This window comes from Tamandua tetradactyla, chromosome 2 (assembly GCF_023851605.1).
Source record: "Tamandua tetradactyla isolate mTamTet1 chromosome 2, mTamTet1.pri, whole genome shotgun sequence".
NCBI classification, from domain to species: Eukaryota; Metazoa; Chordata; class Mammalia; order Pilosa; family Myrmecophagidae; genus Tamandua; species Tamandua tetradactyla.
In genome coordinates, this window is record NC_135328.1 from 28,037,677 (window position 1) to 28,244,694 (window position 207,018).

At 42.9% G+C, this 207,018-nt stretch overlaps 2 protein-coding genes across 3 annotated transcripts; both read right to left on the minus strand.

Annotated features, from left to right (window-relative positions):
* Window positions 1-378: 378 nt before the first annotated feature.
* Window positions 379-40,230, minus strand: FRRS1L (ferric chelate reductase 1 like). Its single transcript, XM_077141433.1, has 5 exons — window positions 39,978-40,230; window positions 15,139-15,223; window positions 12,788-12,926; window positions 9,260-9,506; window positions 379-6,545 (listed from the first exon to the last, which is right to left on the minus strand). Exons 1-5 carry the CDS (start codon window positions 40,213-40,215, stop codon window positions 6,373-6,375), a joined length of 882 nt encoding a protein of 293 aa, XP_076997548.1. The 5' UTR covers window positions 40,216-40,230; the 3' UTR covers window positions 379-6,372.
* Window positions 40,231-44,570: 4,340 nt separating this feature from the next.
* EPB41L4B (erythrocyte membrane protein band 4.1 like 4B) lies at window positions 44,571-206,747 on the minus strand. 2 transcript variants are annotated; one of them, XM_077141445.1, is made up of 25 exons: window positions 206,442-206,747; window positions 157,226-157,330; window positions 145,105-145,147; window positions 144,170-144,248; window positions 141,960-142,004; window positions 140,069-140,121; window positions 137,174-137,294; window positions 136,026-136,113; window positions 135,801-135,889; window positions 135,432-135,501; window positions 135,181-135,350; window positions 131,681-131,790; window positions 129,548-129,578; window positions 126,212-126,245; window positions 122,298-122,362; window positions 94,576-94,808; window positions 92,336-92,454; window positions 87,404-87,529; window positions 84,235-84,302; window positions 80,564-80,662; window positions 71,806-71,995; window positions 69,965-70,042; window positions 60,723-60,791; window positions 52,265-52,407; window positions 44,571-47,254 (listed from the first exon to the last, which is right to left on the minus strand). In XM_077141445.1, exons 1-25 carry the CDS (start codon window positions 206,745-206,747, stop codon window positions 47,185-47,187), a joined length of 2,604 nt encoding a protein of 867 aa, XP_076997560.1. In that variant the 3' UTR covers window positions 44,571-47,184. The 2 variants fall into 2 exon arrangements, with proteins under 2 accessions (XP_076997560.1, XP_076997569.1); XM_077141454.1 differs by lacking the exons at window positions 44,571-47,254; window positions 52,265-52,407; window positions 60,723-60,791; ... (5 more) ...; window positions 92,336-92,454; window positions 94,576-94,808 and adding an exon at window positions 118,160-119,789.
* Window positions 206,748-207,018: the final 271 nt, after the last annotated feature.

Here is a 207,018-nt window from a genome sequence, read left to right on the forward strand (position 1 = left end):
ATTAAAATGCTCCATCTTACTACTTGATAATTTATAGAGTAAGTGTAATACCTTAATCTATAAATACAGATTTATTTTGCAAATTTCTCTACAAGGGTTTTTAACCTGACTACTGCAACATGAGACAGGATCTCATCTTCTCCAAGGTCTAGAAATTCAGAGAGAATTAAGGGAGACTTTGCTAATGAAAGGATTAATAACAAGGGTGCACAGGTTGTTCAGTGGTAGAATGCTCACCTGCTATGCAGAAGACCCAAGTTTGATTCCTGGACCATGTACCCCCATAAAACACACACACACACACACAGAAATCCAAAAATGCACCAGAGCAAAGCAATAAGGAATTATAAACTAACTTTAATTACATCAACAGGAAGAATTTCAAACCATGTTAAGAATTTATATATTAAAGTTTAAGTCCAGTTAATACATTCTGGCTAGAACCTTATCATCTAAACATAAAAGTATTTATGACGGCAAATAGAACAATCATTTAGGTACCATCTAGGAATATTGCTACAATTACTTTATGTAAATAAAATCTGTCTTTAATAGTAATTAATGTACCACGCATCATAGAGTAAAAATTCACATAGAACAGGCCTATAAATATACATAAATCTCAAAATCAATCACAATTGAACATTGGGTGCACAATTATTATAAAACAAATATAACCCATCAATGTCTATTTAAAGTCATAGTTTTTATAAAATAGTAGTTTTTAGACAGTCTCAAAAAAGTATATTAATATTCCCTGGAGCCAGATTATTCCAGCATATCAGCGCATCTGAGGGAATAAGGCATGTGGAGAGGCTGCATTTACTCTTCCAGGTGTCATCACATTTTATGTGATGAAATAACTGTTCTAGCAACCTGGGCAAATGCCACAACCACTGCAGCACCCAATAACCCTAGAGAATCACTTATTTTTGGGGAAAATCTGACTCAGCGGCTATCCACCTAATAGCAAATATCCAGGGGAGAAGCTCAAAACATCAATCAAGCATCAGTATATATTAAGCAAAAAATCCGAAATAGTTTGATGACTCACTTAATTTTCCAGTCTCCAGTCATGCTTAAAAATCACATAAGCACAGCCACTATTTTTCGAGAAGGAATTATACTCAAGTTATTTATTAAATATAAAAACAAAGAAGCCCAACTTGAAATTAAATAACAGACATGGGAATAAGGAACCTAATTAAAGATGAAATGTGTGTAGGGTGCATCAACATGCCAATTACTCAGCTAACACTAGACTTGGTTTCTTAACTAATAGTATGGAAAAGTCAAACTCAACAAAGATACTTTATACGTACTTAATTCATATACTGTGAAATGGAGGAGGCACGGATTAATTAATAAAGTATCCAGGAGTCCCTTCTACAAACTAAATTATTAAAGACTCGGGCAGTTTTGTCCATGTACACACTATGTGTTTTCTCTTGGGTTTTAAATTATTGGAGAGATCAGAAACAGAAACAACCCTGACAAAGACCTGCAAATGGTCATAGTATGTGCATATATAGGCATTTATGTGTAAATACACACCCTATCACGTATATACATATGATACATATATACACACACACACAGACAACAACCAGACTGTCCACCAAACATAACTAATACTTAGAGAACAAGACTATACAACACACGTATACACAACAAAGTATACACATCTCAGCATTTGTCCTAGCCCAGTGGTTCTCAAGCATTTCTTAACTATGATATATGGTAGATGCCATAGTCACATGCAAAAAACACTCCTATGGGTACAGGAGATCTCTATACAACTTAAAAAATAATAATTTCTACAGGGAAATAAATTACTCTGAAACACAGCAATCACCATGATGAACAGTTCAGCAGCAACAGTCGCTCACTATTGCCAAAGCCAACAGAAGATGGGACCGCTGCTTACCCAGCTCTGACTTCACTGGCCCCTTTCCTATCAGCTTCAAAAATTACATTAGAACAGTATATGGGAATGCCATTATCAAGCTATCAAGAAACCAACTATAACTTACTTTAAAAGCAAATTACTCACACTGTAAATACCACTGAATTATATATCTGAAAGAGGTTAAGATGGGAAAATTTATGTTGTAGATATGTCACCACAATAAAAATGTTTTTAAAAGGTTATTCACTAACTTTGACATTTGTACAATAAACCAGTAATAAATTATGACTATACATGTCACAAATAATCATGGCATACGGGTGTGCCGTATGGTCCGTGGGCTGAATTCAGCCCACTGTTTATTTCTGTATGGCCCAGAAGCTAAGAATGGTTTTTACATTTTTTAATAGTTAAAAGAAAAATCAAACTCTCGCCTGCCATGCCAGAAACCCAGGTTCAATTCCCAGAGGCTGCCCATGCCAAAAAGAAAACAAACAAAAAAAAACAATCTAAATAATAATATTTTGTGACATGTGAAAATTATATGAAATTCAAATATCAGAGCTGATAAAGTTTCATTGGAACACAGCCATGATCATTTGCTTATGTACTGTCTACAGCAGATCATTTGCTTATGTACTGTCTACAGCAGAGTTGAACAGATGAAATGGAGACTGCAAAGCTTAAAGTGTTTACTATCTGGCCCCTTTACGGAGAACATTTGCTAAACCCTAGTCTAGAGCTAAGAGTGACACACAGCCTCAGTGGTAATACCTCTTAAGCACAAAATCCTGAATACAGGTGGTAACTTTACTACAGAACAAGTAGTAAAAACCATCTGGGATGGGTATCGATCCCTAAATTCTCTAAACCATATGACTTTCTTACTGAAAGCCAACTTAATATAATTTAATACGGTTCCCACATTTTCTCTGAAATTATGTTTAAAAATTCACCTTAGAGTCTACAGTGGGGCAATGAAAGGGAAAATCTGACTCAATGGTTATCTACCTAATAGCAAATATTGAGAGGAAAAGCATCAATTAAGCGTCAGTATATATTAAGCAAAAAGTCCTGGCTTAATAACTGGCTCCAAGTTAGAAGACCTAGGTTACACAAATAACTTTTAAAAATTAACAAAGACAGTAACAACAACAATAAATTAAGACAAATATGTTCTTCCAGTCTTGTCCAATGTACATATTTAAAAAAAAAACTACTAAAAGCACTGAAATGATTGCTAAAATAAAGAATTGCAATGCTTTTAAGCAGAACAGAAAGGTGATGCAAAAATATACTACCTGCCCACTCAGCCCCCTGCAAATATAAAAAGTCCTCCTGTTCATGGAAAATTACTAAAGGGGGGTGAGGGGAAACACCTAGTTGTCTTGAGTGTGGCTAGCAGAGTTCCATTTAATAAGTTTTAATGAGTGTGTGGAGGGCATGTATATACAGGCAAATCAAATCACCTTTCTATACCTCACTTGCCCCTCTGTACGATAAATGCTTTGGATGCAATGATCTCTCAAGTCCCTGCTAGCACTGGTAATTTATGCCAAATGGATTAATCATAGATTCTACTTTCTACGGTAGTTGTGAAGATTAAATGAGTTAATCCATGTAATGTGCTTAAAAAGCACTAAATGCATTTTGGCTATCATTATTATTATTATCCTACTCAGGCATTTTTAAAAACCACCGCCACCGTTTGGGCATCTCTTCTATATGCCAGATGGGAATACAGAAATAAAATAGTTGATTCTCTTAATATTAGGAAAGAATGAATGAAACTGAAGTCTACAGAGTTTTAACTTCTATCCATTGATGGTGTTCTGAGACGATGGCCAAATACTGTTCAGCATCCCTGGCCTTCAAAGTCTTATATCTGAACCATGATTATCATTGAAAATGGCAGCTAATTAACTGCAGGACAAAACAAGATTGTTGCCAATGATTTTTCTATTTATGTTTCAAAAGGGAAATTCAGTATTTGCTAAAAGAATGGGTTAAGGTTTGATTGCAGGTGGAAAATACTAAAATATTGGTCAACCTGGCAATGCATATGAAATACTAGCCTTGTAAATCAAACTTGCCATAAAAATCAAGTTTCATTATGCATTCATGCATCAAATGCTTGCTGAGCCCCTACTATGTAGTAATGTCTGCTACAATGGTGAAAAAAGAAAAATCACTCCAGCATTCAGGAGTTAGCAGGGAAGACTAGTCAGTAATTACATTAAAGTCAGATGAATATGGTGATAAGGAGACCCACAATGCCATGTGAGCATTTGGCAAGAGTCTAAGCCTACCCTGGTTTAGAAGACTGGAGGAAGGAATGTTTAAGCTGTGATCTGGAAAATGAGTAGGAATTTGACAAGTACATTTGTCAAGTGGAGAATGTTTGGACAGAAGGAACTCTATGACAGGTGAGAAAGCAAGTCTTTAGAACTGAGAGCAGTTCATTCTTGCTAAGACAATGCAGGTGAAAAGGTGTGGCAAGAGAAGATATTAGAGGTAACCAAATTGGTTGGCACTTTACCCTCATGCAATGAGAAGTCATTGAAAGTTCCAAGCACAGGTATGCAAAAATGACTAGTAATCAAAGTTGAAATAAATTAGCTTGCTGATTTGAAATGTAAGCAGAAGGAAAATCTATTCTTTTATTCCTACCCCTGCCTGCCACAGAAACCAGCTAGAAGTCTCTCTCTCTAGGTTTAACCTACTTATAGCTGAAATATTATACACATTAGAGAATGAAGTATAAAAATACTTCCTTTCTTATTTACATAGTAGATTCCTGCAGACTCAATATCCCCACTACTAAACAACCCGTATAGCTGAGAAGGTGACACTCAACCCATCCTCAGCCATAACTGGACGGTTTAGTTAAGGGGTAGTCAGACGGAACCATGAATAAACTCAGAGGCTTGTTTGAATGTTACCCAGTTCCATCAATGCCATTTAATTTCTCCCCATCTGCAATGAGGCATCTTTCTCTTGCATCCCAGGAAAGTGCTTGGTAAACTGCAAAAGCACAGAACATCGATGTTTTTCTTATTTTTGATCATTTCCAGAAGAATGTGAAAGCTCTCTCCACAGGCAGACTCTAACCCCAGTCACAAATCCCGAGGACTGCATTATAAATCAGTCTCCAGTGTTGCTTAAGGATAAAAACCAAAAATCTGGAGCCAGCTTTAAATAACAAGGGCAAGCCAGAGGACACTAGGACTCTACATGGAAACACCAGCAGCATAACTACCACTCAGACTCCTTTCTTCTACACAGGCTGTTAGAAAAAAACATTTGGAACAGAGTTTGGTTTCCTTTTAAAGAAGGATCCACATTAAGAAAGTCAAAGTAGTCTCATAAATTATGCTGACTGCCAGTTCAATTCACAAGTCTGAACACTTGGAATAGAACTCTGGGTGAATTCCGTTTTCTGGCCACCTTCCCATGTTCTAGTTTTTTTTTTTTAAAAAAAAGCAACTCATTTTTAAAGTTTCTACCCCAAATCTCTAAGAATGCTGATTTATTATTACAATGCCTTAAATTTTTATGAAGGTGATTTGTCGGTCATAATGCATATTTAATAAAACAGTATATTATCACTCTGACAACAGAATTAGCTGTAACCACAGGTGAAACCTTAGTTACAAAATACAGTGGTTAAAAAAAGGACCAAATTCTAACTACTAAGAATTTCCATTTTCTTATCCTTAACATACTTTTACATCTTCAGGAATACTCATAGCTATGCTTCTAACCTTGCCAAACATCAATAAAAATGTTTTTTTTCCCAGGTACTTACTGAGAAGAAATCTCAAATAAACACGAACCATTTCCATATCACTGAAATCTCCCTCATTCTCCCCATAAGCTATATAAATATTCAAAAGCCCTATGCTTTATACAAATTTCAACTTCTCCCCCTTAAAAGACTGACTGTGAACCAGTGAAGTCCACTGACCTTCTCTCCAGAGATACACAAAGTAACTCTCATGTGCTTTAGGAGGAAAAGTAAACACTGTCTGGAGATATGATTTCTATACTTAGCTCTTTCTCTACCTTGTTATGGATTATTTGGCCAAGTGGCCCAGGCTTCCTAGTGTGTGTGGGTGATAAAAAGGCAGCCTTTCTGGGCCTCAAATCCCATTCAATAAAATGGCAGTAATAATCTTCATCAAGCCAACTCAGAAATGTGGTGAAGCTCCAATAAGAAAACACAACTGAAAGTGCTTTGAAAAGTTTCAAGTGCCTTCCGAAAGTAAGGGGGTCATTATTAAACAATCCTCTTCGACTAGAAAAGAAGCTTCCTCTTTCTTCCAAAAAGCTGAAATCATAAGAGTTGTTCTTTTTTAAAAAAAAAAAAATCAGAGATTAAAATTACACTGAATTTTCTTTAAAAATATTTTTTTTCCCAGAGACTTTCCAATCCATTTAATTGGTTAGCTTTGCAGCTGTGGTTACAGGGTTCCCATCAGTAAGTAGAAGGTCAGAGCGACAATGAGAAGCAGACAAAATGGAGAGGAGAAGGTCTGATAGGCAGCTGATGGCATAAAAATATCTTCATATTTGTAAATACTGACAACACGCTCTGATGTCGGTGGTGAGTCTATATCATGCCGGGTGATAGAGCCTTTAAGAAAGAAGAAGAGGGGATGGGGCGATCCATAAAAGTATAGACTTAAAATGATATTCACATACAACAAAAAAAACAAAATTCTTTAGTGTGGAGTACCTAAGCAGTGATTATAAATATCTGGAATCAGGTATTAGAGTTGTTATCAGAACTCTCTATAATTGTACATGAAATTCAGGTGAAGAAAAACACAGAAATTTATCCAAAAGACTGGTTTCTCATTAATCTGTGTTCCCATCAGAACAATGCTATTGGTTTCTGCATGGTATCCCCAATTCTCCGACTGCTACTTGGTCAGTATTGTATGAATGCCTACTCTAACATGTCTTATATCATTTTATCACCTTAGGACCAAATGGAGAAACTTGTATTTTGATTCCAAATAGCAAGAGTGACTATTTTTTCCCCTCCCATATATCTTTTATATATGACATCATAACCAACTCCTGACCACACTAAAACCTCCCTTACAGATGGAAGCCCTCTCTCACTGTCTATGGGACACACAGGTCTATGTCTAGGGTCCATGCTGGACCAGAGGGTATGGGCTGCGCTATGGGTATGTCATGTGGGGTGGGGATGGTACAGAAAGGAGGGGGATGAATACACCAAATAAATCTTTGGATGGAAAACTTTTTTTTTGGCCTGGTGAGAAGCAGAAAGAGCGAAAGGCTGTGCGTAAGGAATGCTTAATAAGCTGAAGCTGCTCAGCAGCACCCTCCCTCTCTAAATAATCCAAATGCAACTTGTGTGAGGGAAAAAGAAAGCCTATAAATTCAATGCAAAGATCTTGGGAATAAAGCTCAGAGTCAGGGTTTTTAAGGTACTATATTAAAAATTGTCAAACTTGATATGTCAAGTCCCTACTCCAATTTCCACGCTGACTCCTGTTAGCACAAATCAAACTCCTGGGGTTGGCCCAAAATTGTTCCTATCAACAGGTTCCTGCACAGCTCCCATCTAACCTCATGTCATTGTTCGTCTACATGGTGCCTCCTAAGTTTGCCCCTGCAAGCTCAGTATGTACCTTCCTCAAGAGAAATCTAATCTCATGTACTTCTCAAGTCTTCACTCAGAGGTTAGCCCCTGGAAGAAACTTTAAGAGAATGGGTAGGATTTAATCTTCAGAGATGTCTTAGAAGAGCATTCAAGAAACAGAAAAGCACAAGCTGATATATGGGGAAGGAATGCACCTGTTTCATTTGGAGACAGTGAGAAGAACAAGAGTCCTGAAGAAAACTTACCAGGTAAAGGGAGATCAGCTTTTGGAAGGGTTTCAAATGTTAGGCTGTGATGCCATATATGCAAGGAGATGATTTTCTGAAGGTAGAGCACTTTTCAATTGGTAAAACAATTTTGAATAATTGTTTTCATTTAATCCTTACAATAATCCTAGGAAGTAGGTATTATTATTATCCCCATTTTAAATATGAAGAAATTGAAGTTCAGAATTTAGATAGGCTAAATATCATACAGTTACCAGGAGGCAGAACCAAACTTTTAGACTCCAAATCCCATCATGTTAAATGAATTCATTTCTCCAAGTGAGATAAAATTTATTTCCCAGGGCACTGAAAGTACTTGAAGATATAATTACAGATCTACTGTTGGTAATCTGAGAAATCAGCAAATGGGAAAGGTTTCACAAATCTGGAGGCATCTAAATGTTTTCCCAATTGGCAAATAGCAAGGGGGGGGGGTACAGATTATAAAATCTCCCCAGACTGATAAATTGAAACAAAATGAAAAAAAAAAGCCAGATTGGATTAGGCAACGGATACTTCGTAAACACATGGTAAAGAAAGATTTGGTCACCAGGACCCAGAATGGGGACTGAGTTCGAGGACAGCAAAGTAAACTGACTTCTACTCCTGACAGAGTTATTAGGCTGATCCACCAGGAGGAATGCTGAGTTGAGTTGCCTCTGCAAGGTCTCATGATATCCTCGAGTCTCTGTTAATAAAACATTAAAGAGCCTTGCCACCCAAAGTGAGATTATCAATGGGCCAGCATCACCTAGGAGCTTGTTGGAAATGCAAAATCCCAGGCCTCCACCTTACACTCACGGAATTAGGATCTGTGTTTTTCTAAGATAGCCAGGCAATTTCTGTGCACATGAATATCTGAGGAGTAAAAATGGGCAAGATTCGAGGATAATTTGGTGGAATGAGGACCACCAGAATGGTCAAAAAGAGAACACAGTTGAAATTACTGCTCTCAGTCTCTAAAGAAGTCTCCAGAAGCCCTTTCCTGCTCAGTACTTTTATATTTAGAGGAAAGGTATTAGGCATACTCATGGGTTTTGGAGTCAGACAGACCTAGGGATTGAATCTTAGTTCTTCCACTAAGGTGTTGGAGCCTTTGGTAAATTTTTTAATCTTTCTAAAATGAGGACAATAATACTGAAACATCTCAAGGATGTGGTGAGGCATAAACAGAGTCCATATTCCACAAAGAGCAGACATAGGGACGGTTTCATTAAGCACATAATTCATCCTACACTATTTTGGGCTGGTCTGGTTTTATATATGTAAACTTGCCTCCATAAATCGAATGGAAACTTCTAAAGTCAGTGGTCGCACCTTCTGTTTCTTTCCCATCATCTGGACTGCTTATCACTCTCTTGCACACCCAGTGTGACTTGAGTAAATGATGAACCCAAGCCCCGGTGGTGTCTGGTGTTTAATCTGGATGCTAAAGCGTGAGCTCACCCTGAATGGCTGGACCCCAAGCAAACAGGTAATACCAGCTCAAATGCAGATCAACAATGGTCTCGTCTCTAGGAACATTCACAGGTCGTTTAAATCGGCAGGTGACGCGATTGTTCTCAAAGACGCCTTCTTCATCTCTGGCAGGGTTTCTCTGAATCTCCTTGGCCCACTGGCCTACATTATAGAAGTGCTGGATGCGGACCCGGCCGTTGTCATCGTGGACGCAGGCCATGACATCGTCACCTCCCTAAAATGAAAAATGAATTTAAAAAGGCAGATGTCTGTCTTTTGCAAATGTTTCTGCTAGAAAAAAAATTCACCCAGAAACATACACACTCTTACCCTCCATAACCTGAAATCCCACCAAAAAAAAAAAAAATCATTTTAAATGCCACTAGAAGGCTTAACAAGCAGTCAAAGCATCACAATAAAGGGACAAATGGACCTCAAGGGCCTTCAAAAGTGATGCTCTGAGAATATATCACCACCTATGCATCCCTGCTAAAAAAAAGCACATAAACAACGTAATTAGGGGAAGCAATGCGACAAGCCCAAATTGAAGGTCCTTCTACGAAAACTAGAAAAATTGACTCTTCAGGAGACTCAATGCCAAGAAAGATACACACACATGGAAGAGCTAAGAAACTATTTCACAATAGAGATATATAAGGACTAAATGCATTGGCATTCCTAGTCTGAATCCCAATTCATTAAATAATTATTGGGACAACTGGTGATACTTGAAAATGGAGAGCATATTTGCTAATATGATCATATCAATGTTAAACTTCCTGAATTTAATCAATAAACTGTGTAATGAAAGTAGGAGATACCCACTTAAGTATTTAGGGTTAATGGGTCATGATATTTGCTATTTAATCTCAAATAATTGTAGAATAATAAAAATGGTGGCGGCAGCAGTAGAAAGAAAGAAAGCAAAATGTGGGAAAATACTATGAATTTTGTGAAACTGGGTGAAGCATATATATGAAAACAGTCTAAAACTGTTTTCAAAAAAGCAAGTTAAAAAATGCAAGGCTAGTAAAAAGGGTTTCCATTTTGCTTTTTCTGTACATTGATTTAAAAAAAAAATTGCAACTCCATGGAGATAGAAAGTACATTAGAGGTAACAGGAGCTTCAAGAAGCCCCACCTGACACCAAGTGGATCAGAGACAAACTGTCCCTGCTGAGCCCTCCCCAAATTACAAATTCATGAGCAAAACCAATGTTGTCGTCACTGTTTTCAGCCCCTAAGCTCTGAAGTAGTTTGTTATTCAGTCAGAGAAAAGTAGTGTATGAATCAAACCATCCCGAGAAAAATTTTCAGGGCTTCAACCTTTGATGTCATCCAGTAAAGTAGCATTTCAGTTGCTCATTCTTCTTCATTCATTACTTTTCCAGCCTAGAACTCTCCCTTGAGCCCCTGCCTCATTTCATGGATATCTAAAGGCAACTCACACTTAACATGACCAAAGCGAAACCCTGAATCTTCTTCCCCTAACATTCCCTTCCCTCCTTGCCCAATCTCAGTTAATGGCATTTCCATCCTTTATGTGGCTGAGGTCAAAACACTCTGGAGACATTCTTGCTTCCTGTCCTTCTCTCACAACCCACAATGAATCTGCTAGCAAATCTGCTGTTCTAGTTTGCTAGCTGCCAGAATGCAATATACCAGAAATAGAATGGCTTTTTAAAAGGGGAATTTAATAAGTTGCTAGTTTACAGTTCTAAGGCTGAGAAAATGTCCCAATTAAAACAAGTCTATAGAAATGTCCAATCAAAGGCATCCTTGGTTCAAGAAGGCTGATGAAGTTCAGGGTTTCTCTCTCAAGTGAGAAGGCACATGGTGAACACGGTCAGAGTTTCTCTCTCATCGAGAAAGGCACATGGTGAACATGGTCAGGGTTTCTCTCTTAGCTGGAAGGGCACATGGCAAACACAGCGTCATCTGCTAGCTGCTTCTCCTGGTTTCCTGTTTCATGAAACTCCCCAGGAGGCATTTTCCTTCTTCATCTCCAAAGATCGCTGGCTGGTGGACTCTGCTTCTCGTGGCTATGTCGTTCTGCTCTGTTCTCTCTGAATCTCTTTCATTCTCCAAAATGTTTTCTCTTTTATAGGACTCCAGAAACTAATTAAGACCCACTCAAATGGGTGGAGACATGCCTCCACCTAATCCAGCTTAACAACCATGTTGATTAAATCACATCTCCGGGGAGATGATGTAATTACAGTTTCAAACATACAATGTTAAATAGGGATTAGAAGTGGCTGCCTTTACAAAATGGAATAGGATTAAAACATGGCTTTTCTAGGGTACGTACATCATTTCAAACCAGCACATCTGCTATCCAAAATCTGACCACTTCTCACCAATGCAACTGGGTAACCCTGGTCCAAGCCACCCCCCTCTCTCACCAGCACCACTGCCTGGGCCTCCTGTTACTGCCAGGTGAAGACAAGAGAAGTATGCTCCAGAAGAAGCAGAAGCATGTGCAAAAAAGGTACAGTGGCTAATGAAAGCCTGGCTGTTTGGGAAGAACCCTGGCACAGCGAAGTGGCAAATGACGGAGGCAAAAAGGGAAAGAGGAAAGAATGAAGCAGAGGCACAGAAAGAAGCAGAGGGAAATGATGAGCAGCTGCCGGTCACAGTCCTTCCTGACCTGAGGTCCAGATATCTTTCTTGTCCACGGGCAATGTGGAAAGGTGAATGGCTGGACCCAAGTCTTCACTCCCTGGAGAAGCATACATCCACACCTTCTCATGGAATCTCGGGACAGGGGAGCGCATTTACTGGCCCCTTGACTCTAGTTTTGGCTGTGTGATGCGAGCAAGATAGAAATATGCTCGTGTGGCTCTTGAACTTTTGCCTCTACCATGAAGAGAGCATGCCTTGGTAGCTGCCAGACCCAGAATGATGAGAGAATACAAGGAGAAAACCTGAATCCAAACCACACACTTGAGCCAAACCCAGCTGAGCTCCACCTAAAGTGAGCTGAACCCCAGGCAATCCACAGATGCATACACAAGAGATAAATGCTCACTGTTACTAGCCACATAGCTTTGGAGGCTTCTCTCGTAGCAATACTGTGGAAATGGCTGATGAATGCAGGTACCCCAGGATGCCATGCATTCTAATATTTATTATTTAATGTCTAATATTTTGGTTCACGCTAGCTTGAAATTGTTGTTGTTGTTGCTTTGTAATTTGCAGAGAGCCTTAACAAACATAATCATTATATACCTTTGATCAATTTATTTGCTTTGCTTTGCTAATGAAAATCAAATGCCAAGAGCCAGCTACTCACATTTAAAAGTGGCATGGTAGCTTAAGGAAACAAAACCATGCCTATTATCTAATATCTAAAGTTGCAAAGCAGGGTGGGCCGTGGTGGCTCAGCAGGCAGGAATGCTTGCCTGCAATGCCAGAGGACCCAGGTTCGATTCCTGATGCCTGCTCATGTAAAAAAAAATTAAAGTCACAAAGCAAACTAAAGAGAAAATGTGCTCTGTCGTTATTTGAATCTTACCATTTTCTTGTCTGAAGAGAATCCAACTGCTACCCAACCATCTGTATCTGCACTCAGCTCAAATTCCACATCAGCCCCAATCATCCGGTAGCTAAGGAAGTAGTCACAGGTCTCTGCATTACAGCCTGGCTTCCCATACCTATAGGATATATCAGAACAGACGTCACTGCTTCTTCATCTCCTCATTCATAATACATTTACACAGCATCTAAGACGTATCTGGGAGGGGTATAAGAAGCATTGTTAACTAAACTAGGTCTTTGCCACCTGGGATCTCAAAACCACAGTTGCACTGTGGGGAACTTTGGAGATGAGCTGCTCCCCTTCATCTACAAATAAACTGATGTCCAGAGACGGGAAGGAACTTGCCCACAATCCCAGAGTGAGGGAGTGGTCATGACAGGCCTTGAATCTGGGTTTTCCCAGCCCTTGTTTTCCGCATTACACCAGAGTTTCTCAAATGTTAGTCATTTCTGAAATATTTCTGAGTCCCTTTAGGAGGAAAAAAAATTTTCTGAGGGAATAACTTAAATTGTTTCGCCACTCAGATGTATACCAACTCTTTTTACTTCCAAATTTTCATACAACTATTAAACTAAAACAAATTTACAAATTATAATACAAACTACAGAAGCAGGAACATTTAAATCAGTGGCACACGTGTGATGGGTGATGTGGTTTCACTGAAAGTAAACTTCTGATCCCATGCACAGGGGGACCCCGTGTACAGTCTTGGGGCCTCTGTGTACTACTGAACTCAGTTTGACAGCTCAGCTCTCCATTTTCATCTGTTTCTGAGCGGCTGCGAAACTTTCAATTACACAAAGTACCCAAAAAAATACCTCAATTGGTATTTGCTAAGTGTGGATGCTTCATTTAATTATTAAATTTTCCTTTGGTCTTTTGGGCTACTTGGAGCTGATTCAATCATACATTCAGACACCAAAACACATACTGGTATAAGGAAGTTACCCAGACAATCAATCACATATTGCATACATTAACCTTTTAGAGGCACATCATTGAAATGAAAGCACGAATTTAAAATTTCCTAGAGAAGCCTTGTGGATCCTTTAAGAATCAGCAGGCCGTAGTTGGAGGGATGCTATATTACACCATTTTCAGAATGACAGAAAATTGTAGCAATGGTTGGGACAAGCTAAGCTCTACAAGCAGACAGAGGTAACTGCAGAAACAGGGCACAAAGCAGCTGAATTTTGATTGAGGAGGGAGACAAGGCACATGCTAGTAGCCTGGCAGATATCCTGAGCAGCTGGGAAGAGATGTAAGGTCAAGGCAACATGGGATTAACTGGGATAAAAGAGGAACCGTGAAAAGGGGTAAGGAACATAAAAGGAGGGGTGAATGGGCCAGAAAACAAGTCATCACAAAGCCCACAGGGAAGTGAAATTCCTTCCCTTCTCAAAAGCATTCCCCAAACATCCGAGTTACATGTAGCTGGCCATCTTCTTCAATAATGGTGTTCTTGGATATTTTTTCATTCCTTAGAAATGACTTTCTTATAATCCAAAAAAAAGCTCCAAATCCCCATATTAGATTTTCACCTCTTAGAACTGAACTCTATCACACCACCACCACCTCAAAAAGAAACTCAGTACTTTCAGTGAAAGGACCATCAAAATCTTTAGTCAAGGGTGAATTGTTTCAGGAAATAAAGAATTGAAAGAAAGGAGGCTTTTCCAACAAAGCAAAGACGGAAAGACGGCTAGGAAGGAAGACTTAGGGAGGAAGGTCCACTGTCTACACTATTGTTTCTAGCCGTAGGCCGTGAAGTTTTAATAGGAAACTAGCAAAAATCATGTAGGAATTCATTAAATTAAGAATCCAAGTAATCAATGCTAAATGGCTAGTTAGTGTCATGCAAATACACATAAGCCATGACTAACTATTTATTTGAAAAGGAACTGGGTATTACCCATGTCTGCCATTGGCACATCCTGCCCACAGTCTCTGCTGAAGGGGCACAGACAGGTTCTACATCACGTGATCCTTCACTGTGCGGCCAACTGGTGAAGACCAGAACCTGGGCCCATGGCCACGGAGCCATAAGCAGGCCCGCCAGCCACGAACTGCGACTTGGGGCCAGGAACTAATGGAGTCTCTCTTTCAGGAATTTAAATTAAGAACCAGAGAAGAATGTTCTAGAGCATTCTAGGGGAATTCTAGAACAAAAAGAAGCATGGGATGACCCTTTGAAATAGGCTACACACTTACTGAAGTTACAAAGAGGCACAGACCCTTGATTACAATGAACCTCATGCAAATTAAATACTACTTTGAAAAGTGAGCCCATTTCTTCGGCTTAAAGTCAACCAACTTGTCCTACCAACCTAAAGCAGCCCTTTGTCTTCCCACAGTCATCCACTTTGATTTTGGCAAATGGATCCACAGGAGGAGCAGTAGGGAAAGGGTAACCTGGGCAGGAAGAAAAAACAGTGGTAAGAAAATCCAGTTACAACTGTTCACTAAGAGATAACTTTTTTTATACGTTGATAATTCTCTATTGCACAGGTTTAGAAATGTTTGAGACATCAGAAAAAGGCTTTGACTAAGCCTAATCAGCCCCTTCACAGGGAAGAGAGTAAGGCACACATTTTTCTATTTTTTCTTTTGTTTTATTAGAGAAGTGGTCAGTTTACAGAAAAATCATGCATAAAATACCAACTTCCCATATACCACTCTATTATTAACACACTGCTTTAGCATGGTACATTTGTTCCAATTCATGAAAGACCATTTTATAATTGCCCTATTAACTATAATTCATGGTTTTTAATTTTTATTCTAGTAACATATATACAACCTAAAATTTCCCCTTTTCACCACATTCAAATACATAATTCAGTGCTACTAAATAGGTTCACAGTGTTGAGTGCTACTATCACCGCCATCTATTACCAAAATTTTCAATCAACCCAAATAGAAACTCTTCAATTTATCCCCATTCCCTACCCCCATACCAGCCCCTGGTAACCTGTTATAGATTCTGACTCTATGACTTATTCTAATATTATTATATTATTCTAATAATTCTAATTACTAATTATTATTAATAATAATTATTCTAATTGTTCTAATAATTCTTCTAGCTCATTACAGTGAGATCATATAATATTTGTCCTTTTGTGTTTGGCTTATTTCACCCAACAAAATATCTTCAAGGCTTATCCATGTGTCAGAACTTTATTCCTTTTTACTGCTGAATAATTTTTCATAATATGTATATACCAAATTTTATTTATCCATTCATCAGCTGATGGGCACTTGGGTTGCTTCCATCTTTTGGCAATCATGAATGATGCGGCTAAGGATACTGGTATGCAAATACCGGCTCAAGTCCCTGCTTTCAAATCTTTGCTGTATATACCTAGAAGTAGGACTGCTGGGTCACGTGGTTATTCTATCCTTAACTTTCTGAGGAATGACGGAACACATCTTTAGATCCAGCCTTGCACATGAACTGATGTGTGTTCTTTTTTCACTGTAGAGGCAAGGACCTGAATAACTGAAATGGTATTGTTACTGGTCAGAGGCTGTGGATTCTTTCGCCTGACACAGTCAATAACCAATTCCTGAGATACTGGGGTTCAGAGAAAGTTTATTACTAGGCACATAACTGGAGAACAGATGGCCTAATGGCCTAAACTCCATCTCCCTGAGTTTAGGGGGTTCAAGGTTTTTAAGGATTTTAGCCAGGGAAGATGAGGTCCTTTCAATTTCAAATGGCAAGTTCTCAGCAGAAAAGGAGACACTGATATCATTATCATTTCAATAGGAGAACTGAGTCTAAACAGAGGGGAGGTAGAGCTATCACTTCAATACTAAAGGTGTAAGTCCAAAGGAAGGAGACAATTTATCTTTTTTTTTTTAATTAATTAAAAAAATTAACTAACACAACATTTAGAAATCATTCCATTCTACATATGCAATCAGTAATTCTTAATATCATCACATAGATGCATATTCATCGTTTCTTAGTACATTTGCATCGATTTAGAAAAAGAAATAGAAAGACAACAGAAAAAGAAATAAAATGATAATAGAGAGAAAAAAATAAAAAAAAGAAAAAAAGAAGAAAAAAAAACTATACCTCAGATGCAGCTTCATTCAGTGTTTTAGCCTAATTACATTACAATTAGGTAGTATTGTGCTGTCCATTTCTGAGTTTGTATATCCAGTCTTGTTGCACAGTCTGTATCCCTTCAGCTCCAATTACCCATTATCTTACCCTATTTCTATCTCCTGATGGTCTCTGTTACCAATGACATATTCCAAGTTTATTCTCGAATGTCCGTTCACATCAGTGGGACCATACAGTATTTGTCCTTTAATTTTTGGCTACTCTCACTCAGCATAATGTTCTCTAGGTCCATCCATGTTATTACATGCTTCATAAGTTTATTCTGTCTTAAAGCTGCATAATATTCCATCGTATGTATATACCACAGTTTGTTTAGCCACTTGTCTGTTGATGGACATTTTGGCTGTTTCCATCTCTTTGCAATTGTAAATAATGCTGCTATAAACATTGGTGTGCAAATGTCCGTTAGTGTCTTTGCCCTTAAGTCCTCTGAGTAGATACCTAGTAATGGTATTGCTGGGTCGTATGGCAATTCTATATTCAGCTTTTTGAGGAACCGCCAAACTGCCTTCCACAGTGGTTGCACCATTTGACATTCCCACCAACAGTGGATAAATGTGCCTCTTTCTCCACATCCTCTCCAGCACTTGTCATTTTCTGTTTTGTTGATAATGGCCATTCTGGTGGGTATGAGATGATATCTCATTGTGGTTTTGATTTGCATTTCTCTAATGGCCAGGGACATTGAGCATCTCTTCATGTGCCTTTTGGCCATTTGTATTTCCTCTTCTGAGAGGTGTCTGTTCAAGTCTTTTTCCCATTTTGTAATTGGGTTGGCTGTCTTTTTGTTGTTGAGTTGAACAATCTCTTTATAAATTCTGGATACTAGACCTTTATCTGATATATCGTTTCTAAATATTGTCTCCCATTGTGTAGGCTGTCTTTCTACTTTCTTGATGAAGTTCTTTGATGCACAAAAGTGTTTAATTTTGGGGAGCTCCCATTTCTTTCTTTCTTCAGTGCTCTTGCTTTAGGTTTAAGGTCCATAAAACCGCCTCCAATTGTAAGTTTCATAAGATATCTCCCTACATTTTCCTCTAAATGTTTTATGGTCTTAGACCTAATGTTTAGATCTTTGATCCATTTTGAGTTAACTTTTGTATAGGGTGTGAGATACGGGTCCTCTTTCATTCTTTTGCATATGGATATCCAGTTCTCTAGGCACGATTTATTGAAGAGACTGTTCTGTCCCAGGTGAGTTGGCTTGACTGCCTTATCAAAGATCAAATGTCCATAGATGAGAGGGTCTATATCTGAGCACTCTATTCGATTCCATTGGTCAATATATCTATCTTTATGCCAGTACCATGCTGTTTTGACCACTGTGCCTTCATAATATGCCTTAAAGTCAGGCAGCGTGAGACCTCCAGCTTCGTTTTTTTTCCTCAAGATACTTTTAGTAATTCGGGGCACCCTGCCTTTCCAGATAAATTTGCTTATTGGTCTTTCTATTTCTAAAAAATAAGTCGTTGGGATTTTGATTGGTATTGCGTTGAATCTGTAAATCAATTTAGGTAGAATTGACATCTTAACTATATTTAGTCTTCCAATCCATGAACACGGTATGCCCTTCTATCTATTTAGGTCTTATGTGATTTCTTTTAACAGTTTTTTGTAGTTTTCTTTGTATAGGTCTTTTGTCTCTTTAGTTAAATTTATTCCTAAGTATTTTATTCTTTTAGCTGCAATTGTAAATGGAATTCATTTCTTGATTTCCCCCTCAGCTTGTTCATTGCTAGTGTATAGAAACACTACAGATTTTTGGATGTTGATCTTGTAACCTGCACTTTGTTGTACTCATTTATTAGCTCTAGTAGTTTTGCTGTGGATTTTTCAGGGTTTTCGACATATAGTATCATATCATCTGCAAACAGTGATAGTTTTACTTCTTCCTTTCCAATTTTGATGCCTTGTATTTCTTTTTATTGTCTAATTGCTCTGGCTAGAACATCCAACGCGACGTTGAATAACAGTGGTGATAATGGACATCCTTGTCTTGTTCCTGATCTTAGGGGGAAAGTTTTCAATTTTTCCCCATTGAGGATGATGTTAGCTGTGGGTTTTTCATATATTCCCTCTATCATTTTAAGGAGGTTCCCTTGTATTCCTATCCTTTGAAGTGTTTTCAACAGGAAAGGATGTTGGATCTTGTCAAATGCCTTCTCTGCATCAATTGAGATGATCATGTGATTTTTCTGCTTTGATTTGTTGATATGGTGTATTACATTAATTGATTTTCTTATGTTGAACCATCCTTGCATACCTGGGATGAATCCTACTTGGTCATGATGTATAATTCTTTTAATGTGTTGCTGGAATCAATTTGCTAGAATTTTGTGAGGATTTTTGCATCTATATTCATTAGAGAGATTGGTCTGTAGTTTTCTTTTTTTGTAATATCTTTGCCTGGTTTTGGTATGAGGGTGATGTTGGCTTCATAGAATGAATTCGGTAGCTTTCCCTCCACTTCAATTTTTTTGAAGAATTTGAGCAGGGTTGGTACTAATTCTTTCTGAAATGTTTGGTAGAATTCACATGTGAAGCCGTCTGGTCCTGGACTTTTCTTTTTGGGAAGCTTTTTAATGACTGATTCAATTTCTTTACTTGTGATTGGTTTGTTGAGGTCATCTATTTCTTCTTGAGTCAAAGTTGGTTGTTCATGCCTTTGTAGGAAGTTGTCCATTTCATCTACATTGTTGTATTTATTAGCATAAAGTTGTTCATAGTATCCTGTTATTACCTCCTTTATTTCTGTGAGGTCAGTGGTTATGTCTCCTCTTCCATTTCTGATCTTATTTATTTGCATCCTCTCTCTTCTTCTTTTTGTCAGTCTTGCTAAGGGCCCATCAATCTTGTTGATTTTCTCATAGAACCAACTTCTGGTCTTATTGATTTTCTCTATTGTTTTCATGTTCTCAATTTCATTTATTTCTGCTCTAATCTTTGTTATTTCTTTCCTTTTGCTTGCTTTGGGGTTAGTTTGCTGTTCTTTCTCCAGTTCTTCCAAGTGGACAGTTAATTCCTGAATTTTTGCCCTTTCTTCTTTTTTGATATAGGCATTTAGGGCAATAAATTTCCCTCTTAGCACTGCCTTTGCTGTGTCCCATAGGTTTTGATATGTTGTGTTTTCATTTTCATTCGCCTCGAGATATTTACTAATTTCTCTTGTAATTTCTTCCTTGACCCACTGGTTGTTTAAGAGTGTGTTGTTGAGCCTCCACGTATTTGTGAATTTTCTGGCACTCTGCCTATTATTGATTTCCAACTTCATTCCTTTATGATCTGAGAAAGTGTTGTGTATGATTTCAATCTTTTTAAATTTGTTGAGACTTGCTTTGTGACCCAGCATATGGTCTATCTTTGAGAATGATCCACGAGCACTTGAGGAAAAGGTGTATCCTGCTGTTGTGGGGTGTAATATTCTATAAATGTCTGTTAAGTCTAGCTCATTTATTGTAATATTCAAATTCTGTTTCTTTATTGATCCTCTGTCTAGATGTTCTGTTCATTGATGAGAGTGGGGAATTGAAGTCTCCAACTATTATGGTATATGTGTCTATTTCCCTTTTCAGTATTTGTAGTGTATTCCTCACGTATTTATGGCATTCTGATTTGGTGTGTAAATATTTATGATTGTTATGTTTTCTTGTTTAATTGTTCCTTTTATTAGTAGATAGTATCCTTCTTTGTCTCTTTTAACTGTTTTACATTTGAAGTCTAATTTGTTGGATATTAGTATAGCTACTCCTGCTCTTTTCTGGTTGTTATTTGCATGAAATATCTTTTCCCAACCTTTCACTTTCAACCTATGTTTATCTTTGGGTCTAAGATGTCTTTCCTGTAGACAGCATATAGAAGGATCCTGTTTTTTAATCCATTCTGCCAGTCTATGTCTTTTGATTGGGGAATTCAGTCCATTAACATTTAGTGTTATTACTGTTTGGGTAACACTTTCCTCTACCATTTTGCATTTTGTATTATATATATCATATCTAGTTTTCCTTCTTTCTACACTCTTCTCCACACCTCTCTCTTCTGTCTTTTCCTATCTGACTCTAGTGCTCCCTTTAGCATTTCTTGCAGAGCTGGTCTCTTGGTCACAAATTCTCTCACTGACATTTTGTCCGAAAATGTTTGAATTTCTCCCTCATTTTTGAATGACAGTATTGCTGGATATAGAATTCTTGGTTGGCAGTTTTTCTCTTTTAGTAATTTAAATATATCATCCCACTGTCTTCTTGCCTCCATGGTTTCTGCTGAGAAATCTACACATAGTCCTATTGGGTTTCCCTTGTATGTGATGGATTGTTTTTCTCTTGCTGCTTTCAAGATCCTCTCTTTCTCTTTGACCTCTGACATTCTAACTAGTAAGTGTCTTGGAGAACGCCTATTTGGATCTATTCTCTTTGGGGTGCGCTGCACTTCTTAGATCTGTAATTTTAGGTCTTTCATAAGAGTTGGGAAATTTTCAGTGATAATTTCTTCCATTAGTTTTTCTCCTTCTTTTCCCTTCTCTTCTCCTTCTGGGACACCAACACATATATTTGTGCGCCTCATATTATCATTCAATTCCCTGAGCCCCTGCTCAAAATTTTCCATTCTTTTCCTTATAGTTTCTGTTTCTTTTTGGATTTCAGATGTTCCATCCTCCAGTTCACTAATTCTAACCTCTGTCTCTTGAAATCTACCATTGTAGGTTTCCATTGTTTTTTTCATCTCTTCTACTGTATCTTTCATTCCCATAAGTTCTGTGATTTGTTTTTTCAGACTTTCCATTTCTTCTTTTTGTTCATTCCTTGCCTTCTTCATGTCCTCCCTCAATTTATTGATTTGGTTTTTGAAGAGGTTTTTCATTTCTGTTCGTATATTCAGAATTAGTTGTCTCAGCTCCTGTATCTCATTTGAACTATTGGTTTGTTCCTTTGACTGGGCCATATCTTCAATTTTCCTGGTGTGATTTGTTATTTTTTGCTGGCATCTGGACATTTAATCAGATTTCCCTGAGTGTGAGACCCAGCAGGTTGAAAAATTTTCCTGTGAAGTCTGTGGACTCTGTTTCTTTTATCCTGCCCAGTAGGTGGCACTTGTCTTTCTGCGAATCCCACCAGCAAAAGATGTTGTGGCTCCTTTATTAATGCCACTATTGGTATTTGGTTGGACCCAGTCCCTGCCACTGTCGGAAACTCCCTCCTCTCCCTCCGGGCAGCCGCCTGTGGGGGAGGGGCGCCGGTCGCCAGCCGCCACGGCCCGGGGAACTCGCCGATCCGAGACCCGCTGCCGGACCGGGAAGCTGCCCGTGGGGGATTGGCACCGGTCACCGGCTGCCGCGGCTTGGGAAGCCCGCTGATTCGAGACTCGTAGCCGGTCCAGAAGCCGCCTGCGAAAGAGGGGCCCTGGCCGCCGCGGCTTGGGAAACTTGCCTCTCCGAGACTCTCAGCTGGTCCGCTCCAATATTCCAGAAAGCAAAAAATATCTATATCTTGATTCAGTAATCAAAATCATCCTTAAATCCTAATTTCTCGGTTACAGTATGACATCAAATAACCATTGGCTCACTGCTGTTCACCGGGAGTTTGAAAAACACAATTTTAATTCAATACACATGCTTTAAGAGGGAAAAAAAGAACAATTAGACATTTGTATAATTAATATTAGGCCTTTTCAGGCATTAGAGTAACTTTCCAGAAGCCTATAGCCTACAGATGGGCCCCTGGTCCAGATAAGTCCTGAAACCTAGCCCACCCTCTCCAGAACATCAGATAGTTCCATCTCCCTACCCCGTATTAGTGACAGACCCTTCCAATATCAAAAATTTAGAACTGCCATAGCCCCAACAACCCTAAAGAGAGGTATGGAAAGATCAAAGGTGATGGTGGAATTATACATAGAAGATAGGATTTAACAAATGAATATGAATGCTGAATCATTAAACTGAAGTCTCTTTTATCCCCAATATTTTAGAGCAGCTAGAAGTAAAAATCTAAAATTGTGAAATTGTAGTCCACGTCAAACTCTGGAATATGTTCTACAACTAATTGTGATGCTATGCTTTGAAATTTATAGCTTTTTTGTATGTATGCTATTTTTCACAAAAAAAAAAGAAGGAAAAAAAGTCGATTGTGATGATAAAAAAATACTTAAGCCCTCTAGGCTCGTATATTCAGGAGCAGCTGGAAGGAAAAATCTGAGAGGATCATATGGTAGCCCATGACAAACTCTGGGATCCATCTTGTAACCACGTATTGAAGAGTACTTTGAAAACTATTGCTTTTTTATTTTTTATTTTTGCTTTGTATATATGTTATACTATGCAATAAAATAGTGTTGAAAAAAAAATCAAGGCATCAGCAAGACCACAGTTTCCCCCGAAGTCCCTAGTATTCTGATACTGGCTTGCTACCTCGGGGCTCCCTGGCTTGCATCTCTGCCTCGCATGGCACGGTGATCTCTCTCTCCTTGGGTCTGCTCTTCCCATTTCTGCAGACTTCTAGCTCCTCAGGCTACCTCTGATTTTCCTCTCTTAATAAGGCCTCCGCAGCATTCACCATTTGAAATGGATGGAGGTGGACTAAGGGTACATCGACTGATGAAAGGAAGGGGGAACTGTGGTGTATACAACAATGGACTACTGAGAGACTAGAAGAAGGAATGAAGTTGTGAGGCATGCAACTAGGTGAATGAACCTTAAAGACCATATGTTGAGTGAAATAAACCAGTAACAAAAAGACAAACACTATAATGCCTCACTCATATGGACTAACTACAATGTACAAACTCAGAGAATTGAAATCCAGAGCATAGCCTAGCAAGAGAGAAGGCCTATTATAAAGGTTCCTAGATTGTCAGCTTTCACAGCAGTCACACCTATTCTGGAGTTCTAACTGTTATTTCTAAATTCTGAGATGTTGAGCTCTTTGTGTATAACCTGGTCGTTTCCCGGAACTTTGGGTATCTGTGTGACACCTGAGACTCAGAGCTAGAATTCTGTAACTATGAAATTAATCATTATCCCATACCACAACTGTTAAAAAAAAAAGCTAAAAAGGAGAGCAACTTCAATTAGAGATAAGAATGAAGAAGATCTGGTTAGGACTAAGATAAATCAGACTAAAGGGTAAAGGATGATACTGACTGTGTTTAAAACTTCAACTTCTGTGTAAGAACAAAGGAAGAGATGTCTCCTTGGTGCAAAATTTATATTTTCTGTAGCACATTATCTAACTCAACTTGCATGGTCTGTTTACTCGAACACCATAACTACATGGAACCTTGAAGATGTTGCTGGATTATACAGGTTAGTGTGATGCCCTGATACACCCCAGAGTAATCTGGGCAGAAAATCAAAAAGTATTTGCAAAGCTCCCTTGAGGGACTAGGGAAAAATGTGGAAATATTAAACCTCCTCACCTAAGGAATTCCTGGTATTTTTGCAAGCATTGGGGACTACCAATTAAATAGGCTGAGCCCTCAATCTTGAGGCTTGCCCTTATGAAACATATTCCTGCAAAAGAGAAGCTAAGCCTACTTATGCCTAAGAGTCACGCCCAGAGAACCTCTTTTGTTGCTCAGATGTGGCCTCTTTCTCTAAGCCAACTCTGCAGGTAAACTCCCTGCTATCCCACTACGTGGGACATAACTCCCAGGGGTATAACTCTCCCTGGAGATTTATATAAGGCAATGTGGAACATGATTCCTAGGGATGAGCCTGGACCCAGCAGCATGGGACTGAGAAAGCCTTCTTGACCAAAGTGGGGAGAAAAATGAAACAAACTAGTTTCAGTGCTAAGAGATTTCAAATAGAGTTGAGAGGTCATTCTGGATATTATTCTTATGCCTTATATAGATATCCCTCTGTAGTTTTTAGTGTATTAGAATAGCTAGAAGGAAATACCTGAATTTGGTGAATTGTAGTCTAATAGCCTCAATTCTTTTTTTTTCTTGTTTTTTTTTAAAATTTTTTTATTATGATCATTCCGTTATACATATATAATCAGTAATTCATAATATCACATAGTTGCATATTCATCAACATGATCATTTCTTATAACATTTGCATCCATTCAGAAAAAGACAACAGAAAAAAATTCATACATACCATACTTTACCCCTCCCTTTCATTGATCACTAGCATTTCAATCTAAATTTATTTTAACATTTGTTACCCCTATTATTTATTTTTATTCCATATGTTCTACTCATCTGTCAATAAGGTAGATAAAAGGAGGATGAGACACAAGGTTTTCACAATCACACAGTCACATTGTGTCACAATCATCTTCAAGAAACATGGCTACTGAAACACAGCTCTACATTTTCAGGCAGTTTCCTCCAGCCTCTCCATTACATCTTGACTAACAAGGTGATATCTATTTAATGCATAAGAATAACCTCCAGGATACCTTTCGATCTGTTTGGAATCTCTCAGCCATTGACACTTTGTCTCATTTCACTCTTCCCCCTTTTTGTCGAGAAAGTTTTCTCAATCCCTTGATGCTAAGTCTCAGCTCATTCTAGGGTTTTTCTCAATCCCTTGATGCTGAGTCTCAGCTCATTCTAGGATTCTGCTCCACGTTGCCAGGAAGCTCTGCACCCCTGGGAGTCATGTCCCACGTAGACGGGGAGGGCAGTGAGTTTGCTTGTTGTGTTGGCTAGAGAGAGGCCACATCTGAGCAACAAAAGAGGTTCTCTTGGGAGTGACTCTTAGGTCTGATTTTAAGTAGGCTTGACCTATCCTTTGTGGGGTTAAGTTCCATATGAACAAACCCCAAGATTGGGGGCTCAGCTTATTGTTTTGGCTGTCCCCACTGCTTGTGAGAAAATCAAGAATTCAATTCGGGGAAGCTGAATTTTCCCCCTTTCTCACCATTCCCCCAAGGGGACTTGGCAAATACTTTTTTATTCACTGTTCAAATCACTCTGGGATTTATCGGGGCATCACTCTGGACAAACCAACAAAATCTCATGTCCTACTCAAGGTTCCATGTACTTATGGTGTTCAATTAAGCTGTCTACATAAGTTATATTAGGAAATGCACTAGTTAAAATATAAATTTTGTACCAAATAAACTTTTGCTTTAGTCTCACACATAAGTTAAAATTTTAAAATATTAATTACTATCTATTTTCAACACGCTGCAGTAATGACATTCCTATGTTCTTCCTCATGAAAAAACATTTTTAAAATTTGTACATTTAGTCACTATCATTATACATCTAGGCATTCCTAGATTATATATCTCAGTTTTTATTGCCTATCTTGCGTTCTGATTTCATTTGTGCCCCCAGCCCTCCTTCCTCTATCATTCTCACATTCAGCTTCATTCAGTGTTTTAACATAATTGTATTAGTTATAGTAGCCTTGATTCTTGAAGATGATTATATAACTATATAGCTTTTACAGTGTGACCATGTGATTGTGAAAACCTTATGGTTAGCACTTCCCTTATCCAGCATATGGCAGATGAGTAAAAAAATAAGGACAAAAAATAAATAAATAATAGGGGTGGTTAAAGAGCATGGGATGTTTTGGGTATTCATTTTTATTTGTATTTTTATTCTTTTTTGTTCCATGATGTGCATTATTACATTTTCTTAAACATCCTCCCAACTTGGGATGCCAAAACTACCTCCAGTGTTTGCTCTCTCAAATCATGCAGAAATGAACATCCTTATACATGCTTCTTACAGACACAAGTATATCAGCCATGGTGCTCCAGAGAAACAGAACCAAAAGGATATATATATATATATATATATATATATACACATACATATATATATGTATATATATATATATATGTATATATATATATACACATACATATATATATGTATATATATATAATAAAGAGAAGTGTTTTAAGAAGTTGACTCATGCAATTATGGGGGCTGGCAAGTCCAAAATCTGTAGGTCTAGAGGCTGGAAATTCAGGCAGGAGTATAATGTTGAAGTTTTGGGGCAGAACTTCTTCTCTGGGAACCCTCAGGTTTTTGACCTTCATCAAGTGATTGGCTGAAGCCCACCCACATTATAGAGAATCATCTCCTGTACTTACAGTCAACTGATGATAGATGCTAATCCTACCTACAAAATACTTTTTTTTACAACATCTGGGCCAGAGTTTGACCAAACAACTGCATACCATCACCTAGCCAAGATGACACATAATTAACCTTCATAGCATGCAAGAGGGGTTTGCCTTGCTTTGTTTTAAAAAAACTAAGTAAAGGATGGGTCACACCTTTAATTCCACAAAGCTCGATGAGGTTAGTATCAGAATGACCAGGACAGTCTATGACAGCAGTGCCTGGGGAGCCCAGGTTCTTGCCAGTACTCACATCATCTAACTTTCTCATTATTTTACTTCGTATTTCTCCAAGTACAAGTGGACCATCTCTTCATAGCCTTTTGGGTTTCTCCTTCTGCACAAGAATATCCACTTTTTTTTTTGCTATTTTTATTATTTGTTTCTCTTTCTTTTTCTTTCTGGTTTACTGACGGGTGTTCGTATGTTAACTAGGTATAAATCCACTGCTGGTTTCAGATGTTGCTTTCCTTTCTTTTTTTCCAAGGCTGTCACCAATCTGTTTTTTTTTTTCTATGATGTTCTTTCCTTGAACAAAATCTCATAATTTGATGAAGTCAGTGTTGTCAAGGTATTCATTTATCCCTCTTATGGTTTGTGCTTTTAAGGGTCTTGTCTAAGAAATACATCTCCACCCAAGGACACAGAGATATTTCTTTATATTTTTATTTATTAACTGTGTGGTACTACCTTTCACATTTAGATCTGTAATTCACTTGGAATTTATTTTTTATATGGTGAAAGGTAAGATTCTATCGTATTTTTCTCCCTCCTTTGCATCAGTTTTTCTCAACACAATTAACTAAATAATTCATCTTTTCCCTAGTGGTTTGTAATCACACCTCAATCTTTTACCAGTTCTCATATAAACATAGGTCTATTTCTGGATTTTTTGTCTTGTTCTTTTGATTTATTTGACTGTTCTTGAGTCAGGACCACAATGTTTTAATTACTAGGCTTTGTAATAGATAATAATATTTAAAGAGGGAAAATTATCTGAGTAATTTATGGAACTTGACTTTCCCATGTAAAGTACAGAAACTGACTTGCCTCTCCCCAAACTCTACTGGGCTTTTGTATAATAAATACACAGAAAAATGAAATCATACTAAGTTATTCCTTCCAAGATCATGGTATATTTCCCCAATCACTTACATCTTTTATATCCCTCAATGGTTTAAAATGTTTCTCCACACAGGACTTGTGCATCCTGTGTGAGGCAAAATCTGGAAACTGTAGAATTTCATTGCCTTTTTAAACAATGTCTTATTTTCTTTTACACTCTCTAGTTTATATTGCTAGTGAAGAAAGCTTTTTATTTGTGTATGCTGGTCTTGTGTACAGCAACCCTGAGGCATTCTCTGTTTATATCTACTTGTTGATTCTTTGGGATTTTCTATGTAAATGCTCACCTCATATCTTCCCTTCTAAATCTCCTATCTCTGACTTATTTTCTTGTCTATTTGTACTGGCCAGGAATTCCAGTACTGTCTTGAACAGCAGCGCTAATAACAGGTACCCCTGCCTTATTTTAATCTTAAAGAAAAGACATCTAATGATTTCCATCAAGCATAATGTTGGCTGTAGATATTCAAAAGACAGACTATAGCATATTAAGGATGTTCCTTTCTAGTTTTAATTTTCAAAGAGTTTTTCCAAAACTTACACTTAAATGTAGAACTTTTTTTTACATGTTTTTGATACATCTAATGATAGCATGGCAAATTAAATAGATTTTTCTGATGTCAAACTATCCTTTTATTCCTAGAATAAACTCTATTTGATCATAATGTATTTTTCTTGATAATTCCATTAACTAATATTTACATTATTTAATCATTTTGGCTTATTCAAGTTTCTCTTTTTTCTCACCTTGTAGTCATTATTATTATTATTATTATTATTATTATTATTATTATTATTAGAGAAGTTTCGGTTTACAGAAAAATCATTCATAAAATACAGATTTCCCACAAATCACTCCATTATTAGCTCCATGCATTAATGTGGCACATTTGTTACAATTCATGACAGAACATATTTAGAATTGTACTATTAATTATATGCCAAGGTTTTCAATAGGGCCCACTGTTAGATTCTTTTTAAAAATTTAACAGTTCTGTGATTTTTTTTAAATTGTATTCCAGTAACATATATAACCTAGAATTTCCCCTTTTAACCACGTCCAACCATATAATTCAGTGCTGTTAATTACATTCACAATGTTGTGCTAACAATGCACAACATTTAATACATTTCCAGTTTTTTTCCTAGCTGTCAAGTTTTTTGAGCGCTTTATACGTAATGTTTTATAATTTTCAAAAAACAGTTATAATTACAACTATTTCCTATCAGTTGAGGTCTTTTACAGAAAACAGGAACGACTTTAGCTATTTTAAGTAGAAGAGAGATTCTGTATAGGTAATTAGATATTTTTAAATCTTTGGAAGGGCTGGAGGAGCGAGTTCTAAGTGGAGTTTCCAGAAATGTCATCAGGGACACCAACACAGAACTGTCTGCCAAGGAAACTAGCATCCAGGTTGCAAGCAGGAAACCCCGGCCCTATAATTGGCTCCAGAACCCCATCACATTTGCAGGATCCACACAAACCAAAAAAAAAAAGGAAGTCATCACTGCTGTTGGGAACGTAAATGGAGGTAACTTTTTTGGAAGAGTTGGGCAGCTCCTCAAAAGGTTAAAAATAATTAAGATATGACCCAACAAGTCCATTCCTACGTATATACCCAAGAGAAATGAAAACATGTGTTCATACAATAACTATACACGGTAATGTCATGACATTATTCATAACTGCAATAAAGTGGGAATAAAACTAAATACTCATCAATTGATGCACTCATCAATTGAATGCATACCACATGCATAAGATGTGGTATATCCATATAGTGGAATACTATTCAGCCATAAAAAGAATGAAGTACTGACCCATGCTGCCATATGACTTTGCGAAGTGAAAGAAGTCACAGTGACCACATACTGTATGATTCCATCCACATGAAACATTCAGAATAGGTAACTCTAGGGAAGCAGTGGGATGGAAAGATTTGGGGGGTGATGGCTAAGTGATATGAAGTTTCTTTGGAGGTTATAAAATGTTTTAAAACTGATGATGGTGGTAGTTGCACACTCCTGTGAATACACTAAAAACCACTGAATTGTACACTTTACTGGGCAAACAGTATGGTTGGGAAGTATACCTCCATAAAGCTGTAATGAAAAAGAAAACACAAATGGATGCCTTGATACCACTCCCTCTCTCTCTGCCTGAGCTGAATTCAAGGGCCCTGAAGAGGCGTCTGACTGATGGGATCTAAGTCACGTCCAGAGCTCAAGATGCAGGGTAGTGTCCAACCCTCTGCAATACAGGAAGGAATACCAGAGAGGGGCTGGGACAGAGGCCAAGGAAGCCGATCCACTGAACCCATGAAATGTCCCTTTCTTTATTTCATATTTAGTTTATTTGTACCTTCATCCTTTCCCTTGATTAGTCTTGCCAGAAGATTGTAGGTAGCATGAAACTTTCAAAGAGTCAGCTTTGAGTTTGTGAAATAAGATGAACACAAAAGGACAGATAACATGTGATCTCACCTATTGGAAATAACTAGAACGTTCAAATTCATAGAGACAGAAAGTGGAATGCAAGTGAACAGGGAGGGGGCCAGGGAGTGTAGGATTTCTGTTTGGGGTGATGGAAAAGTCTTATGCTGGATGGTGGTGATGGTAGCACAACACTGTGACTGTGATTAAAGCTGCTGAATTGCATGCTTGGCAGTGGCTGAGAAGGGAAGTTTAGATTGTATGTATGTTGCCACAATTAAAAAAAAGAGACTAAAATGTCTATGGCAATTAGTTGTGTTACTTGATTCTGGACTGGATCTATTAATGGAGGAGAAAATACCCAATAAATTGTTTTTATTGGAACACCTAAAAAAAAGATAGGAATATAGATCACATACTTTCTATCAATGTTAAATTTCTTGAACTTGATAACTGTACTTAAGATGGTTACATAAATGAATATCCTTGTTATTAGGAAGTGTATATGGAAGTATTAAGTATTCAAGGAGTAGATGTATGTAACCTACTCTCAAATGTCTAGAAGATCAGATAGACAAATAGACACAGATAGATGATAGACAGAACAAATGTGGTAAAATGTTAAAAGCTGGTAAACTGGGTATCAGGATGCAGTGTATATCAGGGTTCTCTATACTGTTTTCACATTATTTTTGCAATAGCCCTGTAAGGTTGAAATTATTTCAAAATAAAAAGTTAAAAGAAGAATATGATTCTGTAGTTGTAGATTTTACATATCGGTTTGAGTGTATTACCTACATAATTCAAATCATCTATGCCTTTTCTTATTTTCAAAATTTGTTGGATTTTTCAATGCCAAGAATAGTGAATCCAATTGCAATTGAAAATTTCTCTACATATTTCCATCATTTACTGCTTTCTGTATTTGGAAGCTATATTGTTAGGTTCCCAACTTATGGTTTATCAGTATTAGCATTATTTGTCCCTTTTGTTTTGTCCTCAATTGTATTTACTGATGTTACTGTCATCTCAGCTTTCTTATGGTTCATCTTTGCCAAGAATATCATTATCCACCCCTTCAAAAATATTTTGTATAGTATTTATGAATTTATGCCCATGAGTAGAAAACGTTTGCAATTTCCTTCCTCATTCTATCTTTGTTAGGTTTTGCTAATGAGGTTATGTTACCTTCGTAAAATGAATTGGGAACTATTTAATCTTTCTCTATCCTTTGAAATAACACACTTAATGCTGGCATTAACTATCTCTTGAAGGCTCGGTAGAGCTGTCTGAGCTTTCTTGTTTCGAAGATTTTTTTAACTGACTCAATTCCTTTGATGAATACAAAATGATTCAGGTTTTCGAATTCTTCTTGAGTCTGTTTTTGCTAGGATATATATTTCTAGAAACTTGTCCATTTATGTTTTCAAGCTTATTGCCACAAAATTGTTCGTGGTATTCTCTTATTAGCTTTCTTTTTCTAAAATATGCTTCCATTTTTATTGAGATGCAACTGACACAAAATTCACCATTTGAAAGTGTATACCTTACTGGTTTTTAGTGTGTTTGCTGTACAACCATGATCACTATCTACTTCGAGAACATTTTCATAATCCGACCCCTCCCCCAAAAAGCTCATACCCTTTAGCCATTATTACCCTCAAATCTCCCATGTCTCCAGCCCCTAGGCAAATTCTAATCTACTTTCTGTCTTGATAGATTTAAATATTCTAAATACTTCATATAAATGGAATCACACAGCATAAGGTCTTTTTGTGTCTGGCTTCTTTCACTTACCATAATGATTTCAAGATACCTCATTCCTTTTTAAGGCCAAATAATATTCCATTGCCTGCACAGACCACATTTTATGTAGCCATTCATTAGCTGATAAACATTTAGGTTGTTTCCACTTTTTGGCTAGTACTACAAACATCTGAGGACAAGTTTTGGTGTGAATATATATTTTCAGCTCTCTTGGATATATATCTAGAAATAGATATATCCAGAACATCACATAGTAATTCTGTTCAACTTTTTTGAGGAACTGCTGAACTGTATTCCAAAGCAACTGCTTTCACATTCTCTCCAGCACTGTACAAGGGGTCCAATTTCTTCATATCCTCAACAACACTTTGTTTGCTTACAGTTGTCTCAGTGAGTGTGAAGTAGTATCTCACAGGGTTTGGATTTGCATTTCCCCAATGACAAACGATGTCGTCCATTTGTATATCTTCTTTGGAGAACTGCCCACTCAGATCCTTTCCTCATTAAAAAAAATGGGTTATTTGTCTTTTTAGTGTTAAGGTTGTAATTTATTAGCTTTTTAATCTCCACCACATCTAAGCTTATTTCCCCCTTTTTCATTCCTAATATTATTTGTGCTCTCTTTCTTCTTGACCAGTCTCGCCAGAAATGCATCCTTTTTAATTAATATTTTCAAAGAATCACTTTGGGCTTTGTTGATCCTCTTGATTGAATATTTGGTTTCTATTTCATTCATTCCTGCTATATCTTTAGATTTAGCCTCTTCTTTTCCAAATTTTCCAATTTTGGGAATGTCTTCTTTTCTAATAACAGCATTTAAGCCCAATAGACAATTGCTTCTAAGGGCTTCTCCCTGAATTTTCTACTAGGAGTGGATTCCATGTCTCCCCCACTGAGCTTCTCACTTTTCTCCTCCCAGGTTTTCTGTCTTAGTGACCCATCTCACTCCTCCCCCTCCCCCAATTCACAACCCTCAATCTTGGTTTGCTCCTTCCACCTCACTCGGTGCATTCAGTTATAATTTCCTGCCTTTTCACTAGTTATTCTAGTTTGCTAGCTGCTGGAATGCAATATACCAGAAACGGAATGGCTTGTAAAAAGGGAAATTTAATAAGTTGCTAGTTTACAGTTCTAAGGCCGAGAAAATGTCCCAATTAAAACAAGTCTATAGAAACATCCAATCGAAGGCGTCCAGGGAAAGATACCTCAGTTCAAGAAGGCTGATGAAGTTCAGGGTTTCTCTCTCAAGTGGAAGGGCACATGGTGAACACAGTCAGGGTTCCTCTCTCATCTGGAAGGGCACATGGCGAGCACGGTATCATCTGCTAGCTTTCTCTCCTGGCTTCCTGTTTCATGAAGCTCCCTGGGAGGCATTTTCCTTCTTCATCTCCAAAGGTTGCCGGCTGGTGGACTCTGCTTCTCGTGACTACGTCGTTCTGCTCTGCTCTCTCTGAATCTCTCATTCTCCAAAATGTTTCCTCTTTTGTAGGACTTCAGAAACTAATCAAAACCCACCCAAATGGATGGAGACATGTCGTCACCTAATCCAGTTTAACAACTACTCTCCATTACATCCAATCTCCAGGGAGATGATCTGATTACAGTTTCATACATACAATGCTGAATAGGGATTAGAAGAAGCGGTTCCCTTTACAAAATGGGATTAGGATTAAAACATGGCTTTTCTAGGGTCCATACATCCTTTCAAACCAGCACACTAGCGTAGAGACTCCACTGGTTTAAAACATTCACAGCCCCTCTACACCACTCTATCCCCTGTACTTGTCCTCTTAAGTCCTGAGATATATGAGGTGAACCACCCAGACACAACCAGCTTCTCCCGCTTTCTCTTTATTCATTCCCTTATTTCCATTACTTATTCTATTTTTGGCTTATCCCTTTCCCTCCACTTTCCATTTTGATGCTGCTTTTATTTTTCCTCTCTCAAATAAAAATCTGGATCAAGACTAGATAGATAATATTGGGTTGAGAGTAAATGATTTCTGTAGATCTTCCAACTGGAGAAGGTCTCCTCTTTCCTCTTATGTGTGCTCTGTAAATCCTTTCAATAACTGTTCTCTTTTTTTTTTTTAAACTTTTTATTGTATAGTATAACATATATACAAAGCAAAGAAATAAAAAAGCAATAGTTTTCAAAGCACTCTTCAACAAGTAGTTACAGGGCAGACCCCAGAGTTTGTCACGGGCTACCATATGATCCTCTCAGATTTTTCCTACTAGCTGTTCCAGAATAAAGGAGGCTAGAGGGCTTACATATTTTTTTTATCATCACAATCGACTTGTTTTCCTTCTTTTTTTGTGAAAAATAACATGTATACAAAAAAGTTATGAATTTCAAAGCGCAGCATCACAATTAGTTGTTGAACATATTTCAGAGTTTGGCATGGGTTACAATTCCACAATTTTAGGTTTTTACTTTTAGCTGTTCTAAAATACTGGAGACTAAAAGAGATATCAATTTAATGATTTCAGCATTGATATTCCTTTGCAATAACTGTTCTCTTTTGAAGAATAATTCAGAACCATTTTTTCTTCCCCTTATTTCTTTGCTACTACTTTATTCTTCCTTCCGGTATCCCCATAATGTGAGACGTACTTATATTCTTGGTAGGTTTGCTCAATTTCTCAAAATGGTTTTGGGGCTCCCTTATTTTGCTTCACTCATGGACACTCCCTGTTCCTTTTTTTGCAGTCCATTGAGCCTATACTCCGTACTCCATTAATACACACACTCCACTGTGCAGCTAAAGGCTTCTAATTAACTCCTTGGATCACAGTTTTTGGGTATTAATTTAGTATATGATTTCTTAGCATTTTAACCGGAAATAGTTTGGTCACCCATTCTGTTCAAATCTCTAAGAACCACTACATCAGTCCCTTCCTCTTTCTGCACTGCCTGAATCCTTGTTTCTACTTACCAGGGGGGTATAATGAAGTAAAAATGTCTAGGGACTACAAAGTGTAAAGCTCCACACCCATTTAAAGGCCTGTTGAGCTCAGCTTCCATCGCACACACTACTCTTAGGAAACTGCAATGGTCCTGGTGCCCTCCAACTCAATTCCAAATTTTCCTTCTCAAGCATGCGCATAAAGAAACCCATCTCTGCCTGTCCAGCTGCATTTCCTAATGCATGTCAGCAGGGCCTCTCTGTTCCGTGCAGGCTGGGCACCTGGTATAACCTTACCCATAAAGTCAATCAGCAAATCTAAGCTCTAGCTACATGACTTTAGCTAAGACATATAAACTTTCTGGGGGTTGATTTCCTTATCTCTAAAGAGGGGATAACAGTCTTAACTCACAAAGCTGTTACAAGGATTTAACAGTTAATTTGGGTTTAAGCTCTTAGAATATTGCCTTTCACATAGTAAGTGCTTATCAAAAGTTAGCTCCTGGTATGGTTATTTTTGGACTACATTCAGGAAAGGTAAAAAGATAAATTAGATGTAGATGATTACCTTTAAAGAACTTCCAGATTAGTAGGGTGATGAGTTCTGTACCCACAAAGCACATGCAGGAAGGCTGTGTGGGCAGATGAAGTAACTTCTGCCCTTCCCCCCAAGTTCCTGTCTTTCTCTCAACTCCCTTTTACTTCCTCCCCAAGACAGGGAGAACTGTGGGCAGAACTCCTGGTGGGCAGAAACTCATTCACTGGACCACATTTTACAAGCGGTCCGATCCCTCTGCTTTAAAGATAAACTTCTACAGAAGGTGCTCCTTTTTCCCCTTCCTGGGCACATGGCTCCAAAAGCAAACCAGTTCCAGTATCTATGTGGCTGGCTGGTTAAGACTCAGAGTCTGCTGCTCAGACCTGGCCATCATAGCAGCAGGGAGAAAGGAACAGGAAGGTTCACTTGGGACTTAACCCTAAGCCAATTTTCAACTTTTTTTCCCCAGAAAATGCTCAGAATAGGGTATTTGTCCATAATCGAGTAGTAATTTATCTCACTTACTACTACTGTTCTGTATATCTCGATATTGGATTGAGAACCTTAAGAGAAAGAGGCGTTAGTGGTAGGATTCAAGCACTAAAACCTTACCCAAACTCCTGACCACAGAGAGTCAAAGGGTCATGGCAGGGTTAGAGAGTGTGCTGTGGGAGAATACACTTGTCTAGTGGCAGGGGATGTGAGAAGGGAAAAATTAGGGAAGGCTTCCTGAAGGAGGTGGCATTTCAGCTAGATTGTAAGGATAAACAGTATAGACTGAGACAGTGTAAACCCCAAGAATTCTAAAGACTAGCTGAGTTATACCAATACATAATCCAAATAAAAAATGAATATGCAACCAGGTGGTCAGAGACACCAAATCAGCCTATACATTTGGGGGCCTTAAGCAGTCAGGACACTGGAGAAGCAGTGTATTAGACAGGGTATGTAATGGTCAGTGAAATCCACCTCCCATCCCACATTGTCCTAATTCCCTTTTTCTGATTTCATACTACTGAGCCACCTTCACATTAATAACTCAGTTTCTCAGCTACTATGACCTTGAAAAAGTATTCCCTGCATAGAGGAAACAAATAGCACAATTACCAGAAAAGGGCAACCTTTTCTGGAGAGAATGAACAGCTTAAAAGCAATCTTTCTTTCTCTTCACTTGCCACACCCTCCAAAACCAGGTTAGGCGTCCTCTTTCTTGCTTCCCTGAACTCATCCTGGGAAAGGTTCACCTCTCATTTCCCAAACCCATCAACTCCTTCGAGTTTTCTTGCTATTAGGCCTCACCATGATATGGTAAGCCGAGAGAAAGAGTCTAATTTTGGATCTAAAACTTGGTGGTCGATAATCCACAAAGCTTTCAATGTCTTTTATTGGTTCACCTTCTCTCAGCCTCCCCTCTTCCTTCTACCTGGGACATGACATTCTAGGAGAAAGTCAAGAAAGTAGTAATGCTGGCAACACTGGGTGTTCAAAGCTGCTTCCTGATACCCTCTCTTCCTTTGCCTCCTGGAAGACCCCATCTCCTGGTTTTGCTCCTCCCTCTCTGGCCATCCTTTTCCACTTACCTTTTAAGGCAACATCACTGATTATTTCTAAGAATCTTGGGAAAGTCTCTATTTGGGATGCACAGAGCTAAGGCCCAGGCGCAGGCTAATCTAGCACAGGTGCTGTCCTGAGAGGTCCATCCCACCAACATCCCCACCAGGACCCATCAGAAAGGGGGAGGATCTGCATCTGAAGAAGAGGTGAAACTGCTAGAGGGAAGAGCAGGAGAAGAGTGAGCAGTGAAAGCCCAGGCTTAGTGGAGGGAGGAGTTAGAGATGGGTGTAAAAGGAAGATGGAACCAGAGAGATAATTCCAGATAAAGGAGTTGAAGCTTCATCGAGGGGGCAGACTGGAACCATCTCATATTTTGGGGTGCAACAGCATCAGGGTTAGAGGCAGGCTTCAGGAAGGTTAAGCTGGTCATGTGTGTAGAATGGGTAGTAGGGGAAAGCAACAAATGAGGGATTTGTGGTGCAAACACTGCACACCCGGCAGCCCCTGTGCGGTCGTCTCAGGTGAAATACATCCACCTCTTCTGTCTCATCAAAGTCTCTCATACTTCCCAGATGGGTGATGAAAAGTTTTCCTCAATGGCTGCAGTCCACCCTGATATATAAGTTTATAAAACTATCTGGCCTATATAATTAGCTCCTCTTTCTCTGTGTACAGAGAAACTGATAAAGAGACTTTGACCTTCGTCTTCATCTCTTAAGGCTATGTACCCAATCAAAGTATAAGCTCTCACGTGCCATGCTTAAGTCACCTGGCAGCATACTATGCTGAAAGCACACAGAATAAACACACTTTCTGAAACAGATGGGCTTTGGCATATTTATTCTTTTCCAGAATGACAGATTTTGCTTCTGACTATGGACTCCTTCTTCCCCTCATCCCCCTAATACACCTTCATTCTCAACTTCTCCCAGGCCACATGGCAGCCCTGTGAGAAAACTACATTTCCAACCCTCTTGGCAGCTAAGTTATGAAATTATGTTCTTGACAATGGAATGGAAGCAGCAGCAATCTATGCAACTAGCCTAAAAGATCATTGCCTGCCCTGAATTTCATCTCTTTACCATTCTATCAGGCTTCAACAAGAGCATGCAAGCAACCCAGACTTACAGGATGGTGGAGAAGATGGAAAGAACCTGCGGCCCTGAATGACCTTGTGGAAGAGGGCTGACCTACCAGCTCAGACCAGCCAGACTTTAAGTGAAAGAAAAATTAAGTTTCTTATTCAAAGCACTACATGTTGTGGTCACACTTTCTGCAGTTATAAGCATCTACCAAACTAATAAATTTCCCAATATCTATCCTCTCCATCTTACTTTATACAATAATTCCAATTTTTAAACTGAGCCCATTTCCAGCCAAAAGGCTATATTCCACAGTCTCCTTTACTATTTGCAAGCATATGTCTTAAGTTTTGGCAAATGAAATGTAGCAGAATTGTTATATGGGACTTTTGAATAATTTCCTTATAAAGTAGTCAATGACCTTCTTTTTGCTTTCTTTTCCCCACTGTCTGGAATGTGGATGTAATGGCTAGAGCTTAAGCAGCCATCTTGGACTATGAAGGTACATGCTAACAACTGTGAAAAAGACCATGGAGCCTCCATATCAGTTTTACACTGCCTTCTAGATTTCTTTAAGAGAAAGAAATCTCTGTCTTATTCCATCTATTAATGTTTGTTGTATGTAGCTGAACCAAATCCTTACTGAAAAATACACCCAGGTCAGTGGGACATGCAACTTTTCAAATCTCAACTTAATTTCTGAATATTCTCCTTAGCAGAAGAAAAGGAAAAATGATTACTTTTCAAAGTTGCATAAACAAGAAGCCAGTTTCCATTTCTTTTCAAGAGAATCAGCTGGCTTTTGTGCTCAGCCCTGCAGGGTGGCCTGTGGCTGACAAAACCCCAGTCTCTGGTCCAGCAGGCCTTAACAATAGTGGCTCACACCAGGGCACCATAAAGTGCCTGGTAACAGAAAAGAGGTGCGATGGGAATGGGGAGGGAGATGTGACCCAGCTCCGATGCAGGGGCAATGCGCAGGCAGAGAACGACTGAGAGGTTAGGGAGTTCGTATGTAATTTAGGTCAGTACTGAACAGTAAGGAATCAAGGCAAAAATCTCTCTTTAAGTTGGGGGAAGGGTTTAGGGTTTCTGCTTCCCACCAGCTGGTCCCAAGAACATTCTGGCCTGCGTGAAATTGACCTGGTCATCAGCCAGACGCGAGGAACAAGTTCAGCATCATGTGAGGGCCCTGGTCTCCTACATCCCAGGGCAGACGGCGGCCTCCTGCCCTATTATCCACCCTCCCACTCCTCGGGCCAGGATGCTTGGGATCGGGGCAGCCCAGGCTCAGCACCACCTGCCCGAGCCCACACAGGACCTGGCGACACCTCCCTCTCCGGGCCTCAGTCTCCCCATCGTAAAGCGGAGGCGCCAGCGGGGGTCCTAACAGCGCGCTCCCCATCCCGGCCTAGGGGACGGCAGAGCGGCTTCCAGGCTCATCCTTCACCCTCCCACCCCCACCCCATCCCCTCGCCCCTGCCCGCGCTCACCCGATCCTCCCCTCCCGCAGCCCCTTGCCCTCCCCTCAACCTCACCCTCCTCGGACAGGTAGCGCAGGTCGTAAAACTCGCCGGCGAAGGTGCCGTAGGAGGAGTCGTGGCGCGGCGCCGCCTCGTCGGCCCCCGCGTCCCCCCGCGCGCGGCCCCGGGGTCCCCGGCCCCCCGGGCCCGCGCCGTCCTCGGCGGGGCTGGCGGCGCAGGCGGCGGGCCCCGCCAGCAGCAGCCACAGCAGCGACGCCCAGGTCCCCGGGTGCTGGCGGGGCGGCCGCGCCATCGCTGCGCACCTTTCCCGCAGCCGGGCCGCTCGGGCCGCAGCGGGGGCGCCGCGGGCGCGGGGCCGGGACTGCGCCGCCGCCGCCGCCGCCACCAGCACGCGCCCGCCCGGCCCGCAACCCGCGCAGGCGCCGAGCCGCAGACGCCCGCGCCCCTCTCCTCCCTCCTCCCTCCGCCTGCCCTCCTCCTCCTCCTCCATCCCCTCGGTCGCACCCGGCCCCTCCTTCCTACGCCCTCCCCACCCCCCCACCCCCATTCTCTCCATCGCCCCTGCCGCCCTTCCCCACGGCCTCCTCCACGGGTCCCCCTCAGGCGCACAGGCAACCCCAGATGTGGCCCGCGGACCCGCAGCATCAAGCATCACCCGGAATCTCAGCCCCCTCCAGGGCTCTGAATCCGGATCTGCATTTCAACTAGAGATCCGAATGCACACTCAGGTTTATCCTTGGCAAGTCATTAGAGCAGGCGTTGTCAGAAATTGCCTTGTTCCAATACCCTTTAGTTTATATAAAGCACTGACTGCAACCATTATTTACTTGGGATTATCTCAAAAAGAGGTGGAAATGGCATAATCGCCGTTATACAGAGAGGATAACTGAAAAGCTTTGAGCCAGAAGGACGGAGACCTGAGTTCCCTGGACCGGACTCACCTGTTTCCCCTCCAGGCTTGCACAGGTTACAGGGACCCATGCATAGCCTGTCCTAGGCCGCTGGTTTACTGTTTCCTGCAGCGAACACACCCAGACCTTGGTAAATCCATGCCGCTGTCTGATGGGCACACTGAATTCTCCACTTGCCCATGTCCATTCCTGCAGCGTGCAATTCATTTTCCGTGGTTCACCCAGCCACCCATTTATTCACACAGAGCACTTACCAGATGCCACATCCTGAGGTTCTCTGATGATGGTGGGTGGGGTGATGACATGTCCACCCTGTGTCCTTGGGGACATGGACACAATTCCTTTAGCACTGGCATTGCAGAGCTACCACTTCAACCTGCTTTTTTCTATTTATCTTATTATTTATCGTTTATTTCATTGCATAAACAAAGAGAATAATTATGGAGGCAGAAAAGTATGGAGGTTCCAAGTGAAGAGCGAAATCAGACTTCCTTGGGATGCATGAGTAGCCTGCTGTGACCAGTGACCTCCACCGTGGCAGTGAAAACTAGGTAAGAGTTAAGGAAGACTAGGGCTTGACGCAGTTAATGACATGAGTGAGTATGCATAAAACTATGAAACACTAGTATTCCAAAGGAAATAAGCAATCTCAACCTTTTTTGCCCCGGGGGGCTGGGCAACAGGAGTGCTGCTGTTGAAATAGGGAGAAGTGTGGGACGACCTGAGCTCAGGTGTTTGCTGTTGGGTGTCAGCTGGTGGATTGTCCAGTAGGAGTTTAAACAGGTTTATACTGATGAGGTGTAATTCATGTAAAACCTTGAGCTTCACTACATCCCACAACTGACCAGTTGTTACAAGAGATAAATCAGATTTATGACTTAAAAAGGGTAGTAAGATGGACTACAATTACTAAAAAATCAAAAGAGACTTCTTCCCCAAAAGCATAGCTTTGCATCCTTCTCTGAGGCATACAAAAACCAATCTATCTAAAATCTATTGAAGTGTAATCCTTGGGGCTGGGGAGGGGAGCCTTTCCTAAAAATTGAAATTCCTTTTCTTTTCCTCCTATTCACCAGGGATGGTGTGGTCCTTTTTAAATGTACCGATGTTTCGCCAGAAAAAGAAAGCACCAGACTTCTCATTTCAGTATTGAGTCTCTGGTTTGGGAATCTGAGCTCTCATTTCTTAACTTTTTTTTATTCCTTTCATTTTGATTACTACAATTAACGGTAATAGTGCCAGAGAGAAGGAAATGAAAACCAAGCCATTCTTCTTCCTACTAATTGGTCTGATAAAATAGTGTGAGCTTTTTTTCAGGGTGTGCAACAGTGTTAGGAGTGGTTTTGCAACCACAGCCTAAAATGAGGGTTGTAGGTAATGGGTCCAGGGGCTCCTAGGGGGCCACAGACGGCCTTCAGGGGTGAGGTGATGACCCTAAGAAAAAACTGGAATAATGCTGTGACACATGCATTTTTCTAGGGAGAAGACCCATAGCTTTCATGGGTCACCCAAAGACTGGATGCCTCCCCAGGGTGTCCTGCTGGGAACTCCTAACCCCCTAAGTACACATTAGAACCTACTCAGGCTCCCATCTCCTGCAGACTTTGCTTTTATTACATGAGGTTCTCTCCCATTCACTTATATTGCCTTTTGGAAGTTTCTATTTCTTCTTGTTTTCTTACAAGATTTAAGCCCTGGAAAACACTGAAGGGAGACGTGTTCCCACTTTCAGCATGTGTTCCTGTCAGTTACATACCCAGGTTTGTAGGGACTCTCTGCTGCCCACCAGTCTGAGTCCACTGAGTAGCCAGGAAATAGTGTGGTTTCCTCTTTTGTGCACATTTTCTGGGGAAATGCTTTCCTTGAACATTCTGAGATCACTGGCTGAACAAGTATCAGCTATTCAAACAAGTAACCTCGGAGACAAACCAAGTTTATTGTCACTTTCATTTTCAAAAGAAATATAGCACCTTTATTTTCTCTTCTCTTCAAAGTTAATTTCTCTAAAACATCTTCTTTCCATTTTAAAAAGTTCCCCAAATGATGGCGCATCTCAGTATCTTTAAGAGTGACAGATTTATCCCATGCTTATAACTGCTTAATATATGGAATTCTTCACTTCTGACTTCTTAAATAAAGGCCATGATCTTGGCAGTTCCTCAAAAAATTAAAGAGACTTGCCACTGACCTCCTACTTCCACTCCTAGGCATATACCCAAGAGAAATGGAAACATATGTTCACACAAACATTTGTACATGAATGTTCATAGCAGCATTATTTATAACAGCCCCAAAGTGGAAATAACCCAAATGTCTATCAACAGATAAGTGGATAAACAAAATGTGGTAAGTCCATACCATGGAATATTATTCAGCCATAAAAAGGGATGATGTGCAGATACATGCTACAACGTGGGCGAACCTTGGACGCACTATGGTAAGTGAAAGAAGCCAGACATAACGGGCCACATATTGTTTGATTCCATTTATATGAAATGTCCAAAATAGGTAAACCCACCTACAGAAAGTAGACGAGTGGTTTACATGAGATGGAGGGAAGGGAGAATTGGGAGTGACTGGTAACATGGATGGGTTTCCTTTTTTTTGGTGGGGGTGGAGCATGATGAAATGTCCTGGAATTAGATAGTGGTGATGGCTACACAACACTGTGATTACACTAAGAACCAGTGAATTGTACATTTTAATGTAGTTAAAATGTGAGTTTTCTCTCAGTTAAACACTTTTTAAAGCCATCATCCTTGCAATGGAGAGGCTGGAGGGAACTGCCTGAAAATGCAGAGCTGTGTTCCAGTAGCCATGTTTCTTGATGATGACTGTATAATGATATAGCTTTCACAATGTGACTGTGTGACTGTGAAAACCTTGTGTCTGATGCTTCTTTTATCTACCTTATCAACAGACGAGTAAAACATATGGAATAAAAATAAATAATAGGGGGAACAAATATTAAAATAAATTTAGTAGATTGAAATGCTAGTGATCAATGAAAGGGGGGGTAAGGGGTATGGTGTGTATGAATTTTTTTCTGTTGTCTTTTTATTTCTTTTTCTGAATTAAAATGTTCTAGGAAATGATCATGATGCTTAATATGCAACTATGTGATAATATTGTGAATTACTGATTATATGTGTAGAATGGAATGACCATACATTAAGAATATTTGTGTTTGTTGTTATATATTTTAAAAAATTAATAATAAAAAAAAGAGCCATCATCCTGGAGATGGTGAAGAAAGATAAAAGTGACACCAAAAAAATCCCTGTGCTATGTCTGGGATATAAAATCCTGACGCATTAAGGTGGTATCTTCTGAACGCTCTAGAATTTGGTTTACAAGTTTTTCAAACATAAAGACCTCATACAGACTACACTCCCTGAAACCCATGGATTACAGGATTTCCAGGCCTCTTGCAGTAACCCCTCAATCCCACTAGGAATCTGTAGCCCACAGTTTGGAATCTTGCTCTGGAATGATTACATCAGAGCGCTGAGGTTTCCCCCCCTGGATATAGGTCTGTGTTGCATGATCGCACGGTGCTATACTTGCAGTTTTAAGTATATAAAGAAAAAGTCGTGATGATTGTATCAATTCATTTTAGTTATCATCAAGTCACCCGACCCAATTTCATTTCCTTGGGTCACAATGTCAAGCACCCATCGTACAACAAAGTAGGCAAATAACCAGGACAACTGCTGAAACAATGGAATCCTCTCCATTTTACTGATTAGAGTTGAGCTGCCAATGGTTCCGGGTTTGCATTTACAGTAACAGCCAATTTGTTTGTGGTCAGTCTTCCAGTGACGCCAACCAACCTTCTGAAACATGTGTGAACCCAGGGGAAGTGGGGAATAAGCAAGAGGCTCCTGAAAAACAGCAGCCAAAAAGCCCATGCATCTCTCTCGGAAGCAAAGCAAACCAAACACGTATGTAAGGCCTGGTTTCCTGGCTTCCCCAAGGAACCTTCAGTGTTGCCCCAGAAGGTTCCATCAGAGAGCTGGAGGTGAGGAGCAGGAGCCTCAGGAAGCAGGCTAGCAGACAAGGAGGGTGCTGGATTGGCAAAAGGTGAGAACCCCAGACACAGATATCTCCCCATGTTGTACAGGAACACATTTTTTTTGCATTATGTGTACAAGATAAAGAACAGCTGAAGCTGTTTTAAAAGTACAGCTGGGGGAAAGGGGGATCTTACAGTGTGGGGGAAAGGCCCCAAACACTACAAATGCTCCGGTTGGCATCACCGATGGACCAGAACAGCAGTAAAAAAACCATCAATGAGAACGGCATAAGCATCTGAAAGGCAAAGCAAGCCTACACATTAAGATGCTCCAGATGACATCACTGCATCACACCAAGGTACAAGAGGGGCTGATGTTTATAATGATGACTCATCATGAAAAGATTATATACTCTCCAATATACTCTGTTTACTAAGGCAGGGAAGTGCATAATACATTTTAGAAAGTGTCCCTTCAAAAAATATTAAAATTTTAAAGATTCAGCACTTACAGGGTTAATCCTCAGTTTTCTGAATATTTGTGTACATGCCTCATTTCACAACAATGCTAGTAAATGAGGCATTACTTTTTTTATAGAATCATTAGTATCAAATTATTGGCACCATTCAGTTTTAAGGATAAGGACAGGAGAGCAAACTATACAATACAACATAAAAATACAGTTCTGATACAAATGTACAAGATCAGTTCCACTAAACAAGTGGTCAAAAAAATGGATGGACGTTTTACACACAAGGAAATACAGCCAGCAAATCATCACATGAAAAGTGCTCAGCCTTGCTAGCAATTAATGAGATAAAACAACCTTTCCAGAACAACTATACACACCTATTAAATTAACAAAAATAAATTAAAATGGCAAAAACCCAATGCTGGCAGAGCTGTTGGTAAATACAAATGCTTATCCATTGCTGGTGGCATCATAAATTGGAGCGGGGATTCAAGCATTCAGAGGGGTGAAGGGTTGAACCAGATGATCTTTAAGGTCCTTCCAACCCAGAAATTCAATATTTCTGGAAAGCAATCTGGCAATATGAAACAAGAGCTATAAAATGTTTCATGCTCTTTGACCTTATAATCCCTTTTTTGGAAATATTCCCAAGTGAATAGTCCAAAAGAAGGAGCTTTTTTTTTTTTTTTTACAAAGACATTCATAGCAGCAGCACTATTTATAAGAGTGAAAAATTGGATATAACTCAAATACCTAACGATGGGGAGGAGTGAGGTTAACCATGTTTTACATCGATATAAAGACATTTAAATTGGTGAGAGCAGGGTCTGTGTTGATAAAAGGAGAGAGATGTTAAGTGGGGAAGTACAACAAAAGAGCATGTACACATTGGTTGTTGCTGTGTAAAAACTTGTGCATATACATTGAGAAAGCTTGGGAACAATTTCGAAGGATCGTTTGTAGTTAGGGGGTTCCTTTTTTCCTGCAAAGTTGTTCAAGTGCATAATAAAAATGTAAAAACACATTTCTTGAAACTATATAAAAAAAGACAGCAAAGTTTCTTCTGTTCAAGGTTCTATCAACAGGACATAAATTGATCAACTTCAGAAATAATTTTCTTTTTTAAGGACCACCCAAACAAATCTTTCTGATATTGAATCATCTTAACCTTCTAAGGATTTTTAGATAATTGAAGCTATAATTTCCTACTTTAGGTTCAATGATAAATTCTACTTATTCCAAATAATGTCATGTCCTCCAAATGCACACGTTCAACTAGATTTCAGATTAAGCTGAAACACTTTCAGTCATGGTGATATGCACCTTTCTTTTAGTTCATCTACTCATGTCTGAATAAAAATGAATGTTCAGGACTTTATAAGATCCGTGTAGTTAGTGTAAATGAAAAACCAGCAGTAAAGAATTTGTTATTCCATCATTAAAAATGACTCTTTACCAAACAGTCAAAGCTTGGTGCAAGTTTCAATCATACAAAATCACATGATTGAGATTTGTTAGCAAAGGATTCTGTGTTACGCTAACCCCTGTGGTTATTAACATATATACACATGAAATATATGTTCTGAAAAAGAATCCCGTTTCCCATCTTTCTTCTCCTACACTTACCAGCTCCTGTCTCAATTACACTGAGTAGTAGCATTAGAAAAACCCTAATGCTCAGAAGAAACAAAGTAACTTTTCCAATAAAACCCACACCAGAAGTTGGCTTTGACCAACCCCGGAGACCTAGGAGAGCAGAGCGCACAACATCCATGTGTCGTGCCAGTGTCAGCACACAGAGCCCAAAGAACGACGACGGACAGAAGGCACCACGCCATCCTCCAGGCGACAAGGGGAGAAGTTCACAGTTCGGTCATCAGCAGTCTTTTCATCATTTTCTCTCTCTCCAGTTCTTGTCGGAGCGTCTCTGCACTGAAGAAGAGTAGGTAACAAAATAGTGAGATATACTGGTGAGAAATAAAAGGCAAACTTTCGTTGAAATCACGAAGCACATTACATAACAAAATAGGCTCCCTTCGAAACATTTAAGAGCTTAGTCTACTGAACCAAAGTTTTTATTTTTTTTAAACTTTTTTTATTGTAAAATATATATACAAAGCAAAGAAAGAAAAAACACAATCATTTTCAAAGTACACTTCAACAGTAGCGGCAGAACAGATCCCAGAGTTTGTCATGGGTTACCATTCCAACATCTCAGTTTTTTCCTTCTAGCTGCTCCAAAACACTGGAAGCTACAAGGAATATTAATATGGTGACTCAGCAGTCATAGTCATTTGCTAAATCCTGTTTTCTATGAAGTGACTTCATTTGAATGAATCATTCATTGTGTTAAGCCTGGCATATATCTGACAAGGGATCTGTACCCAGCCTATATAAAGAACTCTTACAACTCATTAACAAAAGAAGAGGAGAAATAACCAAATTTTTAAATGGCCAAAAGGATTTGAATTGATTTTTTTCTCCAAGGAATATACAGAATGGCCAAAGAGCGTTTATGAGAAGATCCGCAGTATCAATAGTCATTAGGGAAATGCAAATCAAAACCACAATGAGATACCACTTTGCACTCAGGAGGATGGCTAAAATTTTAAAAAGACGGACAATAACAACTGTTGGTGAGAAGGGGGAGAAATTGGAATGCTCATACATTGCTGAGAGTTTGTAAGATGGTACATCTGCTTTGGAAAACTGTTTGGCAGCTCCTCAAAAAGTTAAACATAGAGTTAAGATATGATCCATCAATTCCACTCCTGGGCATATACCCAAGAGAAATGAAAACATATGCTCACACAAACACTTGTACACGAATATTCATAGCAGAAGGATTCGTAATAACCAAAAAAATGGAAACTATCCAAATATCTACCAGTTGATGAATGGAAAATCAAAATATGGTATGTCCATATAATCGAATAGTATTCATCCATAAAGAAGAAGGAAGTATTAATATGTGCTACAGCATGGATGAACTTTGGAAACAGTATGGTAGGGGAAAGAAGCCAAACACGAAAGGCCACGTATTTTATGATTCCATTTATATGGAATGTCCAGAATAGGCAAATCTGCAAAGACAGAAAGTAGATCAGTGGTTGTCAGGGGCTGGGAGAAAAGGGGCATGGGGAGTGGGAGCTAATGAGTACAGGATTTCTTTTAGGAGGAATGAAAAGTTCTAAACTTAGATGTTGGTGATGATTGCACAACCCAGGAAATAGACTATAAATTGTATACCTTAAACAGGTGAATTTTACGGTGTATGAGTTATATCGCAATACAACTATTACAAAAAAAAAAAGCTTATCATTCTACAGCCTTTACATACAAGTACCATTGTGTCCCTCAAAGCAAAACTACTAGAATACAGCTAATATAGTAGAGCCCTCTGCAAAGACAGCTATATTTCATTTGCCTTGGCAGGCTCAGACAATCAGGAATGTGCTGTGATATTGGGCTTTCTCATCTGTTTCTGTAAAAGACTACAAATTCTTTATGAAAAAGGACTGGGACATATTATCCTTGTATTCCCAGAGCCTAGCACAGGTGGCATGTAGGTATGCAATGTATATTTATGGACTAAGCAAATAACTAAATGAAGACTATTTAACTAATAGGAAGGAGGTCACTAGCCTATTCCCTCGTTATCTGCTTCCCTCTCTTCCACTGTTTTTCATATGGGACATCTGAAGTTCAGAAAAGTTAGTGACTTGCCCAAAGTCATTCAACTAAATGGTTCTACTACCTCCTTGACAGTGTTCTTTCCAACATTAGAGAGTAAGAATGCACTGAACTGAAAACAGATTGTGGGACAGCACTGTGTGGTGTGTAAAAGCAGAGACTCTGGAGTTAAACTGGCTGGGTTTAAATCCTGGCTCCACGATTTACTAGCTGTGAATCCGTGAGCAAGTTAGTTTCCCTCTCTGTGGCTTGTTTCTTCATTTGAAGTTACAGATAATCATGTGCTGTCATGGGGATTAATCTCTCCTCATCAGAGGAGTTAATATCTGTACAATGCTTAGACTAGTGCTTAGCATGCAGTGTAGGCTATATTACTGTGGCTTTTTAAAAAACCCTCAAAAATTACAGGAGTGAACTCAGCATAATTGTAATCTCCCAGATCCTTTCTTGGTCAGTGATCTTGACCTTCTGTTCTAGGCTCCTTAAGGAAACACCTAAACTTGCTAATTGTCTGGTAACTTACTGTTCTCGCCACCAGACTGAGAGTTGCTCAAGAGACCCCTCCTCAGGGGACTGAGTATACATCACTTATCTCCAAAACCCCACAGCCTAGCACAGGATCTGGTGCCCAGGGTTAGATTTCTTTAAATCATGCTTTAAATTGACGTCATATGTACTATTTCCTAGAGTTCAATTGGATAACTATTTTAACAAAGAACTCATTATTTTTCACTGAAAGTAAAATTGGCTACGTTGAGTGGCTGCCTCTTCTTTTCTTAAAATTATTTTTGATTGTGATAAATAAATATATAACATAAAACTTGCCATTCAGTGGCATTAATTACATTTACAATGTTACGCTGCCATCACCACCATCCATTACCCAAACAGTTTCTATACCCATTAAGCAATAACTCCTCATGCCCCCAGCTTCCAGCCCCCAGTTAACTCTAATCTACCGTCTGCCTCTCTGAATTTGCCAATTCTAGATATTTCATATAAGTGGAATAATATGTTATTTATCTTTCTGTGTCTGGCTTCTTTAACTGAGGTTAATGTCTTCATGCTTCATTCATATTGCAGCATCAGGACTCAACTCCTTTTCATGGCTGAATAATACTCCATTGGTTGGATATACCAACATTTGTTTCTTGCCTCTGACTTGTTGACCCTCACTCCTAGTTGCCTAATTCTAGAACCTATCTCCACTATTTAAAAACATTACACATAGACTGTGTGATTGTGAAAACCTTGTGTCTGATGCTCCTCTTATCTACCTTATCAACAGACAAGTAAAACATATGGATTAAAAATAAATAAATAATAGGGGGAACAAATCTTAAAATAAATTTAGTAGATTGAAATGCTCGTGATCAATGAAAGGGAAGGGTAAAGGGTATGGTATGTATGAATTTTTTTCTGTTTTCTTTTCATTTCTTTTTCTGAATTGATAAATGTTCTAAGAAATGGTCATGATGATGAATATACAATTATATGATGATATTGTGAATTACTGATTATATATGTAGAATGGAATGATCATATGTAAAGAATGTTTGTGTTTGTATGTTGGTATGGTTAATAAATTTAAAAAATTACACATAAACACATAGAGTAAGTATGTATCTTTAAAGGCACAAACCAACATTAAAATCTCACTCAGGTACACACCATTAGAATGGGTGCTATTTTTTTTTCATGGAAAATAACAAGTGTTGGAGAAGATGCAGAGAAATAGGAGCACTCATTCATTGTTGGTGGCAACGTAAAATGGTGCAGCTGCTGTGGAAAACAGTTTGGCAATACCTCCAAAAGCTAAGTATAGAATTACCTTATGACCTGGCAATCCCACTACTAGGTATAGTCCCAAAATAACTGAGAGCAGGCACTTGAACAGATATTTTCACACCAATATTCGCAGAGGCATTATTCACAACTGCCAAAAGATGGAAGCAGTCTGAGTACCCATCAACCAATGAATAGATAAATAAAATGGGATATATACACACAATGGATTATTCAGCCATAAAAAGGAACGAAGTCTGGATACCTGTGACAACATGCATGAACCTTGAAGACAACAGGTTGAGTGAAAGAAGCCAGACACCAAAGGACAAATAGTGTATGATCTCACTTATTTGAAACAACTAGAATAAGTGAACTCACAGAGTTAGACACTAGAAGACAGATTATGAGAGGGGACGGGGTGGGGATAAGGGATGGGAAATTAAGGCTTAAAATGTCCAGGGGACCTATTTGGATTGAGGGAAATGTTTAGGTAACAGATAATGGTGACAGTATCCCAACATTGCGAATGCAATTAACAGCACAGAAATAGATAGCTGAAGATGATTAAAAGGGGGAAATGTTAGATCATATATGCAGTGGCAGAAATATTTTTTGAAATCTACGAAACTATAGTACACAAACAGTGAAGCCAAGGGAAACTATGGTCTCTAGTTAACAGTACAACTGTAAAAACGTGCTCTCAATTGTAACAGATGTTCCCCAGCAATGCAAGGTGTTGGGGGTGGGGGTGTGTCCTGTATATTATGAATGATCTTTCTGTAAAACCCACAACTTCTCTAATAAAAAAAAGAAGAAGAAAAAGGGGGACAAGATCTCACTCGGGTAGAAATCAGTCTCTACGATGCAAACAAGGCCCTATACTGTCCCCAGGCTGCGCGGTGTCAGGACCTCCTCTCAGGCGGCACTGGCCTCCTTACCCTTCCTGAACCATGCCAGGGAATATCCCACTTTAGGAGCCTTAGCACTGGCTGTCCCCAGCCTAGTACACCCCTTTCCAGATCTTGCCTTGCTCCCTCCACACCTTCTGCTTAAATGCCACCTCACTGAGGCCTTCCCTCGGCAGCTCCCTCACCCCGGAAGGTCTTACTGACCTTCACTGCCTGATCTGCCTCCAGAGCACTTGTCACTGTCACACACACACACACACACACACACACACACACACACACTCATTTAACATCTGTCTCCCTCCCACCCCTTCACCTACCCACCTATTAAAATGTAAACCCTGTAAGGGCAAGATTTTTATCTGTTTCGTTCACTCTACGTCCTTAGCACCTCGAACCGTACCTGGCCCGTATAGACATTTCAATAAATATCGACAGAATCAATAAATGGGAGAATGAACGTGAGAGCGGTAGAAGGCACCCGCCCACGGACCGGCCACCCGCACCTGTTTTACAGGGCACCCGCCTGCCGGCACCCACTCATGCCACTCACCTGGCGGCCAGAGAAACTGGCTTGCGGGTGTAGACGGTCTGCACCGTGGAGCCGGGCTCGGCCACAGGCCGCAGGGTCACTGCCGGGATCAGCGGGGAAGGCAGTCCTGGGCAGTACTGGAATTTACTCTCCCTGAAGTCTGCCTGGAGGAGAAACGGGAAAGCGGAAATTTATCTCAGCTTGGCTTCCATTTTCACACTGTCAGCTGTTCCCTACACACAGAAAAATCATGCAGAAAATCCAGAGGTCCCAATATATCCACCTCATACACCCATTTTCACTATTATTATCATTAAGTATTAGTGTGGTACATTTGTTACGATTGATGAAAGAACATTATTATAATTACACCATTAACTACAGTCTGCAGTTCACATCAGGATTCACTGTGTTGTGGTTTCTAAAAAACTGAATTCTAATAACACATATACAACCTAAAATCTCCCCTATAAACCACACTCAAATATATAATTCGGTGGTGGTAATTAAATTTACAATGTTGTGCTACCACCATCACCATCCATTACCAAAACTTTACCATCACCCCAGACAGATGACTGTACTAATCTAGCATTAATTCCCCATTCTCTACCCACACCCCCAGCCCTAGTAACCTGTTTTCTAGTTTCTGGCTCTCTGAATTTACTTATTCTAATTATCTCATCACTGAGATCATATAATATTTGTTCTTTTGTGTGTGGCTATTTCACTCAACATGATGTCTTCAAGATCCATCCATGTTCATACATATATCCATGCATGTATCAGAACATCATTCCTTTTTATGGAATGAATTGTATGCACATACCATAATTACTTTATCCATTCATATATTGATGGACACTTGGGTTACTTCCATATTTGGCAATTGTGAATAATGCCATTATGAATATGGGTGAACAAATATCTAGTCAAGTCCCTACTTTCAGTTCTTTGGATTATATACCTAACTTTCTGAGGAACCACCAAACTTTTCCCAGGGACTATACCATTTTACATTCCCACCCAATGAATGAGTCTTCCTATTTCTCCATGTCCTCTCCAACACTTGTTATTTTCTGTTCTTTTAATAGTAGTGGGTATGAAATTGTATCTCACAGTTTTGATTTGCATTTCCCTAATGGCTAATGATGTTGAGTATCTTTTCATGTACTTACTGGCCATTTGAATATCTTCTTTGGAGAAATGTCTATTTAAGTCTTTTGCCCATTTTTAAATTGGGTTGTCTTTTTGTTGTTGAGTTGTAGAATTTCTTTACTGTGGATATGAAACCCTTCTCAGACATATGATTTCCAAATACTTTCTACCATTCCATAGGTTGCCTTTTTTACTTTCATGATGAAGTCCTTTTATGTACAAAAGTTTTAAATTTTGATGAGGTCCCATTTATGTATTTTTTCTTTTGTTGCTCATGGTTTTCGGTGTAGTCTCAAAAACCACTGCCTAACACAAGTTCCTAAAGATACTGCCCCATATTTTCTTCTAGAAGTTTTAGATTTTTGGTTCTTATAGTTAAGTCTTTGGTCTATTTGAGTTAACTTTTGTATATGGTGTGAGGTAGAGTCCACTTTAATTGTTTTATATATGGGTATCCAGTTTTCACAGCCTCATCTGTTGAAGAGACTACTTCTTTCCCAATTGAGTGGATTTGGCATTCTTGTCAAAAATTAACTAGCCATACTAAAAAGCACATGAAAAGATGTTCATCTTCATTAGCTACTAGGGAAATGCAAATCAAAACCACAATGAGATATTATCTTACACCTACAAGAATGGCTGCAATCAAATAAATAGGAAATGACAAGTATTGGAGAGGATATGGAAAAATAGGAACACTTATTTACTGCTTGTGGGGATGGAAAATGGTTCAGCTATTGTGGAAGACAGTTTGGTGATTCCTCAGAAAACTAAATATTGAGTTGCCCTATGCCCCAGCAATTCCATCACTCGGTATATACCCCGAAGATCTGAAAGCAGGGACATGAACAGACATTTGTACACTGATATTTCATGGCTGCATTGTTCAAAGTTGCCAAAAGATGGAAAAAAATCCAAATGTCTATCAACCGATGAATAGATAAACAAAATGTGGTATATACATATACTGGAATATTACTCAGTAGTAATAAGAAATGAAGTCCTGAAGCACATGACAAGATGGATGAACCTTGAGGACATAATGCTGAGTGAAATAAGTCAGACACAAGAGGACAGATATCATTTCACTAATACAAACTAACTAGGATATGTAAACACATAGGCGTAAATATAGACTATACCTATACTAAACATAAAACAATCAATCTACCAAGAGACAGATTAAAGATAGAGAATGGGGAGGAGTTGCCTAATATGTACAGAATTTTTAATGAAATTGAACTTAAATGTTTGGAAATGGATAGAAGTGAGGGTAGCTCTTTATTGGTATTATAAGTAATAGTGCCAAATTGTAGGTGAATTTGGTTGAAAGAGGTTGTTCAGTGTCATGAAGAAAAGTGTAGGTAATATGTTGAGTGTAGGGAGTATATAAAACAGTAAACCTTGAGGTAGACATCGTTTAAGATTAACACTACAAATAAGTTATTGCATGAACTACTACAAATGAACAGTACTTGTACAAAGAGTTAAAAATAGAGTGGTATGTGGGAGAAGGACTGTGCCAGTTTGAAAGGATTCATGTACCCTAGAAAAGACAAGCTTTAATCCCAATCCAATCCTGTGGGAGCCACAGTTTCTTAAAACCCTATCCAGTACTGTACGTTGGGAACTTGATTAGACTATCTCCATGGAGATGTGACTCCACCCATTCCAGGAGGGTTTTGATTCCTTTACAGAATCCTTTAAAAGAGGAAGCATTTTGGAGAATGAGGAGAGAGCCGCAGAACCACGGCCGAGCCATGAGGCCGACAGTCCATGCAGCCAGAGACCTCTGGAGCTGTAGAAGAAAAACACTTCTGAGGGAGCTTCATGAAGCAAGAAGCCAGGACAGTAAGCTAGCAGATGTCGCCATATTCACCAACATGGCTCACCAACCTCTTGTTGGTGCCTTAATTTGGACATTTTTATAGACTTGCTTCAATTGGGACATTTTTGCAGTCTTAGAACTGTAAACTTGTAATTTATCAAATTCCCTTTTTCAAAAGCTGTTCCAGTTCTAGTATATTACATTCCAGCAGCTAGCAAACTAGAACAAGTACCTATGGCAATCAAGAGACAATACATAACAACAATATCTTAATACTCCTTCATCAACAGTAACTAGTGTGCCACACCAATTCTACGGGTCATAAAAGGGGTGATAAGGGTGTATGGCATTTTCTTTTTCTATGTCTATCTGTTATTTTTCTTTTTGGAGCAATGAAAATAATGCTATAATGAATTATGGAAAAGTTGGCTCCTCTAACCTTGTTCTTCTTTTACAAGAAGGTTTTGCCTATTTGGGTCCCTTAACCTTCCATATGAAGGCTTTTGATTGGCTTTTCAATTTCTACCAAAAAGGCTGCTGGCAATTTTTTTGGGTGATTACCTTGAATTTGTAGATCACTTTGGGTAGAACTGCCATCTTAATAATAGTCTTCCAATCCATGAACAAAGAATGTCCTTCTGTTTATTTAGGTCTTCTTTGATTCTTTTAGCAATATTTTATAGTTTCCTGTGTATAACTCCTTTACATCCATAGTTAAATTTATCCCTAGATATTTGATTCTTTTATTGTCCATTACTAGCATATAGAACCAATACTGATATTTGCATTTAGCTCTTACATCCCTCCACTTTACTGAATTTGTTTATTAGCTCTAGTAGTTTTGTTGTGGATATTTCAGGATTTCCTATATATATGATCATGTCATCTGCAAATAGGGTGAATTTTATTTCTTCCTTTCCAATCTGGATGCCTTTTATTTCTTTTTCTTGCCTAACTCCTCTGGAAAGAATTTCCAGTACAATGTTGGGTAACAGTGATGGTAGCAAGCATCCTTGTCTTCTTCCTGATCTTAGAAGGAAAGCTTTTAGTTTTTCACCACTGAGTATGTTAGTGGTGCTTTGCTGTTGTGGTTTAATATATGCCCTTTATCATATTGACGAAATTGCTTCCTATTCCTAGTTTTCTAAGTGTTTTTTTTTTTATCAAGAAGGGGGCCTGGATTTATCAAATGCCTTTTCTGCATCAATTGAGATGATGTGTTTTTTTTTCTTCATTCTATTAATGTGCATATTGTATTAATTGATTTTCTTATGTTGAACCACCCTTGCATACCAGGGATAAATCCCACTTGATTATAGTGTACAATTCTTTTATTTGCTGTTGGATTTGGTTTGCTAGTATTATGCTGAGGATTTTTGTATCTATATTCATAAAGGATATTGGTCTATAATTTTTTCCTTGTGATATATTTATTTGACTTTGGGATCACGGAGATGTTAGCCTCACAGAATGAGTTAGGTAGCATTCCCTCCTCTTCAGTTTTTTTGGAGGCATTTGAGCAGGATTTGTGTAAATTCTTGAAATGTTTGGCAAAATTCACCAATGAAGCCATCTGCTCTGGGCTTCTCTGTGTTAGAAGTTTTTCTATTACTGATTCAATCTCTTTACTTGTTATTGGTCTGTTGAGATCTTCCATTTCTTCTTGAGTCAGAAGAGGCTGTTTGGGTGTTTCTAGGAATTTGTCCATTTCATCTAGGTTATCTAATTTGTTGGCATGCAGTTGTTCGTAGTACTCTTTTATAATCCCTTTTATTTCTGTAAGATTGGTAGTATTGTCCCCCTTTCATTTCTAATTTTAGACATTTGCATTCTCTCTTTTTCTTTGTCAGTCTAGCTATAAGTTTGTTGACTGGTCTTTATGAAGAACCAACTTTTGGTTTCATTGATTCTCCCTATTGGAAAAAAATTCATACATACCATACCCCTTATCCCTCCCTTTCATTGATCACTAGCATTTCAATCTACTAAATTTAACATTTGCTCCCCCTATTATTTATTTTTAATCCATTACATACATTAACTCTTAACATCGGAAGGCAGAGACCATCTTTCATCCCATCTTAGATACCATCAGTTGCAAGATGCATGATTTTTATATCTAACTCAAGGAAAGAAAGATGTGGACACTCAGACTTTATCACATTCACTATTATAATAAACATTCTGATTCCAGAGATGTTAAAAAGGTGAAAAAATGTACAACTTAGAATTTATTTTATGGAAACAGTAGGTGAGGCTCAGAGAAGTTACACAATCTGCCTAAGGTCACACGATTGATAAGTGTTCTAGAACCAGCATTCAAGCCAGAATGACTGGCTGACTCCAAAATTGGTGCTTTTCACCACTATAGCAGTGGTGTTCAAAGAATGGCCCCTGGATTAGCAGTATCAGTGTTACCTTGAAACTTAATAAAAATTAAAATTCTCAGGTCCCACCCAAATCCTTTAGAACCAGAATCTCTGGACACGGTAACTAGCAATCTTTGTTTTAACCAGATTTCCAGATGATTTTGATTAGGGAGAAGTTTAAGAACACTAGTCTAGATAATATTGCCTCATTTGGGAAGGCTAATTTATTATTGTTGCTTTCATTATTTTATATAGAGCCTTTAGCCCACCAAGGCAGACATATGACATGAAGAGGAAATTCAACTGGTTGTTTTAAAGCATTTGAGATAGACCTAGTATTGGTCTATCCTGCCTGATACAGGAGCTGACGTAAGAAGTTCTCTTGATACTTCAGTGGAGTGGGTGGAGGTTGAGCTAATGATTCCTTCTGGAAAATGGGAGAAATTTGCACTAATGGTGCAAAGGCAATGGTGGGTAAAAGTGTTGGAGCTTTAGCACAAATCAAGGCAGTGGCACCAAACTGTACTCACCTGCATTGTATTCTACACTGTCACATGCTCAAAATGAAAAATAAAATGCTAGCTTCATATAAGAACTACCTTGAGGAAGCAATGAAAATTACTAATATTTTTAAATGTCAACCCGTGAGTACCCATCTTTTTAATATTTGTTGAGTGAGGAATGAATGAATGAATGAATGAACAAACTCTCACTGGAATACGAGAGAATCAGTTTAAGAAGAAGAATGTGGGACAGAAAGCTGACCAGAGGCTGGCAGGGGCCCTCATCCTCAACAGACCAGCCTCTAGGTGAGCAGGCCTGAATACAAGGTAGAAACTCTTCTCAGGATCAAGGAAAGATCCTGGTTGTTGCAACCAGGCGCCAAGGTCACTGCTGGGTCAATAGCCAGACCAATTCTGTATGGAGTTTCCTGGAGATACCCAAACACTCTGTGAGAGTGGCCAAGATAGGTCTGGAGGCCTCTGGAGAGGCCAAACCTGTAGCAGGTCAAGTGTGCTGACCTTGGCGGGCAGCAGAAAAGAATATGACATAAGGGGCATGAAAATTGGGAGGCATAAGCCCAGCATTTTGGCTTCAATTAGCATCTAGCTGCCAGTCATTCCCCAAGTTTTATCTTCAATCTGTTCGTCTTTCCTGAATTCTAGACTTGTATATCCAAGTGCCTATTCACTGCTTCCACCTGGATGTTTCAAAGGCATTTCTAACGCATTACAGCCAAGGGCAAACTCATTATCCCTCCCAGTCCAGTCTTCTTTCAGGTTTCCTTATCCTTGTGAATGGACCCACTCTCCATCCAAGTTCTTCAAGTCAGAAGTTAGAGCCATTTCTGATGCTCACTCTTCCTCATCCAATCCAATTCCTCACCAACCTCCTAAATATCTCCCCATCCGTGCACTTCTCTCCACCATCACCACCACTCTGGGAGCTCACTGCTCTCTCCTCTGAACTACTGCCCTACATTTCTAGCAGGTGTTCCTGAATCTACTCTGCCTGAACCCCATGTTCTTCCACTGTAATCACAGGAGCATTTCCAAATGCATCAGCCCTTCCCTGCCCTGCTTAAAGTGCCTTAAAGTCTTCCCGTTGTTCTTAGAACAGAGATCAGAAGGCCTAGCATGGCCTACAAAGCTAAGCATGGTTTTGCCCCTACAGTGTGTGTCCCCTGCCTCCCTCCCTTCCTCCCTTCCCACCCCACACCCATGACTTTCTGCAACCCAATTCCACTGGCCTTTTCAGACCTTTGAATGTTTAAGGACCCCTCCTGCCCCAGGACTCTGGTTCATGCTGCTCCCTCTGTCTGCTCCAGCCATTCTTCAAGCCCCAGGGCAATTTCCATCATTGGCTTCTGAATGCTCCATCTTAGGCCCCAGCTTTCAGGAAGGGCACCCAGGATGCCTTCCAGACTGCTAAGGCTGGGCAGGAGACCAGAGTGCCCTGATGTGGTCAATCAAGGGAAACGGAGCCGGAGCTTCCAGTTGGGGACTGTGTTCTGCAAAACTGCAAAGGACCAGGATGAATGTTGGGGTGACTGCGTTAGCTCAGTCCCTGCCTGTCTGCTTGCTGCTGGTCTTTAAAAGGCAGGTGCTGGAAGCTGCTCATGGATGGTTCTGGGAACCTGTTTTTGATTCTGCCTGGACTGCTAGACATCTTCCCACCTCTGTTCATCCTCTGAAATCAGAATCAGCCATTGTGCACACCCTCCCTTTCTACATGGTTGAAGCTCTTGACACTGCACTCTGGAGCTACCCCTAGCCCACCTCACAGGCCAGCTCACAGATCCCCCAGCTGGGCCACAGACCTGTTGAAAGAATGTGGTTTCTGCCCTGCATTCTTTTTCCTAACCTGGCTCTCTCTCTCTGTTATCTACTTGGTTTCAGAGAGAATTCATTCATTCTTCCACTCGTTACCTCACTCGGAAACCTTATAGTTTTAGGAATTAAAAAGTCTGATCCTCGGGAGGGGAGGGTGTAAGGAAAGAGGAGGTGACTCTGGGCTCTCCAGTTCTGCTCCACATAGCAGCTCATCATCCTCTTTTCATTTGCAGAAAAAAGTAGAAGCTGGGGGGGAAAAGCTTGAAAATCATCAAAATTCTTCATTTTGCAGATGAGGAAATTGCAATATTTAAGTGTTTAAAGACATTGAAACATTTTGCAGAGGGTTTAAACAAGCTTCTCAGAGACACACCAAAAGGATGTAACAAGCAGCTCCTGACCACCACTACCTGTTCTTGTTAATTACACCACCTGCCTCTCCAGCCTCCATAAACAACAACCATAACTGGCATTTGTAGGATGTTCTGTGGTTGTTTCTTGTACCCACCAGATGCAAGCATGATGTCCTTATTATTATTTCCACTTCACGTAAAAGGAGGCTGGCACTCACAGTGGTAGAGTAACTTGCCTAAGATCACACAACCAGCCAGAGGCAGCCCCAGAGCATCTGACTTAGGCTTCCAGACCCCAAATCCCTGCTCTTCCCCACCTCACAGAGCTCACCGCGATCAAAAGAAGCTGCTGGCACTGCTATCTGGCATTCCCCAAAAAAGCACACCACAGGGGAAGAGTGTTTTAAAACACACTTCCAGTTTTCTGGATCTACTTACGGTAAACGGTGGCCCTGGGGTGAAAGGGTCAAGAAATGGGTTCACTGGATCAGCTGGGAAGGTTTTTATCTTCAAAAGAGAGAGAGACAAGAGTGTTATTTTCGGATAGGAAAACACCACTTTGAAATCTTTGGCCGCATGTTTCAAAGCCAAACTGAAGGATGCAGGGAACTGTACAAACAGAGCCTTCGGGGCTTGTGTAAGGAAATACCCAAAAGGTCCCTCTGCAGTGTGGGCAAGAGGGTGACATCTGTGCTTGTAGCTGTACTATGAGGGGGGACTCGTCAAGGATGACAGGCTGAGGTCTTGGGTTTTTCGGGTCCCTGTGCTGACCTGGCCCTGCAGCTCCCTTCCCTGAGGTCTCTCGTCTCCCAGGCCTGCAGATTCTTACATGTGGCCTGGCCCACAAAAGGCCCCCATCAGTGGGTAATAAGGCAAGCCAGGCTGCTGGGGTGGCTTCTGGAGACTCCTCTGGAGCTGTGAGGGATGGTCTGGAGGCTGCTGAGCAGTCGTATCCTGGGACACAGTCTTACCACTATGTGTATGGGACATAGTGGGACTAACTGGGTCAGCATAGACTGCGTATCGAATCACTTTAGCTGCTGGAAAAAAATCCTACGTCCCCCATCCCCCATAAACTTGGGGCAATAGAGGGAAAGCTCAGAGGAACCTACATAAGCAAGTGAGGAGCCAAGAATCTTGGCCTTTGGGTAAAAAGACATGGTGTTCAGAAGACCACAGTGCTGAGAGCAGCTGCAACACTGGGCTGGGCTGAGCGAGGATGGACACCAGGTAATGGTGGCCAAAAGGATCCTTTGCTACCATTTCTTTTTCTTGGGTCATTTTGTCTTTGGCCTCCTGCAAGTCTTAGGAAATCTTTAAGGTGGTTCAGGGTGCTGCCAGCCACCCAAAGGCCTAGTGACTCTGGCACTAGCTTTGTCTGCAGCTGGGGGTATCAAAGCTTCCTGTACCCCTACAGGTGAATGCACACTGTACCACCCTGTGCTGGGGGGTTATGGCCAAGACACTGAGGCCACCCCTGCCCAATGGCAGCAGCAGCCCACGTATCTCTTGGGGACTTGGCTGTGAACTCTGGGATCGCAACTTGATGCTCTGAGCCCCTCTAAGGACGAAGGGGAATAGGGGCAGGGCAAGAGTACATGGACCCAGATATGCTGAGGTTTTGCAATGGCTGGAGTGGGTCTTGGCCAGTCTAGGGATGACGGGGACCTTGCAGGGTCCACTGAAATTTCCATCCCAAGCTTGCACCCTTCCCCAAGCTCTCTTTGGCCTCTTTAAACATCTCGAAATCCGCAGAATGGACCCCAGACCGCCTTTCGCCTCAATTCTGATCGCTGGTAATGGCTGCCTGCAGCACAGGGCAAGGAGGACTCTCAAGGTCACCCAAAGCGGTGTTCTGTGTGCTGAGACCAACGACACGGTGAAAAGTAACGTCAGACTCTCAGAAAAGCATGACGTACAATGGAGAAAGAGGTTTACCATTGCGATGAATCAACGAAATGTGCAAGTTAGCAAACTCAAAGTATTCAGTGATGCCTGCTCTAAAATAGAAAAACAGATTCCAACACTTCTACTCTGCGCTGCCTGGGCTGAGCAGAGCATCTCCGTTCTCTTCCAATGGCACTGCTGGGCGGTAGAACCCCTTTAGAACCGGAGCCAAAGCCAATGTCACGATATTTAACCCAGCGGGGTCTAGCCTAAGAAAATAAAACATCTGATGCAAAGAGCTCTGTGGGTGCCCCGGGAATAGTGGCAAACTGGAAACAGAACACACACCCCGCAGTCGAGGGCTGGCCAGGTGAAGGTCCATTCATCTGACGGAACAGTAAAGAGTCACACAGAATGTGGTAACGAGGACAAGAGAGAAACTCCAACAACACGACATTCAGCAAAAAGAGAAAAACAGGAGACGATGCGGATACTATGATTGCAACTGGGTAAAATTATGCACGAAAATGAATAAATATCAGAAGAGAACATGCAAAATTACAAAAAAGAAACTTGTGCTACGTGGAGAATACAGGTGTTTCCTTCCAATTGGTATGGATTAATGCTATTATAGTGTCTCCATAAACAGCAGGAGAAGAAAAGTTTTTAAAAATATTTTTTCAATATAAATAGAACTGAACACCCATCTGGTGAATACTAGAGAATCTTTTTCTCTCTGGGAAAAGCAAATATGCTCATCCAACTCGAGGAAAGCAAGTTCTTCCTGGTTCCTGAGACCTAGAGTCGAAGGGGTGAGACCGCAGGGCAGATTCCCAACTTGCCCAGGGCTGGCTGAGCTCAGACCCTCTACCTGTCCGAGAGCAGGAGCTTCCCGGGGTTGCCGCCTGGGGCTCTGCCCCCCTTGCGTCTCCTGGCCGGGCCCTCTCCCTGCCAGGGTACCTACCAGCCTCGTTTTGATTGGAGGGTGCATGCAAACTCCAGTGGTCTCTTCCTTCATGGGGAGAGAGAGTGGAGGACAGCGAGAGTGGGCACAGTGGGGGGCGCTGGCGGGCTCTGCCTGCTCGCAAGGAGAGGAGAGAAGGGCAGGGGGAGGAGGCGGTGAGAGGGGGAGGAGGAGGAGGAGGAGATAAGGGAGGGGGAAGGAGAGAAAGCACAGTGCAAGATGGATCTGTCAACTCCAGACTCCTCTCAAGCCAGCCTCTGGCCACACTGGCTTCTAGCCCCTCCCGCCTCCCGCCTCTCTCAGCCTCCTCGCCTCCTCTCTGACTCTTGTCTGTCTTCTCCAGGATGACATATCCGAGCCCATTCCCAGGGCTGGCAGGGAGAAGCCAGGTCGTGTGCCAATGCCACAAGACCATATGGTTTCCTGGCATGCTGGTGAGGACGCCAAGCCAGAGGGCCGTGATCAGCCCATGAAGTCAGCTGTGGCGGCCAATCGATGGCACTTGTCTTCCAAGCACTCTGCTAGATACAGGTGCATGTTCCATGTGGGATGCAAACGTATGTCCAAGAGAGCACCACCGGGCAGGGCGTACAGCTTAGGGCTTCACCGGCCATGCCTCTTTGTTGTCTGTGTTCAGAAAACATGCTAGTCCTGGCCTCCCCTCCCCATACCCATGGGCCCAGGCCTTGGCGTCACGTATTGACCATTAAGTTGGAACTCCCGGGCCATCTTGCCACTTAACTGAAAGATATCGAGCACTGTGAGAAAAGTGCCGCATCACTTGGGATTCTGGTTTCCCGCCCCCAGCCCCTGAGTAGTGCCATGCAGACAGCACGGTCCAACAGCTTGGGCTGGTGAGGATGAGGATGGTGGACAAAGGATGCTCTGATGTTAGGAGAGGGATCCACTGACAGCATTAGTTTGGGTTCTAGGGAGGGACCATTCACTCCAGTAAATACATACATGCATCTTTGAGTAAAGAGAGTTTCCTTAGGTAATTGGTATCATCTTGCCATAAAGAATAAAATATAGCCCCTGGTAAGTTTCATTGAAAAGTGATCAAGAAAATTACAGGCCTATTTTCCTTCTCCAAATTGATCTGAATCTGTCCTCTTTACAACTGCACACAGTCCTGGATAATTTCCAAGGGCATTTACAACCATTATCTCGCAATGGTCTTTAAACAGTCTTGCTTTGCTATTGAAAGTGGGAGATGCAGAAATTACATTTGCAAATTCTAAAGCCATGATTCTAAAGCTTCTTGTGGACTGTTCCTAAATCCAATCTTCAGAAACAAGTGAACCTTTAATCTACATCCATGATTGTTGCCAGCAGCTAAATTCTACTATCGACTTAAAATTCCTTCACTGCCCTGGATGCAACTTGGGATAAAGTCTACGCTCCGGAATGGTTTACAAGGGCTGCCTGAGGCTGGCTCTTGCCAGTCCCCCAGTCTCGGTTCCTCCCACTGCCCAATTGCATGGATGCTCCATGCAGGACCAACTTCACCAGGGACCACAGGCTGCCGGCCCTTTGCACCTGCTGATAACAGGCACTCAAAGTGTATATGTGTGTGTGTGAAGCTTTATTTGTAACAAGGCCTTAGCCTTATACCCTCAGAATGGATACAGACCCCCTCGCATTCTCCAGCACCATCTAAACCGAGCTGTGGTGTATAATGAGCTTTACCAAAAAGTATGATACAATGAAAGGGTTTTACAGCCAATGCTGGGGAGTGAAAAATCCCTTCCTGTTAGAAATTGTCTAATGTCCCTATTTTTATACATGGCATAGAGAATAGTATATCTGCCCTCTCCCAACCCCCAACCCCAGGCTATTCTTGCCAGAAGTTGAAGAAGATGGCTTCACCAAAAGAGCCATTATTAATATATATTTTTTCCAAATAAAGTATCAGCATTCTTTTGCTGCTTCCCAGAAAGCAGCTTCAGACAATTTGTGTTTTCTGACAAGAAGAAAAGCTGGCATAAATGACCAAGAAACATGGACACACTGCCCGCAGGCCCAAATGTGTGCTGGCTGCCAGTGTCTTAATTGAAGACTATAATGAATGACTTAGGCTTTGCCCAGCATCAGGCTTCTATAGTAAAGAAATGTTGATCCATCACACACGTGTTTCTGACCTTTCTACATACGCATCTGAGTAAATTCAAACATTAGAACATCCCTAGGGCTCCCACACTCCTGACTCCTACTAAATAAGTTTGGAATAAGATAACCCATGTGTGCTGGTTTGAAACTGTTATGTACCCAAGAAAAGCCGCGCCCTTTTAATGCAATCTTGCATTAGGGGTAAGATATTGTTGGTTGGGACCTTTTGGTTAGGTTGTTTCCATGGCGATGTGACCCCGCCCATTCAAGGTGGGTCTTAATCCGCTTACTGGAGTCCTTTAAGAGCAGGATATTTTGTGGAGAGCTCAGACAGAATTGCCCCAGGAGATCTTAAGCAAGGACCACAGAACATGAGGGACCCAGAATCTAGAGAGAACTGAGAGAAGCTAAGAGATGAAACCCAGAGTTTTGCCCCAGAGAAGCTAAGAAAGGACTCACAGATGCCTGCAGAAAGAAAATGCCCTAGCAGAAGCCAGAAGGACCCGAAAGCCATTTGAAACCAACCCAGGAGAGAAGAGCCAGCAGATGTTGCCATGTGCTTTCCCATGTGATAGAGAAACCCTGAACGCGATCAGCCTTTCTTGAGTGAACATATCCACTTGTTGATGCCTTAATCTGGACATTTTCACGGCTTTAGAACTGTCCATTTGTAACCTAATGAGTCCTCTTCATAAAAGCCAATCCATTTTGATATATTGCATTCTGGCAGAATTTTGCAAATCAAACAACATGTAATGGATACTATTTTTTTTTCTCCCATCATTTCTTTTCCCCTTGGAGTTTTTTCCACATTCAGGCAGTTGGATTCTCCTATAGATACATAGATACTTGGCTTTTGCGTTTCAAAGTCTGACTCTTTGGGGAAACAGAAAAGATCCTTGGCAAAGAGAGATGACAATAAAAATGTGTAAGCCTCTTTCATCATCCAAAGAAGAAAAGAGATTGTGAGTTTGAGGAGTACAAAGGTTACGTAGTATCCCCACAAATTTATGTCCACCCAAAACCTCAGAATGTGGCTTTGTCTGGAAAGGGGTCTTTGAAGATGTAATTGAGCTAAAGATCTTAAGGTAAGATCATCCTGGATTTAGTCTGGACCCTAAATCCAATGACTGTATCCTGTTAAGATGAAGGAGAGGGATATCTGAGACCCAGAGACCCAGAGGAGAAACACAAAGAGAAAGTGATGTGAAGATGGGGGCAGAGACTGGTGGCACGAGTCTACAAGCCAAGGGACACCAAGGATGGCCAGCAACCACCAGAAGTTTGGAGAGAGAAACAGAACAGATTCTTCCTTGAGCTTCCAGAAGGAACCAACCCTACTGACACCTTTATTTTGAACTTCTAGCCTCCAGAACTGTGAGGCAAATTTCTGTTTGTTTTAAGCCACCCAATGTGTGGTACTTTGTTACAGTAGCCCTAAGGAGAAGGAGGTAGACATGAGCTGGTACCAAGGAGAGGAGCCCTGTGCCTCCTCCTCCATGGACTGAGTCTGATAAGCAGAGATTCAAGAGCAGAGAGGACCTACCTGTTGCTCAGAGCTAGGGGTGGGTGGTGGTGGCAGGTTGCAGGACAGAATGGTTGAGCAGGCAGAGAGAGTCACAGATCCCAGGGGGAGAATGATTTTAGCCCATTAAAAAGAGGCATAAAAGAAGCAGAGAGCACCCCAGATATGATGATATGATGGGCTAGATAGACTTCCTTCCATCTTCCCATGGAACCCCAGGGGGACAGAAAGGGCACCTTGAGTTGACTCAAGACTAAGCTTCAGCCCTCAGCCACAGACTGAGGTTCGAAATAAAAACTGAAATCGAGCCAGATGGGAACCCATTTCCCCTGGTGCCCATGCCAGTCCTGTTCCTGTGCCCTACACAGCCTTCCTTTACCCACCTCCTCCCAGACACACAAACTCCCAGCCACCGCTGATCGTTCCTTGGCCCTGAAAAGACCTGGGTTCTGGTTGGCGCTCCTTTGTAGCCAGGTTCATGAAGTATGGACATCAGGGAAGGAGAGACAGGTTCAAAAAAGAAAGAGCTGGAAGGCAGAGATGTGTATAGTCTGCTACCTGGGGAGGGAAGCTGGCATGACAAACTTGGAGCTGGGGCAAGAATCTGCTTTCCCAGAGTCAATTAATGTGTCAGTGAACCCTCTTTCCAACCCCCGCTCGCTGACCACTAGTCCCCCTACTCCCCTGTACACAAGCATCCCCAGCAGAGGATATCAGAGGGAGAGTAGATTCTGGCTTCACTCACTGGCCTTCTTCCCTTACCACCTCTACTCCCTACCTCTTTTCATCCCAGGAAGAGGCTCAGATCTGATGCTGAACTACCGTCATGCAGAAGCTGGAGGGGTGCAAGCAGAGCTGGTTAGTCTTTTGGCAAGCATTTGCACCTTGAATCAAGGGACTGCTGGGTCCCTGCCAGATTCTGAGGTTCCTCTCTAATTTCAGTCTGTCATGTCCAATCAAAGGAAAGATGGAGTAATTAAATCTACAAGTAGATCTGTAGAACATAATGGTCTTTAAGGAATCTTGTCACTCCCGTCAAAGCTATGGTGTTTTTGTTTGTTTTGGTATATTAACTCTAGTTTTCAGATCCACTAGGCCCTTTAATAAATACTCAATACTTTGCACATACAGTGCCTTCTGCACAGAAAGCCTTGATCTACTTTCTCTATCTGGAAAACTCCTATTCATACTTTAAAACCCAGGCAGCATGAACACTTCCTTTCCCCAGGGTCCCCAGACAGGGTTAGGCACTGGATCCTGTGCAGTTCATATAGACTCTCTTATGGCATTAATTGTAGTGCATTTTAGTAGTCTGGTTGCTGCTCAAGAGCCTAACTCAAAGAGATATCTTCCCCCACTGGCTTCTATTTCTGCCAGGCATGTTTTCTTCAACATGGCCCCCACAACTTAGCTTTGTCCCCCTTTAGCTTTCATGGGTCCTCAGATTATATCCTAGGGGTTCTCAGGTCCCTTTGGGGTTTCACCCTTCAGCTAGACAGAATGTGCCCCAACTGCTGCTTGGGCTTCCATATCCCACACCCAAGGCCTCACAACCCAACTGATGGAGCATCGGGCCTGGGTGGCCTGACCTCCTGTCCCTTCCACCACTTCCCTTCCTCCATTATTCCCAGTCTGGGGGGTGCTTTAAATGCATCCCTTCAGCCAGGCGGTGCCTGTCTCCAAAGTGGCGAGTTCCCTAAAAGGACGCCAGATTTAACCCCACATGATGCAAACGACTCTGGAAGAGAAGCCCAGAGTTCGAACTCAGTCCCTGTGAGATAACCCCACTCTGGGACTCAGTTTCCCCATCTGTGCAAAGGGTGATGAAATGATGCCAAAAGGCCCTCTGTTCAGGTTCCCCTGCTTGAGAGGCAGAGGAGAAGAGCCGTAACATCTGTGAATAAGCATGGTGGTTTGTTTTAGGAGGATAAGCCTACAACGTGTCCTTGAACCCGGGTGCAGGTCACTGGAAAGGATTCACAGGGTGGGGACTTATCTACAGTCAGCTCTCAGCTGCTTCTCCAAAGGCGCTCACCTGGGCCCCTCAGACTGCCCAACTCTCCAGATTGGGAGTACAATTATATAAATAATTTCTTTGTGCCACCTAACATAAGAACAGTGCTTATTCCTAAAATCTGGATGGCATTTTGTCCCATCTGTCACCTCTTGAAAGCCTTCCCAGAAATTCCCTCTCTCCTCCTCTACCATGTCTGGCTTCTCCCGAGCGTCTTCTACATAGCTCTCAGGTCAGCCTGGGCTGTTTACTGAACTGGCTTCCCTTCTGGCCTCTAACTGCCCCCTGGACCTCTAGAGTCAAGTACATGGCCAGGCACACAGGAAGCACCTAGCAGGTGTTTTTTGAGATGGTTCACATTTTGACTCACAGACTCTGACATATGCTCGAGTCCCCATGCATATTAGGCTGAGTCCAGCCAAAGCTATATGTAGGTGTCCCTGTGTCATCCAGGGATAACAGTGATACCTCACCCGTATTCGTGGTGCTCTCTTCTCTGTATCACTCTCATGTGAAGCTGATAGCGATCCCTTGAGGCAGACAGGGCAATCAAGCAATGCCATCCCCTGTTTTATGGAACATGGGACAGTGGCTGCCCGATGACAAGGGGAGCAGAACTTGGAGCTAAGGTCTGGCTACATGACTCCTGGTCCAGTGGTCTCTCCCTGAAAGGACTTCTCACCTGCAGGAGTCCCACGAGAGCTGCCACCCCTAAGGGGAGACCCGAATGTGGAGGATGGAGGATGGTGGGGAAGCACGCGGGACCTGACAAGCCGGGGTGAGGCCCTGAACCAGCGCTTCAGACCACAGCAGATTGTTGGGAAGTGACAGCAGGAGACGCCCCATGGGTAGGATGTAGGCACAGCCACCAGGAAGCCGAGAAGCCAAAACCCAAGCAACATGGAGTCGGACATCTCTCGAGGAGCAGCAGGCAGGCAGGGAGCAGACCGCTGCATCCACCCTCAGAGGAAATGTAGCACCCCCTGCCCTCAAAAGCTCCAGAGGGGTGGTGGGGCCTGCTGTCCAAACCCTCCAAGACAGCTGACCCCTGAGCTCCAGGCTTGGAGCCGGCCAAGAAGACCCTTCCCAACTGCAATGCCCACCACCGTCCATCTGTCCCTCTGCCAAGATGTTTCTCTAGTCCTGCGGATTTTCTGGTTTTAGCAAAACGGAAAGTTTACCAGAGGAGTGGCTTCGGTGAAATCCATCAGAAGATCACCCGGCTCCAGGTTAAAGGTGCCTCCGCGCTCAGAGGGGCTCTGAGAGGCAGAAAGAAAGACCCCGGTTAGTGATGGTTCCAACTGACAACCTAAGCCACACCAACTTTAACCAGAACAGGCAGACATGCCTGACCCCTCTTGCACCTCCTTTCCAATTGTGGACTCATGACCACGACAACCCCCTCCCCGCATTTCTCTAGCTCAGCAGCATAAACAATGTTGAGACTGAACCCCCATTTTTCTTCAGAAACCCTAACAGGTGGAATGGGGAGTGGTCGTTTTTTAAAGCTCCAAAGAACTCTTCTTAAGGGAGGTGGGACTTCTCCTTAGACAGGCCTTTTGGGGAGAAACACTCAAGGCATAAAAGGAGATCTAAGACCCCAACCTGGGCCAGGAAGACAAAAGCTTCCAGGAGCAAAACTGGGCTGCCCAAGAATCACGGAGGTTTTCATGGTGGGCAGCACCCCCGGAAATGATGCTTCATTTTTGGGGGGGCAAGGGGGACGGCTTTTTTCCTCCTGCCCTGAGGTCTCAGCAACCTGGGGGTCCTCAAGGCCCTCTGGGAGGAGAAAAATGAGCCCCATTAACTAGCTCAGTGCAAGCAGGGTCCTGAGAAGAGAGATGGCCAGAAGAGGGAGCCCTGGACGTCCGCGCAGCTGCTTCCTGTGGTCTCCGAGCCTTCAATGGAGTCTTGTAAAAGTTTCCACCTGGTTTTAACCATAGTGGGGGATTGAGGGTAAGAGCCTGTGTCCATGCTTTGGACAAAGCAGCACAAGGGACCCCCCCTCCACCCCCCAATAGCTGAGGGAATTCCGACCACGTGCCAGGAGGTAATCCCCAGAAAAGCAGAAATCCTCCGTCTGGGCCCGTCGCTGGCTTAGGGTCCAGCCCGACGCCCATTGCAGAGCCTGGAGATATCCCCAGACACCCAGGGAAGGGACCCAGTAAAAGACTGGGCCCCATCATGCAGGACGAGGGTCTGGCCCGTGGCCACTTAGCGGATCTTAGCCGGAATCGGATCCTGAAGCTGCAGAAGCCATGGGCATCTAGTTTGCACACACGCTTTACTCCACTGGGCATGACTGGTGCCAGCCTGCGAGCTGGGCCAGGGAACAGATTGGATTCCCATTTTTAGGAGGAGGAAACTGAGGCTTGGAGAAACAGTCGGGATCGACTGTTTCAAGAAACCACAGGGTTTGTGAGTGGAGGGGCTGGGAATAGAATCTGGAGCAGCGGTCTTGCATTTGAGGCACCATCCCATGCACACGCCCTTCCTGGGGGGGTTCCTCGGACCGAAAGCAACCTCTGACTCAGCTTCCTCAACGGGCTCCACCATATTTGGACCAATTGCCAAAGAACAACCGCAGCTAAAGTTCATGCAAAGAAAACCCAGGGCAATTTCTTGTGGAAGGCTCATTCACCTTTATGACAATTTCCTGAAATTTCAAACTGATAAATAGAACAGTATTTTCCATTTTCAAACAATTAACCCAGGCTATCCAGAATAGGGAATGGAATGGGGGCTCTTCCATGTTTTCACTCCTTCAAATTGTCCATTATGGGGGGGATGGTAGAAAGTTTCTCCCTTTCTATAATTACAGAGGACGAATAGCATTGCAAGGTTGAGATTCTAAAATCAAAATTGTCCTCAAAAAATCCCTTAAATTGTCCTAAAAGTACAGTGCACATGCAAGTGTATACAGCAGGTTATGCAAAATGTAAATGCACGTAGGATGCCACGTCACTAATTTGATACTGTGTTGCCAGCAAGCCCTGCTACCCCGCGGGGCTCTTTCCCATACCTTGGCCCCTGGGGACAGCTGGCCCGAGCCATCTGACTGCTGAGGCAAGCTGATTTTGTGGACCTTGGGCGACGCCTGTGTCGCTGAGGCTTGGCTGGCGGCGGTGGCAGGAGTCATCGCGTTGGCCGTCGTGGCGGTCGTGGTGGCTTCCACGGCCTCGGCCAGGTCTGGAGGGAGGTCATCTTCGTCACTGCGGTTACTAAAAGCACATGAAGCTCTGCTCATTACAACAACAGACAGGCTGGGGGGGCGGGGCAGTGGGGGAGGCTGGGGAGGCGCAGGAAGGCCGGGGTGCTGGAGGACCCTGCCCAATCAAATGTCCACCAGATGTCCAGCTTACCGGAACCAATATAGTGACTTTTTTTTTTTTTGCCAAAGCAAATTTGGGCTGGATTTTCTGTCGCTCACCAGAGGATGTTATTTTGAGTGGCCTCTCTTTATGAGTGTAAATAAAAGGCTCGTGGGAACCCGCTGATATGGGCGAAAGGGGTCATGGCCCTTTTTGGGGCTCTAGAGCAGTGTCCCTTTGTTGCAATGAGCTGGCAATGAGGAGAAGAGGTGGGTAAACTTGTTCCAGAGCCCAAGAATGAATGAGTTGACCCACACAGAGAAGGACACTGTCACATCCCCAGAGCCAGCATTTGGGTGAAAATTTGACCTTCCATGGGGTGAGCCAACACTGGGTGCCCCTTCCAACCTGGTCATCCTGGCACAGGGCCAGGGCAGACCATCAACCCCCATTCTTATTATGGACAGTGTTCTCTCAAACTCGGAGAAATGAAGACAAGCTTGCTGCCCAGATAGAACTCCCACAGCCTCCTTGCACAAGGATTGAGCTTTAGAAATGATGGTTAACATTTCACGCCCACTAGGATAGCTATTAAAAAAAGAAAGAAAAAACCAGAAAATAATACATGTTGGCAAGGAGATGGAGAAATTGGAACCCTTGTGTACCAATGGTGTGAATGTAAGATGGTGCAGCACCATGGAAAAGAGCTTGGCTGCTCCTCAAAAAGTTCAGCATAGAATTACCATACGGCCCCAATATCCCACTCCTGGATATATACCCCAAAGAACTGAGAGCAGGACTCAGACAGGTACACCCAAGGTTCAGAGCAGCACTAATCATGAGAACTGAAAGGAGAAAGCAACCCATACAACATCAACCATCGGCAGATGTGCGGATAAGCAAAACGTGGTCTATCCAACCAATGGGATACTATGCAGCCCTGAAAAGGAATGAAGTTCTGACATGCAACACGATGGACCCTGGAAATATTATACTACACGAAATAAGTCAGACACAAAAGGACATATAGTGTATACTCCACTTATATGAAATATCTAAAGCAAGGCAAATTCATAGAGACAGAAAGTAGAGTAAAGGTTACCAGGATCTGGGGAGGGTGGGGAGGGAAATGTGGGTGTTACTATTTAATGGGTACAGAGCTCTGTTTGGGGTAATGAAAAATTCTGGACATAGTTTTGAAGGCTATACAACATCGTGAATTCAATTAATCCCACTAAATTGCCTACTTAAAAATGGTTAAAATGTCAAATTTTGTTATATATATATTTTTTTTACTACAATTTAAAAATCATTTTAGCTCATTCTGGGTATAGAGAAGCCTCTGGAGGCGCTTTTAGGACTTATTACCAGTAGGGGGGAAAGGTGGGGTTTGAAAAAGTGTTATAGATTAAATGGTATCCCCCAAAAAGACATGTTTAAGTTCCAACCGCCAGTATCTCCTAATGTGGCCTTATTTGGAAATAGAGTCGTTTCAGCTGTTAAAATGAGGTCATACTGGAGTGGGGAGGGGGGTCCTTAATCCAATAGAGGAGACACAGACATAGAAACCCACAGGGGAGAAGGCCACGTGATGACAGGCAGAGATTCAAGCGCTGGGGCTGCAAGCCAAGGAATGCCAAGGATGGCTGGAACATGCCAGAAGGTAAAAGAGGCAAGAAGGATTCTCCCCAACAGTTTCAGAGGGGGGATGACTTTCTGACTTCTTGATTTCAGACATCTAGCCTCCAGAGCGGTGAGGCAATAAAATTCTGTCATGTGGGGGACTTCATTACAGGAGCCCTAGGGAACTAAGATAAAATGTCAGTGGAAAACCTAACCAGACACCACATATTTAGACCCACCCTGATGAAGCAGGTTGGATCAGTTATCTGTGCATTAGCCCATTTAATTTTCACAACCCTGAATTATGACCTCCATTCCTCAGAGACGTAGATAAAATTCAGTGACTGGCTGTCAATGCCTTGCTCAAGGTCACATTGCTACTGGAGGACAGAGATTCAGAAATTTTTTTACCCATTTTACCAAAAAAAAAACAATTTTTAATTAACTTTAAAATAATAGTTATTCTTTAGTTTTACATAAAAGTCCATTTTAAAAATATAGCTTTTATAACAGGAAGTCAACTGATACTATCTAAGACTGAAAAATTCCTAATGGTTTTTATAACCTTTTGCCTTAATTTAGATCTCATGGTGGAGAAACATATCCAAATTTCAGCAAGCCTTTCAATTTTATCTGAGTTTCATTTTCTTCTGTTAAACTCAAGAAACAACATATTAATCATTAGTGATAATGTACATGGTATGATTCCTTTCTTTGAACTTATCTGTCCATTTTAGCAATACATGTGCATAGAAAGCTAAGGTAGTAGCTGTCAACTCAGAACACGGGTTATTATCGATGATGTGATTCTGGGGACTGGCTGCTTTTCTCTTTGGACTTTAATGCCTCGCTTGCAGATTTTTTAGACTTTTACACCATGTTTAAATAAATAGTAAAGTTATATATCTGGAAAAAAATAATAAAACTTGTCATCTTCTAATACAACACTTCTACCTGCCTCAAACTTTGCAGGGTTTGTCTGCTTTTCTGGTCACATTGCCTTCAGTAGCCACCTCTGCCCTATGTTCTACTTCTAGGAGAGAACATGGCTGAGGTTTTGCTTTTTTTCCCTCAAAATCAGCAGCTTGGAAACCTGTTCAGAGCACCTGAGCTCATGAGGCTTCACCCCAAGCACACCTGATTCCAACGTAGGAAATGCGACCACCCTAAGAGCCTATGGACTGTGGTGCACACAGACCTGAATCTCAGAAATAATAAGGCAGAAAGAATTTTGAGGAAGTTAGAAAGCTGAGTTTCCTCATCCGTTGGGGGCGCTGAGGAAAAGCACCCCACAAAAGGCATGTTCAAAGTCTTAGCTGCCTTCCTGTGGGTGTGGACCCATGTGTAAATAGTGTCTTTGACTATGTCAAGGAGAATCTGGGTGTGGATGAATCTGAGATGATTTTGATTACTGAATCGTTATATAAATATTCCTTTTTGCTTTCTGGTGTATTGGAGTAGACAGAGGGAAATTACCTGAAATCTCTAAACTGTAATCCAGCTGCCTTGATCTCTGATAATGACTGTGTAGTGCTCATCTTTTGTCCCTGTGATTGTAAAAACCTGTGATTAACCTTCATTTGTACCCAGTTATCCAGTTTTTCGACTTTAGAGTCTTGTAATCACTAAAGACAGACCTCATGCTTATTAATGAAGGGCCTAGGGTTAATCCAGACCAAAGTTGAAAATTATCTTGATAACCGGGACTGGATCTAACCAAAGTGGGCCCACCTGACATGCGTAGTAGCTTAGACTATAACCTACAAGTCACCTATACCTCATTATAATACGAAAAATCACGCCCATCATCATATTCAGGTCGCCATTTTCTTACACACATTCTGTGACTAAGCGTGTTATCAATCTGTGCATGCTCAGTAACGAGACCACTCTAATTACAGCACCTGGGGCCACTGTGCTCATTATCCTAAACCCTGCCCACCTTTTCTCTAATAAAACAGTCAGAATTACTGCAGTTCCAGGAGACAGATTTTGGACCCATAGACCATCTGCTCTCCTACTACGTGCCTAGTAATAACTCTTTCTCCCTTTGAAGCCCTGGGGTCTCAGGATTTGGTCATTTGAGCGCACGGACAAGCATCTACCGCCTTTGTCCGGTAACGTGGACTCATCTGAGAACAGGGTCTTGACAGGTCCCATTTAGGTGTGGTCAAACTGAATGAGGGCAAGCCTCGGTCACTTTGACTGGAGACCTTCCTTGTGAGAGAGGAAATTCGGAAAGCAGTCAGAGAAGACAGCAGTCAGAGAAAGCGGCAGGAGGCCAAAGTCACCACCACATGATGGAGGACACCCGTACCAGGACATACGGACTCCAGGAGAAAGCCCAACCGTGCTGTCATCTTGATTTTGGACTCCCAGCCTTCAAATCATGAACTAATAAATCCTTATTGTTTAAGCCAACTGCTGTATGGTATTTGTCATAGCAGCGCCGGCAAACTAAGACACCACCTGTATTCCTTGAACATGTGTTTAATAATGTTGTCACTGACCATAAACTCAAGAGACAAGTAAATGAGTGGTAAGCAGGGTCAGGCTTCAAGAGCTAGTTATGGGACAAAAACTTACAACTGGGAAAATTCCACCCATTTGTTTGCTATTTTCCACTAATGGGGAGAATGCTGCCATTCTTTGATTATCAAAGTGGAACACTTCAGGGCAGCTTAGGAAACGCTGATGAAGTGAGAGGTTTTAAAATGATTTCCTTGAAAAAGCCAACGTGGTGAGTTAGTTACATTTTCTTTCCTCCAGACCAAGTATCAGTAATTGTTTCCAACATAATTACACATCCCAAATGGGTGATGATAACATTTTGACTTTCAAAATGTAAAAGGAAAGGCCATTCCTGCCAGCAGTATTCTTGGGGGAGCAGACTTCCTGGTTTAACGAGACCCACAGATCATTAGGACTGTTAATTACTTCCACCTCACTCACTTTGGCTTTCCTGGGAAAGGCAGTGGTTATACTGTCCAGGAGTTTCTACTAATGTTATAAGGTAGACTATGTCTGTCCTTAAAAAGTCCACGCATGGCCTTCTTTTCTCAAGCTGCAAGTGACAGGTCTGTGATGGGATGGCATGAGAACTGCCCCTGGAGTTACACTCCCTGTCCTACACTTTGCACTTCGCGTATCCCCAAAACTTGACCTTTTCTCAGAATCTTCCAGGCCCCAGAGAAGAAAGTAAGGGGAACTAACTGGTCCCATGGGCGGATCCCTAGCTAAGGGCTCCACCCACATTATCTCATGCTAAGCCTCATAAAATCCCTCAGGAGGAGGGATCATCTCACCCATTTTACAGATGAAGAAACAGAGCCTCAAAGAGTCATCTTCCCAAGAGGTTATAGCTGTAAACTAGCAGGACTCAGAGGCCTTTCCCACTCCAGAACCCACCCCCACACATACAGATACACAACAGAAACACATATTCCATTGCACCCTGTCATGGGTTGAATTGTGCTCTTTAAAAATATATGTTCAAGTACTACCTACCCCGTCCTGCCTCCTGTAAGTGTGACCTTATCTGAAAATAAAGTCTTTGGAGATGCAATTAGGGGGACCCCTAATGTAATATCACTGGTGTCCTTAGAAGAGGGAAATTTGGATACAGAGAAACGATGAGAACACCATGTGAGGCGGCTACAAGCCAAGGATTGGCGTCAAACACCGTAGCTAGAAGAGGCACAGAAGTTCTCCCCTGCAGGTCCCAGAAGGGCTGCGGCACTGTCCTTGATTGAGGACATCTGGCATCCAGAAGGGTGAAAGAACACATTTCTGTGGTCGAAGCCACTGCGTTTGTGGTCCTTTGCTAGGGCAGCCCTGGAAAACCAAGGCACGCCCAGAGGTCGCTTTGCAGCTCTCTGGCCAATGACACACACAGGCCCAGTGCCTGGACCAAAGCCAGGGTCAAGAAACGGGAGCGACCACGGAGTAGGGGACTGCTACTCTTATATCCACCACCACCTCCCTCTGGACAGCATTTAGCTGCCTTCTTTGGATTGCAATTAATTGCAATTCTGTCTTTCCCTACAAAAAACTGTGAGTCCCTGGATGAGAACTGACAAGTCATTTCATTCTTCCCCTACAATGTCTATAACAGCCTGTGCACAGTGTAGCCGCTACAGTTTCGTCAAGCTGAATGGGGTGGCTGAGCCCTGGTGTTTCTGGAACGCTTTGGGACATGGTTCTCCCCATCCCCCGACCCCCACCGCACCCAACCCTACCCCCTACCGCACCCAACCCCCGCTCTCACCAGCTCCCAGTGTTGCTCAGTGATTAGCTCTGGCTCTGATGACAGATTATGCTACCATTTCACAAACATCTGTGGCAGGCAGCTTCTGGTATGGCCCAAAAAAATCCTGCCCCCTGATGTTCATGGCCTTGTGTGATCTCCTCCCTTTGAACATGTGCTGGACCCAGTGACTTGCTTGGAATGAACAGGATACGGCAAACGTGACGAGATGGCATTTCCACGATTAGGTTACAAAAGACAGTGACTCTTGTCTCGTCAGCCCCCCCCCCCCGCCCCCGCCGGCTCTTCTTGTGTGGGATCTTAGTTTCCTAAAGCGCCAATACAAACTACCACGAAATGGCTTAAACAACAAAAATTTACTCTCTCACAGCTCCGGAGGCTAGAAGTGTGGAATGAAGGTGCCTGCAGGGTCATGCTCAAGGCTCGAGGGAAGAACCCTTCCTTGCCTCTTCCTAGCTCTGGTGGTTGCTGGCATTCCTTGGCTTGCAGCTGCCTCATCTCTGCTTCTGTCTTCACATGGCCTTCTCCCTGTTTCTCTCTGGGTTCTCTTGTCTTCTTTTAAGAACATCAGATACTGGATTTAAAGCCCACCCTAATAGAATATTATCTCACCTTAATCCTTAACTAATGGCATTGCAAAGACCCTATTTTCAAATAAGGTCATATTCTCAGAATCTAGGTGGACATGGATATTAGGGGATACCATCCAACACCCAACATGTGCTTTCTCTGATGAAGAAAGCTGGAGAGAAACTTCGGGTATTTATGTGACACCTGCAACTCAGAGTTAGCGTTCTGAAGCTTTGAAAGTCAGCAGGACCCCATATAGGAACTGTTTAAAAAGTTGAAACAGTGATCAGACTTTGAGCAGAGATATGAATGAAGCTGCTCTGGATAGGACTAAGGTATATCAGAATACAGGATGATATGGTCTATATTTTAAAACTTCAACTTCTATGTGAGACCAAAGGGAGAGATGTTTATTTAGGGCAAAATTTATATTTTGGGTAGTGCATTTCCTAATTTTAATTGTATGGTCACGTTAGTTGAATACCATCAGTACATGGAATATTGAATAGGGCATGAGACTTTGTTGGTTTGTCTAGGTTTGTCTTTGGACAGTGAATAAAGAAGTTTTTGCAAGAGGAATGTTTGCATTTGTTACGTGTTTTTTGGTATTTAAAAAAATAAAAAAGTATTTGCAAGATCCCCTTAGGGGACTGAGGAGAAAGAAGGAAATATTCAACTTTCCCATTTGGAGAATTTCTGATATTCTTGAAAGCAGTGGGGACAATCAAATCAATAGGCTGAGTCCTCGATCTTGGGGTTTGCCCTTATGAAACTTATTCTTGTAAAGGCTAGGCTAAGCCTACTTAAAAATTAGGCCTAAGAGTCACCCCCAGAGAACCTCTTTTGTTGCTCAGATGGGGCCTCTCTCTCCAAGACAAAGCAGCAAGTGAACTTACTGCCCTCCCCATTATGTAGGACATGACTCCCAGGGGTGTAAATCTCCCTGGCAAGATGGGACAGAAATTCCAGGATGAGCCAGGACCCAGCGTGAAGAGATTGAGGAAGCCTTCTTGCCAAAAAGTGGGAAGAGAGAAATGAGACAAAATACGGTGTCAGTGGCTGAGAGATTTCAAACAGAGTTGAGCAGTTATCCTGGAGGTTATACTTACGTATTACATAGATATCTCTTTTTAGTTTATGGTGTATTGGAGTGGCTGGACAGAAGTACCTGAAACTGTTAAGCTGTGTTCCAGTAGCCTTGATTCTTGAAGATGATTGTATAGCAATATAACTTTTACAATGTGACTGTGTGATTGTGAAAACCTTGGGTCTATTGCTCCTCTTATCCAGGGTATGGATGGATGAGTAAAAAAAATATGGATAAAAGATAAATAAATAATAGGAGGGACAAAGGGTAAAATAAATTGGGCAAATGGAAATACTAGTGGTCAACGAGAGGGAGGGTTAAGGGGTATGGGAAGGTATGAGTTTTTTTGTTTTTATTTATTTTTCTAGAGTGACAAATGAGCTAAAAATGATCATGGTGATGAATACACAACTATGTGATGATACTGTGAGCCACTGATTGTGCACCATGTATGGACTGGATGTGTGCGAAGATTTCTCAATAAAAATAAAAACAAAAAAGCTGGAGAGGCCCAGGTGACAAGGAACAGAGGCCATCAATCCAACAGCCCTCAAGCAGCAGCGTGCCAGAGACCACAGCCCCCAGTTCCTACCCTGGCCACAGCCCTGGGAGAACCCAACACAGAAAAACCAGTTCCACCATCCGCATACTCACAACCCACAGAATCTGGGAGATGATACATGTTTTTAAGCTGCTAAATTTTGGCATAATTTGTCACACAGCAGTAGGTCATTAATACATATACCAACTATATTATGTTTTTAAGGAGAAAGGCTTAGTCCCATTATGAAGTAAACTGGAAATAAACTCAATTTTGGAGATGGCTCTCTGGGAACAGTGCGAGGGCTAGGAAGCATTTATGACCAAACATTTAGCAACATCTTTGCTGCTATAATGGAAAAACCAGCAGTACAGAACTCACAAACTGTATTGTCTTGTTAACTTCCTCACTCGGGGAGGCTTGATTTCCGGCTTTTCCACAGCTGGTTGGGTAGTTTCCACGCGTATGGGAATGGGGCTTCTAGAGACATAACACACACACACACACAAAGTTTTATGGTCTTATTTTTGCCATAGGGACTCCTTTTGCAGCTAATTTATACTTTAATAACATTAATAATCAAGAAGACCATTTTTTCCTCCTCTTCCTCTATTTTTTAAATATAATTATAAATATAGTACCATAGAAATCTAAAGCAAAAAAGTAATAAAAAAAAAAAAATCACAGCAAGGAAAAGATAGCAATTGGGGTACTGCATAAAACTTCCCTGGACAAAATAACCCCTCCCCCCAGCCCCCATATCAGGGTTTGGCTCATAACTATGTTTTGCCAAAATAAAAGAGCAAAAAGACACCAAAAAGGCGGGCCGCGGTGGCTCAGCGGGCAAGAGTGCTTGCCTGCCATGCCGGAGGACCCCGGTTCGATTCCCGGCCCCAGCCCATGTAAAAAACAAACAAAATATAATAAAATAAGAAAATGTTTAAAGATGTTTCCCTTTCTTCCTCCCTTCCTTCCTTCCATCCTTCCTTCCTTCTCTGTCTTTCTTTCTTTAAAAAAAAAAAAAGACACCAAAAAACTTCTGGATAACCCACCTTTACTTTCAAGTAATATGGGAGCTGTGATTTATTTTCTTTTTTGCATGCTATATGGTGGGGGTCACATTTCATTCTTTTTCCATGAGTATCCTGCTACTGCAGCACCATTTGTGGAATTTTTGTTTGCTGGTTTGTTTTTGTTGGTTTGTTTGGTTCTGGTTTTTGGGACCTGCATGGGCCAGGAATTGAACCTGGGTCTCCTGCATGGCAGGTGGGAATTCTACGACTGAACTACCCTCCCATCCCCTGGGTAGCTATGATATTTTAAACATAGCACAGAATATATTTTTAAAAAAAGAAAAGAAAAAGAGTGAGAGTATTTAGTGTGAAAAAGATCAGGCCATGAAGATTATAATCACGTTAACCACCCAGGAATAAGACCATAGAGATAACCACCGTTAACCTTTTGGTGTCAACCGTTCTGTTGTTGTTTGTATGTTCTTTTGCAGATTGTTTACAAGAATGAAATGTTCTTCTGCAGCTTTAAGAAATCTTTCCATGACCTTGAATCCCTGCTTTTAATGACCATATTAAAAAATGCATTATCAAAACATATCTTATCTCTATGGACATGTGAAAATGCTAAAAATCAAGTTTCACTTTTATATTTTCTCAAGATAACCATTGGGCTCTACACAAAACAGTATTTTAAGAAAAAGCTTTAATACATTTTTGTGATGATCATGCCTCATTTTATTTAAAAAACCAATAATACCCTTTGGGATAAAAGGGACACCAAAACAAGTTAAGGTCCTCAGCAAGAGAGCTCTGGCCATCAATAAACACTTTGGGGCCTTCGTTTTCTCTTATGTTCAGTTCCTAGCATGGCGATCGGTATGTGGCCAGTACCCAGTGAATGTTAGTTGAATGACTGTGTAAGTGAGCAGATAAGGACTTGGAGTCAATGTATTCTAGGCTCATGATTTCCTCAAGCTTGGACCCTACAATAAACTGAACATGGTCCTTGGAAGAACTTCCAGTCCAATGGGGCAGCTCAAGACTTGGGTTGGGTGGAGCACTTGGTATCTGGGAAAGCTTCACAGGCAGAAAGAAGACCACTATGCGGGAAGACACAGTGGGAAATTAGCAGAAAGCAAGATAACTGGAACTGCTAAGGAGTGAAGTCCCAGGGAAATAGCAGGGGATTGAGACTAGAGAGGAAAGTGGGGGCCAGATCACGAGAAGCCTCGGACACTGGGTTAGGGAGTCTACAACCAAGGCAATGGCAGTCGCTAAGGGTTTTAATCAAAGGAGTGGCATAGTCAGACTAGCATTTTAGAAAGATCCCTGAAACAACAAGGAGGCCAAGAGTATTTTAGGAGACTGATGGAAGTAGTAATTCAGGAGAGAGGTGATGAGAACCAAAAGTAGGCAGATCCTGAGGAGGAGAGGATAGATGTTAGAGAGAATATGAGAGCACACTTGACAGGACCTGGTTGCCAAGTAGAGGAGGAGTGAAGTAGAGGAGAGTAAAGGACTCCCAGATTTCAGACCCGGGTAATGGGTAGACTATGATGTATTAACCAAGGCCAGAAAACAGATGAAGGGGTATGGTGGTGGGATGAGAAGAGATGAATTAAGGTTTCGAAAAGTTCAAGAGGCAGCTAGGTATGTACCAAGAACATGGATTTGGGAACTGTAAGGTGATTTAGAACAATGAGTGTTTAAATTTTTAGCATCTAGTTTAAGAATCCCCCAGGGCTTAGATCCTAGATCACCTGAGGCACTTGCTGAAATGCCCATTCCTGTCCCCACTTCCTCCCTCCCACCTGCCCCCAAGGATCTGAATGTTCTGGAGTAGGATGAACAAATCTGCATTTCTAACAGGAGACTCAGATGCCCTGGTGCTCGGAGCCATGATAGGAAACTCTACTATAGAAGACAACCCCCCACCCCGCCAGCCCCTGACCTGTGTTGGGAGATGGTCAAGGTGGTTGATGGGCCTGGTGGTCTGGAGGGAGGAATTTCTGCTTTTGGTGAGATGGAGAAGAAAGAAATGGTTTCCTTTGGGTTGGGGGTAGTGGATGTGAAAGAGGGTGGGGGGTGGGGAGGCAGGAAGAACTACAGGCTTTAAAAATCACATGTGGTTCCAGCACTGCAAGTAACTCAGTACGGCTGCCACATCCAAGAGAGAGGACAGAGCCGCAGGGTAAGCAGAAGGCAGGCGGTGAAGGGCCTCCTGTGCTTAGTTAAGGAGTACGGACTGCACCCTCAAAGCAGAGCGGAGCCTTTAAAAGACAATGCAGGAGAACGACAAGGTCAGATCTATATGCCTGAGAGACAATCCAACGTGATTTCTTCTTTAGTACAACAGGTAAAAATATTAAAATGGAGAATATCAAAATGTGGTGGTTTGGAGCTGTATGTTTCCCCCAAAACATGTTCTTAAACTTCATCCATTCCTGTGGGTGTGAGCGCCTTGTTAAGCCAGACCTTTTGATGCGGTTCCTTCAGTTTAGGTGTGGCCCACCTCAATCAGAATAAGTGTTGATCCTGTTACTGGAATCCTTTTTAAGCAGAATGAAACTCAAATAGAGAGAAAGACACAAGGAGCAGCCAGAAGCTGAACTTTAAGAGAACCTGGAAGAGAACAGAGAGGCTGCCATGTGCCTTGCCATATGACAGGGGAGCCAAGGTCCAAGGATCACCAGCAGCCAGCTCCAGAATACCTGTCTTTGGTAAGAAAACCGCCTTGATGATGCCTTGATTTAGAGCTTCTCTTAGCCTTAAAACCATGAGCAAATTAATTCCCATTGCTGAAGCCAAACCACTGCATAGTAGTTGCTTGAGTAGCCCAGGCAACTAAAACAGTAGCATTTCTGAGGCTGAAAGACACTTGTTTAAGTCCGTCTTTTTCTATCTGTCTAGGCTCATATTCTCTCAGTTTTATTTATCCTCTCTGATTTTATTAGCAAATGTTCTCATGGGCAAGGTTATAGGATAATGTCGCTGACACAGAGTATATCATTTCCCCCATGCAAACAAGAAGCAACAGACCTTACGTTAGCGTCCTGAAGACTGGATTTCTTATTGAGATTTACAAACGTTGACTCCTCTTTTCCAACCTGTTAAAGTAAACAGGTTAGTCAAAACTGAGCATCTTGTCATGCAAAAAATGTTTTCAAGTCTCCTACATTCAAAGAATTATAGAAATGTGAAGGCGGATCAAAGAGGAAGTACATCAAGTACACAGGAAGAAATTTTGCCCCTGTATTTATATATGTTAACAATAACAACAAAAATGTTTTCTAGAGTCATTCCCCACTGTGGGGTTTGAGACCTAATCATTCAAAGGCAATCAGTTCTTGCATTCATGCTTTTATTGAGCACCTGCTATGTGCCAGCTCATGCTTGAATGAGAAAGGGTTGCTGTGGGAAAAGCCAAACCCACAGTTTAATCCCTCTCCTCACATTTTAGATCAGAAATAATCATCAGCTTTATGCCCACATAACACTTAATAGTTTGCAAAGGAATTTGGAATGTCTTTTCACACCAGTTTACAGGCCTGGGAGGATTTATGCCACTGTCTTTGATTTCCATCAGAGCCTTGTTCTCCTCCTTCTGCAAAGTCCCAGAAAGAAATGTTGGGGGAGGATGGGACACCCACTCAGCCAGCCAGGCTGGCCGATCCCACACTGGAAGTCAAAGGGGGGGATGCAGTAGCCTGTGGCCCTCACACCCAATACAAAGTAGAGAGCTCAGACTCTGTTCTAAATACAGGTTGAGCAAAGATTTCAAGGACATGGGTTTGGAAGACACAGTGAGATCAGCCTGCCAGGGTTGCCCACTTGTGAATTCAGCCCTCCTCTCGGATGAAAGCCTTTCTTAGATGGCGTGCTTGACTCCTGCTTCCTTTCTTACACTCTTACTCTGCACTGATGTTAATCTGGAATGAAGATGTAAGCCCCTGGTGGCGATCAACCACCTCCCTACCCCACCCCACCCCATCTTCACAACCTCAGATAACATTCTAGAGCAGAGTTCCTGCAAGGCATGTTCCTGTGTTCCTAGAAACACCAGAACTACAGATGTCAGTGCGAGTTGCTGTTCAAAAGGGTTCAATGGTCAATTAGGCAGGAAACAAAGCAAAAGCGGCTTCTTTCCTGCAGGACTTCTCAGAACCTATAAGATGCTAATGTGCAGTGTGACTCTCTCTGAGAGTGCGCACTGCATTTCCATAATGACCAGGGGACATCTTGTGGGGCTGGGCTCTTTACAACATCTTGGGAAGCACTGCCCCCAAATTCATTAATTTCTACACCCCTCCACCCCCCCGCCCCCTATCCCTTTCTCCTTTCCTGCTTCCATGGCCTTCCACCAGACTTGTTTGGACAGGAGATTTTCCTTTACTCTTTCTTACCCATTTCTCATCTCTTTGTTACATTTTACAAAATGAGATATTTCAGGTACACTACACAGAAGCAGAAACATGGGCTCTTCCAAAGATGAAAACATGCAGCCTGGGAACATGAGAGGGTTTTCTTTTTCTAACATACATAATACCATAATATTTGTAAATTCTAAAACATGTGTTCGTTTTACTTGTTTTGCGATAGCATAAAAACAAGAAACTTTAAAACTATGAAGACAGAATTAAAGCAAAGAACAGTTGTGAATATTGCTTTGCTATAACTGACCTTGTGACGGAAGTCCATCTGGCCATCTCGAAGTAAGTGGACTAGCACACTTAATCCTTACAAAAACCCAAGATGGTAGATCTTATTAACCCCATTTTACACACGAGAACACTGAGAACTGAGGCTCAGAGAGGTTCAAAAACAAGCTTAAAGTGACACTGCCGATAACTGGCAAAACAGAGATTTGAACTCTGTCTGACTTTGAAGCTTATATTCTATATCTCATTCCTTCACGCGCAGGTCACAACCGCAAAAACTGAAGATATTTTGTAAGCTTTCTCTTGTTTTTCAAAGTATCTTCTGGAGGATCTAAATTATTCCGATGACTACAAACATAGATGGGAATAATAATATTAAGAAATTACTGAATATCTGCTTTATCCCAGGTCACATACACACAGATATTAGGTTCATGAGATGCTAGGTTCATGAGGAATGCAGAAGAGAGTTATGTATTTTTCTAATGAAATCACAGGCAAGCTATAGTTTTTTATATAGCACTTTCAGAGCAAGGATGGCAAATGAATTTCAGCTCTGATCAAGCGGTGGGATCTCCTTGGAACACCATGAAGAAAAGGTCTCTGAGGCTGCAATTAGGGTTAGAGGGAAAGAGGGCTTGTGATCAACCAGTGACAGTGACGTCTGCAAAGGGTACAAGCGGGGAGATCTGTGGTAGTTATTAAACGTCCACACTCTACTTTGTGGAGCTGGGGCTGGCACCCTGCAAACCTCATCTCTGCTTTGCCGGCTGGGTCCGTGAAAGGGTCTGCCAATAGGGGGCGCACGTGGGCGAGGGACTTGTTAACTTCCCGTCCACTTTCTGCTCCTACGAGTCACCCCCCGCGTCCAATTTTACCCCAGCAGCGGCTGTTCCCTCCCGCAGCAGCACCTGGCTCGGGATTGTCATTTTCCAAAGCAGATCCATCTCCGATAAATCGGCACCAGATCTGTCCCCTCCTCAGAGCCTGGGTCCCGGTCCCGGGACTCGGTCTCGTTCTCCGAGCTGCGACAGGCACGGGCGGTGCAGCGCCCCCACCTCAGAAGCCTGCATTTCAGCTCCACGGGGTTCCCCTCTACGCTTGTAAATGTTAATAATTACAGGCTCTTCCCTTTATTCCCTCAGCTCCAGGGATGAAAAGTGCTTCCTGCAGCTGCTACCTCCGGTCCCTTCAAGTGGGGTCACCCCAAGGGCGCTCCTCTGAGCTCCTCAGAAATGCAAATTCAGGGGCCCCACCCCGACTGCCTGAACCTCTGGGGAAGGGGCTCAGCCCTCCACGTGATTTGGGAACCCCTGCTTTAGAATTCCCCTCTTGCCCTTTCAGCTACCTTATTAAAAATTGTACATCAGTTAAGAATATTTTTTACGTTAAACTCTCTGTTCATACAGCGGGTGAATTTCCTGTCTCCTGATTGGACGCCGACTGGTCCCGGTTCTCTAGGGTTCTTTCTTCTATTTGGCGTGGAGGAAATCTGTGAAGTGGGGAATCCAGTGAGGTGGGAATCTAAGGAACACGTGTGCTCCACACACCTGGGCGCTCACCCTGGACGCGTCCTCCAGCTGGGCCTTCAGGATGTTACACTTCACGTGATCGGCCACCGGGGAAGGCAGGAGTGGGGTCTGAAGGGTCTTCTCAGAAACTTTCTTTTCTTCAGCCTGGGATGAACCAAAATACACGCAGCAGATTGTCAACAAAGAAAGACAACACGAATAGTAACGTTCCCCAACAATCACAGCCGAAAAATAACATATACACCTAAAAATAGGATCCCGGCTGTCACCAACACCTTACATTTGTACCAGTGCCTTCCTATTTGGGAAGGATTTACAATCCTATCATCTCATTCTTTTGGGAAGTGGGGAGAGCACCCTAGGCAGAAGACAAGGGGACGTTTCAAAGAGAGGAGGCGGCTTTTCCAGAGCACTGAGGTTAGAGAAAGTGGGGGAGCCAGGACTCAAGCATCAAACCTTCTGCATCTGGCCCCGTGTTCTTTTTATTATAACCCGCTACCTCCTACGTACAAAAATTCAATTCTGTGTCTTGTTGGGTCAAGGGAGAGAGTGCAAAATATTCACTGGTATTTTTACGATAAACTGAAAAGTGTGATTCTCAGCAACATGGGATTTGTATCGATGTCGCCTCATTGGAGAACGTCTCAGATGTCAGCAATTTGACACTATCTTTGTTGTTTTAACCTTATCCCACGTATTAACTGAACCTGTACCTATAATCCACACAATCCAGTTAAGGCAGATTTCTTGGTGGCGCCTATTGTAACTGTGTCCTAAGCAGTAACATCTTTGAAATCATAGGCTTGGTGACTATTATGTTTATTATAATAAATAGTAAGATAATTGATTAGCTATTGAAATAAAAAAATACTCATTTTTATGCATAATCTGAAAGCAACTTCAGTGCACACATATACACATTGGGAAACAATGTCTTATTGCTAACAGTGCCTGCCGTGGTCAGTGCCTCTCCCAGTGCTAATATGGTATCTGGCACATAGTAGATGCTCAATAAACACCTACTGACGAAGAAGGTGATTATATAGTTATTATTGGAAGACACGTGTTTAATAAGAAAGATACAGGTCATAGGATTGCTGAAAACCAATTGATTTGCTACCAAAACTAAATATGACATGTATGCCAAAATGTACTAGAGCAAGAATAAAATACTCCAGGCCTTAAATTCTGTAAATTCAAAAATCAATTTCATTCACTAATTCAAAAATCCTTATTGAGCACCTTGGTACACACAGCAAGAGTATTATAAATGCCCTAACAGAAGAAGGCAATTGACTGGGTGACATTATTTAATAAAGAAAGAGAACACAGTATACAGTTTCCTACTGGCACTTCTAAACACCTGGAGGAACATTTGGGAGAGTCAGCAGAGCTCAGCAGTTTCATGTAATTGCAAGATAAACAGAGACAGAAAACCTGGATTTGCTTCTCAGTTCTTTCCCTTGCTAAAAAAATAAGAATAAAAATAAAAAAGATGAGAATGAGAATGATAAAACTAAAAATAATGCCAGTAGCTAATATTTACTGAGAGCTTACCATGGGGTCAATCGCTGAACACTTCATGCATCATTGAATCCTCTCATTTAATTATCCATTTGGAGGTTATGCCCATTTTATGGATGAGAAAAACCAAACCATGCAGAGAGATGGCAAGACATTTGCCCAAGGTCACACAGGAAATAAGCAGAAGACCCAAGATTCAGACCCAAGACTGGCTGACTCCAAAGCCAGAGGTCTGAAGATACTGGTTCCCCTTACCCTTTCTGAGTCTCAGTTTCCTTCTTCATAAGATTGTTAGGATAATGAGAAATGAGAGAAAAAAAAATATGAAAGTGCTTTACAAAAGGCACTTTCATGTTAGATCCCATGGTTAGAAAAGAAAATATAACTGAAAAAGGCTACAAGGACACTAGCGATCCTAAACTGTCAAGTTGGGTATAAAGAAAACTGGCTTGTTTGGCTGAATTCCTTCTCCTGAGAAACTCAGCATTCCCCTTTAGGCAAGCGAGTAACTCAGTTATTTTGAAAGATGAGATTTACGGGATGGCCTTAGGAGAATTTATCCTGTGTTGGTAAATCCAGTTACTTTAAGATATTTGTTTACTATTTGAATTGGTGTTTTCAGTGGTGCATCATGAGGTAATTTTTAAATTAGATTTACTTTTTTAGAATGATATGCTGGGATGTAGGAATTAAATTGGTTCTAAAGCCCATCTGAGACTTCTGACAATTGCTTACAGGGATACAGTTAGGCTGACAGTAATGACCAAATAGCTATTTTTAAAGATTGAACACTGCTGAAATAAGAAAAGAATGGGCATTCAGCATCGATTTTTCCCCTTGAAGTTACTCATTTTAAACTGTTTGTTGGACATAAAATTTCAGTTCGTTTGTTCCTATTAGATGTGGACAAAGCAAGACCGATAATGGCCAGCCCTACCCGGTGACTCGGGTGAAGGCCAATGTAAATTTTGGAGAATTTTTGCATCACCATAAGAATTTGTTTGTATTTTCTACGAGCACTAAAGGCCTGGATTACAAGACCACATTCCAGCCTGGAGGATGGCTCTGGGGAATGTTGTGCTTTCTCTTGCTTTTATAACCATATTTTGTATTTTACAATCAAATTGAACTGTTGAATGATACTTTATCCTTCAATATGGAAATGCAGATTTCAGCATACATAAATGAATGACAGTTGGGCTTTGATACTATTATAGTTGGAAAGAGTCCATCTGTTTGGGGATAAAGAAATGATCAGAAGCATATTTAAATTGTTCTTACAAACTGTTGACACATTTGAAATCGGATGAGATTTACATTCCTGTGTTAATTTTGGGTACAAGTTTGGAATTGGCAGTGAAAATGACTTCTCACCATTAAATCAAGAATAGGAAGTTAGCCAAACCCTGGAAGAACTAGAGGATTCCAGAACTTGGGCTGGTAAAAACCCTTAAAAGTCATCCAAATCAGTGCTTCCCAATTGTAATAACACAGTGAGTTGGGGAAGTGGGGGGGTCTGTTGTAAGGAATATTTATTAATGATAAAGAATCATTTGGGGTGCACAGGTGGCTCAGTGGTAGAATGTTCACCTGCCATGCAGGAGACCTGGGTTCGATTCCCAGCCACCACCTCCAACCTGCCCCCCAACCCCACCAAAAAAAAAAAAAGAATCAAACTTTGGATAAATACACTTTGCTTAAGTGTTAGGACAAAGTCAAGGTTATCTGAATAATCACATCACCCTAGCTTACTTGGCTTACTGTTGCATTTCTTTGAGTGGAGGAGATAGGAGGGGAGTTACAGCTTGAGCTCCAGGGAAACCCACAGCCTGTTTCAGTTATGTCTTCACCCAGAATAAGCCACTTTTGCTGATATCCCTCCAACAATCCTGGCTATTACAGCTGTAGAGCTTGTGCGTTCTCTCCTGCACTGTATGCTGTATTTCTTTGCAAAACATTTTTGGATTTTGTTAAACTTTAAGTAGGTCCCCCTTAAAACCATTTATTGTGTGTATTGCAGAAGAAAATAATGGAAAACCAAGAAGCTAAGAGAAAGAAGGCCGCTCCAAGGGGCACATGATATATTGGGTTGCACCCCAGTGCCTCCTACAGGCCTGCTCAAGAAAGATTTGTGATGGAATGAATGCACATGCCACCCTGGGAGAGGGATTCTTTCTAAGTGGGCATCAGAGAGGTGATAAGGAAGAAAAAGTGGATGAGCAGGTCTTTGAAAACTAAGGATAATGTTAGGGCTACTTAGTGATCAAAAGGACTTCAAGCTTCCCTCCTGACCCTGCTGCAGTGAGAGACTTGGGGTACAGGGGTACTTGTGAGGAAGCGTCTTCTGAGATAGCCTAGAGGGCTAAATGGACTCAGACAGCTGCCTCAGGGGGGAGCACAGCCAGCCAGGAGGTGCCACCTGCCCACGCTTCCAGTACAGGCAAGGAGGTGAGCCTCCCGGGTCAATTCTTCTGACTCCTTCCTATTCCTCTTGCAAAGAGGCAAAACTAAGCATTAGAGTGGAAGAAACAAACCACGAGTAAAGAAGGCTATTCCTTTGTGGATTAAAAAAATAAAGATGTACGACTAGGGCAATCTTGCCACTCAGGAGACATTTTGGGAATGTCTGGAGGCATTTTTGGTTGTCACGACTGGATGCCACCCAATGGCATCTGGTGGGTAGAGGCCAGGGATGCTGCTAAATAACCTACAATGCTCAGGACAGCCCTCCCCACCCTGCAACAATGGATTATCAGGCCCCAAATGTCATTTGCGCTGAGGTTAAGAAACCCTGGTTAGAAGATGAAGAAGTACGTCCAAAGGCAAAGAGCATGGTGTATACCCTTGCTGTGTGACCCTGAGAAACTCACTGCCCTTCCTCTGGTCTCAGATATTGAGAAGTTTGAACTAACTGACCAGTCAAACCCAACCCCGGCATTCTATACGTCTGGCTTTTAGGAGGCTGCCCACTCGGATGTAAGAACAGGTGTAGCTAAAAAGGAGCTTGGTTTCTGTCCTGTCCCTCCCTCTGCCCCTTCCTCCTTCACCCTCCTCCCTGCCTTCCATCAACAGATACTGAGCATGCACCATGTGCCAGGCATTACCCGAGGGAGTGGGAGGAGGAAATGGAAAGAGGTACCTGCAGACCCTGCCCTCAAGGAGCTTTTGGTCTAGAAGGCAGGAGAGGCCACTAATAGATCCAACCTATTGCCCTCAGCACCGCGGGCAAGGCCTGCTGCTGTAATTCACCCCAAAAAGACATGTCAATGTTTTGCTCCTAAAAGATCTTCCGAACAAAAAAATCAAGGAATATTGCATAGAAACCCCACCACGGCAGGAGCCCACCGTTGAGAGGACAGGCAAGGGCGATGATCAGACGTTGACAAGAGCCGGGAGTCCGTGCTCCCCTGCAGAGCGCCCACCCACCTTGTTGATGTTGATGTGCAGGGCCGGCCAGGGCGCGGCCGCCTTCGCTGTCTCCAGTTCCAGCTTCTTCAGCTGGGCAGCGGCTTCGCTGAAGAGGGCAGGTGCCCCTGGACTCCGTTCTACAAAGCGGCCCGATGGTCGGGAAGATGGAAAGCACAGCCGGGTCAGGTGATGAAGGATGCTCGCCAGAGCCCGACCGTCCCCCAGAGCCCGACCGTCCCCCAGACCCCTTCCTGCTGGCCTCCTCCTCCTCCTCCTCCACCCTTTGATCGTATGCCAGCTGATAAGGGCGAGAACGTCTAGTGCCAAAGTTTAAATGGCCTAGCCACCCCCTTACCACCCACCACGGATGAGCCCTGGGCAAGCTGCTTTATTCTCTGAGCCCCTGAGCCATTTTAAAATGAAAATAACGTTCCTTATTCTGCAGGGTCTCTGTAAGTATTGAATGAGACCATTCACATATGAATGCTTTATAAATGGAAAAGCATTAGGTACACTGCAAAGATTGGTGTTGCGGCCAAGTAGCATAGAAACGTGCCCTTAAAGACCATGCTAGCTTTCTGAAATCAAATCCACTGATTTTGATTTCTGTACCACTTTGAACCAGTTGGCCACCACTCCTCCCACTGGCTTAATTTACCCATTAATGCATGATATATTATTTAATATAGTAAATATTCATTAACTATTCGTTATTCATTATGTATTAGAACTTGTGCCAAGCTGTTAGGATCTGAGGAGCTACGATAAAAAGAGGAATGAGACACAATTCTAGTCTAGTGGGGGAGATGATGCAGGTACAGATACTCCCAATAAGTGTGGTAAAGGTTTATTTAATTGCTAGAGGAGCAAGTAGGAAGAGATTCTAAAGTTGAGAACAGGGGAGGGGTGCTAAGAAAAGTTTCACGGAAGAGTTCACATTTGAGTTGGCCCTTGAAGGCTGTGTAGGAGCTCACAGGGTAGGGAAGAGCATTCCAGGCAGAGGGAACAGCAGGTGCAAAGGGCAGAGCTGGGACACAGCACAGCATTTGGTGACTGGAGAGTAATTCCGTGTCCTTGGAGTATAGTGATGTGGGGCGGTTTGGGGGGGTGGGTCAGGAGGTTTGGGAGGGGCCAGGGCATGTGTGGGCTTTATCCCGGGACAGTGGAGAACCTGCTGAAAGGTTTTAAGGCAGGAAAGCAATCTGATCAGATGTGTATTCAGTGTTATTACTTTGGCAGCCACAATGTGGAGCTGGGCCAGAGGGGATTTCTCTTAGGAGGCTGCCATGGTGATCCAGGTATGAAAAGAGGTGGCCAGGAGCATGGTGAGGGCAGCATGGATAGCGATGGGGAGACAGAGTTTCTGGTTCTTTAAGACCAAGTGAGTTTCCTTTGCTGGCTCAGCCAACCCAGAACTGTTGCCAGTGGTCTATAGATGAAGGCTGAATGGCTCATCCTGTTTCACCAGTTCACAGACTCATGAAATATCAAAGCTAGACAATTCCTTGGAGAGCATCTCATGCCCATTCAATAGATGAGAAAAATTAAGGATGACAGCGGGGACTTGGTTCAACAGTAAGAATGAGAATTGATACCTCAGGACTCTCGCCTGTATTTCATCGCTTTTCAAACCATATATGATAAAGAACCAGTTCTTTCCCCACCCCACCCCCCAACCCGACATAGACCAGTTCTTTTGTAATATATAATAAAAGTGAATTTCTGGAAAAATAAAAGAAAATAATAGACATACAAAATTCAAGCCCACATTTTAAAATTAGACTTAACATATATAAAGTCACTCTGATATATTGCTAACAACGCCTCCAATGGCTTGCTCTTCTTTTCCGTATGTCTCACACCAGGACCTGGTAACGGTGCCCTGATGGGAGCATAGCTCTACCTGACAGCACCTTGCTCTCAGAAGTGGGAATATCAGAAATGGGGCAGTATGGGTTTTTTGGTAATTAGGAAAGTAGAAACTTTCCATTACATGAACCAGTACTTCTCTGGACACTTGCACAAGCAGAGAACTGCTAAGGAATAAGCTAGAGAGAGAGAAGCGTTACCTTGTAATGAAATCAGAGTTTACTGGTAAACCTTAATTCCTAAATTGCCTCTACCTAAATGCACAAGGCTCTTGCCCCACCTGGGAACCCAGCACTACCACTGTAGTTCTCTGCTACCCTGAGAATGAAGCCACCATGCCCTGCCACCTCTGCCATCACCCCTGCCCAGCCCCGTGTTCCCCTACTCACTCGTGAGGGACTTGCAGCTGGAGTTCGGGGATCTCGCAGGTCCCTCTTTATTCTCCAGGGTCAGCGAGAGGCCGTAGTTTGGGTGGTGCTGGTGTTGGTGCTGGTGGTGGTGCTGGTGCTGGTGCTGGTGGTGCCTTCCAGAAGCTTTGGTGGCGAATGGTGTGCCCCCATTCTCCTCGATGCCAAAAGGCAGCCGGTCTGAGCTGCTGGGCACTGGGGAAGGAAGTGGGTAGCTGTGGAGAGTGACAAAGTCAGGATTTAGAAAAAGCAAAAACACCTGGCTGTTCCTGTGTGTACTTTAAGGAGCATTCTTTAAATGGGAAGAAAAATAATTTAGAAATTATTCTTTAACCCTGCTATGAAAAGATCATGATACAAACCAGAAGCCTTGGCCTCACTTTCTCTTCCTCTCCATCACCCCTAACATGCAGAAAGCAGTTGCTAACTCTACTGGTACAGCATCTTTTCATTCCAATGGCTCCTCTTGTCTTTATCAACAACACCCTATTTGGAGGCTGTGTTGGTTTGAATCTGCTGGGTATCCCAGAAAAGCCATGTCCTTTAATCCCCACTCAATATTGCTAGGTGTGATATACTTTTTTTTGGGGGGGGGGGGTCATTATACATTGATAAAGGGGTCAATTCAACGGACCATGTTCACTGTGTGCCTTTCCACTTGAGATAGAAACCCTGAACTTCATCTGCCTTCTTGGATCAAGGTATCTTTCCTTGGATGCCTTGGATTGGACATTTCTATGGACTTGTTTTGATTGGGACATTTTCTCGGCCTTAGAACTGTAAACTAACAACTTATTAAATTCCCCTTTAAAAAAGCCATTCAGTTTCTGGTATATTGCATTCCAGAAGCTAGCAAACTAGAACAATGAGTTAAACAGGAAATCAGATGCAAAATTAGGAAATATCTTGAGATGTATGAAAATGAAAATACAATATATCAAAACTTACGGGCTACAGCAAAGGCAGTGCACAGAGACAAATCAATAGCTCTGAATGCTTACATTAAGAAGAAGAAAGACTTCAAATCAGAGACCTAACCTCAAACTGGAAGCACTAGAAAAAGAAGAGTAAACTAAACACAAAGCAAGTAGAAGAAAGGAAATAACAAAGATTACAGTGGATATAAATGAAATAATGAACAACAACAACAACAATAGAATCAACAAAACCAAAGGGAATTATTGAAAAGACTGGTAAAATCAACAAAGCTTTTAGCTAAACTGACAGAAAAGAGAGAGGATACAAATAACAAAAATCAGAAATGAAAAGGGAGACATTATTGCTGATGTTGCTGAAATAAAAAGAATTATAAATAGATACTGTGAACAACTGTATGCCAGTAAATTAGATAACTAGACAAAATGCACAAATTCTTAGAAATTATCAAATTACCTACATTGACACAAGAAGAAATAAAAGATCTCAACAAACATTTATTAGTAAAGAAATTGAATCAGTCATCAGAAACCTCCCAACAAAGAAAAGCCTGGGACCAGGTAGCTTCACAGGGGAATGTTACTAAACATCCCAAGAAGACTTAACTCCAATTCTTTCAAACTCTTCAAAAAAAAATTGAAGAGCAGGGAACACTCCTTAATTCATTCTATGAGACCAACATCACCCTCATACCAAAGCCACATAAGGACACTGCAAGAAAAAAATCAAACCAATTTCTCTCATGAGTATGGATGCAATACTCAACAAAATACTAATAAATTGAATCCAGCAACACATTAAAAGGATTATACACCATGATCAAGTGCGATTTATTCCAGGGATGCAAGGGTGGTTCAGTGGAAGGAATTCAATTACTGAAATACACCACATTAACAGAATGAAGGGGAAAAAAGCACATGATCATCTTAATTGATGCAGAAAAGGCATTTGACAAAATTCAGCACTCTTTCTTGACAGAAATACTCAGAACACAAGGAATAGAAGGAAACTTCCTCAACATGACGAAGGGCATATGTGAAAAACCCACAGCTAATATCCTACTTAATGGTGAGAGACTGAAAGCTTTCCCTCTGATCAAGAACAAGACAAGAATGCCCACTATCACCACTGTTCTTCAATTTTGTACTGGAAGTTCTTGCCAGAGCAATTAGGCAAGAAAAAGAAATAAAAATTGTCCAAATTGGAAAGGAAGATATACAGCTTTCCCTATTTGGAGTTGACATAAGCCTATATAGAGAAAATCCTGAAAAATCCACAACAAAGCTCCTAGACCTAATAAGTGAATTCAGCAATGTGGCGGGGTATAAGATCAATACCCCCAAATCAGTAATGTGTCTATACACAAGCAATGAACAGTTAGAAGAAGAAATCAAGAAATAAAATTCATGTACAATAGCAACTAAAATGATCAAATATCTAGAGAAAAAATTAGCCAAGGATGTAAAGCACTTGTACATAGAAAACTACAAAACATTGCTAAAAGAAATCAAAGAAGACCTAAATAAATGGAAGGATATTTGTTTTCATGGACTGGAAACTAAATATTTCAGAAATGGAAAAGCCAATCATTATATTTTTACAGAAAGCAAAGGGGCCCCAAATAGTCAAGCCTTACCTTGAAAAAAAAGAATGAAGTTAGAGGACTCACACGTCCTGATTTTAAAAGTTATTACAAAGCCACAGTAATCAAAACAGCATGGTACTGTCACAAAGGCAGTATACAGACCAATGGAATAGAATTAATTTTACGGCCAACTGATTTTTGATTGGAGGCAAAGACCACTTAATTGTGAGAGAATAATCTCTTCAACAAATGGTGCTGGGGAAACTGGATCTTCATTTGCAAACAAATTAGGAGGCCCCCATCCTCACACCATATACAAAACTCAACTCAAAATGGATCAAAGACCTAAATATAAGAAGCAGAACTATTAAACTCTAGAAGAAAATGTAGGGAAACATCTTCGGGACCTTATGTTAGGCAATGGTTTCTTAGATTTTACAACCAGAGCACAAGCAACAAAAGAAAAAAATAGATAAATGGGACCTCACAAAAATGACAACCTTTTGCATCTCAAAAAGACTCTATCATGAAAGTAAAGCAACAACCTACACAATGAGAGAAAAGATTTGGAAATTACATATCCAATAAAGGTTTAAAATCCAGAATATATAAAGAAATCTTCAACTTAACAAAATTTTAAAATGAGCAAAATATTCAAATAACTTCTTTCCAAAGAAGATATACAACTGGCCAGAAAGCACATAAAAAGATGCTCAACATCATTAGCCATCAGGGATATGCAGATCAAAACCACAATGAGAAACAATTTCTTAACCACTAGAATGGCTGCTATTAAAAAAGTGGAAAATAACAAGTGTTTGAGAGGATGCAGAGAAATAGGAACACTCACTCATTGCTGTTGGGAATGTAAAATGGTGCTACTATTGTGGAAGACAGTTTGGCAGTTCTTCGGAAAACAAAGTATATGAGCCAGCAATTCTGTTTCTAGGTATGTGCCTGTGCCAGTTTGAAGCTATTACGTATCCCAGAAAAACCATGTCCTTTAATCCTCATTCGGTATTGCTGGGTGGGATCTTTTTTACTGCTTCCATGGAGACGTGACCCCCAATTGTGGGTGGTAACTTTTGATTAGATGGTTTCCATGGAGGTGAGTCTCCATCCATTCAAGGTGGGGTTGCTTATTGGAGCCCTTTAAGAGGGAACCATTTCGAAAAACCTTCAGAGCCAACAGAGCCCACACAACCAGAGACTTTTGGGGATGCAGAAGGAAAATGCCCCAGGGGAAGCTGTTGAAGAAGCCTGGAGAGAAAACTAGCAGTAGTCATCATGTGCCTTTACAGCTGAGAGAGACACCTTGAACATCATCAGCCTTCTTGACCCTAGGTATCTTTCCCTAAATGCCTTAGTTTGGACATTTTCATGGCCTTAGAACTGTAAACCTGTATTCTAGTTTGCTAGCTTACAGTTCTAAAGCCAATTGGGAAAATGTCCCAATTAAAGCAAGCATATGGAAATATCCAATCTAAGGCATCCAGGGAAAGACTCCGTGGTTCAAGAAGGCCAATGACGTTCAGCATTTCTCTCTCAGCTGGAGGGGCACATGGTGAACATGGCAGCGTCTGCTAGCTTTCACTCCAGGCTTCTTGCTTTATGACGCTCCCCAAGAGGCGTTTTCCTTCTTCATCTCCAAAGGTCACTGGCTGGTGAACTCTGTGGTTCTCGTGTCCTTCTGTCGTGGTTCTGTGGCTCTTTCCTCATTCTCAAAAGGGTCTCTCTTCAAAATGTCTCATCTTTTATAGGATTCCAGTAAACTAATCAAGACCTACTAGAATGGGTGGAGACATGTCTCCATCTAATCAAGTTTAATGCCCACAATTCACTGAGTTCACATCTCCATGGAGATAACCTAATCAAGTTTCCAACCTATAGTACTGAATAGGGATTAGAAGAAATGGGTTGCTCACACAAGATTGATTAAGATTAAAACATGGCTTTTCTAGGGTACATAAATCCTTTCAAACCAGCACAACTTGCAACTTAATAAATTCCCCTTTTTAAAAGCTGTTCCATTTCTGCTATATCTCATTCTGGCAGCTTAAAAACTAACACACAGCCCATATCATCTCCTACCCTACTCTGGTAACAGCTTCCTACAGGCTTCTCTGCCCCTGCTCTCTCCTTCAGCCCATCCTTCTGAGTAGCCAGCATGGAATTCTAATTCCATACCAGAGCATGTCACTGCTCTCTTAAGGTCCTTGGACACAGCTCCATCGCTGGTGACACTAAACCAGTTTTCAGACAGAAATCTTTTTAGGAATCTGATGAGTACCTTGGAGTTTCCCTATTGAACAAGGCATCCAGATGCAATGCCTCACAGGTAATTTCAGGCCCTCTCCATGGATCCAGGTTAAAAGCCCTGGCTTGTAGGATAAAACCCAAATTCCTTCATGTGGCATTCACAACCCCCCATGATCTTGTTCCATTCACTTTTCAGCCTCATCTCTTTCTATATCCTTCTCTATACTCTAATTCCTTCCCATCCCAAAGCCTCTTCCTCTTTCTGCTCCCTGGAGTCTTTCCTCCTCCCTTAACCCAGGTGACACACCCCTTCTTCCAGGAAGACCTCCAGCCTTTAATAACCAAGTGAAATGTCTCCTCTTCATGTAGTCAGACAGAGTTAACCCCTCTTTCTGCCCAGCTCTTTATTTCCCTCAAGGCACTCACACCCAAGTGCAGGAAAGAGATCCAGAGGCTTTGTGATACAGATAGGTACAATCACACTAGAACAAATTGTTAGGTAGCACAGAAGTGGGGCAAATAGTTCTTCTGGGGGAAGGTGAGAGTGTTGGGGAAGGTGTTATAAGGGAGGGCACATTCAGGGTAAACCTTAAATCTTGGTGGATGCTCATGAAAGGAAATCCTCTTTCTTATAAGAAACCCCATTCCTTGTGCCCATGAGGGGTTGACGTTTCCCCCTAAGGGTGGGACTGAGTTTCTTTTTTTAATTTTTTATTATTTTTAAGTTTTATTTATTTATTTATTCAATTTTTTAAATACAAAAAAAAAACTCAAACATTCCTATTTTGATCATTCCATTCTACATATATAATCAGTAACTCACAATATCATCACATAGTTGCATATTCATCATCATGATCATTTCTTGGAACATTTGCATCTATTCAGAAAAAGAAATAAAACAAAAACAGAAAAGAAAAGTATACATACCATACCCCTTACCTCTCCCTTTCATTGATCACTAGCATTTGAAACTTAATTTATTTTAACATTTGTTCCCCCATTACTTATTTTTATTCCATACACTCTACTCTTGTGTTGACAATAAGATAAAAGGAGCATCAGACACAAGGTTTTCACAATCATACAGTGGGGCTGAGTTTCTTGCCTGGGCAATCAGAGCCCTCTGTCCATTAGGTTGAGTGATTTATCTGGAATGTGATCCAAGCAGGGCTAACCTGAGTTTTCCCTACGATTCGACACATGAAAACTAGGAGAAAGGGTTTCTCATCCTTCCTCTTTGATAGACAAGCATGGCCACACTGTGAGCACTTTTCCTCCATCCCTTCTCCTTAAAAAAATATTTAAAGTGATATTTACGACTCTGTTGGTAGAAATATGAACATACTTATATCATTTATTAAACCATTTTTATAACTTAAAGTTCTTTTTTTCTTCTGATTTTAAAATAAATTTAAACATTTTTGTGGGCCCCTAAAAGTATTACGGACCAAGGCACAGTGGTTTCTGTACACTGTGGATAAGTTATCCCTGGTGGAAGGATGATAGAATGTGAAGTTAGTTGTCACCATTCTCCCTGGATGCAAAGAAAGCATCTGGGACAATGAGGCTGATGCATAAAGAGAGACAAGATGCAGAGATTAAAGGTCGATGGAGAAAGAAAAAACCCTAATTATCTTTTGAGCTCCTAGTTCCAGCCATGCCTGAAGCTGAACTAATACTCAACTTTAAAGTTTCATGGCCCAGTAAATTCTTTTCTCTTTCTTGTTGTTGTTCTTGTTATTATTTTTCTTAAAGTAGTTGGAGTTCTCCCATTTGTAACCCATATGCTCTAAATCAAAAGTTATGATAGTTTGTTATATTTTTTAACTTTTTATTTTGAAATATTTTCAAACTTACAGGAAATTTGCAAAAATAAAATAGAATTCCAATATAGCCTCCTCCCAGATACCCAAATTCATCAACTATAAGCATTTTTCCACATGTTAAATCATTCTACATTTTGTTATTGGGGGTCGGTGGGTTTTAGGTGGAAGAGGTAGAAACAGTTATTCCAGGTCTTACTAATAGCATGAGCAAAGGAATAGTGGTTGAAGGAGCAGAAGTCTGGAGAAGAAGGAATGAGGAGGGAAGTAGTTAGAGGTGAAGTTACAAAGAGGCAGATATGAAGGGTTAGTGTGCCAGCTCATCCTGCAGGCAGTATGGCACATGAAAAGCCTTTATGCAAGGGCGAGGCATGTTCAGAGTCACATTTTAGAAAGTTCATTTTTTGTGCATTGTGCAGAGGACAGACTGGTGGGAGTGATACTGGAAAAAAGAACTCAGGACTGCAACTGGATGGGGCCTGGACTAACTCTGGCCTGGAGTGAAGTGACCAGGCCTCTGGGATATTTCTAAGTGTGAGCAGGGTTTGCAGGCCCCATTGGGGGATAGAGGTAGGGGGCATTGAGGAAGCCTCTGCTGCAGATGCAGGGTACATTTGAGATGAAACTTCGGGTTGACCCCACATTGCCGCCCCAAGAGCTGGAACTTCTCTCGCCCACCTTGGCTGCCTCCCAGAAACTTTGCTCAAGGACAGTCTGACACCTCTTCTCTCTCCAACCTGAAACATGATCATGAGCATCCACTTCCCCATGGAGGGAGCTGAGGGGGCAGTGGAAAGTATATGGTTGGAGTCGGAAGACCTGGGTTCTAGTCTTACTTCTACCCTAACTTTGCTGTGGGACCCTGGGCATTCACTCTAGGCCTCAGTTTCCTCATCTGTCACATGAGTGGGTGCTTGGTACACAGTAGGTGCTCTATGAATATTTGAGTGATAAAAGAAAGAATGAATAGATTAATGAATAAATGAAGCAACACGCACACGTGCCCAAGGAAGTTGTTGAATTAGGATTTGATAATAGCTCTGCTGACTCCGAAGGCTGCATTCTTGATTATTATCTTGACATGCTTTCAAATATACTGAAAAGACTATCAACCCTAAAGAGGTCATAGTCTCAGAGCTTAGAAAAGAGAAAATTCCCTTTTGCCTGGGAGAACCAGAGAGGGCTTCACATCTAAAGCTTGTCTTCCAGCCTGCCCTTTTCCCTTGTTACTGTCACAGATGAGAGGACTGAGTGGGTATAGCAGTTGTCAGGTAGGGAGGGGACGAATCAGAGAAACACTGAAAAGAGAGATACACGATACAGGAGAGATATTGGACGGATTTGAGAAGAGGAGGACATGGAGATAGGGAGAGGTCAGAAAACTCCAAGATATTTAGACTGGAGGACCAGGCAAAGGGGATGGTGTAAACAGGATAAAGGGGGTAGAGAATGAAGGTTGTTCTGAAGAGAGAAAACCATGGTTGAGCCTCAACTGAGTGTGAGAATGACTATCCAAAGGAAAATGTCCTGCAGCAGAGATTTGGCATTCCATCAGAGGTGGAGTGGGAAGCTTTGTGTAAGAATTTCTTAGGGATGACATATAGATGTCATTTCCTATGCCAACTCTAATTGCTTCTCACTCTCTACTTGGAGTGCCAGATTGAGGAGGATTCTGAGGTTGTGCCCAGATTAGGAGGAAAGAGAGTGCTGTGATTGATTGGTGATATCTGCCATGGCCTTGGAAGGGCACAGTGGTATCAAAGAACAAGTTTCATGCATTTGTCTTTTCAAGTTAAAAGTGTGTGACTCTTTGATTTCAAGGGACCCAAAGTGAAGAGTTAAACAGGAAATAGATATACGCAAGGAGTATTGCTTTAATAAAATGCCAAATAAAACAGGCATATGTGACTTTCACCTCATAACCACTTAAGAGGTAGACCAAGAAAGAGACAACTGAGCAGAGAAATAGATGAGGGACAAAGAGGCCGCCTAAAGCTGGACTCAGCAATCTTGTCAGGGTAAGGGTCTTGAGAAGAGCAGAAGTTCCCAAGTAGGCCAATGAATCTATCACCCAGGAGCTTTCTTAGCTTATACCCACTGGAACCATTCTCAAGATTGTAATTCAGGCATTCTCCCAAGAGGCTTAGGAGAAGTGGGGTGGAGTTGTGGGTCCATTAAAGAAACCACAGGCAGAACTGCTGCCCTCAGCCCTTTGGGTTGTTCCCTGTAGATCTCCAGACCATTCACTTAGACTATGATTTAATGGCGTCCCCCAGACTTGTGCATCTGCACAGTCTACAGGGACCCCAGAGAGGGTCAAAGCCCAACCCCAGAGGTTTCAGCAGCACTCAGCAGCCCATGAGGGCTCAGGGCCCATTGGCTAAGGTTCAAGGAGACGAAGCCATCTCTGTGCTCACCATCGACAGATTGAGGGCTCAGGAGGTTTCCATAGAGTGATAGTCACAGGAAACATTTCATCCACAATGTGAGAAAATGAGATAAGGCCTGCTCAAATGTTACATGTGGGAGACACTGTCGAGTAGTGACAAAAATCATAGGTAGTGCTCCAAAATTAATCCAAAAGAGTCACATCCGGGTTTTGAATATGGCATTCTGGAAAGGAGGTCACAGGCCCTAGTTTTCAGAGAGGGTGATGGAGGAGAGGTATGTAGGCTGCAATCTCTGCTGCAGTGAGCTGACACTTGGGAAGGAATCAGGAGTTTAAGAAGAAGCTGTTTTGTGCCCAGCACTCTGCTCAGCATTTCAGTGCTCAGTTTTCACAGTGGTCCTGCAAGGAAGCTGGTGATGCCTCGTTTTACACACGGCTTAGAGAGGGTAAGTAACTTGCCTGTTGGTAAATGCAAAACAGGAGACTGAACCAGATCTAATTTCTTCTCTTCTCTTAGGGGAAGACCCTACCTCATTCTAGCTCTATCTCCAGAGAAGTTAGTGGTCCTGTTGGGGCATGTGTCATGTGGGACCTTACTGACTGATTTAGGGGTAGGCACAGCTCTGAGGGACTGGTGAGGTTGGGGGGACTTCTCCAGCTGTTCCTAATCCCACATGCTCTCCCAACGAGAGCATATTCCACATACGATGCTCAATCAGAATGTACTGCAGTTTGAATGAATAGGGCCCAGGAATCTACTTCCAGAACTGTGACCAGTGCAGGGCAGGGACTTGGGGTGTGTGGGGGGGAGGTCCTGAGCAGGAATGTGGGTCTTTCTCTCTTAAGAACAGGCTCAGGAGTGACTGGGGTACTCTGGAGAGCCAATCACACCACCTTACAGCCCATACGGGCTTTTGGGGGTAGTCCCCAGAATCTAATGCTAGATAGAAATCACTGGATTTTAGAAATGGAGGTTCTCAGACATCATCCAGGCTGATTGTTTTTAACCATGCTTGAATATTAAAATGATCGGGGTGGGAATGTAAAACAGTGCAGCTGCTTCGGAAAATTGCCCTCGTAGTTCCTCAAAGAGTTAAACACAGAGTTGCCATATGGCCCAGTCATCCTACTCCTCAGTGTACACCCAAGAGAAATGGAAACATAAGTCTAAAATATAAGTCCAAAAATCTGTACATGAATGTTCATGGCAGTATTATTCATAACAGCCAATGAATGGAAACAACCCAAATGCCCATCAACAGATGAATGGATAAACAAAAATGTAGCAAATCCATACACTGGAATATCATTCAGTCATAAGGAGGAATGAGTTCTGATACCTGCCACACACAGTAAGGATGAACCTGGAAAGTACTGCATGAAATAAGCCAGGCACAAAAGGACGCATATTGTATAATTCCACTTACATGAAATAGGCAAAGCCATACAGTAAGAAACTAGATTAGTGGTTGGTTAGGGCTAGAAAGCATGGGGAGAACGGGAGTGACGGCGATGGCTATGGGGTTTCTTTTACAGGGGTTCTAAAATGAGATTACAGTGACGGTTGTATAACATTGTGAAAATATTTAAAACCATTGGGAAAAAAAGAAAAAAAATCATTGAATTGTACAATCTAAATTGGCGAATTGAATGGTGTGTTACATATCTCCAAAAAAGCTATTTAAAAAAAACCCAACAGGGGAGAATCAACTATGTCAAATCAACTACGTCATCATCTATCCCCAAATCCAACATGCCTCCAAGGCTCCAACCCCCTGCCCTAGGCCAGCTCCTCATTTTGCACAAGGGAAGGAGGAGCCACCAAGGGGAGTGAGGTGACCAGGTCACACCACAGGTAATTGGCCGAGCCTGGGCCACACTCCAGGACTTTCCATCCCCGGCCCCATGTACCGCCCATCTGCTCTATCCTCCCATCTGCCTCAGCTTCTATTTAAGGCAGCAAATGCACCCATCAGGAAAATCACAGCTCTTGCTCAACTCCACTGCTCAAGACATCCTTGGGTATGCAGCTTGTCTTGCCAAAGGTATAGTAAGCTCTGCTGGATAAGAGACTGTCACGCTGTATGTTCTCGTGTTCCCCCTCTACTAAGTGAAATGCTACAGGGGCTCAATTCATTCTGGTTGGATTGAGAATGCAATGCAATATCACTGTGTTGGATAAATATTTGAGTGCCAACCCTTGGGACTGGCAATGTGCTAGGCACAAGGGTAAGAAGACAAATGAGAGGCTGTCTTTGTTCTCATTGAGCTCACTGCTGAGCTACAAGTATGAAGCAGTACTTTGATAAGGGTAAGCATGGGGAGGGTCTGCTAGGTGAGCAGAAAGAGGGCTACTCCAAAAGCCTGGGAGGAGCCAACCAGGAAGACTAGGGTAGTGACACTGATGTCTCAAAGCAAAAGTTAGAGTGGGCTGGTGGAGGCACTGCACCGGGCATTCCAGGTGGACAGTTCTGCTAGTGCTAAGGCACAGGTGACAATGCCTGCTGGCTAGTGAAGGGGCTTGCAAGTCTCAGTTGTGGATGGATTACCTTACAGGGGCATGTTCTAGTTTGCTAGCTGCTGGAGTGCAATATACCCGGAATGGAACGGCTTTTAAAGAGGGGAATTTATGAAGCTGCAAGTTTATAGTTCTAAGGCCGTTGAAACATCTAATATCAAAGCAGGGCTACAGAAATGTCCAATCTAAGGCATCCAGGTAAAGATACCTTGGCTCAAGAAGGGCGATGATGTTAAGGGTTCCTCTCTCAATTGGAAAGGCACATAGGTAAATCTGGAGACTTCTGCTAGCTTTCTCTCCAGGTTTCTTGTTTCATGAAGCTCCCCCAGGGGCGTTTTCCTTCTTCTCCAAAGGTCTCTGGATGCTTAGGCTCTCTTCACAGCTTTCATCATTCTGAAGCTTTCTCCAAAATGCTTCCTCTTTCTTTTTTTTTGCATGGGCAGGCACCAGGAATTCAACCCAGGTGTCCAGCATGGCAGGTGAGAACTCTGCCACTGAGCCACTGCTGCCTGCCCAGAAATGCTTCCTCTTTTAAAGGATTCCAGTAAACTAATTAAGACCTACGTGGAATGCGTGGAGTCACAACTTCATGGAAGCTATCTAATCACAAGTTATCACTCACAAATGGGTGAGTCACGTCTCTGTGGAGATAATCTAATCAAGTGTCCAACCTATAGTACTGAACAGGGATTAAAAGAAATGGTTGCTCCCAGAAGATTGGATTAGGTTCAGGCATGGCTTTTCTAGGGTTACATAAATACTTTCAAATCGGCACAGGGCATGAGACTGAGCTGCCTGCTTTTTATACTGATTATTAACTCATCTGGAATGTATGTGTATATTGGATGGGGAGGGTCCCTAATTTTTTTTAATGAAGAACCAACTGTCTCCACATCATGAAAGGAATAATTCATCCTGCCCCATCTTCTCTGTACCCCTCACCTTCCTGAGTGTTCTTCAATCCATCCCCTGCTAAGCCCCTGACCTGCTCTGTTTCCAAGGAACTGCATTTCTTAGGCTCCTGCCCTCTGGTTTCTGGATGAGTTTGGCCAATGGGAGGCAGTGGCAAAGATGGGAGGGTGGGGGGAAGGGAGAAGTCCAGGTATCTCTCTCCCTTTCTTTGTACCTCAGGTGATGTTTCCAGCAGCAGCTGTGAGTCCCCTGGTGGATTTTCTAGTGTTTCAACATTAAATGTTAGTTTCAAACAAATTCTTCTCATCAGGTTAGAAACAGTCCTTCCTGAGCTTACTAAAAATCTTGACAGATCAGCACAACTTGGAAAATTCTGAGTTTCTGTTCTTCTCAAAAGAACACATACCACTTCCTTTACTAAATGCTTAAAAACTATCTGTTCACAAACTTTCCTGGTATGGCCACCAAGCTCACCAGTCCAGTTATTGGAATTCATTCTTCAAGGAACCGTGTGACATTTCCTCTCTACTCTTCTGGCATTTTCCCAAGGCCCCATTGTGTTTCAAACAGTACCGTTGCTGACTCAGCCACGAAGTGCAAATTTTTTCAGTATTCTGAGAGGCTATTTTGAAGCCTGAAGATTAATTTACTTATCGTAAAGCAGCAAAATATCCCCTAACTACTCTCACGCTTATCTTGGACTTCAGTTTCTTCTCTTCGTTCTCTTCACCTTCTGCAGTCAGCACATTGACTGACTTCCTTATTGAAAAAGAAAAATGCAAAAGAAGTTGAGTCTCGTCTCGTATACCATCCTCAAGAATGGCTATGTCATTAAATTGTTCACCTCTTTTGTTCCAACCAAAGACTGCATCTACAAAACTTTAAAAGTGCTTAAAAAAAAGAGTCTGTTTGTTTTTTTATCTATTCTACTTTCTTTTTAAACGATTGTTTTAAACTGTGGGTTTACTTGAGAGGCCCCCGAAAGTCTTTCTCACTCAGATTATTTAAGATAGACCCCTAGTCCATGTGATAAAAATATTCCCCTTTAGATCTATTTTTTTGTTGACATTTTTGGAATCTGATTAAAAAAAAAAAAAGAATACACTGAAGATTCAACTCTGAATTCCGCCCATTTCATAGTAACGATTCCAAGACATCGGGGTCATTTTCTTCCAAGGTCCTGTCGCTTCTACTTTACCAATCTGGTCTTCCTTACTGGCCAGAATTCAGGTTAATACAGCAGTGCCTGTAGTGCTTCTTCTGCCTTCTAAACAACCAAGTCGTCAGCCAGGCAGGTAAAAAAAATCAGCAGATGCTTTGCTTTTTACAGAATTCCAGTGTCTGGATGGGCAAGAAGTCTCCCACGGAGACTATGCACTCCTTTGTCCCAGCCTGAAGGCTCTCAGGAAAGCACAGGGCACATGCTCTATCCAAAGCCCTCCAGCTACCTGGATCACTGACTGCACACCTACCACGGGCTGCCTATGCTCAGAGGGCCACTTCTACCTGTTCCTGTCATGTGTCTCCACTCCAGGGGAGGCTTCCTGAAGGCAGGGGCAACTTCAGTACACGCAGCCTTCAGAACCATTTTATGGAACTGCTCAGACCTTTCAGAAGAGCCTCCTTGGAGAGAACTGGTTCTTGTTTTATTTATGGGGACAAATCCATATTCCTAAAGCATAGGGGAAATACTGACAACCATCTCAGCAGGGCTTCCCAACTGATGGGCCCCTAAAGGGTTACAAGTGGGCTGAGCCATTTATTCTCTGAGCCCTTGGAGCAAGACAACAGGAACTGGGGAGGCTGGAGCCTCTAGCGGCCTCATCTCAATGTCCATACAAGTATTATCATTTTCTACGTGTGCCAAGGACAAAAAAAAGCTGGGAAGCAGATATGGATAGTCCATATCCAATCCATTAGCCTGGAACTGAGGCTCTCCATTTTTTACTTAAACTCATTCAACTGCCGTGTTTATGACAGGTGGTATCAACCAGAATCATACGTCTTGGCTGAACATCGCTGATTAATCATGCTCTCTTAACTACTCATAGATGAAAAAAAAAACTAAAGCCAATTTTTGAGTGTTCAGCAATGTGCCATCCATTAACTTATTTAATCCTTCAACAACATTTGAGGAAGGGACAGTTATTATTATCCCTATACAGATCAGGAAACAGGAACAGAGAAGTTAAGTAACTTTCCCAAAGCCAATAGCTAGTAATGGCTGAGTTTGGATTTGAACCCAGGCAGCCTGTGCGCTCTTAAGTGCTAAATGCACTGTTTTGCCATTTGGAAGACAGCAGCAGCGTAATGATGTTTAAAAAAAAACCTTAGTTGGCTCTTAGCTTTGGCTTCACTGCTGCTTAGTTCTATCATCTTATGTAACTGCACTTATCTGCTTCCCAGACACTGCTTTATGGGCAAACATTTATTAAGCATTAAATGCCAGGAACTACAGCTCAATGAAATAATTTGATATCTGCCATGTCTAACTGAAGGATGAGAAACACTGCATTTACTCGTCCTACTTTCCAAGATCTATCACTTATTTCAATTTCAATTTATTGGAGATAAGACAGAGTGGGTCTTTAAACCAACATATTGCTACATATTCTATTGAATTCATTGCAAGAATACTATGCGGCAGTATACAGTGTATTTGTAAAAACATTTTTTTCATAATGAATTTGAGAATAAAAGTATACTAACATCTTAGAAAGGCAATACATTGCCAGTGTTAACTTTATTAATTAGGAATGATTTCCTGCAGTAACTTAGCAGTTTCGTTTAAAAAAGAAGAGAGAAAAGAAGCCCTTACCTCATTTTGACCTGAAAAGATCAAAATAAAGATTCCTTATACAGACTACTAATTATCCGAAGGAAATCTCCCCAATTTGTATTTCTTTTAAGGAATTTTCCAATTAATCAACTTGGATCTTATTCTAGTATCAGCACGGGCAATGTATGAATCCATACTAGACTGGAAGCTTTTCTGGGGCCAAAGAAGGCAGTTTCTTCAATGTTATTTCCCAGCCCTTACTATAGTACCTGGCATAACAGAGAAGAGGAATCAAGATTTGTTAAATATTTCAGTGTACTACATTTTAATTCTTATTTGGTAATTTATCGAGTGTCTATTCATAAAAGTTTCCCTTTGGTCACTGATTTGCTAGTTCCTAACATTACGTTATTTAGTTGGTGCAAAACTGTATGCAATGTCTTAGGAGGTGATATATATGCAAAACTACATGATATTACTGTAATCCCCTGATTATATACTTTGGATGATTTTATGGTATGTGAATACATCTTAATAAAATTGCACTAAAAATTAAAAAAAAAAAAAAAAGAGGGAATGTGATCCTTTAAGGCTCATTGGCACTAGATCTGTGTCCCGTTTGAGCTGGAGTAGGATATGTGCCGCCATCTTTGAGTCAGGAATTTCCCTTTGGTGAAACTGTTACCAGACGGTTCCAATGAATTACTGTAAGCAGGTAAACAGGCCTTGGCATTTTCCTGCCAGAAAACCCATCCCATCCTGAGGTGTGCTTGCTAAGTTTCACAATGGCTTTCTCACTGTGTCTGTCCTTGTACACATGCTTGTGTGTGAAGCTATCAGGAAGTCAATATAACTGTGTGTGCCAATACCTAGTGCGATGGCTTGAACCATGGTCCCTGCAAAGGCATGCTCACATCCCAACCCCTTGTCCTGTGGCTGTGGGCTCATTTGTAAAAAGGACCTTTGAAGATCCTATTTAGATAAAGCCAAATTGAATCAGGGTGGGGCCATAATCCAATATGGCTGAAGTCTTTACAAACAGAAGAAATTCCGATATGGTCGGTCAGTGGAGGCCGAGGAGACACATATTGTCATGTGACAGAGGCAGAGATGCATCTACAGGCCAAGGATTGCCACCCCATCACCAGAATGCTCCAGACTCTGGCAGAAAGCACAGCCCGGCCACACCTTCATTTTGGGTCTCTAGCCTCCAAAACCATGAGCCAATAAACTCTTGTTGCTTTTATGCCAACCAGGGTGTGGGCATTTGTCACAGCAGCCCTGGCAAACCAAGACACCTGGGATTTTAGTAATTCCAGGTCAATTTCAGGATCTGAGTCCAGGAAATCAATATTTCATGAGTTCTGTTTTGCACAGAGGCTCATGACTAAGGGTTTATCCACTCTTTCTCCTGCCTTCAAAAAAAAAAAAATCTTACTTAAATAGTTGTTTTCCTTTACAGCATTCACTTCCAGCGAGAATAACAATGCTTCCTCTCCTTGGTTCCTTACAGGTTATTTTGTCTCTCATTTCTGCATTCCAATACCAACTCTTTGCCTTAACAAGTTTTTTTTTTTTTTTCCGGTGGGTGACAGCATTAATTGACTTGCCTCTAACCACTGCTTAAAGTGCATTCCCAAACAGTATCAACTCGGGAGCCCTAAAGAAACACTTTCACAAAATAATTATTTTCAGGAAAGCTCACCTGTTCGTGTGTCAAATAACAACAAAACAGGCAGTACTTATTATCCTTTACATTTTGAAAGAGCTATGGCAGACTCGGGCATGAGCTGGGAGTGTTATTTTTTCCGTTTAGCACACGCCTTCCACCTCAAATGAATGAAATTAAAAGATTATTCAGTTCAGGTTCGATGAATAAAATGTGTAATCTGTTAAGCGTAGGTTTTAGACATTCTAATTGCACAAGGTATCGGAGTGAGCAGGGACTTGGAGCTGAACCTGGGTGCGTGTTTCCGAGGTGACGCAGACAAGGACTAGTCTATTTTGGCATTCATTAATGCCTGCAGATCTCCTCAAATGATCCATTCTCTCTGTCCCCCTATTCTGGGAGGGTTTTTGGGAAGCTTTTATTATAAACATCCTTGTTTCGCCTCTGAGGTCATATACACTGGGCCTAATTTTAAGGGCTTGTTTGTTTAATTGCCTTTAATATAGATACATTATCCTTTACTCAGCCATGGAATGAGGCTGGCTGAGCTGTTAGCATAGCAACACCCCTGGCTTTTGAGGTTTCAGCTGCAGAAAGTGGATGTTTAAACCATTCACGGTGTAGCAGGGGATGATTAGGTAGGTTTCCATGAGTTTCTTCTAACATGAGCCTACGGGGATGTTCCTCTAATTATTCTAACCTGTTGTAGTGGATTGCCTAGACTACAGAAATTTTGGTATTTTAAGTTCTGCAGCCTTGCCGCCTATAAAATCGCGGGTGAGTCTTGAGATACAGCTGCAATTTTTAATCCGATAGACTAGAATTTTAATTCTAACTGAAAGTACATCCATCCTTCCCTGGTCAAATGCACCAGGGAAATAGTCAAATGTGTGAGAGGTTATTTAAGAAGTCTGAGTGGAAAGTTTTCAATAAACTCCCAAGGAGGGACGGAAACATGGATATTAAAAATCATTTCCTTTACCTAGGCTATTTTTATACTGCCCATATTCCTTTTTCAGATCCCCAGGGCAGGGTATCATGCTCAACTTCCATAAAGCTGCTTTCAAAAAAAAAATGTTGGGTAAACATCAATTCTTCCCAGCCTTCCCTTCTTTCACTTAAGATGAATGCTAAGAGGACATAATTACTTTTACTTCATCAGCCTGATCTTGGTTAAAGAGCATGATTTAAGAATAGGGGTTCCAGACAATTCACAGAAAACAAATTAGATGGTGTTCAAAAAAAATGGAAAGATGAAGGTGTGCAACCTTGCCCGGAGAGAAACACAATTAAAACTGAAATTCCAGTTTTTTACCCATTAGACCATGGCATCCAAATTAAATATGCACATACTTTTTCGACCCAGAATATCTGGGAATTTATTCTACAGGTACAATTGTTCAAGTGCACAGACAGGATGTATTGGGACAGCAGCAGAGTCGTAAGTGTAGATTCGAGGCAGCCTAAATGTCCATCAGCAGTGAGTGGTTACAAAAAAAACAAAACAAAAAAAACCCCTGAAATCACAATGTGCTCGTTTATACCTAAGAGCTCTAGATTGACAGACAAGGAATGTTAACCATGTTCACTTCTGGTAAAACTAGGGAACTGGGGAATAAGAAGGTGGAAAGGCAATGTAAGTCTTCGATCCTGTCTGTATTATCTATTAAAAAAGTAAAAAAGCACAGCAGTTCCCTTTATTAATAACATTCTACTTAGTCTCCTAAGAGTTAAATGAATCCTCTGCTTTGTGTAAGCTGAAACCCTTAGTTACAGGAGAGGAGTCGCTATGTTCTAATTCTACAGTCTTTTCAGTCCCGATTGCACCAGGCAGAATGGATTCCCAGAGGTGCCCCCAGTGCCTCACCCTCGGCCCAATTGCCATTTGCAGACAGGAAAGCATTGTCTACATCCCTCCTGGACAGTTATTTCCTAGTATTCTCAGCCAGAAATATCTTTTTTTTTTATTATTCCTCTCTCAAAAGATCCCCACGGTGCTTCTGCTCTTAGCTTGTTAGACTTTCAAAAAAAAAAAAAAAAAGACGTGTCTTTATGTATTGCAATAACCCTCTTCCATCTGAACTCTGCTCTGGAACAGAGCACCCCTTTCTATGGCTAAACTTAGGCCGTAGATCTCAGCCCATCAACCGAGGAGACACACCATTTCTTGGTCTAGACGCTGAATCTCCTGGTCCTGTTTCTGCCTGCAAAGCCTTAATCTCAAAAAACCACTAAGAATTACTCCCAGCTGGGACAAAACAATGCAAAGCACCTGAGGTCCATGATATCACTTAACTCCCCTAACACTGAGATACTGTTAAAATTCCATTCGGGGATGAGGAAAATGAGGGAGAGAACATATGAAACTGACCAAGGAGACACGGCTAGTAAGTGGCAAAACTGGGTTTCAAACCGCATGTGATTCCAAAGCTCATGCATCGTACCTCATTAGAGGACCACTGGGCGCGGTGGGGGTGGGGGACTTTGTCCCCCAAATCAGAACCTCACTCCCGGGCCCTCCCCAGCCTTTCTCTCCTCTGGCTTGCCGTGTCCTGCCCTTTCGCTTTTGCAAGCTTCCACCCACTTCTCTACAATGGCCCTTGTCCTTTGCTTTCAGAGTGAGGAGGGCAGAACAATGAGTGACATGGAACTGGGCTGGCAGACTTGGGGAGGGTGACGATGACATCACAGCCACATGAGCCACCAAATCATCACATTCTCCTCCTTCACCATGAGGCTCAGGAAACGGGAAACTATGCTCAGAAGAAAGGTCTAGTTACTAATTAAGGTATATCCATCCACTTATTTTTTAACATCCTGCCTAGTTTAAAGGAAAAAAAAGGACGTGGCTTCTAATGAGAGTTAAAATTGAGCCATCAGAACAAGGTCATTTGGATTCAAGCAGGCTTGGATCACAAGATAAATTCTATTTATTTACTAGCGGCTTAATATGGGATTATCACTTATTTCCTCGAAACCTAAACTTCCTAATCTGTGAAATAGCATGTGTACCCTTATTGTATGGCTTAAATGAAGTTAATAAAATATGAAATATAGTCTGAAAAATAACCAATAACAACAAAACAAGCAAGACCGACCAACCAGATAAAAAGCTGAGTTTCTGCAGGAATCTGAGCTCTGACCCTGCTCATCTCAGCTTCTCCTGGAGGTGCTGCTTAAAACGCAGATTCTTAGGTTTCATCCATACCATCTTATGAGGTCTAGTAATGTACATTTTTAATACGTTTTCCAAGTGATTTTTGGTCCCCTAAAGGTTTGTAGGGAAATGGCCCTATTTGCAGGATTATTGGGGGTTTCTTCTTTTGCTGAGGCTAAGGTGAAGGTCAATTTTGGATTTGTGTTCCCTTTCAGACACACCAAGGACTTCTAAAAATGCACCTCTTTCGATGAGCAAAAGGGCTTCTTTTCACAGCTCTTTGCGTTTTCTGTCGCCCCGTTTCACCTTGCTGCTGCATTCGTCCTCTGCCTCCTACAGGGAAAGGATGGAGGCAAAGCTCCTCAGAGCCATCAAGGGTATTTACTTGATACTTGTGGGAAAATTGGTCAGTCGGGGATTGATGGTGAGCCAAGTTTGAGAAATATTGATCTGAAGGGATCGATGTGGCTGCTCAGGGAATTCTCTGATGAGCTTAGATGTTGAAAGACTTGTTAAAAGATGGAAAGTCAAAGGTAACAAGAAGGCTCTGTCATTAGTCGCATTCTGAGAAGGAACAAGGGGCCCAAAGTAACTGACCTGGAAGGTGCAAGATTAACAGGCAAGAAAGACAAAGAAGGACTCCCCCAGCGTCCTCGTTCTTCCCTCTCTACTGTTAAGGAGCACCATTTTAGTGGGAACGGTCGGCCAAGAAATGAAACCGGCTGGAAGGGCTTTGCAGGTTAAGGTAATTAATTATCCGGCATGAAATATCGGATATTTAAGACTCCTGGCCCACGTGAATTACATGAACCTGGCAATTCACCGTTAGGTAGTCTCAGGGGTCACAGAAAAATGAAGGGATGATAGATTATAAATACTCGTGTTTCAAAATGTAACAAGTGAATTCATTAGTTACGGATTGAGTTTCCTGGCAGATAAAACTCCAGAAGAAAGTTCTGGTTTGTGAGCACTTGGGAAGGAAGCATTGGATTACCTCAAATAAGGAGAGGCTCAGTAAGAACCAGTCGTGCCTGTTAACAGTAATGCTCCTTTGGAAATGGGTCTGTTGAATAGAACCTACGGGGCTGCTGGTGAGGCTGGCGGGACAGATGGCTACCCCACTGCTATGTAAGGGGCAGGGACACGGACACCAGACCACTGGTGGGGGTGAGCGGCTTTCTAGGTCGTGACGGGACTTCAGGGTAGTGATCTGTTCAACAGAAGCTACTAAGTCTCTTGGAGATGTGGACAGATAGGGTCAGAAACGGTGGAACGATCCATGGTGAGAGGCTGCAGAGCTCAGGGGTGAACACATCAAGAGTCAGAATTCTGACTTGACCACTTACCAGCTCCATCACCATGTGCCAGGTCCTCGGTTAACCCCTAAGCTTGAGCTGTGGCATCCATGAAGAGGCTAACACCCACCTCACCGAGTGGGCAGGCAAGTTAAGGGACCGGTATGTGTCGAGTACTACATTGGGCATGGGGCTATGAGCTTATCCATCACTGTCAACCAATGTCAGCCTAGAGTGTTTCCCATGTCACACTGCTGCACTGTTCTCACAGTGAATGAAGTTGGATCTGGAACTAAAACAGTAGTCAGTGTCCTACTCAAAACATGATGTCCCACGGGAGGAGGCTAATTCAGCTGCTTTCTGCCCAGCCTGGAGATGATGCATCCCTGCCTGTTTTCTTGGGAGATGTTTTCTGTAGAGTGGATGTGGGATGATTCATGTGCTGCACAGACACATACGCTGTGTGTCAAACACTGGGGAACAAAGGTGACTAAGACGCAAAGCTTGTTCTTGTGGAGCATACAGGCTAGAAGATGAGATGAAAAGAGGCGGCTAAAACACAAATGAGTGTGACAATGGAGGTTATTAGGGGAACACAGAGCACAGATCCACCAACGCAAGTTGCAGAGGTGGGGACATTCAGAAAGTTTCTGCAAGACGTCTAAGCTGAGGCTTAAGGGATGAGCAGGCATAAGGCAAAGGGGGTGGGAGTGATGGCATTCTGGGCAAAAGAAACAGCATTTGCAAAGGCATAGCTGTGAGCAATGGCCAGGTGTGGTGTGCCCCAGGAACTACAAGCAATTTGGTGGTATAGGATTTTAAGCAGGAGGGGAAGAAATGGGGAGAGAAATGGAGCGACAAGGCAGAAGCAGGTCATAGGGGAAGCCCATAGGAAGGGACTTGGACTTCATCGTATGGGCAGTGGAGAGCCCTGGTGGATGCCAGCACTGGAATGACTTTGAGAGCAGAATGAGCTTGTCAGGAAACTGGAGTTAGGCTGAGGGCACCTCTTGGCCAGAGAAAGGATGTTCTACAGGATCAGAGCAGAAAAGAAAAGAGAAGAGCTAAATACAGATACTAAAGAAGCAGAGCTCAATAGATGTGGAGACTTTCTGAAAACCAGTGGCAAAAGGAAGAAAAATTGTGGATAATGTGTAAACTCTTGCCATGGGCAGAAAAGAGAGAGAATTCAGGCAGAAGAACTCTTTTTTTTTGGGGGGGGGGGGGTGTAGGGTAAAAGATGATGAGCTTGATTTTTTTTTTTTTTTTTTGCATGGGCAGGCACTGGGAACCGAACCCAGGTCTCCAGCATGGCAGGCAAGAACTCCGCCACTGAGCCACCGTGGCATGCCCTGAGCTTGATTTCTGACATGTGACGTTTGAGGTGTACATGGGCTACCCAAGTTGAGGTATCTATCCGAGAACTCGTGGAAAATAGAGATAATAGTTTCAGAGTCAACAGCACTATGAGATCAAGACAGGACGGGGAGACCCAGGTAGACTGCAGTAAATGAGGGAATAGAGGGCAAAGGAAGGGCCCTTGGAAAACACCAATAATGGGAACCCAGGAGAGGAGACGTTACAAAGACCAAAGAAGTTTCAAGAAGGTCAAAGGGTTAAGAGAATTAGATATTACGGAAACCAAGGGATCAGATTTTCAAGCAGCTGTGAGCGAGTGAACACCACTGCCTAGTGCAGCAGAGAGGGTCCACCAAGTTAAGGGATGAAAGTGTATACTTCATTTGGCCATCAGGAGGTCTTAAGTTTGCATACTGGTTAAACCTCTTGGTTGCAGACAGCAGAGTCCACTCAAGGTTCTTTAAGCAGAGGGGCATTTATCAGAATATACTGGATAGCATAACCACTTTCTAAGAGGGCCATGGACACAGGTTTGGGTGTCTTTCAGCCAGGAATGGCAGCAGCAGCAGCCGGGACTGTTACAGGGGGAAACCCCACTCTGCCACCACTTCACTCTTCTGGGCATCTGTGACCAGGTACCACAACCCTCACCAGAGCTGTTCCAGATGAACCAAATGTGCCTTAGCCCATGTGCCTTCAAGAAGAGTCATGCTTTGTAACAGCAACCTCATTCTAGGACAATCTTGCTCCATGTCACCTAACTGAATGCTCACCTTCAGACTTCCAAAAGCCAACTATCCCATTACCTAGATCATCCACAAATGATTCTTCCGTGCAGCAGCCAGGAATCAATAAAATGAAGTTGCAGTCAAAAAAGAAAAAAAAAAGGAAGAATAACCTTTATTCTTTGAAAACACATTGTAAAAATGTATCAGTAAGATTAAAGGGTTCAGAACACATTTATTTATATGCAGCATATACACTGAGGATCAAAACATTTGCTAAAAGGGAACATACCTGTAAACAAATGTCTTAGGTAGGGTTTATGGGAGATTGACTTCACTGTGCAAGGGGTGCAGCTGATTCCCTCCTTCTGAACAGATTTTTGTGGGAACCAAAACAGATCAGATTTCAGCAATAAAGTATCTTAAAGGATGCCAATACATTAAAAAAAAAAAAAGACTTAAAATGGGCCAAATTGCAATTTACATATATAAAAATTGAACAAGAATTCATTGGTCTCATTAAAAAAGTAATGAAAAATATCTCAGGTCTATTTATAAGAGGAAAAAATGTTTAACTTGTAGCTTGAAATGAGGGGATATAAGTATTTTAGTGCAAATTTTATCCTCTAAGACAGCGTATTGATTTCTGCTTCTTCCAAAACAAAACTGAGGCAAAGCCCATTCTATCCCACTCTACAGAATGCTTTGGCACAACTTTTAAAGTTTTATATGCATTAGCTTGAAACATAAATGTGTCTCGGATTGCATGTTGCTTTTTAAGAGATGAATCTCCAGTAAAAACTAACCCCCCCAATTCTACAAATCCTGACAGCTTATATTCACAATTATGCCTTCTGAAATTATGCAAGTTAGCAGCACCAATCATTAAGACATTAAAAATTATTCTTGTACTCGAGCAGCAAATTCTACAGAAATGGATGCTATGCAATTTATGTATGATTAATACAATCATTAAAATGGAAAGTGGCTAAACTGCTTTAAGATAATATCTAATAAGTTAAAACGTTTTCAGCTTCTCAAAAGGGCTAACCTTCTCTCTGGAAAGAGGATATTATAGTTTCCCCATATGAGAAATTTAGCTTGAATATTATGGCCTCAGCCTAAAACAATCACATAATTTTACAATTGGAAAGGACCTTGGAGATGACTTAGTCCAACCCACTATTTTCAGATGGGGAAACCGAGGTCAGTGAAGGGGAAATGGTTCCTCCAAGGTCCCACAAGGCAGAGGCTGAGCCCTGGCAACCTCGATCCCTGTGACAGTACTAGACTGTGCCCAGCCACCTTCTCAAGCTTTTCTGGTTTGACTTGGTCCCATTAATTAAATAACAAAGAAATATTAGGTACACAGCAATACAATAAACAGAGACTTTCACTCCAATTAAAAAATCAGAATATCAAAATGATTCCTGAGCCTTTAACTACCTTCATTTTACTCAGAATGTAGTCAGCAGTAAATTACAACTAGTTGTTTTCAAATATTTACATGGATGTTGGAAACCCCATTCGGAACTATTCCTTAAAGACACTTTTACTAAGACACCCATGTGATGTTAAGACACGTTTCGTGGAATGGAATGAAGTACGACGGTGAGTGGGATTAAGGTGCTTCAGTCTCTCAAAGCGCGGTCATGAGTTTATCTCGGTACATGGTACTCTGCACTCCTCCTAAGTTCTTCTGATTCTGGTCGTGGACATAATCAAAGCGGCTGTCATCTCCACTGGCCGGCGCTTTCCAGAGCGACCTGTCATCCTGAAAGCATGGCCTGTTTGTTTGCAGGGTGAGTGGTTAGCAGGGGAGATGGAAGAAAATTAAGAAATGTGAGTGACACAACACAGGCACAAAGGAAAAGGGCGGGGAAAATCACGAACAAGGAGGAGGGTTATATGCTGAGATGGAGTTTCTATTTTGGCATTTAAAAAATTCAGATGTGCGATGCCAGAGGACCCGGGTTCGATTTCCGGTGCCTGCCCATGTTAAAAAAAAAAAAAAAAATTCAGATGTGGATCACATAGCAACTTCCAAGGAGAGGAGAGCTCTGTCTGCAGCTGGGTCACCATTTCTCAAAGGGTGTCCCTATGGTCCACTCGTCTGGGGAAAGCTCAGGGAAAATTAAAAGGTTTCTCCACGACAGGACTTCTCAGGGCTTTTACACGCTACTGTGCATTGTGAATGCTGCTGCAGCATTTGCCAAGTGCTGGACCAAGGAACTCTCTTGCCATGGGGTGCTGCAGGCAGGGCTTCTCGAACTTTCAGATCTGGAAAGCTTGTCAAAAGAATAAATGCCGGGTCCCACCGCTAGAGATTTGTATATGGTAGGCCTGGGGTGGGGCTGAGAAGGTGCCCCTAACAAGCTCTCCTCCTGGGTGAAGCTGAAGCTGCCAGACAGCAAGGCTGCCTAAGGGAGCGCTGTCCCCTTCCTGGCTCACTGGGCTAGGCCATGCCCTAGAAAAAAGCTAGTATGACAAAGTAGGTGATAAGAAGTGTATAATGCTGTAAAAATGATGCTAATACAAAGGTACCACACTAATGGGAAATGGCAGTGATAGGGAAAAACTGTGGGGAGGGAGGAGCAGGCATATGGGAATTCTATATGTTCTGCATGATGCTTCTGTAAACCCACAACTCCTCTAAAAACAAAAATAAATTTAAAAAGATGTTAACAAAAAACAGCATTTCCATAAATCTCGTCTCTTTTTCATGCCTGGAAAATAAACTGCCTTCAACATATAAAAACATTCAGAATGATAACTCTACCAGTCTAACATGCTTTAAAAAGTACATGAAAATCAAGCGTCCATGATACAAGTGTGCTGTTTTCTTACAGAATCCCCAACAAACTCGGCAAGTAACATCAAGACTTCAGCTCTCTCATGCTAAGTGGATTTATTTCCACCACTCCAGTCTCCAGACCATCTCAAGGATCAAGGCTTGCAACCTCACCGAGAAATAACTTTATGCAATCTGAGTTCATCAGCTGGTTTCTGAAACAGCTTCACACGTAACCACCAATTAAGACTGATCTAAAAATCAACCTACCTTAAAAGGAACATCTCTTTATACAAAACTAGTATTAAAAAACTCTCAAGACAAATGACCATTAAAAGGGCAAATTTTATGGCATATATTTACCACAACAAAAATGTCAAGACCAACCCCCTCCACCACCAAACAAAATCAAACCAAAAAACCCAAACCTCGCAAGCCTAAGTATTCAGTACAGGCATACCTTGTTTTATTGCACTTTGCAGATACTGCATTTTTTTACAAATTGAGGGTTTGTGGCAGCCATGCATGGAGCTAGTTTATCAGCACTATTTTCCAATACCATGTGCTCCCTTGGTGTCTCTGTGTCACATTTTGATTAAGGTCTGGACTTTTCTTTTTTAGACATAATGCTATTTATTGCACACTAAATAGACTACAGTGTGGTGCAACCTTAACTCTTTTATGCACTGGGAAACCAAAAAATTCGTGTGATTTGCTTAATTATGATATTCACTTTATCGTGATGATCTATAATTGAGCTTGCAATATCTCCGAAGTATGCCTGTACTGCAGAGGTCCATTTACTTCGGGAGCACAAGCACCGTGGTGGGTCAGGACAGGGGTCGGCGAATGGCAGCCCCTGGGGCAAATCCCACAGCCCACCTGTTCCTGTAAATGAGATTTATTGGCACACAGCCGCACACCTTGGCCTGATCGTTTACTATTGTCCATGGCTACTTTCAAGCTCCAAAGGCAGAGATGAGTTGTGACAGTGATTGTACAGCCGGCAAAGCTAACAAGATTAGCCATCTGCCCCTTTCCATAAAAGTCCGCCAACTGCTGGGTTAGGGAAAAAAGAGCTACTGCCACAAGAGACAAATCCCCACTGTCACCCCTGGGGTGGCGGAGGAGGGGGCCTTTAAAAAAACCCACAAGAAAATTCCCAGACTTTAGGTCATACTTTTAGTAAATGAATTCTCAGGATAGGAAAACTTTACTTAGACATTTGAAGTAATGATTCTACTTCAAGCACAAACCCAGAACATCTGAGGTCAAAAGTATATTAAAAAAAAAAAATCCTTCTTATATTCACAGAGTATAACTTGAGTAAGTCCACACTCACCACTGGCTTCCTCCCTGGCCTTTGCAAATTATTCATTTGGCCACGACCATGTTAAGGGTCGTTTCTGGTGCAGAACATTAATTCATAACTAAGTACAGTTTGAATTTACCCGCAGAGAAGCAGAAATGGCAACAGCACAGCTCTTTGAGCTCAGGCACTTACCCTACATTTGGAGAGTGCGGGTGCCGCCGAGGCTGGCTGGGATGGATAGCAGGATGATACTGAGGCTACAAATAAAACATCACACTTGGTTATTCGGTTACCTTTTTATTTCTGCTTTTGATTTCGCTTTTTCTGGCTGAGGGCGTGTGACTAGGAAGGCTTTACGTCCTAGTAAAGGTGAGCATTTCCCAGGACTGTTGTATCTCCCCCAGTGCCAAAGGCTGGGGCTGGCACCAGCCCTGGCTCTGAAAGCACAGCCCTTGCCTGCAAAGCGCTGGGAAGCTCCTCTCTGCCTTGAAAGGGAGTCATCTAGAGGGCCTAGGACAAGCAGCATCCAACTCTCCCCAAGGAACACACAGAAGGTTCCAGAAAGATGGGGCGGGGGAGGGAATATTTGGGAGTGGGAAGGGATTTCTTCCTTAAACAATTATGGTCATTGCCAAAAATGATGCCAACCATGCATAATGGTTACAGTGGCACACAGACAACAACCGGGGGGGGGGGGGCGCTGACACAGCACAGCAGTGGACATCTCTCTTTCTCCCCCGTCTATGCAGCAAACATAATTTTTGATAAAACACAAATTTTAAAACTGTGCTCCAAAACAAATACCTCCCCAAAATCATCTAGGTTATTATCCTGACAAAACAGAAGGAAGGAAGGAATTAGCCCATTACCCATTTTAAGGTAAGAAAATAAATCCAGGCCTGTGACTCTCAAAAAGTTGCAGAATGAAGAAGACACAACCAGCCCAGCTGTGCAGCAAGAACCTGCCTTTCCAGCTCTGGCCTGCTGGGGGCAGCAGTCCCAGGCACGGCCACAAGCCACAGGGCTTCTCTCCAGACTCAACTTCCTGTGGGGCACATTAGGTCCTTCTGACATTTACAGTCCTTACAGTCCTGCCACCATTACTCTTTTAATTATTTCTTCCTCTTCTCCTCCTTCCCCTGCTGCTTTGGCTAATAAGCAGATGCCTGCTCTCTGGTATAGGCAATTCTCAGCAATTCTGTTCATGGGATTTTCCCTGCCTACTCTGGGTTCCTTCGTGGGAAGGGGTGGGTGTGTAGGGGCAGTGGGCTCTCTCTTTCAGTGATGTCAGCAAGCTAAGTCCGCAGCCCCCAAAAGGGCACACTACAGGAGAAAAGAATCTGGAGAAAAATCTCAGGAGCACAATCCGAGAGCTGGCTGTCTAGGGCTTTCGAGACTCCTTAATGCAATTTCTTTGCCTTGCTCTCTTTTAGGAGATGCAGAGTTTGGATGGTTTGCTCAAAGTCGAACCACTTCAGGGGCTCTGGCCACACAGGCAGCCCCGAACTGTAGCTCCATCAACTGGGTCTTCAACAAGAGAAATGAAGAGTTGAGGACAGAACAGGTCCCTGTACTCTACTCCTGTTTTCAAACATAACCAGGTCTTATTCGTAAGGGAATGGCAAATATCTCATCCACAAAAACCTGGGAGGAGATTCCAGAACCTTCCTCAGGCTCTTTGGAACTTTATTCAATCACTCTAAAGACGCCGGGAGTGGGTTGGGGGGGGGTGAATTTTAATGTTAACCCAGATGGTTCTTAAGCAGGGCAGTTATGGCTCCCTGAGAATAACTGGAAATACATATGGGCAGTGTTGCTTGTGATAATGATTAAGGGGCACAGAGGGGGCGAGTTAAATGATTTGCGATTCCAGGGACAGTCCCAAACAATGAAGAACTGTCCCTCCCAAAACCACAGGTATCCTCACTGAGAACACAGGCATTCATAAACTCTGCAGTTCGCTAACCTCCCTGTGCCCAGAAAAAGACAGATGCTGCAACGTCAGCCTCCTGAAATCCCGTCAACACACCCAGATATTTATCACACCACTTCTCAGGACAGTCTTTCCATGGTCAACTTACTCCCTAACTCTGATAAATCAATGTAGAACTTCTAAAATTGCCAAGGTGCAAAGGCGCGGTGGTGGCCAAAGATGTGGAAAAAACAATGTCTAGGAAACAATGTTCTTTCCGTAGATTTGATTTCAACAAATAATGCCCTCAGCGTTCACTATAAGCAGAGAGCATCATGAGGCAGGTGGGGAAAGGGCAAGGTCAGTGCTGAGCTGGGGCTGTTTTGCTTTATTTTTATTTATTTTTTCACCTCTTTCAAGCAGCCATAACCCTTCCCCGAGCTACAACATTCTAGCCACTCCACCTGAAAGCCCTTCAACAAAAAAACCCTCCTGTGAATAAGGAGATTCAAGACACTAAAGAAGGCCAGGCAACGGGGAGGTTTCATCAGGTTTAGAGCAGTTTTTACTTATTATTTGCTCGAACTCTAAAGGCACTTCCAGGTTCTGCTCACTGGGAATGTGATCTCATGCATGGAAGCCAACGTCACAAAACTCTTCTTATTGCAAACCCCAGAAAGCATACTGGGATCTCACCTCCTATGTAAGGAGTTACTATCGACAGTGACGAAAGATCAGGAAAGGGAAGAACTAAAAGGTGGCTCCAAACTGATGCATCTGTTAGAGTGGAATTGCTTCCTTCTGGAGGACATTCAAAATCTCAGACTGATGACAGGGCGCAGGAAGCGTGGGAGAATAGGGTCTCTCGGACAGTCAAACCCACCCAGCACAAGCACAGTGGCCCCAAGTTAGGAGAAGTCACCAGACATGGATACTGCCTCTGAGCACCAATGAATGGCAACCTAGGAAAAGGGGTACACACCCACCCAGAGCTCCCCACCTGGCTGCTCGGTAGAACCATCTCGGGAGCCTAGACGCTCTACTACCCTGAGTTTCTGATTCAGTCTATCTGGGGTAAAGTACAAGCACTGTTTTGTTTTGTTTTTTTAAGCTGGCCAAATGTTTTTAATGTTGGGTTGAGAATCAGTGGTGCTGGTGGCTCCCAAGGGCGAGGCTCAGAGAAGGGACAGTGGAGGTGTCTTCTGAATTGGTGGGTATTTTAATGTATAGATAGGAGGTAAAGCAATTTCAGGCAGAGTGCATGTGTAAAAGAATGGTGGCATGAAATTACGGGGCAATCATTATGCAGTTCCCCTAGAGCTGAGCATATGGTGTGCAATGAGGAGCAGGGAGAAATCAATGGAGAAAAGCCGGAGTTGGGGTGTAGGAGGCTAAGACTGGCTAGAAAGGGCCACCCAGAGCTGCTGGATGCCAGTGGGGTGCTGACCTGCACCTTTAGTGCTACCAGGGGCTGCTGGTGAGGTGGTTGGGCAGGAGGGCAGCCAAGACGGCGACACCTGCTTGGGGGAAACTGAGGATCTGCAAAAGAGCAGCCATGGAAACAGGTCTGCATTACTTCTGCATTTAAAGGGTCTAGCACTTTACAAGGTGGATTCTGGAGACCACTGTGCCACTGTTAAAAAAAGAAGAAAAAAAGAGACCAGTTTGGTTTTTCTTTTTCTTTTTCTTTTTTTTTTTAGTGGGGGTATCCTATGATCAAATAATTTACAGAAACACTAGATTTTAAAAAGTAAAACACATGCCTTTCCTGCAGGACTTCTCAGTACTTTTGGCACCCCAATGGGCACTATAAAAACGAAGAAAGGGGATGAAGGAGGCAACACATCCTAAATATCTGACCAAGACATCCTCTCCAGGAGGCATATCTCAAGAGACTCATATTTCCTGGACCTAGGAATACACTTCGACAAAAAATTTCCTTCTCTGAATGCCTCTAGAAGGTTGTGTCTGATCACCCCCATGGCTGGTCACTTAATAAGGTTAAAAGCAAGCAGTTCAGACATCCAAGAGTGAGCATGGGACAGTGACTAAGGGCTTTGTTACTATTTTCTAAAAACTTATATGTATTTGTTATTTCTTTAAGATCTGACTCTATGCATAACAGCTATTCAATACAGAAAACTGAAAAAACAGAGAGAGGTATTATATGGAAACTTACAAAGCAGTAGCTCACCTGGTAATTATGGACTTCGGGATTTGTTTTAGAGCTAAAAAAAAAATAGAAAGGAAAAATTGTCACTTCACAGGTTATAAAGTGGCATTATTACTGACAATAACAATCATAAGCCACTCCTATGTGCTATGTAACTTTCACCTACTATTTCTTTTCGGTTATTACCTACTTAGTTGAACATATAGCCAAGGAAAGCGAACAGCAACTTTGATTCCTCTCTTTAAAGCTCATGAATAGAAACGCACAGGTTAACCTTCCAGAATCATGCATGTCACATTCAAAGCCAGACTAACGACAGGGCACAAAAAGCAGTACTCTGGTGGCAAACAGGAGGCCCTTTCAGTTGGGTGAACAAAGTAACCTTAGGTCCCACGTCAGGCCCGCTCTGGCGTGGCTGGGTGTCCCCGATGCACCAGGAAATTCCAGGGGATGTTAAAAGCTTTCTGCAGCTGGACATCCTCCCTCCAGCCATTTCTAAGAAGCATCTGCCACAGGGGCCATGGGTGGGGGGTGGGAGAGCCCCGGCTAGGTCCAGCTGCCATCAGTCACTCTGAGATGACATGGCCACCACTTTGGAAGGCTCCCTCCATACTGGCTGTGTCCTGGGAACTTCACATCTGTTATTATTTAATCCATGCTACAGTGAGATGAGGCCAGAGAATGTTACCACCTCATTTTACAGATAAAGGAACTGTTGCATTAAAGAGAACCTGGGAAATCTGCTCAGGGTCACATATCCAACCCCAAACCCTACATTCTTTCCATCTTTCCACTCACCCCTGCTGGTTCTCTGAGAGCCTGAGAATAGGTCAGGGGTCCCTCATCCACAATGCTTTTTTTTTTTTTTACCTTCTATTTTGGACTAATTTTATGACTTGTAGAAAAATCTGCAGAAATGGTACAGAGAATTTCCCAATATCCCTCACCCAGCTTCCCCTAAAGTTAGCATCTTCCATAACTATAGCGTAGTGATGATCCTACTTTGATGGGATCTTACATGCAGCTACTCCAGCAAAAAGATTAAAATAAAGATGGAGAGGACTGGTGTAAAATTTAATTTAAGCAACAGCCAGAAAAACCAAAAGCAAACTCAGCCACAACCGCTGAGCGACACTGCTAGGGTGGCGCGCCCTTGGAATCAGTTTTCTGCTTCTCCAACAATGAGAGGGAAACATAATGTTACTATGTTATGGCTTGCGTGGGGTGGAAATGGTTCAGTGCTCCAGCTTTCACAGAGTGACAATCCCACAGAGTTTAATCTGGGCCAGATTCACCCCTAGTTGGATTTCATCAGGCAGGTGAAGTGTCCTTGTGAGGCGCTGTCTTTCTCGAAGCCCCTTTGCAGCCTGGAGCTACACTTTCGTCCCCAGCTCCCACACCAACCTCACCCACCCTGGGGTAAAAAGCAACTGAACAGCTGTGAACAGTGGCTCTTAGCTCATTTGCTCTTAAAGGGTATATTTACTGGGCTTGGGTTGTTTGTTTTTATGTGTTTTGTTTGTTTGTTTTTTAGTTTGTTTTGCTTCCCCATATATATAATATCCTGTAGACACTAAAAGGAAAATGTAATTTTATTAGGGAAAAAACAAACAAAACAAATCACATCTTCTGAGAACAAAGGGAATAAATGCTGTAACTTACAAACCCCCGAGAATTAAAAGCAAGACACCATGACAGACTGGGAAAGAAGCAGACACTTTTAGTGCATTCCCTGCCAGAGGGACCCTAGAAATTGGAGAAATCTGCAGGCTGAACTAGCATGCCCACAGATGCTGCCGTCTCAGGCCACCCTCGGGTTTGAGCCCCTCCAGCAGGTGCTGAGAACTGAACCCCGAGACAAGAAAAAGAAAGCTGACTCCCTACAGATGGGCGCTGTCAGTGGACCTGGCATCAGAGACACAGGGTTGAGTTTCCAGCTGTGGGATGAGAGGGGCTTGTCCTATGTCGCCGGGTCATCAAGTCAGGCTCTCAAGAACCCCTGGGTCCCTGAGGGCGCCTGGGGGGGCTGCCCTGGGGGAGGGAGGCGGATGGATGCAAAGACAGACTCTCCCTCCCCAAGCTCCTTCCTCCAGAGCAGCTCCATTTTTGTCCATTCTGTGTATCATGCTTCGACATTAGATGTGTTCCGGTGGGAGAAACCAGAGGCAAAAAAAATTTGGATAAAGGCTGATCTAGAACAACCTCCTTGATTTCAAAGGAGAAAAAGGAGGCCCAGTAAGGGCAAAGTCCAGAGCTGGGGCCAGGGTGGAGGCCTCCTGAGCCTCAGCCAACACCCCTGACAAGACTCCAGGGCTTTGGCAATCTCCCTGCCTACCCCACACCCAGTGTGCATCTCCCTCCCTAGCAGCCCTGAGAACCGCGCCTGGGACAACAGAGAGGCTGCTGAAATCCAGCCGCTGCGGCTGCAGCCCAGCCTGCAGGGTCAAAACAACTAGGTGTTTCAGAGGGAGGAAGGGCAGTCATTGCTAGGCAGGGCAGTGGTTCTCCTCCAGGTTGTACCCTAGAATCACCTGGGAAAGCATAAAATACAGATGCCTGGGCCCCACCCTCAGTCATTCTGATTTAAGGAGTCTGGGCCGTGGCATGGCTGGGGAGTTTTTTCAAAGTGCCCCAGATGATTCCCAAGTGCAAGGCAAGCCCAAAGCATTGGCAAACTCCCACCCCACAGCCCAAATCCACTGGTGTCTACAAGTAAGGTTTTAGTGGAACTCAGCCGAGCTCACCCATTTGCATATGGTCTATACCTGCTTTCGTGCTATGACAAGAGTTGAGCAGCTGTGACAGGGATGGCATGGCCCGCAAAGCCGAAAAGATTTATTCTCTGGCCCTTTATAGAAAAAGTTCGCTGACCCCTGGGCGAGAGGGGTTCAGTCCAGCAGTAAGTTCTTTTTCCTGCGGGAATTTCAATAGAGGCGTTTGATGTCTTCTGTGTTGAACAACCCTAAAACCTGTGCGATGCTGGGCAAATCCAGTCTTTGCTGGCACCTCGCTTCTGCTCATATGCCGCCTCCTCTCCCATCGCTACCTGCCACGCCACTAGCACAGAGTGCGGTGTACATTCCCATCACCTTTATCACCCACTGTTATAATAAAGCACAAAGCCACTCAAAGCAGCTGTGTTCTCCAAAAAAAAACACAACAAACTGTCTTGGAACATTCTATTGTGTACTTATCGAAAGCTAGGATGGTACAGCCTGGCAACAGAAAAAGGAGAAGAACAAAAAAAGAGATCAGGTGACTCACTCTACAATTTATCGGTATTAAGGAAAGTCAACATTGCAAATAAATAAATTTATTAGAGAGGAAAGCCATACCCCAAACTCTGGGGGCACTTACCAGAGCTGTGCTGCTATCACCGGGTTGCTTGCTTTAAAAGAAGAAAAGAAAAGTACGACATCTTAGAGAGCTTTATAACTTTCACAGTGAAAGAGAATGACCTGGAAAGACACCTCTGCCATCTCAGAGCCCGAGTACACAGATACTGCCTAGCGGCCACGTCTTCATCCCTGCCTTCGTTCAGACCCTCTCCCTCCAATTCACTCACAGTGGTTCAGCCTGTTCCCAGGGCCAGGCACTCTGGGGATGCAGAGATGCATCCAGAGAAGAGAGAAAAAGAGAGACAGACAGACAGGCAGAGACAGAGAGGCATGGAAAAGTGAAAGCAGCATAACGTGATAAAAGCCTGAAGCCCACACTGAGGGAGCTCAGAGCGGTTGGGTCTGGCTGGGGCAGAGAAACGAGACTGTGCGGAAGGCGGGGTGGGGGGGTCAAGGGTAGAATGAGGTAGAGCTTATTAATCACTGCTTTGTTCTGTTTAAAAAAGGATGAGGTGGGGTGGGTGGGTGCCAGAGTAGTGTAGTGGTAGAACTCTCGCCTGCTGTGTGGGAGACGCGGGTTCGAGTTCCGGTCCAGACACTTTCCCAAAAATAAACAAACAAAAATTCAACAAAATGGTGCTGCAATAACAGGATACTCACATGGAAAAATAATGAAATGTGACCCTAACACAGAGCATACAGAAAAAAAAAAAAAAAAGAGGAAGAGGTAGGAAAAATCATTAAAGGCTTCATAAAGAAGATGCCAGAACTCTAGCTAGGAATAAAGAGTCAGTTGAGTAAAGGAGAAACAGAGGATGGAGAGGAAGAAGGAAAGGGGAAGACCCCGTGAGCCACCCCGGGGTCCAGCGCCACACTGCCCGCTCCCCGGAGCCTGCGCACGCCTGGAGAGATGGGAAGCTCACTGCTGGACAAAGGCAGGTCTTCTCTCCTTGGGCAACCCTAGGGGAAAGTTCCCTACATTGAGCTGTTTCTGGGCAACCTTGACCCAAAGACCACACACCACATAATCCTCCTCAAGGAGGGAGCACAGTTCTTTGGAGAGGGTCTTCCCCTCCCGACACGTCCCCGTTTCTGCACTCACCCTTGTCTGTTAGGGTTTTGAAGCCCCTCATCGACCCATCAGCCTCGGGCCCTTCCAGAGGTAGGGCTGCATTTCCTGGACCCTGGGCTCCCCTAAAGGGCAGCTTTAGAGAACGTCTGCCTGCCACACTATTACATTATTTGGTTCATAAAGGAAGAAAACCGTGGGGGACACACTAAAGCTCCTAGGAGGCATGTTTGGTGCTGGGCTCCACGGAGGACCACCCAGTCCCCAGTCATTTCAAAAACACCTATAGAGCAGCCACTCTGATATATGCGGCAAGTACAAGCTATGGGGCGAAGGGGCACGCGTGGGTTTAGAGGGCAGAGTTCACAGAAAAGAGCAAACCACTTCGTGCCAAGCCAGGTGTCCTGACTGGGGAGCAATCCAGAGTAGAGAAGGGGGGGAAACAGGCTAGGATTTGGAGGCTGGGTGTAAACAGAAATGAGCACAGCTTGCTCACTCACCCACTGACAGCGTGCATGGGGTGTTGGGTCTCAGGCCAGGGGTGAGGACACAACTATGGATGACACAGACGAGGCTCAGGGCGGAAGACAAGGGGAGAACCCTAGGGCCTGGAGAAACTCAAAGGTAGGGTGTGTGTTGGACTGGCCCCGGGGACCTCAGCTATGTATTTAAAAGTTCTGCATCTTCTCTTAGGTGGCCAGAATTCTCATTAGTGCCAGCCTGGTGCCACTTAAAACTGCAAGAGGAAGCAGAGAAGGGACTGCTTTCCCCTCGAAGCACAGTATCTTCTCCCACAGGCAAGACACCTGTTTGCCTGAGATATATGCCTGAGGTCACAGGGCTTGGCTCAAAAGAAACGGAGAGGCTCACGAAAAGAAATATGGGAATGGAGGAGAAGAAGTGAACACATCCAACTGGGAAAGAATCAAGAGAGCTGGATGGCAGGAAAGGCCTGGTTCCCACCGAGGGGGCCGCTTCGGGGTGACAGAGCTGAACTTCAGATACTTCCTTCACGAACTGCTTCGCCAAGCTCCCCTCCAAACCAAAATCTCAAATTCCAAGGTGACACGAAGAACATACAACCTTTGAAAGTTGAATGTCTTCGGGAAGGATAGCGTTTGCTAGGCTTCCTTTCAAAGGTGCTGGTCCTCCGCAGCCTGGCGTCGTGGGTAGCTTGATATTCCGTCCGCCCACTGGAAAATAAATATTTTACTGTGTATTAGCAATATTATGATATCAGTATATTAAAAATATACACATATATATGCATATGGAAGCGAACTTTGTCTTTAAGAGCTCCAATATAAATTTCAATTTATCTCGAATTTGTTTGGTAAACACCTACTAGCCCTTCCATTTGAAATAAAACCACTTCTTAAAAAAGTTTTTATTGCTAAAACAACGTACGAGCACATACGTTCTTAACATACAGACATTCCATACATGGTACACAATCAATGGTTCACAATAACATCACATAGTTGTATATTCATCACCATGATCATTTGAAATAAAATGACTTTTGCCAAATCTGAGTAATAGGGGTAGGTACCTCCCCCAAAGGACTAACCCTGCAACTTAGGTACCAGCCACCTGGCTGCACAAACCCAGCAGTCACAAGTACCTGGAACATCTGACCAAGAGAACACTGATTAGCACATAAAATAATGTCTCATTAAACACACCACATAAACATGTAACTCCACACAGACCACTGAACTCGGCTTTCCTTGAGACGCTAAGGAAAACACTACTTATTTCACCAAGGTTTTCTCGCCCGCCGCAGCTGCTGGGAAGCATGTGGTTTTTGTCGGACCCGCCCACCACGGATTCATTCCAATCACTCCCGGTTTATGACTTCTCGGATGGAAGGAGGCACCTGCCACCAGCTCTGAGTTCTAAGTGCCTCCAAGGGGCCAACTCATCTCCAAACTTCCCTTCTCTGTTACACTTCTCTAAAGGCAGAAGGAAGCCTGGTCTGGGCCAAATCCTGGGGGAGTTTCTTACCAGGAGGGAAAAGCCTGCCTTGGCCAGCACCCCACAGGCTCCCCTCCCCACTCCAATCACGGGAGGATCAGCTCACCTGGGAATGCCTCAGCTAACCTCTGCAGTTCTCACATTTCCACCCCTCCAAAGAAACCCGTGATTCGATTCTTTCTCAAAAAGGATTGGTCTAGTTTTTCCCTCTCTTGGAGCATTTAAAAATACATTCAAACAACAGAGTTCTTTAAACAGAAAGGCACTGCCATTTCAGTATACAGTAGATTAACTGGAAACGAGCCCATCCCTGGGCATTTTAAACAAAGTTCAGGGCCATGCCATTTTGGGGGCAGAGGTCATGAAACCATGTGATGTGAAGTGTCAGATCTTGCAACAGCAATTCTCAGACCAATAAATGCACATCAAAAACAGACCCTGGGGGTGGGCCACGATGGCTCAGCAGGTAGAGTTCTCACCTGCCACGCTGGAGACCCGGGTTGGATTTCTGGTACCTGCCCATGCAAACAAACAAAAAAGCCAACCCTGGGAAGACGTCTAAAATGTATACTCCAGGCACGATAAATATACACACACTGGATTCTGATTACAAAGCTAGAATAAAGGATGGAAACTACGGGGGAACACAAGACTAAAAACCTTCTAGCATGGAGCAGATGAGATTTCAAACATGAGGTCACTGATCCTCGGTTTTATCAATCACCCTTTGCACTTTGAGAGACAAGAATCTTAGAATCATCAGCCAAAATGCATCACAGTAACTGCTCCATTACTTCAGGGTCTTTTCAGATTCAAACAATGACAGAGCCTGCCCTGGGTCACTTACACACATTGACATTCTGCTCTCACTCTTAATTATCACTAAATTCCTTGACATCCTTCGTCATAACATATAACACACTGGCTAGAAATAAAAGAGCCAGACTGTCTGAGCTTGAATCTCAGCTCCACCACTTACTGGCAGGTTATGTAACCCCTTATCTGTAAAATGGGGATAATCAGGGGAGAATAAAGAGTCAGTACATGGGTCACTCTAGGGTAGAAGCCTCCACTAGAACTTTCTGCAATGGCATGTTTGTCCTAAGCCTGCACTGCCCAAGAGGGTTGCGGTATCTTCGTGTGACTACCGAGCATGGGAAAAGTGGCCAGTGAGTCTGAGGAACTGCATTTTGAAATTTATTTAATTTTAGTTCATTTAAATTTAAATAGCCACATGTTGCTAGTGGCAATCATATTAGACAGCACAGCTCTAGTAAAATGCTGCAATCACTGATTCTGTTATTACTAGCCCCAATTTCTCAAAGACAATACGAAGGTGAGAAGAATTTAAGCAATTCACTTAAAGGTCAGACCTCAAGAGAGAAGCTGGGATGGGACGCAAAACCTGTCTCTGGGTGCAAACCCATGGCTCGTTTCACAAAAAAACACCATGGCTGTGCTTCTCCAAAACATGTAAGTCAGGCTGTAGAAGGGCTCCCTTCCTAGGTATCTACCCAAAGGAACTGAAAGCAGGAGCTCAGCTGTGTGATTCTTGTACACCGATGTTCACAGAGGGATTATTCACAATTGCTGTGGTAGTTAGATTCAGTTGTCAACTTGGCTAGGTGAAGGCACCTAGTTCTGTTGCTGTGGACATGAGCCAATGGTACGTGAACCTGATGTTGCTAATTACATCTGCAGTTGGCTAGGAGGGGTGCCTACTGCAATGAATGACGTTTGACTTAATTGGCTGGTGCTTAAATGAGAGAGCTCAACACAGCACAGCCTAAGCAGCTCAGCAATCCTCATCTCAGCACTTGCAGCTCAGCCCAGGCCTTTGGAGGTGCAGAAAGGAATCACCCCAGGGAAAGTTGTCGGAACCCAGAGACCTGGAGAGAAGGCCAGCAGAGACCATCCTGTGCCTTCCCACGTAAGAAAGAATCTCGGTGGAAAGTTAGCTGCCTTTCCTCTGAAGAACTAACAAAATAAATCCCCTTTTATTAAAAGCCAATCTGTCTCTGGTATGTTGCATTCCACAGCGAGCAAACTAGAACAATTGCCAAAAGGTAGAACCAGCTTAGGTGCTCACTGACAGATGAATGAACAAACAAATTGTAGTAAATCCATACAATGGAATATGATTCCACCGTCAAAAGGAATGAAGTTATGACAGAAACTACATACAACAAGGAAGAACCTTGAATGCATTATGCTGAGTGAATTAAGCCAGGCATGAAAGGACAAACATTATATGAATCCACCTATGTGAAATATCTACAATAAACAACTTCATAGAGACAGAAAATAGATTATAGTTGTGGGGTGGGGAGGAGGGGGAGGAATAACGAGCTATTGCTTGACAGTAGAGTTTCTATGTGGGGATGCAAAAAAGGCTTCATAATGGGCGGTGGTGATGGCAGTACAACATCGTGAATGCAATTATCACCACTGAATTGTATCCTTGAAGGTGGTTCCCAGGAGAAATATTATGTTGCATATATGTTACCACAATAAAAAAAAAATTTTAATGGGGGAAAAACGTGTATATATATCATTTAAATGTTACACACAGCTGTGTTTCCACCATGGGGAACACCATTCCCTACCTGAATCGGAAGCGAGATCCCAGCCTGATGAAGTCTGATCTATTTGACTTGCTATTCCCGGGGGTCCGGAGTCTGAAGAAGGCGTGGTGCTCCACGGCACACTTCCACAGGTGCTTGCAGGTCCTGGCGCTGTCCAGCCGGAACACAAACGTGTGTTCCTGTTCGCGCCCCTTAAACAGCAAGCACAAGGCTGTGTCTGCAGCATCCCCGAAGGACCCACCGTGAGGAGGGGAAATGAGAGCCAAGCCTACCTGATCGTCATCCTCGACCACGACAAGTGTTAGTTTACTCTTCTTAAAATCCATCTTGGTGATTTTAGGCCTGGACAGAGAGAAGATATTTTAAAAGTAGAACCTGCAGTTACACTACCGATACATCCAATGGCAGTTTCCCTTCTACAGTTTAAGCTTAAGATTTTGCTACAAAAAGTCACTCATTCATTTAAGCGGGATTACCCAGAAGCGTTCCTGCCATTGTCATCCACCCACGAGTGCGAACAGTAGGATGCATTTTAAACATAAATTTGGGTGTGGCAAATAGCCCTCAATCATCATCCATCACATATAATTCCACCACAAAATAGAAAAAGACATTTTTAATATTAGACAAAACTAAATTACCAAAAGAATAAGCCTATTTTGTTAGCTCCTTCAAAGATTAAAATGCCTGTCGGGGTCAGTCCAAGAGAATATTCACAGCCATCTCTTCCCTACGAACAAACGAAGCGACAATCGGTACAGGGTTCTAACAGGGCGTCACAGAGCAGAATGCAAAACCATGTTACTTTGTTTGCACATTTCTCAGTAACAGCAAAACCAAGCGACTCGGACACACGCAGCTCTTACCCTGACAATGTGCATGTCCACCCCATACATTTCCAGCCACTTCGCTTTATTCAGATAGGAGAGTTCCGCCTGGGCAGGGCTCTTTCCCCTTTGAAAAACCAACGGAAATACGTGTGAACTGCAAACGGTACATCCAAAGATTCCTGAAGGGTCCAGCCACACGGGATATTATGCAGCAATTAAAACTGAGGGATGCCAATTCATATTAAAACAAAAAGATCTCCAACAACATACTGTTAACTTAATAGAACAATCACACCAGGATGCTCACAATATGACCATTTAATGAAACAATGTTCTTTTGTGTGTAGCTACGTGTATGTAAATGCAAAGGAGAAAGGCTGGCAAGATGCCAACAGACTGCTAACATCAGCTAACTGCAAGGAGGGGAGTGGGTGTGTGTTCGCATGAGTGGGTGTGACAGTGGGATGGTGACAGATGACTATATGCTCATACTTGTATACTGTTTCAGTTTCATACAGTGAGAATGCATGAATGTCACTTTTCCGTCACAAAGAAGTCATAGTTTTCCAGCATGCCTAGTGACAAATGAGAAACCACGCAAAGTTTCTGAGTCCAAGAAAGGCTTGGGACAGGCAGTATTTGGGGAAGATGAGCCTGCAAGGAGGAAAGGTTGAGGTCTGGGATGCCAGTGAGGGGTCAAGTGGTAGGGCTGGTTGTTCAGGCATAAGAGGGTTAGACGAGGTGGTGACCGCAGGGGGAAATGACAGCAATGGATGAGCAGTTGTATTTAGGTATGACCCTATTTCCTGAAATACAACTCTGTACACCTGGTCTCAAATATGAGTGTCACTATAAGGAACACGAGGGCATTTTTCTAAAAGGTCTGCCTGATTCAGGGGTGGCAGCCTTGAAAGCAGTGAGCAAATGAATGCAGAGTACAGTGTTCTGCATATAAGGAAGAAAAAGAATATGGTTTGTTTCTTGTACATCTCTCAAAATAGAGGTGACACATGGGACTTTAGGAAAAGAGGATGGCAGCACGGGAAAATTTATGGCTGGGGCTGCAATTTTACAGTCATCGACAGAGTGATTCTATTAGAGAATAAGAATCTGACAAACAACTACATATTATTAAATATATACACATTTCAGGGTGCTAGACTGCAGAGCCAGCGTCACGGTACCTGCACTCTTTCCACCTTTGGAAGATATCAAATTCCATCGCTTCTGTCTGATTTGGAATGAACCGAAACTCAGACACAAGCTCAGGTGTGTGTTCTGGAAGCTCGCACTCTCCAAGCTCCGCTGTGGGTTTCAGAAAAGGGAGGAAAACAGGAGACATTTAACGCTTTCGGTTATGGCTGCAACCAGATGCAAAGGCAGCTGCGTGATTATAGAGCACAGGTACCCCCCAGTGTACAACTATCTTCTTTCAGGAAGGTTTAACTCTCACTCAATACCCCGCACGTAAACTCTGAATTCCCAAGAATCATTCTGATCTCCTCCCCATCAGACGACAGACCGTCATCACAGTTATTACTATCCTTCTCCAGACTGCTTCTCCCATCTGGGGAGGCTTCAATTATGTTTCCCCATGAAGCGGTGGAGCCCTGCATCTGCAATAAAAGGCAACCGCAGGGAATGAGTTCCTGCCCAGAAACATCCATTGAACAGGCTCTCGTGAAGGGTAGGTCAGAGCAGCACTTCAGGGTATGCAGCGCTGCAGAGGAGCAATCAAGAATTCTGTGCATGCAGGTTCCAGGCGGAAAAAATATCAAAGCAGGAGAGGGGAGGGAGGACGGAGTGAGAGGGCTGCAGGAGCTGCTGCAGCCTCTCAGGCAGAACCTGGGAGGCAGACGGCCATGCATTAGACCAGCAGCCCCAGCACAAAGCCTGGACCACGCCACACGGTCCTTATTCTTGCTAAGTTCCCCGCAGAGCCCAGGGCCTGAGGACACAGGCGGCCCCAGCCCGCAGGACACGAATGAGAAAACCTACTCTCCCCGCGCCCCCTCATCCCAGCCCTGCAGCTCAGGAGGCAGATCCCAGAATGAAAAGGAACCCTCTCAGAGGTCCTTGTGACTCACAGTGTGGCCCCTTAAATGACAACATCGCTGTCTGGACGCTTGCTCGAAATGCAGAAGGAAGCTCAGGCCACACCCCAGAAATACTGGACCAAAACCCGCTTCTACAAGAAGTCCAGGTGACTGGTGCGCAATTATGGGGGAAGCAGGTCCCCAAGAGTGGTTTTTAAGCTTGAGCAGGCATCAGAATCACCTGGAGGGCTGGTTAAACCGCACATGTCACTGGGCCCTGCCTCCAGAGGCTCCCCTTCCCTGACTGGAGTGAAGTCTGAGAATTTGCATTTCTAATACGTTCCCAGGTGATGCTGATGCAGCGGACCTGGGGAGCACATTTTGCGAACCTGTGCTTGACACAACAAATCCCACCCAGTGACCAGTTAGCATATGCTTGCATACCTCCAGTGACGGGCAACTCACTACAGCCCTTTTATTTATTTAATTTTTTGTTTATTGATATATATTATATATTCACATACCATGTAAGCATCCAAAGTGTATAAACAATGGTTCAGAATATCATCATATGGCTGTGTATTTATCATCGCAATGGACTTTTTTTGTGAAAAAATAACATATATACAAAACAGCAATAAATTTCAAAGTACACTGCAATAATTAGTTGTAGAACAGATTTCAGAGTTTGGTATGGGTTACAATTCCACAATTTCAGGTTTTTACTTCTAGCTGCTCTAAGATACTGGAGACTAAAAGAATTATCAGTGTAAGGATTCAGCAGCCATACTCATTTGTTAAACCCGACCTTCTCACTACAGCCCTTTTTACATCTGGATCAGCCCACATGAGCTGTACCCAGGCCCAACTCTTCTTCCAACACACTCGCCCAGCCTGCGAGTCATCGCCGACTCGGCTCTCACACCTAAGTCTAACCACCAGGTCCTTCTCCTGTGACCTTAGTACTGTGGTTTGTTTTTCTAAGCCCTCCTGCTCCAAGCAGGCCCTGGTTTCCTTGCACCTCTGTTACAGCCTCACCTCCGCACTGCACGCCTTGCCTTAATCCAGCTCCCGTCCCTTCTCCCCATCACAGCCTGCGAGGCCCGGGATGCACACCCAACCCCGCCTGCCTCCTCAAGGGCCTTCAAAGGCATCGACCATTAACACGGAATTCATGTGTGTTAAATGGGGTCCAAGGTCATCCACCTCTGTGGCTGCTTGAACATCACCCCCCAAGGCCATTGTGCTGTTCTGTACCCCCAGAAAAGCCAGGTTCTTTAATCCTGATTCAATATTGATTAAGGTGGGACCTTTTGAGTAGGTTGCTTCCTTGGAGATGTGACCCACCCAATCGTAGGTGGGACCTTCTGATTAGATGGTTTCCGTGGAGATGTGTCTCTACCCAGTCAAGATGGGGTCGCTTACTGGAGCCCTTAAGAGGGAACTATTTTGGGGAAAAGCTCGGAGCTTGCACAGCCAGAAAACTCTGGAGCTGCAGAAAGAAAATGTCCCTAGGGAAGCAGTTTGAAACCAGAAGCCAAAGGACCAGCAGACACCAGTCATGTGCCTTCAGAGCTGACAGAGGTGCTCCAGACACCACCAGTCTTTCTTGAGTCAAGGTGTCTTTCTATGTATGCCTTAGTTTGGACATTTTTACAGCCTTATAACTTATAACTTAATAAATTCCCTTTATATAAGCCAACCCATTTCTGGTATATTGCATTCCAGCAGCTTTAACAAATCAAAACAGCCACTAAATTGCTGGTCTATCTCTGCACTTTTCTTTCTGTTTGGTGCCTTGGTTTCTTTACTCATCTGCATCTATCTCCCCCTTCCACCCCACACTGGGCCTCCTGCACCTCCCAAATCTTGAAGAGACTGCATACACTTGTCTTCCTCAACCTTCCAGAAGCTACTGGGGAAGACAGAGTTTACAGTCACATTCCAAAGTATACCACTGAGCCCAGTACACAGCAGACACTCATTTGTTGAGAAGAAAAGCAATAACATTTAAATGCTAACTACTTTTAAAGAATAAGATACCTTGTAGACAGAGGGCAGCTAATTCCACAGCAGTTTCATATGGGCATTTCAATCTTGAATAAAAGAAAAGATTACTTCTAAACAGGTACTTAAATATATTCATAAATACACAAACCTTCTTTGAAATAGTCTTTCCCAAAGGTAGTGAGATTTAGATAACAATTTTCATTCTTTGGAGTTTATATTTTTGCTGTTCACATAGAAGAATGTAAACAATCTGATTTAATATTACACATTTCCCAAAATCAGCTCTTGTCACATGACAAAATAATTCAATCTAGGTGTATCTATCAACCATGTGAACAATTTTACTGAATTGGGCAAGCATGGGGATGTTTGGGAAATAGAATATTTTGTCTATAGTTTGCCTCATATTTTTAATTTATTTTATCTTGATACAGCATGTGCGTCTTTTCAAGATGCCTCAAAATCTTTCTTGGAATAAGACCATAGTGTTAAAAATAAATGCACAGACTCCATATCTAATAGTTTCAGGACAACTGGATACACTCAAGCACTTCTAACAATATAACTGAGGCATAGCAACAGAGGTATCTTATTGCAAATCCAATGATCTCATTCACGCTTAATATTACAAATTTGGTTAGAAAAATAATAATGACATCCATTGGTATAGCACTTCATAGTTTTCAAAGCCTTTTCATATACATTATCCAATTTAGTCAATGCACTGAGTTTGTAAACCCCTAGGATGGGACTTAAGAGGACTCCCCCACTTTCCAAGTAAGGAAATGAGTATTAATTTTGCTCAAGATAATCCAGGTGGTAAGAGGCAGTGCTGGGACTAGAACACTATTCTGTTCTGAAGTCCAGTAAATGATGCTGAAGTGCGTGCAAACTGCAAAGTACTGTACGAATGCATGGTGTCGCCATTAATATTTTTCCAAATTGAAGACAATTCTAGAGTCAAGAGGCCTTTTAGTATAAGGAGCACAGTATGGAGATTGAGAGAAAAAAATAAACACATACTCATGGCACACACACCAATCAAGGATCTGTATTGCATGGCGGAATAAGGCAATGTATACACTGTACAATCTACTTGTTTTATAGTGCACACTCCAAGGAGATATATTCCACTGAGATCGTAGACTCCATTGAGAGTCTGCAAATTCTGAGGTTACATTCTAAATGTCCTTTGGATCACATTCAAGATCAGATTTAAGACGTAGTCTTGTCAGTATATCAGGTGTGGCCTTTTAGACTTAAGCTGCCCTTAGTTTTTCACATACTAGAAAAATACTCAATACATATGCTGAAAAAAATGGCAACTGTAAAAGCTAGAACCGAAGAAATCTCCTATCTTTAAAATGAATTAATACTACATGCAAAATGAAACATTTCGGTGCCAGTGCTTCTTGCGCTTAATAATCATTAAATTGCCTAACCAGGAGCCTCGTACTTTGAAACCATTTTTAAGAGGGGAAAAGGAAATGAGATGAGATGTCTAAACCTGGTTCTACTGGAAACAGAACAAAACCTCTTCACAATACTCAAATGTAGATGGAGATGAATGACTTTTTGACTTTCCAAATCCTTGTAAGTGTATACATACAAATAACATATCTTGCTTGCAAATACGACAAAAGCCATTATGAATGGGGCAGTGATGTGATCAGGGAGAGAATTTTTCCCAAATACACATCACTTTAGATATTAATGCTCTTGGAAATGCTTCAAGCCATATAGTAATCATTTAAAAAGGGATGATGATGACAGCAATACAAGTATTAGACTCACTTTACAATGCCTGGTGCACTTTTTTTGAATTTTGAAAAGGGAACAAGGGTAAAAGAGTTAAAACAGCGAATTATTTCGAAATGTACTATGATCTATCCTGGGTTAAGCGTTAGAACAAAAAGATACTTACTTTCCTGAAAGAATGTCATGCCTGAGTTGTAAAACAAACAGGTACCTGTGAAACACATACAAAAATCAACAGAGGGTAACTCCTTCCCAGCTGCTTCCAATCCTCACCTTGCCATTATGGATGGCATCTGCCCCACCCCCACCCTCACCCCAACCCCACTCCCACCTGGCATTTTGCATTGTAAAGAAAGAGAGTCCAAGTCAAATGAGAACTTCAGTGGAAGTGTCTCCTCCTGTGTCTCCAGGAAGGTGACTGCATGCACAGAATTCACAAGACACTTGTAGGGTGGAACAAGGAACACCACACAGTCCAAGGAGGCCTCTGCAACCCCCTCAGTGCAGGAGAAGAGAGCTGAACAGGGCACACAGGTTCACGATATGGCCAATGAAACCGGCAGCGTGGAACCGCCCGGTCTGGCCCTTGGCCAGGTTCACCAGCAGATTCCAGAAAGGTCGCAGCTGATGGCATCAAAAAGTTTACAGCTGACTGTGGTTAGCAACTGCTTGAGGCTTTTTTCCTAGCGCATTTTAACGGCAAAGCATGTCTTTTAAAAAACCAAACAGATGTGTGCTCAGACATACACACACAAACAGAAACAAGAAAAATCCTGGAATGGGGCTGCAACCGGGTTACAGGAGTAACGAAAGAGGTGGCAGCAAATAACACAAGCAGCGTTAAAAAAAAAGTCTTGGCTTAAACAAGTGTGAATTTATGTTGTTTTCTGTTTTTGCTTGTTTGTTTATCAGGAGGATGTGGGCATAGAACCGCTCGTAGTGTTTTGTAAAAATCTCAACTGCCCACACTCCTCCACTCCACACCTATGGAATCAGAATCTTTTTTTTCTTTTTTAATTAAAAAATTTGTTTTTAAACACCAAAAAAAAAAAAAACAAAACTCCAAACGCAAACATTCTTATTTTGATCATTCCGTTCTAACTATATAATCAGTAATTCACAATATCATCACATAGTTGTATATTCATCATCATGATTGTTTCTTGGAATACGGAATCAAAATCTGATATGCAAGAGTAGATCCCAGGAATCTACTTCGTCCAGAAGCGTCCCAGGTATTTCTGATTCACATAACCTTGGTGAAAAACTTCACCCAAGCTTTCTGACAGCTAGACACGGTGTGTCTCCTAAGGGCTCTGAAGAGGAATCCGGGAATAATTTAATTTGTTTGAACTTTGAAAACAGTGCAAACAACCTCTCTCTCTCTGAGGGAGTCAGAAATAAAAGGAGGGAGAAGGTTCTAGCACATCCCAGAAGGCTCCTACTTTCCATCGGGTGCTTATGGGTAACCCAATGGATAAGCTGCTTTTCACTTCTGAAACCCAGGGCACCATCTTGTGTACTCACAGCAAGGAGGACACTGTACTCATATGGCCAGAACCTCTAATTTCCGTAAGGTAAGCTAACCACTCCAGCCCAGCAGGCCTTTCCAATGGCGGAACGGTGATAAGTCTGTCTCTGAAGCATTATTTGGGCATTTATCTCCAAAAGAGTGGTCTCTGCATGGGCCTCCCAGCAGCCTGCACGTCCCCCCTGCTGCCCATCACACAAACAACCACATGGGCTCTGGGACATCCAAGCAGGAAAAGGCTGGATAGAGAACCTGAGGGAAAGAAGGCTGGGTAGAGGCAAATGCCACACTTAAAATGTTGTTTAAGTCTCTTTTGTATTTATACTGTTTCTGAAGTCTAAGAGACCAACGACAGGCAGGTAGAATATAAAAGAAATTCAGTGGGGCTGCAAGCTAACATGGAGCTATTCTAGCACGCATAAGGAGTGTTGACTTTTTAAAAGTGTTCCTCATATCAAGGATCGAGGGAATATTTTTGCTGTCCCTTAAAAAAAAAATAAAGATGATAATTTTGGACTGAAAAAATTTCCTGTGATAGGTGCCTTCTCTTTTTTGTAGCCGATACAAATAGGAAGTGCCACAGAACAACGAACTGGTTTACTCGAAATCCCAGAAAATAGACGTGTTACGAGAAAATAAACCTCCTAATTTCTATTCACTAAGAAAAAGATTAAGTTAGGCAACATGGTGGATTTTCAGCAGAATACAGGGGTAAGCCCAGACAAAGTGATAACTCTTGCTCAGGGACATAAAGACAACAGACAGAAAGGGAGACAAAGCCACAGAGAAGCTACAAGGAAGGCAAATGCCACTGGTGGGGCTCATTCTGTGCCACACCCCCCTACCTTGTAAACTCTTCACGAAGATTGTTGGGTTCTGAAGAATAGTATTTAACTCGAAAGTGCAAAGCATAAGCAGGTCCGACTACACATTCGGAGACGGAAGGTTGAAGATTTTTTCCCCCAGTTTTGAAGATCACAGAATGGATAAAAGGAAAAACATGTTAAAGCTATAAAACATTCACCACTACAACAGGGCAGGTACAACAGGACACGCAAAACTAGCACGTTCTTTTTCAATCCTAGCTTGTAACAGCAAAAGGGACTTTTGTGTTAACACTGATGTTTTAGCTAGTCGCCTCGTTCTGGGGGGAAAAACACCAAAACGAACAATCTAGATTAATTACTATGAGCAGATATTTTATTTTCACCTCTATTGCCAGGATACTCCCAACGGATACCCCCATTTTTACAAAATACTAAGCGGCCTAAAGGAAAGTGACCTGCGAACAGAAGGGGCAGAATTCTGCTCTCGATACCCAAAAATAAAGTCAAAATACCTCCAAGTGCTTTTCGGAGTATAAGGTTTTTAAATTATCTATGCAAAAACAACACTAAAGAAATGTGACTATGGCACCAGGATCAGACTGCCAGGAGCCTCTTGCCCCACCATTCTCTGAGCCTACTTCGTAACTCATTGGAAAGTGAGTAATAATAGGTGTGAAATTGTGTTTCTGAATAGCACAGTCATCAGTTCTCACTGGCAGGAATATCTGATTTCAAATGCGAACATTTTTTAAATATCTACTAAAAACTTGTATTTGAATTGTAAACTCTAGCATTTGGCCAGCCTGAGGAAATTAAAAGTCACCCTCTCAGAACTGAATCAATTTTAAAATGCTTCCAAGTTCTAATGAAAACGTAACACCTCAAGACACTGGCAAAGGAGGTGACTATCAAATTAAAGAAATACAGGAGGAGGATTAATTCAGCTTACTTACTTTTCATCTGCTTTTTTATGGGTTTGGAATGATCCAGCCAGTGCTGTAAGAAAGAAAACATTTCTTTAGTAATATTTCTTCAGCAACATCATGCAGTACTCACTGTTCTAGTAATTCTACCTATAAAAGGGAAGAATTAGACCAGAGTAGGAGTTATTAGTTTGGGGTATCTGCAAACATCTTGGGATGGTATAAAAAATTCTGTGCTTATTGCTACCTATTATAATTTTCCAAACCCCAACCAAAACCACTCCAGCCAATCCTAAAGAACACCTAGGGTAATATATAAGATTCTACAAACATTCCATGCACTAGGATAACTTTCCAGAAACCGACAGCCTTCAGATGGGTTCCTGGACCACATAAGTCCTGAAATGCAGAAGGGCCAGCCTCTCCAGAACATCAACTAGTTCTATCCTCCTATCCCATATTGTCGACAGCCCCTTCCAATATGAAAAAATTAGAATGGGCATAGCCCATTCCATGGAAGAAAGATCAAAGGTGATGGTGAGTTAAACAAAGAAGGTAGGGTTTAAAAAACAAGTATGGTTGCTGCATCATTATATTGATATTTCTTTTAGTCTCTAGTATCGTAGAGCAGCAAAAAGTAAAAACCTAAAATTGTGGAATTATAAACCCATGCCAAACTCCGAAATCTATGGTACAAGTAATTATTGCACTATGCATTGAACTTTATTGCTTTTTTGTATATTTCACAAAAAAAGAAAAAAGTGATGGCAAAAATATATGTATTTCTTCTAGCCTCCTATATTCTGGAGTAGCTACACGGAAAAATCTGAGAGGATGGAATGAGAGCCCATGAGAAAATCTGGGATCTGTCCTGTAACTACTTGTTGAAGAGTGCTTCTATTGCTTTTTTCTTTCTTTGCTTTGTACATGTGTTATATTATACAATAAAAAAAAGTTAAAAAAAAATTCTGCACTTATGTACATAAATGCATTTTTCTGGGGGGCACGCCTACAGTTTCTGTAAGATTTCCAAATGGAGGGCCCCCCCCAAACCATAAAATCCTTTAACTGAATGAATCTGGAAAAGTCTTTCTGGTCAGTAGAACCAACTATCTTTTCCTTCAGAGCTTCTCAAGTTACAATCAACCTTCTCCAATACTTCCAACACTTGAATGATCTAATAAAGAGCACAGGCCCTCCCTACGAAATTCTCTGATCAGGCACTGGGGTCTTGATTCTGTTGCCTCAACCTCTAACAGCATAAAACCATAATTCATAGCTTCTTTATGCTCTTGCCTGGAAAATGACCCATGTGGCAGATGGAAAGATGGAAGTTCAGGAAGCCTAGGGACTTGGCTGAGATAATGCTGCTCTGATAAGTGAGGACATTTCAATTTCCTCTAGTTTTTTTTGGGGGGGGGGAGGGGTGCCTGGTCCAAGAATTGAACCTGGATCTCCTGCATGGAAGGGAAGCATTCTGCCACTGAACCACTCATGCACCCTTTTCCTCTAGTTTTTGCCAAGGGGACCTCTTCAGTCTCATCCATTCAAGGAAAATTATAAAATCACTTTCTTCATCAAAAAGTTCTTCTGCCATGTCAAGGTCATTGACATTACAACCCCGATGAGCCCAGCAACTTAACTTCGTGGAAAACTGTGCTGAGGGGCAGTGGACTGTGGAATGTGAGCCCCTCTGTGCAAACATAAGCCCCTGGAGGGTAGGGCTCATGCACTCAATCATTCCTGTGTTGCCTGAGCTGGGCACAGAGTATGGCACCCAGTAGGCCCTTAGGAGATTCCTGAGAAATAAATAAATTTAATTTTATATTATTCTTTAAAAATGATGCAACATATTACAATTGATGTGTCTTCTGTTGTTAGACCACAGTCTTGATGTAGTTGATGTATATATATATATATATACTTACATAAAAATATATACACACACACATACACAACTGTGAACAGAGTTGTTCATGTTGCCATCACCATAAGAAAGCTATGTTCATTTTTCGTGCTACACCAATTGAATGTATATGTCAAGCAATGAAACTAAAAGTAGGAGAAATGGCTATTTGGAATAGATTTAAAAGTTTCAAAGCCATGAGAGTCTGCTATGATTAATTCATGACTTGCTCATTAATTTGTCAGGAAATTTTTATGAACTTCAAAGAAACTTTCTTAATTTCCAGTGGAAAATGATATGATTGAGCAAAAGGACAAAACAAAGTTTAGTCAAACTGGAAAGTACCAAGAGCAAAACTTTAACACTGGTGCCAGAAGCTTGGAAGAAAATCACAGAGACGATAGGAAAGCACCCTTTTCAATTCTGCATCCCACATATTGCTCTTAATGGCCATAAAGGGACATACTGATTCTGAACTGAAAAAGTGATTCAGAAGACTTGTACTCTAAATGCAAAGAGGTTTTAAGAATACGTTAGTACAGTTATTTTACTGAAATTTTCCTTTTATGTATGCACAGATGTAATATATCCTAAATATCTATATCAAAATGTCATATAATAAGTGTAAAATAAAAGCATTATATCAAGAGTTTAAAAAAAAAAGAATGATGCAACAGGATGTGTAGAATTAGGAACCCTTATACACTGCTGGTGACACTGTAAAATGGTGCAGCCACCATAGAAACCATTTTGGTAGTTCCTCAGAAAGTTGAAAATGGAATTATATATGACCTGACAATCCTGCTCCTAGGCAGCCCAAACAATCAAAAGCAGGTACTCAGCTACTTGCACACCAATGCTCATGGCGGCATTATTCACAATAGCCAAAGAGGTGGAAGCAACCCAACGGTCCATTCACAGATGAATGAATAAACAATGTGATACAGCCATACAATAGAATATTATTCAACCACGAAAAGGAATGAAGTTCTCTTGCATGCTACATCACGTTAAGTGAAATAAAACAACTACCAAAGGACACATATCGTACGATCTTGCGTATATGAAATTCTCAGAAGCAGCAAATTTCATAAAGACAGATAGTAGATTACAGGTTATGGGGGGGCGGCGGGGAGGAGAAGGGGAAGGCATTATTGCTTAACAGGTGCAGAATTTTTCTTTAAGATTGTTTGGGGTAATGGATATTGGTGATGGTAGCATATTACTGATGTAATCAACAATGAATTATGGACGTGAAAATGGTTAAAACGGGAAATTCTGAGTTGTATATATGCCAGAACAATAAAAAGGTAGAAGAAAAAAATGAGCCAAATAGGGACTTTTGTTATCATTTTTGGCAAACTCAATACATGTTAGAACTTCACAGAATGATGCAGCCAGAGTGGATTTCTCACCAGCTATTCAAAATCAAAGACCATTCTGCTGACTGACTATATTTTCAGTAGCAATCTAAACTCTGCACATGCTAGTAATAAAAAAGGGCATGACTAAATTAGAATGGGGAATCCTACACCTAACCAGAGAGCCCATTCCGACTGCACGCGAGGAGGGGGACAGGGAGACACACAAAGGCAAATAACAGATGAATTATAACACAATACACCAGGAGCAGTGCTATGGGACAATGTGAGCCCTTGTCATCCGCACTCCCCAGCCAACTGTGTAATAAAAGACACAGATTGCTGCAGCGGATGCGGATCTCAAAGGTGGGATGTCTCAAATGTACGGGACGCTTTATCTCATTGTTTAATAGCTCTGAATGAGAAATGACCTAAATGTCCATCAACAAAGACAGATTTAAAAAATGGCTCATCCATATAATGAAACGCTGTTCAGCCTTTTAAAAAGTGATAGCGGCCTATATTTATTGATGTGACAAGAGGTCCACAGTACAATGTTAGATGAAAAAATTAGGAAGGGACCCATTTATAGAAAATTGTTCTTTCCTATCAAGATATGTCCAAAAGGATTTTCAGTGGTTACTGCTGGATGGTGAGGCTATAAATGCCGTTTACTTATTTTTGTTTTTCTTTTTAACTTTTCGGCATTATGTTTTATTTTAATGAGAACACTATTTTCATGGAGGAGAACTGGGCTATTCCATATTCAGTTTGCCTGTCGGGCAGGTTTTAATTCTGTTTGCCTCATTCGAATTAAATATCACCACTGCCCACAACCTTAGCTTCTAGGAAGACAGACAGACAGACCCAAACTTGAAGTCAGCGTAAAATTTACTTTCTTGCCACATTAGTGTCACGCAAAGGGCTATGACTTAACCTGCTCTTCTCGCTTGCAAATGAATTCACCCTTACCAGGCAGAGGAAGTCCTTCCTGCAACCAGCCTTCTAGCCTAACTCGCCTGGAGGCTCAGAGCTTAGAGGAGCTTGCCCCATTTCTTTAGTTCTCAAATCTCCTTAACATATTTTGAATAGAACAAGTTTCAGTCCACCTCCTTTCCTCTACTGTGGCCCTCCAATCTCCATCTAAATCTAACTGGTGCCCTCAGCCATGGTTAGTAAACCCAGCCACGCATTAGCATCACTCGAGGAACCGTAAAAAAATAAATAAATAAAGTTAACGCCCAGCTCCCACTCAAGACCTATTAAACAGAATCTCAGAGCATCAGTGTTTTCTAAACACTCCCAGTATGCCCATTAAACAGTTAATTCTGAAGTCTTCTGTTCTCCTCCTTAGGAAGAGGCCGTGATGATCTTGGGGGTCTCAGAACATCCACACCCCCTTCTGAAAATTGCTATTTGAGCTTTGTCAAGTCTCAAGCCATTTCAAGGTTTACTGGCCAGTCCACGAGGTGAAACGGCCAAACACATAAAGCCGGTGCTAATGCAGAGAGCCCATGGCCGGATGCGCCCGCCGGACAGCAGACAGCTTCCCCTGGGCCACAATGTGGACGGCGCCCTCATGCACTGCAGGAAGGGCTCCGTTCTCCTGGCCAGCCACAGAGCCCTGCTCCAAGCTGTACCTGTTCTGACAGCTGCCAAGACGCAGGACTTGGTGAAACAGTCTGGGGCTCCCTAGCTGGGAAAGGAATGAAAACTGGCATTATCATTTAAAACGCCCCTTGGGGTTCAGATCAGGTTTGCTGCCTGTATCAGAGGCAGTAAGAGACCCAGACATAATCCTAAAACACACGACGACAAAACCTATCTTATATCCAACCAGTTCCAAATGACCTAACTTTCTTCTTAGCTGCAGGAGCTTACCGGGCTCTGACCACTGTTGTTTTATTCCACAAGGCCCTGTGACTTGACTATCTGAGCAGGGAAAGCCCAAGGTGGCACTGAGTAAATTGTATCCTAAGCTCGGCTTTGAGGATTGTATTGAGCAGCAGCAGGACCAGTCTCGGAAATGCACCTGCATTCTGGCTAAATATAGCCACACCGCCTACTGGTAAAGGCCAAAGCAAACAGCGCCAACCCTCTTAACAGACCATTAAACCTGTCGCTGGAAACAGAGAGGGGCATTTCTGAGTTTAAAGGACAAGACACTTAACTCAAATAATCTAAGGGACACTAGAAAGGTGGTTTCTGATCTGAATGTCTCATCTAAGTCCATCTGGCACAACTCTTTCCATAAATCAAGATGCGAGAGGATACTGAAAAAGCCCCCCAGCTGAGGAGTACTCAACGCTGGGACCATGGCATGCATACGACTGGTTGTAGGCTTTAGTTGTCTAAAATCGACACAGAAGCACTGGCCTCGCCATGCCCAAGAGAAGCTCAGGGGTCTGGAGACAGCCTAGGAAGCCTCAGTCTGAAAATCACCTGAGCCTTCCCCATTAGGTCTGGGTGATGGAAGTCTGAACCGGATGTCCAGTAGCTATAGATTTTCTCGCCTGCAAAAGTTTCTATAGTTTGTGTTTAAAACGGAGCTGGAAGGAATATGAATAGAGGATCCTATCCACAGGAAGGACAGAAAGGGAAGGGAGTGATACGTCTGGAGTCACCTGTGCCACACCTATCACACCTGCCACGCTCAGGCCACAGAGCAGGTGGAGCTGAGGGTGAGGGGTGGCCTTGGAGAGGGTGAGGGATGCCCGGGACTCTGGGGCTAAAAAGAGGCAGAGGCATCCAGGTTCAAGCTCATCCCAGTGAGGCTGTGTTGTCCTCCAGGCCCCATGTCACAAGCGACCTTGAAGTGCCCTCTCTCAACAGGCTGTGTCTCCTCTGCCATGGGAGAGCTTTCCTCCTCATTCAGAATGAAGCGCTTCAGACTCATTGACACTCCCAGCAGAAGATTCCCTGGGGAGTCATCGAAACCCACTACCGCGGCCCCCTTGACCAGGTTCCCATTTGGCCACCACTTAAGTGCTAGCACAGGGGTGGAAAAACACTTCTCTTGCCCCTCGCCACCAACACTCAGAAACAGGCTGCTGGGAGACCTGGAGCGTTTGGGTGTCTTGAGCCAGTTTCAACGCTTTGTATCAAAGGGCAGTTGGCAGAAGATCAGATCCCAAGTCCCAGCTGTGTCACTCACCTGCTGTGTGGCCACAGCAAGGTCCCCACGGAGGAGCCGTGGCTTCCTCACCGGTGAGCCCAGGCCATTCCCCCAGCACGGTGTCAGTATCCATGGAAACCACAAAGAATGTATGGGAGGAAGGGGTTTGGGTTGCTTCTCTATGATAGTGACATGTAATCCGCTACTAGCTTTTAGGCACCCCCCCCTTCCCCTCCAGGTGTGTGGAGTAACCACACCTACCTTTGCATTCACATCTGGAATGGGAGGGAATTCAGAAGGGTCCCCACAAGGGGCAAATGCAGTGACATTCGAAACCACCACCAGGCCAAATCCAAGGAAGCACTAAATTCTCTCCAGCATCCATTAAGTCCGTCCAGCCGCCACGCACGATATTCACAGATCGGCCTCACGACACAGCCCTGGGCCTCTTACCCCCTTGTCCACATCTGCCAGATTCTAGTCTGCAAACATCGGCAGAAAAACATCAGACGAATCTTCAGACAAAGGTCAAAATCACCTTTGCTGGATTCCTCCCTGTAAAATCTGCAGGAGCAAAAAAAGCTTCCTTTTCACGCAGGGCAAGGGGCTCAGGAAGGGGACTTAGGGTGGCCACGCCCACCCCCCAGCACCCTACCTCAGAGAGGGGGAGAGGGAGGGTCCGGCGTGGGGGGGGAGGGTTCTTGTTACTTTACTCCCTACACCCCACCCCAAATTCCTGAGCCTTTTCCTGCACAGCCGCTGCCCAGCGTTGAATGAATTCTTCCTCTCTGGTGTCTTGTAATCTCAGACAATATCTTGGCAATCCCTCCTGTGGGCTCCCAAGGTAGCCTAAACATCCTCTGTTAGAGGATTTATCATGCTGCACTGCACGGGGCTGCTGTCTCTCCCTCATCAGGGACATGGCCGACTGGGAAGGTGCCCAGCCCACTGCAGGAACCACAGAGCTTCGCACAGAGTTAACATCACATCAAAGTTCAATGAATGACCCTTGACTGAATGTTTCCTCTCCCTCTGTGTGTGTATAGGGAACCTAAACAGCAAAGTGGAGGCTTTCAAAAGAGACCAAGTTCTGAACCTCAGTTCTGTCCCTTACTTTGAGACCACGACATCATTTCTAATGACATCCCCAAGTCTCCATTTCCTCAACTGCAAAATGTGCTGGTAGGACAGGTCACGGTGACTCAGTGGCAGAGTTCTTGCCCGCCATGCCATCAACCCGGGTTCGATTCCCAGTCTCTGCTCATGCAAAAATAAAAATGTACTGGTAACACCAGCTTTGCAGATCGGGGATAAACACTTGAGTCAAACTTTTGATTCAGTGGCCAGCTCAGAACAATCACCCAGCAAGCAGTAGGATGCATGACAGGCAGCGAGAAAGCTGGGCCAGAAGCCCTGGCTCTCAGAAAAAAGCTCTGATAATGTAAAGCAGACCCCAGTTCCCTGCTCTGAGGGGTTCCTGGATGGACTGCCTGCTTTGACGTGGGAAACGTCAACTGGGAGGCCCTAGCCCCACCTGCTGAAAGGAGGTGATGTTAACAGACTTTGACCATTGCTTCGGGGCTGGGCGGAGCACCATGGAAACCAGGCCTGCTCTTTGCAGGGACCAGGGGATATAAGCCTGGTATGCAGACAGCAAAGCTGTATGTTAGGGACTGTCTGAGGATGTCAAATATTTGCAGAAGCTTAAATTATAGGGCAATACACTTGGATCCCCTCTCTCTAGAAACACACTCCCCACAGTATCTAATCAACTGCCCCCAGATGCATCACTTCAGGCCCTCAAAAATCAATGATCACCCCCCCACCCCCCCAAAGGACCCTTGTTTAAATTTCTAAGATGTCCCCACAAGCAAAGTGACCTTCCCGGTTCCAGCTAACCCTGGCATATTCACCCCTGGGGGCTGGGATGACTTCTGGCTCCCCATCACTCTGCCCTGCTCATTAGAGGAGACCCATATGTCATATCTCAGCTCGCAAAGCCCTTTCTCCTGCATTACTTCACCGATCTCCCCAGAGACCCATGAAACATGTTACTATCTCCACTTAACAGTTAGGGAAACTGAGGCTCAAGGGCACAAAATACTGGAAAGAGCATATAAACCAAGAACCGAAAACTCAGATTTGATTTCAAGCTGTGCTACTCATTAAGTGATTTGCCAAAGTCTAAAGGCTTTGGTTTCAGCATCCAGAAGATGGCATGATTTTATGAGATGCCTCCTAAGGTCCTTTCTCTAGGGCTACAGACTAAGTTTCTAAGCTGTTTGTCTTGTCACCAAGAGTCACCTTGTTAGAATCTAACCAGAAGATGTTTTATTTTTGTTTATTTTACTGAGATGCAGGTAATGGACCTGAAGCCAAAAGAGCAAAGTTTATTGCCCCTGCTCCATTAAGGGGCAATAAACTCAGATGTTTACATGGCAAAGGAGAGACACTGGGAGGTCAGGGCACACATCATGAGGGGCCGTCATCCAAGATGTCTTGAAGGATGGCCAGGAGTTTAAACAGGATGAGAAAGAGCATTCCAAGAGGGGCGACTGCACAGGCAAAGGGCCGGGAGATAAGTGCAGGCATCATGAGAACCCAGCCTGTGAAGAACCCAGCTTAGAAAGCAAAAGTTGTAATGACCAAAAAGGGTGCTGGTGGCTACAGCTGTCATGCCATAGGTCCTCAAGTCTAAGGCAGACGAGGCCCCTGCCTGCTACTGTGGGAAAGCACATCCCGTTCCAGGAGCTGCATCCTGGAAGAGCTTTAGAACCTGTGGCGTCTGGGCATCTGCAGGTGCCTGACTCGGGAAGGCTGCCTGGATCCTGCTGTGAACATTCTTCCCGCGGCACAGCGGCAGGGGCTGGCTATGGGGAAGCCTGCCAGCCAAGTCAGCGCAGGGCACAGGACAGTCTTTCGGAATGGAGCCACCGCATCGGATTTCTGGGAATCTGGGGGGCTGAAGAGAGGTCACCTTGGGATGATACATGCCAGCAAGGTAACAAGCTCTCAGTTCTAAGACTGGAGATGACAGATACCTTCTCCCTTCTAATGACAGCAGACACCCACCAGCCCCAACTGAGGGCAGCCATGCCTGCCTCCCCATCAGACCCGAATCACTGACTGCTAGACCAGGAAGAGCTTTTGGAGCAGAGGTCCAAGCACTCCATTTTACAGATGAGGAGACTGAGGCCCAGGGAAATAATGGTCTATCTAAGGCCTGCCAAGGAGCCAGCGGCAGAGCCAAGAACGGGCCCTGTCTAGAGCTACAGACATTCTGAGGCCAACAACACCGTGGGCTTTGAGACACACAGGAGGACAAGGCCGAATGGAGGAGAGTTTGCGGGAAGAGGAAAGGTGACATGTCAGAGGATGGGAATAGCTGGAGGATGCTGAGGACAGGCAGGAGAATCTGAAGCTGTGCTCAGGAAGCTACTGAAAACGGATGCGGATAAGGAGAGTAAATGCAAGAGTAGCAGTAGCAGGCACGATCACTTCTATTCAGACAAAATAGGCAAAAAGGATGGACAGAGAGAAAGAGACAAAATGAGGTGGGGAGCAATGCTGAGTTTTAGAAAATGACCCTCTCAGAGGGAAGGCCAGAAGCTGGAACAGTTTTAGTGGGATTTAGGCTAGAGGCCATGGTCAAGAGTCAGAGAAGATACTGCGGGTCCTCAGGAGGTGATGAGGAGCCCACAGAGCTGCTGGGGGTCGCATGACCTTTGCTGGGCCTCTGATCTGTACTGATACCAGGCACAGCCCACGATGTCCTCCAGTAATTGCTGGCAGTCTGGGAGAAGTCACAGAGAAAACAGATGGGCCTGTGTGCCGAGGGATGGGCAGGGGAACGTCATGGGGGCAGGAGAGTCAGAGGGTGAGTGAGGACACGGTGAGAGGGTGAGTAGCACTCAGGCCAGGGAGAAGGTGAAGCCAGGAGGCCAGGAGGGGTGACTCAGGCAGAACGGGATGGTTTAGGACCACGACGAGATGTGGAGGGGCTGGAAAGACAGACACAAGGGAAGGGGGAATCGCAGAACCCTGGATCTCACAGTGATGGGTGATGACAGGGCCTGAAAGGGTGCCTGTGTGAGGTTTGTTCAAACGAGAGGAAATGAATGCTGAGGTTTCCCAGAGAAAGAGACACACTGAGACACCAGACACCTCGAAGGATTTATGAAGGATGGTTGTGAGGTCAGCGAGCAGGGTGCCGGGGGGCCCAATTTCAAAGGAAGCAGGACTAGACAGGGAGGTGGGGAGGGAAGAACTGCTCCACCCCTTCCCCAGGTAAGTCAGAGTGAGTGTCTCCTGCTGAGAAATGGAGAAGGAACAAAGACCATTAATTCAGGGAGGCAACAAGAACATGCAACGCAAGAGGCAAGGACGCTGATGGCAGCAGAGACAAGAAGCCCCAAGGGGACAGAGGAAGCTGGTGGGGTAGGGAGCATGCAGAGATGCCTGGTGGGAGCAGGGGTGGGGCATGGGACAGGGACCTCCACCCAGCAGGCCCTTCCGTCCCATCCCCACTCCATCTGCTAGGGGCTTGGGCAAATCACTCACATTCCAGGAACCCACTCTGATCATCTTCACCTTAAGATTTCACCTTCACCCAGAAAGTACCTGCTGGGTGTCTTTCGGGTAGAAAGGTTTAACCATGTATAAGGGGCTCCAGATAGCTTGTTCAGACACCTCTGTATCAGGAAACCCACCCCTCAATACACCATCTCAAACAGTAACTCCCCCTCCCCCACCAGCAGCCTACCCCCTTACTCCTTGTTCCTCCTAACGCTTCCTGCCACCTGTCATGTTACAATACTTCTACGTCTCTTCCTAGCCCATATCACCTCAGCAGGCTGGAAGCCCTAGGAGTGCAGACTTTGTCTTGTCCGTTTGCTGCTTTATCTGCGGGGCCTAGAACTGGACCTGGCACGTGATGGGCACTCATAAATATTTTCAGACTGTTCAATCAACTACATTTCAGACCCAAAGCTAGACTGTGCAGGGGAGGGGGACAATGAAACCATTTAAAAGTTGGACAACCGCTGGTGGCTGAAGCTAGAAGACGAATCTTTCCACATTTCCTTTTGTGTTTGAGATTTTCTATAATAAAAGATTTTTTATTACACACACACATACACAGGAATAGTTCTGAGCTGCTTCAAATCCACTCCCTGTTGCCTCCCCCACGTGAACAGTCCTGTCTCAGACAAGGCAAATGGAGTCTTTGCTGACCTAACACAGCCTCCTGGAGCCTGCAGTATGGTTCTCCCGCACTGCCAAGACCTGCTCCAACTCTCCCCACTCACATCACTAAGCCTGGCTAGGATTCAGCTGGATTCACAGCACCCGCTCTCCACACCCAGCAAGAAAGTGGCACGGCCTCTTTTCCTGATTAAAAATAAAAGCAGCACCTTTGAAAGAACTGCTATCATGATATTTCTTCGTCTTTCTACCTACTCGGATAATATGCCCATAAAGCATTCCTCTGCTTTGAAATGTTCTCCTAATGCACCCCCTGAGTGACACAAGTGCTTCCTTCTCCTTCCCTCTCCCCATTACTGGCCACCTCGGGATGGGGGCGGGGAAGCACACTCCAGGCATCTGGGAGACATTTCACATGGCACCATCACCATGATCCCAAATCCCATTACTGGAAAATATCACAGTTTTACTCCTATTTGTTTCTACCAATTCCTAGCAACTGTGGATCTGCAATTAGCACGAAAAGCCAATCTGTGCCCAAAATGAACCAAAGCAATCAATACATACCGCGACCTGGGCAGAGTCAAGGAACTGGAGGCCAAAATAATCCGTTTCCACAAGGTCCAAGTGGTACACAATCTGGTCAAACAAATCCTGGCCTTTGGCATGTTTCTGGAAGAAAATTCAGTGCAGGAAAATTAAAGGTGAGACAGCTGGGGAGATTTTTTTTTTAATTACTTCTCTATGGATATTATATTCACATAAATGTCACACTACACACATCTAAAAAAATTTAGTCCTATTATCAAATGTAATGCAAACTCTGGGCCACGGTGGCTCAGCAGGTAAGAATGCTTGCCTGCCAAGCCCGAGGACCCAAGTTCGATTCCCGGTGCCTGCCCATGTTAAAAAAAAAAAAATGTAATGCAAACTCATGATTAAAGAAATTCAAACAGTATAAAGCTAAAAACCCAGATAATCACCGTTAAGCCTTTCTAGCTTCTCCTTTCCAGAAGAATGCTGTTTGGAAGAACGCCTTTGTAGAATGGTTAGCATTGCCAAAACCAGCCCCTTGAAAAAAAGGGTGATGGGCCCTCCTCGAGCAAAGTGAAACCTGGGCTGTTTCTCCTGAACTTCTCCATAGATGCAGGCCACCTGCATGAGGAGACCAGCTCATCCTCTGTAACTGGCTCCTTCAGTTCTGGGCCTCACAGAGCAGGGAAAACCAGGGCCCAGAGAAGCCCAGAGAACTGCTCGGGATGCCAAGTCCATCCCAGGGGGTGGCTGTGTGGTCCACGCAAGGGGCACGAGCTCAGGAAGGGAGTCAGAGAGACAAGGGTCAAATCCCAGATGTGCCTCGTCTCAGCAGTGTGGCCTTGGACAAGTCACTGCTCCTCCCTGGGCTTCTACTCCACCTCCGGTAAAAATGGGCCTGACGACACCTGCTCACCCCACTCCTCCTTGTGGGGGACCAAATGTGATCACAAATGAGAAAGTACTGCAAGAAGACTGAAGTCACTGACAGATGAAAGAGCTTCTCAGCACTCACCCAAGCAGAACCCATGCCTAATTTTCTGAGAAGAATGACATCACTGCTGGTAGATCCAAGCACAAATGCTTAAACGTAAGTGCTCATGACAAGAAAGGAAAAACAAAACCAACTTTATAGGATGGCTTAGTAACCAACTTATTATGAAAACTGGTAAAAAAAAAAAAAGGGAAAAACATCAAGTATTTTTCCTACCTTTAGCTACAGTGTGAGTTAACCAAAGAGCAGATAGCACAATATACAAAAGTTAACTCAGAATGGATTAAGACCTAAATGTAAGTGGTAAAGCTATAAAACTCTTAGAATATAAGTGTAAATCTTCATGACCCTGGATTAGGCTGTGGTTTCTTAGATACGACACCAAAAATATAAGCACCAAAAGAAAAAAGCAGATGAATTGGACAACATCAAAATTTAAAATGTTTGTGCTATAAGGGACACTAATTCATGAAGAAATTAAAAAGATAATTTGGAATAGGATAAAATTTTTGCGGACTACATATCTGATAAGGGATTTGAACCAGAATACATAAAGAACTATTACAACTCAAAATAAAAACACAAGTAACTCAATTTAAAAAATGGACAAAGGGTCTGAAGACAGTCTTCCAAAGAAGATGTAAAAATGGCCAATAAGCATGCGAAAAGATATTCAACACCATTAGTAATCAGGGAAATGCAAATAAAAACCACAGTGAGGTAACACCTGACACTCACTAGAATGTCTGGAATCAAAAAGAAAACTATTGGGAAAGATGTAGAAAAACTGGAACCCGAATGCGTTGCTGGTGGGTATGTAAAATGGTGCAGCCAACTTTGCCAAACAATCTGGAATCCCTTAAATGGTTAAGCACAGAGTTACCATATAATCCAGCAACTCTAATCCTAAACATATGCCCAAAAGAATGAAAACATATGACCACATGGTAACGTCTACACAAATGTTCATGGCGGTATTATTCATCACAGACATATGTTTACCATATGTGGAAACAACCCATATGTTCACCAACACATGAAAAGATAAATAAAATGTAGTATATCCATGCAATAGAATTTTATTAAGCCATAAGGAGGAGTAAAATACTGATTCCTGCTACAACATGAATGAACCTTAAAAACACTGTCAGAACAATAAAATCAACAAACCCTTAGTTAGACTTGGAAAGAAAAGAGAAAGGACACAGATAATTAAAATCAGAAATGAAAACGGGAACATTACTACCGAACTTGGGGAAATAATAAGGATTATAAGACAATAAAAAATTAGAAATGAAAATGGGAACATTATTACTGAACTTACAGAAATAAAAAGGATTATAAGAGCGTAATATAAAGTTATATGCCAACAAATTAAAAAACCTAGACAAAACAAATTTCTAGAAACATACAAATTTTCTAATCCAATAAAAGATAATAAAGGAAATCTCAACAGATCTATACCAAGAGACTGACTTAGTAATAAAAACCTCCCCAACCTGGACTAGTTAATAGTACAAATACAAAAACATGCAATCATCAACTGGAACAAATGTATTGTACCAATGCAAGGTGCTAATAATAGGGGGATATACGGAAATCCTGTATTTTATGTATGCTTGTTCTGTAAACCTACAACTTCCCTTATTAAAGAACAAACCAACCAATACATAAAAACTCCAGAAAAGTCCAGGACAAAGTAGTTTCACTGCTGAACTCTACCAAACATTTAAAGAAGATTCAACACCAATCCATAGCAACCCCTTCCAAAAAAAATAGAAGAGAAGGGATTACTTCTTAATTCATTCTATGAGGCCAGCATTACCCTGATACCAAAGTCAGATAAATACAGCAAAAGAAAATAAAATTACAGACTGATAATCTCTTATGCATTTATGAACATAAATCCCCAAATCCTCCAAGAATTCCGGGCTGGTTCAACATAAGAAAATCCATCAATGCAATATACCAAATGAAGAGAATGAAGGGAAAAGACACATGAACATTTCAATTGATGCAGAAACGGCATTTGACAAAATCCAACACCCTTTCAGGATAAAAACACTCAGAAAACTAGGAATAATAGGGCACTTTCTCAACATGATAAAGGACATTTATAAAAACTCACAAAAATCACAAATATCATATTCAACACTGATAGACTGAAAGCTTTTTCCCTTAAGACCAGGAACAAGACAAGGATGCCCTCTGTCACCACTGTTAATTCAACATTGAACTATAAATTCTAGCCAGAGTAATCTGGCAAGAGAAAGAGAGAAAAGGCATCCAAATTAGGAAGGAAGAAGTCAAGTTGTCCCTATTCCCAGATGACATGATCCTATATATAAAAAATCCCAAAGACTCCACACAAAAGCTACTAGAATTAATAAATAAATTCAGCAACATTTCAGGATACAAGGTAAAGACACAAAAATCAGTAAGATTTCTACACAACAGTAATGAACAATCTGAAAAGGAAATCAAGAAAATAATTCCATTTACAATAGCATCTAAAATAATAAAATAACAGCAATAAATTTAACCAAGGAGGTAAAAGATTTGTACACTGAAAACTGCAAAAAAAAAAAAAGCTGAAAGGAGAAGCTAAGCCTACTTATAATTATGCCTAAGAATTACCTCAAAGAACCTCTTTTGTTGCTCAGGTGTGACCTCTCTCTCTAAGCCAACTCTGCAAATAAATACACTACCCTCCCCTCTACATGGGACATGATTTCCAGGGGTGTAAATCTCCCTGGCAATGTAGGACATGACTTTCGGTGAAGAGCCTGGCCCTGACATTATGGGATTGGGAAAAACCTTCTTGACCAAAAGGGGGAAAAGAAATGAAACAAAATAAAGTTTCCAGGGCTAAGAGATTACAAATAGAGTCGAAAGGTCATTTTGGAAGTTATTTTTGTGTACTATATATTCATTTTTAGTTTCTAGTGTGTTAGGATAGCTAGAAGGAAATACCTGAAACTGTCGAACTGTAATCCAGTAGCCTTGATTGTTGAAAATGACTGTATAACTATGTAGCTTTTACGATGTGACTGTGTGATTGTGAAAACCTTGTGACTGATACTCTCTTCATCCAGGACAGAAGAGTAAGAGAATAAAGAGAAAAAATAAATAAATAATGTGGAGGTAGGATAAGGGCACGTAATGTTTTGGGTGTTCTTTTTTATTTTTTAATGTTTGGGGAGTAATAAAAATGCTCTAACATTGATTGTGGTGATGAATACACAACTGTATGATTATACTGTGAACCAGTGATTGTATATTTTGGACAATTATATAGTACTCAAATATATCTCGATAAAATTGCATTAAAAAAAGATTGCTGAAAGAAATTAAAGAAGACCTAAATAAATGGAAAGACATCTCATGTTCATGGATTGGAAGACTTAATATTGTTAAGATGTCAACACCTGGTAAAGCATACTGCCAATTCAACACATTCCCTATCAAAATTCCAGTAGCCTTTTTTGCAGAAAAGGAAAGGCTGACCCTCAGATTTGTATGGAATTGCAAGGGATCGCGACTAGATTGCTTTGGTTATTCTCCGTCCCTTGCAATTCCATTTGAATTTCAAAATCAGTTTGTCCATATCTGCAAATAACTCAGCTGGGGTTTTCTGATGGGGACTGTATTGACCCTGCAGACTGATTCAGGGAGCACTGCCATCTTAGTGTCAATTTAACCAAGTTGAATTCCTTGAAAATTTGGTAGGGTTATTTGGTAGGAATAAAGTTTCCGTTTGGGTTAATTTGAAGTTGAGGATTTCAGCAACACTCAAACAAAACTCAGAAAAAAATCTAGCTTATAGAGCCCCTAACCACACACACACACACACAAAAGATGCCAGTCACAAAGGGACCACACATTGCATGAACCATGTATATGAAATGTCCAAAATAGGTAAATCTATAGAGACAGAAAATAGATTAGTGGTTGCATATGGCTGTGGGGGCCAGTAGAGTGGAGACTGATAGCTAAGGGTTGGTGTTTTCTTTGAGAGTAATGAAAATGTTCTGAAATTTACTGTGGTGTTGAATGCACAACTCTGTGAATGTACTAAAAGCCACTGAACTGTACACCAAAATGCGTGAACTGTGTGCAAGGTGAATTATATCTCGACAAAGCTGATAACCAAAAAATCTGGAGAGGAGTGAAGTTTTTCTTTACGGGAGTATTTCAACAAATAAATTAAGAAGGAATAACAACTGCAATATCAACACTTTACAAACTCCAATGAATGGAAGACCCTACGCATTGGGCACTGGTGGCTGCCAACAAAACAAAAAGAAAACCAACCTTTATGGACCTTCTGAGGAGGACACACAACCACCTATGATATGACCTCACTCCCTTCCTCCCTGCCCCCATCAAAAAACTCAAGCCTGGGTCTGATTTAATCTCTAGATCCAACTGCCAATGTACCGGACATGCAGAGGAACATTCTGACCCATATGGGAATGCAAGCAGCAAGGTCCAGCCAGAGGGTCTAGAAACTCCTCAGGGCAAACAACCTAGTCTTTTCAACAAACAGAATACAGGGAAGAGGGGAGAGAGAAGGACATGAAAAACAAACAAAGATAGCAAAACTAAAATGCAATGTCTAGGGAGGCACATTTTAGTGATATCACTTTTTAAAGAGTATGGATTACCATAAAATCAGGTTGGCCATTGCTCTTGAAGTTGTAGGTTTACAGAAAAATCAGGTAGGGAGGAGAGAGCTGACTGAGAGGGGCATGTAGAGCACTTCTGGAATGGCTGGTCCTATCTCCCGACCTAGGTTACTGGTAGAAGGGCCTTCTAGTAACTTACGAAGCTACACATTTGTTTTATTTGTGGATTTGTAGTTACACATAACAACAACAAAAGACTGAAAAACAAAAGTATTCAAACCTGATGTTCACAGTGGCATTATTTTCAATTGTCAAAAGATGGAAGCAGCCCAAGGGTCCATCACCAATGAATGGATAAGCAAAACCTGGTATATACATACAAGGGAATATTTTTCAGCTGTGAAAATGAACAAAGTATTGAAACGCCTGATAACTTGATGAACCTTGAAGACAACATGTTGAGTGAAATAAGCTAAACACAAAAAGATGGTTACAGTATGATTTCATGCTTATAAAATAATTAGAATATGCAAATTAAGAGTCAGAAACTGGAATACAGGTTGCCAAGGGCTGGAGCAGGAAACAGGGAATTGTTAATGCTCAATGAGTACCGAGTTTCTGTTCAGGGTGATGGAAAAGCTTTGGCTATGGATGAAATGGATGGTGGCGATGGTAGCACAACATCGTGAAAATAATTAACACCACTGCATTGTAAATTTGAAAGTGGCTAAAATGGGAGATTTTAAGTTGTGTATGTTACCAGAACAAAAAATTAAAAAACCATAGAAGTATACTACACAAACAGTGAGCCCTAATGAAAACTGGTGGCTACAGACAACAGTATAATTATAGCAGTATTTCATCAGTTGTAACACAGGTACCACAGTATCAAAAAACGTTAATAACAGGAAAAAACGTGTGTGAGGAGACAGCAGTTGGGAAGGAGCTCTAAACTCCTGCATGATTTTCCTGAAAGCCTACAACTTCTCTAATTAAAGAAAATGTCTTTTAATCAAAACTATGCCACTGGAGTACAGCCTTCAGATTTTTCTTTTTCTGGAAATATTCTTCTGCAACAATTCAACAAGCAATGAGGTCCCCTATAGCATTATCTACTGGAGAACAAAAAGAGTGGGGGAAAAAGAAGAAACACCCTAAATTCACAACTGCAGGGGTACAGCGTACTACAGGATACTGCTTGGCCACTATAAAAAATAATTATAAAAGAAACAAGGAAAAGTTTTATGACAGTGTTAAGCAAACCAACTGCAAAGGAATAAAGTATGATTCCAACCACGTAAAAATATGTGTTCTACATGGACTGCTTCATAAAAACAGGGTATTTACAAAAAATAAAAATAGCTGTGTTAAGGTACAGAACCAGTGGATGGTTTTCTTTGCCGAGGGTTTCTTTTTTTTTTTTTCCTCTTACCCCTCCCCTTCACTAATCACCAGCATTTCAACCTACTAAATTTATTTTAACATTTTCTCCCTATTATTTATTTATTTTTAATCCATATGTTTTACTTGTCCGTTGATAAGGTAGACAAAAGGAGCATCAGAGACTTCCGGAAAAGATGGCAGCTTAGTAAGACGCATGGGTCTTAGTTCCTCCTCCAGAACAGCTACTAGGGGAGTAGAAACGATACAGAACAGCTCCCAGAGCCACGACAGAGATCAAGAAAACAGCGTACCCCATTCTGGAACGGCTGAGTGGCTGGGAGAACCCGCTCCAGTGAGATTGCCGAGGGGTGCGGGCTTCCCCGGGTCGGGGCAGCAGGCGGCCGGAGTCCCTCCCTCCCTCCTTCCCGGGGCGGCTGGGAGAATTGGACAGGTGGTCCCTTCAAGCCACGGCGGATGGTGCCCCCCCCATGCGCGGCCCCCTGGAACAACTGGGAGAATTGGATCGGAGATCCCCAGGCCGCGGAGAACGGTGACCGGGGTGCCTTCCAAACACGTGGCTTCCCGGTCCGACTGGGAACGGTGCACTCTTCCGGGCCGCGGCGGATGGCGCCCTCCCGCCACGCTTGGTGCCCCAGGCCGGCTAGGAGATTCAGACGGGCGGTCTCCCGGGCTGCGGCAGCCGGTGACCCTCCCCACATTCAGATCCCCGGGCCGGCTACGAGATTCGGATTGGCACTCTTCCAAGCCGCATCGGCTGGCGAACCTCGCCAGGGTGAGAGTTTTCCAAAGTTAAAGGACCCACAGCACCTTTTACTGGTGGGACCCACAGATAAACGAGCACCACGAGCACCACCTACTGGGCAGGATAAGAAAAACAGAACCCAGAGATTTCACAGAAAAATCTTTCAACCTGTTGGGTCCAACACCCAGGGAAATCTGACTAAATGCCCAGACGCCAGCAGTAGATAATGGATCACGCTCAGAAAATTGAAAATATGGCCTAGTCAAAGGAACAAACCAATGGTTCAAATGAGATACAGGAGCTGAGACAACTAATGCTGAATATACGAACAGAAATGGAAAACCTCTTCAAAAACGAAATCGATAAACTGAGGGAGGACATGAAGAAGACATGGGCTGAACAAAAAGAAGAAATAGAAAAACTGAAAAAACAAATCACAGAACTTATGGAAGTGAAGGATAAAGCAGAAAAGATGGAAAAAACAATGGATACCTACAATGATAGATTTAAAGAGACAGAAGACAGAATTAGTGATTTGGAGGATGGAACATCTGAATTCCAAAAACAAACAGAAACTATCAGGAAAAGAATGGAAAAATTTGAACAGGGGATCAGGGAACTCAAGGACAATATGAAGCGCACAAATATACGTATTGTGGGTGTCCCAGAAGGAGAAGAGAAGGTAAAAGGAGGAGAAAAACTAACAGAAGAAATTATCACTGAAAATTTCCCAACTCTCATGAAAGACCTAAAATTACAGATCCAAGAAGTGCAGCACACCCCAAAGAGAATAGACCCAAATAGGAATTCTCCAAGACACTTACTAGTTAGAATGTCAGAGGCCAAAGAGAAAGAGAGGATCTTGAAAGCAGCAAGAGAAAAACAATTCATCACATACAAGGGAAACCCAATAAGACTATGTGTAGATTTCTCAGCAGAAACCATGGAAGCTAGAAGACAGTGGGATGACGTATTTAACTTACTAAAAGAGAAAAACTACCAACCAAGACTCCTATATCCAGGAAAATTGTCCTTCAAAAATGAGGGAAAATTAAAACATTCTCAGACAAAAAGTCACTGAGAGAATTTGTGACCAAGAGACCAGCTCTGCAAGAAATACTAAAGGGAGCACTAGAGTCAGATACAAAAAGACAGAAGAGAGAGGTATGGAGAAGAGTGTAGAAAGAAGGAAAATCAGATATGATGTAAATAATACAAAAGGCAAAATGGTAGAGGAAAATATTATCCAAACAGTAATAACACTAAATGTTAATGGACTGAATTCCCCAATCAAAAGACACAGACTGGCAGAATGGATTAAAAAACAGGATCCTTCTATATGCTGTCTACAGGAAACACATCTTAGACCCAAAGATAAACATAGGTTGAAAGTGAAAGTTTGGGAAAAGATATTTCATGCAAATAACAAGCATAAAAGAGCAGGAGTAGCTATACTAATATCCAACAAATTAGACTTCAAATGTAAAACAGTTAAAAGAGACAAAGAAGGACACTATATACTAATAAAAGGAACAATTAAACAAGAAGACATAACAATCATAAATATTTATGCACCAAACTGGAATGCCCCTAAATACGTGAGGAATACACTGCAAACACTGAAAAGGTAAATAGACACATATACCATAATAGTTGGAGACTTCAATTCACCATGCTCATCAATGGACAGAACATCTAGACAGAGGATCATCAAAGAAATAGAGAATCTGAATATTACTATAAATGAGCTAGACTTAACAGACATTTATAGGACACTACATCCCACAAAAGCAGGATACACCTTTTTCTCAAGTGCTCATGGATCATTCTCAAAGATAGACGATATGCTGGGTCACAAAGCAAGTCTTAACAAATTTAAAAAGATTGAAATCATACACAACACTTTCTCGGATCATAAAGGAATGAAGTTGGAAATCAACAATAGGCGGAGTGCCAGAAAATTCACAAATACGTGGAGGCTCAACAACACACTCCTAAACAACGAGTGGGTCAAAGAAGAAATTGCAAGAGAAATTAGCAAATACCTCGAGGCGAATGAAAATAAAAACACAACATATCAAAACTTATGGGACGCAGCAAAGGCAGTGCTAAGAGGGAAATTTATTGCCCTAAATGTCTATATCAGAAAAGAAGAAAAGGCAAAAATGCAGGAATTAACTGTCCACTTGGAAGAACTGGAGAAAGAACAGCAAACTAATCCCAAAGCAAGCCAAAGGAAAGAAATAACAAAGATTAGAGCAGAAATAAATGAAATTGAAAACATGAAAACAATAGAGAAAATCAGTAAGGCCAGAAGTTGGTTCTATGAGAAAATCAATAAGATTGATGGACCGTTAGCAAGATTGACAAAAAGAAGAAGAGAGAGGATGCAAATAAATAAGATCAGAAATGGAAGAGGAGACATAACTACTGAACTCACAGAAATAAAGGAGGTAATAACAGGATACTATGAACAACTTTACGCTAATAAATACAACAATTTAGAGGAAATGGATGGGTTCCTGGAAAGACATGAACAACCAACTTTGACTCAAGAAGAAATAGATGACCTCAAAAAACCAATCACAAGTAAAGAGATTGAATTAGTCATTCAAAAGCTTCCTAAAAAGAAAAGTCCAGGACCAGACAGCTTCATATCTGAATTCTATCAAACATTCCAGAAAGAATTAGTACCAACTCTCCTCAAACTCTTCAAAAAAATCGAAGCGGAGGGAAAACTACCTAATTCATTCTATGAAGCCAACATCACCCTCATACCAAAACCAGGCAAAGATATTACAAAAAAAGAAAACTACAGACCAATCTCTCTAATGAATATAGATGCAAAAATCCTCAATAAAATTCTAGCAAATCGTATCCAACAACACATTAAAAGAATTATACATCATGACCAAGTAGGATTCATCCCAGGTATGCAAGGATGGTTCAACATAAGAAAATCAATTAATGTAATACACCATATCAACAAATCAAAGCAAAAAAATCATATGATCATTTCAATTGATGCAGAGAAGGCATTTGACAAGATTCAACATCCTTTCCTGTTGAAAACACTTCAAAGGATAGGAATACAAGGGAACTTCCTTAAAATGATAGAGGGAATATATGAAAAACCCACAGCTAATATCATCCTCAATGGGGAAAAATTGAAAACTTTCCCCCTAAGATCAGGAACAAGACAAGGATGTCCACTATCACCACTATTATTCAACATTGTGTTGGAGGTTCTAGCCAGAGCAATTAGACAAGAAAAAGAAATACAAGGCATCAAAATTGGAAAGGAAGAAGTAGAACTATCACTGTTTGCAGACGATATGATACTATACGTCGAAAACCCGGAAAAATCCACAACAAAACTACTAGAGCTAATAAATGAGTACAGCAAACAAGATCAACATTCAAAAATCTGTAGCATTTCTATACACTAGTAATGAACAAGTTGAGGGGGAAATCAAGAAACAAATCCCATTTACAACTGCAACTAAAAGAATAAAATACCTAGGAATAAATTTAACTAAAGAGACAAAAAACCTATATAAAGAAAACTACAAAAAAACTGCTAAAAGAAATCACAGAAGACCTAAATAGATGGAAGGGCATACCGTGTTCATGGATTGGAAGACTAAATATAGTTAAGATGTCAATCCTACCTAAATTGATTTACAGATTCAATGCAATACCAATCAAAATCCCAACAACTTATTTTTCGGAAATAGAAAAACCAATAAGCAAATTTATCTGGAAGGGCAGGGTGCCCCGAATCGCTAAAAACATCTTGAGGAAAAAAAACGAAGCTGGAGGTCTTGCACTGCCTGACTTTAAGGCATATTATGAAGCCACAGTGGTCAAAACAGCATGGTATTGGCATAAAGATAGATATATCGACCAATGGAATCGAATAGAGTGCTCAGATATAGACCCTCTCATCTATGGACATTTGATCTTTGATAAGGCAGTCAAGCCAACTCACCTGGGACAGAACAGTCTCTTCAATAAATGGTGCCTAGAGAACTGGATATCCATATGCAAAAGAATGAAAGAAGACCCATGTCTCACACCCTATACAAAAGTTAACTCAAAATGGATCAAAGATCTAAACATTAGGTCTAAGACCATAAAACAGTTAGAGGAAAATGTAGGGAGATATCTTATGAAACTTACAATTGGAGGCGGTTTTATGGACCTTAAACCTAAAGCAAGAGCACTGAAGAAGGAAATAAATAAATGGGAGCTCCTCAAAATTAAACACTTTTGTGCATCAAAGAACTTCATCAAGAAAGTAGAAAGACAGCCTACACAATGGGAGACAATATTTGGAAATGACATATCAGATAAAGGTCTAGTATCCAGAATTTATAAAGAGATTGTTCAACTCAACAACAAAAAGACAGCCAACCCAATTACAAAATGGGAAAAAGACTTGAACAGACACCTCTCAGAAGAGGAAATACAAATGGCCAAAAGGCACATGAAGAGATGCTCAATGTCCCTGGCCATTACAGAAATGCAAATCAATACCACAATGAGATATCATCTCACACCCACCAGAATGGCCATTATCAACAAAACAGAAAATGACAAGTGCTGGAGAGGATGCGGAGAAAGAGGCACACTTATCCACTGTTGGTGGGAATGTCAAATGGTGCAACCACTGTGGAAGGCAGTTTGGCGGTTCCTCAAAAAGCTGAATATAGAACTGCCATACCACCCAGCAATACCATTACTAGGTATCTACTCAAAGGACTTAAGGGCAAAGACACAAACGGACATTTGCACACCAATGTTTATAGCAGCATTATTTACAATTGCAAAGAGATGGAAACAGCCAAAATGTCCATCAACAGACGAGTGGCTAAACAAACTGTGGTATATACATACGATGGAATATTATGCAGCTTTAAGACAGAATAAACTTATGAAGCATGTAATAACATGGATGGACCTAGAGAACATTATGCTGAGTGAGTCTAGCCAAAAACTAAAGGACAAATACTGTATGGTCCCACTGATGTGAACCGACATTAGAGAATAAACTTGGAGTATGTCATTGGTAACAGAGTCCAGCAGGAGTTAGAAACAGGGTAAGATAATGGGTAATTGGAGCTGAAGGGATACAGACTGTGCAACAGGACTAGATACAAAAACTCAAAAATGGACAGCACAATAATACCTAATTGTAAAGTAATCATGTTAAAACACTGAACGAAGCTGCATCTGAGCTATAGGTTTTTTTTTTGTCTGTTTGTTTTTTTTTTCTTTTTCCTTTTTTTACTAGTATTATTATTTTTATTTTTTTCTCTATATTAACATTCTATATCTTTTTCTGTTGTTTTGCTAGTTCTTTTCCTAAATCGATGCAAATGTACTAAGAAATGATGATCATGCATCTATGTGATGATGTTAAGAATTACTGATTGCCTATGTAGAATGGAATGATTTCTAAATGTTGTGTTAATTTCTCTTTTTTTCTTTAATTAGTAAAAAAAAAAAAAAAAAGAATAACCTCCAGGATAACCTCTCGATTCTGTTCTGAATCTCTCAGCCACTGACACTTCACTTTGTCTCATTTTGCTCTTCCCCCTTTTGGTCGAGAAGATTTTCTCAGTACCTTTATGCTGAGTCCCAGTTCATTCTAGGATTTCTGTCCCATGTTGCCAGGAAGGTCCACACCCCTGGGAGTCATGTCCCACGTAGAGAGGGGGATGCTCAGGGTTTCTTTAACATTTATTTTTCTGGCAGTTGTCAGGCAATGAACACAATTTCTTTTTAAATTGCCATTCTGGCACTCTTCTCCTCGCCCAGAACATCTGTCCTCCTGATACATATTTTCTCTATGTGACTACTAACGGTTCCAATGCTTCATTAGCAGGATTCTTAGAGGGACAGAACAAGTTAGTGCAAAACTTGGGATGCGGCAGAAAGCACTGGGCTGCAAAGAAGCAAGTGACCTGTGCCTAGATCTCCCATTAACTAACCCTGACCTTAAGCAAGTCACAATTTCTCAAATCCACACTGTCATTCCAGACTTCCTGGAGTTGCAGATCTGCCATGTTCCCCTGAATATTAGGGACACCCAAGCTCAACTCAACTTGCTCCCTTCCTGGGTCCCTTTTGGTTCACAGCTTACCATCCTCATACATAATCCTACTACCCACACAGCATGAACCGAAATATCACACTTCTACCCGTGCAACACAAGGGGGTTAGTCTAAGCTTCTGTCTAAGGTATTTCAAATCTTGCTTTTCCATTAGGTCTTTCTACAGCGGCTTTTAATTTCGAAGAGGCTCACCAAGCTGAACCTGGAGTCGGCAGGCTGACCCGGCTGCAAAAGCAGGTTTTGGTTGGAAGTATAATCTTGACTCACCTCTAGTTCTTTTTCTTAACTTATATGTAAACACACACGCCACCCCCTCCAGACACACGCACATACTCCAAATACGCTCTATGATTTCTTCTGCTGGAAGACATAATTTTTAAAAAATATTTTTTATTATAAACAATAAACATACAAACAATCTTGACATACAAGCATTCTTGTCATGATTACAATCAGTGGCTCACAATATCATCACATAGTTGTGTATTCATCCCTATGATCATTTTTTTTTGTACATTTGTATCTCTTCAGCAAAAGAAAGAGAAAAGGGAACACTCATACATGCCCATATCCCTTACCACTTCCTTTTATTGACCACTAGTCTTTCAATCTACTCAATTTATTTTAACCTTTGTTCCCCATATTATTTATTTCTTATCCATATTTTTTACTCATCTGTCCATACGGTAGACAAATGGTGCACCAGACACAAGGTTTTCACACAGTCCCATGGCGAAAGCTCGATCACCATACAAGCATCTTCAAGAAACATGGCTACTGGAACACAGCTCCACAGCCTCAGGGACTTATCTCTAGCCACTTCAATATACCATAAACCAAAAACAGGATATCTATATAATGCATAAGAATAAATTCTCCAAGTTCATTCATTAATGTTAGTTATATCAGTGAGACCATACAGAATTTGTCCTTTTTTTTTCTAGCTAATCTCACTCAGAATAATGTCCTGAAGGTCCATCCATGTTGTTACATGCTTCATGACTTTATTCTGTCTTACAGCAACATAATATTCCATCGTATGTATATACCACAGTTTGTTTAGCACTCGTCTGTTGATGGACATTTGGGCTGTTTCCATCTCTTGGCAATTGTAAATAATGCTGCTATAAATATTGGTGTGCAAATGTCCATTTGTGTCCTTGCCTCATGTCCTCTGGACAGACACCTAGCAATGGTATTGCCAGATCATATGGCAGTTTTATACTTGGTGGAAGACAGAATTTTTAATGGCCCTTTCCAGCTCCATAAAGAATCCAGTACAATGGTGAGGGCTGGAATGGAGGTCCCAGTGACTCATGAGGGGGACGGGGTGGGAGTGTGGGGAGATGAAGACATATGTCAACAACAGTGCACGTAAACCCACCGTTCCACTCTACCAGTGTTCAGTCTTCTCTCCAAGGTAAGAAAGGGATGATGCTGATGGTGGTGCAAAAATGTGACTGTAATTCATACACAGAAGGCACCAGACGTCCACCTGCACACCAGCTGGGACATCTGGCCCAGGGTGACCTCTAGAAGCCCACAAACTGTCATCCTGGGCTTAGCCCACACTCCCTCCTCCAGGAGAACACACCCCATACCCCAGTTCTTCCTCCCCTCTGCCACCCCTCAGAAGGAAACACTCCCTCCTCGGTGTCCCCACAAGCGAGCACATGCCTTTATTACAGGCATATGATCAGGCTGCAATGCAGCTGCCTGTGGCCCGCTCTTTCTTCCACTTTAGGCTGAGTGACCCCACCCCCACCCCAGGGCAGGAACCAGCTGTGTTCATCTGAGAACCCACCTCCCCTCTCCTCCATCACCAAAAGCACAGTGGCAGACAGCCGGGGCTCTATAAGTGTCTATTTTGTAGCATGGATGGTCTGGGGCTAAGAAACAGATCTTCTGGGTAGGCTGGCTGGAGCACGGACAACAGGCTGATAAGACTAAATAAGTGACAGGCTTAAAAATGAGGACACACATTAAAATCTTTTCAAATTAAGTATACCATGAACAAGCACCGAAGGAACCCTACCACACTCCCAAAGCCATTTACCTAAATATAATTTTGCTGCTATTATGTGAAGCACTGACTAGTGGTTCCAAGAGAAGATGAATTAATGCGCCTTATTCTTAACTAGGTCTCCCCTGTGATGCGTAAATTCAATCACTCACTCACTCATTCATTTGACAAATATTTGTTGGTTGCTCATCAAGTGCCGACCACTGGTCTAGCTGGGGTTACAAAGCCTGTTTGGAAGGAGAGTAGCTCCAGAAAGACAGCACTGAACAGGTACTTCCTGGGAAGCAAAGTGAGATCCAAACTTGAGATACAAACCCATATATGTAGCAATACTACTAACGGCCCTCCCTTCTTAAGCAGGAAGTACTGGACGTAAAGATCTACAAAGGATCACCATTCTGGAACCTTAGCTATGCTCCTTCTACTCTAAAATATGTGTGGTAACCTGACTGCAAACATAGCAGGCCTTAGAGGGCTTTCCCTGTGAGTTCCAATGTTACCCACATTTCCTAGTTTTTCTGTCCCCCATCTCAAAGCACCACTTTTCACAAGCACCAGCAACTAGTGGTTGTGAATCAATTACTTCACCCTGGAGCAGCTCCTTTCTTTATTCCTAATCCAAAATGAGCTAAAAATGACCAAACTTATTAAAATCATGGGTAAAATAAGAGTAGACAGTTGCCAACTGAAGATTAGGGCAGGTGGCCAGCAGGGAAAAGTATGAACATTGTGATATCTTTGCCAGCCAGTCAGAAATTCCTTTTTTGCTTACTTACTGATTTCCAGCCACATTTCCTGAGGAGACTGTTGGATAGATGATGTCTTAAGTGTCCCCCAAATAAATTCACTCTCCTGATTCTCTTAGGTAGGATGCAACTGGCAATGTCTTACTGCAACCTAACCCAATGCAATGGAACAGCACAACTCTGGTCTTAGAAGCCAACCCATGCAGATCTCATTAGTCAATAGCATAAGTATAGCAGGCCTCACAGGTAGGTTTGAAAGGGGAAAATAAGCTGTGTGTTGAGTGTACCAGCTAAGCATATAGATCCTAGTTGGAAAAGCAGGCATCTGAGCAGTAAAAGGGATCTCAAGAGCCATCTCCTTGCAGGCCTCTGTGGCCCTCTTCTGTCCCTCTGCTCAGCATCCATCAAACACCATGTCTCCTTTAGCACCCATCTTCAGAAAGGCCTCTCCCCCTTCCATCTCCACCATGGTTCAAGCCACATCACCTTGTACCTGGACAACAGTAACATTCTCCTGACTAGTCCCTCTACCTCCAGTATCTCCCCCCCAATCACCAATCTTCTCATGTTTGCCAGAATGGTCTTCACACAACACAGCCCTTATCTGAGTCACTTGTCTGATCAAAAAGCATCCATCAGAGAATGCCTCAACCTACCGTCAGGGGATGCTACACATTCAACACTGCCCAACCCAACACTCAAGTTTCATCTCTCCCCGGGGCCTTACATGTACCCTGGGCTCTAATCAAACTAAGGAACATGATTTTGTGTTTTTTTCCATAGTTTGCATTACACACAACGGGTTTTGCCTCTATGACTTTGCTTGTATCAGTTTTTCTGCCTACAGTACCCTCCTTCCCAGGTCCCCATTCCTATCAGCACCTCTAACAAACCAATCTCCATGACCAACAATCTTCATTCAACTTCTTGTTGTAGGATTTTGTCGACAGCCTCTGCTTCTCTGCCATCTGCCATTCTGGGGCTCAGCCACAAAAATGCGGATGTGATTAAGGGACTCCCTGGTTCCCACAAAAGTGTTCAAACAGTCTGCTTTTCAGAGGTTGATCTTCCTGGTCCATCTCTGCTTGGAATTCTTTGTATTTGGTTGGGACCTGGGTAAAGAATCCTGGTACTACACTCATCCCTACCTGACCCCATGTCTGTTCCAATGCACAGACACTGGGTAATCATACCACATGGTGGCTGCTAATTTTACATGTCATCTTGGCTAGGTTATGGTGTACAGTTGTTTGGTCAAACATTGGCTTCATTGTTATGGTGACGGTATTTCATAGATAGGATGAGCATCAATAATTAGTTGACCTTGAGGAAAGGAGATGGCTCTTCAGAATATAGGTGGGCCTCATCCAATCAGTTGAAGTTCTTAACAGCAAGGACTGAAGGTTCCAGAGATTAAAAGGAATTCAACCTTAGTACCACACGCTCTACTCTGTCCTGAGTTTCCAGCCTAAGGAATTCAGACTCAAGAATTCAACACCACTCTCACTGGAACTTCCAATCTCCAACATGCTCTGTGAATTTGGATTTGCCAGCTCCCACAATCACATAAGCCAATTCTTTATAATGAATCTCTTTTCCCACACACAAAAAACCTGTTGGTTCTATTTTTCTGGAGAACCCTGGTTGATATAGTGGCCTGTCTTTATGGCCAACAAAAATTGGCCATAAGTTTCTACAGAAATCTAGACCTTGCTATCAAGGTCTAGATTTCTATACAGGAGTTAAAAACAACCAAATTACTCATGGTAATGATTTCTATACCTGAGGGCAGGCTTTTACATTTGTTCCAGTTAAATATCATGTTGTTTAACCTGGCCCATGATTCCATCCAATGAAGAGCCTTATGAGTTCTAGTCTATTGTCCCCAATAATTGATTACCAGTTACTGATCCATTTCACACCATGTGGGAAATCTGGGAAGCGGGTCTATAAGGGTGATGGTGAGATCTTTCTTTAGTACCATGACACCTCTCTACAGGTACTGCCCAATGGCCTCAACCCCAGTTATGAAGTTCACAGCTGAACCATGGTGGACCGTGCCTCCGGACTTCTAAGGGAGAGAAGCACAGGTTCAGAAACCCAGCTCTGCCATTTTTCTAGCAATATGACCTTAAGCAATCTACCTAGCCCCCTAAGCTTCAGCTTCTTCATTTACAAAATGGAAGCACTCTCATCTACCCTATCAACCTCGCTGAGTCATTGTAATAAAAAAGCAAGAAAGCAAATGAGCAGACACCATACAGACTGTGGTGTTCTACACAAAGGAATCCTTATTACTTTCACCAAAAGCATATTTCTCCCACCTGTCCACAGGTATAGCAAGAGGTGCTTTTTTCAACCGCCTAATAAAAATCAAGGTATGGAAGGTTCAAGATTTATAGCAGTCTAGTAATTTCATTTAAAGAAAAAATGAAGTTACTCTGGTTTGGGGATTTTCGTAAACCCACGTTGGTTTCTAGAGATCAGTTCCTTCTTCTCCAAGTTCTCGCAAACCTTGGTTTCAACAGCAGTGCCAGAACTCCACCTCTTATCATCAGCTGATTTCTCCCGAAGATACCTTCTTCTAGGCCTGTTTCAGCTTTCTAGGAAGTGCTAATTTCATGGTTACCAACTCCACCACCCTCCTTGATAACTTCCCAGTGTTCTATCAGTCTTGTAACTAATCACCCCTCTATTATAACACACACAGCTCCCAGATGGCCAAGGGGTCTCTGTCTCCATGGCCAATACTGCCAAGTCATCATAAACAAATATAAATTGTTTCATCCAGGACGATGTAAACATGAAGATCTGAAATTACCAAGTTAACTAGAACTTTATCATGAGCGAAAATACCATCTCACCCACCATCAAGATTTGGTGACTCAAAACTAGAACACAGCAATGCAAAAAAGAAAAACAAAACAAAACAACAAAACAGAAATGTCCACCATCTGGTGAACAAAAGCTCATACATTATTTCCAGCTTATAAATTCCATCTCCCAGGTGAAGAGTGCTTCATTGTTTACAAAGCTGCTGTAGCTCTATTTTACAGAGAAGGAAACTGAGGCCCAGATCAAGTTCATGTTACTTATAAGTGGCAGAACGAGAATTGGGATCCAACTGTGTGTTTTTCGGGACAAAGTTCTTTCCATCTCACCCCACTGCTTCTCTACTCATCTAATTCACTTCTCTAGCTTCAAGCACATACAGTGTGCCCTACACAAAAGAAATATTTTTAAGCCCAATTTCAGCACACAACTACTGAGAGCCTACTTATGGTCTTGGTTACAGCTGGGATACAAGACCATAGGATCCAACACAAACAGATCTCATGGTGGGGAGACGGATTCCCATTCTGTCTGGAGGGCAGGAAAGTTGCAGCAGAATGGAAAGTAGATTCATTGCTCACAAAGTAACACCAAAGCCAAGACACTGGAGTGCGGGGAGAACATCAATATTCTGGGCAGCTCCTGGAAATTCAATTCTGGTGAACGCAGAGCACAATTTATTAATTTCCTGATTTGCCTGGCTCACAATCTCTTAGAAATTAGAGGAAGCAACAAAAACAACTGCTCTTACTTTTGATCAACAAGGAAGTAAGAACGATTTCAGAAGAAAGTCATTGTCATCTAGGGGTGCTGGTCAGTGAAAGGAGACAGCAATGATGAGTTTCTTTAATGACCAGTGTTCTTTTTTTCTTTGAAAAACTTTTTTTATTAATTAAAAAAAAAAACCGAACAAAAATAGTCTTAACATATGATCATTCTGTTCTACATATATAATCAGTAATTCACAATATCATCACATAGTTGCATATTCATCATCATGATAATTTCTTAGAACATTTGCACCAATTCAGAAAAAGAAATAAAAAGACAACAGAAAAAGAAATAAAACGAAAACAGAAAAAAAAAGATTATACACACTATACCCCTTACCCCTCCCTTTCATTGATCACTAGCATTTGAAACTAAATTTATTTTAACATTCGTTCTCCCTATTATTTATTTTCATTCATATGTTCTACTCGTCTGTTGACAAGGTAGATAAAAGGAGCATCAGACACAAGGTTTTCACAATCACAAAGTCACATTGTGAAAGCTATATCATTATTCAATCATCATCAAGAAACATGGCTACTGGAACACAGCTCTACATTTTCAGGAAGGTCCGTCCCTCCAGCCTCTCCATTACATCTTGACTAACAAGGTGATATCTACCTAATGTGTGAGAATAACCTCCAGGATAACCTCTAGACTCTGTTTGGAATCTCTCAGCCATGGACACTGTCTATTTCACTCTTCCCCCTTTTATGACCAGTGTTCTTAACCAAGGGCCAGGAGCTCTCAAAGTGCTGTGAATAGCCTGGACAGGCAGCTTCAGGTTGAACTGTTTCATCATAGAACACAGACACACTGGGTGGGAGAGATAAATTCAAAACACTGAGACTTTGTGAGGCCTTGTTGATTTACTGTTGATCAGCCTCTGTTCCAGGCTGATAAACTATCTTTGGGCCAAGCTATATTGTATCTCAGCAGAGATTCAAAGCTCTCATTTGTTCCATCAACAGCTGCTCCTGAACAATCCCACTGTGAGGATTAAATGATCCTGCTGGCCACAGTCCCATGAGCAATCCTTCCGTCATTGTGGACTCTCAAGCATTGCTGATGATGTCAGTTTCTGCCTACCTACAGCTCCTTCCAAGCATGCCTGACACACGAGATTCAAGAGTTAGACTAAAGCATGGATGTCCCATTTATTCCTCAAGATGTTGAATGAAGTCAGGACAACTGAAACTACTTGAGTCTGGCTGCTCAGAGAACTGGTTTCACACAACACCTTGAACATCATACCTGCAACTCTCAAGGAGAAACACCACTCAACAGCTGGTGCTAAATGCTTTTTCGATTTTATGGCACACTATGAGGCATTGTCCAATATATACCATCCCTACTGACGGGGATGTTAACAAAGTAGGAGACAATTTCCCTGGCACTGAGGTCCACTGGACAAGTTCCCCTTACAAGTTCTGCAATGGGAGCCTCTCCATCTTGCCTTTCTCATTAGACAGTGAGTCATCTAGCCTGTCAGTTCTCTGTGTCCAACTGAGTCTACTCAAATACCCAGTGAATGGGAGCAGAGTCAGGAGACTTCCCTGGATGACCTCTAAGGCACGTGCCTTCTACTTCTTTGGCCTCTATCTTACATCAAAAACAAAAAAAAACAACAAAGCAGATACTTGGGGACTTAAAAGATCCAAGTGGCAAGTAGCTAGGTGTTAATTTCGTTATGCTTTTACAGTGTGGCCCTTACAAACACAGCTATAAATTCTCTGACATTCTTCTTATTGAGAGAATATGTCTTATGTCTTTTTCCACCTACCATGAGGAAGGGTTCGTTACTGCTTTAGTCAAAAAGAATATGGCATTAGTGATGTTTTGTGATTTTCAAAGCAAGACCAGAGTTATCATGGAACGCATGTGCTGGAGGAAGAGCCAGCCACCATATAAAAAGTCCAAAGGACTTCCTGACCAAAAGGGAGAAAAGAAGTGTAATAAAATAAAGCATCACTGGCAAAGAGAGATCAAATGGAGTCAACAGGCTATTCTGTGGAAGCAACACATGGTAGATATGCATTCATTTTAATTGCATATTAAAGTTTTACAAAAATTGGCCACACACAAGGTCACAAATTTCAAGAAATCAATATCACATAAATCTGTTCGTGAATAATTAACAGTAACATCTGGTAGAGTCAATGTTTAGAAACTTTAGAAGGTATTACTAAATAAATCACAGGTTAAAATAGAACTCAACGGAAATAAAAGCATTTAGCAGCGAATGGTAAATGAACATCTTGTGCAAAATAGTACAGCATGCAGCAATAGCACAGCCATATACTGTGATTAAAAGCAAATTCAGGGGTGCAAGGGTAGTTCACTGGTAGAATTCTCACGTACCATGCAGGAGATCCCTGAGTATGGCTGCTCAGAGCACTGGATTTGATTCCCAGCCCATGCACTTCCCCAAAAAACAAACAAGCAAGCAAACAAAAAACAAAACAAACAAAAATTCAATACATGGTGCTGCAATAAGAGGATACTCACATGGAAAAAGAATGAAATGTGACCCCTGCCATACAGTAAACAAAAAAAAAGTGAATTCAGACCAGAAACCAGGTCTCCTAATTTCCAACCTAGGGCACATTTGCTGCTATGGTTTAACTGAATACCTTGTATTCTTAACTTACATAGAAATTACAAATTATCCCTGGTTTGGGGTTTTCTGCCTGGTTGCTTCCTCCTTTCAGAACAGCCTTCCACAATAGTCAGAATATTGGTAGCTTTCAGGGAAAAACGCACCTATCTTAACTGCTTTACCAAGAACACATTTTTCTTCATGCTTGGTGTTAACCATGCAACCAAATGTCAGAACTCCTGCCAGTCAAAAAATCCACTAAGAGAGCAGATTGTTCTTTTTAACACAATCAGATTAAGATTCGTACAGTAGCTAAATTGAGAGAATAATATACACAGAGACTTCATGGGAAACTTTATCTGTTCTTAAATTTGGTGAATGCCTGTTAGTTACTTGATATATACTAACTTTTCCAGATCTGAGGGAGTCTGCCCTAACTTACTGCTTCTGTGGCTTATCTAAATCATAATTCCTTTTTCTAGGGAGAGGGTAAGGAGTGTGTGTGTGCAAGTATGTGTATGTGAGTGTACTTGTTCAATGAAGCCGATGATAGTAAATATTATTTATTAAATGGAGAATGAATACAAATATTTTAAAATAGGCTATTCCTAAGGCTACTTTTATGTACAATTCAGTGAGATAATGCTAATTGCCATGGTTTGCTGAACTCCAATCACCATCACCCCGTTAGGGCTTGAACTGAGACTCTATAAAGCTTTCATGCACTAGGTTTGCCTTCCTGGGAGCATACAATTCCTGGAGGCTTCCTAGATCAGATAAATCCTGAAACCCAGAGGGACTGGCCTCTCCAAGATTATCAACTAATTTCTTCCTGCTATCCTTTAGTGTGGACACCCCTTCTCAACATGAAAAGGTCAGAATGGGCATTGCCCAAAGACCCCTATAGATTGGGAGAAGGATTAAAGGAGGAGGTGGAGGTATAACAGAGAAAATAGGATTTAACAAATGAGTATGGCTGCCGAATCACCATATCAATATTCCTTCTAGTCTCCAGTGTTTTAGAGCAGCCCGAAGGAAACATACGAGATGATGGTACAGTAGCCCATGACAAACTCGGGGATCTGTTCTGTAACTACTTGTTGAAATATGCTTCGAAAATTATTGCTTTGAATATATGTTACATTTTACAATAAAAAAGGGTAAAAAAAAAAGAACTGCAATTTCCAAAAAAAAAAATCCAACTTAGACAGTCATGCTGAAGTGGCCACAAGTAGACATTCCAGCCAACTGTCCCATCTGAGCCCAAATTTCCAGTCATCCCTGATCCTCCAGACTAACCCACCTTTCAACTAAGTACGTACGTATGACCTCAGCAGATGTCATGAGGCAGAAGAATCTCTCAGCTGAGCCCTGCCCCCATTCATGATCAACACAAACCTGTAAGTTTTATTAAACGGTTGACATCAAGATTTAAGAATTGGCCCAAGAAGAGAGAAAGTGGGAAAAGAGACCAAGTCTTCCAGCTGCACTGTCCTGAAGAGTATAAGATGGTTTGCCTGTGCCAAGCTTGCTGGTGGATCCAGGGTTGCCTACAGACCAATTTCTGCATCAGTGTTATTTCGACCAGAGGACAGGACTGGAGAGGGCGCTACCATATTTAATCGGGCCTACAACTGTGTGTCTCAGCAAATCCAAAGGGAGTTTCAGACCACTGTAATCCACAGAGACACCAACACTGCTGCCAGATGCACTGGTGCAGCTGCTGCAACAGTGGGAGTAGCTGGTTGTGGTCAGAATCTGGTAGCCTTATCACTGATTATGCCAGAAACCCATCGCTGAAGCAGCAGCTGTTCTCATATGTTATCCTGGAATGTGCCTTGTCTGAAGCTATGGGTTCCTTTTGTTTGATGGTTGCTTTCTTGATTTTGCTTGCCATGTAACAAAAATCACTGCTTGAAAAGGGGGCATTCATGTTAATTATGAATGTGATTCTGTGTATATTACTCCAAAAACTGTAGCGTTGGTGTCATGGAAATGTACATTATTGCCAAAGTCATTTTATTCAAGATGAAAATTTAGGAGGCAAAAAAAAAACTTAAGTGTTGGGAGAGTCTGTTGTTACGCAACAACAGATAACCAGAATGAAAATCATAGGTATCCACAGATATACTGTGTGTGTGCATGTATTATAAAACACGCATGAAATTTTTCAGAATTAAAAAAGTTTCTTAGGAAATCCCCATTCTGAAAGGAATACTGCTTGGAAACAAGGAAGTAAAATTATGAACATGGATCCTTAAAAAATAAAGATAAATGAATAAACTGCTTTTTGAAGGACAATACTCCTGTTTAGGACATGATATCAAGGTTGAGGGCTGGAACATCTGCAGCTGCCTTACTCTATGCTTACCAACTATGTATTAAGAGCTTAACAGCTGGCAATTAAAAGGGGGAAGGGCGCTGCTGCAGAATAACAGATTACACGAAACCTATCTGTAAGACACAATATTTGGTCTGTATTTGGACCCCAATTTGAACAAACCAACCGTAAAAAGGGTTTTAGCATGAGTGGGGCATACTGAACAAGGGCTTGGTCTTAGAGGACATAAGGAATCGTTGTTCATTTTGTTGAATATGATAATGAAATTGTGGATATATAAAAGATACCCACTTAGGTATTTATGACCAAACAATACGTTGTCTGGGATTTGTTTTAAAATATACTTCAGAAAAATAGTAAGTGGGTACTGTGTACCTGAGTGTTCCATCACACTACTCTCTCTACTTGGTATATTCAAAATAGTTTTATAAAAGCTTAAAACCTCATAAAATGTAAAGGAGTTGTGGACGGGGGGAGGTATCAGCAGAGCCTGGCTTAGGACCTGACGACTTCAAGGATCCAAGCCACTGGGCCACAGAAGGGGGAAATTACACCTCGCATTTATTCCATACAATACAACAAAACAGAATACACAGATTTCTGCCAGGATCCAGTTCTGTAGCAAACTGTGGCCCACAGGTCACATTTCATGCCCACCCTCACCCCTCGACACAGCCTATAAAGGGGGGCTACACTACTGCATCTGTGCCTAATTTCAACAGATACAAATAATAAACCTTCACAGCATCGATCAAAGAAGTACATGCAGCAATGGAGGGTAAAGTTTTAGCTCTGGGCACCAACATGAAGATTTTGCCGTATTTCATTTCATGGAAACAATGCTTTATCCTTAGACCGTTTCTGATGGGTACAGAATTTATTTTTAGCCTTGAACTAAAAAGCCATAATCTGTGAAGCAGCAGAATAAGAACACCGTGAAACTACACAAGCAGTTCTTCCACTGGACGCCCCAACAGCCACAATGACCAGGGCTCAGGACAGAGCCTCATTCGGAACCTTAGTCACGACACAAAAACACAGGAATGTTCTAGAAATCCGTGTGTTTAAAAATGTCCCTCATTTTACAGATGGGAAAGATGCGGCTAAAGGAGATCACACTGCCAGGCAGCCACTGCAAAACCAGGAAAAGAACACAAGCTTTGAACCGGGAGACCAGTGCCATTTCCTTTCTTACGTCTAACTTGAGACAATGGCACTACGCTACATGAGCAGGAGAGGAAAAGGCAAGCAGAGCATTTCTGCTACTGAAGGCTTAAGAATCAAGCATGCAACACCCAAACACCAGAAATCTCAGTATTTTAAAAACTCTTTGACAGTGGCCAGAAATGGAAGCAACCTGTGTGTCATCATTGATGAATGAATGGATGAATAAAATATGGTATCCACATACAATGGAATATTACTCAGCCATGAAAAGGAATGAAATTCTGATGTTTTTAACACAGAAGAACTTTGAATACAGCATGTTGAGTGAAAAAAGCCAGACACAAAAGAACAAATACTGTATGATGTCAGCGGTATGAAGTGATTAGAATAAGCAAACTCAGAGTCACAATCTAGAATACAGGTTACCAGGGGACAGTGTGGGAATAGGGAGTTAAGGCTTAAAACGTACAGAGTTTCCATTTGGGATGATAGAAAAGTGTTGGTGGTGACGGTAGTACATCACTGTGAACATAATTAACAGCACTGAATTATGTACTTCAGTGTGGTTATATGGGAAAATTTTAAGTTGTATATATGTTACTAAAATTAAAAAACAAAACAAAAAACCTCTGACTAAAAAGTTCTTGGCTTGGGGAAACAGCTTTTTTTTTTTTAATGGGGTACCAGTAAACAAACAAAGACAGGAGAAAGGAAAAAGAAAATGAAACAAATTTGTGCCTGCCTAAACAGTAACAGGCAATTAAAATGATGGATGTCTGTGCCAGAGGTTGCGTTTGAAACAAGCTGCTGGAAGAAGGGCAGCCCTGAGAATAAATTCCCAAATTACTTTCTGCAGCCAGATTGCAGATTCCCCCTCAAGTGCAATCCTGAAAGTAAATAACGCCAAGTAAATAAATATGCAACAAATTCCCTCGGGGAAGCCCAGCCAAGAAACGTGAACAGAAAGAACTAACTTTGGGCAGACAACTGCCCCCACCTAACCTGCAACTCAAACTGTGATTAAATTTGAAAAGTAAGGTGCGACGATGCTACCCAATGTGCGAAGCTTCCCCAAACCCTCGGTTCTGCCGTGGCTATTCCCTTTTTCTCTGGGGAGCTCTCTGAGGTATGAAAGCACAGCTATGAATCTCACAACACACAAACATACAGGCTTGGGTCAGACTGTCAGGCCGAATGCCAGTTCTGTCACTCAGCTCAACTGAGTGTGGCATGGGGGAAATGCCTTCCTCTGAAGCAGGCTGTAAGGATTAAAGCGCACGGGGGGGGGGGGGGGGGTTAATTCTGGAGTGACAGAAATGTTTTAGAACTAGACAGGGGTGGTGTCCACACACGGTGTGGATGTAGCATATGCCGCTGGGCTGGTCCTTTTTAAACGGTGTTTTTTTTCATTCATAGCTCACTGGCCCCCCAAAACCTGACTGGGGGCTAGATCTGGCACTTCAGTTTCATTTAGTTTGGTGACCCTTGCCCTTGAATACAAAAATGAGAGACTAAGACCCCTACTGACCAAACAGCTCCTCTTGCAAATCCTCTGGTCTTTTTGCTTTTCTCCATTTTTTAATATTCTTAGAAGCAACAGCATTCTCTATGAAAAGCCTAATTCCAACCAGATGACCTAGACTGCCTACTGTCAAAAGTTTAAGAAAATAAATTAAATCAATAAATACAATCAGAGAAAATGACAAGGAGAAACTGGCAAAAACGTAAAAAAAAAAAAGGTAAATCTAGTTACAGGGGAGTTTTTGTACCCATCTTGCAGCTTTTTTTTTATGTTAGAAATTATTTTTAAATTAAAAATTAAATAAGCAAAGATATGGCTTAAAAAATGGTTAACTTTTTTATGCTTTGTGAATTTCATCTCCAAAAAAATTTTTTTTCATCAAATGAGACGATGGATTTAACAGGGCTTGGTCCTGGGTCTGCCCACAGGAAGTGACCCCATCCCCCCACCCCATCCTACTCCACTCCACCATTAGCCTTAAGGTCCCTGAATAAGCTCCTAGGCTTCCAAGCTCATTCCCGGTCTGTAAAATGGAGCCAATAACAGCAGGTACCCATCGCACCAGAGTGGCTGTGAACGTGAGATGAGAGCAGGGGCAGAGGCCTCAGGATGTGCATCCATCCAGCACCGTGTGTCTGTCCATCCACTGACTCCAAGCCCCAGGCCCTTCTCACCACACCCTCCTGCCTGTGGCCAGCCTTTGCTGAGCGGCCCAGGGGCACGCTGCATAGGGCTCCTGGACTGAGACGGACGGCGAGACCTGTCCCCAATAGCCTGGAAGCTCCCTGAGCCACAGCACGGTTCTGGACCCCACGGTCCTTGGATCCCACCCAAGGCTGGTAATTCTGTAAGTGTGGACAATGAGCCCAGACAGCAAACTGGCCTGAAGCTCAGTCCTTCTGGTGATACATCGCATATCTATTCACCTGGCTGTGTCTGAGTGGGTGTCTGGGGGTGCATGTGTGTATACAATTTTTAAAAAGATTAATGAGAGGAAAAACATATGCTTTTTTCTTTTAACTTTGCCGATTCTAGCTATCCGGATCATGAAACCATAACTGAGGCAATACTACGCATTTATGTGATGAAGAGGCATACAAATAAAACAGTCTTTTTATAGGTGGCCTTTTTGTTCCTTCTTTTTCTTTTTTTGGTGAGTCAGTAGTCTTAAATATATATATATCCCTGCCTCCTCCAAGACACAGCAAAAGCAGGTGGAAAAAAGGAGGGTGATGCCAACAGCCTCTCCTTGGGCTTGGACTTGTAAGGAAGGTACTATGAAGACATTTCCAGGGGGTATGAGGTCTGCAGTTGGCATGAGCCTCTTGGCTATAAGTTTTCCAGAACAAAAGCTAGCCTTTCCTGACCCATTAGCTAAGAAAACTATCTCCCAATCATACAAGTATTTTTAAACAAGTATAAACTAGTACTATGAGATGTTACTTGAAAACAGAATACACTGGGGGGAAATTATATACAAAACTGAACACCTGAGTTCAAATAATGTCTCATCATCTTTAACTGCTACGGACTCACACATCAACCACCTGCAATTTTCTCCAGTTCAAGCAGAACTCGTCTGGAATGACTTAAGCAAGTAGGTACCCAATGCCCCAGGACTTCAGATCCTTTTGTCAAAAGGTTTTCCTACAAGGCCGCCACCTAAACCAGGCGTTTCACCACCACAGCCACCCACACACACCCCACGCCCATCCCTTCTAAAGGGACTGCAGGGCATTACAAAGGGGGGACATCCATAACAGGGTTACCCAGTGCCACCCACACGCAGGCACTTGGAGCAATTTCTACTGGGTGACTGCTCTGAGGGACTGCAAGCTGTGTTATCAGATCTTTCCATTTTTCCAGAAAACAAGACATTTGAATTGTTTAAACATGAAACGTGCCAGTTTTTAAGAACCTCGTATGGACCTCTAGATTCTTGATTGAAACATAACATATGTACACAAAAGTGTACAGGCCTTACAGGTGTAACTCAGGGAATCATCAAAAGTGAACACACCCGTGCAACCTCCACCCAAGTTTCACCACCCAGGTTTAATAATAAAAAAAAAAAAACAACAAAAAACAAAACCAGAACATTACCAGCTCCCTGGAGGTCCCCTGGTGCCTCTTCCCAATTTCCACCCCTCCTTGCTTCCCACAGGGAGCCAGAATCCTGGCTTCTAAAGCCACAGGTAAGTTTTGCCTCTTTTGAACTTCCGTGTCAATGGAATCGCCCAGCATGCACTCTCTTGTGTGTGTGTGTGTGTGTGTGTGTGTGTGGTGCCCTTGCATTCCCAGCAGGGCTAGATCTGGGAACAAGGCACACAGCTGTCACTTCACTGCCCTCCGAGGGAGGGGAAGGAGAGCCAAGTTAAGTCACCTCTTTGTGGCTCTCCTACAGCAGAGAAATGACGCGGAATCCATGAAAGAGGGAGGAGTCAGAGATAAGAAAAGAAATTAGGGCTGGGCAGCAGGTGGGGAAGGTCAAAGTCTGCGGGAAGAGGAGGGTCTGTTCCTGGATCAAAGGAACAGCTAAAGGCCAGGGCCGGCAGGTGCAGCGGGAGGAAACCAAAGTTCAGGGCAGCGAGCAGCAGAGAGCGCAGCCGGGTGGACCAAACCCCAGGCCCCCAGAGCCTGCTGCAATGGCAGCTTCCCAGAAGCAAGAATCAGCAAAGCCTGCCTGATGCGCTTCCTCACTCTCTTTATTACAATTTCAAACAAATACCAAGTAAACAGAATGGTAGCACAAACCCCAGGTGGCTGTCACGCAGCTTTAACAATTATCAACATTCGGCATCATCTTTTTCTCTACTTACTCTTCCCCTCCCCCACGACATTAAATTTTTTTTTTGGTACACTTGTCTTCGAGGGATGGTGGCAAAATATATTTACACTGACTCTAATACCGGTGGCACAGTGTTAAAAGTTGGCTAAGTCTGGGAAGGGGGCATACTTGAGCTCTCCATTATCTTTGCAACTTTCCGTAAGTTTGAAATTATTTCAAAATAAAAAGTTAAAAAACTAAGTTCAGGGCGGGCCGCGGTGGCTCAGCGGGCAAGAGTGCTTGCCTGCCATGCCGGAGGACCCCGGTTCAATTCCCGGCCCCAGCCCATGTAAAAAATAAACAAACAAAATATAATAAAATAAGAAAATGTTTAAAGATGTTTCCCTTCCTTCCTTCCATCCTTCCTTCCTTCTCTGTCTTTCCTTCCCTTCCTCCCTAAAAAAAAAACTAAGTTCACAGCATTTTCTAAGACAGTAGCGTTTTTTTTTTTAAGATTCCATGGGAGAAAAGCGCTTTTTTTAAAAAAAGTTAAAAAAAAAAAAAGTCACTTTCATGAAATGCACACACCTTAGCAGCTCCACCATGATTAATGGAACCCCCCCCTGTGTAACCCACACCCCATCTCAATCCAGCACACTCCCATCTCTCTGGAAAGGTCCCTGGCACCCTTGCCAGTCAACGCACCCCTGTCCTCCCCACTGCCAGTCAACGCACCCCTGTCCTCCCCACTGCCCCAGAGGCCACAGCTATTCTGATTTTTTTTTCTCCAAAGACTAGTTCTGCCTGTTCTAGAACTACATACACAAATGGAATCAAATGGAGGGTACTCTTTTGTATAAAGCTTCTTTGGCTCCACATAATGCTTGTGAGATTAAAAAAAAGATGAGTTTTAAAAATTCAGTTTGGTGTGAGCCTGAGGGTGAGGTTCATGGGAATTCTGTACTTTGTGTGTAATTTTTCAGTAAACTGCCCTATAAAATAGTCTACTGGGAAAAAAACCAAAAAAATAAAAATCAGTGTGGGCCAAGCAGTTTCGTCAACCTTTTCATCGCCCCTTACATGGCTAAGCCACAAAGCTTTCATGTTTGAGTATATACAATTAACCTGAACTGGGCTTCAGAGCATAAATTTCAATGAATTACTCAAGTCTTGCATTCTTCCCTTAGTTCAATGTTAATGATACCAATATCTGTGCCTAAAATGTGCAGCCACAACTATCTGAGAGCTCTGCCTAGCAGAAGTTGATTTACAGCCCCTCTGAGAAGCAAAGTAGACCATTATTATTTTTTCCCTGGCTCTTTCTCCTTAGGTGAGAAAATTGGGTAAAGGCACTTTGAAATCACAGTGATCTGTTAGTGCAAAAGACACTTACCCTCACTAAACTGGCAGGTACTTGAGCTAAGAGATGCAAGCATCTTTGGCTCAGCCCTGTATTCCCCCGGCACCTGGCTCAGTTCTGTGTACACAGCAGGCCCTCAATAAATGTCTCTTTCTTCTCTTTCTCTGGGAGGCAGCCGCGCAGAGTGGTTACGAGTGCAGACTGCCTGAGTTCAAATTCCAGCTCCACTACTTATCATGTGGCCCTGGGCAGGCTGCCTTCTTTTCTCATCTGTAAAATGGGCTCGGAGAGGCTGGGGGGCACTGAAGCAGTTCCATAAAACAGCCATGGCAGAGAACAAGTATTCCAGCTACTTCTCCTCCCACTCAATCTCCCTGTCTGGTCCTGGCACAAGTAAATTTCTAACCTTGGCAGGTGCACCCTGCGGGGCCCCGCACACTGGCCTCCTCTAATCTACTGCCAGGGAGGGAGTCCAGATATCGTGCACCATGAAGCTAATGCCATGTGGGGGTCCTCTTAAAGAAAGAAAATACAAAGATGTCTTACATTTGGAAACCTTACTAAATCAAGGACCAAGTAAGTACAGCCCTAGGGTGCCTTCCCAGCCCTGCTCCACTCCCTGGGTTCTCAATCTCACTAATGTGCCATGCATAAGACATGGGGGGGTCACGGCTCAGCTTCTCCCCCAAGCCCACCCTAAACCCAGTCGCCAGATCCAGTGGCTCCCAAGTCCTCAGATCCCACTGTGGCTGCCTTTCCAGAGCATGCCCAGCATCATGCTAATTTATAGTCTCACACCCTGCCCACAGCTTCCTAATCTGCCTGTCCACCCTCACTCACTGTCCAGAGCCCAAACCCCAAGATCACCACACTGAATGGCCCTAGCCTTCCCTCCCCTCTCGCCTTGCTTCAGCATCCCATCCCTGCATCCTATTTTTCCAAACATGTCCTCCAAGTGTTCTCTTCAGTGAGGTTGTTCACGTGTCCTTCCACCTCTGCCACTCAGGCTGTTAAAATAACCCCAAACATCACTCCTCGTAAGGTCAATCAAAATCACCTTCTACTTCCGATGAGCCCCCTGCCTGGTGGCTTCGTTTTTCAGGACTGTGGTCATTTGACACGTCACGAGCCGGCAGAGAGCTTCAAAGGGTCAAAAGAGCCGGTATATCTTTCTGCATCTGAGTCACCTCTTCAGGCAAATGAGAATACATTGATCTCAAAGGACTGAATGAGCCAAGGACTGGGAACTCACCTGAAGATCAAGTGTTATCAATGGGACCTTAGACTCTATGGCCAGCCCAGTTCTGGTCACGAGCCTAATCACAGGTGCCTTCTCATACCATAGTCATTTCGGGGGTCCACTTTAACTACCTCCCTGGCTGCACAGATAGGATTTCTTCTCCCCTCGAGAAAGGAGATCGTTCCAAGCATTCCTTCGACTATAAAAAGCAGTATAGCATACAAGATTAAGAGATGGAATCTGGAATCAGACTTTCTGGGTCTGCCACGTTCTAGCTGGAAGACCTGGGAGAAGACACTTAGCTCTGGCTTCTTCATCTGCACAATACAGCAGATATCCTGGAACACCACCTGGCTTCCGGCAGTAGATACACAACCCTACAGTCGCATACATCTGGTATCTGTGGGAAATCCATAACAAAACAAATCCAACCCAATGAAGACAAGGACTTTAACTGCAGACTCCACCCCAGCAGTACCGTTCTGAAGTCTCCCAAGGGGTGTCTCTGGTAGTTTCTGTTCCTGCAGCTGCATCTTATATTGTTCTTTTGTTATAGATTAATTCTCTCATCAAGTTTCATGTGTTGCCCTTTAAATTCAACTTTACAGGTTGAGCTCATACGTCTGGTCTTTAACGATCAGGGTCAACAGGAGGCATAGAAGATAGAGCAGGACACTGCAGAGGCCAAGAGCCCTTATGAGCTGTGTGTGCACCAGCATGCTGAGTAACCTCTCTGTGCCTCTTCCATACAACGAAGTGGCCAATAGGAACTTTCTACCTCATAGGGTTGTAAGGAGTCTCTGAATTAAGGCCACATAAAAAGCTTAAAAGTGTTGATACACCTTGAAAACATTACACCAAATGAAAGGAGCCAGACACGAAAGTCCACATTTATATGATTCCATTTACACGAAATATACAGAGTTGGCAAATCTATAAAGACAGAAAATAGATTAGCAGTTGCCAGGGCCTGGGAGGAGGGGATAATGGGGAGTGGCCGATTAATGGGTACAGAGTTTCCTTTCATTCGGAGTGATGAAAATGTTCTGGAACTAGGGAGTGGTGATGGTTGCACAACCTTGCGAATGGAAAAAAAGCCACTAATGGTAAATAAATTTTGTTATGTGTATTTTACCACAATAATAAAATATATCATTTGCAAGGGAGAAAAGAATCAATACATGTTATCTATTATTTGAATTGCAAACATAAATAAATAATGACTACAAGGTGAAACATGCTAGGTCCTGCCCAAGGCAGAAACAGCCCGGGGGATTCCCGGACAGGAAAGGGAATGCTCTGCGAAGGGGGCAAGTGACAGAAGTTTGGGACAAGCTTCATGAACATGGTAGCAAACGGGAGGACCCAAAAGATGGCCAGGCCCTTATACGATAAGAAGCAGAGAATGAAAGGAGGAAAAAAAGGTGGGAGGAGGTCTGTCAGAGAACTGCCAGGGTGCAGGAGACCCACTGAGCAGCCAGCTTAGTGCTAGGATGTGAATTTTTTCTTGCATGGGCAGGCACCAGGAATCGAACCCGGGTCTTCTGCATGGCAGGCAAGAACTGGGTGTGATTTTAAGCCTGTTTCTGTCATTTACTAGCTGCTGAGTCTTCAATAAAACTGGAAGCCCCACGATTCTCCCAAGAGGTGCTATAAGGATTAAATGAAAGCATGAGAGGGAAAATTCCTTCTCAACCTAAAACACGACCCAGGAAAAGTGGACGTTCCCCTCTAAACGCTGGCTCTCAAACCTGGCTGCATACTGGAATCACCTCGGGAGCCGATCCTATAAAACTCTGATGACTGCGTCCCCGCCACCTCAACCCCCATACCCAGCAATTCCAGTCTTAGCAGCTTGGGCTGTGCCCAAGATGCTGGACTTTAAAAAGCTCCCCCAGAAGATTCTAGCATGGGGCAAAATTTGAAAACCACTGTCTTGGCTGGCTCATTCATTCGTGAGCTCCAGGAGAGGCTGCAGTACTATCCAAAGCTAATGACACAGAAGCTTGGACTATTGCAGGGGTGGGTGTGGGTTGTTGGGTGGAGGGGGTGGGAGGAGAGAAGGACCTTCCTTTAACGTCGATGTCCTCCGAGCAGCACTGGGGCCCTGCAGACCAGGGGAGTAGAGGGCACTCAGCATGCTGACCGGGCTACCAAGGCAAGGACCACCAGACACGTGATGCAATTCTAGAGAAAGTCCACGTCCCAGGCCAGAGGAGCTCCTCATGAGCTGAGTCTACTTTTAAAACAAAACAAAACATTTTCTATTCCTCACACATACTAGATGCACTATGTGGTTTTTTGCTTTTTAAACAAATACATGAAATAGCTAAAACACAACAGGTCTTTTCAGCTATCTGGAAATCGCATCATATATGTGGAAGAGCTCATTCCCTGAAGTGAGTTAATAAGATAAATGACCTATTACAGTAACTCAAGCACATGCAATTCTTCCCTTTTTCTTTTAAAAGACAGTACGCAATTTCTGCATTTTTCTTCAGTCTTCTTTAACGGAGGGAAGCTACTCTTCATATCTTTCAGAATAAAGCGTAGTATTTCTGGAGTTCAAAGAAAAAGAAATCCTATCGAGAGTATTAAGGTATTCTGAACAAATACTTCTGACCTTGGGTTCCCCTTTCCCCCACTGAGATGGACCATATCCCCAGCCTCCTTTCCTAGCTTTCACCCTCAAGGAACCCACTGAACCTGTCACTGCAGGGTTTGTGTGCATGGACTGGGGCCAGCTCCAAACCCGTCTGGGTCCCTCCCTGGACTTTGACCAGGCGCCCTTGCGGCCAGCAGGCACGCCAGAGTTGACACCACCCATTTTGGGTGGCAAGGGACTGAGCAGGTGGCTTGGGGCCTGGGTCTCAGGAGCAGCGCCCGGGAGCAATAAAAGGACGGACGGTGCAGGAAAACGTGTGGAATGGCCACGAAGAGTGTGCTGCAAGTTAATAACTAACCCCATAGGCCTTTCCAGTTTACGTGGCTTTCCTGCATGAAATGCATGGCAAATTCATGGGCTTGTGTGTATCTTGGGCAGGTAATGTTTCTTCTAGAGGGGCAGGGGGGGAGGGGGAGACTAGGGGACAATGACGACGAAAGACTGTGGCTCTCTTTCAGACAAGGCAGCTGAGCCTCAGGGTGGCAGAAAAAAAATAATAAAGCTCGCCCAAGGTCGCTCAGCCACCAAGAGCTGGAGCTGGGTGTGGGAGGGCTGCGGGCAGGAAGCAGCTCTTATTACACGCCAATTACTGCTCATTCGCCACAGGTGAGCAGCAGCAGGCCAGAGAGGAGGGAAAGAGGCTTTGGCCCCCCATGGTCCCCAAGGGCTCCCGGAGGCGTCAAATCCAATGGTTCCAGCACCCCCGCAACACACACACACACATATTCTGCCCCCCTCTCCCGTCCCAATGGAGTCCTCCTTGATGCATTCCCTAACATGGTGGGGGCCATTCCCCAGCAGAAGGGGGAGACATGGCCAGAGAAACACGGGGGAGCCCGAGAAGGAATCCAAAACCACCATCAAGGAGAGGATGAAGAAGCAGGAGAGGGTGGGGAGAGGAGAAAGAGGGAATACACTATTGCATCAAATCTACTTTTAAAAACTTTCCAAAGAGGAGGAATTTGGACCTTTCCAAAGAAGCAACACCCAGTGGAAAACGACGAGCCTCCGGGCTCCCTGGCCAGGGCTGAGCAAGGAAGAAGAATCTTGGATGGGCTTCTTGAAACGTCAGGGCCCTTGCGCATGCTATGCCCGCCTCCAGGAAGGCTTTTCTCCTGCTTGGCCGGCAAGGCCCACTCCCCCCAACACCTTAGGACTTCCTCAGAGTCTGCTCAAGGCTCTCTGCCACCCTTGGCGCCCCGAGCAGTAATTCTTTGTCCCCACCTGGGTCAGATGCTTTTGATAAGGCCCATAAAACTGTACCTTTGAGTAACCAAAAACTGAGGGTGCCATCAAGCCAAGTGGGAAATCTTACAAGACCGATGACCCAGCTTCTTCAACAAATAAATGGCAAGAAAATGAAAAGGGAAAGGGGGTACTGTAGATGAAGGGTCTTAAATGCAATGGAAAGGACCTTGCTGTAAACCAAACAGGAACATCTGATCACTGACTGAATATATGATAGTAAAAAATAACTAATAATTATTTTAGGTGTGCTAGTATCATGGATATGTTTTTAAAAACAGTCCTTATTGTAATGACGTCTCGATACATGCTACAACATTGGATGAATGCTGAAAACACTGCATTGAGTGAAATAAGACAGAGATAAAAGAGCAGATGTTGTATTATCTCACTGATTCGAAGTAACTGGAATATGCAAATTCATAGAGACAAAGTATGGGGGATGGGGGAATAGGGAAGTATGATTTAATGGGTACAGGGTTTCTCTTTGGGGTCATGAAAAAGTTTTAGTAATGGATGGTGGTGAAGGTAGCTCAAGATTGTGAACATAATTAAGAGCACCGAACTGTCTACTTTAAAAAGTGGCTAAAATGGGAACTCTTATGTTGCATATATGTTACCACCATAAAAAACAAACAGTCCTTTTCATCTAGGTATAGAAGCATTTGTGGATGGAATTACATGATGCTGGAGGTTCGTTTTTAAAATAATCAGGAAGGAGCAGAGGGTAGGTGTGCAGACAAGAAAGAGTGACCATGTGTTGATGGGAGTCATAGCTGGATGATGGGTGCTTGGGGTTCATTATACAGGTCCCTTTACTTCTGAATGTTTTTAAAATTTTCAATAATAAAAACAAAAAAAAATTATGCAGATTTTTAGTAGCTACTATACAGATCCTGTTCATCAAAAGCCACCAGCAGCAATGGACTGCCGCTCTTTCCCAGCGAAAAGAGACTGAAGTCTAAACAGATTTCCACCCAGGGAGGACGGGCATGGGAAGGAAGCTTACTGATTTGGGAGCTTAACAAGAACCATCCTCTCTTATGCCACGGAGACCACCTTAGGAGAGGAAGGGGATATGGGAGACAATCTCAAGAGCACCAGGAAAAAGGAGCAAAACACACAGAGAAAAAAAACACAACTCAATCAAAACAGAGGCAAAAATCATAAAACAAAGCAATCCTGGAAGAAATGCAGACGGCCAATAAACATATGAAAACATACTCAACTCTATCAATAACTGGGGAAAAGTTAAAACCACAACAAGTTACTACTAACTCCCACTAGGCTTGTAAGAGAAAACAAAAAAGTCTCACAATACCAAGTGTTGGAGAAGAATGGATCAGCGGAAGCTTTTACTGCGGCTGGGACTATGTTGTGCAATTTTATTCTAAGCATCCAAAAACTTGGGGCCTTCAAACTAAACTCCGTATGCTTGCCTTATTCTGCTGACCTATTTCTTCAAGCTTTCTCCTAGACTCTCCCTGCCTCCCCCCCCCACCGCTTGTCACAGACCGCCCACTTCCGTAGCCGACCACAAAACCCGCACATCCTTCCTGTCAGTTAGGACCCTACCCTCGCAACCCTCTCTTAGTTACAACATACATCACCCACCCCCTCAGAGTGATTAGTTCTCCTAGCGTCCCTTCCACCTATCAACTTTTGCCTCGTTGCGCTCAGTAAGGACCTCCTCCCCTATCCGTTTTCCCCTATATAAGTCATTGTACTTCCCCTAATAAAGGTTCCGAAGTTGCACCTCTAACAAGAGTACTTTGGCTCCCGTGAGTTTTCCTTGCGCGCCCTCCAAGCCCCCGAGCCCCGCAGCCCCCAGCTGACGACGCTCCCCAGCTGGTGCCGCAGCCGAGGAGGAGACCCCCAAGGGCGGCCGGGGAAGGCCGCACTATGGAAAACAATTCGGCAAACAAATGCCCATTGCTAAAGGATAAATTCTGGTAATCACACAAAGGAATGATTACAGAGACGTTAAAATGAATGAATTACAGATACCTCATCCACGCGGATGAAATGCACAGATACAAACTGAATGAAAGTACATTCATATAAATTCAAAAACACACAAAACTGACAACATACTGTCTAGGGAAAGATACTATATGTAGTAAACCTATAAAGAGCAGGAAGGGATGAGTGAGACAAACTTGAGGAGGGAAGCAGGGGAATGTCACTGGCAAGGCACACACAGGGTGGTGGGGACACAGAGGTTCACTGTTGTTATTTTTCATGAAACGACTCAAATTATGGGCACTTGCTGTATTTCTATCTCATCATTTGAAAATTTAAAGAATGTGCTGGACAGAGGATTTGCCAACACTGAGCGATTCAGACAAAAATGTAATGGGGAGAAAGAAACTTGCCTGTTACATGCACCCAAACTAAGACCAGGCACCTTGGAGGATAAACAGCTCGAAGCACAGGAGTCACAGGGCTGGGGGCAAAGTGCCAGAATTCCAACAATAAGATCACAAGGGGAGGGCAGAGGTCACCGTCCCTGGGCAGTGCCACTAACATGGGGGCGGGACGGAGTTGGGAAGGCCAGGATCTGCACCAAAATTCATCCCTCAGCGTAGGTGGGGCTGAGCAGCACGCAGGGAGAAAAACAGAAGATGCACCAGGTGACAAGCTCAACAGCCCGGTGAGATGTAGGATAAGGACCACCTCTCCTAAGGTGGTCTCAATGGCATAAGAGAGGATGGTTCTTGTTAAGCTCCCAAATCAGTAAGCTTCCTTCCCATGCCCGTCCTCCCTGGGTGGGAATCTGTTTAGACTTCAGTCTCTTTTCGCTGTGAAAGAGCAGTAGTCCATTCCTGCCACACACAAAACGGGTGTGGAGGTGACACTGCAGAGCCAAGGGACGCCAACCCTGTGGGCCCAACCAGGCTGTCAGCGTCCCCCCACCCCAGCCCTCAAAGAGGGCTCTGCGGTGAGTAACAGGGAAGGCGTTGCTGGGACCCTTGGGATACCGTCTGCCAGTTCTTAACTTCAAAGGAGGAAATGCTAGGCACTCAGTCAGCCATGACTTTGAGGAAAAGAGTCTGCAAAACCATGCTGAGAAATGGTAGACAGAACCCAAATGCCTGCAGGAGAAACTGCAAGGCAAAGTGGTTGCAGAGAGCATGAAATTCCCCCCAGGTGAATCACAAAGGATTCTGCCCTCCCCAGGGCGTACTAAGGAGAAGGCATTTAAGACGAGCAGGCTGGGAGGGCACAGCATGGGCAGGGCACGGAACAGCACCGGAAAAGGAGGCAGAAAACCTAGACTCAGTTCTGGCTCTACATCCCTTATTAGGCCCAGGGCCATCTGCTCCCCAAGACCACGAGCAAGGCAGTTACAGTACTTTCTTACAGGGAGGGCAAGTTTAAGGGAGGCCACAGGGAGTCTGCGAGCCTGCCAGGTAGATGCCTACCAAGTAAGATGCCAGGTGCTTTGCATATCAACCTTCAACCCAGAAAGACAGGTGAGGACAGGTATTACTTACTCACTTTCCCTCCCAGAACAGTACACAGAGACCGAGAGAGAGCATCAGCATTGAATTTAAGTAATCCGGACTAAAGCCAAAGAGGTGTGTCAGGAAGGACTGGATGGGGAGAAAAAAAAAATTTTAATGGATATAAACTCAACAGCTTAAGTAGAATGGACAAATGCATTGAAAGACCCAACTCACTAAAAGTGACAGGAAAAAAAAAACTAAAAATCTAATCCCATATATGTTAAAGAAACTGAGTATGGGAATGAAACCCTTAAAAAAAAAAAAGGATAATATGCTGATAAACATGCATATAAAAGCATAAAGACCAAACGGAACATCAGGAAACAAACCAGTTGCTATGCAGCAGGATGGGAATATGTAAAAGACTTTTTTCCTCTGTGATAATTTCAATGTCGTTCTATAAATCACTTCTGGAAAATGTAGCTGACTTCTGACCTCAGCGGGGAAGAATTATGGCCTTCACAACAGAGTGCACACCGGGCAAAACCACATTCACCCAGGATGACCAAAGATGTAAATTCAATCTCTGGGAAATCCCTGAAGCGGCACAAGAGGTCTGCAAAAGGGGAAACCCATCCAAGGGCCAGTGCCCAGGGAGCAGGGGTTCTGGCACCCAACCTCCATGCAGTCACACCCACTGCTTCCATGCCACCACATCCAACAGCCGAACGTGCATCCTTTGGCACAACGCAGAGGCTGCTCTGGACATCATACCTTCTCCAGCTCCACCTCACAGTTCGGGTGCTCAGCCCCCCACACTACCTCCTGTGATATTTACTTTCACCGCCTCCTCTTTTCTAGATTGGGAGCTCAAGAAACTCTCTTACCCCTTATATTCCTCCCCAGTGGAGCAAGCATCTTCAAAAAGCCTCTGCTGGCCATAAAAAATGTACTGTGGGGCAGATGAGAACATTTAGGAAAACAACCACATAAACCAGAAATTAAAATCATGCAGCACTGGTGAGAGATAAATCCGGCTCTGGAGAGAAGCCACAGAGGCTGTAGAAAGAAAAGAGTAGAGGGGAGCACCCCAAGAGCGCTGCAAGTCCCCAGCCAGCTCTACCACCTCAACTCTGGCTTACAGAGCTGAGAGCATCACTAGGCAGGCAGGTACTGTAGCTGCCCCAAACCAGGCACTCAGAACACAAGGTCCCAGAGGGAATCTGTGGCTGTATCAACAGCACCTTCAACCTGCCTGGAAGAGGAGGGAACTGGGAAGGGCCGGGGTTAAGGACCAAGGAGTCTCTTCTCAGGCAGAGGCAGACAGCTCAGAAAGACAGCCAGCATTGGGGGGGCTGCACTCAACCCTGCTGAAGGTCCAGGGCATGTAAGCACGGGAGCTCAGAGAACTGGCCCAGTCTTAAAGAGAAATAAGCTCAGGGTCCAGAGTCACTATGTAATTGTGCTGAGGGGATGGGGAGCCACTTCCATCAACCAATATAAGGTAATCATGTTAAATATGCATTTATATCTAAACACGAACAGAAAAAAAGCATAGAAGGATGAGATGGCTGTACACTACCATTTTAACAACGGTCAGCTCGGCTTGGTATGCTTCTAGATGAAATTTTCATTTCTCTTGCTTCTCTGTGCTTTCCAATCATTCTGCTTTGAACATGTTCTAACCATGAAATGAAAGCGGGGGACGGAAACACTAGCCAACCTGAAAAAAATACTATGATGAGTCGGCAGCTGACCCTGCCCGCGGGCAGCTGTCAGGGACTGGAGGCGACAACTTCAGTTAAAACAGAACCGGATTCTCCCAGAAGAGATGCTTAAGAGGGAGCAGAGAGGTGGTGGGGGATGCCCCCAGGGCCAGGCAGAGGGATTCAGGCAGAGAAGGATGGAAATGTTTTCTGAGGACAAACTGTTGGGTAGAGAGTTTCTGTGGTTACAGGGGTGGATTTTTCTTTTCTTTTTTTTTTTTTTTTAGGTGCATGGTCTGGGAATAGAACCCACGTCTCCCGCATGGAAGGCAAGCATTCTATCACTGAACAACTCATGTACCCTGTTTTTTTTTTTAAATCCCCATTCAAGAATTTAAGGAAAGGTGCTCTCCCGTGACCTTTTGCTATTTCAAAACTAAACAGACCTGTGCCTTCACCCCACTGCAGGGAACCAGGGACAGAATTCAATGAGATTATGCATGTGAAAGTGCTTAGCAAGTTAATATTTATTCAGAGTCCTGTGCTGGAGCAGGGTCATGTTCCTGGCATCAGACAGGCTGCACAGACCCCCTGACACCACCACCACCACACCTGCAGCCCCTTCCCTCTGCACACCGAGCCCCCCACAATATTTACACTGACCAACTGGCAAAGAGAGGGACCAGAGTTAGGACTCGCGTTCTGTCACTTTCAGATCTCGCCTACATCCCATCTGGGGAGGACAGTCACCATCCATCTCTCTTGCCACTCCCCTCACCCTCCCTCAAAAAAATTTATTTTGAAATAATTTCAACTTACAAGACAATTGCAAAAATAATACAAAAGCCATACAGAAAAATCCAATTCTACCTAGATACCCAAGTTCATCAACTTTTAACATATTGCCACATTTGGCATATCATTCTATCTATCCATCTAACTACCTACCTGTCCATCTATCCCAACCCTCTTTAAAATCCTTTAAAAACAAAATAAAAATAAGGATAAAAACTCCTCACCCAGGTAGGAATCTGAGGCTCCCCATAGCCTAATTCCGGTCTGAGAAGGGGGATGGGGCCGGGGCAAGCACTGCAGGGCACTGCAGGGCACGTTTAGCCAACACCTTCCCTGCAAGGACAGAAGGAAAAGCAAGCCCCACCCCCCACTCTTGGCTTGGGGTGGCCTGAAAGCAAGGTGCCCGGGCAGCCGGAGCTTCGGGCAAAGGTAGAAACAAGGAGGAACTGTCTCCTATTTCCAGCTGTCTTATATGGCCCCCATTTCTTTCAACAACTCTACCCTCCACGCTAGAACCCACTACTTCCCCTCCTCTCATTCACCCAACTGACTCTACCTTTAACCGCCCTCATAATCTTTTTGCCAATCACTGCATCCTAGCCAGGCCCTTGTCACCCTTTCCTGGGACCAATGCGACAGCACAACTGGTCTCGAGTCCCTCCTGTGGTCCGGCCTCTACTCTACCGTAACAAAAATCAGCTCTCTGGAGCACAGGTCAGACGCTGTCAACCACCAGCTCAAAATGCCCCCACCGCTGCCTGGAGCAGCTTTTAATGCATTACCATAGCTACCCTCCGTGCTCACAATTCTAAGGCCAGTGTTTTCCAAATAATGTGTCTTGGACCATCGTCTGGGAGAACGTGTCCTACCACCGACCCTACCCACTACAACTGAAATGCGCAACACTTTCTCTGACCGACTACAGGGAAGTCACTTTATATCCATGGGCCTCAGTTTCTCCACCTATACAATGGGTAGGATGCGTGCTGTCCAGGGGCCCACCTAACCCCCAAATAAGACATACAACCCTTGAGCCTTCTGTCAGATCAGAAGGCTCTTAAAACTCCAAGTCTTAAACTCCAAGAACCTGCATGTTACGCTTTGTTTGTGGGGGTGTATTATTTTCTCAAGGAGTGGGGGCACTGTTTTCTCATCCAAAGTGACAAACTCTTTTAAAGCAGCTCTCATACTAGATCCAACTTCTAATTTCCACTAAAGAAGAATCAGGCCATGTTTAGCCTGCCTGGCACAGCTTTGGATTTTTCAAAAATTATTACTAGAAAATCTCCCAAACCTTTTCCACAGATCAAAGAAGAGGTATATAAGATTACAACTGACTAGCATCCCTCTGCACCCTGCTGTCGAGAGGTTGTGCTTTTTGTTTTAAATCCTTTCTGCCATTTGATCCTCCCAATAGCCCCATTTTAAAGAGCAGGAAATCGATGCTCAGAGGGAGCTTGCGTGTGTTGCCCAAGGCTGCACAGTCAGGATGCCAGACTCCAACCCGAATCTTCTAACTCGGAAATGCTCTGTGTCTGCACTTATCCAAGGGCGACTCGGATGGATGGAGTTCCAGATACAGTGAAAGCAATCGCGCCACCCACGACGCAAGCCACACCCCCCAAGGCCTGGCGGGTGTGCCGGGCAGCCAGCCGCCCGCCCTAACAGCTTTCCATCCAGGGCTGCTGGAAGGCTGTGCACGCAGGAGAATGGGGAGTCGGGGCTGAACAGCAGCCTCACGAGCAAACGCAGTGCCAAGGATTTAGTCAACAGAGAGCTAATATGAGTCAACAGTAGGCGCCTCTGCCAAGCACACCAATAGGCTGTTTAGCTGCATTAACAGAAGGAAGGTGTCTCGAGCAGGCCAGAGGGAGTCAGTCCTGCCCTGCTCTCACCTGGCCACACCTGAGGGCCGGGCAGTGCGGGGCCAGTGAGAGGGAGGAGCCCTTCAGGGCAGAGCCGGCGTTTTTTCTGAAGAGGAGTGGCGCTGGGTGATACTGTGGGTGGGAAGGCGAGCCAAGGACTCACCTGGAAGACCTGGGAGCTGGGTATCTGCACATCAAGCTCACTCTAGACTGCATGTTAGAGATGGACTTGAAGGTAGATCCTTTTATTCATATCTTCTAAAAGATTGAGACCACTGACTATGCCTGGCAAAGGTAAAGAACATCCAGGGAGAGTTGTTAAATCTGGAGATGTGGGGAAGGGGTATACTGGGAGTTCTCTGTACCGGTTTTTGTATTATTTTTGCAACTCTCCTGTAAATTGGAAATCCTTACAAAATAAAAAGTGAAAAAGAAAGAGCACCCAGGATTGCTAGGGGAGGGATGGAAATTCACCACATCCATACCACCCCCTCAGCCCACCACCAGACAAAGGGGCTGGAAGCCCTGTCGGAGGCGGATTGCTGGTAAAGAAAATTACAGTTGCTTCTTCCTTTATCTTATATCACAATTGGGCCATAGCTTTGCCAAGAAGTGGACTCAACATAATAGATGTTCTAAAAGAGCACAAAGGACACCAGATTTGAAATCCTATAATCTCAAGTGTCAAAAGCTCCAAAAGTGCTCCCAATTCCCCTTTCCCGTCAGTCCCCAGCACCCCATAAGGGCATGCCTTCAAAGCACTTAGCAGACTAGAATAGTAAGACATGTTTCTCTACGGGTGTTTCCCCAGAGCCCCAAGGCCACCTTTCATTCGCTTTTGTTTTTTTTTTTTGTCAATAGGAGGTATGCTGTATTTTTTTTTATTAAAAAAAATTAACTAACACAACATTTAGAAATCATTCCATTCTACATATGCAATCAGTGATTCTTAACATCATCACATAGACGTATGATCATCATTTCTTAGTACATTTTCATCGATTTAGAAAAAGAAATAGCAAGACAACAGAAAAAGAAATAAAATGATAATATAGAAAAAATAAAAATAAAAAATACAAAAATATATAAAAAACAAAAAGCAAAAACAAACAAACAAAAAACTATAGCTCAGATGCAACTTCATTCAGTATTTTAACATAATTACATTACAATTAGGTAGTATTGTGCTATCCATTTTTGAGTTTTTGTATTCAGTCCTGTTGCAGTCTGTATCCCTTCAGCTCCAATTACCCATTATCTTACCCTATTTCTAACTCCTGATGGTCTCTGTTACCAATGACATATTCCAAGTTTATTCTCTAATGTCGGTTCACATCAGTGGGACCATACTGTATTTGTCCTTTAGTTTTTGGCTAGTCTCACTCAGTATAATGTTCTCTAGGTCCATCCATGTTATTACATGCTTCATAAGTTTATTCTGTCTTAAAGCTGCATAATATTCCATCGTATGTATATACCACAGTTTGTTTAGCCACTCGTCTGTTGATGGACATTTTGGCTGTTTCCATCTCTTTGCAATTGTAAATAATGCTGTTATAAACATTGGTGTGCAAATGTCCGTTTGTGTCTTTGCCCTTAAGTCCTTTGAGTAGATACCCAGCAATGGTATTGCTGGGTCGTATGTGCATTCGCTTTTGTGTCCACAGTTCAGCGCCTGACACACTGGAGAGGCCCCATAAACATGGAATGAGCTGAACTGAGGTGTCAGTATGAATTGGCATTGGGAGCATGTGATGGCATTCAGGGCCATTTCAGAAGTAATGAAAAGGTTTATGGCAACACATAAACCATTTTTAGTATGTTGAGCAAAGGAGTTCTTGAAGCTACCACCACCAGAAGGTTTTAATTACAAAGGAGCCACAGTTCCCAGAGCCCGTGGAAGTGAATGAGACAGAAAACCCACCTTCAGTGGAATCACGGTCAAAGGTCACACTACCAGGCCAGAGCTCAGGAAGTGGTAAACATTTAGGAACCCAGAAAAGGATAATGACAAATGCCAAAAAGGGTCAGCATCCCAAGTCAGCCCAGTGCAGTGGGTCTAAGGAACCAGCACACATACTCCATATCCATGGGGGAGTTGGCCGCCTGGTGTAACCTCATAACTCTGCGAATTAATTACAGGAACTAACACTCGCATCCAAGCAGACTGGTGTAGGAGGCTGTGTGATGCAGCTCTAATGTCTAATAAATCTTTAAATTGGTGAGCTGTGCTCATGGGTGCTTTTTCTTCATCTTTCTTCCCAGAGAGCTCACATGACAAAAAGTCAGCATTTGATTTTTAATTTGCCTCTGGACGGAATGTAGACACATATAAGTGTATGAATGAGTAAATACAATTTGAGGCTCATTAAATCACATCTTAAAGGTATCAAGAAATCCATCATCCCAAGAAAACCTGGATGAGTGAATTCTTTTGTCAAGCATCCTTCTATAAAGTGAAAAAAAAAATCTTTTAGGATGCAGATCTCCCCCTTCCCCCATGCTCAGTGAAGGCTCTGCCAGAGGCAGAAACAAGCAGCAAGCAGCCTCCTTCCAACCTGTTCATTTGGATACCTGTTTGGGTCTATTCACCACACGTGCACTTTATTTAGTTTGCATTTTGCATCTCTCAAACACCACTTAAGCCTGTCGCACACCTGACAGCAGCAATACATTTCATACGCGAATTATCCCCAAGGAACAGAGGAGAAAAACATCATCAAGAAGCACAGCTCAAGTTCCCAAGGCCAGCATCCCTTTCCCAGATCCGAGATGCAAAATGCGCCATAGCGTCTCCAAACGCAAGATGCCCTCCACAGCAGCCTGCTCACCTCTCCTCTCCTCTCCCAGCTGAAGAGAAACCAGAGAACCTCCTTCTCCAGGAACGGGAATATTTTAATGCTGTTTTAAAGACAGCAGCTCCAAGTACCTCAATGTTGCTTCCTCTCCCAGGCCCGGAAAGGGTATTTTCATAAAATGAAATACCATGGAGAACACAAGAAGCCACAAAAATATAAGTGCCATAAGCTGAAACTATCTCAAAATTTAAACCTGCACAGGGAAGCATTAAACCTCAGACCAAGCAGGCTCTGATTTTTCCATCTGGGATCTGTAGGTGTTCCCAGTTCTAGCACAAAGTCTAAAGAACTTCCTCACTCGGGAAGGCCTAAATATTTTCTTTGGGAGACTAGGTATGTTGTTTCTTCCCTCCAAACCCTCCCGAAAATTCGGAATACTCATCTAAAGCTCAGTTACTGTTGGATCCTCAGTCACACCCAAAGATACCCAAAGATACCCGAAGGCACCGTCTGCCGCTGCGCCCGGTGCACAGGAGGCGCCCTATGAATGATTAGATTTAATCTGGCCCCTTGGGCCGAAGAACTCCTCCAGAGTTGGACGCCCTGACACGGAGAGCACCGCCCGCCTGCTCAGGGGGAGCAAGGGTGGGGACAGCAACCACCTGTGAACAAGTGGCCGGGGACGGAGGGCCCGCCGCCGCCGCCGCCCTGGGGTGCCCTGCCAGGCCCACGCACAAAGCCCGGGGGCAAAAGTCCGGTGCACCGGTCCCCGCGGGCGCCTCCGGGCCGACTCTCCGCTCCAGACCTCTGCCTGGACAAAGTTGGCCAGATCCAAGAGAGTCGCTTCTGGAGTTCGTTCCCAGGTCGCCAGAGCCCCCTCCCCTCACGGGGGCGGCGGGCCCGAGGGGCTCTCCGGGTCGGGCGCATCCAAAGGGGACCAGAAAAGAAAAGTGGTCCACTGACCGCCACCCCCGCAACCTCGGGGCGCCCGCCGGGCGGCAAGGAAGGAAGCTTTTCCTCCTCGCAGTTCTTCCAAGGCCTGGTGGCAAGTTTGTGGGGGCAGTCCGGCCATCCCAGGGCAGCCGTGCGCAGCTCTGAGATTCTCTACCCAAAAACCCAGCACCGGGAGGGCCCCCGTTTCCCGGTGACCCTGGGAGCAGAAGGGAAACATCTGTCACCCGCGCCAAGGGGCGGGAACCCGGGACGCCGGGAGCGTGTACGATGGGGAGTAGATGAGACCCAAAAGACAAGGCGGGGGGCACACAGGCGCAATCCAGCGGCGCAATGTGTCAAGGAGGGGGCGCGGGCCGGTCATGGAGCCCCGGAAGAGGACGGGACAGGGTGGCCCGAGGGGGAACCAGGGTGAGGCGACGAGGGTCGGGAGACCCGGAGAGACTCACAGGGAAGCACCCCACAGGCAGCCCCGAGGGGTGCGGGGTGCCAGCCGCCCCGGACGGACGCCGTCACTCACCGGCAGGTCCACGCTCACTTCGGTCCCGTCGAGCAGGAAGACGCGGCAGTAGAGGATGGCCTTGGCGGCGCCGGCGGCGGAGATGTGCACGGACGCGCCGCCCGTGAGCAGGGGCCCGCCGCCCGCCGGGAACACGCTGCCCCCAGGCGCGGCGGGCAGCGCCGAGGAGGTGGCGGCGGCGGCTGGGCCCCCCCGGATCCCCCCGTCGCGCTCGTCCCCCAGCCCGGCGGCCCCGCGCCCGGCCGCGCCCCGCGCGTAGCGCTGCATAGAGCGGCGGCCAAAGGTCCGGCGCAGGAACCGCAGCATCCTGGCTGGGGGCGCCCCCTGCCTCCGCCCCCTGCGCCGCCGCCGCTGCGCCGCCGCTGCCGCCGCCCGGGAGCACCCCGCGACGCCGTCAGCTCCGGCGGCCGCCCGCGCCGCCTCCTGCGGGCTGCGGCCCGGGGCTCGCTCCCGCCGAAGCCGAGGCCGCGCTCGGGCCGCCCGCGGAGCGCGCCGGCCGCGCCAACGTCGGCTGCGAGTGGCCGCAGGCGGGTGGGCGCGCTGGGGGCGGCCCCGGAGCCGTCCCGCCACCGCCGCC

Coding starts and splice junctions, on each gene's coding strand:
- FRRS1L (XM_077141433.1), bottom strand. CDS start 40,215: ATGGCGCGGCCGCCCCGCCAGCACCCGGGGACCTGGGCGTCGCTGCTG. Junction 9,507..12,787: donor TCTCTTCAGACAAGAAAATG/GTAAGATTCAAA, acceptor TTTTCATTTTAG/GGAGGTGACGATGTCATGGC. Junction 6,546..9,259: donor TTGGGGTCCAGCCATTCAGG/GTGAGCTCACGC, acceptor TCTTTCTTAAAG/GCTCTATCACCCGGCATGAT.
- EPB41L4B (XM_077141445.1), bottom strand. CDS start 206,747: ATGCTGCGGTTCCTGCGCCGGACCTTTGGCCGCCGCTCTATGCAGCGC. Junction 135,351..135,431: donor TGGTCGAGGATGACGATCAG/GTAGGCTTGGCT, acceptor TTGCTGTTTAAG/GGGCGCGAACAGGAACACAC. Junction 47,255..52,264: donor CCAGTTTCTCTGGCCGCCAG/GTGAGTGGCATG, acceptor ACTCTTCTTCAG/TGCAGAGACGCTCCGACAAG.